This window comes from Thunnus thynnus, chromosome 11 (assembly GCF_963924715.1).
Source record: "Thunnus thynnus chromosome 11, fThuThy2.1, whole genome shotgun sequence".
Taxonomy (NCBI): domain Eukaryota; kingdom Metazoa; phylum Chordata; class Actinopteri; order Scombriformes; family Scombridae; genus Thunnus; species Thunnus thynnus.
Window position 1 is genome coordinate 21197447 of NC_089527.1, and position 288358 is coordinate 21485804.

General features: G+C 39.4%; 14 protein-coding genes and 1 long non-coding RNA gene across 26 annotated transcripts in view; 8 read left to right on the forward strand and 7 right to left on the reverse strand.

The window, feature by feature from the left end:
• Positions 1–5291: 5291 nt before the first annotated feature.
• Positions 5292–8698, reverse strand: LOC137192803 (uncharacterized). 2 transcript variants are annotated; one of them, XR_010930635.1, is made up of 5 exons: positions 8194–8698; positions 7780–8103; positions 7596–7686; positions 5750–5819; positions 5292–5652 (listed from the first exon to the last, which is right to left on the reverse strand). It is a non-coding gene; the product is annotated as an uncharacterized lncRNA (long non-coding RNA). The 2 variants fall into 2 exon arrangements; XR_010930634.1 differs by having other exon boundaries at positions 5750–5822.
• Positions 8699–19727: 11029 nt separating this feature from the next.
• LOC137192804 (follistatin-related protein 1-like) lies at positions 19728–42270 on the forward strand. 2 transcript variants are annotated; one of them, XM_067603746.1, is made up of 11 exons: positions 19728–19871; positions 19997–20053; positions 33327–33428; positions 33554–33683; positions 34817–34849; positions 35125–35255; positions 36968–37086; positions 37576–37688; positions 38427–38537; positions 38656–38750; positions 40891–42270. In XM_067603746.1, the coding sequence occupies exons 2-11, from the start codon at positions 19997–19999 to the stop codon at positions 40930–40932; spliced, it is 933 nt and encodes a 310-aa protein (XP_067459847.1). In that variant the 5' UTR covers positions 19728–19871; the 3' UTR covers positions 40933–42270. The 2 variants fall into 2 exon arrangements, with proteins under 2 accessions (XP_067459847.1, XP_067459848.1); XM_067603747.1 differs by having other exon boundaries at positions 19783–19892.
• A 1529-nt stretch (positions 42271–43799) lies between these two features.
• LOC137192805 (leucine-rich repeat-containing protein 58-like) lies at positions 43800–55691 on the forward strand. The gene is made up of 4 exons (XM_067603748.1): positions 43800–44526; positions 51917–52045; positions 52200–52477; positions 52711–55691. The coding sequence occupies exons 1-4, from the start codon at positions 44069–44071 to the stop codon at positions 52902–52904; spliced, it is 1059 nt and encodes a 352-aa protein (XP_067459849.1). The 5' UTR covers positions 43800–44068; the 3' UTR covers positions 52905–55691.
• Positions 55692–61167: 5476 nt separating this feature from the next.
• gpr156 (G protein-coupled receptor 156) lies at positions 61168–75296 on the forward strand. Of its 2 annotated transcripts, none has more exons than XM_067603750.1 (10): positions 61168–61458; positions 63919–64071; positions 67272–67399; positions 67546–67681; positions 67766–67876; positions 68363–68488; positions 68675–68770; positions 69334–69570; positions 70329–70487; positions 71067–75296. In XM_067603750.1, the coding sequence occupies exons 2-10, from the start codon at positions 63955–63957 to the stop codon at positions 72402–72404; spliced, it is 2448 nt and encodes an 815-aa protein (XP_067459851.1). In that variant the 5' UTR covers positions 61168–61458; positions 63919–63954; the 3' UTR covers positions 72405–75296. The 2 variants fall into 2 exon arrangements, with proteins under 2 accessions (XP_067459851.1, XP_067459852.1); XM_067603751.1 differs by lacking the exons at positions 61168–61458; positions 63919–64071 and adding exons at positions 64126–64919; positions 65351–66578 and having other exon boundaries at positions 67292–67399; positions 71067–74471.
• A 90-nt stretch (positions 75297–75386) lies between these two features.
• On the forward strand, positions 75387–113957 carry gsk3ba (glycogen synthase kinase 3 beta, genome duplicate a). Of its 3 annotated transcripts, XM_067603755.1 has the most exons (12): positions 75387–76030; positions 76146–76309; positions 90268–90461; positions 99448–99531; positions 105442–105552; positions 107147–107277; positions 107421–107527; positions 107755–107852; positions 107986–108093; positions 109773–109959; positions 110243–110341; positions 110733–113957. In XM_067603755.1, exons 2-12 carry the CDS (start codon positions 76222–76224, stop codon positions 110801–110803), a joined length of 1278 nt encoding a protein of 425 aa, XP_067459856.1. In that variant the 5' UTR covers positions 75387–76030; positions 76146–76221; the 3' UTR covers positions 110804–113957. The 3 variants fall into 3 exon arrangements, with proteins under 3 accessions (XP_067459856.1, XP_067459855.1, XP_067459857.1); XM_067603754.1 differs by having other exon boundaries at positions 75387–76309; XM_067603756.1 differs by having other exon boundaries at positions 75392–76309; positions 107986–108081.
• A 1494-nt stretch (positions 113958–115451) lies between these two features.
• nr1i2 (nuclear receptor subfamily 1, group I, member 2) lies at positions 115452–125836 on the reverse strand. The gene is given in 10 exon segments (XM_067603753.1): positions 115452–115933; positions 115935–116076; positions 116166–116271; positions 116424–116540; positions 119226–119371; positions 119473–119795; positions 119879–120048; positions 120481–120611; positions 124377–124555; positions 125625–125836. Coding segments are annotated over 9 exon segments (1323 nt in total). The 5' UTR covers positions 124550–124555; positions 125625–125836; the 3' UTR covers positions 115452–115918.
• A 1064-nt stretch (positions 125837–126900) lies between these two features.
• cfap91 (cilia and flagella associated protein 91) lies at positions 126901–133897 on the reverse strand. The gene is made up of 17 exons (XM_067603752.1): positions 133468–133897; positions 133284–133360; positions 132063–132220; positions 131830–131910; positions 131585–131641; positions 131310–131488; positions 130965–131142; positions 130007–130164; positions 129712–129894; positions 129147–129286; positions 128957–129067; positions 128789–128860; positions 128225–128371; positions 127917–128138; positions 127635–127783; positions 127430–127521; positions 126901–127212 (listed from the first exon to the last, which is right to left on the reverse strand). The coding sequence occupies exons 1-17, from the start codon at positions 133553–133555 to the stop codon at positions 127022–127024; spliced, it is 2283 nt and encodes a 760-aa protein (XP_067459853.1). The 5' UTR covers positions 133556–133897; the 3' UTR covers positions 126901–127021.
• Positions 133898–141473: 7576 nt separating this feature from the next.
• si:ch211-214p13.9 (cell surface glycoprotein CD200 receptor 1) lies at positions 141474–147444 on the forward strand. Of its 4 annotated transcripts, none has more exons than XM_067603757.1 (7): positions 141474–141920; positions 142904–142960; positions 143709–144011; positions 144444–144731; positions 144923–145022; positions 145121–145163; positions 145264–147444. In XM_067603757.1, exons 1-7 carry the CDS (start codon positions 141851–141853, stop codon positions 145336–145338), a joined length of 936 nt encoding a protein of 311 aa, XP_067459858.1. In that variant the 5' UTR covers positions 141474–141850; the 3' UTR covers positions 145339–147444. The 4 variants fall into 4 exon arrangements, with proteins under 4 accessions (XP_067459858.1, XP_067459862.1, XP_067459861.1 ...); XM_067603760.1 differs by having other exon boundaries at positions 141475–141920; positions 144444–144710; XM_067603759.1 differs by having other exon boundaries at positions 141476–141920; positions 144444–144710; positions 144914–145022.
• A 78-nt stretch (positions 147445–147522) lies between these two features.
• Positions 147523–150368, reverse strand: si:ch211-214p13.7 (uncharacterized). The gene is made up of 4 exons (XM_067603763.1): positions 150200–150368; positions 149446–149465; positions 149325–149362; positions 147523–149001 (listed from the first exon to the last, which is right to left on the reverse strand). Exons 1-4 carry the CDS (start codon positions 150217–150219, stop codon positions 148825–148827), a joined length of 255 nt encoding a protein of 84 aa, XP_067459864.1. The 5' UTR covers positions 150220–150368; the 3' UTR covers positions 147523–148824.
• A 193-nt stretch (positions 150369–150561) lies between these two features.
• Positions 150562–154601, forward strand: si:ch211-214p13.8 (B- and T-lymphocyte attenuator). Its single transcript, XM_067603762.1, has 6 exons — positions 150562–152213; positions 152562–152894; positions 152988–153026; positions 153114–153251; positions 153346–153377; positions 153782–154601. The coding sequence occupies exons 1-6, from the start codon at positions 152120–152122 to the stop codon at positions 154055–154057; spliced, it is 912 nt and encodes a 303-aa protein (XP_067459863.1). The 5' UTR covers positions 150562–152119; the 3' UTR covers positions 154058–154601.
• A 2929-nt stretch (positions 154602–157530) lies between these two features.
• Positions 157531–171936, reverse strand: zgc:113337 (uncharacterized protein LOC503741 homolog). 4 transcript variants are annotated; one of them, XM_067603766.1, is made up of 7 exons: positions 171479–171936; positions 170800–170872; positions 170379–170699; positions 168522–168851; positions 164861–165145; positions 163348–163449; positions 157531–159154 (listed from the first exon to the last, which is right to left on the reverse strand). In XM_067603766.1, the coding sequence occupies exons 2-7, from the start codon at positions 170870–170872 to the stop codon at positions 159138–159140; spliced, it is 1128 nt and encodes a 375-aa protein (XP_067459867.1). In that variant the 5' UTR covers positions 171479–171936; the 3' UTR covers positions 157531–159137. The 4 variants fall into 4 exon arrangements, with proteins under 4 accessions (XP_067459867.1, XP_067459866.1, XP_067459865.1 ...); XM_067603765.1 differs by having other exon boundaries at positions 170800–170880; XM_067603764.1 differs by having other exon boundaries at positions 170800–170910; positions 171479–171935.
• A 758-nt stretch (positions 171937–172694) lies between these two features.
• si:ch73-390b10.2 (Golgi pH regulator) lies at positions 172695–179645 on the forward strand. Its single transcript, XM_067603770.1, has 14 exons — positions 172695–172955; positions 174379–174438; positions 174984–175087; positions 175174–175280; positions 175402–175503; positions 175702–175822; positions 175988–176068; positions 176146–176255; positions 176368–176456; positions 177803–177895; positions 178065–178160; positions 178473–178562; positions 178682–178747; positions 178846–179645. The coding sequence occupies exons 1-14, from the start codon at positions 172914–172916 to the stop codon at positions 179050–179052; spliced, it is 1368 nt and encodes a 455-aa protein (XP_067459871.1). The 5' UTR covers positions 172695–172913; the 3' UTR covers positions 179053–179645.
• A 209-nt stretch (positions 179646–179854) lies between these two features.
• On the reverse strand, positions 179855–185566 carry pdzk1 (PDZ domain containing 1). Its single transcript, XM_067603769.1, has 8 exons — positions 185430–185566; positions 183821–184030; positions 183477–183690; positions 182277–182609; positions 181990–182186; positions 181681–181905; positions 181274–181597; positions 179855–180133 (listed from the first exon to the last, which is right to left on the reverse strand). Exons 2-8 carry the CDS (start codon positions 184025–184027, stop codon positions 180080–180082), a joined length of 1554 nt encoding a protein of 517 aa, XP_067459870.1. The 5' UTR covers positions 184028–184030; positions 185430–185566; the 3' UTR covers positions 179855–180079.
• Positions 185567–190755: 5189 nt separating this feature from the next.
• On the forward strand, positions 190756–221363 carry cckbrb (cholecystokinin B receptor b). The gene is made up of 5 exons (XM_067603771.1): positions 190756–191194; positions 202009–202260; positions 206093–206354; positions 209270–209397; positions 212136–221363. Exons 1-5 carry the CDS (start codon positions 191041–191043, stop codon positions 212675–212677), a joined length of 1338 nt encoding a protein of 445 aa, XP_067459872.1. The 5' UTR covers positions 190756–191040; the 3' UTR covers positions 212678–221363.
• A 55504-nt stretch (positions 221364–276867) lies between these two features.
• The window catches only part of LOC137192817 (NALCN channel auxiliary factor 1), a 102410-nt gene continuing 90919 nt past the window's right edge, over positions 276868–288358 (reverse strand). The window contains exons 2-3 of the mRNA XM_067603772.1: positions 285942–286113; positions 276868–282927 (exon numbers count right to left, since the gene is read on the reverse strand). Of these exons, the coding sequence (XP_067459873.1) occupies positions 282626–282927; positions 285942–286113 (474 nt within the window). The 3' untranslated portion in view covers positions 276868–282625. The remainder of the gene's footprint in view (positions 282928–285941; positions 286114–288358) is intronic.

Sequence of the window (288358 nt, forward strand, 5' to 3'; positions counted from 1 at the left end):
TTTTTTACCTCTGGCAGTTAACTGCTTACATTTGTACATTTCTACCATTTAAGGTTATTCACTAAAAACTGGAAAAATTAGGGTGTTTTCACTGTATTTATTACTATTATATATATACTACCGGAGAATAGTTATAGTCTGTAGTGAACAGTTTAACTTGACGTTATCATTGTTTGTCTGTTTATCATAATTTTGTACCATTTCACCTTGGTTTTTTTTTAAATATAATTTTGAACTCTTTGATGACAATGGATAATTTCAGAGGGTATTTACAGATCAGTGCAATAAATCTAAATATTGAACCAAACTTTAAACCAACTGTGTGTCAGTATGTTTATGGCTCAAAAGGAGACGTGAGACGCTCTGTTTCAGTCTAAAACAGAACATTTACCTGAACTGACATCTTCTTATTTCAGATATGGACTTTGAACATCATCATGTTAACTAAGAGCAGGGAGAAGGTTCTGCATAACTCAAGTAGCATGAAATAAAGATGACGGAGAAGATGATGACCAGCCTCTTATGAGTATCACTCATTTTTCAGTCTGTTGTTGTACAATCCTGCTGTGGAACATGAGACTTTGTAGCTTTGCATCACCTTGAAGGCCATAAATAGAAACATTTAGTCAAAAGGTTGAAGAAAACTGATACTATCTGTGTAATACTGACAAACATCTACTCATTCAAGCAACACATGCTCTAACATATAACTCAATTCACTGACACGTCATGATCTGTTAACCTGTAGATTCTAGCAGGATTCTTCTGTTTGAAAAACTAGAGACAAACAATTATACGGATGTCCATGCTAGTCAGTTACAGTTGACACATTTAATGATGCATTTAAAAAATATTACTCATTATAGCCACTAGCTAAATAACAAATATATCACAAATGATGACATCACTCTCCTCTTAGACTTTTATCAGATTTGGTCTTCTATTCAGATTGATTAGGAATTACAGTGTCTGTCACTGTGTTCACCCAGGAAGTGCTCTATATAACATCATAAAGGCCAGGCCGTGCGTTTTACAAGCTTTTCAAAGCAGAGGTGATTGTGTATAGGAAGAGGGAGGCAGCTGATGCTGGTAAAAGACTACATGTTGAATGGTGAGGAAGTTAATTGTACCCTGCACCAGCAGGGGCTGCTGGAATCACTTTTTCCCTTCTTCCTACTACTTCCCACAACATAAAAGTAGTAGGTCAGCATATGAAGGGAGAGTATGTGCCACTGTGTGTGTGATGGCATTGACTGCTGTTATAATGATATTAGCATTGCTAAAGAAGCTGATTGAAGATCTATTTAAGGCTTGACAAGAGGCCTGCAGAGGCCGTGGTGTTCAAAGGGTAAAAAAAGCAAGCTACTTTAATTGATTTGACAGTGATAGAAACACCGTTCAGTGTATCTTAGTGTGTTTATTGTGCTTGTGTGAAAGGGCATCAGTGCTTTATAGATGCTTGATGAAACACACATGCTTGTTTGCACACATCCATTCCATTAAGGAAGTGAAAACCCTGTCTTTAAAAAACATTATTATTATCATCATTATCATTTCATTAGCATAGATTCACTGTTTTGATTCCTCCTTCCCTCTCTTCGATATTTGCAACTACTGTAGAGAATAATGAGAGTAGAGCAATATTGTGAGCATTAGAGTGAAACAGTCCTCAAGCATGATATTGAAGACAGCAAGTCCCTTCCATAAATGAATGCACCTACCACAGGAAGCCTCAACCCCTAGCCACATACGCACACACCCACATACACACACACACACACACACACACACACACGTTGTCATCTCACACATACATACAGAATCAATAATACATTTCTTGTCAAGTCACCAAGAGCCCTTGACGTGTACTCAGACACATGCATGCATGCACAAACACACAAATCAATATCATACTTATTCTCCAGCTTCTCAAGACAAAGAAATGTCTCCTCTGTTGTTTCCTCAACTGCTGGAAAAGTGAAGGGGGTTAGCCCCAAGTTAGCAACAATCTAACCTAACCTGATGACACTAAACAGAGAACGAAGTAATGTATGGCTGCTCCCAAGTTAACTCATTAACACTACATATGTTGTCCCACCTCCAACCACAATGTGGGTTCCACACGTCCTTATTTCCGCTTGTTGATGCCACAGGTGTAGGAAGAAGCAAATCAACATCATTTGTGAGGTATTTTCTATATATTTCTCGAGAACTGCTCATCCTAACAACTTCATACATCAACATTGCACTTCCTTGATTCCCCAGCAATCCACCTGCCAGGTATAAAGTAGATCAGATGAATGATTATGCAAAAGACAAACATACATACATACAGTGGGGGAAATAAGTATTCTACATGTTGACATTTTTGTCAGTAAACATATTTCCAGTGCAGCTATTCACATGCAATTAAGACCAGACATTGGTATTAACTCAATAAGTTAAAATAAGTTATGTGTATTAAATTGGAGTGACACAGAAAAAAAGTATTGAACACGCTAACTGAAATGTAGTTAATACTTGATGGAGAAACCTTTGATAGCTTCAAGACGCTTCCAGTACAAAGAAACTAATCTCTCACATTGTTCAGAGGAGGATTTTGGCCCATTCTTCTAAGCAGTGTTCAAATGTTGAAGAGTCTGGGGGGCCCGCTGGTGAATCTTTATCTTCAGTTCCTTCCACAAATGTTCTATTGGGTTCAAGTCGGGTGATTGACTGGGCCATTCCAACATCTTTATTTTCTTTCTCTGGAATCAGTTGAGAGTCTCCTTTGCAGTATGTTTTGGATCATTGTCCTGTTGGAAGGTCCACCCGCATCTCATCCTCACTGTCCTGGTGGATGGCAACAGATTGGGGCAGCTGTGGCTCAGGAAGTAGAGTGGGTCGTCCACTAATCGGAAGATCGGCAGTTTGATTCCCGGCCACATGCACATGCACTCCTCCAGTCCGCATGTCGATGTGTCCTTGGGCAAGATACTTAACCCCTAATTGCTCCTGATGGTTGTGCCATCAGTGTGTGAATGTGTGTGAATGATTAGCTTTCCTCTGATGGGCAGGTTGGGACCTTGCATGGTAGCCCCTGTACCCATTCAGCGTATGAATATGGGTGAATGTGATTCATAGTGTAAAAGCTCTTTGAGTTGGTCAGAAGAAAGGCGCTATACAAGTACAGTCCATTTACCATTCTTCTCAAGAATATCCCCATGCATGGCTCCATTCATTTTTCCTTCAACAATGTGGATTCTGCTGGTACCATGAGAAGAGAAATAGCCCCATACCATAATGCTTCCACCTCCAAACGTCATTGTAGGTGTGGTATTTTTAGGGTCATATGCAGAGCTATTTCTCCTCCAAACATGGCGTGTAGTGTTGTTGCCAAAAATTTAAATTTTGTCACGTCTGATGACACCACATTCTTCCAGTAATCTACAGGCTTCTCTAAATGTTGAGTAGCAAACTTCAAACAAGCTTCAACATGTCTTTTCCTCAGTAATAGAGTCTTACAGGGTGATCATGCATGGTGACTGTGGTGGTGGAGTGCATTGCCTAGTGTTTTCTCTGTGACAAATGTACCTGCTTCTTCCAGGTCTTTATGGAGCTCTTTTTGAGTGGTCCTTGGATGTTGGGCTACTCTTCTGACTAATTTTCTTACTGCCTGGCCAACAATCTTGCGAGGAGCTCCTGTGCGTATTAGGGATGTGCAAAGATCCCAGTATTTGTATTTGTATCTGCATTTGTTGAGGCAGCAAAATTATTTGTATCTGTATTTGTATTCGAATAAAAGTGGAAAGAGGCTTAAAAATCCTGTTTTTGTTTTTATGACACTTTCAATTTTAGAAAATTAAAGTGTTACAATAAGTGTTCATGAATAAACTACCTTATGATGGAGGTTCCCACATGTTATACACCCATAACACAGAGACAGCACACCATGTAATGTGTAAGGAGGAACTTCAAAGGCAATTATTGCTTTGCACTTTTTATTTATTGTCTATTTTTTACAGCCTAACTTTGTGGAAAGGAGAAGGGGAAACACAGGTTATGGAGAGTCCCTTGGGAGCACTTTGCTTGTGTCAGTAGCTCAGCTTTATCTCTGGGGAACACTCCCAACAAATAATTTTTTAAATATTTGTATGAAACAAATATTGATATAAAACCCACTATTTGTGCTTTGCTGAATAATGTATTTGTATTCGGGCACATCCCTGGTTCCTAGCCGGTTGATGGTGGAGTGATGATGCTTCCACTTGCGGGTAACGCTATACCATTCCTATGTTGTTCAACAATCTTGTTGCAAAGGTCTTGGGAGAGCTTGTTGCCTCTACCCATCATGAGATAGTTGTTGCGTGACAGCTTGGTTGCAAATGATGCATTCACAGAAGGCTAACCCTTTTTAAAACAGTTGAAGTGCTAATAGCCACATGCACTAACCCAGCTGATTCTAATTAGCACAGGTAAGAGGACTAATTAGTGGAATCACCTGGTGCAGTGCTTTTTCTTACTGTTTGTTCAATTCTTTTTTTTGTGTCAGTCCAATTTAATGCACAGAACCTTTTTTATTGATTGGAATGTTATGATTTCTTTAGCTGTGTTGCTTTATTGAGTTAATGTCAATGTCTGGTCTTCATTTCAAATGAATATCTGCACTGGAAATATGTTAAATCAAAAACAAGTTGATGTGTTGAATACTTATTTCCCCCACTGTACATACAGACAGACAGAGATTCCTTGCTTTATCTAGAGAGATTACCTCAGTATTTATAATGGAGCCAATTTTAACTATTTAATTCACTGTTAGATAATTTTCTCTAAAATGCATCATGTTTAATAAACTGATCATATGTTTTGGATGAAAACTTAACATAAAAAGGTAAGAGTAACTATAGCTGCCAAATAAATGTGGTGGGATAGTAAATTTCCTTCTGAACTGTTAGATTCAATGTAACATGAAAATATGAAGTAAAGTACAAATGCCTCAAAATTGTACTTGAGTGGGACAAATCTACAGTTACTTTTCAAGACTGGTTTATAGACCAGTGGATAGCAACGTCTAGAATAATTGTAAACAGGAAAAAGAGAGGAATTCCCAGCTTGCTGTTCACCCTGGTTTCAACATCCAGTACAGTCTACTTCAGATGATGTAATTTCTAAGAGCATCCTATACTCTTAAATGATTGTAGTCAATGTTAAAACTTATTTTCAATATCTTTCAATTAAAAAGTCTCTGTTACAAATATTAGAACATTTTTACAGTAACATATGTACAATATTTTAAAAGGTAGAAATAGTACTTCAGATGATTCTTTATTAAATTTAAACCATGTAAACAAATAAGCAAGTATTTTAGAAGCACATATACAAAAGTCACACACACACACAAAACTCTCATAGCTTTTCCCTTTGCACCTGGACAAAATTAGTGATGTGCACCAATAATGGATTGGGGCTTTAATTTAATGCACTTGTCTTCACAGTAACATCCTTTATCTTTTCTCACACAACTTTGGCTGAGCCTTTATCACCATCTGCTGGACAGTTTAAACAACTACTTCATTATAGACCATAGATTGAATTGAGCCTCTCCAAGTACTGACTCCTCTGCTTATTATTCGTCCTACGGTCCACATCACCCTGCAGTTGAGGAGGGACCACCTATAGAGACAGAAAGTAAAAATAAAGTTCAATGCAGAAAGGAAAAACAAAAAGCAAAGCAAAGCAGAAAAACATGACTATGTGAAGTTCTTCTTACCTCTCCCCCCGACTGAAGAGGAAACTGGTCTGGGACTGGGTCCTGGTTTGATGTCGTGGTCCTGAGTTTTCTGCTGAGATAGAATTGTGATCGATAATGACACTTTGCTCCAGACTATTTCCAAATGTTTCAGACACATTATTATAAGAGACTGAGTTCACGCATGGGACAGTGGAATACAAATAAATGATTTAAAAGTAGAGGTGAAAAAGAAATTGATTAATTGATTACTCAAAAATGAATCAGCAACTATTTTGATATTTGATGAATCATTTTAATCATTTGTCAAGTGAAAATATCAAACATTCTCTGGTTGCAGCTTCTCCAATGTGAGGATTTGCTGCTTTTCTTTATTTTATATTATTGTACATTGAACATCTTTGGGTTTTGGACTGTTTGTCTGGAAAAACTAAATGTTTGAAGTCATCAACATGGATTCTTCAAAATATTCTGGTCTTTTTATTTTGTTATACATTGATACTCACAAGTATCATTTTGTGCCATTGGTGACTGTTATCATGTTTTTATTACTGTTGTGATTAACAGCAATATGGTTACATTTATCAACATTTGGTTAACTTGTTGAGGAAATCCTATTTCTGGCAGAACTGTGAATGAAGCAATAGTTTGTTGACACTCAGTTGCATTATTGTCAATCAATTCTTTATAGTTATTCTGTTTGCATTACTATTCAGTGACATACAAGCATCCATGCATTCTCTGCATATACACCATGGATACATGCATTGGAGCTTAGGCATATAGCTACAAGTACATTCCTAATCTCCACAGCAACCAGGGCCATAACAAGGACTTTAGAAATACTGAGATCATGAGTGCCCACCAACATCAAAAAACATCTCTAAAATATTTTGATTAGTGAGATTTTTTTTTAAAATTTACATTACATTCATATTTTATGTTGAATTATATTGTGTGTATTTCCTGGTATTAAGGTACAACTGCTGTTTCAAATATCACGCTGGAGAAATACTGATGATTGTAGGGCTGCACCTCAATACTTTGAATCAAAATGTATCACAAAGTATAAAAAAGTGTCAAGTATCAAAAGTCAGCATTGGATGCTTTGTCAGATTCTTCCAGGAAACATTTAAACTTTAGAGTATATTTTATGTAGGCAAAAAATTGTATTTAACATTGACACATTGAGCAGTTTGATATATTTTGATAAATTAAAAGAAAAGGTTCAAAACATGTTTATATCTCCTACAGTATTGTATAAGGACCGATATCGATGCTCAGCCCTTGTTTTTTTTATTTTGTCATTTTTTTGCCTATAAGTGATCAGAATTAAGTATATCAAGTCTAAACATACTGGAACGAGCCTGTAATACAACCATGTGTATGTTTGTAATTGCAGGATGCAAACTTCCCCCAGGTGGCATCACAATGCAATGTCCTTGTTACTACAGACAATCCACAGGTCTCACTGTGAACAGATTTGAATGGAACTACAATGAAATTGAAGAAAAAGTCACTATGAAAAACAGTTGAGTTCTAGTTGATAGATTTATGGATTATTCAGAGTATTGGAAACACCCAACATGGAAATGTGATTCCTCTTACCTCCCCTGAAGGGATGGAGGTGGAAATCTCACAGAATTTCAAAACCAAAAGTCTATCTGCATGGCTCGATAGAGGCAGAAAATCAGAACCTGGTTTGTTTGTAATTTAGATAACCTGACCGTTTAAAGTCGGACAGATGTGATGTGGTTGAGTTTTATACTGAAATCAGCCTTAGTTCCCAGTGCTGACAACGTTTCTGCACCAGAACAAATGAGAATGAAATAAATTTCAAATCTGAAATCTAAAAGCTATTACTCACCTGCAGAGGCAAACTGCTGCAGCCAAGCCACAAAGAAGCAATCCAATTACAGGTGTAAGTATGTATAGACAATAGCTCCATGAACTGATTTCTGCATAAAATGAGATGTGAATTATTGATGTAGCATGCAGTTTGAGCTTTGAAATGTGTAGACATGATTTAACCTGCTTCATGCTCTACCTACCTTCAGAGATCTCCAACACCCCGTCTCCAACGGTTAAATTCCACTCAGTAGTCCATACACCTTTTTCATCAGTTACTTCACACTTATAAAGTCCTGCATCTTCATGCTGAACATCAAGAATATTCAGCTTTGAAGGAAAGTTTGAGTCTAGGCTCATTCTTTGAGAGGTGACATTTGAAAATGTCTGATTGTTTAAGACATTAAAAGTAAAAAGTAATCTTCCTTTGATCCAGCTGATTTGCTTTGCATTTGTCATGTTGCAAGTGAAAACGGTGGCGTCTCCCTCAGACACCAGTATGTCCCCAAAGTCAACTCGACGAACCTCTAACATTAAAGGAAACAATCATTATAACATGAAATCCGTAGTTAAATCAAGAGAAAAGCATGAATCACAAACACAAATCTCCACTTTACCTGCAAAGACATGGCACATAATTAATAGCTGAATGGAGAGCAGAGCTGCTTGGTCTTGACTGAACATAATAACCTTCAGAATGAAATGAAAGACTGGAACTTAAACATCACTGTTGAGGTGGCTCAGAGAAAAGGAAGTGGTTAGTTGCTATTCAGCTAAGCTCAAAGTGTATGACTTAATGTTGGTGGAACATAAAGTTACATTCTGTTCAGAGTAAAATGTGATATATTTTTACATGTGAGACGAGTAAAAACACACTAAACACTTTTTTCTTACAGCCTGAAATTGAATGACTTCTCCTAATGTGACCCAGAATATAGAAAAGTGTAATATGTTAATATTTCAACTTTTTAAAAACATTTTTGTAGAGCTGACACACATTATCTGATACACATATTGCATTCTTCACATTTCATATAATTCATCACTCTCTTGTTTTATGTGATATCGGACTGTTATATAGTGTGATTGTAAATGTTTTTTCTGCATAAACAAAAAGTATAAAAACCTGAAGAAAAAGATCTCTGTCTGCTCTGTGAAAGCTTCATTAAGGATTAATGATACATTTATTAATGACTGATGAAGTATTCATGGATGATTTTGTGGTTCAGCAATGTGTTATAGAGCTCAGTATGTGAGGGTTAAGTCACATGTTATAATACTGTAGCACTTTGAGTTTCACTATGAATGAACAGTGTGGTACAAATTAAATGTATTATCATTATTATACAATAATCTAATTCAAATTGAGTTCAAGCCTGGTCCTTTTTGAAAATAAACTGTGAAAATGATCACATTACTCATTTTTCACTTCAGTTAGTCTTGTAATAAGTAAGGGATAACCAACAAGTAGGTGTGTGTTAAACGGTTTTAAGGCATGACGTGGAGGCAAAGTACCACCCTCCGCTTCGACGTGAACCGTTTAACGCACACCTACTCGTTGATTGTCCCTTACATATAGAATGCACAAAATATGCATGTTCAGTGAAAACCACCTCTGCATTGTGTTGAACTCATTTCATGCTTTATGATGCTTATGGTGGCATAACAACCAGGTTTTGACAATATTCATCTGTTGCAACAAGAAATATTGTATTTCTTCTGCACCGTAACTGTTAAACCCTCCATCCTAAGCAATAATATGAATTGCTCATCCAATAAATATACAGGTAGTGGTCTTGAATAATGGCTTCCCTTTACAAAAGATTTATGTCAGTAAAGTAAAAAAGAAACATGTGCATCCACTTGAACTCTCTTGGCTCTTTCGTCTATGATATGAACATTTTGGTGGAGGAGTAATGATCAGTAAGTAGCTGAATGCAAGCAGCAGCTTTAAGGTCCTATTTAAAATTCCAACATTCAAAGAATTTCAATCAGTCATTAACAGTTTGTTTACTCACTTCCCTCTGAATTACATAGCATACTCTACATTTACCCGGATGAATTGACTGATCCTACTTAGGAATAGTTCACTGTCTTGATCATAACATTTTTTTTCTCCACTTTTACAAGAATCAAATCTGTTATCTTACAACTTCTTTTTACAACATTGATCCCCAGGTTGCATATAGTGCAAATACTGGAGACTTAGTTACATAGTTCATGTCCTACATTTCAGTTCTACATCTGGAGGCTTGGTGCTGAGAACCTGTCATACAATATAAGTGATCCAAGTTAAACAACCATCTTCATAGTGAACTTGGAAATCAATTACTTTGATTCAAAAGACCCCCTAAAATGTATCTGCAAAAACACCTTCTGCAGATATAACAGTCTAACACACTTGTGACATTTGTTCTACAATAGGACTCAAATATTGTTTGGAAAGTTCTTCCAGGACTGTTGCAGTTGTTCCCACAAAGGTGTTGCAGGTTGCTTTGCTTTCATCCGTCTCTCCAGTTCATCCCAAACCAGTTCAATGACTGTGCTGGTTTCATGAGGCCTACCATCACTGTTCTGACAGTGTGGATGTATGTTCTGGGTCATTATCTTGCTGTAGGAGGAATCCCTGACCAACTAGACCAGAGGATATTGCATGGCTCTGCAAAATGCTGTGGTAGCCCTTTTGGTCCAGGCTGTCAGTCACTATTTGCAAGTCGCCAACTCTAGTTTCAGAAAAAGAGCCCCAGACCATCATGCTTCCTCCTCCATGGTTTTATACAGACAGAGGATTTGGAAGTAATAAACAAAATTTGGGAATTGTTTGCATCAACTTTAAATGCTTAATTTATGTTCATTGCTGCAGAAAAGCTGTAAGTTGTTTAAGTTTTTTACCCCTGTAAGTTTACCGCTTTGTACCATTTAAGGTTATTCACTGGACTTGCTGGGTTGGAACTGCTTAAATCTAAATAAAAACTGGTGTGGGGTGTTCTAAAACTTTTCACCATATATAGTACTATTATATACACTACCAGTGAAAAGTTTTAGAAACAAATGTGACCAAAAATATTGGTATACTACCACCTTTTTTTAAGATAAATAAATAAATAAATTTTCTCTGTATTAAGTTGAAACTGACAGAAGTATATGGTATCCATCATTCTTTATTTCACATTGAATATAACTGAAACTTTGCTTTTGATTTACAACTTAACATATAATTTAATACAATAAAAGAAATGAAAATGGTCAAAAACATTGGTACCCTTAACTTAATATTTCGTAGCACAGCCTGTGGGGGCAATAATTGCAGTCAAGCACTTTCTGTAACTCTGAAAAAGGTTTCTCCACTTCTCCACTGGTAGTTCGGCCCATTTTTCTTGAGCAAACTGCTCCAGTTCTCTCAGGTTTGATGGGCGCCGTCTCCCAACTGCAAGTTTCTGCCCTTTCCACGGATGTTCAATGGAGTTCAGATCAGGACTCATAGTAGGCCACTTCAGAATGGTCCAACATTTTCTTCTCATCCACTCTTGGCTGCTGGAAGACCCATGACCTGCGACTAAGACACAGCTTTCTGACAATGGGCTGTATGTTTCGCTCCAAAATGCCTTAATAGTCATTTTGATTTCATTGTGACCTGCACAGATTCAAGGTACCCAGTGCCTGAGGCAGCAAAGCAACTCCATAAATCCCTGAGGCTCTTCCATGTTTCACAGTAGGCATGGTGTTCTTTTCTTTGAAGGCTTCATTTTTTCCTCTGTAAACACAGGGTTGGTGTGATTTATCAAAAAGCTCTAATTTTGTTTCATCTGTCCAAAGCACATTCAGAAGGACTGTGGCTTGTCAACATGCATTTTGGCAAAGTCCAGTCTGGCTTTTTTGGAATTGAACATGTCCATCTCCCACAGAGGGGGGTGGGATATTAACACCCTTCTTCTACAATGTGAACTATTTTGGATTTACACTCTTGACACTGTGTCACCCAAGGGCCTCAATGAGGAAATGTGATTCCTGTAGCCTTTCATTGTGTCATATTATATCCTTGTATATCCACATATCTCAGTTCCGTCTTATTTTTTTGTCTTTATTGGTTCCCTTTCCTCTTTCTTGTTCTTGACATTGTTACTCTCTGGTTAACCATATTGCACCGGTCACAGGACAAAAAGAGGCGCCTCTTTAGTAGTTTCCTTATTTGATGACAGCTTGCAAGCCCAATGGTAGTCTAAGATATCCTACTTTAGGTTTTCCTTTGTACACATATTTTTGGATATATTTGGACATAGTGTATTGTTGACTTTTACACATAGTGTTTTCCCTGGTAATGGTCTATTTAATGTAACCTTACACCAGTGGATTCTTATATTTATTTATATCTGTGTATATTTATTATATATGTTGCACAGACAAGGCTTTTCCTTGAGATTTATTAAGTGTTATCAACACCATTGAATCCTGAACTTTTTGTATACAGCCCTATGTACACTACCATCATTATGTGTACTATCAAATACATATAGATTGTATATATTTTGCTGTATATTCTTGTGTGTATTTTTGTATGTATATATTGTTACCCATGGGATGTATCAGAGTATTAGCGTGTATGGTCATGTGACCACATCATGTGACTTGTATGCATGTATATATCTAAGATGGCATTGTGCTATTATCACTTGAGTCTGATGAAGAGCTGGGGTGCTTGAAACATCACCTTGGTGCAATAAAGTCTAGTGGACATTTGAACCCTGCAGTGTGCAGGCTGTTTCTTTGTTTTTTGACTATTTACAGATCAGTGCAGTAAATCTTAATATTGAACCAAACTTTAAAATGACTGCATGTCAGTACATTTATGGCTCAAAAGTAGACACGAGACGCTCCATTTCAGTCTAAAACAGAACATTTATCAAAACATCTTATTGCAGAAATGGGCTTTGAGCATAATCATGTAAACTAAGAGCAGGGAGAAGGTTCTGCATATTTTTTTTTACCGATGCCTCAGCTGTTGCAAGTAGTAAGAGACAGCCTGCAGCTCAATGGACAAACAATAATGTCCATGCTAGTCAGTTAACCCACCACCGAAACACGCAAAGGTGACAGTAAATGAATCTCATTTCCTTTATTTCTGCCCACACCTTTTCAAGAGGCCCACAAAAGTGACGATCAAAAAAAAAAGAACAGGAACAGGAAACCCACATTTTACAAGGGTGTCGAAGGCCAACAGTTGACATGTGTGTGATAATACACTTAAATAGCATACAGTATATATAAGAGATGATGACATCACTCTTCGGCTTTTATCAGGTTTGGTCTTCTATTCAGATTGATTAGGAATTACAGTGTCTCTCACTGTGTTCGCCCAGGAAGTGCTCTATATAACATCATAAAGGCCAGGCTATGTGTTTTACATGCTTTTCAAAGTGGAGTTGATTGTGTATAGAAAGAGGGAGGCAGCTGATGCTGGTAAAAGACTACATGTTGAACGGTGAGGAAGTTAATTGTACTCAGCAGGGGCTGCCTGCACCTTTTCCCTCCTTCCTACTACTTCTCACAACATAAAAGTAGTAGGTCAGCATATGAAAGGAGAGTATGTGCCACTGTCTGTGTGTGATGGCATTTTGCCAACTGCAGTTATAATGATATTAGCATTGCTAAAGAAGCATAGAGTTATGTCAAGCGGGCAATAAAGTCAGTTACCACAGGCCAGTGTACAGTATGCACCCTGCAGATAGCTTCTTTGCCTTTCTTCCTCCTTCCTTCTCTCTCTCTCTCTCTCTCTCTCTCTCTCTCTCATAGCAGGGCTGATGGAGCAGAATTTGATTATATGTTGAAGATCTATTTAAAGTTTGACAAGAGGCCTGCAGAGGCCATGCGGTTCAAAGGAGAAAAAAAAGCAAGCTACTTCAATTTATTTGACAGTGGTAGAAACACTGTTCAGTGTGTCTTGGTGTGTTTATTGTGCTTGTATGAAGGGGCATCAGTGCTTTATAGATGCCTAATGAAACACACATGACACCTTCCACTCTCTCTGCTTTGTTGAGTGCATGATGTTACTGCATGTGTTTGTGTGTGCATGAGAGGATTTTTTTCTCTTCAGTCAAATGGCAGTCAGCAGGCACCCTTGACCACATTCACCAGAGACTGAGTGAGAAGAGGAAGAGCAAGAAAGCAAGAAAAGAGAACATTGCTTCTCACCGATCCTTAAAGGTTCACACCCACCCAACACCACATGAATCTCTTCAGCATCATTTCATTTGTTTCCATTAAGGAAGTGAAAACCCTGTCTTTAAAAAAACATGTCATTAGCATAGATTCTCTCTCTTCCCTACTACTGTAGGGAATTATGAGGGCAAAGCAATGTTACGAGCATTAGAGTGAAATAGTCCTCAAGCATATTATCGAATTCTGCAAGGCCCTCCACAAATAACCTAACACAACACAACCTAACTGTACCTAACACAGGAAGCCTCAACTCACAACCCCTAGCCCCATACTTTCACACCCATGCACACACACACACATATATGTAATCATCTCACATGTACATACAGAATCAATAACACATTTCTTGTCAAGTTACCAAGAGCCCTTGAAGTGTACTCACACACACATACACACATACACACACACACACACACACACACACACACACACACACATAAACATACACATGCATGCAAAAACACATAAATCACAAATCTAAATCACATTCAAACTCATTCTGCAGGCGGGAGAAAAGAAGATGATAGAAAAACCGTGATTACAGAAAACTCCCGGACTAAAAAAGAAACTAAATGATTGCGTTTGCATACCGTGGCCAGTCACTGACCCTTTCAGGCATTGATGGATGTTTGTGAATATTTGAGATGCCTCTCAGAAAGCCCCTGGCAGAACACAAAGGGACATCAGAGGAGCTAATACTTCAGTTCTGTTCTGTTCTGTCGTGAATACTGCATTATTCACTGGTGTACGTACTCAGTGCATGAATTTAAATCAGTGGTAGCAGAACGCTGTTTTTTTTTTTTTTTTTTACGCTGATTGCTCGGAGGGGGAATCTGTATTGTTTGTTGGACATTGCAGCAAGAGAAGAGATTAAAGAGTTTGTCTGATTAAGTATTCATCTCCTCCCAGCTGCTTGCAGAAAATAGTGAAAGCAAATCTGACGTAAATGCATGTCCTTTCCTGAGTCAGTGTTATTTCACACATATCTGTATATGTGTGAATGCGCGTGTCTGTTTGTGTTAGTCTGTGAGTGTGTGCATATGTGCACAGGCAAAGTATAGGAAGAAAGCTAAACAGGTGGCAAGAGGTCAGTCTCTGTAACTAGCATTTGAGAGAGCGGATGACAAGATCAACAGCCTATTAGCTTTTGCATCACATCAAGCTGCTCTTAGAACCACTGTGTTTACACTCATATATTTTAAAAAATATTTGCAGAATGTGGACATGGATAGGATTTTTAAAAAAGGGGGTAATTAAAGGTCTTTAACACACTTTTTTTCCTGATTAGTGGAGCACTACAATTAAAATGTACCCTACACATGAGATGTTTGGGATGAAAGGTGAGTGTACAAAAAGCAGAACTTTGTCACAGTCTGGTGTGTGGTTAGAAGAAGTTATTGATTTTGGTTAGATGTTAATAAAGTAAACATGTTGGTTCACATGCTTCAAGTCACTTCTGACATTTTTAATATTTAACTAAGACCACAATCTTTCCCTAACTTTAAACCTTCTGTTGTCCTCGGGTCAAATTTGACCCGTTTTCAAATGTTGTTATATGGATTACTTTCATCTAATTGCCTGAAAATCACTTTGATGGTTCCATACTACTCTCTTTGCAAGCAAAATTAATGATCACTACTTTCATTGAATTGAATGTGTTTTATTCAAATTCAAATTCAAATTTGACCCTGCCACCAATAGGTGGTGCAATGGGGAAATGGGTCACATTATTGTGTTTTCCAGCAGATGAACACACACGTGCGCGCTCACACACACACACACACACACACACACACGCACACATACACACACACAGAGCAGCTGAGACCCACAACTAGATGGTGCAATTGGGCAGTTGGTCACACTATTGTGCTTTCCAGCAGATGAACACACACATGCACATGCATACGCAAGCAAGGGGTGGGTAGCCCTAAAATAATATCATGATATTCAGGGTATTTCTGCAATACCATCTGTCTATCACTGTCTTCTACCTTGCGAGGCAGCTGGATTTGCAAGATCACGAGAATCCATCTTGTCAGGCCTCAAGTTGTGCGCTTGTGTCCGAACCACTCAAGTAGGTCTATCTGCAGACTCGCAGTATCTACACAACACACCCACTTTACTACATGACACACCCACTTGGTTAAGTTTAGGCATGAGGAGGGGGATGGTTAGGTTTAGGGTTAGGGCCTTACTGTCGTAAAGTGGGCGTGTTGTGTAGTAAAGTGGGTGTGTCGTGTAAGTCTGCAAGACTGCAGACAGAACTTTCTTATGAGGATATTATGATCTTGCGAATCCAGCTGCCTCGTCAGGTAAGACAGTGATTTTTTTGAAAGTGCCTGCCCTTTTCCAAACATTTTCCAACAATGAGTTCTCAAATGATTCTGTGTAACAAAGCATCTGGCACGTCAGGTTAGCGATAATGATATTCTTGACAATATGACCTAATACTCCTAGTGGGATTTTTGGCTTTCCTTGTACTTAACCGGGTGCTTCTGCTTGAGGTGGTGAAATAAGTTTGTTGTATCGGCCCCTTTTGTTGTAAGGGTGTTCTTCCACTTCTTACATATTACCGTGGTTTTTTGTACATCTGATATTTTATAACCAAACCACCTCCACACTAACTTCTTCACCATGGAGCAATGTTACTTTAGCTTTCAGCCATACTTGCTGTGCATAATGGTATGATGTCATCATGTCAACAAGTTGTAATATTGCCATTACCACCATATGAATTTTTTTTATTATATTAAAAGTTATACCAATATTATCATGAACAAAATGATATGGCACACCCCTAACACACATAGATACACACAACTTCACAGCAACAGACCTGATTTCATGAAAATAGAGGTTTAATTTCATGTAAATGAGGTCTATTGAACATAAATTCCAAAAAGTAAAGCAGTGTAAAACGTGTGGTACTGAGTTGGAATGAAGTTGGCGAAAAAGATGTAACACAGAATTGGGTGATAATTTATACTTTATGCTTTATAAACAGCCAAACCAGACCAAGTCAATTTTGACCCAGGAGGACAATGCACAGTCGACAGGAAGACAATAGGAAGCTTAATGAAGTGTTGTGAGTGCCTGAACATACCCATAACAACATTAATCATGCTTGAGACGCTGTGAGTGGATACTGTAATGCAAGAGTAGGTATTGTAGAGAAAACAAATGAAATACATTGTCAGTGAACGCTTTGCAAACGCATTAGGTGTTAACATTTTGTTAATTGGCAAATACGTTCATTAAAAACAAAAATGTAAATTGGGTGGTATTATGTGCCTCCCAAAATGTGTTTGCTGTTGCAAATTAGTATTATATAATTGTCATGTCTTATGAGACAGGGCTGGTTGCCAGCAGGGGAAAAGATTTAACATGTGGCTAAAGTTCATCTCACCAACATACTAAATTAAGTGTCTTTCTGTTCCATTGTTGCCTCATTTAAGAGTTAGAGTTTTGTTTTGCAACTCCCAATGGGATGCACAAAAAAAATCTTTTTTTCTCCTCTCACACAGCTTCCTGCTCACCAGCAAATGCAGGCGGCAAACAAAGGCCGCTGAGGCAATATAGAAAAATAGACAAAGTAGGTGACAACAATGACACGCATTAGGCAATCTAAGAGCATAAAACTAAAGTCGGCAAACAAAAAGTTGCAATTTTTCCATGTTTCTTAATGCTTGTTATTCAGTATCAGTGCAGGCAGAATGAGAAACACCACAACACACACAAGCACACACTCATACAAAAAGCCCTGGGGTGTAGAGTAATCACAGCATCTATTTAAACAGGTGGGTTTCCTCACAGGGAATGAAGTTATATATAATTGATGGCTTGCAGTGGGAGAAATTCATTCATCATCTCCTTTCTATTCAATATTAGTGAGCTGTGGTGTTCGATGCCTCACACTGTCCTTCTTAATCACTCTTTAATTACTCTTCGCTGGCACATGCAATGGTGGTTTGTGATCCTGAAATACTTAAATCATAAGAACCTTTGAGCATTAATCTTTCATAAATGGAGTAAAAAAGGTCTTCAGGGTTTACATGGAGGAAGGATCTGATTGAAGAGAGAGGGACTTACAGTATGATGTATGACACAGAAATTATACAGTATGAATTAGAAACATGAAAGGCCTCCAACTAAAAATCACATACAAATCTGATGCTCTTGTTAACATTATTTATATATGCATACTAAATGGATCTTGGGAAAATAAAATCAAAGACGAATAGAAAAGTTAAAGCTAAAAAAACACATTTTATGACCCCGTTTTGTGTCCAATTGACTCTATTATCAATGGAAGCCATAAAAGTGTCACAGCAGGGATATTTCTTGATTATTTTCTGGCTATAATTTACTTTTCTGGTTCGGATTTTTTTTTGTCAGCAATACAGAAACTTTACAAATGATAAACTCAATTAAACATTGCCATAGAACCACTCAAAGATTTGTCAAAGCTTTAGGAAGTAGTCTGATCAAGCTGTTTCTATTTTTGCCAGCATTCAAAGTCATATTAAGAAGTGAGAATTTGTGGGGATCTTGAAAGTAAAGTCCATTTCCTTATGACACTTCCTATCTTAAAAAAATTTTTGTTAAGGCAGCACGGTATACTGAAGAGTTCACTGCAGTTTGGGGATGTAGTATTTTGTACTTTATTTTACAATAAACCTGTTTCTGATTTGTATTGCATGTCACTCTCAACCTGTCTCTCCCCCTCATTTCCTGTCATCTCTAAACTGCAGGCACAACAGTAAACACATAGCCAGCCCAAATGTCATTTAAAGGACCAGTATAAAGGATGTAGTGGCATCTAGTGGCAAGGTTGCAGCTTGCAACCAAACAGAATACACTTTCCCTCACCCTCTTCCCTTCCAAGCGTGTAGGAGAAGCTACGGTGGCTGCGAAACCCGTGGGAAGCGCAAAAGGCCCTCTCAAGAGCCAGTGTTTGGTTTGTCCATTCTGAGCTACTGTAGAAACATGGTGGTGCATAAAGGGAACCTGCTTCCTATGTAGATATAAAGAGCTCATTCTAAGGTAACAAGAACACAACGATTCTTTATTTTCTTATTATACACTAATTAAAACATACTTATGAATATTATATTCTATTTCTGCCAAGTCTGTTACACTAGATGCCACTAAATTCTACACACTGCACCTTTAAAAGATTACAAACAAAAAAATTCTGTCAAAATTTCTTCCAACTGATGAAACAAAAACATATGAAAAGAATTCATCTTTGGACAGCGAGAGATTTGTAATTATATGGTTGAGTTTCATTACAAAAGAAGAGGAATGACGTCTGTTTATGTTTTTTTGATGCTGGTGAAGGATTTCCCACATCCTGGCAACCCAAATGTTTTTCTTATTAATGGCTGTTAAATGATCTATAAAGCATCAGTAAATGATTTATTAACCATTTATGAAGCCATTAAACTGTGACTTATCAGAAAGTGATAGCTACCCAAACTTTTAAAAATGGCTCCACAGGTTTGCTTAAATCACTTTTGGGGTATTTACATAGACTTATATTCTTTTCTTGGAAACTTACCCTAACCCTAACCTTAACAAATAAACAAAAAATCTTTTTTCTCAAATGTGGACACGGTTTGCACAATGGCACAAGCCGCCCCCAATTAACTGGTCTTAGCTCTGGTGTGCGTCCCTGAAAGTGACCCCCCACCCCCTCCCAAACACACAAACACACAGTGCCAGTGAACATAATCCACATAGCAACTGCGTTCTCTCTGAAACATGTTTGGCAAAAGCATTTAGCAGTAAACGTATTTCTTTCGAAGGGGGGGTTGCACACACTATACTCATACCCTCATACCCCGGTCACTCCCCCTCCTCCATTTCTTCTGAAAACGTCCTCGGAGGAATACCTACAGACATTTTCATTGGCCACGTCGGTGAGAGAGGAGGGAGGGGAGACTGACGGACTGGCACCAATTCCTCAGTGCTCCTCCTCATATTTCTTGAAATCACGGACCTCCTGTTCCAACATCCAAAGCCGCTCTCCTCCTCCTCCGACCAGACCCCCGAGCGGAGCAGCTTTAACGAAACGGTAACGTTAAGTAAAGCGAAAGTATGATTTTCCTCAAGTTTTTTTTAATTAAATAACCTACTAAGAAACTCCTATCTCCTTTCTTTTTTCTACCTAAACCTTACTTTCTCTTTTTCCATGTCCAGATGTTGCGAAGTGTCGCTGTGCTGCTTCTGCTGGCCGCAGCTCTCTGTGACGCTGAGGTAAGTTTGGCTCAGACGGCTTTATTTTTTCAACCCTGAAACTAAAATAATTTCCTTTGTATTGTTTCAAACGGGTAACAAATCCTGCCTGACATCTGTACGAAACGGTTTGTAATTGTTCGGCACGAAACTGCCCGCCTGAAGTAACACACAGCAGTTTTTTTTTGTTCACAAAGCTAAACGAGCTAGAACACATCTGGAAGGCTGTTATCCACCATGTTGTAGTGAAATGAGCATTTTGCAGCTGGGTTTTCAAGACTGTGCTGGGTCAATAGCTCGTTATGGTGTTTTTATTCTTAAAAGGGAACCAATTATGCCATTATTGTTGGCACTGCGCAATTATGAGCTTCATTATGGAGACAGTCAGAAGCGCAGTTTAACTAAATTGCCACTGGTGCAGCTCTTTTCAAGAGGGACACAATTCTCATTTCTAAAAATGACTGCACCTATGAGGCGCTTTGATAGGTATGTGTGTGTGGGGGGTTTTTTTGTCTGTGAGCTGAAGCAAACCTTCGCATTTTGCATCCAGTTGGACCACACACACACTTAAACACACCTCCTATTCTCAGTTTTTTTTGTGAAGTTGGGGATTTAGGAGCAAAGCAAAAGCTGCTGTAAGAGGACAAGAGTGTCACACCAGTGACAGGCAGCTGTGAAAAGAAAAAAAGGGAGGGCGGTGTTTGTGTATATCTCACAAGCCCTGCTCCTCTCACCCTTGGGTTTGATGGCCCCCGTCATCAATATTGTAGGGTGCTTCGGTGCAAAAAGCTCCGCCAACTGGCAGCTGCTCTAATGGCATACGAACACTGTGTTTGGGTGCTCCTTTAGGGAGCATGTGTGTTTGTCTGTGTACTCGGGAGTGGTGAGCGTGCTCAAGAGTTGTGAGAATACTCACCTTAAGGGTGTCACACTGCAGCACTAAGTAGTCTAACCTCTGAGTAAACAAGAGTTAATGTGCTGTAAGAGTAGCTGGTGTGATGGCACAAAGGGATGACCAACAAAACAACAATTCCAGCACTTGTATAATGCTGGAGAGACGTCAGTGTTATGTATGTGGTGTTTTCCACTTAAGAAATAGAAACACACACACACACCAGGTGGTGTTTGTTGGCCTTAACCTCACTGGACACAGCTGTTGAACACCTGGCTTTGTGTTGACTCTTTTGTTGACCTGCACAACAGTTACAGGCTGAGGGAATAAACAAGGAATTGACTTCCTAATTACAGGATAGATTTTTTTAAACATTTACAGCTACAGCAAATGTGAAGCACAAGATAAACAAATTGTCTCCTGTTTAGTCTTTATAGCTTCACGCAGATGCCCATTAATTTGTCTCAACTGCACACAACATTACTCATATAGCCAGATATGTTAGCCCTCTACCTTCCATTGCTGTCCCCACCTTTGCCTGCTGGAAAATGTGCCATTGTTTGCTTCTTTATTGGACTCATGATCTCGGTGGAGACAGAGCACACAGCAGAGCCTGTTGAGTGTATCCATGAAGTTAATGGGGAGGCATTAGAGAGGCATCTATTCTCCGAAGGTAATTACTCTGATAATATATGGCCTGTTGACTGGCCGTGGGAAGGGCTTGAACTGGCATACCAGTGAGCTGTCTAAAGGAGGTCAACAAGTTGGAGCAAAGCCCTCACAAGAGTGGATCTGATGAGCCTACAGGGTGTGTATTTGGGTTATGTTTAGGTGTCCGGATGCGCGTCAGAATTACTTTATATGAGCACACATAGATTGCATAGAAGAGCTGGAGTGATTGATGAAAACAGGATTCTTTGTGTGTGAATTGATGTATTTTTGGCGTGAGTGTAGGCCATTAAAATCTGGACAGTAACTCTTGATTTATGATGAAGGAGAATGCCTTCCAGAGGTGAAAAATTGCAGCGCCCGAGATAAGCGGCTCAGAGATGCGTAGTGGCAGGGCGGCCTGGGTCAGAAACTCGGGTATAACTGTGTGTGTGCAGGCTGGAATGAGATATGCATCTCCTGAATGAAATGTTGATGTTTTACTCAAACACACCGGGAGCTTGATATGCAAAGGAGGTCGAGATGCAGACATAGTGAAAGTCATAAGAGTTTGCAGCCTTGGGGGACTTGAGCACACACACACACACACTCACATATAAACAGAGAGAGAGAAAGAGAGGACTGTTTATATTTCTGTTTTCATGGCATGCAGTGTGATTGTATTATCCTGCATCATCCGCGGCGACAGGGTGGAATGACACAGTGGTTAATTAAGTTATCGGCACCGGCACTGGATCTTGAAAAACACAGATGTCAAGAGGAAGTCGGCCCAACCAGGCAGCCAGACAAGCTCTCCTCTCCTCTTAGACAGCCAGGGAGTTAAGAGGATTAAGAAGAAGAAGAGGGGTGAAGAAAAGAAGTAGAAGTTGGCGCCCTTCTTGAGATCTGTAGCAGACTCTGATTGAGCCACAGCATTTCAGGCACCATGTTGATGCCTGTTCTCCCTCATTCAAGGTGGGCTAAAAATATCTGCCCAGGTGGAGAGAACATGAGCATGAGGGGACGCTGTGTCCTCTGTCGGTATCAGCCTGCTCTAATTACTGTAGCTCAACATCCAGTCATGGATCCTGTGCAGGGACTGCGGAGGGCGGTGAGATAGAGAGTGATGTAAAACAGAAAGGAGATGGAGCCACATTCATGCAATTATAGCAGGGGAGATTGGGGGGTGAGGTAAGGCTTGGCTGTGTAGTGAGGGGGGAGAAAGAAAGAAAGAAAGAAAGAGGGGTTGGGCTGTGTTTCATGTCCCTGCAGTGTGTTCTCTTCACTCTTGGCTTCACATAAAAGGAGTCCTCATTTAGCTTACCAGCTGTACTGGTGTCTTATCATTACCAGCACTCCACACTCAAAGACTCCGTACATATAAATGAACACACACACACACACACACATATACACATACACATGACAAAGAGCAGCTCTAAAGTTTACTCAAATGGTTTGTGAGTAAGAGATAATGAATATATAACATACTAACGTGTGCTAGAAGTTATAGAGTTAAAAATATAGGCTTAAAGGAGTTCACTCCTTTTTGTGAAAACAGGACTCAGGGATGCCTCCTGAACGCGTGTTATAAAGGGTACAGTTCCCCATTATTTTCTTCCTTTGTGCTCACAGTCAGAGGCAATAAATCAACATCATTAGTGTGTCTGAATTCCAAGGATACTTTACTCCAGTTCAAAGTCACCCAAACATGCCACAGAGTCTTTCTGATAAGAAATGATTTTCAAAAACTGCCCACCGACTTCCACCAGAGATCGTTCTTTGTCCAGCGGCGTGTGTAGAGGATGCACCTTGAATCTGAAATGCAGTTCGCCTGTGGTCACTGTGGAATGAGCGATTAACTGGCTGGCGTTGTTCTCTCCGATGTTCATTATAAATTTCTTCCACCGTTTTAACCAGAATGCCTTTACAACAAATACAGCTTTAAAGTGTCTCATTTACAGTGTTTTTAAGAGGTTTATGTGACAAATTTTGTTTTCTTGTTAAGTGTGTGATCCGAGACATAATGCAATACACTTGCAAGACAAACTTAACTATATTCACCATTAGTAAACAGCCAGATCCCTGCAAAAGCTTGTACTGTTTGTCCTGTGAATTGTATTATCTAACCAGCAATAGGCTGCAGAAACAAAATAACTAACTGCTACATTTGATGCACTGTTATAGTTTGGACCAGGACTACATCCTCTACATCATATTCCCTGGAAAATATAATAATAATTCAAATGTCACCAGATATACAGCAGTTGTAGGTGTACATTATACCCACTTATGTGAGGCACTGGTTGAACTATGTACTTGTGTCACGTGTAAAGGGTTTGACACAGTTGGGGATAGTGCATGTCATTAGGTTTCATGTATAAGGGTTAAACAGAGGTCAGCTCCATGTTGGAAAAGCATGTTGAAGGAACAGGAACAGGTTCTCTGGGGTACAAATATCTGTTTAATTTATTCAAAGTACAACATCCTGTGTGACTAAGTATCTAATAATCACAGGCCCAAATTCAAAGAAGACTAGTGCTGCAATGATTAGTCAATCGAAAGATGATTAATCTGCAACTATTTTGATAATCGATTAATCATTTAGGTAATTTTTTAAAGCAAAAATGCCAAAGATTTGATGGTTTCAGGTTCTTAAATGTAAAAAAAAAATGCTACTCTTTTGATCTTTCATGACTGTAAATTGAATCCTTTTTTTGATTTTTTGAGTTTATTGGACAAAACAAGACATTTACTGACACCGCCTTGTGCTCTGCATGTCTGCTCACAGTTCAGCAGATCTCAAATGGCTGCACAAACTTAACACATCCTGCAGTCTGTAATCGGGACTTTTCCTGCTACAAACATGTTCCAACAGCCGGCCCCAATACTGGCCTCAACAAGGGAGCAGAGGAGAGGGCAGGGAATCTACTCATTCCCCTGGCCCGAGCCTGTGCTTCAGCCAGGGCCCCCTCCCTCCTTTCCTTCCTCCCTCTCTGGCAGTGGAAGAATGCCCAGAACAGAGCAGGGTGGGACAGAGGGGAGAGAAAGAGCAAAGGTTTTGGGGGAAAATTAGGCGATGTTGTTAGGTCGAGAATGAGAGAGAGAGGCAGACTTCACAGTTGAAACAGATGACAAAAGTTGTACTTCATACAGAAAAGGTTATGGAGTAGAGGACTGCATGGACAGAGGTGAGACAGCGCCTCTCTGGGATTGATGTGGGTCAGGTGGTGGGGACACTGGGGACACTGTTGTCCCAGCAGTGTGACAACAGGGTGCACAGGGGAGGGGAAGGCCGGGGGTGGTGCTGTGTTCATAGCATTTTATGCTCTCTGGTGACGTTTTAACTGCTAGCAGATGTGGCTCTGCCCAGACCGTGACTTATTTCCTGCTTTTCTTTACTCTCTCTCTTTCTTTCTGTCTCACTTTTTCTGAGTTTTGCTCCTTTTCTTTCGTTGTCTCTCTTCCTTCATTCTTTTTTATCTCCTCTCTTTCCTCTGTTTCTTCTTCTCTCTTCTTGTTTCTTTCAGGGTGTAGTTGTTAGATTTCAGCTCTGGAACAAGGGTGGAGGGGAGGAGGGGGGGTGTAAAATAAGAGGCTGCAGACTGGAGTGACCTCATCCTATCCGTTGGCGCATTCCTTTCACACTGAATAAGAAACAGAGAAGAATAGCAGACAGATCTGTGTAAACTGGTCGTTACCCGGGGTCCTTTTGTTTCCGCAGGTTTAATCTCAGACCTGGCCCCCCGGAGAGATTTTGAGACCACCCGTAGAGCTCTCACAAACAGCTCATATCTTTATAACAGACTCAAATTAGTCTTACTTTGGCCTCATTATTCCAAGGACACACCCTGCCAATTCCATTATCAACTCATTGTCATATAAATCCATAAAATACTGAGCAGGCTTTTCAGCTCGAAGGAAGCATGTCATTAGATTCTGTCATTTTGGGATATGAATGTGTGTTTCTCAGCGGAGGCTTAAATTTGCTGTATGTCTGATCTCAAGAGTCTGTCATGCACAGAAGAAATGAGGCTGAAGCTAATTTGATATGTATGAAGATACAGTTGAAAAGATTCATAAGGAAGTAAAGGCTAGAGGTTTGAGAATGGAGGCGTTTGAATTATTGAGGGCAAATGCTACAGCTTTCTGTAATGACTCAAAACCAGAGCTGATGATAGTCGTTCTCTGTGATGTTTCTCCCCTGTGCGTTGGATTTAGCCACAAGCTCGCATAAATTCCTTAAAAGGGGGAAACTGGTTCATAGTTAGCGTACAGTATGTGGAATAAGAGTGGTTCTCATTCTTCTTTGGGTGTGCTCCACTTCTCTTTTGGCAAGGCCCGGTTCGAGGGAGACAGAAGTGAGAGGGAGGTCTTTACGGGCAGAGGGAGATGGGCGGTTTAGTTTGAGCCCTCCCTGTCCTTCTCCCTCCTGGCATGAGCCCCACATCTCATGAGGCTGAAGCATGTTGGACAATCTAGAGCTGGAAAGACAACACAGGGGAAAAGCAGGAAGCGCTGGAGAGGGGGAGAGCAAGGGCACCTCTCTGACCTAGATACTGAGGAGATTTTTGGCTCAAGACGAACCCTGTTGGACCCCAGCTGAGGCACAACATAGCTCAGGAATGTACCCCCACCTACCCTCTCATTCTCTTCAATCTTTCTCTTGTCTACATCCTTCACCCTTTTTTACCTCCATTATTTCACCTCATTGTAATTAATAACATGCTTGTAAAACTAATTTTTAAGGTTGTGAGGGTGAAGTTGTCTTGCTGTGCGTACATTTTTCTGGCCATCTGTCAGCCTAAGTGTCTCTGTTGCGGTCGTGAAAGTACATGACGCAGGGAATGGTGTCATTGTAGGTAAGAAACAAACAATATTAGTGATCTGCCATCAGTTACAAGATGTTTCACACACATAACCCCTTACAAATAAAAATATGTACAGATATATATGCTCTTTACTGTACACAACTTAAAGGAATAGTTTGACATTTTGGGAAATTTGTTTATTCACTCTTGCAGAGTTAGTTTAGAAGATGGTTTCCACTGTAGTGTTTGTACTAGAGCTCAACACATAAATGGGCCAGGCAGATGTATCAACCAATGTATGGCAACAAGAAATTGCAGTAAAGAAATGCCAAACTGTCACCATTGCATAGTTTTTCCACCAGAGAGCACTGACAAGTTGAATTCTAAACTGTAAAATGTCTCGCTTAGTACACATTTTGTGACAATTTCTTGCCTCCAGGTTTTATGCTAAGCTAAGCTAACCAGCTCCTGGCTATACTATACAGACTATAGCCTGACCGATACTGGAATTTTGAGCCCAATACTGATATTGATATTTAGGAGTAGAGGTAAATCTGATAATGATATATTGGCCAGTAGTAATTTTTTAAACATAAACACATAACATTATATTAACATTATAAATGCATGGTAAATATGAAGCTACACCCAGCAGCTGCTTAGCTTAGCTTAGCATAAAACCTGGAGGCAGGGGGAAACAGCCAGTCTGTTTTCCAACCAGCACCTAGAAAAAAGCAAAAAGTGGTTTTACTGGGGGTTATGTACCAGCCTACGTCTTAGCCTGGCACAGTGACCTTCTGCAGTCGCCATTGGTTGCCTGGCAACTGCTTACAGCCAAGAAATATTCTGGCACATAACTCCCGTGACAAACCATAAAACCATCATCATCTTTGCACTTTGGTCACTTTGGTATGCAGACCCTTGGTACAGAGCCATGCTAGCAGTTTCCCTTGTTTCCAGCCTTTATGCTAAGCAAAGCTGCTGCTAGCTAGCTTCATATACTGTACGTATGTCAGAGTGAATCTGGGCAAAAAAGCAAATGAGTATATTTCCCAAAATGTTGAACTATTCCTTTTGTGCTTTCATATATAAATAGTATCCCAGTAGCTGTAAAGACAACCATATGCAATATGATGTGCAGTATTACCATTCTGTTTTAAGTTTTGCAAAGTATAAATACCAGCTAAAACCTCTAAACGGAGACAGATTGATGCCTTTAGGCCACAGTTGGGTGCATTAATGCCTGCCAAGGCTTGACTGCCTCATCTGTTCATGTCAACATCATTGTTAAAACTCTCTAATGAGTTCTCAAATATCATTTCTTTGATGAAGAACTGTGTTTTGTTAAGTTTCCAAACAGCTCTTTTTCAAATCTTGTAATAATTTACCCTTTTATTTATCTCAATTCCGTAGTCATTAGTGTTTTCCCGGCATTGCAAAATTTTAAGATTGAATTACTGCCTCCATACACATTCAATTTAATTTTTTCTATTTATTTCTGTTTGTCACTGTTATTGCCACAGGGAAACCTAGACTCGAATCCAGAGCCTTTTTCGAATGGCATTCAAACTGTAATTTAATGTAATACTTCTTTACTTGTCCATCTTCTTGCACTCTCCTGGGTTGATTTGTTTTAATATTTCAAGTTGTCACATAGCACAATATTTTATTCATGAAAACACACAGCAGACTTTGTGTACCCTAGGGGGAAAAGAAACAAGTTTTGTCAAAAAATATTTCTATCTTTACACTGGGATGACAGTAAGATCAATGTAGCTACATCCAACACAACAGCCTTGCAACAAATCTGACCTTTATGAAGCTTCTCGTATTAAATTATTACTGAGGAGAGGTGTTGATGCAAATAAAGCTGAACCACCTTTCACCTTTTTGTAATGTGGTGAACTTTAATAGCACCGGATAGTAAAGCCTCCACAATGAACTTAGCGCTGACTCAACACCTCGTGGAGCACAATCTCAAGAAAAGCTCAATAGGCTTGTTGTATTGGATTGCGTTGAAACTCAGTGTGCCTGATAAACTGATCAAGCTGATTAGAGTGATCCTGATAGAAACAGAAAGTCACATTGCTGTTTAATTCATAAACAGAAAATTAAATTCCGTATTTAATGCAATTTGTTTTTCATTTAACATCCATTATGCTGCTTGTCACTAGGTATATCCAGGGCAGGCTGTTTACAATCCATAAATCAATGTTTTCTATGCTGATGAGGGGCAGGGTGCATTGTGGGAATGAATTTACAGTGGCTGTAAAGTGACATCCTCAGAGGGGAAGCATTGATTGGCCTGCTAGATCAATGGAGCATCACTGAGATATACACAAATGCACAAGCAAACATGCTCATACAGGCAGATAGGCTCTGTTGTGTGAATGTATGTGAATGGATGGACAGGGAGATGCACAAAGACATACAGATGTTCTAATTTGTTTTTTTTTTATGTGTTACTGCCTGCATCCTTATCAGCAGAGGAAAAAGAAAGAGGGGTTTTTTTTTTAACTGAAGCAAAAACATTGCCCTTTAAATCCAGTCAGCCTCAGCATGGAGCTATTCAACATGTGGCAGGGAAGAAATTGACTGAGTGAGCACACAACCCCGCCTCTCCTTTTATCTTCACCATCTACCTGTTTCTTAATAGTCAGAATCTCTTTGCTGTTCCCTCCTCGTACTTTTCCTCTCTCCGCTCACTTATTTTTCCTCCCCAGACTTCCATCAACCTGTGCAAGGCTGGTCTCAGCTCACTGGCACGTCTCTCGCAGCCCTAAAAGGGTATGGCAGTGGGAATAAAGATGACAAAACACAGAGAGTTACAGCAGAAGAGAAATTACACCAGACTTGAACTGGGAGGCTCCACACAGTGAGAGGAGGATGAAAATGATGCACTGAGGGTTTTGAGAAAAATCACTTAAATCTGTTAATCCTCTTAAAACCTTTAAATAAATTTAACCTTGTGACGAAAAGATTGAAACAGGAAAAATTGAAGAAAAGGGCGCAGGAGTCGAGGAAAATGAGATGTGAAATGTGTGTATATACAATTAAGTAATATGCTTTAGGCAGCTTTTATAGGATGGGTCTCAGCTTAATCTGTTATGATTCACTACTCACTTATCCTGTGATTAGTTTTGAATGGGAGAGAGGGAAAATAAGGCAGCGTTTTTTGGATGCAATAAAAAATTGATGTTATTAGTCATAAGTAGGACACCCACAGTGGGTATGTTTGTTTTTGTTTGTGCTGAGTTTGTACATTTTTCAAGAATGTATGCTGTTATAGTGATCGGGTTAATGAGTGTGTTTACGTGGATACTAGTACCCCAGTTATGATCAAGTTTTTGGAGTTATACCGGTTATATTTTTGTGTGTGTGAACATCATATAGTTAGTATAGTAGTTATACACAGTTTTAAGGATACCTGAATATGCTAGCTAGAGTGTTCTGATACAGACTGAGATACTGTGGTGTGTAAACACCTTATCCAGGCTTCTGATTGCTGTCTGCCATTTGTGCTGGTCAATCCTCAACTCCAATTACGCTGCAATTATTCTGTAGAACAGAAAGATATAACAATCTACACACTACAATCAAATTTACGTTCTAAAAGTGGTAATCTTACAGGAATGGTGAGATGAGAGGATCAATACCACTCTCATCTCTGTGCATGAAGCACAAAGTGGGAGCCAGGAGACAATTAGCTTAGCTTAGCATAAAGACTGGAATCAGGGGGAAACAGCTAGCCTGGCTCTATCCAAAGGCAAAAAAATCCACCCACCAGCATTTCTAAAGCTCCCTATTAACAAATTAAGTTAAATCTTGTAAATGTTTTATCACCGTGAGATTACAAGGGACTATTCCAGCACATAAACTCCCACAAAACCACATTTGTGCGCTTTTTGTACAGATTAAAGAAGAGCCAGTTTAGCTGCTTCCTAGCTTCATATTTAGTCTCATCTAACTCTTGGCACCAAAGGGAATAAGCATATTTACCAGCACTCAATTTCTTTAAGCATTTGAAAATTATTGTATCAAATCTATTTCATCCCTTGTCACCCTCATCTTCCCTTGGTGATTCTATGGAGATGAAAAACCCAGCAAATGAGCGTAATAAATGCAGCGAGTCCACACAGTCAGAAAACACACTCAACTGCAGAAATGACACCGAGATGTGGAGGAGCCATAGACACATACGCATAGATGCAGAAACCTAGGATAATGGTAGATTCATGTATGCATGCAAATGAGTAACCAGCTTTCTCTATGTTCCATGAAAACATCAAAATATGATAAAAACTAGGCTAATATTTAAAATCAGGACTAGGTTTCCTTGTAAACATATGGTGATGGTGATGCGTGTAGCTGTGTGTGTCTTCATGGCAACAGTGAAGGCTCCAGGCCACATGCAGGCATGATGTATCACCAAGGCATAATGAGCAGCGGCTCCAATATTCAGACTCATTTCCCTGCTTTGTTGAAGGTTGGTTGGTGACATTATAATCCATTGTTTTCTACAGTCTTTTGATGTACATCTGTGTCAATCATACAATCTGAACAACAGGCTCGGCTGCGATCTCATTACGGGGTTTGCTTCCATTTACCTCATTTGATTGACACTTCTGTGATCTAGCCACAACAGGAGCTGGTACATGCTCTCACCATAGCAACAACCCACTTGAATCAACTGAAAAAAAGACCTTGTGTCTTGTGTGTATTCATTAGCTAAATGTCAGGGATATCTGCTGGTTCTATTCGGAGACAGACAGACGGACAGGGCTCTGCGTTTAGATTCATCTGAGGAGCTCATCCATTATTCATGTGCTCATTGTAGGTTTCTACAGGTTTCAACAGGCTTCTAGCACATCTGTGTCTAACAAACTGGATTGTCCAACACGCTCAAGGCCACAAGGATCGCTTTGAAGATTTTTCCATGACCTCAACTTTGGAGTGCAAGTGTGTGTGTGTGTGTGTGTGTGTGTGTGTGTGTGTGTCTTTAAATCATGTGTAGAAATGAACCGAGACCCTTCAATCCCTCCTCTCCTCTCTCTCTCTCTCTCTATCTGACTCTCTCCTCTCACCACTTTGGGGTTAAAGCTGCTACACTGCGATGTTTGCATGTGACTCCCCCCTCCACCACCCCCCCCTTCTATCCATCCATCCTGTTACATTCAATCATTAGAGAGCTTATAAGAGTTTCAGTCACAAGAATCCAGCCTCTTTTTTAACCTACATACCAGACGCTAGACTTACAAACACACACACACACACACAGCAGTTTGGAAGCCAGCTCACGTGCACTCGCGTACAGAAGGCCAACTTTCTGCCTCGCTCTTACAGGAAACAGCGGCTTATGGAGGAGGAGGGTAGTCTAGAGAAACGGGGAGGAGAACAGATTTCACATAGCATGGGAATGGGCCCAAAGGAAAACACAGCTCAGCTCAGACTCCAGATGTTGAAACACCCTGTACACACACAAACACACACACACACACACACACACACATAAACACACACATACAAAGATACACAGATAGGGAAAGGAGGAGGTAATGAGGGTCATAAAGCAGCTCTTGGAGCTCCGCTTGGCGTCTCGTGATTGGTTGGCTATAGCTCCAGTGAACACATTTTTTGGCAAGTCCGGCGCCCATGTTTAACAACAGACAAACAAAAGATAACGAAACAAAGGCACCAGTGTGACAACAAGAGAAAACTACAACATCTGACTGGGCAAGAAAAGAAAGTTTGACTGATACAGAAAGACTAGAGAAGTTTGAGGGAAAGAAAGGAGGATTTAGGAGCTGACGGTTTGGTTGTAGTTTACACAGAAGGCAAAAAGCTTCACTGTTTCTGTTTTTTTCTAAGTCGGGTATGGTCAGTTGTCACCTCTTGAGCCAAGTCTGTCTGTTGTTGACATGGCAACTACTGGCAAACATGAGTTAATAAAAGTGCAGACACTGGAACATGAAATGTGTGTTAACCAGGTTTGAATACACATAGTTGTGACAGACAATCCTTCTCGTTGAGTGACTACAGCCATGATTTTGGAGAAATATTGCTCAGGAATACTGGGGCTTTATAGAGTGATGAAATGTGCAAATTTCAGTCAGAGTCATGATCACTGATATAAGACTATTTAAATGTGTCATGTTTGTGATGTATTGCCACCTAGAGGGGAAATGCTATCAAACTTTGCAGGACCGCTCAGAGCTGATATGTGCATGTGTCCTCTAAATTTGGCTGCAGTAAAACAATGTGCTTAAGAGGTGGTTTATTTCAAATATACCAAATCTACAGCCAGATATATGATGGTAGAAATATGTTAAATTATGTACTAAAGCTCGGTGAGGATTAGATTTAAATTTGTACGAGAAGTGTTGAAATGGATGAAAATCTAAACTGTATTTGTTTGGGGAGAATATTTATGGAAAGTTACGGTGATGGATGATCCAGAAAAAAACAGCAAAAACATAAAGTTCTTTACAAGTGGCAACCAAAAAGCTTAGTTATACAGTTTGACCTTTTTTTTTTTTTTAAATTTCCTACTAAATTTTAGTGATATCTGTCAACTATCTTGTCAGATATCCTGTAAACAAACAAAAAGACAAACAGACAAACAAATATAGCCAAAAAGGTAATCGTCTCTGTGGAGTTAAATAAAGAAATGGGGTGTTAGTTTACTTTGGATGTTATCAGGTAATACTGTCAATGCCACAAAGAGGCAATAGTCTCTCTGGGTCTATGCCTGAGGGTCAAGTTTGTGAAAATATTTACAATATGTATGATAATTTGTGTTTTATATGTCTGTTAGAGCACGGGTAACATCTTCACAGTGCTTTCAAACGGGCCTGTTAATAGTGCAATAGCGCCGCCCTGTGTGTGTAACCTGTAGGAACCAATGGTATTTCAAGTGCCAACAAGGTATTTTCTTTTCTCTCAGGAGCTGCAGAGCAAGAGCAAAGTGTGCGCCAATGTGTTCTGTGGGGCCGGCAGAGAGTGTGCTGTCAACGAGAAGGGAGAGCCCAGCTGTCTGTGTATAGAGGTGAGTGACGGGTGTGTAGTCCTGCAGCTCAACATAAATGCCATAGAAAAAAGGAAAAAGAATGAAGATAACAGTTTCCCCTTGTTTTCACTTCATTGTCTCTCTCTATCTCTAACTCTTTCCAGAGCTGTAAGCCCCACAAGAGGTCAGTGTGTGGCAGTAACGGGAAGACCTACAGGAACCACTGTGAGCTCCACAGAGACGCATGTCTGACTGGCTTGAAGATCCAGGTGGCCCACGATGGACACTGCCAGGGTACGAGCTGAAGCACACAGCGATGCGGCACAAGATGAAAATGTTGACAAAACAATTCCCAACGCAAGGTCTATTCAGTAGCTGTTCTTGAGCTTTCTCTTGGATCACATGTTCTTCTTCAGCAGATGACGTTTGCCCAGTTGTTGTGGACTTGCAATACTCATATTTTTTATTTTTTGAGCACTTTAGGGTGTAAGTTGAAATTGAAGTTTCATTCTTGACCTTGGAAACAGTATTGTCAGCTGCTGTTTCAAAGGTTGAGAATGAACTTTTAATTTCAAGAATTTTTAAAAACTCACCCACTTTATCTCTGCTTCTACTGTGGTTAAAGGATAGGTTCACAATTTTTTCAAGTCTATCTTAAAATGGTGATGAGGTCCCTGTATGAATATCGAAACAGATTTTGCTTAGTATAATTATTCCTTCTGTTCATACTGGCCATTAAAAGTATTGACAGTATTGACACCAGTACCAACCCAATTTATCAGACTGGTGCATCCAGTTATCCATTATAACCTTGTTATTGATTGGTTATTTGTTTTTTTGCCACAACACTGTACTGGCCCTGAGCTGTAACATTTTCATCTAAATACACTTTTTTGATGAAGTGTTTGATTGATAATCTCAAATTGTCACTAAATTTGTAAAAGGTAAGTAGAGCAGAGAGGCAAAAGGCCAGATTTACAGGGTAAGTAGGATGACATTTGACTCACCTGACAAATGGTGCAAGTGCTGATAAGAACGTATATAGTTAATTGGACTGATTAGCGGGTGATCTCTGAACTAGAAGTGATACCTGGGGTGACCCGGTTCATAGTCATTCTGTCATTTCATTCACGCTCCTTATCTCATCTATTAATGCATCTAATATTAGCATCTTATCTCAAGTGAACTTTCACTGTTCACACTTAGCCGTTTCGCACTCTTTGTGTCCCCGCTGGCCTGAACATTGATCAGAGCTGTGGCAAAAAAGGACAATAGTTATATCACACGGTCCTTTTTTCAGACCTTTGGCCAAGTACTATATGACATACAAGTTTAGCTCCATTAATCTGAATCAAGTCAAGTGATGAATTCTTTATGTGTTGACTCACACGTTATCTTCTTTCTCTTTTTTTTTTAATCACCTTTAGAGAAGAAAACAGAGCAGGCAGCTGCCAGCCCAGGTGAGTGTGTGCTCTTTTGCACGTGTGTTAAAAGTATTCACAATTTTAGTGAGATAAGAAAAAACTCCAAATTGAATTCTTTTTGTTGGTCTTCACTTTAATCATGTGTATTAAGGTTATGTCTACTATTTAGATGAAGTTACTGTGTGTGTGCATTAACTGTGGTTTATGGTCTAAGGACATAGTGAACAAGGAAACTGACGTGCAATAGATTTTTATCCTGTGGATTATTTATTAATGTTATTGACCTATGGAAATGTTCCCACCCCCTGCAGTTGTATGCTATGCCGCAGACCGCAATGAGCTGAGGAGCCGTGTGATCCAGTGGCTGCAGACAGAGGTTGTCCCAGATGGCTGGTTTGTCAAGGGATCCAACTTCTCTGACACCCTGCTCAAATACTTCAAGGTGGGCTTCCTGTCACTATAAGGGTGCTGAATGATAGAATCAGCCCTGGGGCCAGATGCATAAAACTGTGTAGATTCATAACTAACACTGTGTGTACGCACAAAGCCAGAAATATGCATACGCATTCTTTTCATTAGATTTATAAAGCCATGTGTATGCATGGTTCTGTTTTATAAATCTCGGTCATTGGGGAACAGGGCGCACGTGCACGAGCATTGTTTCCATTTCCACAATTAACTATAAATGGATGAAGACACACCCTGAACCAGCCGTTTTCATATCAATTCGCCACCTGCACCACCAGCCAGTACAGCTGTCAATGAAAGAAACGGGAAAGAAGAAGTGCGGTTTCACAGATTTTGTTGCACCAGCGAGGTTCTCCAGCAGCCAGAACAGCTACGCACGACTATTACACACGGCTGTGTGGCTCTTTATACCGTCCATATCATTAATTCATCACATGGACCTGTAAACCATCATCGGCAGTGACATCTCAGATATGTAATCAATGATTAGTTTGTAGCTCATATCTAAACCGACTTTACAAGGTGTGCCACAACTAAGGATAAAATAAAAAAGAATAATAAGAGCAAATAAAATGTTGACTCCTATGTAAATTAAAAGAATGATAAAATTAAACACAAAAGTAATTAATCAATGTTATTTTTATAAATGCGCCTTTGATTGGCATTTTACAAATACCTGTGTAAACGCAAAAAAAAGAAAAAAAGTGTAGCTGGTTACATTCTCACCGCACATTCTGTGTTTATAAATACCAGTTTATATGCAGGAAACGACATATGCATGGTTTTTGTGCGTACGTATCATTTATGCACCTGGCCCCAGGTCTCTATTACTATTCAGCGCTGCTCTTACGTGAGTCGTCCTGTTTTCTTTTACAAAATGTCACAGATGTGGGCACCAACCCCACAAATCCCTAAAGCTGTCTCCGACTGTGTCTGATCATTCACGTGACAGACCTTTCGAGCATGTCAGCTGATGGTTATAATTCAGTTTAATGAGGATCTCTGTCCTGCAGTGGAGGACCCCTGCCACCCTGTGAGCTGACATGAATGACATTAGAGCAGAAGAGCAGATGGTTCTTTATTTATTCAGTATTTATTTGATGAGCCTTTCCCATTATAAATATATGCTCTGTATTCTGAACATACTGTACCATAAACATGATATGGAATCTCATAAATGTTTTCAGTTCATCTGTCTTCCACAGACACACCACGTGGTCACACAACAGGGTCTTTAAATATGTGAAAGGTCTCGCACCATTACTCCCAAACCATCTCAGAGGCCTTTGTTACAGAGCCTATAGGCTATGTCAATAAAGTAATACAGGCTGTGTGTAGAGCAGGTATACAAGGTGCTCATACCAGATTGAAATCATTTGGCATCACAGTTAAGGGATGATTGTCATGGCAACCGATGTGCTCTTGGTATTTTTTTGTGGCGGTGACTGCTTATTTCCTGGCAGCCTGAACTGAAAAACACCAGTGACTTCATTCAGACTGATATTTGCAGCACACACACGGACAGGATATAAATTAACCAAAAATCCCTTAGAGATGTGCAAGTTTTTAGCAGACAGTGGTGAAAATGGTGAAATATCGGTCTTACTGTTCATATTCTACTTCTTTATGTGGAAACAAAAAAAAAAAAGGAGCCTTAGCGGTGTGTTTCTGTCTATGTTTCTGCAGTCATATGACAACGGTGACTCTCAGCTTGACTCCTCTGAGCTGCTTAAATTCATCCAGCACAATGAGTCGGTGGTGGAGCTGCAGTCCTACGCAGACCAGGAGAGCAACAAGCTGCTCAGGTCAGTGTCTGTGTGTTTGAAAGCTCACATGATGGCTGGAGGAAAAAAAAGCTACTGTTTGCATTCTTTATTTTGTTTTGTCAGTATTTCACCTCCCCCTCCTCCCCTCTACAGTTGATGAACATTTTCTTCTGTGGTAATGCTTGTACATACAGATCCTGTTTTAAGCCTGTTCAGCACTTTGGTCAACTGCGGTTGTTTTAAATGCGCTATACAAATACATTTTAACTTGACTCGAGATCCATATCTATGTGCTGTGTTGCTATTTTCAGGTACATGCTGTAAGTCATTGAACTCTATCTGGGCCAGTGTAAACTTTACTGAAGGCGTCCTGTGGGAGCCTGCACTGGTGTAAACACCTGCACTCTGTGGAATAAAGCGCTCTAAACTAATTATCATCTCTACAGCTTCTTTTTCTGCAATGTTCTGATGCTACCGTATGGAGCATCTAATATTTATTCTGTGTTTTCATGTACCTGTGCTTCCCAGGAGCCTGTGTGTAGATGCCCTCATCGAGCTCTCTGATGAGAATGCAGACTGGAAGCTGAGCTTTGATGAGTTCCTCAACTGCCTGAAGCCTGGCTTCAATCCACCAGAGAAGAGTGAGCTTAGAGGGATTGTTTGTATTATCTGTTACACAGCGGTAGATACAGTATATGGATGCTTTGACATAAGTAAAGTCTGACTCCTGACACCCAGCAAACAGTGGAAATGAGCCTCAGATTCTTTCTCTTCTCTTTTATACACAGTCTCAGTTGTGTGGTATTCACTTCACTCTGTTCAGCCCAGTATATCTGGGATAAAGTTCACAGGAAGTGGAGGCAATTGCTCAATCACAGACAAAACTAACATTCAATGTGGAGCACTGAACTCTGGTGCTTCACCAGATTCAAGGACACACAAACACACACACACACACACACACACATGGCTGACCTTGAGGAGATATTTAGAAACACCACAGTTACCAAATATACAGGATTTTGATAGTGGAAATAATTATGTCAAGCCAGGAGATTTCAAGAGAACGATACACATTTTAAATCTTCAAATTATTTCTTGACTAATCTTTTCTCAGAAGCTTAAAAGTTTAAAGTAGTCCGGTTGATGATGGACTTGCTGACCTTTCATTAGTACAGCAAAACTAGCCAAAGCGAGGCATGTGGCTTTAAAAATGAGATATTGGATGAATGATGTTGCATTTTGAAATGCTGACATGTCTTGATCGTGGAAATCGAAGACTGTTTAACACATTTTGTGAGAAATGTCATCGTGTCATGTTACAGCCTACGGTCTTTGTCTTTGCTGAATAGTCTGTCACATGTTTTTTTTCTCTGCAGAATGTGCCTTGGAGGACGAGACATATGAGGACGGCGCAGAGACCCAGGTGGAGTGTAACCGCTGTGTTTGTGCATGTGGCAACTGGGTCTGCACTGCTATGACCTGCACTGGTAAGCTGAAATACTTGAAGTTGATCATCATTCTGTTTATTGATTATTTTAATCAACTGACATGTTTTAAAAAAAAAAAAAATTCTGTGTGACCACTTTTGACCTTTTATCTGTCCAGACAAGACGGCGGCTCTGGATGAGTCGGTAGATGCTGGCGCAGAGATGACAGAGGAGGAGTGGAACCTGCGTGTCGCTGAACTCAACAAGCACCAGGTCTGTATTGAGTTGGAGTTTGAGTTTCTTTATTTGCACAGGGTAAAATCAAACAAATATACACAAACTACAAAAAACAAATATGCAGGGAGAGGAAAAAGTAGGCCAGTAGGCTTATTGACTACCTCTACCTAAATAATATACATACATACAAAAACAAGTCAAACTATAAACAAAACAACTAAACAAATTGGATTATAAAACCAAAATTACAACCTTTTAAAAAATATGCTCTAAAGGACTTTAAGACATTTTAACCTAATGAGAATAGCTCCAGAAAATTTGCAGAAACTAAAAAATGTAAAAATGTAATGTATCAATCATATTTATTTTTATATTTATTTCAAAATAAATAAGCTTCCCCTTTTGTTTTCCTCAACCTGAAGACCTTTTCCAGATTTTCTCCCGAGAAACAGGACAGGCTCAGCGAAGCCTGTTTACACACTAGTCACAATTTTAAGTGTGCTTCAAAGCTGCATCACTGTCCAGTACTCACAGTACCCTAGCTGGTGATAAAGTCTGCGAAATAATACTGACAGAAGCCATAACCCAAGCGTCTGCTTTTACTTTCCTTCAGGATATAACCTTCATTACTTATAATGTGCTTCTGGACAAAGAGCATTTGAATCAAACTGCTCAGGCAGCACAATACAATTCACAGTTCAGTTTGTATGACTGTATACACACACACACACACACACACACACACACACACACACACACACACAAAGTTCAGTCAGCATCTTTATGACCCCTTTTATCAAAAGCTGTGAAATCAAGAACTGGTTTCTAAATGAGAATGATAAAACTATGAAATGGCTATGGATATGAAAATGCCAGCTGTAGAAAGAAGCACTGTTATGACCATCAGCATTTTCCTTTACGATTATAGCAGTGTAGGAGTATTCTCATCTAAGATTTAATGTGAATGATTCTATATCATGGAGTAGGCTTTGTACACAGCAGCACAACACTCCAAATTATAGAGCCTATTAAGAGGGAGAGCAATGTCGGAAACACTTACAAAAGGGCCTAAAATGGGCTTGATGTTACTGTCAGTTAACTCAGAGAATAATGGAATAATGCTGCCAATGTCATGGAAACAAAAAAAGAACAGAGGGGTTCCTAAGATTATGAATAATAAATAATAATGAGTAAGAGCTTAAGAATTAAATTCAATTTATAATACTTTTTTAAAAAAGTCAGCCTTTTGGTTGAGCCAGCTGGTTGTAACAGCTGTCAAGCTATATAGGTCTCACTACAAATCTATTTTAAATTATAGAACAGACTGCAAATGTAATAGGAGACTCTCTGTCTTGATGTAAAAGGTGCTCGGTTCTGGAGATGATTCCTTGAGCTGTTGTAGTGCGAATACTTCCTTGTGATGCACCTGATAATACAGTCATTACGGTCAGAGAACCTCTCTAGACTCTCAGCATAGCTCTACAGTCTCTCCTATGAAAACAACATACAACACACAATTTCTCCAGACAAACATCAGCAGTTGTCTAACAACTCCAACAACACAATGACAACCTTTCCTGAAGTTCTAGAACCTCGCCAGACAAACAATAAAGATATGCAGCCAATCTAGATGGTCAGTAGCATTCTAGAACCTCTGTAGACTAAGAATGGAGTTCTAGAACCTCTCTATTCCAAGAGTTAAGTCCTGGAATCTAGTTCTAAATTGTGTCCAGACAAGACAGTGCTGTTCTAGGTCCTAAACACTCAGAGTGTGAGAAACAAGCTTTACCCCAATAAATTATCTCACTGTCCTTGTACTTGTAAGAGTGTTTTTTACTATATTTGTGGTATGCCTGCTCTTGTGTGTATGTGTGTGTGTGTGTGTGTGCTTGCTTATATGTGTGTATGAGAGCATGAGGCTGACAAGGTAGCACTAGGGCTCTGGCTTGAGGCCATGGCTGAGTCAGCAAGGTCATGTGTTCTGTACTCCAGAAGCGTAGCTTACAATGCCTCTGTAAACAATGGAAGCTCTCTGGGTACAAGTTTAGTGTAATTAGGAATACACTGTATTCAGTGAAATTCCTTCTTTCCTCATTATTTATTGATTGTGTCAAATGATACACCATATCTCACTTTTCCTCAACTCTTTTTTTTTGTTTGTTTGTTTTTAATACAGGAAACAGTTGAGAAGATGAAGGCCAGCACAAAGGAGGCCTAAATAAGGACGCAATGAAGGAGAGGATGCACACTATCACCCTTCCTCCATACTTGATTTACCTTGCGGCCGTGTGTTGTTATTAAACTGACTTTTGTTACTCTGCCATGTTAATTATTATACTTTTTTATGATGTTTAAGTGTTTGTGTTGATGTTTGGTAGATTCAGGGGCTATCAAAGATTATTGTAGGATTCCCTTGTGTTCAGTACTGTCATGTTTGATTGTATTACTGCGCCCCTACACTAGCCCTGGGGCTATTTTTACTACAATCCTTATATTTTTACAGTTATTACAGAAAAAAAAAACAAACAGTCAAGTTGTCACTGTTTTTGGAATATGAAAGTCACTGTTAGAGAAGATAGAAAAGTTGAGCGAGGAGAATCCTCCTATTGGAATGACTCTCATAGGTTGTATGGTTAGCAGAATGGTTGAACTGCCAGAGTAGGCCAATACTTGACCAATGCACTTCCTATTCTTTCTCTCTAGCTTACTTAGGCTTTAGTTTATCACCAGCCAGAAATTAGTTTGTATCTTACTGCTAAAGTAATAATTTTGCTGCAAAAAAAAAAAGTTTGCTTCTATGTACAGTTTGTTATTGGTTCGAGTTGGAGCTCCTCTTGTTCCCATGTTATGCTCAGGTAAGTCTCTCTGGTGTTTTTAGATTAAACATTTCTCTCTGCATGTCTTATATTTTTGAGACAAAGATGCAGTAGTTCAGCTTTCAAATTGTGGAGATGCACCACAGCACCCAGGTGAGACCTGATCTGAATATAGCATGGGGAAAACTGAAACCAAAGTCTTGACGAAAGTGTTTGAATAATGTACACAATTCTCCAGGTAAAACATTACTCTGGACCCAGCAACAACACTATACCTGTGCTTTCAAAATCACTCTTTAACAGAAGGACTAGCCTCACTGTCAGCTAAAGTAGTGTAGTTCAAGTGACTGGGTGCATATTAATTGTGCGTGTGAGTGTGTGATTGTGTGCGTGTGCTATCAGAGTGTGATGCTGAGAGTAGTTTGGTTTGTTAAATGTGTTTATTTGTTAAAATCATGTGTCTAAATTGGGAGGGTTGACAATAAAAATCAGTGCCTTAGACCTGCAAACAGTACCGGTTTCTACCTTTGCCTGCACATAGGCTATTATATCATGTGGTATTGCAAGAATGAGTGTGCTTTGCTGAAGTTTAGCAGTAAACTAGTGCTTTGTGACTCTATCCTTCATTAATGTCTGTGTGAAAGTTGCATTACTAGTTCAAGCTAAATCTTTATATTCCACTAAAAGTGCAGAGAGTGTAAGGAATATGTATGTATGCCAATAAATCCCATACACCACAACACAGTTTTGTCACTTTGCATGTGTGAATTACATTTCAAACTTTTACTGAAAAAGAAGAAAATAAGGTTCCTTGGGAGAATAAGAAATAATTGTTTGACTTAAAGGGAATAAGAAAGTCTTATATAAAGCAATTTGTATTATTTTGTGGTGTTTCAAAATGCTGCAGCCTGTCTTTTAACAAAGAAAAGCCACATACCCCAGTGTTGGCCCCTCTCCCTTTGCTACCTGTGGAGTTGAAAGTTATATAACATTTTAGTTTAGGCTCGACACAGTCATTTCTGAATTACTGTGACCATACAGTAAAGTCTAACCAGCATCTACTGAATGTTCCCAGTTTCTGCTTAAAATGAAGTTCATGCATTTGCTTACTCACTCACTATTAGTTTACTCAGCTGCAATGACATTTGAAAACTTCTCAAGATTGATTTATATCCCCTTGCTATTAATTGATATTAACTGATGTTTTTTTTTCTCTGTTTTGTTGTTGCTATTTCTGTTTTATTAACCCAGTTTGGTTTCTTTTATGTTTGTTAAGTCAGGTCAACTTTATTTTTATAGTCCAATATCACAAATTTGCCTCAGGGGGTTTTACAGTCTGTACAGCAATACAATCCTCCTCCTTTGTCCCTCTGTCACTATCCTACCAGTTTATTATTTTACTAAATGCTTTCACTGTGAAGTGTTATATATTAAATAATTAATTAATTAATTAATACACTTTATTCATACAGTGATTTTAAAGGCACTCAAAGACACTTAAGGCTATAAGTGACACAAGACTACTGTGTCACTGTATAACCATTGTGTTGATATGCACTAAATACATAAATCTTTACATACTTGCATAATGCATTTTTCAGTCCTACAATATTAGAAGTGTCATTATGCTTTATTAGGTCCAACTGGCACAAAGTTTGTGTTCTCTTTGGTAGTTTGTAGCAGTGCATCATATCAAATCTGAGATGTTCTCAGATTTAAAGGTAAAATCTTAATCTGCACCTAAATTTGAACCAATTCCTTTAAGATTTGCAAACACAATAGGCTTATTGGGTAAATCTCACTTACCATTTCTGAAATTTGCTCTCCTTATAGATGAACATAAACAGAATAAAAGCATGACAAGTAATTTTGAATAACTGTGAATACAGTGGGAGGAACCCAATTATCCAGTATCTATTCCTCATTCTATGCACGTCTTAGTCAGCAGAGTCTTGCATAATGTAACAGAAGAGGGGTGTTGCATAATGGCAGACGGAACTGGGCAGCTGACATACAGGATCATCAGTCACCTCTCCCGTTGTTGCAAGACTTAAAAACTTAATCACCTCAGTTACATCGATCAACATGGTATTGCACGGCTGCAAAAACGTCACTCAACTGGGCAATAAAGCTGTTACAAATGCCTTAAGTAATACTCATAATATTCACTGTAATATGACAGATTGGGATACTAGCCAATCAACGGTGGGTGGGCGGGGCTTGTGTCAGGCTCAGCCAATCACAAAACATGGAAGCAAATATTCTCTGAAAGAACGGCTGCATTGTGAGAGAGAGCGACACAGTGCTTACTGTTGATACATGTCGCCTGTCCTCAGCAGTAAATCAGTGACCTAGATTTTCACTAGCGAGATGCGGCTAAATGTTGCGGGAGCAAATAAAGAGATATTTCTGTTCTCCACGTTAACAACAGACCACGAGTCCTGGAGCTAACTGGCGGTGCACGGGGGCGTTCAGCCTGCAGCAAAAACTTCCACAAGGACTTTGTTCAGAGTTTAAATTCACGCTAAAATTGTCAAAATGGAGATTCACGAAGGGGCAGCGGCAGCGGGCGACGGCGTGCTTGATTTCTCCCGTTTGAGTTTGAACACTTTTAGCGTTGACAGCATGAGCGACGAGAGGAAAAGGGACACCAAACAGCTCTACCTGAACCACAACCGGCTGGGCTCGCTCCCCTCGTCGGTCAGCCTTTTCTGCAACCTCGAGTTTTTGGACATCAGCAACAACGGACTGACGGCCATCTGTGAGGGCATTACGCGACTGACCAAGCTGAAAACACTAATAGCCAAGAACAACCGTCTGGACGAATTTTCGCTGCCCAAGGAGTTCGGCTCTCTGCAGCTGGAAGTGTTGAACTTTGGTGGGAACCGATTTGAGGAGATCCCGCTTCAGTGCATGAAACTGCTGCGTCTGCAGTCGCTTTCAATCGGCGGAAACAGACTGAAAAGTATACCTGCAGAGATAGAAAATCTAACCAGGTAGGTCATGGAGGATACTTACCAGAAACAGCTGGCCAAGTAAATTGTGTAGTAACATCATCATAAGTCATAAAAGTAGGTCAGGTATCAAGCCAACAGGTCAGACTGACCGTACACTGACCAAATTTACACTGTGTTGATTGCAAAATCTGTTTTTCAAGAGAGACCTGGCAAAGAGAGCAGTGTAAAAACATTGTTGCCAAACCAATACATAAAATCAACATAAACAGACTAAGACAAATAAGTATACACAATATCCAGTTAATATGCTCTAAAATAGTATGAAATATCCAGTTTAGATGCATTAAGAATATAGACCAAAACCAGTGAAGATGCACAAATGGGTATGATTTTCATTAACTGAAATAAGGTAAGAACTAGGGCTGTAACTAATGATTATTACCTCAAATGTCTTGTTTTGTCAGGACCAACAGTAGACAACCCAAAGATATTCAGTTTATTGTCATAAAAGACTTTTAAAAAAAGAGAAAATATTCACATTTCAGGAGTTGGAACCAAACAATTTTAGCATTTTTTCTTAAAAAATGACTTAAAGCGATTAATCAGTTATTGAAGTAGTTGGCAATTCATTTTCCATCAATCAGCAAATCGATTAATCAACTAATCCTTGCAGCTCTAGTAAGAACAATACATTTATAAGCAAATACACTCACCAACATAATCAGTTCTGACTGTTTCACATCCTTCTATACATTGTTCCAGGTGTAAGGGGCAGTGTATTTAAAAGCTATTTTGCCCAACTCCAGCCTAACTTGGGGAACTGATATCAGTATAACATCATGAGAACACAGCCATATTGGTTTTGATTTCATGTATGTACACAGGTAAGGAGGAACTAGGGATGGGAATCTTTGGGAGTCTTGATTTGATAAATGGAATGGGGGGGGCGGGCTTTTTTGGGCTCTTACTCCAGTGCACTGTGTGCCAAATCATTCACCCTGGTCTTCAATCGATTGAACTGGAATATGAAACATAACTGACAGTTAAGCTAGCTGGTCTTGATGAAGATCACTTCCCTAATAGACAGAAACAGAAAAAAGAAGAGAAAATTTTGAGAGTACCCAGCTTTTCTGAACAATATTAAACCCAGATTCCAGGAATTCAAATATTTTTACTACAGATGGGGAAGAACAATAGATAACAGTATCATCAGCATAAAAATGGTACAGTGCATTTGAGAAGTTATCACGAAGATTATTTACTTGTATGGAAAATAAAAATGGTCCAAGCATAGAACCCTGGGGTATGCCCTTTGATACAGGGAGGAAGGAAGAAGACCCAGCAAACTGGACACATTGAGTTCTACTTGACAAGTAATTTATAAAACACTTTACAGCAATACTACTGAGTCTATTAATCAGGGTGACAGGGTCAACTGTGTCAAAAGCCTTGGACAAATCGCTAAAGAGTAAGAGTTTTTGCAGTCCAGTGCCTCAGTAATGCCATATGCCACTTTAAGAGCGGCAGTGCGTCGTTATCTGACAAGCCAACACAATGTCTATGTAGAGAAGGGCTGAACAATTAATCGAAATTGCAATATGGCTCACTGCAACTTTCAAATCACAGGAGGTGCGTTATTTTTTATATGTGAAATATGTGTCAAAATACCATTTTAAATTAAATATTGTCATGCTGCAGAGATGTCCTGGCCTACACATCATATTCTAAACATCTTTGTTTGGTACAGATCCCCTTTTGAGTAAATTATATTTCCGTACTGGGACACCTTGGAGTATATTATAGAGCTTATACAAATGTCAAGTACCATTATCCACATTGTCCGTTTCGCCCATGATTGGGTTTGTTGAGAGTTAACTGGTAACATAGTGAGAAACACAGTTGCTGTTGCTATGGCTACCTCCTGTTAAATACAGTGGGGTCCAAAAGTCTGAGATCACTTTCCCATTCACTTGAATGAGAAAGACTTTTGGACCCTTCTGCATGTCTGATGCACTGTTACAATGTTGGTTCACTTGTTAACTAGAAGTTAAACAGACAACTGCAAGCCAATCAGAAAAAAAAATACTTTCCACAGTTGTGGTGTATTTCATGGTTACAGTTTACATAAATGTTCTATTTGTCTGTTTACAATGTAGATGGAGTTTTGTAATAAGTCAGTGGCATAATGATTTGAATAATGTTTTTTCTGAATATTCAATCAATCACCTTTTCAGTTTTATATCTAGAGCTGAAATAGTAAGGCAATTAGTTAATATACATAAAATGAATCCATAACTATTATGATAATTGATTGTATTGTCAAGTAAAAATGCCAAACATTCACTAGATCCAGCTTGTCAGAGGATTTCCTGCTTTTCTTTATCTTATGTGATAGTAAATTGAATATCTTTGGGTTTTCGACTGTTGGTCTTCAAGCAATTTGAAGACTCCCCCTTTGGCTTTAAGAAACTGTGATGGCATCTTTCACAAATTTCTGAAAGTGAATAGACCAAATGATCATCAAATAATTGAGAAAATTATTTTTCGACAATGAAAACTAGTAAGTTGCAGCCCTACATTAAATACATTAACTAAAAGGTAGAGTTAGTTAACAGGTTAATGGCATAATGTCACTTTCAGGGCGTTCACATTCGTCGCCATCCTACCAACCCCATTGTCTGTTAGTGTGTTTGTCATGTATCTCTACACACTGAACCGACAAAAGTGCATCCTGGAATTTAAAATGTTAGGTGCTTTCCTGAGTTGAACTCATGAGAATCTAGCTTTTATGTGTTGCATTTGCAATCTGTATCCTGCATCTGCTCCCAATTTTTATCAGTTGTGTCATAGAAAGTACTGTAAACCACTTTAGTTTCACATGAGTCAGAGGAGTTGACCCAATTGTTTAACCTGGAAACAATCTTTTCAAAACTGTTTACAGCATCCACTATCACTAGTCACATGTAGCATTTTTGAAAATGTAATTTAATTTAGGTCAGTTTTTCTATTTCTATTTCTTTGTTTGATTAGCGGTGATAACTGAAACCATATGTGACATTCCTTTTGTATTTACCGCTGTACTGCTGCTGTTACCTCCGTCTGTATGTGTCATGTTCATTTCCAGACTTTTAAGCTGTAAACATCATGATTCATAGGGTGTTCAAGGTAATTGTGTACTAAGTTGTTTCAGTAACTACCCTGGACTGGTTTTACAGCTAAACCAATAGCAATTACTCATAGCAGAAAAGTAGAAGTGACATGGAACACTTTTGAGATACGTTATCACTGTAACATTTATTTAAAAAGTAAAACAGATATGACAGCTGAACAAATTGCAGCAACAGTGCTATAATATTATATGGCCGCACAGGAGAGAAAAAAGGTCTCTTTCTCTACAGAAAATGCTAATTATGGACAAAGTACATGATTCAAAAATTGATGTTTGTTTCTGTCTAAATTTATTATTTAGGGGTCCAAACTCAATAAAAAGCACTAGAGAATTGGAAAAAAGGAGCATTAAATGTCACTTGTGTTGCACGGTATACTGACACAGGAAGGTATTGCAATACCCTGCCGTTTAAAAACAGTACTATACCCCATTTTTATTAGTACCGATACTTTAAGAATGACAGTGTTTAATTAGAGCTGTATATCCTATGAGTTGCATCAATGTGTGACAGCAGGGCAGCGTGTGTGTGCAGCGCTTTGCTTCCACTCTTGCTGCAGCTTTCATGGTGACAGAACGAGAGGCTGCTAGTACAAGTGTTCTTGCCAACCGTCCACGACTTGTTGACAAAGCAGACGCACAGAGCGAAATATGGCATTATTTCGCTTACATAGCCGACAGTCAGGGCAAGCCCTCGGACACCACAAAGCCCGTCTGTGAAAGATGTTGTTGATTCAAGCTACGTTCATGTTTCACATCCAGACTGAAGCTACGTTCATGTTTCACATCCAGACTGAAGCTACGTTCATGTTTCACATGCAGACTGAATATATTATTCCATTACTTTTCCTGATGTTTCAGGTATTTGCCGTGGTATCTTTTAGGTATTAAGATATTTAGGCAGGTATTGTATTGAAGTCAAAATTTTGGTATCGTGGCAACACGCCAACAACAAGCCAATTTGAACTAACTTACTATCAGAACTAAAATTAAAAAATGTAAATATATAATCTCTAAAATCTGCACCCCACAGTTCATTTAGAGATGTTTCTGGTGAAGCAGCATGTCCTCCCTTTGAGCCCCATTAATCATTATGAGTGATGAGTGTTTTTTAAATCCTTTATTACAAACCAATTGTTTGCTGTCTCTTTTCCATGGATCTGACACTCTGCATCTCTGTTCTAAATATGCCTGCTCAACAAAACTTTTGCACTCCATAAGAGTAGTTAATGTTATGGATATGATTTGGATTGTGATTAATGTTAAACGGAATATGGTGCTGTGCTAGTGTAAGCACAGACACATGGACGTATGCTATGGCATAACTGCCCCCACTCCCTCCTACTCCTGCCGCCCCCTGACGATCGGATCGCCTATCGACGATCTCAAGTAAACACACCTGGACAATATGAAAATACAAACAATTGCCCAACCCTAGTAGCAGGTCATAGTGACCCCCTGCCTGTCTAAAGGTCAAACATGTAAAAGTGTCATCAGTTTATTATGCACACAAAAACAACTTGTGTAGCCGTTTGTAAGGAATGAAGTCAATAAGAGGGGGAAGTTGTAAAGAGCCACTCAGTTAATAATCAAACACAGTCATGACATTTGAGGACATCTTGACATATCTCAAGTGTCTGGAACTAATCGAAAAAATAATCACAAGATTAATCGATAATGAAAATAATCATTAGCTGCGGTCCTAAATCTTTCAGTAGTACCTTTCTAATCCCCTTCAACGTACTCTCCTTGAGATGCAACACACTTGTCCCAGTGCTTCTCCCATTCCTGGAAACATTTCCTGTGGTCATCTTCTGTCACCGTGAAAGAGCCTCCTGCGATTCTTCCTGGATTTCTTCCATGGCGGTGAATCGTCTCCCTTTCAGTCCCAATTTCAGTTTCACCAAGCTGTAGGCAAATCTGATAAATACACCCTACTCCTATGCTTTTGATGACTTCCAAGAATTTTTGAGTCCCTTCTTGTATATATTAACCCTCCTTTAAATTTTCACAGTGGAAATGAAAAAAAGCACTCTACTTTCTACTAACAATCCCACAATGCAGTGCAGCAAATTGTGTAGATGGGAAAGTTACCATTCTGTGACTCCACATCTGTCCGCAAAATGATAATGATGAATAAGTGTCCAAAATCTTAACTTCCTGCTAATAAACCATGAGTGTCTGTTGTGCTTTTCCACTATGACGAGTCAAAACTGTCATTGCATAACTTTCATTTTGACACATTTCTACAGATTGTTTTCACTTGGACTTTTTTGTCTTGGCCAGTGTCAACATGCATACTTACTTTGAATCATAAAACAGTAAAACATATAGTCCAAGCAATAATATAATGCTGACTTGTGAAAATGTTGAGCTTTGTATACTCCCCTTGATACACCCAACAACTAATCATCATAAGTCTCTGCTGGCTGACTTGTGTCGTTGTGCCGGTGAGGACAGTGAGCAGACCCTGAATGTCTCCGTCACAGAGGGGGCTTGCTCAGTGCTCAGCCATCAAGGACAGTATAATGGCTTCCTGTCTCGCAGTCGCTGTGTCATCAGTTCCAACAGGCAGATGGCCTGACAGCTTACTTTCGCTGACCAGCCATCCATTTCTCTCTCTCTCTCCCTCTCTGTCTCTCTCTCTCTCTCTCTCTCTCTGTCTCTCTCTCTCTCTGTTTCACTCCCAATTACACCCCTGTGTACTCTATACATCCATTAACCTTCCAGGGTCCTTTGTTGTCTTAATACTACAAAAAAAAAACACTTATATATCAATTGAGTTGTCTTCTGAAATGGGAAGTAGTGAATTTGAGGTCATCATAGAAATATCTTGTTTATGTCAGTTAAGAAAATTAATTTCATGTGATAACTTTGCTCACTGACATTTTTCCTGTTAGTTGGTGTTGCATTAATGTGTGTATAGCAAAAAAAAAGTCTTGATCAGCTGAGATTATTTTTGACTTTTAGTATCAATTGCCCTTTGTCTTTGAATTTTCATGTTTTGGCCCCACAGACACATGGAGTAACATATGCATACAAACTCTTAAAGGTGCTTTATGTAAGAATTTTAGTTTAAAACATTCAAAAAATATCTAAAATGATCAACAGAATGTGAAGAAATAACAGTTTTGACAAAATATCAAAGACGTCTATGTATTAGGGGTGGGGGAGGAGGAGCAGGAGAGAACAAAGACATATTGGAGGGACTGTGCATTTCCTGTGATAGGGGTGGACACCCCAACTTTCTGGTGATATGCTGCCCCCAAATTGTTTGGAGTGTGGAGTATGAATTAGACAGGTGGCCAATTCATAAATACAACACCTGTAAGCATGAAAACATGTATCTTCAGCTCCCCCTTGTGGTTGGTATAAGTTTTAATTTGGGGATCACTGAGCTTTGTTGGCCAGAGTAATCCCTTTTTTTATATATATATATATCTTCCTGGCCCCCTGAAATATATAAACCCAGCTCCCACAACATTGACGCTGCAGCAAATTTACCGTAAATAGCAAATGTAAACTGCTGATGTTGAAGCTGCGCCTCTAAAACGTGTTGTCTTTGACAATATAAGCTTTTTTACTGCACAGCACTATTATCTCTGTCTGGGCTGTTCTTCCTTGGTTTATGGGAGATTATGAAATATAATTGGTAATCAAAATGATGACTAATGCCGACTATGATGTCAACAGTCATTAAGTGTTTAGTGTCTCACATTAAAATTGCTTATCTACAATCACTTCTACTGCCGATAAATTCGGTCAGTTACTTGGCATCTGTATAAGCTGCTTTACAGCCAAACCACTGTAGTAAAGTAAAAAATCAATACATAGAAATGTTTTGGAACTCCACATATTCACACATTTGTGTTTTAGGAGGAAAATAAACATAGAAATTGGATTAAAAATCAGTGTGAGGCTGATCTTTAGTGTGAGCGTATATATATATTTGCACAATAACCAATAAACTACCAGCTACAAAAGGCTGACTGTGCAGGACACGGCTCTTACTAACCTGAGTCAGCTGTACCATCTAAACACATTTGCAACATGACGAGTGGTGTCGATGAAGGACTGCGAGATGAATCAGAAAAAAAAGGTTAGAAATTCCCGGTCAAAAAAAAAATTTTGAACCAAATCAAACCCCAAAAATAGTGTATAGAGTAAATCACTGCTATACTGTACTCTGTGATATTATTATGTACTTTCTAAACACCTAACTTAATTTTGAATGGACTCTTTTCCTCTCTTTGTTTCTGTCAGTCTGGAGATGTTGTATTTGGGTGGAAACCTCATCTCAGCCATTCCGCCAGAAGTGGCTAACCTGCCCTACCTCAGCTACCTGGTCTTATGTGACAACCGCATCCAAAGTGTCCCCCCACAGCTCACCAGGTAACTGCAGCACACACTGCCACTATCTAACCAGTTTATACTGCTGTAAACAATATTCTCAGAGATAACATAAAATTGTACGTGCCCTGCATGGAGCAATTAGTCATGTTTGGTAAATGAAAACATCTAAAAGTACGTCTTCGTCTCATTCCAGGCTCCACTCGCTGCGATCTCTAAGTCTCCACAACAACTTGCTCACTTACCTGCCGAGGGAGATCCTCAGCCTGGTGCACCTGCAGGAGCTCAGTCTGCGTGGAAACCCATTGGTGGTGCGCTTTGTCAAGGAGATGACCTATGACCCGCCCTCGCTGCTAGAGTTGGCAGGACGTACCATTAAGAGCAGAAATATTCCGTACTTCCCCCGGGACCTGCCCTCGAACCTGCTGCGTTACCTGGACCTGGCCAGCAAGTGCCCCAACCCCAAGTGTGCCGGTAAGAGACTTTTTTATTTTTTCTCACAGTGTTTGAGGAAAATGCACAAATTAGTATTGAGTTGTCTTTTAATTGCTGTGACATTTTATCATCAATATGTGAAAACCTACTTTAACCTTTTCTTTTTTCTGCCTGATTGCCAAGTCTTGTTGATGTATACAATTGCACAGAACAACACAAGTCACTGACCGGCCACATGAACCTGCCTTTGTTTCTCTTCTCTCTTTCTCCAGGAGTGTACTTCGATTCATGTGTGCGGCAGATTAAATTTGTGGACTTCTGTGGGAAGTACCGGCTTCCTCTCATGCACTACCTGTGCTCCCCAGAGTGCACCTCTCCCTGCAGCTCTAACCCCCAAAGCGACGCAGAGTCGGAGGACGAGAGCAGCGTGCCCGCGTACCGCCTGCAGAGGGTGCTTCTGGGATAGTATGACACGGAGAAGCCTCTAACCCTCTGGCCAAGCCCAGCATCATCAGTCTGTCACTGTTTGAATATTTCTATAAAGATGAAATTGCAGTCAGACTTCACTACACATACATGTCCAATCATGCATACACACATTCTACAGATGTGTGTGTGTATGTTTTTGCATAAAGCCAGTTAAATGCACAGAATGTGAAACTGTGGTCCTTTCTACTTTGGCCAAATGTTGAAAAAAGGTTAACTCCATTTTCTGGAATTTATTTTTGAGAAGGAACTTCCCGTTCACTCTCTCACTATGTAACACAAGCAGACCTGCCAACCTTTTTTACACGCATTTTTACATCAAAGTATGCTGGTATGAGATGTTCCTTTTAAGGTTTACAAAAAGAGGCCAGTTGTCTTTTCTTTTTTTTTTTTTTACATCTAAGTGAGGGGTAAATATAGCCGAGCCAATCGAGACATTAAGCTGGCATGATTGTTTCTTCTCCTACTAACAAACTCTCTACCAATTTAAAAAAAGAAGAAAAAAAAAGACCAATGATGATTAGTGACGGTTAGTGACCAATGACAGTAGTTTTGTCAGTCATGCCTCACTGTGTGGACCTAGAAGTTGCTGCAGGAAGCCTCCCAAAGCGGTAAAGCCCATATATTTCTATTTCAGCTGTCATGCTCTCAGATATGTCCACTTGCTTGTGAGATTGTATTGATTAGAAAGTCCTAATTTTTCAGAAAGAAATGAGCTATTGCACACTATATACATTGACATACATGATATGATATATACATACATACATTTGACTGAAAAAACAGGCGTTCTATCCACAAATGTTTGTGAGTCAGTAGCACTAATGTTAGCTAACGGCATAGCTTAACAGGTTGTCGCCAACTTTGGGGCTACATAACGTATTGCTGTCTTTTCAACTGCTGAACTGCTGACACAGACGTTTTCATTATTTTGCAGTGTAGGGTGCACAATAGCCAGCAGTAAATTTTGGGAAGGCTTAGCCTTCTCTAGCACGCATTACCCACCGCCCCTGGTTACACGTACACACGAGAAATAACCTGGCCAGCTCTTCACTGAGGACACTTTGAAGTGAGGAGAGGAAGAAATCAAAAGTCACCATTGGATATTAAAGGAGAGAGCTATGGGGGGAGAGCAGTGTGTGTGTGTGTTAGCACTGTAAAACTGAGCCTACTCTAGGAAAATTTCAAGGAAAGGAAACACCCCTGTAGCAAATTAAAGAACACGATATGTAATATATGCACAATAGTTCATTGTGTGAACAGCAGTGACTAGTATCTGAGGCATCTAGGTCAAAGTGGTACTCAAAAAATTAGTCCAGGGTTGGCAGGTCTGCACAAGTGAAGGAAACCTCTTATTTCCCATGTAGCCATTCAAAACCACAGTATGTCAGTCATGACTCCATCAAGGTGCTGGTCTCACGGTTGAGCATAGGAGGGCAGTAAAAGTCTGTTTGGGTGAAGGAGCGGCATGATTCTTTTCCTTTTCCAGACAACATACTTTATCTTTATGCTTTATAGTAGCTACAGCACAACTTTCTGCATTTTCTGAAAGTTTGGATATGAACAATGTGTTTTTTTTTTTCTGCTGGAAACACACATCCAGCTTTCATTAAAATTTCTCAGACCAAGTGAGCATCAAAGCTGCTGTGCTGTGGGGAAAATGTGGTATTTTTGAAGTATGTCAGCAGAAACTATGACAATACTTTTTACTCTACAGTACTCTAAACTGATAGAGTAGACTGTGTGACATGGCCTTATTTACACAGTGTGTGGTCCTGCTGGGCAAAGGTTTTATGCAGTTGTCTCACACATTATAAGATCAAGGTGGCAATCTGTTATCAGTGTTTGTGTCAGCATTGTGGTCTTTGCACACCAGTCTTGCAAAAGTTTGCCATGATGGCATATTTGTTTCAAATTAACCCAGAACATGGGTTATGTGAGTATGTGGAAGAATGCCAGTCTTACTCACAGGAAGTGGATGTGGGCGGACCAGGGAAAAACCACAGGAACAAAAGCTATTCAGCAAAACACCGTGGTAGCCTTAATGTTTATGTTCAGGGAGGTAGATTTTTTTTTTTTCTGAGCATAAACATATAGATGTGTGTGAACAGAGCCCACAGACAGAGAATAGTTCTGAATTTAGTCTTTTTGAAACAGAAACTCCACTTCATTTCTGAACTAAAATAGATAGTGTTTCTGTTCCTGGTTACATCTCTGCTTAGTCTCTCTGCTTGTGTGGAAAGCTGGGAGATTTTATTGTCTCCCAGACAGTTTGTGTCCATTAGTGAGGAGGAGGAGGAACTCCGCCTGGCTTCACATTAGATCTTAATGTTTAGAAAACAGAGGAACGCTCCTCTATGTTACAGTAGCACCTATACTAGAGCCTTTGCTAAGTGCCTTACTAATGGTGACTTTTAACACAGTGAAACAGAGTATGAAGAAATGTGATATATGCACCCTGAAATGTGACAAGATTAACATGAATTATCAAGTCTTTTTTTTTAAGTGATTTTGCGTTTTTCAGCTTAACCACAGTAAAAAGTAAATGTAACCTTTTTTTTAACAAAAATAAACTGCTTTTATACAAATCCTTTTTCAAATGTAAAACACTACATATTTAAATGACTTGCGGAATAGATGGCACTTACACAGAAAATATATTGATATATATTAATTGTATGTACTTTGACCCCATTCAGAAGTGTAAGTAGACTGTACAGTATATAATAACAATAATAAAGACTGATTGTAATATCTTGAAAATGTGTGTGAGTCGTGATCTTGTGTGATTTTTTTTTTTTTTTTTTTTTTAAGCTCCCATCATATTAGAAATTTTGATGGCAGTTGCTAAAAAGAAAGACAGTTATACAATGTGGTTTTGTTTTAGTGGAAGGAAAAAAAGGAAAAGATGCACAACAACCATTGGAGAGTTTGAAGTGTGTGTGTTTTCGTGTGTGTGTTTACATGAACAACCATTTTGGGGTTTGAATGTGTCCAGGTTTCATTAGCATATGAAGGTGAGTTCATTCTGGAGGCTGAATACTGAGAGACCTTTTCACTAACCCAGAACCAAAAGACGCCAGGGCGAGTTCATTCTGCCTCTTACAATCTGCTAATCCTTCAACATCACCTGCCAAGAGCCACTAAATACTTTTTTCCCTCTTCTTTTCACAGTTTCTATTCCTACCTCAGTGTCTCATTCAATTTCTTTTTTCTTTTTGCCTTACTGCTTCTTTCAGCCTAGCTGGCAAGAACGAACCTTTGAGTTTCACATATTTTGTTTGTTTTGAATGGTCACAGCTGGGTGCCTGTGTTTTCGCAGTGTGTTTCTTCTCCCTTCGTTTTCACCCTCTTTCAAGCACGTGTGTGGACGGGACCCTTAGACCAGCAGCAGGCACCCAAGGAACTCTGTCTGGAGTTATGTTACATGTAAGGTTTGTGAACACATGCGCGCACACACAGATGCTTTGTATGTTAAGACAAGAGGATGCAACCTGAGACACAACTCTGATGAACTGGAAGCAATGAGTTGCAACTGTTAGATAAGGAGACCAGTTGTCACCACCAGTTAGGAGTCGAATAGGCCTCAGTTGAGATTACACTGAAAGTCATAGAAAATAACTTTTTAATTTGAGCCTTAGAGACCTGGAACCCTCTTATAGTAGGTTTGGGCTCAAAAAAGGAAGTCACTGTCTCTGTCTTCTCTTTCTACAACTCTGAAAGGTAAATGTGTGTGTCTATGTAGTAGGGATGTGCAGAGGGCCCAGTATTTGTATTTGTATCTGTATTTGTTGAGGCAGCAAAGTTATTTGTATTTGTATTCAAATAAAAGTGGAAAGAGGCTTAAAAATCCTGTTTTTGTTCTTATTATGCTTTTAATTTTAGATAATTAAAGTGTTACAATAAGTGTTCATGAATAAACAACCTTACGAAGGAAATCCCCACACCGGGTCTCGAATTGGAGTCTCCTAGATCATAGACAACTGTGCTGACTACTGAGCTAAAACTTCACCCATCACCTCATTGCAGACAGACCTCTACCTATTTATACACCCATAACACAGAGACAGCACAGCATTTAACTTGTAGAGAAGATCTTCAAAGGCCATTATTGCTTTGCACTTTTCATTTATTGCCTATATTTTACAACCTAACTTTGTGGAAAGGAGAAGGGGAACAACAGGTTATGAAAAGTCCCTTGGGAGCACTTTTTGTGTGTCAGTAGCTCAGCTTTATCTCTGGGGAACTCCCCCAACTCAGGGAGTGATGTCCAAATAAGGAAATGTGCATCATGTAGCAGGTGGTTGTGACTCCCTTCATTGAGACCTGCTGATAGATGTAACAGCTGAACAGAGGAGAGAGACTGAGATAGCGATGTAACCGACCTTTCTTCCCGAAAACAAATAATTTCTAAAATATTTGTGTGAATAAAATATTCATAAGAAACCCCCTATTTGTGCTTTGCCAAATAACGTATGTGTAATTGGGCAACCCCCCTACTATGTAGACATAGGTCTCATACGTTTAGTTGGCCCCCTTATATTTGAGGATTCATTCCATCTGAGTGACTTTTTTTGGTTGCTGAATTTCATGGGGAGCCGTTCTCTTGATCCTCACAGTAACTGTGAACAATACAGTATTGCAGGTGATCAGTGCATCAAAGCCCAAAATGCTTTGACATAAGTGGGTTTTGATTCTTAAAGCCTCTTATCGCCCTCAGTCAGAGGCATATCAGCTCGTGCTGTAGCCAGTGTGCATTAACATGCGCGCCAGACCTCACACATGACAAGTTTCACATTTACAATCGCACACTTAGTTGAGCCTTTACACATGACAGCCACGCACTGCACACACCCTCACAACACTCAGACAAAGTTAATCCTACAGGGAGAGAGTCTGGTTAGAGCCCACAGGAGAGAGGTGGTGGTGGTCTTGGTGGTTGAGAATAATTATCCACTGCTTTTTAACAGTCTTTGATTGCTATGGTGAATAACTTTAAACTTCTCCTTTTTTCTTTGTTATTTATTCTGTTCCATTCACTCTTAACCCTTGACTGCAGCTGACGTTGTAAATGTAAGAAAATCTCCTTCCAGCTGTTCAGAACATGAAATGAAACCAGGTGATGTGGTTGTGTGTGTGTGTGTGTGTGTGTGTGTGTGTGTGTGTGTGTGTGTGTGTGTGTGTGTGTAATAATATCATTCTATTACATGAACGTGTGAGTATGACTTAGTATGACTAAAGGGTGTAAGAATTTTAACTGATACAGTTTGACTAAAAAAAAAAAAAAAATTTCCTTAATGTTCATTTAGCCTACTCGCTTTTTTAAACAGTCTTAACATCTTCTTAACAGCTTTTGGCCCTTAAGTTAAAATGTTTTAGTTAAAATGTTTAACTACTGTACTACTATAGTTATTGGCCCTTTAGTTAGGATTTATAATTTGTCAAGCTACTGTTGAAAGGAAAAAGATAACAAGTTACCTTTGAGTTGAGATTTTTTTTGGGTCAAACTATTGCTCAAAGTTCTGGAAAAAGATAGTAAGAGGACCTTGGGGTGCGTTTTTTTGTTTGTTTGTTTGTTTGTTTGTTTGTTTGTGTGTTTTGTTTTGTTTTTTGTCAAACTACTGTTGAAAGCTCCAGAAAAAGATAATAAGAGTATCATGAGATTAGACTTTTTGTATAACTACTATTGAAACCTCTGTGTAAAGGTAATGGCCCTTCAGTTAAGATTTTTTAATTGTCAAGCTACTGTTAAAATCTCTTGAAAAAGATAGTGAAAGGACCATGAGATTAGATTTTTTGTTGAAAAAATTGAAATTGAAATACTTGACATTACTAATTATTGTTATCTATGACATGATGTTATGCTACACTGCATATTAGCTTATTTCTACAGTGCCAGTCAAAAGTTTGGACACACCTTCCTATTCATGTAAATTTTTGCTACACTGATAAATAATTTGAGCGAATAGGTCTGATGCTTTTCCCCCACTGTCATCGTAATTGCCGCTTTCAGTAGAAACACCACAACAGGAACCTGCTGGGGAGCTTTGATCCAGTGCTGTTAATCCAGGTCCATGGCAACATGGCAGGAGGAGCCGTAGCGTTCCAGAGAGGGATTTTGTCTCTGGGTATGTTAGTGGGCAAACCTGGGCATGTCATAGGGGAGCGTCCAGGCTCTGGCAACGACAGTGAAGGGCTGGAAAGGGTTGATGATGCTTCACACACAGAACAATGCATTTCCACCCACACAGTCTCAAACACTGTAGAACGGTGGGACTCGCTGACACCGTGGTCAGGTGTTGCATCACAGCTGCAGATGCTTCCATGTCAGGAAACGGTGGTGCTGCCTGTCAGGAGTGGTTCAACAGGAAATGGTGTGTCACTGGCTTAAAAGCTTTGCTTGTTATTTATTTTGTTTGGTGGACTTCCAGCTGATAACATTTGGATGATACGGTACCCCAGAAAAACATACCAACTGTCAGTGACACCTGTGTTTGGTAACTATAACACCTTAACGATGAGAGTTGATGCGTGGTAACCTCAGTAGAACAATGTGTCCCATTTCATTCCTCCAAGTCAGCTTCTCCTCTTTGACTCCTGCTTTTTGAGCAACTGTCCAGTGTCTCCAGATAAAATATTCACGCTCCCAGTAATTTGAGCACTGGTGCAGTTCACCTGCTGTTGCTATCTATCTTGAACCTGATCTTGAGGGGAAACCTGATCGTGACTGCCACGCTTTGGGTGTAACAGATCTGGCGATGCTGTTTCAGTTCCTCAATGTTGTGCTGCCGTAGTGTCATTTGATCTGAACACACAAGTGAAAATGTTGAGTTTACAGGCTGTTCTCCTGTATTCTGCTATCATTCACTATTTCTGTGTCTAAGAGTTTTTTTTACTGCTATCTCATAACAGGATAGCAGTAGTCAGAGTTTCCATTAACAGAAGATCCTGTTATGTAAGAGTGATAGTTAACAGAAGATCATTATTGTCAGTAATTTCATGTCCAGCCTTGATGTTGCTGAGTAATGCCATACTTTTCTATTGTGGCAGAAGCTATTGTCACTCACTTTTACCTGAATGTGTGTGCAAGTGAACCACCTTCCGAAACACAACAGTAAAGATCCAAATAGACACAAGTAATTATTTGGTCTTGATGCTTGACCTGATGACATTAATCCCTTTTTATGCGTTTACAGCTGCCAGCTGATTCTTTATAAAACGATTCCCATCTCTTATAGTAAAATCTTGCATAAAGCAACTGTAGTTGATTCAGTTTTGAAAAGTGTTATTGCACCTTCTCACTCATTGTAACGCCAAGGAATTTGTGCATAATAAAGTCAATCCATTCTGATATTTGATATTGCTTTATATATCTTATGTTCAAGTTTGTGTGTGTTCTATATTTTACCCGTCTTCTCTTTTCCTCGAGGGCTCGATAAAGTTAAGGTGGAACTCACGGTTGATTACTGGACAGCTACTGTGAGATTCCTGTGTTTGAAAATAAGATTTGTTTTAATTCCCATGTGGTTTTTATTTGTGTTAAAGCCCAGGGAGAAGCTGCAGCAGAAACAGTGAGCATATACTGCGCTGATTCAGGAGCAAGAAGTGTGTGAATGAATGGGGGGTGTGGGGTGGGGTTGATGACTGGATAAGTCAATATCCACATATTCTTCTATTCTTCAATAATGTCTCCGTGTGTCTGTGTTTCCCCTCTTACATCTATCAGTCTGTGGTGACACTCCCTCATCAGGAATGACCCTGTATGGAGGCTCACACTGTAAATCTCTGTGACGTCTTAATAATACCTTTATGCTCCTTATGGCTGGCGGAACAAATGCAGAAATATTTCTGCTGGCTCACTGCACGCAGAGAGAAACTGTCTTTTGATCCTTAATTTCTCCCAGCCTGCTACAGAATTATGTTGCCAGTATCTCAAAATAGAGACAGCGTGTGTTTCTCTTTCCATTAAAACAAGTGCTGTTATTCAGTGTATTTATTTGCACTGTGGACACAGAATGTGCCGTCCTGTCCCATATGCCACCCAGTCCCCAGAGGCCCCTGAAACATGCTGCACCCACACTGTCACATCCCTGTAGCTGCTGCCCCACATGGGTCACATCACACTCTGAAACCAGTTTGGTGGGCACTTGGAGCTGGAAAGCTTACAAGAGGGAAAGAGACAGAGAGAGAAAGAGCACACACACACACACACACACACACACACACACACACAAACACATACACACACTCACCTCCCTCCTCTGACACACACGTCTCCCTCCCTCCACGTTCAAATGAAAACTCCGGCAGTCTGGTGAACTTTTCCTGAGTGACAGGACCTGTGAACACTTTGACGAACAGAGCAAGTCGTGTGGATTAATTCCAAGTGTACAGCGATGGGACCTATGTAGCAATGTTACATAATATATCATCTATTCATATATTTTCCAGTTTCATCAAAAGGTTTCTGAGTCTTGCGCCATGGAGCCTGGAGCTGGAGGCATCGGGATCCTCCATGCGCTTTGGACACCGAGGTTTGCTTTTTTTCCCCCCCTCTCTTCTTATTTGGTTTATTTTCTTTATTTCTTTACTGTTGTAGCAGTTTAATCCATAACTTTGATATTTTATCGTGCAGCTGCATTGATGCAGCTGTGAGTGAGCGCATGTTAAGCATCTCTTTCACCGGATGAAATCGCTTAAATCAACTAGCTTATTGATAAACCCGCTGCGGATGGAAACTTACAAAGATGTCAAATTTTCAGCAGTATGTGATACTCCATCAGTGATTCATTCTAAAATGAATAATGTGTAATTTTACTTTTTCTTATAATAATTCTAAATTACCTTTATTGATCATTAGTGGACTAATAATTCATAAAATTTTATGTGAAAACCCCGACAAGTGAGGTGCTTCTCCTCAAGCGTTTTGCCTCAAATAGCCAAATGGTTTCCTAAAGCAGATCTTAACTATCTTTTGATGAAATTAATTATACCACATTTGGGTGACTTATTTATGGCACCAGCCTGTAAAATGCGCATTGTGCCCAGAAATGATCCCAGTAATTGCATTCTAACTCAGCTTAAAGAATAAACTTATAAACGGATTACCGGCTGAGGAGGAATGTTTCAATATTGGCTTCTGAACCGGGCTTTACATCTTGCAGCACCCATGGTTACACCACTCTAATCTCCAAAGCGAAACAGAGAGGTTTAATGCTAAATGGCAAGCATAAAAACTCAATTCTTTCTATCTGAGCTTAAAGCCCTGTCATAAATATTACAATATTCCTGATGGTTCAATAAATGAAATAAAAATTAGGTTTAAAGAGAAGCCTATGGGGAAGTGAGCAAGTGAAAGCTAAACTGCACAGGTTAGGCCTGCCCTACATTTACTGTAAGTAAGACTCCCAAGCCCACAGGTAGCTCAGGTATTACTTGTGGTTTAGCCTCAGGACCTCAAAAGACAGTGCTTATGACTATTCTGAACTGTCAAAACATGTCCATAAAACTTAACTCAGGCTGGGGATGGGCCCTGTTCTCGCTGCTTACAAAATGACCCCCACTGCTGGATGTTGGCTGACCTTTGTTGACCTCCGCGGGGTGGCGGGTTCTCACCTAATCCTAAACCTATGGACGCAGGAGTTTGAAAAACTAGCGGAAATGCCTCTCTCCTAGCCGGCTTTTCCTGCGGGAAGCAGCAGAACTGTGATCTAAACTTGGAAAGTGACGACAGGACATGAACAGGAACTCCAGACATTTCCCAGATATGCTGCCCAGAGGCCTTCATTGTTCTGTTGACACCATTAATTTTTGAAAATAGTTCACTTTGGGCTTAACTTACACCTAAAAAAACCTTTCAAATAGATTATCTTTATGTCTCATGTTATTGTTGTATATTTTCTTTCCAATGACCCAATCCAGTTTCTTTTTGGATACAGACTTCCTTTTTATGGATCCATAATCCAATTATCCCTGAGCCCTTCAGGTATCTTAGTCATTCTACAGACAATGACGAGACATGCAATGCCTAATAATACGCTGCTCACATAAACACTCACCTGTCTGCAAATTTGTATTGATACAAGTGGTCTTACATCGTCTCAACAACATATAGCTGAGTCACTGCAGCATTTTCCGTGACCAGACGTTCAGTCTGTACTAGTTACAGCTCAGACTATCAAGTGATACCATGCTGCATAATTACATCTGTAACATGTCAGTGCAGCACAGGTAGTCTCATAAAAATGCCTGTGGCAAGAGTGACAAACTGTTGTTTGGTGATACTTTCCAAAGTTTATGTGTTCAGTCTTGGACGCCTTAAACATAACCAGGCTGATTGCAGATAATGTGATCTTCAGTGAAACTGAAAATGATAGCTTTAGTATATCGCAACTGCAACATGTTCTCTCATCTCACTCTGTCTTTCGCCTTCTGCACAGATGTGTGTGCAGAGTGCGATCCTGTGTTGGCAGGTTCACCTCTAATGATGTCATGCTAGTGGCTATTAAAGATAAGCAGAAACACACATGCTTCCTACCACACAGGCCAAGTTCTCAATTTGGATTGTGGTGGGAAATACTTATTATTTGTGCATTTTTGTTTTAATTATAACATGGGTCTTTGTGTTTATTTGTGCTACTGGTGTAAAAAATTGTTGGTCTTATATCAGTGCATGGCAAAATTACACCCATGCTCTCATCACTTGTCCTCTCAGAGGAGAGCACCACACTGTGGTGGCTACAAGTCTTACAGCTATTTAGTGAATTATAGACCTGAAGATGCAGGAAATCACACAAAATATGCTCCCCTGGTCTCTAGTGCCCTTTGAGTTCAGTGTGTGATCTAATTATTAAGGTATAAAGGTAGAGTAGAGTAGAAATGTTATGACCAAACTGAGAATAAGGGATTCATGGGTTTGTCATCTCAATGGTTGTAGGTTAGTTTCTTTATTGGACATGACATCATATCTGTCATATCACCTGTTTGCTCCTCAGGATGTGCGTGTGAAAGAGGACAGACTGGGGCCAATCATGGAGCCTGAGCAGAACTGCAGCTCACAGTGTGATTCCCCACTCTGCTTCATCCACTCAGGGGTCAACAGGCAGGAGGGCCTCAACATTCTGCAGAGACTATGCAGTCTCAGCACGGTAATCACACATACCCATGATGCACTAGACACGCAATAACATACTGAAATCCAAAAATAGCATGTACAGAAATATAATGTTCCTCTCTTAAGTATGCAATTGCTACTGTGTGCTCGCACACATACACACACACACACACACTTGTACATGTATATATAAATACACACACACACACACACACACACACACACACACACACACAGTGCTGACATATATACAGGCTCATACATGTTGGCAGATTCAGTTTAATGACATCCACCATGACTGACCAACAGAATATTTTTGGCAACTTCAGAAGGTTAAAGGGTGAACATATCTATAAGGCTTACATATGGCCATACTTCAGTTGAATGTGTAGTCCATTATTTTGACACTGCTTGTAACAAATTGATTAATTATGAAATGTGAAATACATGACACAAGACTGCATCACATACAATATAATTAAGGTTTTAAAATGACTTTTTTTGCTTTTTTACTTTAAGTTATTGGTAAAAGTGTTTGTCTCCCTATCCACTGCACTTACCTAACCCTGTCTTACATGACTGAAAGCACCAACCCAAACAAAATATATCAAAGGAGAACACACTTGAAAGGTGTTATTTACCACTTGACAAATCAGATCAGGAAAGGTAATGGGAATGGACTAGTGAAGCTATGTTTAGTATCGTCACCGCCACCTGTCCCTTTAAGAGAAGAGTGAGAACAGCCCAGCAACATGAGGCGGGCACAAGAAAGTCTAATATGACTTTCTAAATAGAAACATAAGTAGTAGAGACGGTGTATGAGGGAACACCAACGCTCTCTGACAGTCTCCTTTTGGCTCCACAACTGTTCATAGAATCGAGGTGAGTTGTTGCTTTGGTTTCCTTCATGGAGTTGATTTATGCATGCAATGCTGTCATAGTATAGATATCATCTTCCCTCAAGGGGAAAGGAACAGTTAGCTGAGCTGTGTGTGTTTTGTTATTGTAATGGTTTATCTGACAAGATCGTGTTTTAATGTTCAGTTTTATTTTATTTTATTGTAATATAACAATATTTCCTTGTTATCGTATGTCGAAGTCAGTCAGCTGATATGAAATCCATTCAACTCAAATGAAATATCCTTTGATGAAATGTAACACCATGGATTTGTTGCTATTCATGGACATAGACAGCTCACCAGGCACAACTGTTTCTAAGCCTATTAGTATACTGGAAAAAAAAAAAAACACAAGGACTGGTGCCAACTTATTCCATAAAATCCCACCTGCTTTCTTTCTGGATGTGTTCCCAGATATGGCGACTGCTGGCAGTGTGCTGTCTGAGGAGCAGCTTCTTTGCCCCATCTGTCTGGATTTATTCAACCAACCGGTCTCCACTCCTTGTGGGCACAACTTCTGCAGGGATTGCATACAAAGTTACTGGCAGTGCGCTAATCTGTCACAGTGCCCCGTGTGCAAGCAGAAGTTCTACAGGAGGCCTGAGCTCAAAGTTAACACCTTCATATCAGAGGTGGCTTCTCACTTCAAGAAGTCGGTGGAAAAGAGAGAGGAAAATGAAACCAGTACTGAGGGCCAATCCTCTGGCCATAAAGGAGATGTTTCATGTGATGTGTGCATTGGGAAAAGGGTTAAAGCTCTTAAATCCTGTCTGGACTGTCTTGCCTCATTCTGTGAGACTCACCTGGAGCCCCATCATGTTCTAGGCACCTTCAAGAAACACCACCTGGTCAACCCCATGATGAACATGCAAGACAGAATGTGTCAGAAGCATGAGAAACTCCTGGACCGGTTCTGTAACACTGACCAGGCGTACGTGTGCCAGATCTGCGTTAAGAAAGACCACAAGGCTCATCACACTGTTCCTATTGAGGGTGAAAGCAGAAACAAGAGAGCTCAAATCGGAAGGATACATGCAGAGGTGGAAAAAATGATCCATGACCGACTGCAGAAAATCGGCGAAATCAAACAAACCACGCAGCTCAGCAGAGGGAACACAGAAAAAGAGATTGAGGAGAGTTTACAAGTCTTCACCAAATTGCTCCAGTCCATCCATAGAGGCAAAGCTGAGGTGGTGGAAGGGATTGGTGCAAAGCAGAGGCAAGTTGAAAGCAGGGCCAACGGGCTCATCGTGGAACTGGAACAGGAGGTTGATGAGCTGAAGCGGAAAAGCACTGAGCTGGAGCAGCTCTCTCACACCGAAGACGACTTCTACCTCCTGCAGAGTTTTCCAGCTTTCTCCACGCTGCCAGCCACCAAAGATTGGTCTGACGTCAGTGTAGAAAGTGCTGTTTATGTGGGCGCAGTGAGGAGAGCAGTCAGGAGAGTAGCATGTCAGCTGGAGGAGACAGTAAAGGCTGAAGTGAAAAGGCTGTGTGAGACAGAATTTCAGAGGGCTCGGCAGTGTGCTGTGGATGTGACGCTGGACCCTGATACCGCTCATCCCAAACTGGTGCTATCAGAAAACAAGAAACAGGTCTATCACGGCAATGTAGCGCTGAGCCTCCCCGACAACTCAGAGAGGTTTTACCCCGGTGTTAGTGTTTTGGGAAAGGAGGGTTTCTCCTCTGGTAGGTTCTATTATGAGGTCCAGGTGAAAGGAAAGACGGAGTGGGACATCGGAGTTGGACTTGAGTCTGCCAACAGAAAAGGGGGGAATATACTAAACCCTGAAAGAGGCTACTGGAGCCTGGGGCTTAGAAAGGACAAGAGCTACTGGGTCCTCAGCAGCACTCCTATCTGTGTGCCACTGGTTGAGAGGCCGCAGAGAGTCGGGGTGTATGTCGATCTGGAGTCGGGGCAGGTTTCTTTTTACAACGCGGACTCTGCTTCTCATATATATTCATTCACTGGATACTCATTCAGTGAAAAACTTTTTCCCTACTTTAGCCCCCGACGTAATCGTGATGGAATCAACTCAGCCCCTCTGATCATCTCGCCTGTCAGCATCTAAAAACTTTGTTTTTTTTATTTTTAGATTAAAGTCAGCAAAACTTTAGCGTGATGTTTGTTGCTCCATTTGCCTCAATAAAGTTTTGTTTACTCAGACAAATACTGTGTACTTCTTTTGTATTTTACATCTATCGATCGCAAAAAACAGAGTTTAGAATACACATAATGAACAATCAAATAATCAAATCATGTATGTGTGAACAAGCTACTTCTGTAATATTTTAGATGTGATTTCAAGAGGTTTACATGTGCATGTGTGTACAGATGGCTGTGGAGCTTCCAAGGCGTTCCCTCTCCCCTGTGCTAAGTGCTGTGGTGTGGACACTGCTCTCCTGTGGCATCCTGCTGGCCTTCTGCTTCCTCCTCTTCACACTGCGCTTCAAAAACAACAGGTAGGGTGCGAAGTGAAATATCTATATATATATATATATATATATATATATATATATATATATATATATATATATAAACACAAAGAGACAAACACAAAAAATGTATTGATTCATTGTGTGTACGTATGCATGTGTGGTATTATCAGGATAGTGAAGATGTCCAGTCCCAACCTGAATGTCCTGACTCTCTTTGGGAGTGTCCTCACCTATATCAGTGGCTTCCTATTTGCTTTTGACGAACGAACACACCCTCAAGGTGGAGCATCTACAGCTGTACTACAAGTAAGCACATCGGTCAACCTCAATACTCCATTACACTGTTGGATAAATGATTGTTGGATAATATTACAGTGCTCTCCCCTACAGGCTCGGATGTGGACTCTTTGTGTCGGCAGTACCCTGGTGTTTGGCCCTATTTTGGGGAAGACGTGGCGACTGTACAGAGTGTTTACCCAGCGGGTTCCTGACAAGAGAGTGGTAGGCATGCACCTCTTCCCTCTTCGTTGTGCTGGCTGTTTCCAGCAGCTACAACCTTGTATTGTGTTTATTTTATGTGATCCAGGATGCATTAAGTGCACCCTTCCTGGGTTTTCAAGAGGCATTTTTATATGTTTATTTGATGAACAGTCCTAAATTGGTTTTCTGCATGTGGAAGCAATACAGACATTGGTTGAGAGTGGTAAGAGGAAGTACTGGAGACAAAAATTTGAATAAAGACAGCAAAAGATTATGCATGACGGACATTTTCAGGTCAAGTGTTGCACTGATAAGATCTGTTGTTGAAAATGATTCATTAGTACTAGTACTACTTTCTATGAGGTGTCACTTTGAAAAGAGACTTACTGGTATCTGACAATATCTGACTGGATTCCATGGTTGAAAATGCTGTATGGATGAAATGAGTACATTTGTTTTGTAACTGTATGACAGGGATGTGATTGCCGACTTTACTCTCTGTCTCAGATCATCCGAGACATCCAGCTGATGGGCATGGTGTTTCTGTTGATTGCGGTGGACCTGCTGGTTCTCACTGCCTGGAACCTCACAGACCCCATCAGGTGTTCACGATCTGTCAGCGCTGTCATCAAGGTATAATTTCATGATGATTTTGCGTTGCTGATAAGCAGTCTTTGTTCTGAATGTTTAAATTGCAGAAACCCTGATTTTATAAGAATAGATTGCAACTTCAAAATGTAATGTGATTAATTCTGTAATGTAATTGTGACATAGACAAATATAACTGGGTTTGATTGTGTATGCTTTTCCCTAATCTAGGTGGTGGAAAAAGATGTTTCCTACTCGTTGTCTCAGCTGGACTCCTGCTCGTCTGTATACTCGGATCTGTGGGTTATTATTATAGCTGTTCAGAAGGTGAGTAATCTCTGTTCTATTCAAATTCAATTAATTTGAATGGGAAGTCAGGTAGGAAGTCAGGTTGAATAGGAAGTCAATTTGACAATGAAGGAAGTCACTTACTTTGTTCTAATGTATAAGATAACAAACTCGAGAGTCTTTATGGGGAAAGTGAGGTTTCTTCATATAACATAACTGATATATATTATTACAGGACCGTCAGATGGTTAAGTGAGTATTTTCTACATTGATTGCTGCATCCCCAAGATGAACTAAAATATTTAGTGTTGAATGACAAACTTGTGCAATGACAGAAGATGAAGTGAACATGTTTTGACAAATGTTATGTATGATGTTACATCATGCAGCCATCATGTGGTACTGCTTACTGCCCTATACCAGACAATGTATATATAAACACAAAATCACTACAGGCAGTTGCACTATTTCTTAATTCATGAAATCATTTATTGCTTAAAGACAAAATATCATCTCCAGTGATTATTAGAGAACTCAACATCTAACATGTTGCTTTAAATTTCCCTCCTTTGTCTTAACTTTGTCTCTGCACCTCTCTTTAGGGTTGTCTTCTCCTCTATGGGACTTACCTGGCTGGGCTGACCAGCAACGTCAGCCACCCTCCAGTCAACCAGTCTCCCACCATCATAACAGCTGTCACTTTGGTCACCCTCTCCTCATCTGTAGCCGTCCCTGTGTCCATTTTCCTGCAGGCTTGGCCCAACCTGGTCTACAGCACTGTGGCTGGAGCCATTTTCATCTGCACACTGGCTACCAACTGCATGCTGTTTGTGCCTCAGGTAATGAAAACACCTTAAGATGCATGAAAGTCCTGACAAAGTGGATGAAAAAGCATATTTAGCTATTTTCTCTCAAATGTTTCTGCTGCAAGTTTTGGGGGGAATGTGCAGGATCCCTTCTACATGCTTGGAAAAACACAGCTGACATCTCCAATGTTTCTGGTGATGACAGTTCTTTAGCAGCATCACTAAGGCATTAACCACCAGGGAGGGGGATATTATTGTTTAGGCAGAAATGTCATCTAATCATAGGATACTATGTCTGGAAACCAGCAGTGAAAAACAGCCACAATCATTCAGACAGACAGAAAATAAACATAGACATATGTGTGAGACAGACAGATGAATGACAAATGCTTGTATGGCTTTCTCTTTTTGTTTTGACAAAACAAGTCAATTCTATGAGCGATTGTGGTGCCCACACCTCCCTTTTCCATATGCGTGTCAGTTTGCCATGTCTATCAGTGGAGTGTGACTCAGGCAGCAAGTGTTTATGAGTCAAAACTACGTAGGCTGTTGCAAACAGGTTTATGACTCTCTAAGTGTCTGGCAGTGGGTTTATGTTACAGTAAAGGAATGCCTCTTAAGGAAAGGAAGGAAATATTTTAATGGTGAGCAATAAGCTCAAACACACCTGGTCAAAAGATCTCATGTCAAATCACCCTGGGAACCTTTATTACCGGTGTGTGTATTGTATATAGCTGAAAGTTACAGTAACGTTCTATACATTTTTTCTCCTCACATTGACCAACATGCAGCTGACCCAGTGGCGGCAGTTTGAAGAAGATCAGAACAACCCGAGTCAGATGGCCAAGTATTTCAGCAGCCCCAGCAAGAGCCAGCCCTCTGTGTACAGCCAGGATGAGATCTACTACCTGCTGGGGGAGAACAACTCCATGAAAAAACTCATTAATGAGGTACTGAATCACTCTTTTTCTATAAGAAAATCAAAAAAATATCATTCATATGAGCTTGTCCAATGAACTAGATCTCTTCACATTATTTCAAGCTACATAAATCTTTTTTTGTTCTAATTTGACATCACTGATCGAAGTCACCCTTCTCTTTAACATTATTCCTGGTGATGTCTGCACATACAAAGCATTGTTAAAAATAACAGCATGTTTCCTTTCTTCTGATGACACTGATTTTCATACAAGACACATTATCAACATCTTCAGACTTAAAATTGCCTAAGATTATTCTTTTATAAGCCTTTTTAAATTGGAGTCAACAGAGGGATATGGTGACAATAAGTCACTGAGACATACAGCTGAGACATGCAGTTAACCATCAAATTGCAAATAGCTTTCATTGGAAATTGACTGAGAAGACTGTAATTTAGATGGAGTTAAAAATAACTTGACAGCAGTGGAGCTTGGCAACACTGTCTGTGTCGATTTAAAAACCATCCAAAGGCAGGAGATTTGTTTAAAGGTAGATTTTTCCAAACAAAACTTTCCCCTTCAACTTGTGTTTCCTGTTACAACTTTCAGAAGAACGCAGTGATTGACAGTCTGCAGGAGCAGGTGAACAACGCCAAAGATAAACTCCTGCGTCTCATGTCAGCCAGCCAACCACCTGGGGAACAGGAAATGGACTCTTCCGCCACAAACCTCAACTCCTCCTCTACTCAGACCACAGAGCTACAGTCTGACAGCCCCTCTTCTCCTCTACCTCACATAGGCACAAAATCCAGACTCTCACCCCCTCATCTCTCCCCTCGCCTCACTGCTGCCTCTGTTTCATCGTCGTCTAATGCTCTACCGCCTTCTGCCCCTGCTCCGAACTCCACCACCCTCGCTGCTGCCTCCTCTACTCTCCCTGATGCGGGTGAAAATCAGAGGACTGCCTCCGTTGCTGGTCCCATAGGCAGAGACACAGCTGAATCTAGAAGAGTGGAGGATTTCAAACAGCCTGCGTCTCTCCAGTCCCCTGGTTTACTCAGGACAGCAGAAGAGACAGTTGATTTTGTTACCTCCCTACAATCCCTCAGCAATTACAGCGGCCTAACATCCCCGCTGGGACCCAACGCCAGACTGACTGGTTTTGTCAGCAGCGAGCAGTTGCAGGAGATTCTCCAAGAACTGAGTGTGGATGCAGTCATTGAAACTGCACTCAAATCTCCCAGTCAGACAGCCAGGACGCCTTCTCAGCTAAAATTTATAGAAGCCTCTGCACTTTCCCCGCTCTCCCCGCGGACACCACGCTCCCCTCGCCCACCTGTAGTCTTCAGCTACCCCAGCATCTCTCCCTATGCGATGAGGAAACGTCGACCGCCCTTCCACTCCTCCAGAAGAGGTTTGGCCCCGCCTTGCTTCTACACAGGTTCGGAGGCTGCTGTTTGTGGGAAGACGAGGGAAAACTGTGAAGCCCAGAATCAAGACAAGCATCCTGAGGGAGTCACTGTGGACAGCACCCTCCTCCAAGTTCACAACAGTGACCTTGAGGTGGAGGAAGGGGAGGAGGATGAGGAGACAGAAGGGCATGAAGTGATAAGAAAATGTCGGAGGTGTGTCAGTAGGTCTCACAGATGTTCAGTCTCGCCATGTGCGGATCATGGTCGCACACCTGACGTGGAAGCGAGTGATGATAATAAGCAGCACCATAGACGCATTAGAGACTCCTGTGGGTACTGGGACTCAGACTCTAGCAGCTCAACAGACTACTGTTACTACCACCGTCCCTATTGTGACTCCTGCCTGCAGCGGGGCTCGCTCCTGTCCTCAGACACTTCCTCTGATTCCTCGGACAGCGAGTACGAAGGCTACAGCCTCTACCGCTCCCCACACCCTGTGGTGTTCAAAGAAGACATCAAACCCACCTTTGTATGAACACACTGCACTTTACATGTTCATCCATTTCCACCACTTGAATTCATTCCCCGAGAAACTTTGTATAAAATTAGCTTTGAGGATAAGACGAGGCACAAAGTTCAGCATCTATAAAGCTAATGTGCATCTATGACTTGACTGAATCTTTCAATGTGTTTTGCATTCTATACAAAGAATGTTTAAACTTGCAATGGGTTGATATTCTTGAGCTGTGCACAGTGGGAGGGAGTGGTTTTACTCATGAGACTGTTAGATTTGTGAAAACCTTTGTAGCTCAAAAGCACATAGTGTTTAGTTTTTAATATTACTTATGGCATTAGATGTATATTTTTGCTGTCAGAAGAAAACCCTCACATTTCATAAGTCTGATGTTAAGAAAAATACATGCAGTATATTTGCAGGTGGCATTAATGCATTTTTTTTTAAATTACCGGATCTATTTCGAAGGTGTTTCATGGGCTAAAGGTTAATGAAGCATAATTTATAATGCAAAACCCAGAATGCAAAGTAAAAAGGTTTTCACTCAACAGTAGAAATGTGCACAACAGCTATTTTGCAAATATTTATTTTAATATTTATTTGTAGATGTTTTGATGTACAGAATGACTTTCTGTCTCCTTTTTACATTGTCATATACATTCCTTAAAATGTTGCTATGCTGTTTTATTGTACCAGCTGATTGTTGCTTTATAATTTACCCCTCACAGTCTTTACAGACTATGTATAGACTGTACTTGCTTCCCATGTACAGCTGGTTTATGGGACACCACGCCCACGCTGTCAGCATGGTGCAGACAGGTCTCTGCTTTCACATTTCTACATTTAAATATGATGTCAGTATTATTGTCCTGACTCATCAAGAGTATTTATTGTTCAACAGTCACAGTTATCTGGAGTGTGTGTCATGTATAAGAGAAAGGGAGACCTGCTGACCCTCAAGCCCTCATTTGTTTACTTTCAGAAGTACCTCTGCACCACTTCATGTTCATTCTGCATCTTCTGAAGAGGAGCCTCACGGCATGAACAGCTTAAACAGAAAGTGTATAAATCACTGACTTCATGCAAGAGAGAGCAGAAACCAGACAGTGTTTCTATGTTGGAATACCCTATTGGCTGTATGTCAGTTAATTTGTTATAATTTGATTTAATATAAATTAGTTTAACAACATGTACGTATAATATCAACCGAAATATTAATGCTATTAAGAAGGCCCCTCTATAAGACAGTAATAACTTGCCCACTTTGCCTTGTCGGTTATCCAGCATTGACTTGGTGATAAATACTAAACCTGACCTTCATTTGCTTTTTCATGGTAAAAGCTAAATCACTTAATCAACCAAAATAGTTAACAATTAATCTACAGAGTCTTTCAGGAGTTTTCATGATATTTATTGATATGTATTTTTATATTTCTCTTTCCTGTCTAGCTTGTCTGTCTCACTCCCTCCACTATCTCCTGTCTGTCTCTCTGCACTTTTTCCTTTCACTAATGGGAAAGCGTGTTTGCCGGGGGAAGTGTTGCCATGAAGGGAATACAGTGTCTTGCATTACTTCTGCTCTGCTGCCTGTTTTTGCTCTTCATTCTGCATATGAACCATTGAAGAAGCCTGGGAGAAATTCCCTTTGATGTCGAGCATAACAGAGGACATACAGACCACACAAAAGACACACTACCAGTTTTGTTGTGCAGGAGGAAAGACTTTCCTGTCAAGCTAAGATGAGTGGCCTGCACTCTGTTTAAGATGTGACATGTTGAGAAATTGTAGAATAAAAATAGCTGTGAATCAATCACACACACTCTCACCCCCTCATCTCTTTCTAAGTCTTTGCATGCACCACATTTTTGATTTGATTTGATCTTGGATACCTCACCTCAAGTGGTTTTAAATACCAGAGGAGCATAAACTTTACCACTTTATAATAAGTCGACTTCCCTTCCTTTTTTGTTGCTCTTAGCCCCAAATCCAATGGTCCCTTCTGAAGATGTAAATCATTAGAAACTTACCACATATATATTTAGTTTCAGTTTTAGAAAAGGCTCAGTGATTTCCTATAACAGCTGGACACTTTAGTTTTAAGCAAACATTACTCAAACAGAAGAAAACAGTGTGTTTGTTGGGGACTGTTTTCAGTGGCGGATTAATACACATTTAGTGCACTTGTGAATATTTACATGATATGTGTGCAGTGGATTCATTAATGGTTAATAACTCCTTTACTAATATTTTACAGATCTGTAAAAAGTTATGAATAACAATAATTTGATTTGATTGGACCATAAGACCATTTACCTTTGATGGAAAAATGGCTAAAGATATATATTGTTGGAAAGAGGGTAGTGCAAAGGGAGTGATATGGTGATTTGGGAAAGAACAGAAAAATACATATACATGAAGTATTTATTTACCATTAATTAGTCACAGCCTCGTATTCCCGTTATAAAAGATGCCTTATATGGGGTGAAGCTGGATAAAGAGCTCTAGTGACAAGGCTGCCATGCACATATGCACACACATTATTATAATTCCTAAGCATTATGACACAAATTAAATGGATGTGCCCGGAGCCGCGTGCATAAATAGGTGTGAGAGGAAAATAGAGGACAGGCGTTTTGCAACTGACATAGCAACAGTGCTGCATGACCACCGGTGCTCTGTGACAGCTGGGTCCGTTTGTACTGACAGTCTGATTTCGGAGCTCCATTGGACGACAAAGTCATCAATCCCGAGAGCAGATCCGCCCATTGTTCCCGTAGCGGCGTGGAAAAAAAGCCTTTGAAGTCGTGTAGGCGGTGCCAAGCAAATTGTGCCATGTGGTGTTCAAGAGCCACGTTCTGATTGGTCTAAAGGAAAACTGTAAACGCCCATTTCTAAAGGATACCCTCTCTGATTGGTCCAATTGGCCACCCCAGATTCACCTTTTGCGCGTTCACAGTTTTCATATTCCCCGTCTCGGGTTACGTCAGCAGCGTGCACCTCCTTCCCTCATAGCAGACGCATCCCGATAACCTTTTACGGAAATGGCGTAGCTATCGGGCGTAGCGACAAAGACAGCGAGCCTGAAACCTATGGGGAAGGAATAAAAAAAAAGAAATTCAGTATCGTCGCACTCTGTACCTTAAGACCATCATTTTCTGAAGAGCTCGCCGCCCCGGGGCCTCGGTCAAGACACCGAAATTTGACGGCGGCAAGGGCAGATTTGGATTCACCGCAGAGCCGCTGAAGTCGCAGAAGAAGGCAGATTTTCCGTCGGACGGTCTCTGTAGGCTAGCGTATAGCGAGGGAGCCGCCATGGCAGTCGGATCACTGAGCCTCCACATCGGGATATGAAGAGGAACTGCATGCGTCCTGAATCGCCAAGAAAACGCCGCATTTGCCCGTGATCCGCACCGGATCCGCTCTCTGAACACCTGATCTCACCCTTCTTCATCTTTGTGAAATTCAATCCGCATCCAGAAAGAAATCTCAATTGGTTTTTAATCGGGGGGCCCACAGGGAGAGGCCAGATTCATGACTATTTTAGTCGGAGACGTGTCTTTAGAGGCCCATTGAAAGAAAACGAGGAATATACGGAAGAAATGATGCTCTGATTGACCGCTGGTGGGAAAGAAAGGGTAGTTTATTAGGTGAGACGAACTAGTGTGAAGGATTGTGGGATAAAGGGATCGCTTTCTGTCTGCCTTCCTCCCCCCTGTGAATTATAGTGTTATTCATTTACTGTCATCCTTTTTGGATGAGAAGGTTCGGAGAACCGACCAGCCCTGCCGTGTAGAGAGTCACAAGTCTCCGAGAGTCCGAGAATCAAAGGGATTGGATCATGTCGGGTCGGCCCAGGACCACATCCTTCGCGGAGAGCTGCAAACCAGTGCCGCAGCCCTCAGCTTTCGGCAGCATGAAAGTCAGCAGTAAGTACATCCCTGCAATCCTACAGTAGCCTTCCCTCTCTGCATGCAGCAGGCCCGGTAAGGGCTGCACATCCTCGCTCATGTCTTCTCACTAACAGGGCTGAAAATGTGTCAGGCGTGCATGACGTTAGCTGCCGATTAGCTTAGCCCCTGTCATATAACCGTGTCACTGACTGAGACTGACACATGCACGCACAAACACACGCACACGCACACACACACACACACATAGTGCTCGCCTCGGTGTGTGAGCGCAGACCGCTGCGCTCTGACGCGCCGCCCCGGGGCCGGTCAGCCTGGCCGGGGTTAGCAGGCCGCGCCGGGCAGGGCCGGGCCAGAGGAAGGTAGGGGTTGGCACCGGCCCAGGTCAGAAACCAAGCCCTCTCCTTTTACCGCAGATCCGTTCCGATTATTGTCCATTTGTAGATTAGATCTCACAGCGGTATTACTACATAGCACCCAGCCGTATGCGTAATAGAGTTAAAACGATAGGGCCAGTCTATTACGCAACTGTCAAAACGGAAGGTGCGCCCATAGTTTGAGGGGCGAAACTGACGTGATCCGGGAGAGGTGGGGGGGTGGGGGGGATTACTGATCTTATAGTCTATGGGGCATGTCGAGATCAGACGTCGCGACGGCTGGAGAGAGTGACACAGAGTATCCTGTACATGAAGCCACAGTGGCACCGAGCCGGAGGCTGGTTATAGACTGGCTGCAGAGATGAAGCCATATCCGACTCACTGGGCCTACCTGCTGAAAGAGGGAGGCTGGCGATATCCAAGCACACTTGTGAAGTACATATTTAACATCAACCACCAAATCTATATAATTCCTGCTTCATATTACATCTACTTTGATTTCAAGCCATATTGCACTCACTCACCTTTCCACTGCCTGCTTTATGTCAAAGTGTCTCGTTGCAAACTGGCAGCATTATACCACTGTGTACGTGTGTAATAGACTGCAGATATCCTTTGTTCAAGTATTCAAATGTCCCTATTAGAGCTGAACAATATATGTGTTAATGATGTAGTAATATGACACTATATATTATATGGGAGTTTATCATAATCTAATATAGCTTATATTGATGTGTTCTTAGTTTAAAAGGCTGCATGACACACATTTGAGATTATTAGACTGCTCCAGCTCACTTAAATTCTAATGACTAATAACCTGGCTGGAGACACCTACCTAGCTACACCCTTTCCTGCCTTGCTTGCAGGCACACATTTGGTCGTGTGTAAGAAAAAATGCAGCTGTCAAGGAATGTTGACGGTGTTTCAGGACTGTGACGTGATGGTGATGTGTGTCAGTGGGGTGAGGCTTGAGATCGAGCCTCTCCTCCGGGGCTTGGCACTGGGAAACCAATGGGTGGACTAGGACACACACACACACACACACACACACACACACACACACACACTTGCACACAGTGATGCATCCCAAACCCAATAACTCTCCTGTCCTAGATATGGGTGTCGAAGCGTTGGTCCGTTCCTGTCTGTGTGGATTGTTCATTGTTATGTTGCTGTTCAAAGGAAAACAGGGTTTATGAAATCTGGTGTCAATAAGTCGGCTAAACGTAAGAACCGGAGGACTTTGGCCTAATTGTTGTGCAGACATAAGCTACTGAATTAGCAACAAATGCCTGGTCGACCTTTTGGACTTAACATTGCACGAGTTTTACGCCAGTGGTTTCTCAACCTAGAAATATTTCTTTCTCCAAGGGACTCATCTGGTAAGTCAACGCATTATTAGAAGTCAATGAAAGCTGGAGTTGGAGGCGTCCAAGTAAATGAGTGTTAAATAATTTGATTTCTACAAGCAGATGGTGTTCAGCACCATAGAGTCTTTGATTTCTCAGATGTCCCCTGTGATAAACTGTCAACACATCAAGTATTTTTTGCAATGATCTCTCAAGCTACGCCTAACATTGGAGAAGATGAGAGAAGGTAAAAGAAGGCAAAAAGTTGGTTCAACTCAAGTTTAAAGGAGAATTCTGGTCATTTAAAACCGGCTTTGTTGTCCCACTTTTTACCATCTTGACAACTGATTGTGTTCATTAAGTTGATACCTTGGGCTGTTGACAGATTCTCCTCCGTGTTTTCCATTTTTTTTATATGCTTGAGCACTTGTTGATGTCATGTTAGAGATAAGAGAGCTTACAAAAAATTCCCACATATCTTACTTTAAATTCCGACTATAAGGTTGATTCAAAGATCTTTTTTTCCAATTGGAAAATATAAAACTTCCGAGGTGACCTGAATGTCAGACTAGTTCAGATAATTTATCCAATACCAAAGTATAAGTTAGTTTCAGGCAATTGCTGAAATTGGTTGTTGGCAGAAATGGGATGAATGCAGACCCGGTTGCATCATGGGTGTTACTAGGAAACTGTCTTTGGTGATACTTTTGGTGGCGGTTTTGGCCTTTGAATGCACAATGGAGGGCAACACCAGAGATGAACCAAGCCGTCAATAAAAGCGCTGGACTGTGAGGCAATCTTGTTATAGTGGCCACAGTTGGAATTGCACGCTCCGTGACGCCCTGTGGCCCATTGGACTTTTTCCCATACACAGTTATTGCAAAAGAATGTGCTGTTAAAGCAGTGATAACATTTTTCTGTGTGTCTCAATAACAACCAGAGGGTGCTCCATTGGCTTACAAATGCAGAAGCCTGAAAAATCTGTGGCATTTGTGAGCAACTTTCATTGAAATGAATGTGGCACCACTGTGGAACAAGTTATCCAGTTCTCATAATACATTGATATGGTGAACTGGAGCTACTTCCTGAAGCTCCTCAGTGAACTGGTGAAGTAACATGTTTTAACACAAACCACTTTTTTGATACTAAGATGTGGATAATAGAGGTGCTTGTTGAAGAAGCCGCCTTCTTCTTTCATCTTGTGTCCAGCTGAAGAACAGGTTTCAGGAACTGGCTTTGATAGCTGCTGTGATTGTCTGCCATGCTGGCTGGAACGGATCCTCTGAGTTTCTGGATACAGTAGACAGATACACTGAGGAAAAGCTAACGTCCACAATGGCTCGAATACAAGCTGTGATGTAGAACTGGAAGAGGCAACCCATTCATATATCAGTAATGAAATATGAGACTAGATAATGGCTTTATGATGCACTGTATTCTAAATGTTGTCCTTCACTGGTCCTAAAAGTTGAATTACACTCATTCTGCTTGTCCATGGTATCCACACTACTAAAGATTTTTTTTCAGACACCATATCTCCCACCCTTAGTTCAGTCTAAATGCAGCATGGAGGCATCAGCGTCTCGTTATCGATGCTGAAGTATGTGGTCAACAATATTTTGAAATAAATCTGCCACTCATTTTCTCTTAAGATATAATTGTTTAGTTAAAAATGCCTCTCACAAATTCCTAGAGTGTAAGATGAAACTGTCAGTTCACTTGTTTTATCCAACCAACAGTCCCAAACCCAAAGATATTCAGCTTACCATCATTAACCAACCAATTGTTTCATCTCAACTCAGCTCATTTTTGTTAAAACTAGTGGTTTTCCAATCAACAAGTTACCACAGAATCGTATATATATATATATATATATATATATATATATATATATAAGGAGACACTCACTTTCTTTTTTAATCCCAAATCAGATTTGTCATTCAGAAGTGTGTGATTTGCAGTGTCAGCTGTGTCATGATTGTACTGTATTCATGTAACATCATGTCACCTGGAAGGAATCCACCCAGACTAAGTTTCTCTTCCTCTCTTCCTATGTCACTTACCATTACCCTGACCCCAGCTATGACGATCTCAAGCAGCTGTAGGTGTGTATAACCCTGTGAAGATTCCTTTTACGTCTCCTACACAGGCAGACAGAAACACACGTACATACACAACATACATTCACACACCCACGTTCGAACTCTTAAGGTTTTGTTTTTTGGGGGTGAGGCAGCTGGCCAAGAACAATGAGCGGCTTGTTTAGCATTTCAAAGCTGCAGCTTTCTCTCTCTCTCTCCCTCCTTTCCCTCTTTCCTCTCCTTTTCTTTCTGTCCCTCTCTCACATTTTGCAAGTGACGATGGGAACAAAACTGCCCAAATATACTCTTTGATTCTGAATTAAACAGGACTCACAGACAAGACAAGAAGCATCAGAATAACTCAGCTGAGGTTTGAGGGAAGGAGCCACCCGGCCTCTGCAGGCTGCTCTCACTCTGATGTCTCAAATCTATGCATCCCCCATTGTGTCTGGTCAAAACCCAGTGTTGGAAATTAGCTTATTATGATAAACTTAAATTCTACCAACCACTCATATATTTTACCAGCCACCATTTTGTAATCACACTGATCATGTGCTTGTCTTGCTATGTAAAAAACAAACTAATACAATAAAACTAATAAACACTTTTCCCATAAAAAGTATTAATTTAATATTTATTCACTTATGGTTATCCATTTTTAATTCTCTCTCTCCCACTCACACACAGTGCAGATCACCTCCTTGTGGCATTTGGAGGCTTTGTGGTCCTTGATAGCCACCAATTTCAAATTTTCGGTGCCTACAATAAAGCTTTTGTCTGTCTTGCTGCTGGCCGAAGCGGGTGGCGACAGTGGGAGCAAAACATCGACAGACTACTCTCATCGAAAACTAGCCAGTCACGTAACTCCCCACAGTCAGCTCTTCTTCACTTCTCATTGAAAAATCACCTCTTGTGAAGGCGAACTGATATCAGCTGCTCTCTTTACACCCACAATGTGAAGCCACAGTGTTAAAATAGTCTGTCAGGTTAGGCTAGAAGCGAAACTTGCGACAGACTAGATGCAGCATAGTCGTATCGCTGCCCTCCACAGGTCATTTGTAGAACAACTCCATTGAATGCCACCGGCCACATTCACCAGCCACTTCACTAATTCACCAGCATTTGGCCGGTGGCCGGTGCTAATTTCCATCCCTGTCAAAACCTCACTGATACCTTGATGTCTCAATCAAAAGGGCAGCTTGGCCAAATGTCTCTGTGTCAGAGGTGACATTCCTGTGACTGGATGTTCCAGTAATGTAGTGAATTATCTCATCAGCCTTGCAACACTGGTGGAAGACTTTTCAGTCGTGTGTACCTTCACTTCTCTTAATACATTCCTCACAAATATCACTACTACTGAAACCTGTTTTACATTCTGCAAGCCTTGTATTTTGACCCATTAATACACCCAGCATAAAAATAGTAATAGTCAGTAATAGTCAAACAGTTAATAAATGCACTATATTGTATGTATGAATGTGATTGCATGAATTTGTTTGCCAAATTTCTGAGCGGAAAGAACACTTTGGCAGGTTCACTCATAGTGATACGACTGCAGTGATGTGAAAATGATCCCTCATCTTGTTATAAAAACATGGATAATGTCACTACTACAACCTGACAGTATCTGACAGATGATCACAGCAAAATTTTACCACTTCAGTACCTCTAAAGCCTGAGTAATCACTTGACTTGAGCAATTTATTTCTTTATTTTGACTCTTATTCCTGACTTTTCAAGTACATATACATTACTTTCAAATGGAAAAAAAATGTTCCCTGTGGATGGATGGTCGGCCAAATGCTTGGGGGGGGGCTGAGAAATACCAGCATTTCACCACCATTTACTGATGAATCCAAGTTAGAGATTTATGGCAGTAACAGAAGAGTGTATGTTAGGAGACAATCAGGAGAGACAATGATACCCCAGTGTATCAAACCGACAGTGAAACATGGTGGCGGGAATATTCAAGTTTAGGGGTGTTTTGCCTACTCTGTAGTTGGACACCTGCACCGAATTGACTCCACCCTGACCAAGAAGAAGTACCACGCCATTCTGGAGAGACATGGTTTGCATCTTTGTGGAGAAGGATTCATACTGCAGCAGGATAAAGGCCCCAAACACACCTCAAAGCTTTGCTAGATCTACTTGAAGACCAATGAATCCTGACTGTCATGGACTTTCCTCCACAGTCAGCTGACCTCAACCCCACTGAACATTTATGGGGGCACTTGAAGACTGAGAAAGCCAAGCATTCTGTGAAATCACAAGAAGTTCTTTGGAACATTGTCAAATCCTGCTGGGATAACAGGGGTCATCAGGTTTTACACCATCTTGTGGAGTCCATGCCAGCTCGAGTGCATGCTGTCATTCTATGGGACTTTTTTTCCCCCCCTGTCTTTATTCAAGAGTGTGGTCTTTCAATTAGAGAGCATGATTTATTGATTTCACATTCAGATTTTGCAATTCTTTCCCCCAAACCCTGCCCTCGCTCTCAAATAGCCCCTGCTTGCTCTTAGATTTGCTCTGCTTCTACTCTGCTTATGCTTGCACTCAGATATATTGTTCCTTGCACAGATTTCCTGCTCCAGCTTCAGACTTTCTCCTCGCACTCAGGCTGCTTCTGTGCGCTCGTGAAATGTCTGCTTTCAGACCTCTACTCTGCTCTCGGATTTTTTTGTGCAATAATCCTGTCAAAATCCCTCTACCAATAGAATGCTAGGTGTAGTGTTGACCAATGAAATGATCCCTGCCTCCTGGTGGGCGTTTTCGCTTTACTTCTTAGACCAGTGGTTCTCAACCTTTTTTGGGCCAGCACCCCCCTATCCATTATCCAGGTCCCTTACCGCCCCCCATCAATTAAAATGTAGGCTAATCGTCTCCCCTGAATATTAATATTAATTATTATTCTGTGTTATATATCATTTAAAAAATCATGTCATTGGATGCCAAATAACAGATTTGATTTAACCGGACAGTTTGAATCTTATTATTGTTAGTTTGCCATGCAGTGAGCAAAAACAGCATGTGAATAGAAATGATATTTATGAGTGTTAAACAAACGCAACGGTTGGATATTTGACGGTCAAACTTCAATTAAGTCTTGTTATTGATCATGAACAGCAGCCAATCAAAAAGCGGTAATTTGGTGCAACAAGCACAGCCCACCAAAGGAAAAGTCTGAGGCTACTGGGGGAAAAAGCAGAAGGATATGTATCCATAGATACGGTCTTCAATGGAATACTGGCGGCAGTTTTTTCTTGTTCTGTGTTATTTTGCTGATATGATATAATTGTTGTTGTTGATTAAATAATCTTATCTGCAGGGTCAAATAAAGTAACCAGGTCAAAGGTCAAAAACTATGCATTTTCACACAATGTCGGACTATTATCATTACAATATTTATTAAAAAACGCACTGTGTGTCATAAAATATAACAATCACAAAACTTTGGTAAAACAGGCTTATAGTGAATGGATTTGAAATGCAATTTTCTCATCCTGCCATAGTCAGGATGTAGCCACCAGCCAGCTGTAGGGACAGGTATGGTTGGAATTTTATCCTTATCTTATCCACTATGTAATTGTCACGTTTTGCACAGATCACAGACGTACAACAGACTGCATTAATGCCATCTCGGCACTTTTTATTTCCTTGTTGGAATAAAAGGCACGCACGATCCAGCTGATAAAGGTTTATACTGTCTGTTAATATTTGACTTTCGTTCTAAAGTTCAGAGCTTCTGTTATGTGATCAGACTTCCTTTAAGAACACTTCAGGTTAAAGATGAATACAGAGAGCTGAGAATGTTTGTGAATCAACAGACCTTACAAACCTCCTGCTGTGAGTTACATGTTTGTTCTTCTTCTGGTTGGTTTCCTGGTTGAAGCTGCTGATTCATTTCACCTTCACTCGTCAGCTTGATTCACATTATTTTCAGCATCTAAAGGTAACCTAACCAACGGTTTTCATCATGTTTATGTCAGCAGGTGTTAAAATGATCTGATAATAGCAGAGATGGTAGTTTAAGCGATGTGTCATGTTGCTTTGTTGACTGTATTGGTGGAATGAACAAAACTCCAGAGGAAAGAAATAAGAGTATATTCCTGACATTAAAATACTGAGTGAAGTTTAGAAAGAATGAAGAACACAGACATCATTCAGTATCTTCGTCCTGTCCTCCTCCTCCTCCTCCCTCTGCTGCTGGTTGAGAGGACGGGCTGTTTCAAGTTTACAGGATTTTAACAAATTTTAATAAGACATTACAAACTAAGCTAAACTAAGGACAGAGAAGCTAGCGCGACCATAAATGACAGTAAACCACAGTAGAGACTCAGCAGTTTCCACATGTGTCTACACAGGAGGCGTTCAGGTACAGTGTTGAGCATAGGTCACCCACATTTTCAAAGCACTCAGAGTCATACAACTTGACAGCGCTCTGAAAAAACATAGGAAACCCCTGAGGAGGTCTAATGAACAAGAACACCTCAACGCTCACCTTTCAAAAATATTGCTTCCGGTGCCCTCCTACATTCTCCGGATTTTTTTTCTTTATTAAATGAACTTCTCTTGCTTTCTTTACAACTTTTAGAATAAAAGGATAGTTAAAATATATATACCAGTGCCCGTACTTTTTACTATAATACCTACATATAATAGTAGCCGTACAGCACACCAGCCTCCTGTCAGACGATTGACAGAAAATGACGTAACTTTCATGACTCATGAGCAAGAGTCTAGCGGATCACCAAAGTCAAGGTTAATTATTTTAATTGTGCTATTACTACCTTCAAATTGAATTGATAAAGTCATATTTATGGCACAAGAATACATCCATGATTATAAGCTTGGCTTTCAAGTGTTGTACGTTCTTTTTTCTTATCTACATTCCCTTCTTTAGGAATGGGGAAAAGTACTAATAGCTAACACATTAAGAGAGAAGAAAACAAAAGCAACTTCAATGAGCTACTACATTTTAAAAACGCAGTTGGTGAGGTTGTGTATTGTATGTATATCCTTCTCTTCAAATGATGCTGTGTCAAGGTCTGCCCTATCAGAAAGGTTTCACATATTGTAATTACGGTAAACACGTCCCCACTTGCAGGTATCACATCTGTTTATCTACAATTAAATCAGTTACATGTTTACGAGTTACATTGCAGACATTAAGCACTAGCTTTGCAGTTGAACAACGAGGGGTCTGTTACTGATTAAGTTGAGAAAATCCTTAAATTGTGTCACAGATATTATTGACTGCTGACCTGCCGACTAGCAGGGCAGTCAAACCAGGAGGAGTTATGAATAACTAAATGTGTATCTCGGTCTCCAGTAATCATGCTGAAGCATTAATTGAGATTGGAATAAATTGGAATAAATCAAATAAACATTGATATACAGAGGAAAAATGGACGCTACTGTTTTGTAGCGTCCATTTTGTTGTTAGTTGCCTAGCAACAGTGTTCACGTAATTTGCAACACTTCAAAGCCAAGCATATTATCATGGATGTATTCTTGTGCCATAAATATGACTTTATCAATTCAATTTGAAGTAATAGCACCATTAAAATAATAAACTTTCCTGAGGTCCTTGACTGGTGATCTTCTAGAGTCCCGCTCCTGAGTCATGAAGGCCAGTGCGCTATATGGCTACTATTGTATGTAGCTATTACAGTAAAAAGTATGGGAACTGGTATATATATTAACTGTCCTTTTTATTCCACAAGTCGTAAAGAAAGCAAGGAAAATACATTTAATAAAGCCCTGGAGGGCGGGAGTGGATGAACCCAGTTAAAGAGTAACTGACCATACGGGACGCTCTAAGTATAGTGAAGTCGCCCACAAGGAGGCAGAGATCATTTCATTGGTCAACAGTACACCTGGCATTCTGTTGGTTGGGGGATTTTGACGGGGTTGTTGCACAAAAAATATCTGAGAGCAGAGCAGAAGTCTGAGAACAGACGTTTCACGAGAAGCAGCCTGAGTGCGAGGAGAAGAGCTCAAGCTGGAGCAGGAAGCAACAATATATCTGAGTGCAAGCGTACAGTTTGAGCAGAGCAAATCTAACAGCAAGCGGGGGCTATTTGAGTGCGAGGGCAGGGTTTGAGGGACAGAATTACAAAATCTGAATGTGAAGTCAATAAATCATTGATAAAGATAGGGGAAAAAGCCTCATATCTTTAAAGCAAAAGGGGGGACATACAAAATACAAAGATATTCTGAAATTCATGTACATTTTTCAAAGATTCAACTTTTCACTCAAATTGTTAAGCTGATATTATCATTTCTGATGTAAAAATTAGTATTACATTCAAAACAACAAATGTAAAATAGAATCTTGACTAGTAGCTTCAGGCTTTTGGACCACACTGTACATGCTGGTGTGTTAGTCAAACAAAACACAGCACCTTGTCTGGTAGTTGTGGAGTCTGTCATAGATTTTGGGGCAGGAGGTGCATCTATTGTTTCCATACTCACTGTTATATCTTACACACACACACACTAAATTGCGTGGCAGTGAATACCTTGGTCAGATTCTGAGTTTTGTTTACTCATGATTTGTCATACTGTGTATCGCTTGATTTAAAGCTGCACTAATCAATATTTTTATTTCAACAACAGATCAATTGACTATGTGTGATGAGAAAAGGGTCACTTGTAGTGACAAACCCACAAAGAATTATCACCACACACTGCAGTCTCCCTTTCTCATATGGAGCATTTTAGTGTCTTTCAGCTCATTGTTTTGGTTTTCTTCCTTGCAACAAATTGCAACCTTGTTTGCCAGCCATAGCATGCAGCTGCTTTCTGCAAAAAAAAAAAAAATCTGATAAACCCGCTGAGCCCTCCTTTAACAGTTGATGTAGATCAGAAAGATACAAGGACACAACAACAAGACAATAGTTTGCTAACATGTTTGCCATATCAGCTCTATAAGGTGATCATATGACCGTGTTGTGTTTACAGCTTGTCCAACAATCAGTGCTGCTTTAAATCATAATTTCGTTTTTTTTTTTGTTTTATTTAGTCAGATGATGTGTTCATCTTTATTAGTTCATATTTAGACAGATTTTATAGTAAAACAAGCTTACACACCCTAGGTATCAGTAACAGATCTGGGAGCTTTGAGCATGGGTCCCGTCACTGCTCGACAGTAGTGTTGTTTCCTTGTGTTACACATGTTAACCATATTCAGTTGTGGCCTGAACTAGTCTGGTGACCTCAATTGACTATCGACGCCTCTGGCTAACAGTTCCAGCAGCGGTCACTTCTGTGTCACTTTGTTGCTGAATAATACCGCAAACATTCATGAAATCATGCACTGTGATTTGTCACACTAGTTATACTCTTGTGGCTTGTAGTGTTTTGACAGAGTAGCCATGGAGACGCTGAGGAACATTTTTTAAAATTTCTCATAGTTTATATGGGAAAAGCCTCATATCACATGTGAATATGCAGATAATCCTTCACGTGTCGTCGGTTGTGATCGCAACGGTTTTCCGTCAGTAGAAGATGTAAATCTAATGGAAATAATCTCTGTGATGATCGATGGTTGATGAAAATAGTTCTTAGGCTATGCCACATTAGTACGCACAAGGTTATGTGTCAAACAGGCTTCCAGTAAGTCACTTGCGGTGCTAAAAATGCCATTTCAATTGCATTCTGATTGCCTGGGCATTCCTTATTTCCACCAGTGTGAGATCTCACTCTGTTTTTGTCTGTGTGTGTGTGTGCGCACAGACAGTTCTCACGGTTTGAGGAAGTGCGGAGGCGTCATAGAAATGGCCCTGCTGGAATATGTAGGCAGAGTCATATTGCGCTCTCTCTCTCTCTCTCTCTCTCTCTCTCTCTCTCTCTCTCTTTTTTTCACACACACACACACACTCACTTGGAGTCTATTTCTGTTGTTACGGAATCCATCTTCAGCTTCTCTTTGTAGACTTAAAGCGACAGTTTCGAGTTTTATCAGACCCACCCACCCTCTCTGTTCCCTACCCTTTGATTGTAAGCAAATCTTCAGTAATTGCACCACTCACTGGACACACAGTGGCAAAGACCACCGTGCGAACATACACGTGAACAGGAACACACACACACACATAGATAAAATGATTAATTCATGTCTGGGTTGGACCCTGGAGAGGTAGTAATTGCTCTTCTGCTCATGTGTGTGAACGTGCGTGTCTCTGTGTGGGCACTATTTGCGTCGAAATCAATAACCCTGCTGGGGAATAAGGCCAGCCAGCCAATTAGTATGAAAATGGATAAAACCAGTAAACCTCTTTAACCAGTTGAGTCAAAACGTTGACTTTTTGCTGTTCAAAATGATTCATGATGGGGGTTAATTTACCTAATCACGCAAACCAGTCACAGGGTGGCATGTTTCCAGAAGTCAGCATGAAGTGGTCACTTCCACCTCTTGTGAACAGGACGCTGTGGCCCTGCCGGTGTCCTCTGTGTGGAGGTGGCCTGCTACCACAACATGCTGCATGAAGTTTCTATTAAATAACACCATAATCTGGAGCAGCCACAGTTATTAAGCAGCACTAATCCACCCATCAGCGTTATTTTGTACCCACTGTGAGCTGTTGACAAATGTGTTTTACTGCTGACTGTATCAGCAACTTGACTGAAATTAGTTCAATTTAACAAAGATATTTTGAGTGAGTCTTTTGGCTCATATGGAAGAAGATTTTAAAAGGGAGGAGCAGGTGCTGCGGTAGGATTTGTCACGTTAGGTAGTGTGTCATTTTGGGGTTAATTTGAGAGCAGGTCAGATATCGGAGATATGAAGGGAGGAGGCGCACATTCGTGGCACGCGACACACACACACACATTATTGCCTCGTTGTTGTTTTTTTTGAACTGCCAGCTGATGTGAACTTTGGCCCTTGACAAAGAGGATAGCAGGTGCGTGTGGGCGGAAGAGAAGTGATCTCAGGGGAGCGTAGCCAGCTCCTGACTGACTGACTGACTGGAGAGGACGACATAAAGGGGAGAGGGTGCGTGTGAAAGCAGATTCAGATCTATAGTGCATTAGCATCGCAAAGACACACAGTCTTATTAGCTTATGACTTTTCACTGATGATAATCTTAAGTATTGCATTTGTCTGTATGCACATTATGGTTGGTGAGTTTGTCCAGTCAGTCCCAGAAAGTTCAGCCTTTGTTAATCCATTTGATGCATTGATTTGGATAAAAGCACTCATACTGCCTGGTATGAGAATAATGATATATAGCTTCAAACAGACAATGCGAAAAATAAAAAATTAAGTGTCTATTCACTAGCTGTCAATAGCAGTTAAGTCACTTTATAGAGGAAGACTATTTGCACGTAATTTGGATCGTTCCCTCTTGATATTTAAATGAATTTGTTATTTTTTTGTAGAGGTGGTCTTAAGCTCAAATAAACATTCAGCATGTCTCATGTTTTTAAGGGCTACTCCAGCGATTTAGTATCGCTCTTCCATAAAGCTCAGGGACTTGTGCAGCAGAAGCTTTTAGTCCTTCGTATTGGTCGAGCTCCAAAAACGCTGCATCCTACCGTTCCTGTAATCCAACTTTCATTAGATCCTCTATGCCTGCTAAATGCCTTCCTCTCTAAAACTCCATGCCTCCAGTTTGTAACGCAGGCTCCCTGTTATAAATTTGACATGATGACATAATCAGGGTTATTTTCTAAGACTTTAGGAAGCTTCCTCTAGAGCAGCAGAAAACATTATACAACCGTTTTCACAGGCCGAGTAGTCGTCCATATTAGAAGAGAACTGGATGGCACTGGCACCTTAGATATTTGTCAGCAGGGATTCAAACCTACAACTTGTCAATCACTGGGTTTCAGGGTCCTGGTATTATGCACGCTGTCACACAGGCTTACTGGGACACTTGAATATAACAGAGCCATAGTTAGTTATTAGTAACACCTGTGCTTTTCTTACTGCGACAAGTCAAAATGTGAGCTATGCTCTGATTTATGTAAACTTTGGCTTTTGCACTCTTGGTTGGACGCCACAAGCGATTTGAAAATGTCCCCTTGGAATCCCTTGGAAATTGTGACGAGCATTTTTCACTATTATTTGACATTTGTGATCTACTGTATCATATTTTATATTTTGGCATTATCAGTACTTTTGTTCTGAGCGTCTGCGTCTCTCTGTCCGTCTCTCTCTTCAGGGGATAAAGATGGCAGCAAGGTAACGACAGTCGTGGCCACTCCAGGCCAAGGCCCTGACCGGCCACAGGAGGTCAGCTACACGGACACTAAGGTCATCGGCAACGGCTCGTTCGGCGTCGTCTACCAGGCCAAGCTGTGTGACTCCGGAGAGCTGGTGGCCATCAAGAAGGTCCTGCAAGACAAGAGGTTTAAGGTAAAACTGTCACACACAAAGCATCTTTCAGTCAACTTTCTCAACAAAAACAAGAGACAAAAGGACATAGAAAAGCTGCACGACCAAACATTCGCTGTCACTCTCCTTCTCCCTGTCATCTTTTATTCTAACAACGTAACCAAAGTAGAGATTTTGTTGCGTTCATGAATGTGACGGAGTAACTGCGAATGACAAACGTGAATGGAGTTATCTTTCACAAGCACAGTGAGATCAGAGAAGCTGCCAAAAAAACCAAAAAAAAAGGCAGAACACAAAGGGAAAAACTCATGTTTTGCAGCTCAACACATCTCTGCTTCACTGTGTGTGTGTGTGTGTGTTTTCCTGCTGTAAGTGTGTTTGCGCTAGCGTTGGTGGGAGGATCTTGTCTCACACAAACAAACTTGGAACCCGTTAATACTCAGTCATCTGTCAAGTTTAGTTCAGCTGCCACCAGGGAAATGTCATATTTCCTTCCAAGCAAAGCTCTGCTGGATTCCTCCTCCTGTGCTTTGAATAGATTTGACTGATGGCTTGTTGTTCCTCGGCTGTGGTGACATTGTCTGTTACTCCCTTCGCTTGGTCGGGGAGGCCCGGTGTCCCTGCTGCTAGCTTGCAGCTCGCAGATAAAAGACCTGAGACTGCCAAGCCTGCAGGACAGCTGTTTAGATTCTCATTAAGTCTCACAGGCTTCAGAGCTCAGAGTTAAGGGTGCACAATATAACAATCGTCGGGACGAGCGACAAAATTATTCCTGATATTTCGGACATTGATATTATGCGGGAGATTTATTTTTAATTAGACGTTTGTGTGGATGTATTTAATTTATTTTAGCCATCGTAGGCTGTTCTTGGCCAAATATTACAAGACAGTTCTTAATGGATTCAGTTAATATCTCACTTTCTATCCAATTATAAAAAACTTTTATGGAGACTGACTGAATGGAGTAGATTTTTCCTTTTGATAATTACCAAATCTGCTTTTACTTAACAGTGCTTAACAGTGTGAAAGGGTGCTTTCAGGCATCCAACTGCTATTGAAAACAAATGCAAGCACAGATTTTTTTTTTTTTTGTGACTGTTATGCCTGGGGTTAAATGATCCCCCTCTATACATCCACTCTATTTAGTTCTCAGTCTGTATCCCACATGCCTGTGCCTGCACAGCATAAAGTGCACTGTACGGATGATGCAACACAATGTGCGGCTATAATGTTTTCCACATGTGAGCTGAAAAAAAAAACCCTGCACACGATGACTGTATTCTATACTGGATTTTAATTTAATTTAAACATCTTGTAATTATAATGGAGGAGAATAGAAATTGGAAATACGCCCCTTAAATGGCCTTCTGGAGCAGGGTCTAAATTAGTATGTGTGCACACATTTCACTCACTGCACAGCCTTTATTTTTCTGTGATAATCAATTTCAGTTCAATTTTCTAATACTGAATGTGTCCCCCAAGAGGCACTTTAAAGCAAGCTGGTTTGCAAACATGAGACATAATTGACATGTATTCATTTACATGCATGAAAAATACAAAATATGTTAAAGATTAAAGGAAAGAAAAGACACAACAGTTAATGGCAACACCACAGAGACACATTATATAGTATAAATGTATATTTAGTGTGTACACAGAACAAATGTGCTAGTATGAAACTGTGCAAGAGATCTCTGTGTTTTGAGAGTAATCTCTTCATCACTGCTGTTTTTTATGTATTTTTCTGTTGAGTTTAGTGTATTTGTATAAAGGCCCATCCAGGGCTGCAACTAATGATTATTTTCTTGATTTAATAGTTTAATTGTTTGGTCCATAAAATGTCCAAAAACTGTGAAAAACGTGGATCATTGTTTCCCGCAGCCCAAGGTGCAACCTCAAATGTTTTGTTCCTGAAAAACAGTCCAACACTCAAAGATAGAGTTTGCTATCACGGAGGACTTAAGACACCAGAAAATATTCACATTTGAGAAGCTGAAACAAGAGGATTTGGATATTTCTTCTTAAAAAATGACTCAAAATGATTGATTTAATAAAATAGTTTGCGATTAATTTAATAGTTTGGCAACTAATCGAATAATTGACTAATTGTTGCAGCTCTACTGTGTGCTAAAACTATTAATGGATGATATCGGTTTAAATGCAGTCGACAGAGATATTCCATATTTCACAAGGATAGTCATTGTCTCTTGCTCATTATTTTATGTCAACTTTGTTTCTCTGAGGACAGTCAGCGTGTGTTAGTGTAGGCATCCCCTGTTGTCTCCCACAAGTTTGGAAAAAAATGTAGTCAGATATGTTTGCCTGCAGTGTTTTCCCCCCAGGACTGTAGTGCTGAGCCAACCGGTTCAGCCAAATACTTCAGCAGTCAGTGTCCTAGGTTTAACCTGTTTGAGGTTCAGCCGTTTTTCAGCAGGTGCTAGTCTTCTATCTGAGAAAGACGAGATTAATTATGTCACTTAATGGTGCAGGAGCTGTTTTTTTTTGTTTTTAAATTACGCTTCCATGCTGACTACAGCCGTGGCCAGAGTCGTCATGTTTTCGGGTTGTCCGTCCATCCGTCTGTCCATCCCATTCGTGTAAATGCGACGTCTCAGGAACTTCTTGAGGGAATTTCTTCAAATTTGGCACAAACATCCACTTGGACTCAAGGATGAACTGATTAGAATCTGGTGGTCAAAGGTCAAGCTCATTGTGAACCTTATTATGAGAAAGTTTCACACAAATGTCTAATAGGATGAAATGATGAAGTGATGACATTTTATATCCAAAAGGTCAAAGGTCAACTTCACTGTGACATCATAATGTTCTGCAACACTGTTCTGGCCATTGTTCAACGCCGTAACTCAGGAACAGAAGGAGAGATTGTGACCATATTTCACATTTGGTCAGATACTGAATTGGTGACACTAATCTTGGGTTGAAACTGTGGTGATTGTACAGATCTTCTGTGCGTGAAGCATCCACGTTTCAGTATTTGTAGCTCCTTTGCAGCAACATCCATATCTGAAGGATCGTCTACTGTCATGGCTACAACTTTGTGTTTTATCAGAATCAACTTTATCGGCCAAGCATGTGAACACATACAAATAAAATACACGTAATACCTTTATTAAAGTCTTCATTACAAATGTTATGAGTCTGGACAGACATGGATGTAAACTGCAACTTGACTGGTTGGCGGAAGCATACATCAGCGGGCGGTATTTCAATTTTTTTTTTTTTTGCCAGACCATCTGTCACAACATACACACACACACACACACAGTATTTGTGACTACGTGAGCTGGCCACGATGAAGTCATATCACACTCTTTGTGGTTAGCCTGTGGTTAGCATGACAGATGCAATACTCGCAGGTTGCATCTGTAAACAGCTCAGCGGCCAGACGAACATCACAAACACGCATTGTTTTCTTCTTTTGATGTTTAGCTTCCTCTTTAAAGCAGGCCCTCCAACTCAGCCGTCCTCCGTTTCTTACCTATTTTCTATCTTCTACTTGCTTGGCGTGCCCTTCCTTGTGAACAGCTTGTCCTGAAAAATTAGGCGAATGAGCGTTAAGTCTCCTCACATGACTGCCAAGCACGCGCCAAAACACATACCCAGACGCTTGACTTCTATTTTCTCCTTTTTTTTATTGCTTCTCCTCCTCTACTAAAGCTGTTTCTCTATGCCTCTGAATGAGCAGAAACATGCTAGTTCAACATGTGGGGATGCTTTTTTTCTCTCACTACCACACACACACACACACACACACACACACACACACAAGTCCAACAGGGTAATCATGTGAGCAGGCTTCGTGTTACGGTGTAGCTGATAAATGTGTGAGACAATCCTGGTGGGCTTACAGGCTGCTCCTGGTGCATTATGGGATAGGTCCTTCTCCACTCCCATCTGAGGGATCACATATCAGCCGATTGGAAAATGGATGCTCACATTAGAACCAACACACAGAGCGAGAGCCTATCTGGTGGTAGTGGGACTAACGCAACATTGTGAGAGGATACGTCTGGTGATGTTCTATATTTTTCATATTACAAGTCTGACAATGAACTGATCCTGCTAAGGGTGGGCGTTATGTCCAAAAAATGTTATCACGATAAAAATGTTCATATCAGTCAGTATCGATAATTATCATGATTAATGTCAAGTACTTTTCTTCAGTTTAAAGGCTGATTTTTTGCTCCTGAGTGAAGGTTGAAGAAACCAGACGGTTAATTGTGGTTTTAAACTCTTCTTTATCAGAACATGACAAACACTTCCACAAACATTTCACAAATCTGGGGTAGAACAGTCAAATTAATTATGATAAAATATTTTTTTCAACATCAAAATATGCATGAGTAAAATCATGTAAAATCCTCTTTCAGTCCTCTCTCCTCAACAAAATACATATCTTAATAGAAAAATGAAGTGCTGCAATGTGATACAGTTCACACGTAAGATGGCTCAGACTGCAAAGTTCCAGTTTCTGTGTTACTGGTAGCGTTTTTGTTGCTCTATCAACCTAGTTAATTAAGAGATATTCTTCATTACAGTGGTTATTTACACTGTATATTTAAACATACATAGTTCTGCTCAAGCACTCTTAGCTCTCTCCTTTTTTAGCAACTTTCTTGCTAATCCCACAGTTGTTCACACTATTCAGATGTGCTAGTTATTTTAGCTTAGCAGCTAGCGATGGCTTCTCTCTCTCCCTCTCACTCTCCTGCTCTCTCTTTCTCGGCGTGTCTTCTGTTCAGCTATTCCTCTGCCTCCCTTAGTGATAATGGTACAAGTTTATTTATTGTGTTGGAGGCACAAAGCTCAGTGAATTAGAAAGATCTGCTTCGCAACATGGAAACCCTCGTTAGCTGCTGAAGTTAGCCAGCTCTCGGGTTGCTCGTGCGAGCCGACCAGCTTAGCTCATACTCTCCCCCCCGGCAGTTTAATTATATTGAACATTTATTGAACATTTATTATATTTTTATCTAGGAAAATTACATCAAGATAAATGTTATCGTTTTATCTCACAGCCCTCGATCCCTATAACAAGTATTGTCCATTTTGCCAAAGCCTGATTAGCTTCTTCCTCTGAGCCGCAGAGCTCCATTGTTGTCTAAAAGCTTTTAAAAACACATCAATGAGCTTCACTGTTGCACCGGATGACATGTTCCTCCATTATCATGATTTATGAACAAGAGCACTCTGGTTTATTTTGAGTATTTTCTACACAGACTATCCTGCTGCGTAAATGCTCATTAGCGAACCAAATGTGTATCAATCCACAGCTGAAAATAGCTCCCAACAAATCCACAATTTACTCTTATTTGAGTAACACTTGCTAAAAAATTACAGTGCCCAGCTGTTTTTACAAATTACTTGGCCTTTTATAAAAAAAAAAAAGAGCTGAAACAATTAGTCGTTTAAATGATAAAGTTGCTAACTGTTAAATTAATCGTCAACCGTTTTGACAATCGATTCATCGTTTGGAGTCATTTTTTAGGAAAAAAAGTGAGATCTGAGTGAAGTCTGATTCCAGTTTCTCAGATGTGAATATTTTCTGGTTTCTTTGGTCTTCTATGACAGTAAACTGAACTCTTTGGGTTGTGGACTGTTGGTTGGGACAAAAGAAGACATTTGAGGATGTCACCTTGAGCTTTAGGAAACAGTGATCGACATTTTATGGACCAAACAACTAATTAAACAAAACAAACAAACAACTAACTAATCAGTGAAGATAATAATTGACAGATTTATCAATAGTAATTAGTTGCAGCCCTAAATGAAACAATGTATTTGTTGCCTCTTCCCAGTATCTTCACTAGCAACGACTGGTATTGCAACGATTAGTTAATAAACAAAATAAACATCAGCAACTATTTTGCTAATCAAATTCTTCTTACTTTTTTAAGCAACGAAAATGCCAGAAATCATCTGATATCAGCTTCTCAAATGTGACGCATTGATGCTTTTCTTTGTCATTAATGACGATAAACTGAATATTTTGGGGTTTTGGACCATTGGTTGGACAATACAAGACATTTGAAGATGTCACCTTTGATTCTGGGAAATGATTCGTTAATAATTATAATCGTTAGTTGCTTCCCTGCTGTCCACAGTCAGAGTAGGGATGTCAGAAAGTACTGAGTCTCTGTGATTTTGTGGGATTTATTGAGAATAAGAAAAATATAGAATAACACCAGTCTTATGCTTTAAGTTTGATCCTTTTGGCTACATTCAGTTTCATCTATCTTCTGCTACTCGAGCAACACAGTAAGACAGACTCGCTTTGTCACCGGCGCCAAATGCGTTTGCGTGTACGCGTGTGCACGTTTGTGTCTGTTTGTGTGGGTGATGTGCGACTGCACTATGCTCTTAATCTTTTTTGGAAACTGGATGTGGTTTTGTCTGATGATAAACATCAGCATGAAGCGCTCAGGTGTTGCATTTGAGGCATTCTTCCTCTCTCTCTCTCTCTCTCTTTCTCCTCCTCTCCCTCTCCATCTGTCGCTCTCTCTCTCTGTCTCCGTCTCTGCTGGCTGGGCTGCTGACACACTGGAGGATGACAGGTCAGCAGGAATGACTGCAGTATAACTGGAGCTGGGCAGGGCTGTACTGAACAGCCCGTCTGCTCCTCCTCCATATGGTACCATCTCTCTCACACATAATAAAACACACACAGATACACATAGACACACCCTAAAACACTCCCACTAAGGCACTGCAAGAAGACGAGGGCGTTGCCTGTAGTGCACGATGGTCTGTGACCCGCAAGCTATGATGTCACTTTATGAGGTGGGGGGTTGTGTGTGTGTATGTGTGTGTGTGGTGGTAGTGTAAAGGGTGAAAAAGCAGCATGAGGACTGTGGGAACCATTTGCGTCTGCCTATAAGTGAATTAGGCTGGGAGGATTGTCTATACCAGGCTATCGAGCTACACGATGCTCTGCTGCTGCAGAGTTTAGTGGACCGACAGCTCTCTCTGCTGCGTTAAAAATGAATGAAAGGGGATTTAAATCCTCATAAAGAGGCAGAGAAGCATACAGGGACAGCAGCATATCTCCCTCTGCCAGCCAGATATTGGTCCTGACCCACATAATGAAGCAAACTCCATTTATCAGGGTTTTTTTTTTTTTGTCAACCACATTCAGTCAGTGAATCAGTTCACTATGCAGCTTATACAGCTAAAGCAATTAGTAGCTTCATTGATAAATGCATGGATAGAGACTTAATCAGGAGTATCAAGTATTTTTTCAAGCAAAAAAAAGCTTCTTTAATGTGAATACTTGCTGGTTTTGGTGAATTTGGGACTATCAGTTAGACTCACTAAGACGTGTGAAGTGCATTTTGTCATCATTTCTTGATATTTTATAGACCAAACAATGAATAGATTTCAGTCATTCAGATGGGCTGTAATGTAGCTCCTCAGTCAGCTTGATTACAGATACCAAAACTGCTGAAATAGAAAAAAAAAAGTGTGATTCATATTTTCTACTTTCAGTTCATTTTATTTGTTCAGACACTGGAAGGATTGTAAAAGCTTCAAACATTCAATACCGCATAAGCAGAAACTACAACTACTACAAAAAACACAAGCACACACAACAAGCAACACATTTGTACATCAGGATTACATTTTTTTTTTTCTCACATTCCACAAATTATCATGTGACTCTGAAGTCAGTGGGTTAGTTGGTCATTCAGCCAGCTCCTCGTCGGCTTATCAATCAGTCGTACTGTTCTCGTGAAGCTTTGCAACAAGGTCCCGTGTTTACTCAAGATGCGGGTCAGACAGTGCACCAAGTTATTGTCTTCTTCATGGTCAGCCAGTTCATTTCACATCCTGCGAGAGCCTCATGACCCTCATGACAGCTATAGCTTGGTATTCAGTCAGTTAACTCAGGAATCTGATTAGTCTCTTGGTTTGTCACTTTGTCAATTGGAATATACGGCTGAACAAAAGTGTAGGAAACAAGCTGATTACATTCTGGTTATTATTCATACTTTCCATTCTGCACTCCATTGAGTTTTGAAGAAACTGAAACCTGACTAGCTGTAATAATGAATAAAAATGTATTTCAATGATATCATTACTCACAGCACTCAGTATGGGCGCTCCAAGCTGTTAATTCATATCAATGAATAGTACAAAATTCACACATTTCTACTTTTCAAGCTGCACATGACTCCTACATCAAAAGTCTGATTGTTACATAATTACTCCACTAATCAGACTAATTCAGATTTTTACTTTTGTCCCCTTGGTTCGGACCATTCACCAGATTCTCCAAATGTTATCTGAGCACTTTAGATCAAGTCAACACAATAAAGATGAAGAGGGCGAGCGAGGGAGAAATGGAAACAGGGAGAAAATCTGAACTATAATGGAGGCTTTATGTAATGCTTGATTTCCTGCCAACCCTGGAGAATGTTGAAGTCCATATGCACAGCCATTTTCTGCATGGACACACTGTATATGAATATAGATGGAAGGATTCAGTGCTTACATTGTTTTAGCGGCCCTGTGAAGGTCTGTGGTTCATCACACACACACGTCTCTTTCTAAGAACTGTTTCAGCTTGTCTGTCTGTGTTTTGCTTTACAGGGGCTGTTTTTTATTAGTTTTATTAGTTATTGGCACTTTTTAATGGCAACAGGAGACACAATACAGAATCGTGTCGTCATGTTTTTGTGAAGAAATGAATCTTTTTTTCTAGCATTCCTTCGCTGTTACCACTTCTAATTCTCTCAAATCCTGATTGCGGCCACATTGAGCTTGTGACAGTGACGTGGCGTCAACGAGATGATTGTTTGGCAAGACGATGAGTGGCATGTGACATGTAACGCTGTCAACTTCTAGTCAGAAAGAAACTGTCCCTTGTCGTGCGGTTTTGTCCAATGAAAAGATTTCATGGTCACCTGAAGGTCCACAAACCAACTATTTGTGTTATTAGCGTGGCAGAAGTCTGTAACTTCAATGTTTTTCATGTTTTTGTCTTCTACAGAATCGTGAGCTGCAGATCATGAGGAAGTTGGACCATTGCAACATAGTCCGCCTGCGCTACTTCTTCTACTCCAGTGGAGACAAGGTCAGTGGCTTGAATGTGCTTCTTATCCATCATCTATGTGTCTATGTAGGCTGCATAATTGTGCGTAATTCACCATATAGTGGCAGTTTTACCATCTTCCAAGTTCCTCAGCCACTACATCTGCCACGTATCTTAGTTTTGACTCGTGCTCCACTGAATTCAATCTCATTTTATTGTGAAAACCCTACTCACAACTCAACAGGAGGCAGGGAAATGTTGAAAAATGATTTGAAGTTATAAAGCCTGGTGGGGGCATTTGATGCCTTTTATTATAGTGACACTGAAGAGATGATAAGAGTTATATGTGCCTTTTAATGGCAACAGGATGAAATGGCAACAGGAAACAGGCCACACAATACATAATTGTGTCGTCATGTTTTTGTGAAGAAATGAATGTCCAGCATTCTTTCGCTGTCACCACTTCCAATTATCTCAAATCCTGATTTAGGGCGGTGACGTGGCGTCAACAAGATCTGACTTAATAACAGTATAAAAATACCAGAAAATAACAAAAAGCATGATACGTCCCCCTTAAAAATAAAAAAAGTGGATTTTACATACTGTCAAATCTAAAAAAATGAATCTGTTCTTTGGCATATTAATGTTTCTAATGTTCAAATAGACGCAAAATTACTGCAACTCTTCTTAATTTTGTGGAAAAGGTATATGACTTATTCTCTAAGATGCTTGATGACTTCTTTCTAGTATCTAGTTTTCATCTTTTAGATCTCCTCAAGCTTCCAGTTAGCCTCAATCAGTGCAGTAAAATAGTTTTGCTTTCTCTCATGTTCAGAGTCATGGTGATTATTAACGGTCATCAGACTATCTAACAAAGTCATGAATGTAAGCATTTTGCCATGACTGTTCTGCCTCTTTTAGTTTATACTCTCCCCACGCTGGACAGTCTGCGCCCGTCAGCTGCTCCATCTCCCATCATATGTCTGCCTCCTGGCTCGTTCCACTGTAATAAATACATTAGTACGACACGCTACATCGTGTCAGGGAAGTCCCTCTCCGCGGGCCCCAGCCTCGCTGTCTGTCTCCATCGACCATCAGTGGTGCCCCGGAGACTACGAGGCTGGACTATGTCATTCAGCTAGCTGACAAACCAGGCAGAGATCCATGTGTCAAATATAGACACACATGGACCTGGCACACGCGACTATAACCGTGACACTGCAGTTAGGAATGCTTCTCTGCCGCACGTCTACCGAAGCCAAGGGAAGCTGTTTTAGAGGAGGGGGTAAGTGAGAGGTGGGTAGACCGGAGGGTGTCTGTTAATTATAGACTACTTCAGGACCTCCCCTCCGTGCTCGTAAGCTCCACCCGGTACCCACCCTTCGCCTCATGCCATGTGCTCACTGGCCTCCGGGAATCGCAGCCAATTCTCGGTACACCAACACACCGACAGCGCTGACATGTCACATGAATGACTTACACCTTTCAACTTTGACTTTTGGAATCGCAACATTTAATCTGACTAATTCACAGCTTTTTAATTTTTTTTTTTATTTACACTCTTTAAACCCCCTCCCACCCCCCCTCCCCTCTCCCCCCGCCCTCCTCCTCCTCCTCCTCCTCCTCCTGTGTCCCCTCTCATGTATCTTATTTCCTCTCCCTCCTCCTCTTCCTCCCTTCAACGTATCACTCCAGTCTAATTATGGAGACTGGCACCGTGTTGCTGGTATGGGGATTTACTACCCGTAGAGTGAGGGCTGGTGAAGTAGGTAAAAGGTGATGTCATGTGAACAGGATGGGTAAAATTGATGAACAGATGACAGATGTGTACTAAAAGAGAGGGGGAGTGGCGGACGGACAGAGTTGAGATGAGGTCGGGTGCGTGTAGGTGTTGTCCTGATGTTAAGGGGGTCCGTGCCGGGTGCAGTTGTGAGCCAGGCGAGGAACTAGTGGTGCTGTAGCCTTCAGCATGTGCACAGGTAGTCTTATGTAACTGCTGGCATGTGGCGTGCTCGATACACACTGTGTGCCTTTTTTGCCCTTTAACCGTTTGTATAATGCTGTTCAAACAGAAGGCCGATGGTCAAAAACAGCGTAGGCAGGTAGGCAAATAGCGGTCTGACTTCTACTTCTTCAAAATATGTTGTCGAAAAGAAAACGCAGGTCGGACGTTCAGCTGACACGGAGTCGCCCTCCCTCAGAATTTCATCTGTGCACACACACAACACACACACAACACACACACAGCTGCTTCAATAACTCAGCTTGATTCTCTGACATACGAACATATATAACGTCATGAATAACTGTCGTGAAGCTACAGGCCTCAAAAAGAGTTTCTTTTAGGTCTGTAATGAACAATTCAGTCCACTTGCAAAATGTATAAACTAGCGGCGACATGGCTGCATTAACCTATTAGTGAGCCCCTGCTGAGCTCTACATGACGCCGAGTTCCCATTAGATCCAGAGTAGAGCTGCAGTGATTAGTCGATCGACAGAAAATTAATCAGCAACTATTTTGATAATCAGTTAATCGTTTCAGTAAGTTTTTAAGAAGGACATCTGCTTCCAGCTTCTCAAATGTGATGATATGCGTTTTGTTGCTTTGTCATATATGACACAACATTTAATATCTTTGTTTATAGACTGTTAGTCAGACAAAGCGGGCACATTGAAGACGTCACCGTGGCCTCAGAAATGACAATTTAATTGATTAATCGAGAAAATAATCAGCAGATTAATTGATAATGAAAATAATCGTTGGTTGCAGGTATAGTCCAGAGTAGAGCTGCAATATTTAATCGATTTTAAATTGATTGGTCGAATCAACAGAAAAGTAATCTAATCCAACTATTTTGACAATCGATTAATTGTTTTGAGTCATTTTGTAAGAAAAAATACAAAAACGATCTGGTTCGAGCTTCTTAAATGTGAATATTTCCTGGTTTCTTGCGTCTCCTGTGATGGTAAACTGAACATCTCTGGGTCACGGACTGTTGGTCAAAACAAGACATTTTAGGTTGCACCTTTTGGCTTGGGGAAACAGTGATCGACACGATTTTATACATCAAACTAATCAATAATGAAAATAATCTTTAGTTGCGGCCACAGTCCAGAGCCGACAGCAGACTACAGATGGCAGCTTGGTTATTTTCCCAGAGACCCAGAAACCAACCGATCCCCCTACGCTGGAATAATACCACCTGTCCACAGGCTTTCTGTAATCTGATTAAATACAACTTTGTTAAGGAACAAGCAACATGAGAGCACAATATAAAAACAGTCAAATAATAAAGCCCCGGAGACTAGATTTTGACAGAAGACCCCTCTACAACACAGAGCCACATGATCAGGTCATATTGTTAATATAGTTCCTTACTGTTGCAGAGAGTTTGCTGCTTTTCTCGGTTTTATATCTTTGTAAGCTAAATATCTTTGGATTGTGGATTGTTGGTGATTACCTTGGGCTTTGGGAGACTGTGATGGACATTTTTTTTTTATATTTTAATATTTTATAGTCTTTGAGTAATGAAAAGAGTAAAGGGTTTTTGTCTGTTAAAGCACTAGTTGGTTTAAAAGAATAAGCTCGTTTGTCAGCTTTTCAGCAGATTTGACACTTTTTAATAGTCGTGCGTTTTATCCAGAGATCTCTCACATTCAGGCTGGATTACCCATGATTCTCTAGGTGGAAATGACTAAGTGGTAATCTGATTAATTGCCAATGGGGGGGGGGGGGCTGAATTTGTACTTAAGCTGTATCTCAATAATCTTTAAACAGTCTCCTGTCTTCCTTCCTTGATTTCACAGATTCATTAACTCTGGCTGTTGTGTTCTTTTCTCTGATCATTTGGATTTACATATTCATCATATCAAGTGCTGACGTATGTAACGTGATGTAAACAGTCTTGCACGCTGTATGTCACATACTGTACAAGCCCCTTCTTTTTTTTTTTTACAATGTAGCACAGTGATTGTTGGTGAAAGATGACTGAGCCAGTTGTTCAGGTGCAAGCCTTTTTCTCATCAAATTAGAGGCTGAATTATTTAGCCGGGAGTGAACCAATCAGATCCCCCGCCTGGCTAACCATCTTGGAACAAGCCAAGGAAGTGGCTTTGTAGTGAGGCAGGAAGTGAGTCACGGCTGTTGCTAGGCTAAATATAGCTTTGGTGCTGCTAGCAGGAGGCGGAGAGCAAGCTCTGTAGTCGTCACAAATGTTATCAATGGGAGTTGTAGAAGGAAGAGGATGCACGCACGCAAACACACACACACACACACACACACAGAGCCAGAAGGAGAGAGAGAGACACACAGAAAGAGAGCTGTGACAGATGAGCGTTCAAGTGAGGCTACCTGTGGCTGAGAGCTGTTCAGGAAATGATGCTCATCGTCACCGTCTGCACCCGTCTGCACTCCCCAGTACCGCCGTCCTTCTCCTACACTCTATCACCGTATATGTGTCTATTCGTCTGAGTGTGAGACGGAGAGAGCAGTCAGAACAAAGCAGGGCATTGAGCTGACACAAGTGTACCACACAGTCTGTCTGGGAGTTCCTCAAGGGCCCCGGCTCACTCATTGTGCTACGCAGACCTGCAGATAACCAGCTCTGGTGCAAAAACACCAGGGGCCGTATTCACAAAACATCCTAAGGCTTAAAGTAGCTCCTGAGTTAGGAGAAACTCCTGATAACGAACGTCGTAAAGCATATGTTGATGGCGGGTGAGTTAATAAGGATATGTGTACACCAGAGATGAAGGTTTACACAACTCTCCACTACTTGGACACTGGGGAAAAAAAGGCAGTTTGGAGCGCCGACGAACTTCCGCTCCTCAGGCCCCATTTTGTTTTACAGTTGGAAGTTGTACATTAAATAATCATCAAGTGCAATAAATAAATGAAGTGATTTCATGGCCATCTCTGGATTACCTGGTAAAATAAATGTCGAGTTATCCCATCAAAGGATAAAGATTTGTTCAGTCAACTGGAAAAAACAAGATGGTGTTTGATGTCAGATACAATCTACTCGACAAGTCAATATTTTATTCTGTTTCATGGATGAATTTTGTGACAGTGTATAAAATATTTAAAATATTTGTTAATGAAATAAACCTATCTGTCTATGTTCTTTTGAAGGTATATTATTTGTACTACATTTTCAGCCCTAAATACTTATGAGGCAAAAATACAAAGGCATGTTATCTGGTGGTTTAAAAAAGCCAAACAGATTCAATCTGCAGCTGATAACTGTGTTGCGTCGCCCAACCCTAAAGCAGCCCAAACCTGTTCCAACCAACAACCATCAGGGACAGGCAGACTAACTGTGAAAGCATGTATGTGAGTGGGCTCCTCTCTGAATCATAGAGGTGCCTTATATCTAAAAAACATTTAAAAACTGTAACACGTAAGTACGAGCTAGCGGTTATGATTTTCACGAGAAACACCCAATGACTCAGCGCTGGCTACCTCCGGTCAGAAATCAAAGGAAAAAGGAAGTCCTAGAATAATTGGGTGGAGAAGCCTCAGATACAGCATCCCTTCAGGGTCAGTGTGCTGGCTTCATCCAACCAGGAAACGAGGAAGTGATATCACTGTCTGCGGCCACTGTTGGAGTCCAGGACGTCATGACACATTCTTGTGTGTTTCCTGCCCTCAGGGGGAGAACCCTACACAATGGATCCCCAGTTCAACTGTGAAAAAAAAACATCATTTAGATCGGCTCCCAAATGGCTTGATTCATCAGGGAAAACACACAGCAGAAACCACAGAATAAGTGAGGGATGAGGAAGGGTTGGGAAGAGAGGTTTCTCTAAAACAATTGACCTAATGTGCGGCGGACACGCACATGGATGTGTGCATTTGTAGCTAATGAATGTAAGATATTTATCGTTAGAGAATTTGTCCGTATGTGTTCATGTGTGACCTCTATTTTCCCCTCCTGTGCTTCTCTCCAACAGAAAGATGAAGTGTATCTGAATTTGGTTCTGGACTACGTTCCTGAGACGGTCTACAGAGTGGCCAGACACTACAGCCGAGCCAAACAGACTCTGCCCATGGTTTATGTCAAGGTATGTAAGCGTGTGTGTGTGTCTGTCGCAGCGTTCATACTCCATGTTAGTGTTTCAGCAGAGTTGAACCATCATGATATTTAACAAAACTCCCAGATAACATCTATTCTCAGTAGAGTGCCATGAAACAGCTTTAAAGTTTTTGGTTCTACAAAATAGGAAATATCTCTTTATTTTTATTTATACTAAAATACATATTGACTTCTTACACCAGACAATCCTCATGTCGCTTTGAGCTGCTGATTTTTGCTAACTTGGCTGGAAATACTGTGCATAATGTTTCCTGATTTTTTTATTAAATGAGTCCTTTCATTTGATTGCACTGCAAGAATGGATTGAAAGTTTGTTTGTTGTTTTTCTTTTTTTTTGTTGATTTATAATGTTGGCTCTGCTAAGGTTACACAGTACTTTAACCTCCCAGACTGTGAAGGTCGAACAAAAATGTTTGTTTTTTTTTCCAAAACCTTTGCCGTAAGTGGTTTGAGACTGAATAGTTTCCACATTGCCGTCAGAGGTGAACTATCATGATTAACACAAATATTTCTGCGTCACTGTCAGTAAAAAAAAAATACATTCAGCTTTACTCAGTCTGCCACCACAGTAACAGCGCTGTCCTCAGACAGCACAACTGATAAATGAGCCGGCGGATTAGTCTGTAACATTCATCACCGGTATTGTGATGATTGTGCTTTTTCCTTTAATGGATCCCAGTGAATTTCAAGGTGTGGGATGTAAACAAATTCAAAAAAAAACACCAGCGTAGTTTGGAATGTGGCTCACTTATGGGTGGTTTCACATTTTAGACACAAAATAAATGATCTCCCCCTCTTAGTTTGTCCAAGATTACATACAAGAGTTTCAGTGAGTTTATCTTCCCAGATAGCTTGGAAACACCAGTGAAAACACCTGCATGTACCTTGTATATTTTGGGATAAAGTAAAGGAGAGAGATCATTTATTTTTTAAGACCTGACACACAGTTAACCTCTGCTGACACAAGAGGCGTATTTACTTTTGGGTACCCTGTTTTTTTTATGAATTTGAGTTTCTTTACTGATCCTTCTGGCATCACTGTATGCAAAAGGCAAAGGGGTGGTCCGATCTTTTCACTGTTCTATCAACTTAGTGAAAGTCATTGAAGAAAGTAATTGCATTTCTGTCTCAAAACACCCACAGTAAATCAGTCCCACCTTTTTAACACCCTGTTATCACAAATAAAGCTCCTCTTGTCATCACACAGGATAATAAAATGTAAATGATAGCTTAACGTAAACATTTGTTAGACATGTAGATGCGTGCGTTATCCACCAAAATCAGCCTCTGAAGATATCTCAAGTGAGAAAGAGCCAACGCAGTCGCAGAAACATGTTTCATTTTATCTCCACCGTGTTTTCATACTTCTTAACACAAAGTTCAAGAGTTTGAAGAAGCAGTGTGTGTGTGACGCCACCTTCTAAACATTCGCTGATAAACCGATACTGCTACTTGACAAGACTGAAATGGTTTCTCGAGTGGATCTTTCCAGACTTAAACTCTGTAATAAAAACTGAGCTTGTGTGTGTGTGTCTGTCTCTTTTTTTTTTTTCTGTGTGTAGTTGTACATGTACCAGCTGTTCAGGAGTCTGGCCTACATCCATTCGTTTGGGATCTGCCATCGGGACATCAAGCCCCAGAATCTGCTGCTGGATCCAGAGACCGCTGTGCTCAAGCTCTGCGACTTCGGCAGGTGAGATGCGAGCCCGGTCCTAAAAGCAGGGACACGTTTGCGCTTTAAGTTCATATTTTCCTTATTTCGGTCGCAACATTTAGCAACAAACTGTGCTGATGTGGAACGGTGATTCTGATTATGTGCTTTGATTTTATGCGCAGTGCTAAGCAGCTGGTCCGCGGAGAGCCTAATGTGTCCTACATCTGCTCTCGCTACTATCGGGCCCCTGAGCTCATCTTTGGTGCCACTGACTACACCTCAAGCATAGGTAGGATGACTCCATCTGTCACAGTCAACGCTTAACCATTGAGCCACTTTAAAAAAAACAACTTAAATTAACCAAATGATAGACACACATTGACAAATTGTTATTAGAAGTTCTGTATTATTTTCTGCATTTGTAGACCGGAACAAAATGTTAACCAGCAGTAGATTACAGTCATGTTGGCTTTCGCTCCTCTTTTGCTCATGTTTGACTTTCTTTGTCTTTTTTAGACGTGTGGTCAGCCGGCTGCGTGCTAGCAGAGCTGTTGCTAGGACAACCGATCTTCCCCGGTGACAGTGGAGTGGATCAGTTGGTTGAAATTATCAAGGTAACGACAGGAGCGGCCCACTAGATGTACAGGGGAGTCTGTTTTATTTTTCAGGAAGTGAGTAGAATTCCAAGTTGATGATGTAACGTTGCGACCTCTTTGTCCTGTTCTTTCTACCTAAATGATCTTCTAGGTTCTCGGCACCCCGACCCGAGAGCAGATCCGCGAGATGAACCCCAACTACACCGAGTTCAAATTTCCCCAGATCAAGGCACATCCTTGGACTAAGGTGAGTCAACAGGTACAGGAGCCCTTTTACTTCTCTTTAAGATCCACCGCTACAGCATCTCCCCATGCTTGTGTCATTATGCCTGCCTGCCACTCCACAGCCATCCAGCCCCATCCCCCAACCCCCAACCCTAACCCATCCAGCCTCACCAACCCCATCACCAAACAGAGCTGCATGAAAGTTTAATAGCTGCAAACCTACTCTGAGCTTTTTAGACTTTACGAAGGACTGATACAAATAAAGCACAAGCAGTTTTCAGGCAATAGGCTGAACTTTCATCACATAACTCCTATTTAGTAATTTTCCTTTTTCTACCGCATGTAAAGCATTTAACAAGGCAGTATGGCTGCTTTATGTGTGTCAACGCCTTGTTCCTGTTTGAATATCCTTGAGAATACAAATTCAGCACCTGTCACATTTACATTGTTGGTGTTAGGTGGAAAAATCCATCACTTAATGATTTTATGGCTGACAAAATGCTGTAAAACCTTTTCACATCCTATTGTTTAAACTGAAAATGTCCATCAAGCAAATACAGGTGTTTCCTCCTTGGTTCTTGACAATTTGTAGCACTGTTGCTGTTCACCCCACAACAGTATCATGGCTGCACCCTAAAAGTCGCTGAGTCAACGCGTCAGTCGATAAGCCCGAGTCACATTTTGTCAGTGGAATCACTGCCTTTTTTTTTTTTAGCCACGTCATTACACACAGTGACGCAGGCTGACAGCATTAAAGGCTGTAAAAACTTACAGATTCTTGTCTCTAATTGACCTAAATAACACAACTGACGTTTTCACATCACAAATAATGAACAACAGCATTACAACACGAGTCTTACAGGTAAAATTAGAGACTCATGTAGGCTGTTGTATCAGTTTAGCGTGGGGGCGACCGCTCTGCAGGTGCGTTTGATTATACTGCAACTGGGCGGAGACATTAATGATGTTTCTCATAGGAGGTTGTATCGAGGAAAGCAACAAAAGTAGTAATGTTGTTTTGGATGTAGGCCTATAGGAATGAAATATATGTAATGACAAATATAGAAGAGAATATGAGAATACATGCCCCCATTTGGCAGATGTTTTGGACTGACTCTTAATAAAACATGTTTTTAGGGTTGGTTGTGTTGAATCTGTGTCATCTCACAGCGGTGTCTTGAACCACAAATATGACCAAAGCGTCCACCCTGCTCAGTCAGTTCTTACTCGGCCCTGCTTCAGCTGTCAGTCTGACACATCTGACATATCATCCAAACTGTCACATGGCTCTCCGCTCCATGCTCTCATCTTGGTGCATGTTTTTTTTTAAATCAAATGGGATACAGCAAAAGTGGGAAACTCTCTTCCTGACTTCCCCTCAGCCGTCCCACCCACAGCTCTTCCATTGGATAACAGAGTCGTCCAATCAGCAGGCAGCAGCAGGTCCTCATGCTGCCTCTCAGGCGCCCTGCTGTGGTCGCTTTTTGTAACTGCATCCAGTCAGAGCAGCTCAGTAAATCATGCATTCATTTATACAACTCAGTACCAGTTTCATACAATACATTAAAGATCATCTCTTCATCTTCTAGCAGACATGCTTGTCTTGTGTTTGTGTTAACAACAGTGACTGTTTAATTGTATTTGATGGCACTCATGAATAGACCTCATGTGATCCCGGTTGAAGTCTGACCGTCTGTCTTAATTGGTGTTCAGGTGTTCCGGCCGCGCACGCCCCCTGAGGCCATCGCCCTGTGCTCTCGCCTGCTGGAGTACACGCCCACAGCACGCCTCACCCCTCTAGAGGCCTGCGCACACTCCTTCTTCGACGAGCTGCGCGACCCCAACGTCAAACTGCCCAACGGGAGGGAGAAGCCCTCACTCTTCAATTTCACCACCCAAGGTACGTACGCGCTCAGAACAGATCCATGCAGATGTAGTCAGAGGCAAATAACACGCTTTGCATTGCCAAAAAACATTTATTAAAATAACACATTTAGAAGATTGGTGACCTGTAGTTTGAATCATGACTCAGTTTACCCATTTATATAAAATTATGGTGCCAATTTATTTCCTTCACTGTCAAAATTATTCCTGCCTCTTAGTAGCACATATAGTATATCATCTATGTGTGAAGTTACAGGTTTGTAAAAACATGACCTGGCAACATCTTCTTTGTCTTTCAGAGTTATCCAGTAATCCATCTTTGGTCTCCATACTCATCCCTGCCCACGCCCGCAGCCAGGCCTCTGCCTCTACCCCAACCAACGCCTCTGCCACCACAGGTAAGAACCACACCTCCTCCACCAGACACTTGCAGCTCAATATTTATTGGTTTACAACACTGGTTGTGGTCTGCTGTTAGCCCCTAGACCCTCAACATGCTGTTGCTTTGACTAGAGGCAGCTGCTTACCTTTTCCACATGATTGCAACTGGGTCAATGTCATATGTTCACACCTGCCCAGCTGCTACATGCAACCTTTAACTGTTGGCCACATTCTCTGCCTGAATTTTCCCAGCAGCTTTGAGGTCGCTGTAAAGGGAGTTTACAGAAGGACACACAGTCTTTTACATTTAGCTCTCACTGTTCTGTGTCTTTCTTTCTTTACCTTTTTCCTTATTAAGTTCAGGTAATCGTTTTACTGCAAATGACAAGTTCCTCTTCTTGTCCATAGATGGTAGCAGCACAGAACGAGTTTCCAGCACCACCACCGCCTCTGCCTCGGCCTCCAACTCCACCTCCTGAGCCTGCAGAGCACCCGCCCCGCCCCGGTCTCAGCCCCAGCCCACGGCCTCTCCATTGCCCCGGCCAGGGGGTGAGCTCCGCTCAGCTCTGCTCTGCCCTGCTCTCCTCCCTGACAACAGCGGAGCGATGCTGACGCAGTCCGGGTTCAACAGCTAGCCAACAGCCCCATGCCTCGACCACAAACCAAGTACCCCTAATCCACTTCCTTTGACCCCGACTGGCCCCTCATCCAGCTGTTTGAACTCTACTCCATCCTCCGTCAAAGACGTCTCTCCGTGCCCTTTCAACGGGGAAGCAAAGCGCAGAGCCAGAGGTGTTTGTCGACTGTACTAAAGATAAAAGTACACTGTACATGTATACACAATGCTAGCCTGCTAATGTTTGTAAGAGGACAATCTGTAGAAAAAAAGTCCTAAGCTGTCCCCCCCCCCCCCCTTTTCCCTCGTCCTCCCCTACATTGTCCAATTTTTCTGCATCCTCATCCTTTGACCTCTGACCCCTGTGTCACCTGACCGACTCCCCCTCCTCCCCTCCCCCCCTTTGTTTCCTCCTGTAGTGCATGGCCTGAGTATGGTTAGGATCACCCGGGGGTCACTCCCACCCCCGCCCTCTCACTTCTCACCTCCGCAGACAAGGCATGAGGCTCACGCACGCGTATACACACATACACACTCATAAACAAACACACGCACACACAAACACACACACACACATCCTCAGACACATGGATGCATGATGATCCTGGATGTATGTGCGGGGTAATGTTTGGACGGGTTCTTTTTTTTTTTTTTTTTTTTTTTTTTTTTTGCCTGGGGTTGTTTTTAAATGGTTAGCAAGCTGTTTTACTCGACCTTATTTTAAATTTTTGTTTTGTACTCCCGGGCAGATGTTCTTGGATTGCCATGTGCGATGGATGTGACATGTATCTGGTCCTGTGTGCTTGTATAATATATACATACAATACAAAACAAACATGCATACATACACAGTTTATATATTACTTTTCCTTATGTATAAAAAGTATATATAGATATATGTATATTAACTACAATGGTTCAGAAATCATTTATGGTGAGCTCATATCTGGCAGAGCAGTGGCAATATTTGCTGCTGCCTAAAGACAATAGATCTAGATAAGGTGGTGTTTTTGTTTTTTTCTGGTTTAGCTGGAGTGTGTTAAGATTCCAGCAGTCACTTCCCTGCTCTCCTGTGTTGTCTGTATTAAAGCTGTAGATGGATTTAGGGCAGTGCTCTATTCCCCGTCTTTGTACCGACTCTGTCTGTAACAGTGTTTTCTGTGACAGTGCAGTGTCTAGACAAACAACCCCCCCCTCCTCTCTCTCTCTCTCTCTCTCTGTCTCTGTGAAGAATTCAAGATGTTTCTTAACACTCACCTCTCCTCCACTTCTTGAGAAGTATCAGCTGTGGTTCTCGGGGGTCTCCTGACACGCCGCTGACTGTCTCATGTGTTGTGACCACTGACTGAAGTGTTAGCCTAGCGTTCTCTCTCTTTCTCCACCTGCCGCACATAGAGCCATTTGGTACAGTCCGTCGAACCGTCTTATTTACAGAGAATACTCACTACAAAATGAGAAAACAAAAAAAAAAAAAAAAAAAAAAAGAGAAGGAAAAAAAAAAAAGCTGAATTTGTATATACAGTATAAATGCTCCTCACCAAAATTCTGACTTGTATGACTTGTATGTTGTTTTTTTATGTTGTTATGTTGATTATTTTTTTTCCATGTTGTGTTCAAGGTATGTATATATGCAGACCCATGTACTGTTTATGAGCAAAAACAAAGATGACAAAGGGTAGGGAAAGTAATGAAAAAGATATTAAAAAAAAAAAACATAACAGAATCAGGGCAAAACTGATGTTGTTTATGGATATTGTAGATGATGATCAGCTTTATCCAGCCATATGTTCAATCTTACCTGTACAGTACAGTAGATGACAGCTGTATTATTGTAACAAGAACTAGTTATGTATAGTGTAACTATAGTTTGGAGTGCCTTTGCTTTCATACACCTTCGCCTTGTTTCCCCCCTCACCCGGCCCCCGCCATCACTCCCCCCCCCCTCCCCTCCCTGATATTGTGACTCTCCCTTTGGTGCTGTTGAATGTCCTGCTATCCTACAACACAGTCACATGCACACTGATACACACTTTTCAGTCCCCTCTGCTTGCACCTCTTTCCCCTTCTTCATTGCACACTTCTATGTAATATACAGACATTCATTGTAAGGATATTTTCCTTTACTGAAGATACAGTAGAAAAGTGTTTATTTTAATAGATGTTAAAAGGTTTTATCTTGGACACATAGAGACGCACAAACATGTGTACCACGGTCCTGGCACGGACTCCGGGGCATGAAGTGTGGTTGGGGTGGGGAGGAGGAGGGGGGGGGGGGGGGCTGTTGTGGATGGTGGTGGTGGCAGCGGTGGTTTAAAAAAAGGCCTAAAATATACTGTATATATAAAATACAGTACAGTTTCTGTATTACTCACAGTGTTGGTTCTGTTACCAAAGCCAAACTATGATGTAGTTATGATGAGCCATCCTCAGAGGCAATAATGTATTCATGTCCCCCCCCCCTCCCCTTCTCTGGATATGTCGTTGTTTCTCTGTCCTCTTGTTCATTCTCCTCCTTGTCTGCATATTTTGGGGGGAATTCAGTAGCACCTAAGGGGTCGAGTCATGTAGCCTTTCTCCTGTCTCCTGCTTGCTGTAATTTTGCATTCATGAACGTGTTGCAACCCTCCACTAGAGAGTTTGACCACTTCACCCTACCCCCTAACTCCAGTTCAATAAAAACACCACAAAGGTTACCAAAAAAGAAGACAAGCAAGTACACATGCTAGTGTATTATACTAGTGCATTATACTTGCATAAACACTAGTATAATGTGCCAACTGGGGTTAAAGAAAAGAAAAATCATAGAAAATACTACAAAAACATCCAGTATAACAGTACTACTACTTGAATGCCTCCGTTTGTGACTGAAATTTTTATTTCATTTGTTTTTCTTTTGTTCTGTGAAGGTATGCTAAATGTGCGCCTCTGTAAATATTCCCTCTGCGTGCTCTGAGGAATAGTTCCCTGGTACTGTAATTTGCATTAAATAAAGAGTAGGATAGCCTGGAAATGATCAAGCTCATTGTTTGTTTTGTCTTCTTTAAATGAGTGTGCTGTTGTCTCTTTAAAATTGATGTTAGGGGTTGGTATGTATGAAGCCCCTGAGAGTAAAATTTTAACTGTCAAAATTTTAAGAATGATGTAATTTTTCTCTTAGAGTTGAGAATATGTGTGAAGACTTGGTCTCATGCTCCTAATTGCAGAGGCAGCAGCGACACACTCCCATATTTTGGAAAATTATGATAAATTGATGAAACCTACAAAGTCACACTACTTTTTCAATATGAAGGTTTTTTAATATATGTATTACAGGACCAAGTTAGGATAGTCATGCTTTGCTTATCACAGATGTATTAGTGCTTTGAGCTGCTAACATTAGCATACTAACACGTCGATTTAAGCAGATATGATTATCATGTTCACAGTTCACCAACATAGTTTAACATGAAAAGTAATGTAATTAGATTTGCTAATGATATTCTATTTTGTCATAATCCAAAGTAGTGGACAAATTCAAATTTGCCAAAACCCGATGAAGAAAAGTTAAGGGCTCACCAAAGTTATTACAATTCATCCTGAGGGAGACATGATGTGTTTGCCAAATTTAATGGAAATCCATCCAAAAGTTGTTGAGATAAAAGCCAAAAATGTCAACTTGCTGATGGTACTAGGGGGGAAAGTCAAAGCTTCACTAAAGTTAGGATTCATCCTGATGTCTGTTCAAAATTTCATGGTGAACCAATAACTTGATAATAATGAGATATTTCAGTCTGGACTAATGGTGGACCAATAGACTGACATTTCCATCCAGCAAGGGTAGCATGGTTAAAAAGTGCAATAGTCATTATATTAGCTGAGCTTTGAAATTCCACAATTCTGGTGCATTTGTAAGACAATTTGAATGACAAAACATAGAAATTACCAATTAAAAGGATTCTAAAGTACAATTTTAGATAAATGTTTAATTTTTAGGTCAAATTCTACTTAAATATGTCTTAACTGACATACAAACATTTTATAGCACCTCCACTGATTTATATGTTATCTTTTTTATATATATTATTATAATATTATCTCATATAACCTTTCCTCTTGCATGCTTCAACACGCTATGAATGATGGGTAGTTGTAATCATGACAGGGTGTGCATGAAGCTGTGATGCAGCTATTGGCTGATTCATATCTTCAGGGAGGGTATTGTGGGTAGAGATATTTGTCGTTATTTTACACTTAGGAGTCGCTGCAGTATGTGCTTAAGATTCACACTTACACTTAAAGTTACTTTTAGCTCCATTATACAAAGCTTCCACAAAAGTTCCACTTTTTACTAAGAAATTCTGTGACTCACGAGTGAAAGTTAAGAAGCATTCTTATACATACCAAACCAGAACTTTGCAACGGCACCAACTGATCAGCCCTTAATTTACTGTGTTTCCTTTGTGTTAGTATGACCACAGTGGGGCAGTGTTTATCTTATTATGCTGTTAATAACACATGGCACCACCACACACTTCAATCTGAAGAGCACCTTTTTCAGTTTCATTTACAATAGATGTAGAGCATTTTTTTTTTGTACACCATGACACTGGCACATAAAACTGAACACAAACTGAGGTAACAAATATAAATATCTACGCAGATACGGATGTTTCCATACATACTTCACTGCCTCTCACAATACTGTGTGCAATATTAAAATATTAAAACCCCCCATCTTTAAGTCAACATTCATTCTGAAAACACAATACACACTTACTGTAACCAAAACAGATAACAAATGATTGATTACTGTAACCAGCAAGAAACTTAATGTGGCCCCTTTGATGGTTTCTTTGATTTATAGATAGTGTGCACAGAACTTATGCTAGTTGACATATCAGTAGGGCATGACATACATTCAGCTGGGTTTCAGTTTGGAGTCTTCATTATTAAATGACAGAGGTGGTCCAAGAGTGTCCATGTGCAGTAGATGTATGTATTAGAAGTCATTACACAGGGTTTTTACTGAACACCTCCATTATGAGAGGAGAGATATCGTCAGGCTGGATGTCCTGGATCTGCAGAACCTGTTTGCTGTACTCCTCGGTCATCGTCCTCATCTCTGTGAGACAGGCCATCACTTTGGGATAGAGCAAGCTGGAGGCACAAACAAAGAAGGTTCAAGCCGATTGGCGGTGAAAGGTCTCAGACTGAATGGATTGAGTGGCACTTGGTATTTCACTCACTGTTTTCCTGAGCCTGTTCTCTTGCAGTCGATCCAGGTTTTTAGTGTGAGCGCCAGGTTTTCATGTACCTCATCAATCATGCTGTGTTGCTGCACACCTGGGCGATCTGATAGGTCAAATAAAAACAAATCTCTACTAATCCAAAGCAACTTGAAAATACATGCTTACATATTTGATATACATGCAAATGCATCCTGTTTCTCAAGTGTAAGTATTTACAGGGTTCACAATGTCGTACTGATGAAAATCTTATGCTACCTGGAGAAAAGAGGGACATGGCTTGCATGAGAACATATTCTTCCTCCTGCAGGCCCAGTTTGCGCAGTGTATGGTGAAATTTCAAAAGAGGCTCCAGCAGTAGCGGCTGGAAACCTGCTACAAGACACACAAGAGCAGAAGTCAAGGACGGGGCAGAGATGAGAGGACTAGGAAAACAATAATAAACAGTGACACAAGTGTATGCAAGGAAATTAACTTATTACATTTACTCAAGTGCTGTACTTGGGTACGATTTTAACATACTTGTACTTTACTTTATACTAAAAGCCTTCCAGCACTTCAGGGAGTTAGGGAGTTATAGTAAAACATCTTCAGGAAATGAGGAAATGTTTCATTTACGCAAAGTGGAATCCACTGCAATTAATCTGTGAGTGAGAACAGCATTTCTGGCTTGACTGTGTGGTCGTGAAGAAAATAATGCTGTGGAAATGTAAATTATGCTAAATTTACCATGACATCCATTACAGGTAATTTTGTTTTCTTTTTTCTGGTTTTTCTTTGAGACTTTTAAGATATTTAATCCTTTAAAGATTTTATAAATATTAACAGTAAATAAGGACTTGGCAACATGGACAAAAAGATGATCAGGATCATTATTACAACATATTGATAATTCCTTAATATCAATATTTAAAAAGGTATTAAAAATCACATGCTAAAACATTAGACTAATGCATTAGATAATTCATTATTATCTAATAATGTGAGTTTAGAGTTTATTAGAGACACAATGTTTTGGTCATGAGTATTTCATTTTTCAAAGAAGAAAAAAACATATCTACATATTATATATATTTACTTTTTTTAAGCTCTCATGCTGTGACATCCAATCATGACATCTCAGTCTTTGTCACAGAAAGATAAGATTTTATGGATAAGAAATGGTAAGTTGTAAGCTGTGTAGCTGAGTGCCATTTCCTCTGCCAGTGTTTGATGTATATGGCGGAACACCTCGTGCTCGTCATCTTTACACCATCTATTTACCAAAAAAAAAAAAAAAGTGAGACACTATCTTTACATCATCACCTGTTTTTTTTTTTTTTTAGTTTGTAGTTTGTTTGTCGTCAGTTTAACCAATGATTAGATTAATTTGACCACTGAGATAATTGGCAATAGTGCATGAAGAATAAGCATTGTTGCTATGGTTACATGCGGTTTCATATGCCTTGCACACTGAGCTAGACCTGAGGCAAAAGTGTTGATGGAAACCATTTTAACAGTGACTCAATATGAAACTTTCACAAGGCCAATCACAAAAATAATCTCTGTTGTGTTAACCCAGTATCACCTAATTCTACTGTAAACTGTCTGCCAGCTGAATGCAATGAGCACAGAGCTAGAAGACAATGATCGGATGTCAGCTGCATTTTGTTCAATCTTTAGAAAAGGAGCAGACAAACACCTGTTTGACAACATTCTGCAAGTGTTCCTCTGAGAGTCATGTTACACATATGAGCAGGTGAGATAAGAGGTGCACACACACGTTATTAAAGACGAGAGTGCTCACGAGTAAAAAGTACAGTATCTACTATTTAATCGTGCTGAGAGCATTATACCTACATTCATAGACTGTGTTAGTACTTTGCAGCTTCATATATACAGCAGGTACAAGGCTAATAGAAACTAACATGAGTGAAATGATAAACTTAATTAACACCTCCTCATTGACTCCTCAGTCAGGTCAAGACATTTTTTTGGCAACGATCAAGCTAGAATTAAAATATCAGCTCAAATTGGCAGGTGTTGCTTTTTTTCTCTGGGATCAGAGGTGCGTGACATGTCTGAGTCTGCTTTGGTTTTGTATATTTTCACACAATGTCCAACCATAACCTAGATTCCCCGCATACAGTACATACTTCTTGGCTGCAGACTCTTTAATCAGCATCAGATCATACCTGTACCATCCATACAACACTAGTATTTTACAACCTGTGCTAGCTTAAATTTTTCCAATCCAAGCTACAACCATTATTGAATGTAGCTTGTATTAATTAACTAATTTGACGTGATTATAATTATGCACCATATGATTCCACCTCTTTCCTTAAATCTGCATTAATATTTTATATCAACATTAGATCAAATGACTATGTGTAATGTAAAAGTTGCTGCTCGTAGTGATGAACCCACAGATAAATTCAGCTGATTCTGCAATCACCCACAGCTCTTGGGAGGATTTTAGTGTCTTTCGGCTTATTGTTTTGGTTTCACAGCCAACAGCTTTACTTTTTTGGTTCAACCTCAATGCTCATCAAAATGCACATCACCAAATGGCACACACACAAAGTCAGCAACTGGCTGGTGAACTTAGTGGAGCATTTAGCAGCCAAAGAGGCAGATATTTCCTTTTAAACAGGGCTAGAAGGAGAGTTAATATTGGACTTAAATTCATCAGGTGACCAGAAATATGTCTCCAAATGAATGCTAATGTCACCTCATAACAACTGTTTGCTACCATGTTCACCATAGCAACTTTATAAGGTGATGATATGTCAACAATCTGTTTACACCTTATTGTACACAATTAATTAATTCAGGTATCAATATGAAGTAAGTTCTTACATTCACGTAAGCACAAAATGTTAAATCTTCCCTCAGAGATTAGTAGATTAAAAAATAGCACAGAACCTTATGTAGTGCAAGTTTGTATCCGTGCAAATTTGAATTTATGGTGTGTATGTACTCATCTGTTCATTTCACAGTGTACAGTAGATGCAGCCAAGCTTCCCCTCAAAATATATAAAAGAATGCTTTGTCGGTTTGTTGTGTAAGTGGTCTCACCTCGTACAGCGTCGTCTATGCAGTATGTCATATGGCCACATTCCCAGATGCTTGTTTCTACATTAAACACCATGTTAAAACGAATCTGCATGATTTCAAACGTGGCTCCCTTTAACAGAGCGATTTGGTCTGCCATGGTTAAAGACCTGAAAGAGACATGACACACACTTTAAAGTTAATACATGCTGCCCAACAGACATGAGTCATAAAAAACCTATTTGAAAGATACACTGAGGCACAAATTTACCTGAAGATCTGAAGGCTTTTGGAGAAACTGATGATGTCCTGGATCATGTAAGAGGCGAGGTCAGTCAAATGTGGAAGAGCAGTAAAAACGCTGCTTTTTCTGACCTCTTCCGCCTCTTGGTTCTCGTGGTTTTCAAAGAAACCAAAGAGACTGGAGGAGGAGGAAGAGAAGGAGAGGGAGCCAGCATACGAGGATATTCTGGGGTCTGTGGCAGATTCATTAAATGTAGTGCAAGTGTTTGTAGGGCAGTTGGTCAGCGGGTTAGAGGTCTCGCTTGTAGACTGGTTGTATTTACACACCGGAATTATATTTCTATCCATAGGCTGAAAAAAAAAAAAAAAAATCAGTCAGACACAAGACAATGGCAATGACAGTCCCTCAAACATTCTTGCATTTGTTTACACACCCTGAAGCCACTGAAGCGGGAAAATGTTGAGTCAAATGTGCTGTGGTGGCTACAGAGCAGCTCCTGAATGGTTTCTTCCTGTTGGGACGAAAGCTGTAATTGTGCACCATGCATTTTTTTCTTCTTGATTCGGATCCTCCTCTCCAATACCTCCTTCTCAGACATGACCACTAAAAGGACACAAAAAAATACCTACTGCATGTACTGTATGTCACCAGAGAAATATGGAAATGGACCCTGCCAAATTATGTTTTACTCATATCTTCTCATATATTAAATCACTCCTGCAGTGCTGTTTACATTACATGTTGAAACACATGTCGTAATATAAAATAAATAAGTGTTTCTTTCTTAGGCAATCCTTAAAAAAAACTGAAGTACATGCTCAGTTTTAGAACTGCACTTTTTAATTTACCTAACGCACAAGATCAGGAAGATTGTCGTCTTTAACACAATTGTAAATGTCTTATGTAACAAATTTTCGTGTAGTTACTGAAGTAGCATCTAATAGTTGAATGAACAAAATATACGTTATAAAATCACAAACAATGATTTGTCTTTAAAAGATGAGGGATCATTTGTTGTGTCTGGATGTTACTTACTTTCTTTGCGCATGCCAATGGCCTGGCATTTTCGGAAGCGGCAGGCTTGACATGAGCGGCGGTTGTTTTTGGTTATAATGCATTTATTCAGGAAAGGACAGTGGGGCTGCGTCGGCCTCTTTATGGCACGTCTGAATTTATTTAAAAATACACTTAGTAACAGCTTACAAACATCAATCTGAAGTTAGAAATCACATGCATGAAAAGACACATTAAATTAGAGCATTACTTTGAACCATAAATGTATCAGACAGGAAATAATTCATCAAAGTAATACATGTAAAACTGAGAATATGGAATGAAACAAACCAGATGATGACACCATACTGGGATCAATTTTCAAATTTCAAATACTGTGTGTAATGTGGTGATAGGTAGCTTCAGTGTATCCCAGTGAGTCAAAGAGAAATCTGGTGGCAAAAATTGAATGATAAAACATACTTTGGCCAGTGCATGTATGGCCCAAAGTGTCTGAAGCTTACAGTTCAAATTACAGTGACATTTTGCACATAACATACAGTATAGCTCAGTTCAAATTTGGTACAAGTTTGTTTGTTTGTTGTCAAATCCCCAGCATCTTTCAGGGTATTACTTTTTTTATTTTTAATTTAATGCCAATAGATAATAATACGTACATAATGTATAATAATTACTTTAGAATGACAACAATTATAGAATAATCTTTAAAGCTGCAATAATCAATTACTGAAACAAATAATGTACTTTATTGTCCCTATGGGGAAAAAAATGTCCTGGGTTTCATTGTGATATAGATCCCTAATTACAAAAAGCTATATAAATGAATAATGTGACAGCGTTGCTCTTAGTGACAAACCCAACTCTGTTCTCAGTTCTGCAGAGCTTTTTAGCCTCTTTTAATTCATTATTTTACAGCCAGCAAAGTATTAGTTTAGTCTCACTGCTCTCATCAACCTTATTTCCAGCAGCAGGCAGCTGTTTTCAGTAAAAAAAAAAAAAGCTCTGATAAACTCATTGTACACTACTACCTGCCCAGTACCAGACAGGGGTTGGTGGAGGTCCTCCAACAACTCCTCAGAAAAATGTTTGGCTCTTTTAGCTCTGTTTTATCCTGCGCTGGAGGACAAAACTCCACAATCGATCATGCTGTTCTTCCGAAAAGGCTTTGAACCATTGGATTTGACTCTACAGCTTGCAGATGGTTTCATAATGACCTTCCTAACAGATCTCAGGTTTATGGTGCTAGGCAGCTCAAAAACTGAGCTTTATCCAAAAAAACACAGCTTTCTTTTAACAATATCCAAAACAACATCTCTAGATACCACTTATCACTCTATAAACCACACCACAGCACTCTTATCAGAATGAGGGCTAGCCATCTCTCTATGTAAGAAGAGAGAATCACTTGCTTCTGTTTACTTATAAAGATCGTCTAAAGAGATTTGCTATTCAGAAGACCTTCAGCTACGGGTTCCAATGGTCAATACTGACACTGGAAGGTCTGATTTCAGATATATTACTAATCTTCATGGAATAATTCACAACAGATGCTGAAGCTCAATGCTTTGGTATGTATACATAGTTTCAGAGACTTTATTAAGGGATTCAACTCAGCTGTACATGCCCTTGCAACGATGCTGTTGACTAAGACTATAAACTATAAACTATATTATCACTAATTATTATTATTAACACCAAACTCTATGGCTCTAGTGAGATTTTTGGCTTCTTTTAGCTGATTTTTTTGAACTATGGTTTGATGCAGACCAAACCCGAGCTAAAACAAGTAGAAGTAGGAGAAGTATGAAACTGTTTGCAGACACGTTCACCATAACAACTTTTACATCCAGGCTGTGTCTGCAGCTTGTTTTGATATTTTTCTCCATCCTAGTGGCCAAAAATTGATTAATTCAGCTTTGACTCAGTAAGTTAGGAAGTTTGTTTCCCACATTGTGGGAAATTATCGTTGGCTAAAAAGACTCAACATATTTCAGTAGATGAGCATTTCTTCAAATGAGACTTTTATTTGTGTACTTTTGATCTTATTCACATTGTTAATGTAGAGTCTATTCTGGGTCTTACAGATTTCTCAAATACTTTGCCACAGCTTCTTGAATGAGAACTATTAATCACAAATGACTATAGGAAACTCTCACATTTACACCTAACTGTCCCACATATCTTGTGGCTTTCACACAGAATTTAAATGTGAAAGTACAAGTCCACTTCCACTGAGCTAATGATGCAATGAGTCAGACCTGGCAATAGAAATCTGCTGCTTTCCGTATTATTCCCTGACATGGACTTAATCATTCAAACAAATTTCAAGTTTCATATTTCCAGTAATCTAGTGTTGTCACAATGCCGACAGATTTGATATGCAGTGATGCAATCATCAAAAGGTCAAATGCATTTTCTTAACTTTTAATAATCTCTGGTTCTTTTCACTCAGTTAGTTCCTTACTTTTCACACAACTATCAAAGACATAATTGGCAGAACTCCGAGTACAGATTTCATCGGAAATTCTTCTGCTCACACCTTTCTCAAGATTTATCACAGTGAATCTGTTACAGCTGTGTTGGAATATGCAAAAGTTACAAAACGTTGATTCCATAATCAATGATATCTTCATAATTGATGAAGATGCATATAATGGGACATTGGGTGCTTGTCAAAAAAATGGAAGCAGAGAGATAGGAGGTGTGGGAAAGTGGGAAATTCTCTGACGGTGCAATAGTTACACAACTTTTATAGTGTCATATCCAGAAATCTCATGTCCGGTCACACTGACTAAGCTCATGGACATGACGTCTGATGATATCAACGGTCATGACAAGGTTGGATTTCTCACGAAAAGCTTTTTATCCAAAAAGTGTGACCAGGGAGAATATCACAATAGGTGTGCTGTGAATGAAAATCTATGTCCTGCTATAAATGGCAAGTGACATACAAATATATTCATTAATTTTAATTTAAATGTCTTCGACAGTAAAGGAATGCAGGAACCTGGACTGCAGGATTTGATGGAGAAAATATATTCTTCCTTTTTATTTTCCTTGAGCAAGGCCACTTTTATTACATTTTCTTTTTATACACCATGATGTGATTTTATCTGTGGTATGAAAAACTTTGAGAAAAATGGGCCTTTTGATTCTCAATTCGCAACACATAAGCAATCATTTCTCAAATATGTTTATATTATAAGAAGGAAACTGAGTTATGGTCAAGAATACGTAACAGTTACACAACAGTTGGACAATGCAGGGAACACGTATACTGTATGTGGTGGTTTGGTAAGATGTGGTCACATGGTAAGTTACAACACTTGTGAGGCCACTGCAGCAGATAAGTGTCAAAACTGTTCATTACTTTGTGGAATTGACACCTTAGCATACAAATGCTATAGCATCTTTCATTTAATGTATTTTACATTACTGTTACTCAGCAAGCGGTCAACGGTTTGTTGAATCAGAAAAAGGCGAGTAAGAATTATAAGGTCAAAGTTATTGAATAGCAGACATACTGGAATAGTTCATACAGTCAGTGAGAAACGTGTGATGATATGATTGAGTGTTTGGAGAAAGTGAAGGTCTCTTGCAGTACAAATTGCTATGCGGCATAGTATACTGTATATTTAAAGTGATGATAATGCACTCTGCTTTTTTGTGTTCCCGAAAATCTGCTTAAGACTGAAAAAACTGTAAATCTGCCTTGAAGATGAGTGTTTCAGTTCCTTGTTTTCAAGTCTAAGAGGCTAGTGTGTAATTAAGTAAAGTAAGAAGCATTTTGTCAACTTCCTTCTATATCACACATGTTCACAGTGGTTATGGCCATTTATGTCACAACAACCAGAAAAAAGAAAGTGAGAAACTGCAGCGTGTGTGTGTGAGAGGGAGGATGAGTGAAATGCCCCCACCTGAAGAAGCCCTTGCAGCCTTCGCACGTCAAGGCGTTAAAGTGGTAACCTTTGGCCAGATCTCCACACACACCGCAGGCTCTGGGCTCCTCATCCTCCGTTACCTTTTCTTCCTCTTCCTCTTCGTCGTCCTCTTCATTTTGTCTCATGAACGCCTCTCGGACAGTATTCATTCTCACCTGAGGGATTATTCGATAATTCTAGCATCACTTACACTCGTATGGATTTCACACAAGCACAAACAAGAGTGTGAGATCAAACCTACCAGTCTTGTAAAAAAAAAAAAATCACAATCAATTTACACAAGACATATGATCTGCAGTACTGATGCTTTTGCATTCAAATGCAATAAAACAACAATACTGCAGCTGAATCAGTTTCATCTATTAGCCTGCATTTTTGAATAAAAAAGCAGTGATGCCTAACTATGTATGAAAAAAAGGCTGAGTGGAGTAATTTAAGTCTATTAAAAGTCTTTAATTCTAGTACTGAGTATTGAATAACATCAGGTGCTCTGAAGTGTCAGGAAATTGCAACACTGCAGGACAGTGAATGCTACATAGTTTTCAAAAGACTACAGGAACAGTTATTCTTTCCAACAACACTGAATTATGAAGCTGCTTGATGCTGTTGCATTGTTTTTAGTGGTTTGCATTATCCACACATTAACACTGTTCAAACTGAATATTACTTCAATTGCATTTTGATTTAGTGATATAGGTATTGAAATATGACAAATAAATAGATCAAACAATTAGTTATTAGTCTATATTGTCTCAAACAAACAGTCTTGTTAAGTAAAACTGAACTGAGATTTTTTTTTCTAAAAAAACAAACGTGTATTTCCAATGTCAATAAATACATGAATCAGGTCTTTATCATTAATCGTGTACACCGCACGCCACTGTTGACATGTTTTTACATGACAGTGTATTTCATGTAATGTTAGGTGTTGTGTGTGTGTGTGTGTGTGTGTGTGTGTGTGTGTCTTTAAACTGTGCAGCGTGACAGTGTTTGCACCCTGGTGAAAACATGTTCACCCCTCTGTCGCATGGATGTATATGCTCTGCCGTCATGCCTTGACATGCAGGCAGCAACACTTTTGTAACAGCCTTTTTTAAATAATTAAAAACATTTCTGACTGACTGTCAATTTACCTGAGAACACGTGTCCTACTGTTCCTTCCTCTCCGCCTGCTGGTGAAAGGTCAGGTTTTATTCAAACTCTGATCCAGATCATTCAACTCACTGATTTGGGGGGATTCCAGATTTCCAAACAGCTGTCTGTAGTCTGTAGATTTCGTTTAATCCTACTGGATTTTTCCCCCACTGGATTTTTTGAACATTCAACAGGTGAGGACGAATTTAGCACTTGCTCTTCCTGCTGAACGTGTCGTTTACTGTTGTTACAGGTACTCCCCGGCTGCAGCCCGCGGGAAGGCGGGGTTAGACGTCCAGCACCGCCCACGTCGATTAGAGTATGTCACTTTAGCACCTGTTGTGACGTCAATACTTCAAACGTGACGTAGGGTAAACTGAGGTCACAATGAGGTGAATTGTCCCTGAAAAAAAAGACATTCTGGAAGTTTTAAACTCACTTCTGTCTGCATGTGCGACAACTGCAAACTGTAAACTGTAGTTTCTGCATTTTTGTGGCCAGATTGCATTTTGATTGACAATTAAGCACTTAAACTCAGATTTAAGGTGAGAACAGAGAAACTTTTCACTTTCAGCAGATGAAAGTGAAAACAGCCTTCTAGTGTCAAACTCTGCACATACATCATTCTGCACGGTGAAGCTCCAAGTGAAAAAACAAGAAAAACATTTTTTTTTTTTTTTTTTACTAGAGGGGGACTTTCAATCAGGCAGGATAATAAATGACAATAACACCAGGTTTCTCATTGTCTGGGTGCAGGTGTGTCTTGAATTCTGCCACTCAATCTCAGCCCTCATTTCTATACTGACTGAGTAACCTAAACAGTTGAGAGATCACAGTTTTGTGTCTGGCTGCCTGAACTCTGCTGGTTACCACTAGCTTCTCCATCTGATCACTGGTATTGGGAAAACAAGAGCAAAAATGAAATGTATGATTTATATGGCATTACAAAAATCAGACTTTACTTTTATTTCGGTGTGCTGATCATTATGACATCATTTACCATCACATTTCTTGTTTTACTGATATGGTACAATGGTCAGAAAGCTGGACTAGATGTTTACATGCCACATTATCCTAGTTTCTATATGTCAGAGTACTCTAGCCAGCAGCAAATGCACATTTCTCCTAACAGGGATAAGGGCTTAGTCTGATGTCTGAAACAATGATATGGTGTTTAAATACAATTAACATTCAATTTTCATTCCGTCTCTCAATAAAAAGCCTCCCTGAAACATCCTCAGATATTCATAAAGTCAGATCTGTCAAATCAAGATGCAGAAGTGCTTCACAGTGAACAGGAAACATGCAGTGTATTCTTAATAAAACATAATGATCAGAAGGCTATAATTCACCCCAAAACTCACAGTGATGGTGAAACTTATACTTTAATAATACGAGTGAACAACAAATTCAGACATCAGAATTGCACCTCAGTACAGTTTGAAATATTTCTAGCCCTCTCTTTTCTAAGTTTGAGAAGTTTGGTGCTACTCTGCTTCCTTTCCCTGCTCTTGCTCCACTTGGCCGATCGTCTCCTCCAGGATTTTGTTGGAGGCTCTTTCAGAGGGACAGGTCGACTGAGAGGCCCCCGGTGTACTAGGAAGGTTCCTAGGTGGCTCTGCTGTCCCCTGAATGATACTATGAGCTGCCCGCAAGTGTCTGTGCTGCCTCTGGTGCACTGGGAGAAAGAGAAATCACAACTTTAACATTCAACTATCTTTTTTTTGTTTTTATTTAGAAAGGGACATTTTTTGCCTTTTCATATGTTTTTTATTGTTGTTGCAAATACGGTCTTCTTATAACACTTGAAATTAGTAAACAGTAAAGATAGTGCAGTTGTATTTTATAAGATAATCATGTGTGAATACAGTGGAAGCAGAAAAAATCTCCCAAACCTCTTTGCCTGACACTGATCTTCTCAACTTCTGGGATGAGGAAACTGTACACTAACTCTGACACAATCTCCTCCGACTGAAGATTGTTCCGACTACACACACACACACACATACGCATACAAATGAATTTTGTTTATTGACCATTGGTTTGAATTTCTGAATACAAAGCATAAGTAGCCATGCTGAGGTGTGAGGTGTCCATTACCTTTCCTCCATGGCGTAAGCGATGTCGTTGACCTCCTTCGCCATCCTGCGGATCTCCTCTCTGGCCTGCTGGTCAGCTGTCCTCTCCAAGGTCCCCAGGATGATGTCCTCCAAATACAAGTCCACAGTTTCCTGGTGTACCTGCACCACCTGTGACACAGTGTTAAGCACACACACATACATCCTGGGCATTAAAACAAGTACACCACATGCAGACACAAATATTATTCTTATAACAATCTCCTTCGTACACTTTTCGTTAAAATGTGGCACATGGACGTACTTGTTTGAAGATATCATCTTCTTCTCTGCGTCTGCGCTCCTCCACCTGTCTCCTTCCACTCTCCTCAGCCTCACGGAGGCGACGGCCTCTCTCAGCCAGTAGCGTAAAGGCGTGGATCCTGCGCTCTTCCTGGAGACGAATCAGCTCCTTGGACAAGGTGTCGAACAGGTGCTCAAGCTCTCCATCTACCTTTCTGGCCTGAGAGGCCTCCTCTTGAGAGGTCTGGGAGGGGAGAGATAATGGATAATGACACTGTTTGGAGTTGGAGTAAAATTTTGTATGTGAATGTGTGTCTGTGCGTGTTTCACCTTCTGTCTATGTTTGTCTCTCTGTTTTTTCAGGGTCATTACAAGATTTTTGTTAGTTTTCTGTAGCTCCTGCTCCTCCCTCTGCAGGGCGTGAATGGTCCTCAGTTCCTGGATGAGCTCCAGATGGTTCTCCTTGTCGTTAAACACCTGTATTACAACACAAACAGAAAAAGAATAGAGATCTCCAAACAACTTTAAACACAACATTTCTATAAGCACTCCAGGCATAAAAAAGTCACAGACATACAGGTAAAGACATTTACATTTAGTCATTTGACAGATGCTTTTATCCAAAGCGACTTACAAGTGAGGCAAGATAATCAAGCATTAGGTGACTGTGACTCCATAACAGTTGTGGTAAACACTCTAAAATGGTAAATGTACTGCACTTATATAGCACTTTTCTACCTTACTGGACAATGTGCTTTACAATTTTAGCCTCTCATTCACAGACACAGTCACACACTGACAGCGGTGGAGCTGCCGCTTAAGTAGCTGACCTGGTACAAATGCAAATTTCTTTTTCTTTTTTAAATAAACACACACATGCAAACATGAACAGACCTCGTATTGAAAACTTCTTCCTCTCAGTAGTTTCTGCAAATGGATGGATGCAAGCTCGATCTCCTCATCCCCCTAATGAAGGACATGTAAATTAATTAACAAATAGCACCCCTGATAACATTTAGGATGAACAAGGTTTGTGTCATTTAGTCAGAGACATTAGCTGACCTCCGGTGGCTCCTCCACTTTGGGAGTAGCAGGACGAGGAACAGGCTTCTCCTTCTTGACAAGGAAACGCGAGGACTTCTCTGTCAGTTGCACATTCTCCTTTCTCAGGGCCTATGGAGCCAAAAGTTGTAATCCATGTGTATCTAGAATTTCAGCGGCATGCTTTATGAACATATTCTTTCTGCTTTACCCTGTATTTCTTCATCAGTTCTATCTCTCTTCTCTCAGCGGGCTTCTCTACATCCTTGATGGTGTTGACTTTGGGTTTGTTGCTTTTCACCCATGGCTTGCGGACTGAGGCAGAGAGTCCTGCCTCTAGCTCTAGCAAGCCTGTGATTAACAAAAAAGTCAAAGGTTACCAAAAAAAAAAAATTTAATTAAACAATCAAATTTTATTAGTATGGCACCTTTCATACAGGTCAGTGCAATTCAAAGTGCTTTACAGATGACAGGCTGATAATGAGACAGTACAAATGCACACAAGGAAAATAAAAAACATGTTGTAACATGAATACAATAAAATAAATGGTTAAATAAACTAAATAATGGCCATAAAACATTCTAATCAAAAGCCAGGCTAAAGATGTGGGTTTGAAGTTCACATTATAAGTAGATATCAACACTGCTCTCAGATCCTAAGACTGTTCAATCAGCTGGGAGCATAAAAACTTAAAGCTGACGGAGACATTGTTGTCTCTGAGGTGCTATTATGGAAATCACCCACTTAATCTGTGTAAGAGCATGTAGATTCAGACCTTCGTATGTGTCCAAGTAGTGGCTTTTTAACTCATTATTGAGTGTGTTCCTGTTGCTGAAAGTATCCGTGCGGGTCTGAGGAGCATATTTCTGAGAAGAGTAGTATGTATAGTCTTTGACAACGCCAAGTCGCTCTATCTTCCCCATCTCATTTCTCCTTTTAGCTTCCAGTTTTCTCAGTGCTACAGAAAAACAATGGAATAGAAAATAAAAATGGGAAGGAGTGAAACAAAGCTTTCAATAACACATTTATTACAGACCATTATGTTAGAGCAGAGGCAGCGGTTGTCTTACACCTCACGTAGTCATTGTGGATCTTGTGTAGCTTGGTCTCCTTGTCTTTTTGGAGCTTAGAATATATCTGGTTCAGTCTCTTGTTTGTGACTTCTTTCTGGGCCTCGTCTCTCTGCCTCAGCAGGTCTGTCAGCACAGCAAGACGAGTCTCTTGCAACCTGTCCACCACCCACAGCAATGAGAGCACAGGCCATAGCAGAAGAGCAGGTTATGCATTAATAAGCCAAGAACTGGGTATGCCCTACATATCCTCCTTGGTTATACTATACGTATATTAGACCCAAGTAGTACAGTTGCGGCATTTTGATTAGAGAAACTGCCTTTACAGTGGAGGAACTTTGTTCAAACCCATGTGTCAGTATGTACTTACTCTGCTTAAAGCTCCCAAAGCATATTTTCTGGCCAGTTGGGGGCAGCAGAACCAAGCTATAAACACAACACTGACATATTCTTTTGAGTTGATATGGTGAACATGTTAGCCTGTTGCCTATTTACACATCTACCAATGTAAGTCCAATATTCACTCTCCTTTTAGCTCTGTTTTGTTCTCCACCAGCGTGTGAGGAAAATATCTAAATGCTCCACTATGTTCACCAGCTAGTCGTTATCTATGTCTGTCTTTTGGTGGTGGGCGGGTGGCATACAGCTAGTTCATCAGAGCTTTTTTTTTAAAGCATAAATGACAGTGATAAGAGTGGTGTGAGTGAACAGTAAAGTTGCAGCCGGAAAACCAAAACAATGAGCTGAGCTGGTTCACTACAAGTGACACCTTTCACATTAAACAGTTTCATCCAATGTAAATATGAAAATACTGATTAAAGCTGCTTTAAAGCCAGCATGTGTAGAATTTTAACCTTTCCTTTGGTGTCCACAGTGGCAGTATTAAAAAACACACTGTGGCAGACACATAAGTAGCTATTAAGTTAAATAATAGCAATTAAGGTGCAGCACTACTCACTTCTGGATTTCTCCTTCTCTGAAAGCCCACTCTTTGGCCTCCATCTCCTCCATCATACGCCTCCTTTTGTCCAACTGACTCAGGTCATCCAGCGGAGGAAGGGTGGCCTCCCAAACCTGTTTGGCACGTGCCCGCTCTATCATTTCCACTTCTGCTAGGCCTGCAGGCAGACCCCGACCTGAGGGGAATGAGGACAGGCACTGCTAAGCTAATTATAAGAGTAAATGAACTGGTAGAGTATTCAGCTGATAGGACTGGTAGTAAAACTGGAGATTTGTGGTTTTAATAAGGTAATCATACATTATAATCTATAACTAGTGAAAATCTCAACAGTGGATTTTGTACCCCAAGTCAAAGCTGCCAGTGTCAGGAGCTCTGAGGGAGTCGTCCCAGGCTGTACCACATACTCAGGGCTGTACGGGTCTGTTTGTGTTTCACTCTCCCTGTAGTCTGTCTGGACCCCCACAGTGAAGTGGGTGGGCAGTTGCTCAGCATTCTTTCCACCAGTGGATTCAAAGTCTTCCCTGATGAGAAAAAAACAATAGGATGTGCAAAAAGGCACAATAACAGTGGAAAATAATGCAAAAAATAAAATAACACGAGGAACCTGTTGAACTTACTTGGGAAAAGCAAAAATCACATTCGGGGGAATCTGCTGTGCAAATGGAATTAGGGGGCTAAAAGAAACAGAATGGAACATCACGTCAGCGACTATGTCAATATTTGATGTAGGAACCTGGGCAGCATAGTAGTTATCTTTTGTAAACTCTCATCATATCACACAGAGGTGCAGTAACTGCTCCACAGTGAAATTAGCATGTCTGTATTACATCACAGATTCAGAGTGCAGGCTAGGACATCAAACCGTTTAAAGTATTTCCAGCGGTCAGCTCCGGTCACATGACACTCCTCCCTTTTCAGCCACGGCTGAGTATTTGGAATAACCCTGTCAAGAAGATAATAAAGACTCACAGCCGCAAACTGATATGCCGAGGAACATAGTTTATGTTTATAGTGAGCAATAGTGTTAACCTTGAATTAATACAACACAGTAACTGCTGTTGTTCATTAAACGTGTGTCTGTTCTGTTCGTGTTACCCAGCCAGCTGCTGCAGTGCCTCTTTGCGCTGTTCTATGTGGCCTCGCCAGCAACGATCAATAGAGGCCGGGACTGGGTCTACAAGGTCCAGCTGAAGAGTATACCGTGGGTGGTGGGGCAGGTTGCTGAACATGGACCCAAACACTGGCACTTTTCTCTGAGTAAGGCAGAGAGAAACAGTGTCAGCGAGTGCACTTTACATTGAGTCAGTTTCTTTGTTTTCATGTATAAACATTAGCAAGTAACAAAGAATATTGGTTATGGGTCATGTGGCCGTGGAATTATTTCCTGTGAAATAGATTTAATTAACAGGGTACAAAATTACTTGCACCTGCTATGGATTTATCTAACAAAAGGTATTTGCCAGCTTAATAATGGGTCAACTCTATTTCAGAAATAAAATGGCTGGTAAATAGTTTTTAGATTCTTAAAGATCCCCTCCAGACATGTTTTAAGATTTACTGTATATAAAATACACTACTTTGAATGATAATTTGTGTCTGATAAAGTTCAATTATCTTTCTTAAATCCTTGAAATGAATTAAATTTAGATAAATATGCAAATAGTTTTGATTTATAAAGTTTTTCTGCTGGACACAAGATGTCTCCTACTTCACTGTAAAGTCCATTCTCAGTGTTTGTGTACTGGAGGCTTCAAGTTTCCACATCACATTTGTGTAAATTGAGTATTGGACCAGGATTGGCTTCCAAACTATTTGTGAGGTCACAAATCATGCTCTAGGCCTTAAAATCAGATTTTCAGTGAGCAGAGAAACTTTCCACTTTCAGCAGATGAAAGTAAAAACAGCCTTCTAGTGTCAAACTCTGCACATACATCATTCTGCACGGTGAAGCTCAAACATCCAGCTAAAGGAACAAGAAAAGTGTAGGGGGACTTTAAACACATGAAAACAATGGGGTTTTTTTTTTTTACTTTTATATTTTACTTTATTGTTACAGTTTTAACAAAGAGATATAGACAGCTGTGTAACTAACATAACCATGTTTCCTATTTAATACAGTTTAACCCAACATAATATCTAGTGTTTAAGAGTTAACTTACACAGTTGCTGGTAAAAGTTTACTTCGACTTAACGTTATGTAACTTTTGATTTCCGTTACAGCAGTTAGGGCTTAACCTTAGGTGATGATGACAGATCTTAAAACGTTAGCAACACAACCAATATTTAGGTGAAGCGTAAATAAAGTAATAAGCTTACTACTCGGTCCTTAGACGCATAGGCCTTGAGACTAGACTTGGCATGGTCTACCTCCGATGACAGTGTGTGAATTGGATCTGTGGCAAAACAGTTTCATTAATGTCAACCAATTGAGCTTGCCAGTTTTAAAATGTTAACAGTTAGCTCTGGACAGCTAACGTTAACTTAGCGTTTGTTTACTCACCATACAAGTAGTCATAAACTCGCTGCCGTCTGGCAACTTTATTAGCATCATTTTTCTTAGGAATTGTGCGAGTGACAGATACACTCATTTTCTTGATTAAACTAAACAAAGTGTTTTTCCGACTAATTTCTCTCGCAGACAGCAATATCGATGACGTGTGTGGTATGTATATACGTAACCATGGAGACTGTTTGGAAGGGGGAGGACTTATTGCGCGCGTCTACTTCCTTCTTTTTCTCATCATATTCTGGCAGCTGGAGCACCTTAGTCTTGAAGGAACATCCATCTCCATAAGTGATGTTCAACTGCTTTACAAAATATGTGGTTCTTTCATAAAAGTCAAAGAGATAAGCCTAAAAATGCAAGGAAAGAAGTTCACTACGATTCCCAAGGAGCATTTCGGTAAGAACCGTCCAATCACCACACACCGCTACCTCATGTTTAGATACTTGCACTGGTAGCAGCGAGCAGAGATGACAAATTAGTGAAAATTTGTGAAAACTGTATTCATCCAGCTGTTTAAATCTGGTCACTTTGAGCTTCTGAGTGTCTTTAATACACCCATAGTCACAGTCATAAACAGTCATATTAATCTTATCAACTATAGTGCACTTCGGTAACTTAACGTTAATTTATACCCAACTGCAACGAGGAAACGTCCACAGTAATGGTGGCAGAGGCTCATGGGAATCGTAGTATCTAAAGCCTTTCTCCGTACCAAACTAATGGAAAACCAATATATAAAGAGAATTTGTCAAAAACGAAGACGAGATAATTAAACCTAAATGGTCACAACATAAAATATCGTAACATTACAGACGTATAATAACAAATAATATTGTTGTATTACATAGGAGAAGGGAAGCCAGGGGGGGCTTGGCTCCTCTTAATAAGACATGAGCTCCTCTGAAAACATGATTTGAGAAATTTTGGGGGGTTTTCCAAAATATTGACAACATGCTATTTTAGCCATGCATTTTTATTTTTATGTGTCTTCATCATCATGGATCATGCATAAAATGGGGCTATTACTAATGTATGATTCACGCATGAGGGTGATTCATCACTAATTCGCTCTCCTAAACATACCAGCATGCATGCTATTCTTGGCATCACCATTGAAACATGTTGGCGCAATGTCACAAACTTAACTCACTCTAACTCAAAGACTGGAAAAAAAACAAATTTTCTCAGTCCCACTTAGTATACGCATTACTCTGCACTCATTCCTGTTTTGTAGTCAGCATACAGATATGTCAAAAGGAAACCGATGAAGCTTACTTGCAAATTTACCCAAAATCCCCCCCCCCCCCCAATCAAAAAGAAGTGAGCTCCCCTGAGCCATGGCATAGTTCGCACGCTGTATATATATATATATATATATATATAGATATATATATAGATATATATATATATATATATATATATATATATATATATGTATTGCATAGCATGTATTGCATATATGTATTGCATAGCCACCAAACAGCTCTGACCCTGTCGATTCATGGACTCCAAAAGACCTCTGAAGGTGTCCTCTGGCATCTGGCACCAAGATGTTAGCAGCAGATCCTTTAAGTCACTTCACACAGATGCTAGATCGGATTGAGATCTGGGGAATTTGGGAGGCCAAGGCAACACCTTGAACTCTTTGTCATGTTCCTGAAACCATCACTGATCATTTTTTGCAGGGAATACAGTTGCCGTGAAGGGATGTACTTGGTCTGCAACAATGTTTAGGTAGGTGGTACATGTCAAAGTAACATTCACATGAATGCCAGCACCCAAGGTTTCCCAGCAGAACATTGCTCAGAGCATCAGGTAAATCCCCAGGTAAACGATGCACACGCACTGTCCACATGATTTAAAAGAAAATGTGATTCATCAGACCAGGTCACCTTCTTCCATTGCTCCATGGTTCAGTTCTCACGCTCATGAGCCCATTGTAGATGCTTTAGGCAGCGGACAGTGGTCGGCATGGGCACTCTGACTGATCTGCAGCTATGTAGCCCCATACACAGCAAGCTGCGATGCACTGTGTGTTCTGACACCCGTCTATCAAAGCCCTTCTGAGGGATCAGAGCAGATAGGCTAGCCTTCACTTCCCATGTGCATCAAATGAGCCTTGGGCACCCATGACCCTGTCGCATGCTCTGAGTCAAGGTGTGTATATGTGTATATATATATATATATGTGTGTGTGTGTGTGTGTGTGTGTGTGTGTGTGTGTATATATATATATATATATATGTATATATATATATATATATATATATATATATATATATATATATGTATGTATGTATGTATATGTACTACATTAGCACTTTATTAGGAAAATATTCAATTTAATGAAATCCAATACAACAGCTCTAATATAAATTCTACTTTTATGCAGCTTACTGTACCTGTGCTGGGGTGTATTATGTTGTTCCTAAAAGTGTTCCTAATATTTTGTCCACCCCATTAACATACATGACAGAGCCAAAATACTAGGAACGCATTCCAGTACACCACCACCATCCACTACAACCTCTAAATAAACTTAAAGTAGAATTATCACCTTTCTGACAATGTCGGCAAAAACTGAAAATGTAAACAAACAAGCTTTGTAAAAGTAGAATTTATGGCAGAGCTGTTGTATTGGATTGTATTCGATTGCACAGGTAATCCTAATAAAGTATATATGGACAGTATATAAATGAAGTATATACATATGTATATCTGTGTAGCCACAATGTTCATCTTACAGTAGGAAAACATCTTTTTAGTACCCCAAATTCATCAACTACATACAAATTCTGAAGTATGTAGGCTGAAAAGATTTTGGAGTTTAATGAAGTGGCAGAGCACTCTATTTCTTCTCTTTATATTCTACTTATACTATACAACATTTATTTAATTTATTCCCACAAATCTTCACTTTTTACCTGAGGAAAGCTTAAAATTATTACTCCACAGATACAAACATTTTTTGCCTATCATTTACTTTTACATGGCATACTCTATACCCTTCAGAACATATTTTAGGGTTGTCAAAAAGGTTGATTTTGACATCAACAGGAAGTCAGTGTTATCAAAGGGAAACAGTGCAAAGACAGACACACACACACTCACAAATGTGTCATAGCAAATATTTTCTTTCTCTTCCCTAAACTCTGCTTTATCAACTTTTTTTAAAACATTTTTTGCGTATGAGGAACACAACTGACCAAAGTAGCATTACTTCACAGCTGGAAGTTTTTGCAATGTTGTGGAAAACCTAGTTCCTTTATGCCAAGTGTGCCAACTCACAGTCAGCTGAACTTCTGCTGCCTATATGTTAAATAAACACTGTCTAATATTAGATCTCAGAAAAAAGAGAAGAGATTATAAGTGGATCTCTTTGCTTTCACAGCAACAGCTTGGACAATAGTGACAATGCCTTGTCACTTATTGCCTAGATTACTGCAGATAATACTTCCCTCTATTAATGTGTGTCTGCATTGTTTTCACAGTTTTTCTTTCTGTGGCATACATAGGCAGAGTGAGAGTGCAACACTGTGAAGGAAAAGCTGAGTTTTTCTCATTCATCCGCCCAATCTTATCTTATATGGAACAGTTAATATCAAGATGTCTCATTGCACGATGTACTCGCAAACCACAAACTCCAAATAGAGCTTGCAGATCATAACCACATACACAAGATAGCTTACCAAGTGTGTTCTTGTCAGTTAATCTCTGATCTGCAAATTGAGTCAGTAATAACGCCTGCCCCCACATGAACACATCAGCAACAGCTCATGTAAGCAACTCTGCATCTTTAACCCCTAGACAGTGAGATGTTCTTTCACCAGCAGATATAGACCACAAAAAAAACAACACTTGTGTCAAAATACTCTTACTCAGCATGAAAGACTTCTCCGAAATCTATAATGCCTAAACAATTATTGACTGGCTTATCAGTTAAAACCTTCTTAAAAGCAATGTGGTCTCTTTTAGAGATGCCTTGATTCAACTTTACAGTGATATTAGATTTGAATTGTACTGTCATACTGAGAGTGTTTTTAAAAAAAATCTTTTTGTACACCCACATGTCTACAGTGAGGGTAGACTAAATATTAGAGACACAATTGAATAACAGCACAGCGCGACATTACAACACAATTGAACAGCACCACAATCCACACTCTTCAAAATGTCTATAAAGTTAAATCAACACCTCAGTAAACTGTTTGAACAAAAAGTGGACATTATAAGTTTCAAGAAAAAAGGTTTTGTTAGACTGTATTAAGATAGTGGTGTATATAGTATTGCCAGATGGGACTGACTTTTCATTTGTATTTAGGATAGGTTTTTACATTGAAGTGTCCTTCTGCAGTGCATGGACCAACAACGTATTTTGTCATTTAATTTGGAGGTTAAGTGAACACAGCTTGCTTCCTCATCACATACATGTGGCATGCACGATGTGATGAGTGTATCGGTATCTAGTCCAGGTCATCTCGAACCCCGTCACACGGGCCCGGACGCGTGTCTGGTTGGCTTGTCACTGGTTGTGGTGACTGGTCTAGAAGTGGACCTGGATTCTGGTGTTGACAATGGGGACATTGATTACTGAACACCATTCCTCCCCCTTTTTTATTTTTGTTTTATGCTGTTTTTCTTGTTTTTGTTGTCTGTCTCTATATTCTGCCTAATTTTTCCACAGAAAAAATGCTTTCCAATCCACCCTCGCTTTCTTTTTCCCTTTTTTACAGTCATATTCTTCAAGTTTTTGTAATTTCTCAATTCGACTCAAACCGAAACTGCTGTTTTCATGGAACCCAGAGTGTTTAATAAACAACTGTAACCGCCAACAAGTCTCTGGACCATGTTTATCACTCATTTTTGCATTTCCTGATAACTTAGGAACTTCTTTACTTTAATCTTTAACCAATTTACTGTGCAAGACCCAAGTGACCTCAACCTTTGATTTCAGTTCGGGTTCTTAATCACTCAACAGGTCATAACCCCTAATGGAAAGTCTTTACCTCTCACACGTCTTGTGTGGTCTTCACTACTGTATCCTCATTTAATTTCAGATGCTGTGTCATTCAAAATGTTATCTATAATCCTCGCAGGCAATCTCTTCTCGCCCTGGGAGTCATTTATGAGCCTTCCTCGGGGGAGGTAGACTTTCTAGATCTTGGATGACTTGTAGTCCCCTGATCAGCTGCATGCAGATTTAACGTGTTTGGAAATAGATAAAGAAAGGAATGAGATTGGTATCCCAGATGAGCCCCCAAGTTGTCATGGTAATTCACCTCTTTCACCTGACTTCAGTGAGGAAGATAACAATTTCTCAATACAGTATTATCACACTTTCTTCTTTTTTTTTAAAATTGTGACATAACATATACAACATATAGCATTTACAGACATACATGCATGTACACTCATGTATCTGGGGGTCATGTAATATGGCCAAATGCTCTCCCTGGCGGCAAATCTAGATACACCTATACACACCCACATACATCCACACAGAAATGTAATACATGATAATACACACACTCATACTTACATACGCACATACAATGTAATTGTGTTAAATCAGAATATCTACAGAGATAGGTGAATGGCTACAACAAGTAAACAAAGAGAAAAAAAATAGAAAAACAAAATTAAATAGATAATTATAATATCTAGTCATAATGGCTGTAATTAAAATATATAACCAGAACATGAAAGCATGAACAGATGTTCTTTGTTTCTCTTTAAGACGGGAACATACAGTTCAGACATGGTTTCTATGACTGTCACTAAACATTTTTAACCATAATTTCCCTCACATTGTGCCTCACCAACATTTGAAAGCCTGCTCATGAATCAGTAGACTAGTAGGTAATTGAGTCAGTTCAAGAGTAAAATCTGATATATTTTCAACATCTGTACCATAGACTTTTTTCACAGTGGAAATGTTGACTTGTCATAGTAAGAAAAGGACAGGTGTTACTAATAACACTATCGGTGGGTCTGTTCAAGATCAAGTCCCCAAGTAAGTCATGACAGTGTGACAGTGAGCTGGCATGCACAATACCAGGATCCTGAAACTGAACTTAACTGAATTCATGCGTGATTAATTTGATCAAAATGTCAAAACATCTTCTGTGAAAAGTGCCTGTTGCAGTCTTTTCCTCACAGTTATGGAGAGTTTTAAGGGCCGGAATTAAATATATAAATACATAAATAATTATAATTAAATGCTTAAATAAATTAGTAAATAAATAATTATGTAATTTAATTCATAATTGTCACCATACATAAATAACTCAGAAATTAAATGTTAAATGTATTTATTTATTTATTCATTTACATATTTACACATTTGTATTTTCATTTATTCATTCATATATTAATTTATTTACTTATTCATTTATTCATGCATTTATTTATCTATTTATGATTTTATTTATTTATTTACATATACTTTTATTTATCCATAGTGTTGGTGAATGAACAGTGTTACAGACCCAGCAGGATCTGGGATCATGAATACAGCTTCATTAATTTCTGTGTCAGTCAGGGCCAATATCATTCCAATTCATTCAGCGAAGTCCTCAGTCTGATCTAAAAAATGCATAGGAATTGGCATTTGGCTCCGTCTGTTCAGTTACAGTCAACATATCTACCACTGTGGCACACAAGATTCCATTACGATCTGCACTGGGTGCTACCATCTTGAATTAGGCAAAAGCAGTAGATTCAAGTTCAACAACCAACTGAAGGGCAGAGTCCGCCCCTGACTTTTGATGGATGAAGTTGTCTTTATTTCGCTGCAGCAACTTACACTATGGATAAACAAAAGTATATATAAGTAAATAAATAAAATTATAAATAGATAAATAAATGTGATATGAATGAATAAATGAATATACAAATGCATAGATAGATAGATAGATAGATAGATAGATAGATATAGATACATATAAATACACAAATTTAACATTTATATATTTAAGGTCTCATTTAATTTGTGATTTATTTATTTATGGTGACAATTAAGAATTAAATTGTATAATTATATATTTATTTGTTTATTTAAGCATAATTATTTATGTATTTATTAGCATTTATGTAATATTTAGTTTTGGCCTTTCAAACCCTCCATACAAAGTGGTCAATACTGTAGTTATTTTATTAGCATTAAAATAAGGCAGTTATGTGGAGGGATTGATGGGAGGCTGATTTGGCATCCCCATTCCATTATTTAGGTTAGATAAGATAAGTGCGAGGGGTGTACTTTTGCTTGGCTGACTCCAGATAAAACAGAAAAACGAATCACATAAGATAACACAAGCATGAAATCAGGTGAGTGGAAGGACTGGACATAATGTAATGTGGTTGTACCTCCCTTTGTCCCTTTGGACCCAGTCTGTTGCTGCTTGCATCCAAGCAGCAGAAAAAGATACAATTTCCACAACTTCCTCAGTCAGAATCAAAACAGGGAAGAGGCTTCATCTTGTGAAGCTTGAAGAAAGATCGTTTTTGTTCTTAAACCTAACCCTATAGCACTGTCACAGCATATTTATCTTTCAGCAGTTTAGGTTTGGTTTAGGCACGATATCGTCGTGCCGAAAGCATAACTTTATTGTTTACACAGTTTATACCTGCTTTACCTTTCTTGGAGTGTTTCTACATACTGTAGTGACGGCCCTCATTTCCCAACATGCCTAGTGCTGGACTGAGTAGTTTGTTAAGTTTGCTGTTTTATAACTGTTCCGGGATGCAAACGTTATGTTTTGTTAGTGTTCGTAATGTATCTGTTCAGATCATGGTGGTTTATGTTCATAAGTGTCATTTTTATGCGGGTTTGTGGTTGACCCGCTGTATTTTCCTGTTATGTTTTCGAGTTTGAATTCTCTGTATTGTGTGTCAATAAAGGGATGACACTTTTGAGAACTGTTTCCTGCCTTTCAGTCTGCACTGTTTGCCTCTATGCTGTGTGGATGATCATGTGACTTGCAAGAAAGGAAACTGGCATCTGAATTTATCAGATGTCAGCTCTGTGTCGGAGAAAAAAAAGGCAGATGTTTCGGTGGAAAGCGGTTTGGAGAGGAGGAAGAGAAAGAAGGAGGGAGGGATTTGTTAGTCACACATCCTTTATAAGTCTGTAACATGGGGGAGTGTCAAGTAGCCTATTCACAGTTTGTCTGGATGGAGTTAAGAACCTGCTTTACTCTAACTCTGACTGAAATTGTATAATTTAGCTAAATGACACAAGAGCACAGGCAATACGATGCAACATAGAGACTGATGTTACTGTAGACAGCGCTCAGGACTGAGGATTTAGGAGGAGACTTGACTGGATGTTGGTCTAACTGTGGCAGCAAGTTGAAAAAGGAACCTCAGGACAACTGGAGATGGGGGGGATGATGTGGGTTTTTGCTGTATTCATCCTCTCGGTGTATGAAACATGGAGTCTGGACACAGGTTTGAACACTGATCTATTTCTTTCGCATGTGGTTTCACTAAATATTGTTTTAGCCTTAAGAAGATACACCTTTGATATACAAAATATAGCTTTTAGATACAAAGCAATACAGACGTAAATGCAAATTCAGCATGAACGTGTCATTTGTGGTACTTTATATTGTATGTAAATATGTAGTGTGAATATATTGTTGTTAACATGCAGGGTAACTCGAAGTAATATATTTTATCACTGTGTAATCTGGGACATATTGGTGATATCTTGAGACTGCAAGTTCAAGTGTTCAGCCGCTTTGAGATTTCTCTTACATTGTCTTGGTATGACTCAGTGTGGAAAGAACCTGCATGGAGGTGGGGTAATACAGAAGCTGACAAGGGAGAAAAATGTTCCATAACATGTATAAAAAAATGTTGCCCCATATTTTCTGAATGAGCATGCTGCCACTTATGCACAGGAAATCATGATTCCACATCAGGGTAACACTGTGATGCAGTTTTTCTCCATTGTGGGGCTTCTAAGAGGTGGAAAAGACAATTATATTTGAGATTTGAGGTTTTAATACACCACTACAAACATGGCGTTTTACCTGTCAGAAGTAAACAGGTCTCAGACCCCCATAACACGCCACCGTCAGTCAATGAACCTTGAATTTTCCAATTCATTTCTTTGAAATAACAAGTGTCATGAGTTTTTTAATGCTGGCTAAAGAAACTGCACAGGTTTCTTTTTCTTCATAGCTGTCTGTGATTCTTTATTTTTTGCTGCAGTAAATTGGTCAAGTGAGACCACGTGTAATTGCATTGCTTCACACCTCGATTAATCAACGAACTAACTAACTAACTCAACTAAATAACTAATAAAGAATAAACCACACTGATTGTTGCTCTGATGATTGAACTCTTCAGAGTGAATCACTGCTGCTTCCTTGCTAAAAAAACACACATTATCACATTATTTTACTAACCACTTCCATCTTTCTCAGGATCTCCTCAAAGCACTTTGATGCGCAACACTTCTTCATCTACTCCTAAAGTTTATGGTAAAATCATTTTAACCATTTTCTCTCTGTTTACTTTATACTATGAGTAAAATGTTGGAAGTTGAACATGACAGTATGCATTTTTATCCGCCTTTTCCTTTCTATTCATTCTTATTTCAAACATTAAGATCTGTTTTCAGTTTAAATCAAGTGAAATCATGTAAAAATAGCTTTGAAACGTTATGCCTGAAGAGGAAAGATTCAGTTATTATTTTTTGTTTATTTTTTACTATTAGTATAAAATATAAAGAGGATACCGAGTGTTGTCCAATGCTTGTCCAATTTGAAAAAAAAATATTGCAATTGTTCAGTATCTCTTAAAATACACATTTGGGTGTTGTTAGCCTTGCCTCATTGTTCTTAAAATAACTTTATTTTGAAAGTTTACAGCTGATGGGTTTGACTTCATTTTGAATTACATTTTATCACTTTGGAATAATAGGAAGTTTTCTTCATGGGACAAAGTTTCATAACATATTTCCAGTTTTACTGTCAGTAGTGAACAATGACAAACTATATGATTTAGTTGTAAACTGTCATACCTGAGTTTAATGCCTGTTTTTGTCTTCGCATGTCAGTGTCCCATGAAGGATTGGATCCTTTTGCTTCTGATTTTTCATGTTTTTTGTGTATATTAGGACCTGTGGAATTTTTATTTTATGACAGAATAAAACCATACCATGAAATCAGCACAGTCATTACACCGTTATACCCAAAAATAATATAACTATCCTTGCCTTTTTTTCAGTTGTCAGAAATGAATCTTTCATTCTGGGGAGCAATGTTAGCCTGACATGCAGCAATGAATCGGCGAGTAAGATAATGTATGTATTGTGGAATATAAAATTGAAATCTGGACCATGCAGAATTGCCCACAATAATGATGGCCAAAGTGAAGACTCCTGCAATGATGGCAAGTCTCTCCGAAACACATCCACAACTATGTACCTGCACATCCCAAACTTCTCAAATGATGATGTGGGGATCTACCTGTGCGAGACAGTTTACACAGGAGGAGCTGACAATCATAATATCAGCGTGGATATCATAGGTAGGACTTTATTTTTCTCCTCACTGGGACAGATGGCCCGCAAGAACCATCTAATTGAGAAGGGTAACTTGTTAAAGGGTAGAATAGTATTAGTTTTACTTGCCTAGATTTTGAAATATCTGCTGCTTAGCCTTCTGTTGCAAACAAAATGGAGGATAATATTGTTTTATTTTTGACACTCAAATTGCTCAAAAGAGACATTTGAATAACCCAACATCAATATGCCTTTTACAACACAACGCCCCTGTTATATCTGGAACTATTTTATACTGAATGTAAGAAATAGTGAAAAAGTAAGCCTGGGCAAGCAAAATTAAAACAATTGTATAAGCATGGCTAGGGTTTTTTGTGTGATTTAAATTGTGTTTTAATACAGCAAACCAAAACCACTCAGCAAGTTTAATGTCTCCTGTTTTGTCTTCCCTGGCTCAGCTCCTCCCAGTGAATCAGCCTGGTTAGAGTGGAAGGGCAATAAGATGGTTGCTGTGTGCAAAGCTGAAAGAGGAAAACCTGCTGCCAACATTAGCTGGAGCCATCTAGAAAATTCATCATCTTCAAAAACCTGGCTTGGCTCAGATGGATTCTTTACAGTAGAAAGCCGCCTGGAACTCCCTGAAAACATGGATTCAAAAAACCTGAGCTGCACAATCAGACATCAATACTGGGAAGAGGAGAAAACTTTGGTACCAAAACTCAAAGGTCAGTCTGGGGAGCACAAGGGTAAATGTTTAAGCTTAGTTTTTTAGTACAGAAGAAATAAGTTTAGCTTTTTATATTTGTTTACGTTTCTGACAAGGTGTTTTTTAGTTATAGTGGTATTAATAAGTTCATGAATAGATGTCACGTGTAGTGCTAATGTCCAGTGGATTGCTGACAACCCTTTACTGTTTCTTCTCTCAAAGTAAAATCAGGTCCTAATATTACTTTGATATACATCCTCACGGTTGTAATAAGCATTGCAGTTTTGGCTGGAATCTTATTCTTGGCACAAAAGAAACTAACAATACTGAGGTGAGAATATTCACTTGATAAATAACTGATTAGATGAACTAATTGTGAGCTTTTTTGCTAAGTAATTTAGCTGGTTTGTGTATCTTTCCCTTTTCCAGGTGTAGCAAGCAGGCAGACACATCACCATCCAAACCTCTGCCGGTAGGTAATCTTTCTGTAACATACTCAGCATTTTTGAGTTCTATGTGTTTTTACTGCACGTTGTTGGGTTTTGTTCATGACACCTCTCTGCATTTGTCAGACGGCAGAGGATGTGGAGGAAGTGGAGCCATACGCCAGCTATGTTCAACGTGTCAACTCTATCTATAACTCATAAAAATCCTGCACATGCATCACATTCACACGCACACACACTCACTCTCACACACACACACACGTGCGCACACACACACATAATGCACATGGCTCTCTGTGAGAAACTGAAGGCTGTGAAACTGAGAAATGGTGAAATAGTAACCAGAGAGGAGAGTGAGATGAAAGATTTTCCGACAAGAGAGGGAGCCTCACAGTTGAATTCTGTCCTGATAAACTTGACTGATGGAACGGGGGATGTACCTAATGTCACACACTGGCCCACATGCACAGTACATGCAGCCCACTACTCGCTGTGTGGGCCTTTACGTAGAACATTAACAATAACTACACATGCAATGAACTGCTCAATGGGAATGAATGCCGTCTTCAGCTGTACGCAGCGGCAGCGTGCCAAGACTACAGACCTATGGATTTTTGATGATGCTGATAAAATACGTGTACTGCAATTATATATGATTACACATATTTATTGATGAACTGTAAATAGAAGCTGCATCGATCTCGATGAAGTTAATATTATGTAAAGTATTACGTAAAGATAGGTTCAATCATATAACCCTCTCAATGTTCATATGGACGTGTCAGTATGTTTTTATGATAGACTTTTGAATTGTTTGTCTAATTATGTAATTACATGTATTAAAAATACATCTTACCTCAACTGTAAAAAACAAACCACACACTCATGTTGTTTTAAGTAGGTTACACAAAATTAATAAGAACACTAAAAATAGTACATAGGTATGTGCAGGGTGTAGTCATACCCAATGATATGATACAAGTGTGAAAACCAGTGCGTGGTTTTGTTTTTCACTGCAGTTACTATTTAAAAAGGTTACATTTGGGATTAGATCAATGTGACTTGTTTATTCTTAGTGGACATTCATCAAAATGGCGACAGATGCTCGGTTTAACATCCACCTTTTGTCACATGATTGATGATTGCCAGCACAGGATGATAATCTAAATAAATGGTGAGTTTCCAAATTTGGTTCACTACTCTCACAATGACTGTAAACCAATTTCTGAAGAAACTGATCAGTGATATAGGAAATTCAAACTGGAAAAAGGGACTTTTCTGCCATCTAGTGGTGTAGATCATAACACAATCTTACATCAGAGCGATCATGTCATGTTCAAGTGAAGCTGTCTGAATAATAGCTAATAATAAGTACATAAATGTAGCACTGACTAGGTGCCTCCAGTATTTACTACTGTAACATTATATTCAATAGCAGTTAATGATGGATATTTGAGTTATGGGAAGCTGATACTTAGATACTTATAAGCTTAACTTATTGAGTAATACTTTATAAGGGTACAACTCACACTTAACACCTAGCTAATGCATAAGCTATGATGATTTCATGCATGAATAACTGAATTACACACTTAATGTGATTAGTTAACATTTAATAGATAGTCAATTAATGAATGCTGACATCGATATGCCACCAAATTAGCTGAATTCCAGTTATAGTAAAGAGCATTTTATACTCATGCATTTGATCAGCCTCTATGAAGCTGCATTTTTCTTTTATCAAACTGGTAGTCAGACGCAAACATCTATATGTTGCTGCATGAGCCAATGTTCTTTATGCCATGTTTACAAGCCAGCAACACTAGATGGATGTATTGTACATGATAGGGTTGTATCATGCTTTAATCTTATACTCACAGTAACTGTGGGTATAAAAACTTATAATCAATGTATGAAGTGATTGTGATAATGTGATAATCATAGTAACTTGATCATGTCTTAATGGAGAGCAACATGAATTAATGATACATCCTGTATCAATTCATGCTTGAAATCATCATGACTTATTTTCTGAGTATATTATTTGTACTCTTATTATAAAGTGTTATTGCCTAGTGCACAGCCAGGGTGCAGACTTCCCTTTGAATTCTGCTATTAAATCAGAGGCTGCAGCAACTATGACTTATCGTCCCTTCACCCTGATTATTTAGTTGTACATATAAAAAGGGGAAGCTGTTTTGTTTTTTATGTATTTCTGTCCACAGAACTCGACACACTTACACATACAGATTCTTAGTTTTTCACTTGTAGCAAAGAACCTTATTAAAAGTTTGACCTTAAATTGAAGAGATTATTACCATGACTTCTTTCAAATATTTTTTAGAAATGCAGTTGATTAATACAACAGAATAATCAACAAAAGCGGCACTTGTCAGACTTTTAATCAATAAAAAAGATCAAAATTCCCACAATGAAACAAAGGCAACTCTCAGTACTACTACTATTACTCTACCACCTAACCAAACATATAAATAATCTCACAGTTAGATACAGGCCTTGCATACATATACAAAACATAAAAAATATAAATTCTTTAGCCTTAAATATCTATCTAGTATATTGAGTGGTGTGCAGTAGTTCTCAGGAGTACTACATTGCAAAATGAGCACAAACTCTAGAAATGCTGATTACAACATGTGTTGTGGACACAAATTATATAAAAATTACATTCTTCATCATGAAATGGATAATGTGGCAGTGGCACAAATTGCGCACACATTTATTATGTGAACAGTATGTGAGCATGTAAACAACATAAATTTAGGCCAGTCTAGACGGCTAAAACGTTCCATTTCTAAGTTGAGCTTTTCTGACTCTGGTGACTGCTGGTGGAAGTATTAACAGATACACTGTCACAGACAGCAAGGCATGTCAGCACCCCCCGAAAACTGAAAGCAACACATTAAATACTGAAAGACCCCTGAGTCATTCAGGTCACCGAATACACCCAAGATTCTGAATCATTCAGGTTGTGGGGTCTTAAATATCTATTTGTAGTATGTTTGGGTGGTGTGCAATAGTTCTGAGGAGCAAACACGCTGACCACAATAAAAGGTTTTGTAATAATAATTTAAAAGGTGGTATAATCACATACAAATTTGACATACAGTAGCTTTATGGTGGCATGGTGTAACCAGCAGTGGTACGTCAGAAGCTACTGCATTTCCTGTTTTGGAAACGTTGCTGTTCTTGAAGATCTGTAGAACTGATTAACCCTCTTGAGTGGAAAAAAATATTCAGGCACAACACCAGGGTGAGTTGCCTTTACTTCCAGATTGTTGCTAATGTCATGACATTTCAGGAATCCAGGCACATCAGGCTTAAAAACTCCAGAATCTCCTGAGGTTGAGTTTCTTCTGCAAAGACGTCAATAACGGTGCAAGTTTGCCCTCTTCAGGAAGGAACATCACAGTTGTGTTCAGGCTTGAGGTCATCTCAGAAGCAGAGAGAAACGGCTCTGGGCTGGATTACCACAACCAGCTGCTGTTGTTTGTGGATGTTTCTGTTTTTCATTTTGTCAGATTTTCCTAATTGAAGATCAAGCTTTGATTGGCAGTTCAACTAGACATTTCTTGCACACCATTACAATATATTAGACGCTTTCTCTTGTCTACCAGTCCTGCATCTTACAATGTAGCTCAGATGAACTTTTCCTCTTGTTTCTGTTCACCCCATAAGTACATAATCGTCTGAACATTCTTCTTTAGATGAGCACTCGGATACAGGTTCAGCTGGGATATTAACTATGGCGTAGTCACATTCATCGTCAGTGGTTTCCCTGGTTCTTCTTGATCCTTGGATACTGCTGTGGTCAATAGAGGCGTATGTAACGTCCTCATTAGGCTGTCATGAGATAACACAGAGTGAGCTGGTAATACCTCTGTTACATTTCATTTACTCTACATTTTCATACAGTGCTTTTGCAAGCATCACATTTGTGATGTGGTTAGTGGGTATGACTTTTTGCAGATGAAACAGTCCTACAGTTTTATTTAGCTACAACAGAGGCCTCACTCTAATGTTCACATAATATGCAAATCTATCAAGGCAGCACCTCTGACGGTGCTATCATAAAAGCTCACCAACACACCCATGGCACTGATAACGATGAAGATTTATGCTCAACAACAATGAACTTAACATTGATGTAACATGGGCAGGACTACCTTATTTTCTGTGCTGCTTTTATCATCTGCAGAATCCCCTGAAACAGAAAATGTAAACACATAAAATACTGTGCTGTATATAGTTTTTATATACTAAATAGTATTATAAATGTAGTGTTACCTTTCCTTTTCTTCTTTGTCCTGACAATAAAACAAATGGAAAATATTAGATCACATCGAGGACACAGTCATTCAGATCAACATAGCATTTATCTGTTCTTTCAAACAGAAATAAAACCCATGGGTGTGGAATAAATATGTTTAAAAGACTGAAAATCTTATCATTGTGCCTTTCACATCATAAATTGTGATAAAAAATAATATAAATAGGATGTGCAACAGCTTTTCAGAAGTGTAGGTTTTACCCAACAGCAGTGTTTCCTTGACAGCTTAACAGATGACAGCTCATGCTGCAACAGGAAACTCTACATATGCGCACAACCACATCTGTCTGTGACCAACTGTCTGTCAGCGACTAATTGCACAGGACCTAGAACTTAACATGCTTTTAGGTCAAGATCTCAGCTCACGTTGTAACAAATACATACTGTCGTACAAATTGCAAAGCCGTTGAGTGAAATTCTTCATGTTTTCTTCTTGTTGACAAACACACTAGCTGAAGCGGTCTAATCTTATCCAGTAGCCAGTGTTTCCTCGCTGAGACAAAATGCAGAAGCTGCTTGCCAAACAGTCAAAATACAATATCGTTTCATTTAAAACATAAAGTGCTTTCAGCTTTCCTATATTGTTATTTGATTGTCTTCAGTTCTTCTAATAAAACCCTCAAGTAGTAGTTTTAATGAAGCTTTCTTTATAATTGAATTACCACATGTAAGTTTACTCTCTACAATGTGCATGTATGGATGATTACTCACCCTGAAGTACAGTTTCCCATGATGTGCCGGCAGGTTCTGGATGTTCAGACTATATGTCACACAGGTGGCAGGTAGCAGTGCTCGGTTGCTGAAGAGCAACTCTAACCCTGTAGTAGACACTGATCTCTCTGATCTCGCTGCTGCTGTATGTGACTGCATACAGGCCACAATAAAGAGAAAGCTGGAAGAGCGAGACAACGACAGAGATAGAGAGAGAGAGAGAGAGAGCTAGAGCGAGAGAGGAAGGGGGGGGAACCATACAATGGGCTATGTGTGCTAATATTGATTTCTGGTTCACCATGGTTTCTAAAACCACACGCATACTCATGCATGCATGCCTGCATACACACACGTATGCATTCACCAAAGAAAAATCCCAAATACATCAAAGGGTCAGTTCACCTGAATCACCCAAAACACAACAAACAGCGATTTGTACTGAAGAAATTGTCCAAATGAAAACTTTTAACAGTGAAGTCTGTAGATATTTCTGAGTTGCCAAGACTTTGCTTCAGGAAAGATACATTGCTATTCAGCTTTTCAAATGTAATTTTTGAATTTTGAGCCTTGTAAAATAACATTTTATTAATCCTGTCTGTATTAATGGGTGGCAAGAGTCTTAGCAGCAGCTGTCTGAAAAACATTAACAAGTAAACTATTTGCATTGCTATAGATTGCTCCAAGTGGTCAGTAAAGCGTATATTGGTGAGCTGACCCGTAACATTTGTTCTTGTTGCTGCATTGTCTCATTTGCATGATTGTGCAAATTTTCTTGATGAGGAATATGAGGAAGTTACTGACCTTTTTTCGCATTCAGTGGAAAGTCTATTTAACTTCACAAACCACATCTCTGTCTCAAGTAGAAATAAAACTTTACAGATATAATGATCATCCAGACATATTCCTGTAATAGGAACAATGGTAAAAATCAGTTTGGGAAGGTCTCAAAGAAGCAACTGACCATGAGGATGATCCACTGTACTCAAAGTGTTGATCAAATATAAGATGTTTAAGATTGGATAGATTAAAAAACAAACATACAAAAAACAAAAAACTCTACATTTCTACATGAATTCTATCTAAACACAAACATAATTTCACATGCAGTAGATTAAAGTACTATTTTGTTTACACTGGAGGGTGCTGTTGTAACAGCGATTCACATACCACTAGGCAATTATATTCATAATTGTCAACTTACACCATCTGCTGGTTATATTAAAAGAAAAGAAACAAATAATAAAAAAACCAACCACTCTTACTGTGTGCAGTGTCAAGGCAACACATCTTTCACACCTCTTATGAGGTATATGAAGAGACATATATTTAGTTTTTTATAAATAGATTTGTGTTTATTCACACCACAGTAGCTGTTTGTCCTTACAGATTTTGGGCTGTTTCTTCATCTACGGGAGCTGCAAATGTTTGCACAGATTGGACAAGGGAAGCAAGCAAGCCTCTCATTATTTCATAAAGACGATGGGAACATTCACATGGCCTCTGGAGCACACTGAAAACCGATGTTAGCTGTTTACAAGACTGCATGTAGCCTCTGTCTGATGGAAAGCCGGGATGCCACGACTTCCTGCTGAACTTAAAGGCCACCTGAGCCGCTTTAGGACAAAGTAGGAGTGTTGTTGGTAAACACAATGACAAAAGGCCTGTGTAGTAAATTCCACCAGCACAGTATATGTCAGGGGATAAATGTTTTCCATAACCGTCATTCCACAATTAAATTACATAAATACACATACACTGAATTATTATCTGTGAACAAATCGAAAACTGTGCTGTAATGCACACATGTACAGGAAGGTCTGAGACCATATGTGGGAGGTCAGGAAGTGGTGAAGTTGTCACAAAGTGAAATGAGCCACATATTGTTACTGCAGTTTTAAATTACCTTTGAAGTTTCAGGGTATGAACATGTCAAGACTGATGGGTAGATTTTCATACGGCTTTTTGCTGGTATTTTGCTGTTTTACATTTGTGTCCATCTATGGAAAACCTTCAGGTAAGTCTTAACGCTCTTAAATTCTCTTTTACATATACACTCATGTCTTGTTAATGAACTGTATTTAGAATAATATATTTAACACAACAGTCAAGATGTATACTTCAAAATAACATAGTTACACTCTGAACATGTGATTAAATTTCTTTCATTACAGGAAAAAAACTAATATTTTAGATATATTTGTCAGCATTAACTATAACATTGAGAAACAGTTTTCTGTTATATTGTATCAATCTCTGAAATGATGAACAGCCTCTCGACAAAAACGAAGATTACAATTAAGAATGAGTTAGTTTACTGAGTTTTGAGTGTAATACTTTTTCTTTTCTTTTTTTTAAATTTCAGACTCGACTTCTTCATGTGAAACTAAGCTGGTTGTCCGGAGAGGCACGATACGGAAAACTGCCCCACAACAAAATCTGACAGTCAGATGTACTGTCAAACACTGTGGACAATCACTAAATGTCTTCTGGTGTAAACAAGTCGACACAGTTACATGTCAACAGATAAATAATACGAAGAATGTGGAAATAACACAGAGTGACGATGATGTTAAGAAACTGACATCTTTTTTGACTTTCAAATGGATTTCCACTCATGATGATGGCCTGTACAGATGTGATTTGAGAGGAAACAACTATTCGCTGATAAGTCATACCATCAATGTCTCAGTTTCAGGTAGGCTGTTTATTTCTCCTTCACTGCCCACAAGTACCTGTAAGATGTCTTATTTAACTGTTAATTCAATATACTCTTCATCATTCCACATAGACATATACCAGGGGGTTGAAAATGTTGACTATAGTGCAGGTAAGACCCTTTTTTTTTAGATTATTTACATAGATTTTAATAGGCTAAACACTATCTAGGACTATTGATCCGGTTCTTCTTTTGTAGATGACGAGTCACCAAGTGCTGATGGTGATGGTGATAAGGACATGTCCTGGCTACCCTACTTCCTCATCGTTGTTAGCTTTGCTCTTCTGATCATCACATTGACAGCATTAACTTTCTTGGGTTTTCATGGCTTTAAACGTAAGAACATTAATATGTATTCACAGCCCAGATTACTGTAACACAATTTGTAGACCTTACCACCTAAACAATTCCTCTTTTGTCTTCCTCACAGGAAAACTGACCTACAACCTCAAAAAGGCGCAAGTATGTCTTGAAGTGTTGCTAACTTAAAAGAAATAGTTTTCATTTTGGGAGATACACTAATCTGCTCTTTTGCCAAGAGTTAGATGAAGAGGAAACAAGATAGAAAGTGTTAAAGGGTTAAAGTGGCTTTTATCCAGATTCTGTTATCTTTGGGCAGAGCCGCTGATTACCCCTGTTTACAGTCTTTATGCTAAGCTAAGCTAACTAGCTGCTGGCTCTGGCTACATATTTCGTGTATAGTCATGAAAGTAGTATCAATCTTCTCATCTATCTCTCGGCATTAAAGAAAATAAACGTACATCCCAAAATGTTGAACTATTCCTGATGTTGAAGAGTCATAATGGTATCATGTGGGAATGTTTCATTGGCTTATCTGATCTTGTTCTGGTGTTTTGATGTCATAGGAAATGTCCACTCGTACGCTTCCAGAGTGCTGCAAGGGGAGTACCTCTTCCATTTCTGTCGTGCACTTCTCTTCAACTACTGCAGGCACACCACCTTCCCTGATGACCGATGGGAACCAGCCTACTGTGGCACCCACAGCAGATAAAAGTCAAGCATCAGACAATGCAGTGTATGCTGCCATCAACCATACACAGTCCATGATGCCTGCCAGAGAGCAGGGGACCTCAACTGAAAAAGACAAAAAACCACAATATGCCACCATCAATGTGCCCTGAACATTTTTGATTTATCATACAGTGGAAAAATGTGGATTTAAAAATGTACATTATGTGGTTGATCGCTTAACTTCTCTGCCATGACTCTGTTCCATGACACAAGAAGTATGTGTTGGTGTCATGGAACAGGCAGAGAAGTTAAGCAATCAACCACACTGTGGAAGAAGAAGGAAGCTTGTGGTTACATGTGCAGTGCAGTCATTTAAAATTAACCTGGCTAGAGCAAAAGCAGTTTTGTTTTTATTCCCTCAGGTTTTATCATTCATTTCTTGTTACTTTCTTGTTATTTTTCTACCCATAGTAATTTCATTTACGTGACTTGGAGCGATTTTATTGTCTTGTTTAACTTTGTTGGCCTAAAGTTTGGCAGTGGTATAAAAAAGGGAGTGGATAAGTAGATTTGTCATGTGTAGATTCACTGAATACTTATTTAACAAACTTCTGTCTGAAAGTATGAGGACTGTAATTAAAGAATTGTCTGGATCTTGCGAAAAAGCATTTGAATATAATTATCGGCTGATCTGAAATATATATTTTTGTTTCACTTGTGACTGTGGAAATATTTTGTGGTCTGAAAGGTGAATGGATGTGGTGTTTTTAATATGTACTGTTGTATCCCTTTAGTTGAGAGGATTATTTGGATATTTTAATGAAAGAATATAAGAATTATACACAAACATATATCACTAGACCACTGTTTTATCTGATTAAAACTGTATTTGGTTCATTTCCTCCATACAGACCTCAGTGTTTTGCACCGACACTGGAGGAAACATAACACCTAGCCTGTCGACCACACCAGCGTGGGCTAGTTTAAACAGGAAGTTATAGGGGGTCTTTGTGATACAAACATTTGTGATATTCACATCATTTGTGGCAGCAGAAGCCTTGTCTCTGCTCAACCACATAAAGCTTATGTACTGAGGAAGTGTAGATTGTATAGTGATATTCTTGTTACAGTGGTCATACATTCAGCAAGTTACATAACATACAAGAAAGAATAGTATTGATTTGCCACAAGGTTAATAGAAATAAGCACTTAACAGAAACAAAGAGAAAGTAGATTTAGCCAAAACCAGCTTTAAAGTAATATATTATAGTAGACCATCATTGCTGTTCAGCAGCTTGTACATAATAAAATAATCAGTACTACAAATGGAGCATAAAGACATGATTCATTGTAGCACAATACTCATTTATACTGTAAATCTAAATCAAGCCATCCTGAAACTGCTCTTCAGAGCAGTTAAAAACAGTAGATACATGCTGTTTAAATGCATTGTTTAGCTATCTGTTAAGTGCTGATAATTTTACTTTGTCAGGCCTCAAAATTATGAAATGCGAAGGTGTTATTGTCCACAATTAACCATTATCCAAATGGCAAAGTCTTTCTGACATGTGTGGGGATTAATCAAGAACAGAATTAATTTCCATTTTGAGGAACTGATTACTAACAGGCCAATAAAAAATAAATACCACATCTCGAAGGGTCTTTAAGATTATATTTCAAGTATTATATTAAGCTTCCCAGGCCAGCTGTGATTGTTGTTGTTGTTGTGTTGTCCCCTTGTCAAATAAATTCTGTAAATACTATTATGGACCTCAGACTGATTTCACGGAGTCTCTCAGATTTTTATCTGGATCACCTACTGTTTGAAAAACATCATTCTCAATCTGCAGTATGACAAGAACCTAAAATAAGAAGAGCAGGGATTGCTGTTCCCACGTTACCTTGCTCACCTTATCCAACCCTTTGACCGTCCAAACCCAATAACTGCTCCTCATGCTGAACACACACAGTATGTCATATTGACAAACATGCTGATTTTTCACTTTGCTTTGGATGATGACCAGTGGAGCACAGTGTTCCCTGAGACTGAGTGGTAAACCCTGTCGCTCTAATCCATTTACAGATGCTCACAAAAGGACCTTTCATATAAATTGTTAAGAAAGGCTACTGAATAATGTGACCCAGTTCTTATATTTCTTACAGTATACTTGCTGGAATGCATACTCAGGAGAGGAAGGTGGAGTCTGTGAACTTCTATTCTGTCATTCTTGAGTGGAAATTTTTCATCTCAACAACGGTGTCTGGTAGTTACAGCCCACACACGAGTTCTAGTCTAATAGTCTCTCTCACTCTTTCTCTAACACACACACATACACACACACACACACACACACACACACACACATCAGTGATTGTGTTTTTTCTCTGGTGGACAAAGCCCTGGTTCAGATGACAGAGGATGGAGAGCGTGGAGGCTTGTGCGAAGGCAGTGTTTGAGACGGGCCTGATTAGATCGAGCCTGAGGTCACACTGAGAGCATGCGGCCTGAGTCTGCAAAACTGCAGCTTTAAAACCTAACAACAAGGAATGCTGTATTTTATCTACTGAAAGCTTAAAATACAACTATCCAGAGGATTATTACAATGGAGTATGGATCATATGGACAGCCATGTTTTTCAAATTTAAGAAATATGAGAGGTATTTTGCTTAAGTCAGTGAGAATTAATACCAAAATGTTTTATTTTTAATAACAAAGCAGAGTGAAGGGAGATTACATTTGTAGCCTCTTACATTATATTTTAGGCATTTACTCCAATCTAGAGCTGCAGGGGTTTAGGGTGTTGTTCAAGACCACTTGCAGGAGAAAAGTGGCTCTAGGATTTTTAACCTGCAGCTCTCAACAGGATAATTTGTTGACACGCATACCTTTCAGGGGAACAGAAAAGGTTTGCAAGTAGCATCTTTAGGGAATAGACTGACTTCTGTGGAATTTAACATCTAACAAACGTGCACACACATACTTTCTCACAACACAAACCCTGCAGAAAAGTCTGAGACAGGTGGGATTAGATCAGACCTGAGGTCGCTCGAGAGTGTGTGCAGCACTGCAGCTTAAAAACCTTCTGATAAGGTGTGGAAAAGTGCTGAATGCATGTAGTCTTGCTCAGAAAGTGACTTTAAAACTACAGATGTCTGCAGGATTATTGAAAATAATTAGGGATCAGTTGGGATTTATGATGTGGACAGTCATGCGTTTCATATTTAAAAAATCTGAGTGTTCTTTGAGTGACTTTTTTGTGTGGGAATTAAAACAGGTTCATGGCTATTCAACTACTGTTATTTCTAATAACCAAGTAAAGTGAAGTGAACTGATATTTGTAGGTTGAATATGTTTTTTTCTGCAGTGGTGATGAAGTCAGGCCTTGTTTTATTAACACGTCCTTTCAGCAAACTTTCTAATATTTATTCTGACTGTAATCTGATATGCATTTATACCACATATATATACCTGCGCTAAGTTAAATACACAAAGACATATCCAACAGAACCAATAAATACTGAATGTTATCCCAGAGTTCAAGAATATATCAAAATAGAAATAGTATGTGCTGAAGGCTCTGTGTGTGAATGCACAACATATGTGTGTGTGTGTGTGTGTTTTCTTTTTTTTTTGCTCTGCAAGATCCACCATAACTATTCTGGCTTAGGATGAAAAACGCTCTCAAAAATGAGCATCTGGCAGCCAGGTTTGGCACATCAGAAAGGAATTTCATGTTTTTCTGAATCCAATATAAGAGGTACAAAGCCATGCTGCAAAAGCTGTAAATTGATTAAGATTCAGAAACATATATTTTTTAAAATATTTTTATTATTCTGTTTGTTGTATTTATTACATCAGCTTTACATAGTTGGTAATAATGTACCTTTCCATATCTTCTTTATTTTTAACTGAACTACAGTTGCTCTGTACAGGGCTGGGTGATGTGGCACATTTCCATTTATTTGAAAAAAAAAAAAGTTCTGAAACATTTCAGCATCAAATGTAAGCTAAGCTCTGTGCTCAGAGGAAGGCTAAACCTAAAATCATGTTAATGGGGAGGAAATGTGATGTGCCTGATTGAGCACTGAGCTTGAAGTTTGATACTACTGTAAATAAAGAAAATAACTGACAGGTTCAAATCATATGCTTTGATAGAGATTATTTTGGCATAAAGCAGTTTTTAAATGCCCCTGTACACATGCAAACATGATATATTCAAGAAGCATCTTTACATTATACTGTGTTTTAGGCATTTAGGTGCCACTTTGATCGAGGACAATGTAAAAGTGAGGAGGCAGGGCTTCAGGTTTTTGTTCAAGGACAATTAGAGGAGCAGACTGGCTCTTCGAGGTGTTGAACCTGCAGCTCTCAAGTCATTTGAACCTGAGTTCACACACACACACACACAGGCACACACACACACACGCGCACACACACACACACACATGTGAACTCACTGGACTTAACGATGTAGACTGGCAATAAGACACACATTCCTTTAAGAGGCACCACAGAGGTTTCAGCGCTGCTTCTTCAGAGAATTGATTCAAGCTATCTGACTGTGGAATTTAACCTCTGAAAAAATATGCATACACACACACATACACACACACACACTCTCTCTCTCTCTATCTCTCAGAACACACACTCTGAAACATGTAGAAAAGTTTGCAGTTGGTATTACACAAACAAGACATAAGTATGCAGCCCTTTTAATTGATCTACCGAAGGCTACCCAAGACCCCACCCAGCTTTGACAAATACACAGAAGTGACGGAGGCCTTCGACTGAGAAGTAGAACCATATAAGCTAATAGTGCCAATTAGCTGTGTTATTTACAGACCAGGTAAAAGACAGAAACAAACAGGAGTATGTCAGGGACATGTAATATACTGTAAAAGCATACTCACTGCACTTTAATTTGCCATACAGTGACTTAGCTGTTTGTTGCGGAATGTGCGACCGTCAGCTGAATCAATTACAGAGCCAGAGAGAGAAAAAAAAAAGCATCCACTCAACATTTCTTCATTGACTTCATGTGAGGACAGCCTGGAGATTATATAAGAGTCAGACACAGATGCGGAGATGAATGTCGTTGTACGGTTGGTGATCATAAGTAGGATTGTATTGGACATCCTATAGAGGTGTGAACATCTTCCCTTTGTACCAAGATGATGATGATGATGGTGATGATGATGATGATGATGATGCAGGAAAACAATTCTGCAGGGTTCCACTACCTCTTCGTTTCAGGCTCTGGTCTCATCTGAAAGATTAATCAGCTGAAAAGAAATGCATGGAGAGAGCAAGAGAAGTAAAGACACAAAGTGGAAGAATATATTATAAAATTGAAATGTTCTCTGACATTTACATTTTCCATTACAGAGGAAAAGTTTATTTCAAATCTGACTTTGTTAAATGTCCATCTTTGCAAAGAAACACATATAGAGATGTAGAATATTCAGTAGCTACATTCATACTGGTATGGCAAAATATTATTTTTCACCTGTAGGATTAAAAAACACAATATTGTGATGGTCACAGTGGTTATACACAGTTAAGGCTTTTAAATAAGGTGCAGCAAATAACATTAGCTGCACAAAGTCTTCATCAGAGTAAGAAGAGGCAGTGGAGACATCAGGTTTAGGTTGGACATGTTCTGGGCATGTCTGGACTCTAGCCAAGGCTATATTGCTACAGCATGTGTGTATATATATATATAATCATCATATAAAACTTTCCGGAAAACATCTATATAAATCTATGCTTTAAGTGAAAACATTAGTTGCTGCACCTTATTAAAAAGCTCTAACTATTAACCGTGTGCATCAGACCTCATCACTGCAGGTCCCATCTCAGTTGTCTTGTCTGTTGAGGGTTCGGTGTGAGACAGAAAACAGGACATGGACGTAAAGTGCAGAAGGAGTGCAGGTAGAAAACAATGAGCTTGGCATAGTCTCATGTTCTCATGTGGATGACAAGCATGATGTCATGCTTCAATATATATAAATCTAGAAGATAGTAAATGAAGTAATTAAGCATATGAATAAATTGTAATGAACCAATAAATTCTGAAATGATTAATTTTTTTAGTAACAGAGTTTTATGTTTGATTTCATGATAATTTCTCTTTAAATTCTTTCCCTCTTTCAGTCTCTTTTTTATATAGCCTTTATTGTATCAAGTATGTGATTATCATGTGCATTTTTAGGAGCCTGAATTGAATATGGTGTCTGAATATTGTGTACCTGAATTCTTTTAGTTTATAAACCCTAAAACATATATAATGGAAATTGCTTCTGAAATTGCATGACTTGAAATTGACTATTGAAAATTTTAAATATGGGGATTCAGACCACATGAATTCAGAAAGCTTCAAAGTCAGATTTTCAGTGCTGTAAATTGATTTGAAATTTTAATTTCACAAGTAATCAGGATTAAATTTCACAATTAGGCTTTTCTGCTTTCATAACAATCCAGCCCGACCACCTCCCTGAACCGATAATATGTCAGTGAACAGACATATTATCTGTATAATATCTACAAACATGTTACCATGAGAGAACATCACATTGCTTCAGCTGACTAAACCTGAAGACAATGAGGTCAATATGAAGAAAGATAAACAGACAAGTCTGAAGAGAGAAATGTAATTAAATGCACTTTCCACAAGAATCATAAGTTAGTTTAGAGTTTGGCACAAGTTACTATTTTAAATAAATAAATAAATAACATGAGAAAAAATATCATTAATCTCACTAACAATTGACAGAAATAATTCTTTATTCTACGTCATTTTTTATTTATGTGAGATAAAACAGGTGTAATGTTTTTCACAAGTTGTCAGTACATCATCACTGCTTTTTGTTTTTTTAAATTTTTTTTAACCAGCAGCGGGTAAGTGCTGCAAAAATGTTTACTGTCATCCAAGTAACTGATTAAACAGGTCAGCATCATGAAATAAAAACTTAACTTATGTTTTTGTTTGTATAATTCTTTAAAAAATGTTAATGTTGGCCTAAATACTTCTCAAGGAGATGTCACCAGAGTTTCTAGTTAACTTGAAATGCTGCAAAGGTCGAGAAAAATCGTTGAGCAATATGTAAATAAATTGAAACCCCCCCCCCCAAAAAAAAAAACGACCTGTGAAGAAAACTGACAACAGAGAAAATGTTATATGTTATATATATATATATATATATATATATATATATATATATATATGTGTGTGTGTGTGTATTGTTTCATTGACTCTTGATACTTTGGCAATATTGTTGTGACATTCATGCCAATAAAGCAAATTTGAATTTGAGTGACTGGCTTACGCACAGCCAGACTGCAAGCGACATTAAATTATATTATTATATTAAAATGTTATAATATTTAATTACAACAAGTTATTGCAGAATTTATTGGTTCATTTATATATTTCACACATTTATTGAAGTGTAAGTGAAGTATTTATTTATTATAATTAATTATTATTATTTAATATCAGACACTTTGGGGCCCCATTAATCAACTGTAAAAGTGTTTTAACAGTTGCAACATATCATTGTCCTGACTGGATTATGCAACAGCAGCAGTATATTTCAACTAGTTTGTGATGTAAAAAAAAAGTTAGCTAATGTCATGGTTATGCTTGAAGTTGCATTAAGAAAATGCTTCCACTAGGGGCAGCAAAACAAGCTGAAAACACAAAATCACCTTATAAAATTGTTATGGTGAACATAAAAGCAAACAGTTGTTGAGCAAAATTAGCACACATTTGGAGTTGTATAATTCCAGAGAAGATATCTGGGTCTTTTTAGCTCCTAAATGCCCCACTATATTCACAAGCTGCCATATGGTGTGGGGCAGGTAGAGTGACTCATCAGAGATTCTTTGTTGAAAACAGCTGCCTACTGCAGCTAAAAGAGACAAACAGGCTCTGTAGAGCTGGGAGGCTTTGCAGAATCAGTTGATAATCTGTGAGTTCAGCACTACTTATTTCACATTATACGTAGTCATTTGATCTATTTGATATATTGTTAATATAAAATATTTATTAGTGCAGGGTTAACTTTAGTTCATGCTTTTAACCTGCTTTGATGTCTCCTTTACCAAATCAGCAGATATGAGCACTGTGCATCCTACCTACCTTTCTGACCTCTGCTTAATAGCAAAACCATGTTTTATAGTTAAGTCTGTTGCAGTACATCCAAATGGACCACTAATCATTTTTACTTTGCCATAGATACCTGGGCAGTTTTGTCAAAACTTACAAAGGGAGCCCCCAAAATTTAAATTATTGACTTCAAATGATTTCTTAATTTATGATGGTGGAAAAACCTTTTAAAATAAGGCAGGAAAACAAAATTAGCTTCAAGAAAGGTACATTATACATATAGTAGTAGCTCTTTAAACATGCTACAAAATCACAAACTTCTTGTTTTTTATTGCCTTTAAAGTTGATATTTGAACTTGTTGCTTATTCACACATCCAGCAATTATGGAGCAACATAATCATTCATTTGGAGTTATGTTTCTGTCCACTTGATGAATGTAAGTCCAATATTCACTCTCTTTTAGTTCTGTTTTTGCTCTCTACCAACTCCTGAAGGAAATATCCGGCTCTTTAGCTGCTAAATGTTCACCAGCCAGTTGCTAACTGTGTCGTGTCTGTTTGCCATTAGGTGCTGAGCAGGTAGCGTACAGTTGGTTTTTAGAGCTTTTTCTCTGAAAACATCTGCCTGCCGCAGCAGAAAACAATGCTGTGAGGGCGGTGAGTGTGAACCGAAACAGTAAATTTGTAGCCAGACAGCTAAACAATGAGCTGAAACCATGGCTGAAACTCACAATAAAGCTCCGTAAAGCCTTGTTGTGTACCCAACATATGAAAAAAAAAAAAAAGCTCTTTTCTGCTCATGTAAATGTGTATACATTCATTTATTCAATCAAATATGATTTGGGGTGACTATCGAACCTGCCCATCACACAACACCGCATTAGACCATTAACTTGGGGGTTGTAGCTGCTAGAATGATAGCAGGAGGTGTGTGTTTGGATTTCAGATGGTGAAAACTTTGTTTACATTTCCAAAGAATGTGGGTCAGGTGTAATTTCTTTATTTCTCCACCAAACCCACAGCTCCTTATTGTTCCATATTCTTTTATGTGTACTTTTGAGCCAGCCAATCACATCTGGAGGATTTTATATAAATCCCTTCTCATTACTAGACAATGGCTTAATATCACATTTCACACATCAGTTTACTGAAGTTAAAATGCTCTACCTGATGTTTCATTATGTCTTTAATATAGATTCTCCACATTTTTGAGAATGAGAGTTTTCTGTCCTCTACACATCAGTTTTCTAAATGGCCAAAAGTTTGTGTAGACATATTCCATCTGGTGCGCAGGAGTATAAAAAAACATTACAGACAAACATCAAAACAATAGGCATGATTCAAACACTCACCTTCTTTGCGCAAGAAACACTTCCAAAGGCAGAAGCAGAGGGACATGACCAACAGAGCTGCCACTGTAGTGACTGAGATCAGGATGGTGAGGGCCGTCCCAACTGCAAGGGAGAAAAACACATGATGAGCAGCTTTATCATCTGCCATACCTGAGTAAAGTGGTCTTTTTTACAGTAGTATATAAGTTATAGCCTTGTCATGAGAAATGCGTTGCTTTTTGTGTGACTGTGTACTGTGAAGCCTGTGCTGGTCGGGACACTGCGTCTCTTGATGGACTATGATTGATTTGATTTGAGATTTAATGTATAGTCTTACTGTCTGGTTTCTGCACTGTGTGCACTCCTGACCCATGAAACCAATGTTAACTGTCAACTAAAGCCATGACCAGCACACAAATATGAACCCATTTACGAACTGCTCAGTAGCTGCGTTTACATGGACCCTAATATTCCACTAATAATTGCAACAATAGCCTATTGGAAAAATAGCCAACTAATATTGGAATAAAGAGACTGGCCCGATCCGGCCCGGTCAAAGGATTAGGTTGAGAGGGGTGGTGTAAACCTTTGATAATCCGTTCAATAGGAATATATTAGCACCTAATAACCATGTAAACTCTTAATCCGTTCGTTCCTCTCTGGTTGGAATAAATATATTCTTTCTGCTAATGTTTGCCCCATGTGAGAGTAACATTAGGTGATGTGATGGTAGAGAGAGAGAGAGAGAGTGTGTGTGTGTGTGACGGAGAGTATGAAGTTAGCAGCTGTGAACATAGCAGTGCAGCGTGTGTACAATTTAGGCTTTTGTCAGTGAATAAACCCTAAACTCCTCAAGACCCAAGCTAAGTACCCGTGTCCTGCTTGCCACCGATTGATTAAAGTGAAGGGGGTTAGCCCCAAAGTTAGCAACAACGGCTTAGCCTAACCTGACCAGTTCACTTAAGGTGGACTGATTTAAGGTGGACCAGCTATTATCATTGTAGTAACAATCTCAGCTGCTCCTAAACAGAGAGCGGAGAAATGTATGGCTGCATTAAAACCAGTAGAGATTTCTGTTTTAGTTTAACAAAAATATGTTTTAGAAATTGTTGTACGGGGACATTTGAGGGATATTCAAGTAGGAGAAATTCTGTAATCATGGCTTTCCTTCATAGACAAAAGTCAGACAAAATATCTGCACAATATACTAATTAGCTCCCAGTAACTCATCACTCTGCTCTCAGTTTGTTTTGTGATCCAACACCTGTAAATGTTTTTTTGGATTTTCTCGCTCCACACTTGACCAACCATTGCTTTCTTTATTATTCTCAGCCGTAGTCTGGCTTGCTGATAGGCTTCTTTTGCAAAAAAACATGTCAAGTAATGATGAAGTAGTAGGTTTAAAGCAGGTTTGGAGTATGCAAGGAAAAATAAAGACACAAAAAAAAAAAAAACCAAAGACATAAAGACATAAAAAATAAAGACATAAAGACACTAGTAAAACTTTTAAGGTGGAGTTTTGACACCAACTCACTTTTAGTGTTCATGGATACAGCAATTGGTGACTCAAGCCCTTTGTGATGCACCAAGCATTTGACGGACACGTCTTTCAGCAGCCCTGATTGGACAGTCAGCGTGCTGATGACCAGAGTGGTCCCGTCGCCCTGTGGGAGCTGTGTGGTCACAGGCGGGCCCATGGTGCGGTTATCCCTCTCCACGTTCCACACAATCTCTGCTGGGGGTCGTGACAAAGAGGTGCAGTTGGCTTCGATCACACCTGGAGAGGTGGTCTTGTAGCTCACCTGAGGTTTGGGCAGCACTGGGAGAAATAAACAGATATGATAAGATAGAGCCATCACAACACACTGATTCCTTCTACTGTGTGTGTGAAGTGCACAGACTTGAAAGTTCTGAAAATGTTAAAACAGGATGACTAAACACTAAGTGAAATATGGGAAAATACACTGCGGGAGAACTGGCATAAGTTTATTATTCAAAAAAATTGGCCAAATTTTAGATTTTTAGTTTAGTTTGTGTTATCTTCTAAGCGTCTTCGGGCCAATTGCTAAGATGATACCCGGGAAGAATGTCCAAGCCTTTGGATCAGCTAAGGTATGCGAATTCCTGCACACTTAAGATCCATAAGTAAATCTCTGGCTGTTTTCAATTCTCTGTTCCTCTGGCTGAGCAAGGAACTGGAACTGGAACTGAGAACATTTTTGTTGGCAAGAACACATTTAGCCACAGATATTTGGCCCTCGTCGTTTCAGCGGTTTCTCTACAGCTTTTCACCCATCATCAGTCTGGATTATATCAGACTTTGGGGTGGGACAAACCACAACATGAAAATTCTGATAACAATCCAAACCGTAATGTCCTGCGAATGAACATGAAGCTAGTGTGAAATCTGAAGGAATTTGGGCTGTTGTCTATAATTAAATTCCACTGTTTTTCAATAGCTGTAACTTTATTTAGTGTTATATCATTCTGTACTATTGTGATGTAATGTAAAAGGCTTACCTTCACAAATATGATGGTATTAAACAGATTTTACATTCTTTCTAGTAAACAATTTAAACAGTTACACTTACATATATCTAAAGCACATACATAAAGTAATTAAACAAAAATGCAAACAATACTTGAAAACATTTTGCAACTATTTAAATTTACTCAAGTACTGTGCTTAAATGCAATTTCAAGGTGCTTGCTTGAGTATTTCTATTAGTGACAGTGGGGAGAAGACAGAAAACGAAGGTAGAGAGAAACAACCGAAACAAACACAAAAAGAAGGGGTGAAATGTAACAAAGGATGTTGCGGTTATACAGCATCCGTCATAAGCAGTGGGCTACTGGGGCATTTTTATAGATTAAATTACTTAGCAGCATAAAAAGAAGTTAAATTTAGCTCCACCTTGACCAACTACAAGATTAAAATAAAAAAAATATTAAAAATGCACATATATCAGTAAAAGTATATCCTGTAAAATATTATACTCAATAATAATGTAAAACTCATGCAAGATAAGTGTACTTTTGATACTTTTAGGTATAGTTTATTGTTAATACTTCTGTACTTTTACTCAAGTAAAATTCTGAATGTGGGTCTTTTATTTGCGATGGAGTATTTTTATACAGTTGTACTGCAACTTATACTTAAGTGAAGGATCTGAATACTTCTTCCACCACTGACATTTCATATGACATAACAGCCTGAAACTAATGTGGTCAGTTTATCCCTTGCAGAATTGGACTTACTGCCTCATTTGTAGCATGATGACTAACTTCTGCAGAGCAAATGTATTACAGCACAATTTTCAGGTTACTGATTTTTGATTACAACTCGTTAAACAAAGTACCCCTGTAATGTAAGTTGCATAAAATACTAAACCTTGCATCACTTTCTCATGAGTCATTACAAATATTATGACTTTTCCAAAAACGTATTTATGTTTCACAGTTTTCTTTGACATTTCTAGGCTTGAAAAACAAGTTTTCAAATTGCATAAATTCTCTCGGACTTTCATGACTTACTCATGTCCTAAAATCAGAATTTTTTTCGTGTTGTGTGATCATTTCAGAAAAAAACAATCAGATGGTCACTTATTTCAGTAAATGGCAAGAATAAATGTGATAGTGTGCATGCATGCGTATGAGCTATCACTGTTTATGGGCAGTATGTGGGAGACTGGGAGTAAAAGAGGGGCATCACATCATCCACAGTGAGATCGGGGTGGAAGACTGTAGGCAGCAACAAGCAGCAAGAAAAAAAAACATTAATGCTAATCATGCCTCACTACTAGAAACACCTACTGTACTGTACAGTTCAATTTCAAACAAAAGCACATGTGTTTGTTGAGATAACTGTGAGAGAAAGACAGCGGGAGAAAAGTGGGAAAGCCAATGAGCAAAAAGAGAGAGCGAGACAAAGCACAGAGGGAATCACTGTCTGCTGCAAACACTGACACAGTCATGCATCAGGACCGCACTCCCTGCCTCCATCATTCTTTCGAATGGTCCATTCTTCACATGGACACACTCGCCTGTCTTTGTGTGTTAACAAATCAGCCGACAGCTTAGCCTTGCTGTATCATGAAAACATTTGCAGCTACATTCAGGAAGGAAAGATCAACATTCCCATCTAAATCCCAGGCATACCTGTCTTTCCTACGGACACAAAGCTGAGTCTCCTTGCAGTCACGCTTTATTTTTCCCACAAAACGCTGCCCGTCTAGCTCTTACATACATTACCTGTAAGATGTATTCACTCACTACAGCCCTATGGGCTATGAACGGCTCGTGTTTTTTAAAGAAAAGGATAGGTTCTTTTTTTTTAATGAAGTGCGTCTCAAAATAAAAACCAGGTGCCTGTATGAAGATTGAAATGTGTTTTTCTTGCTGTTATCATTCCTCCTGTTCATACTGGCTATCAAAAGATCCCTTCTTAATGTGCTCTCAGTGTAAGTGATGGGGGATAAAATCTACAATCCTCGTCTTGTGCAAAAATGTATTCATAAGTTTGTCTGAAGCTTGTATGAGGCCTCTGTTGTCCAAATTAGTCAAATCAAGTGTATGTCTTCCAAGGTAAGAACTTTTTAGAGCAAATTTCCCTATTTTTGTTACTATCCTTTCACTGCTGCTCAACAGGGAAACACAAAGAGGGAATTATGTACTAAAAAGTTTTTAACCTTAGAAGATATCCACTTGACTCGACAAATTTGGATCTGAAGCCTCAAATAAGCTTCAGATACACTTTTACAAATATTTTTACACAAAATGAGGACTGAGGAATGAGAGGAATGGTTATAGCAAGTAAAATGTCTTTTAATGTTATTTGGGCACCTGACTATTATTTTAAGACACAAGAGTGACAGTATAATGAAACAAGGCAGGAAACAACTGGAAACAAACTAATTCATTTACAAAGAATGTCAACATGACTCTAGGGATGGCAACACTGTGGTCTAGAGTGAAACATGGCCATTTGATAGATTTGGTAGAGACATTCATGGTCCCCAGACTAATAACTTTGCTGACTTTTGTTTTAGTATCAGTATATTTTATATAACTCGATCCCTCCAGGGTGGAGTTCAAGATTTTAACACTAACTTACATTTCTGTGTGGGCCATAATTTTTCAAAACATGTAACATAAAATAATCAGCAATAATGGCTGGGTGTGAAATAGATGTTTACCATAGGTGGAGAGGCACACGGTGGAGCTCTTCAGCCCGTCGGGATGTGTGTTGTACAGGCAGGTGTAGCAGCCTTCATCCTGGATAGCGACAGGCTGGATGGTGAGCTGACTGTCGGACAGGGAGGCGCTGAGCCAAACCCTCCCCTGGTACGGTGGTTCTATCATGGGGTCGCTCCGCTTTGCAAAGGAGGCCACCTCTGAGGAGGCACCCTGCGCAGAAGTGTGTCTCCACGTGATCTGCTGCACCTTCTCAGGCAAACCGTAGGAGCACGAGAGGGAGGCCCTCTTGCCGCTCACTGCTGTCTTATTGCTGTCAACACTGACGTGTGCTAGGAGTAAAATGAACCCATCGTCCAGTGTAAGAATGATGGATGAGGAGAAAAGAAAAGGTAAATAACAGGGAGACAGAGGGTGAAAAACCGGACAATGCAAATATTCAGAAATATGAGGCACCCAAACAGAAACCAGTCACTGGAATCTGCAGCAGCTGTTTTTGGTTAGTAGAATGAGCCCCCCCTTCTCCCTCTGCTCCACAGCTCTTTATTAACATGACTGGCTGAGCCTCACCAAGCTCATCAACTTGTGTTCAGAGGTTGGATGGGGGTTAGGGACATCTGCAATCACATATTTTACCAGTAAATCCCCCCCAAAAGATAAATACGCAGGTTGTAGGGAGGAGTAACTGTCCCTGAGGTCTAAAGGAGAACTGGTTTTTGTTTCATTTTAATGGGCGGGTGCAACAGGCAGGCATCCAAAATCAGTTAAACCATGAAACTCCAACAGCAGCAGAAACAATGAAATCTGAATTCAGACACAAAAGTATTGTGTGAGCACTTCTGTGAGGAGCTACTTTATATTAAACAATTACTCTGGTAAATGTCTCATAATTAAAAGTGAAAAACTGGTTGATGTGAAGGAAATTGATGCCGTATCCAACAGGGGCTGAGTTGCAACCTATGCAACAATCTAATCCTCCTCAGCCGCATCCTCATGGGGCATCCTAAGGCGTTTCCAGGCTAAATTGGATGTGTAATCACTCTGGATCTGACCCTGCTTACAGGGAGGCATCCAGGAGGCCTGCAGAACAAATATCCGAAGCAGCTCGGGGCAGAACCGCTACTCTGAGCTGCTGCCATGAGCTTCTGAGCTCCTCAGTTTGTCTCTCGGGGTGTTTTTTTTTCATGTGTTACATGATCATAACCCAACCTGAGCGCAAGTGGAGGCTTCTCCCACCCGTTCATGACCCTCATAACTATGTCACAATAGTAGAGTCACTTCCTGTCTATAGGCTGACAACTAATGTTTCATCAAACTCCCTCCTGTCAAGGTTGAATATATATCCGAGGGCCACATCTTTGTTTTTTTGCTCACTGCCAGGAGAACAAAGACAATTACTTTTCTATAAGCTTTGTCACTGTAATTCTATAGCAGCTCTCTCACAGCACTTGATTTTGTCCTCTGACAACTTACTACTGGTCACTTGTAGCACTGATGAGCTGAGGACAGAAACCATCTTTTTTAAGTGTTTCGGTAATCATGTAAAGTCCTACTAATCCCTCTCTAGTTTCCCTAATAGTATATGATTGTTTCATTGTCACATTTACCAGCTGCAATTTCAATATGTCCATGTTCAATGAGGCTTATAACAGGAATAAAAACCATACATTTCCACATGCAGTCCACCTTCCTCTCCCATCACTATATATTAAAACTGTATGAAGCTTAAATGAACCCACCAGAGGGATCATATGGACTTTCTGCATAGGTCTTGTCTAAACTGTAACATATACAGTACAGTGTAAAAATGGATGGTTATTCATTAAATCAAAGCAGTCGTCATTAATGGCCTTACTCACAGGTGACAGTGAGGCATGTCTGTCCTTGCTTTGAGCCAGTGGGATGCATGTCAAAGATGCAGGTGTAGCAGCCTTCGTCTCGGAAGCTCACCCTGCGGATGGTGATGGCCGAGGTGTCCTTCGGGGAGGAGGCGAGCTCCACATGCTGCTGTCCGCTTATGCTGTCTCTGTTTCCTGGCTGGTAGCTCAGCAGGGTCTGGTTCTGGACATCCAGCCAAAGCACTTGCTTCAGAGATTCACCTCGTTCCCTCGTAACACTGCAGGTCAGAGTGAAAGGCTTCTCCACTGGAGCTACCAGACGCTCTGGTGCTGTTACCTTGCCTGAAGCATCCATAAATATATGAATCAAATTATGTATGAAAAAAATAATAATTTGGTGATATTAATGTTGTTTTTTGTTTTTTTAGCATGGTATACTTACCCTGTAGTTTTCCTACCATCACTAGGAGAAAACACACCTGCAGACCTTTCCTACAGGAGGCCTGGATCATCATCTTCATTGCTCATTTAACAGGGAGAAGAAGGAGTGGCACTGAGACGTGGATAAATGTCATAACTTAGCTTAACATGATTTCAGACTCCCTCATTTTTCAAACAACTGACGATCCAAGAGTGACACAGAGAGAAAGAATTTTGACCAGCTAACCTAATTTTTTATCCCTAATCATAGAGCCAATTCAGCTCCTGTGGTCACTGTCCAACACCTTTAATTACATTAAAACGCCCACAGAGGGATTCAGTTGAGTGAAATAAATAAATAAATGAAATAAGTGCTACGTATAAATATCAGAAATAAAAGCTGTCACTGCTTCTCAAAAGTTATCTGAGCTAAACATTCAAATAGACAATATTTTCTCTGCCACATTAAAGACTAAACTGACTCTAAGGTGAGTCCAAGTCTGATACAGTTACTTGTAATAAAATAAAACACACAAACAAACCTATTCTATCAAATTACAAACAATTGATATACAGAGAAATCTAATATTTCTTTTGATTAAATGAGATCTTCTGCAGATAATAAGAACTAAATGATCTGCCATATTTTTTATTCCCTATGTCATACAGTATGAAATATACACATGAAATGAGACACTCACCTTTGCTTGTGTCGTGATGTAAAAGGTAAAAAGCCAACACTTGAGGATATTCTACCTCAGCAACATCTCGCCCGTCCTTGTGATCCAGCAGCCTTTGGAAACATCACTCCAGCACAAGCGAGAGACTCTTTTTACTCACCCGAGTGTTTTCTACTCTACGCACCAACTCACACCAGCCGGCTGCAGCTCCAAACTCCAACTCACCGGATTGAATTAGAGTCACAGCGTCCTCTAGTGTCACTCAGTGGGGATTACTTAACCAAAACTAGCGGAAAATATAGTGTGTAACCTGTATCTGGGAGTTTATCTCTCAGAGTAAGAAACTGATTGACAACAACAAAACAAAAAAAATTAGGGCATTTAAAACACTTTTTTAAAAACCTGACAGCAGTGACGTTTTATATAGCTACAAAGTAACATGTTTGTATTTTAATATGCCATCAAATGAATGCAAATTGTCTTAATTGAAATAGTTATCCCCCCCTCCCCCCCTCCCCCTTTTTTCTTTTTCTTTTCTCAATGTTTTACTTATTCCATGGTTTTGTATGAATTTCTATCAACCAAATAAATTTGGGAGAAAAAAGTAACTATGTTGCATCAGATAAACCAGATCAGATAAAATGTACTTCTGATATATAAATGTAGTGCAGCAAAAATGTATACAAAGTACATTATTATGATTATGATTATTGTTATCATCAGTAGTTCAGGATTGAGTGGCTTTAGGTAGGATTGGATAGGACAACTATTGATTGCCTTCTTGTCTCTGTATTCTTGAAGTACATTTTCTTTTTAGCTCATTAGGGGACTATGTGTTGATAAAACATAAATACATACATGATAAAACAGTGAACTGCTTGCTACTTAATAATAATTCATAAGTAATAATAATAGTAATAAATTGTAATAACTGTAATAAATTGGATACCCTCAATACAGTGGCCTCATGAACTGAGTGCAGTAGTTATTGTTGTTAGTGAGTAGTAGCAGAGGCAACTTGACCTTGTGTTGTTTTGTCTCCCTCTGCAGATAAACATGATAATTACAGCAACCCAAATCCTCACAGCGTTCAATGAAGTACCGAAGTTCATGATTTGTTATTAATTACAAATATCTTTTAAACCTTTAAAAGTATCAAGAAATATGTGAAGTTATTGAATTACTGTTCAGAGTTTTTTTGTAAACGTCACAGTCCTGCGGCGGAAGTGTTTTTGTCGGACTCATCTTGATGACGTATACCTCCGTAGTCTGCCGTTGAAACTTGACAGCTGAGCGACAAACGCTTCAAAAATGAGCCAATTATCAGGATAACAAAGGTTTTTGTGTTCAAGACTGGTTGTTTTTTTATGTCAGCATGATCTGAAACTGCCCCTCACCCTGATACAACTGCACATTCACATTTTGGCGGACTAAAGGCTGTTTAATAGACAACATCATGTCGTTTCTGGTGGACTCAGTCATCATGTTCACCTCTCAGGTTTGTTGAGTTGGTACATTTTGACAAACTGTAACGTTATTTCTTCCTCTGAACAAGAATATCCAGAGCGTGTTGTTAAGTAGCGTTATTTTAAATGTTATCTAGCTAGCTGTTTAGTTAACTGTGGTGCGTTTTTTACATGACTTCTAGCTAAATGCAAAGGGTTGGAAAAGTCTTTATGGACTTAGCTCTGGGTAACTTTTCATCCACCAGCAACACTGTGTAAGATTCAGTGTTGCTCAGGTTTACATACCATCATACAAACTCCTCAAAAGTCTTTAAAATAGCATCTCCTTCTTCTCTCTCATCAAAAATCCAGAATCTATAAATATGCGAATATTTTTCACTTCAAAAGTTTAACTGCTGGATAAAAGATGTCTCCTACTTCACTGTAAAGTCCATTCTCAGTGTTTGTGCACTGGAAGCTTCAAGTTTCCACAATACACTTGTGTAAGTTGAATATTGGACCATAATTGGCTTCCTAACTAGTTGTGATGTCACAAATCATGCTCGTAGGCCCACCACTTAAAACTGGATTTTCAGTGAGCTCAGAGAAACTTTCCACTTTCAGCAAATGAATGTGAAAACATTCTTTTAGTGTGAAACTCTGCACATACATCATTCTGCACAGCGAAGCTTTAACTTTCAACTGTAGGAGCAAGAAGAAAAACAAACTTTTGAGTGGAGAGGGACTTTAAACTTGACTGTAATTGTGTCAAAAGACAGGGTTGATTGGCATTGCTGTATATTACTGTATATCTGTGTAATAATAGCTATCCTATACATAGTGTATGTACACTTATTTGTCCTTACTTATTCTTTAGTTTCATCTTGTGCACTTTGGATTTACTATATGCAAAACTGGCAATAATACTGTTCAGTATATTGAAGCATTTCTGATTTCAGAGGTGCATCCTTGTTTTGTAATGTGATGTTGGTTTATGAAAAATCAAAGATTCTCAAAAGACTAGTGATACTGTAGTTCTACTTGTGGTTAGTGTCTTTTAGGACATTGTGTTTTGAGTCCCAAAATACTTTTTTGGGAGATACATTTTGTTAGTTATGAAAGGATGAGCTGAAGCTGAGACATGTATTTAGTGTTATGGTTGCGTTAGTGCATTCTGGATGTGAAATTAACTGTTAAATTTGATTGTTGGCAAAGAGAACTGCCTGAAGAGGTTCAAAAAAGTGATATCAGTATTGGGAAATTCATGTTATCATGTGTTTAATGAAACAAACACACATGCGCATAAAAACCCCTCAAAGTCTTGATTCAAACCTGTTTAAGCACTTGTTAGCTTGATGAAACCAAGACAGGAAAAACATATTTATTTGTGATGAACATTTCTTAATTGCAAAATGTAACAATGTAATCTTCCCCTTCTTTCCCTACTCCAAATTACTTCCATTTAATCCAACACAGGTGCTGTTCTTTGGATTTGGATGGTTATTCTTTATGCGGCAACTTTTCAAAGACTATGAGGTAAAGTGTTATTACAAGGCATTCATTTACAAATAACCACTAGCATGAGTGTGTTGACTACTCACTCAGACACAGTGATAATTCCAGTAAGAAAAACATGACACTTTATTTCACTGGTCCATAATTTCCTAATAATTTCCAAGAGATTTCCTGGAAAGAATGATGTAATTTAGTACTAATTAGAGGGAAAATATTGGCAGTGATTGGATGGTACAGTTGCAATTAATTGCTAGGGTGTCCTGGAGAGTCTTTTAATCAGTGCACATTAGTTTAGCAAAATGTGTGTAAATGGGAAAATGTATTACAGTTAAGCATACAAATGAACATATATGGAGAAAGTTTTTAATAATGAACAAATAATTGATATTTACTTGACTTTAAATTGAGATTTCTTCAAAGAAATTAATATTTTCCCCATAATTAATACTAAATTACATGGCTAAGTGCACATTCATCTTATCATCATTAGCTGAGCTGTAGGCCTACTGTATATCAATCACTTGATGTACTCTGTGGTGAAGGTCTGTTTTTGTATTTGTTGACAGGTGCGTCAGTACGTTGTTCAGGTGGTTTTTTCGGTCACCTTCGCTTTTTCATGTACCATGTTTGAGCTCATCATCTTTGAGATTCTGGGTGCCTTAAGTAGTAGGTAAGTGCATTTTCTGTGCAATATAACTGTGTTTCATTTCTGCTTATTGCTGATGAAGACTTTTAACCTCCATGTCTTTGCCACAGTTCCAGGTATTTCCACTGGAAGCTGAATTTGTATGTGATTCTGCTAGTTCTCATCTTCGTGGTGCCTTTCTACATCGGTTACTTTGTTGTCAGCAATATACGCCTGCGTAAGTACAGCCAGTTTTGACTACTGAAAAATAAGACACTGTTACTAAAATAGCTGATGCTGTTTGACAGATGGTATTTCACACAGTATTTCACAAAGCTGTTTCCTATGTGTGTGTGCAGTGCAGAGACAGAGGCTCCTTTTTGCCTGTATGGTGTGGTTTACCTTCATGTATTTCTTCTGGAAGTTGGGGGACCCATTTCCTATCCTCAGTCCAAAACACGGTGAGTGTGCAACCTTCTCCTCACTTGGCACTTGGCAACTTTATGCCGATCTGCATTGAATATTTGAAACATTTGTGCATTATAGGTGTTTTGTTTCTCATAATTCCTTTATTTGCAAAGAGTGCTGAAAAGCAAGCAAAAAAACCAAATGATGCTTTTTTGTTTGCTTTTTTCAGTCTGTTGTTGTCTTTTCTTCAGGCATCCTGTCCATTGAGCAGCTAATCAGTCGTGTTGGTGTGATCGGAGTCACTCTCATGGCTCTGCTGTCTGGCTTTGGTGCTGTCAACTGTCCCTACACGTATATGTCTTATTTTCTCAGGTAAGCTCGGCTGTGGGTTTTCTCTGAAATAACCTTTAGAAGCTGAATCACACAGCCCGCTAATGCATTAGTAATTCCTATACTCAGGTGTATCTCTGTTTACATGGTAGCACTCAGCCACATGCTGCCATTATCTTCATGCTTTCTAGTTTGTTTTGTTCACAGAAATGTAACAGAAAGTGACATCCTGGCTTTGGAGAGACGGCTGCTCCAAACTATGGACATGATTGTCAGCAAGAAGAAACGGTGAGTTAATAATAAAAATAATAAATTACTAAAACAAATTATTGTGAAATGACAATGTGCTTGTATTTTATGTGTAGAATTGCAATGACACGGAGGCAGATGTACCAACGTGGGGAAGACCAGAACAAACAGACAGGATTCTGGGGCATGATCAAGAGTGTTACCTCCACACAAACAGGCAGCGAAAGTATCCTTTAGACTAATATTTAAACGGATGGCAAAAAGCTGTTACCAGATAACTTTGAACAAATAATCTGCGGTATTTGTAGTAGATGTCAGCCTTGACTTCTTCCGTCCAGACCTCTCTCTGATCCAGCAGGAGGTCGATGCTTTAGAGGAGCTGAGTCGACAACTCTTTCTTGAGACTGTGGACCTGCAAGCCACTAAGGTAACACATGTGGATACACTTGCACACACACGCACACACACAAGCGTACCATGTTCCACTGAACTAAGGAGGAAACACAAAATGGATTAAAAACAAACTTTTTCAAATGTGGAAAATGTGGCTGCTTGCACCTATCACAAGATTCCTGCAAGTTGAAAAACTAGTTTATTATATTGACTGCTTAGGATTTTCTTTTTGAAGAAATGAGTGATAGGCAGGTTTTCAACACTGACCTTCTGGCTAGTTAAGTTGTCCCTATTGTAACTGCACATTTGGCTTTACCTTCTAAATCCAAATGGCATTCTTTCATTGCTCTTTGTGTCTTTATCTGTACAGTTTATGGTTCAGATTTTTTCATGATTCATGTGAAGGCTCATAGGAAGTGTAATCTGGGGTGACTACCAAGGACCACCCATCCCTCTTAAGAATCAGTCAACAAAGGTCTGTCTCCCAAAGCAAATCCTCAATCAATAGCTGAATGTTATCAGTTTGCAGCTTTATTACCTGTTAACCTGGGCACAGGGGTGGGTGCTTGTTTGTGTTTAGCCTCTTTTTGTGTAGTTCTTCCTTCCCCCTCAGTTGATTATTGAAGTGGGCAAAAGGGGTGGGCGAGTGCTGCTGATGGAATCCTTAGCCAGTCAAAAGATTAAGAGGTACCTAAGAGCACACATTATAGGGTTCGTTACATGCAGACCCATAATTACTTTCTGTCCGACTAAGGTAACCAAGAGCAGAGTGACGTCTTACTGCTGCAGTAAGATACTTGGGTTTATAAAATATATTGCTGAAATCATAACAAACAGTTCAAACGTTCACACCCAGAAGACACAGAGCAACTTTATCATCCCATAGGAGATTTCTTGAGAATTACCAGAGATAAGTGTTTGGATTTTTAGAGCCAAATGTTCAGTTTTCCTTGTCAGCCACTCTGTCTTCCATTTGGTGCTGAGTAAGCAGAGTTCAGTGCTAGTGCTAAAGGTCTGTGTGAGTTTGTTATCAAGAATGACTCATTTCACATCACTGTAATAAATGATAAGTAGTACACCTAAACTCAGATATCTGTAAAATAATACACATCCATCTCAGGAAGTGTATCTAAACTTTTAATAGCAGATCTACTCTTGGTTATCACAGGTTACATAGTCTATTGCAGCCAACCGTGACATTTATATCAGTACCTGATTTAATGGTTTAAATTAAAACCTGACTGCTATTACAGATACACACATAAACACACATTTATCTATACACACTCCCACACACCCATTTTGATTACCCGTTTGCCTGTTTACGATAAATGATTATCTATTTCTTATCTAACACTTGAAACACTGCTTTTTCTTTAGGAGCGAATTGAGTACTCAAAGACATTCCAGGGGAAATACTTCAACTTCCTCGGCTACTTCTTTTCCATCTATTGTGTTTGGAAAATCTTCATGGTGAGAACATTCACAGTCATATTCTGGCATTGTGTCTTTTTCTCACACTCATAAATACTGTAGTGCTATGGCGCTTCTTCAGTTACATAATCACATTTTGTTTTGTTGTTAATTGTCTTAGATTAAAAAGGACTTTGCCTCATTTTAAGTCTCATTCTGTCTGTCATAGGCCACTATAAACATTGTGTTTGATCGGGTTGGAAAGACGGATCCAGTGACGAGGGGGATCGAAATTACAGTGAACTACTTGGGCATCCAGTTTGATGTAAGACCTTATTTTCTTTCCCTCTCTCTTGCTATACACCCACACATACAAACCTGCAGAAATAGAGTCACATGTCATACAGCTGCCCGTTGTCATCTTTCTGTCTGCTTTTTCTGCAGTGAAGCTGGTCATGGTCGCTTTTAATCTTTTTACACATAGGCATATATTTGATTGAGTCTTCACAGCTCATTTGAATTTAAATGAATAAAAGATTAATACAGATTGAAAGCTGTCATCGTTTTTCCCTACTCTAATTTTCTTCTTCCTTACTTTGCTTGACCTTTTCTTTTTTTTTCTTTCTCTCCATGTCAGGTAAAGTTTTGGTCCCAACACATCTCCTTCATCTTGGTGGGAATAATAATCGTTACGTCCATACGAGGCCTACTCATCACCCTCACGAAGGTAAAACTGTGGCATGAAACATGTTGAAATGGCTACAGTTTCTGAGGTAAATAAATCTGAGGGTTTTTTTTTTAATGGTATGTCTTTTAACCAAAGATTTGATGCTTCTTCATTTTTAGTTCTTCTACGCGATATCGAGCAGCAAGTCTTCCAATGTTATCGTGCTTGTCCTCGCTCAGATTATGGTGAGTGTGTTTGCTTTATGTTTGTCCTATTACACAGAGTACAGCCTAAGCACAACAGTTGAATGAGAAATTTCTCTGTCTGTGTTTCACTATATTAGGGGATGTATTTTGTGTCATCGGTACTGCTGATGCGAATGAGTATGCCGCTGGAATATCGCTCCATTGTGTCAGAGGTGCTGGGAGAGCTGCAGTTCAACTTCTACCACCGCTGGTTTGATGTCATCTTCCTGGTCAGCGCCCTGTCAAGCATCCTCTTCCTCTATCTTGCACACAAGCAGTCACCAGAGAAACACATGGCCCTCTGATCCTCTACTCTTTTCCCACCTGGACATGACTTCTTACTCACAGTGGGACTTGTAATCTGTAATTAAGGGATATCCAGGTATCTCATTTTTAAAATAAAGGATATAATTATCTGCACTGCCTCTTCCTGAATCAGGAATGGCTGATTGTTGGATGCAAGTGATGGGAATCTATTAGAGCACATCAGGCAACAGCTTTGAAAATGGACTATATTGAATTTAAGTGTTTACAGAAGAAATGTTGATATTAGAAATTTGAATGTTCTTTGCAAAATGCAAACACTTTGTTTTCTTTGCTTTAAAATTTTCAGTCTTTTCGCCAAATTGTGCTTTTCTTTTAGTCTGTCTGAACACACTGGAGCTGTACTGTTCACGGCACATCCCTGCTTCACTCCCACTGAGGTGTATATGGACTCTACAATATAAAGAAATTATGTATTTTCATTCAATTGGGAACATAAACAAATATCTATACAGTAAAAACATAATTCAGATGGTATGTGTTCATTTATTTCTGTTCATGGAATGTGTCATTAATTTACATTTATTTCAGAAATTGGGAACAACAAAGCAGAGTTCAATTTAAATAAAATAAATGCAGCAGTGTTAATAAAGAGAAACCCCATAAAAGGCCACTGTATTTACTGGCAACATTATTAGTGTTGGTCTTAGTTCTTGGGGCTGTAGTTTTAATCTTAGTAACATTGGTAATCTCAGGTATGAGAAAGACATCACTGTTCATTGTTCAGGTTCATCAACAATCTATTGTTGGCGTCAAAGGAAGACAAAAGTATTCAGGAACATGTTTTTGTTCTCAGTGCTCATACAGTGGATGAAACTATTCTTCTGATTGAAAGATGCTAGACATTTTAAAGGTGAATTATAGTCGTTCTGTTCTCTCCTTTGTCTATTCTGTGATCTTATTTGGATGTGTAAAGCCCATAAAGCTGATTCTTAAAAAAATAGAATGATGGATCAACATTGGTTTGAGAAAGGCTAGTTCAGGAAACGTGTCCATAAAGTGGGCTTCTCAAAGTCTCTCATCGATGGTGTCCTGAGATGAAGATGATGACACAGATGAGGTCTGAGAAGAGAGAAAATAAAATCACAATTATATTAGCCACAGAACATTTAATGATATTGGTTTTTTATTTAGGCGATAAAGGGGGATTGACATGATACATGTCTTGATTCTTGCACTTAGTGAAGATGCAGCAAGTACGTGGCCATCTGTAAACAAGAGTCTACAGCGATGCTAGCGGTTCTGTGAGGCTGTACTTTGGCACAGTGGTACTTTGGGCTAAATGCTAATGTCAGCATGCGAACAATGACAATGCTAGCATGCTGATGTTCCGCAGGGATAAAGTGTTAAACATATTCACCATCTTAGTTTAGTGTATTAGCATGCTAACATTTGCTAATTGGCACTATGATGAGTGATGATGACACTACATTAAAAGTTAAGCCACCAAAGTTATTACAATTCATCCTTAGGGTGGCATGGATGTCTGTACCAAATTTCATGGCAATCCATCCAATAGAGATATTTCACCCAAAACTACACATGTCAACTTCATCAACTTTCCTCTAGTACCACACTAGAGGAAAAGGTAGAGGCTAACCAAATTCATTAGGATTCATCCTCTGGAGACCATGAATGTGTACAAAATGAATGGATATATTAAGAAAGCTGGATACGGTGCCACCACTCAGCCTTGCTGCCAGTTTTCCCTAGTCATCACTCACGGTATTGCAGCGAAAAAAATTCCTGTGGCCCAAAAAGCATTTTCATCTGTAAAACTTGACAGGACACCTCAAACTGCAAATTAGGTCAAGTATTACTCCTTGTATTTTTAATCAGTTTTTATCCATGAAGGTCTTATATTTATAAATTCATAAATATAAAACTTTACACAAGCCTAGAAAAGCAAACTCGTGGGCAGGGCCAGCAGGAGAAACTTACTGCACATGTGCAGTGGTCCACACAACGCATAAGCAAATTGAGAAGCTAGAAAACGCTGTTGGCTCATGTGCCAGTGAGCAATTTTCATTTGAGTGACTAGGCGCCATATGAGTCCAGTATCCAGTTCCTATAATACATTCATGACAAAATTTAATGGCAATAGTTATTGAGATATTTCAGTCTAGACAGAGGTTTGACAGACCAACATTACCATCCACTAGCATGTCCAAAACTGTGGACATTTTCAAAAGCTCTGCTTACCCTCTCTCTCGCTGGTTCAGTGGGAGTTTCTGGTCTTCCTGGTCTCTCATGTTTCTCCTCCTTACAGGCCTCTGGAATGTCTGCAGAGTGGACTTGAACATAGGATGCTTCCCCGAGGAGCAGGCGTGTGATAGCCACTCCTTTAGCTTTAAGTTGGTCGTAGACACACTTTTTAGCCACCAGCATCTCCAGAGAGTTGCCGCTGTTGCGAATCATAGCCACTGCCTCTTCATGGCTGCTCTGCTCCACATTCACACCGTTCACTTCCACCACAATGTCGTCGTCCTCCAGACCTGCCCTGTCAGCCGCTCCACCCTTCACCACCTGAGACAAAGTGCATCCAAGATCTTTAACAGGTTGATTTAAAATGGTAATGGTTATAAAGCAGATGTTCTTGCAAGTCTTACCTCTTTGATGTACTGACCATACACACCCTGGATGCCGTTTAGGTGAAAGCCATAGCCAGCTGCAGTCTTCTCCATCTTACACAGTTTAGGCTTGAGCTCCTCTTCTCTCTCCTGAACAGGTGCAAGTGGTCGGACAGGAACAGGTAAATTGAGAGCCTCTGTGTAACTAGGCGGAAAGAGGGAGTCCTTCCTCTCCTCCCAGAAAAGCATAGGAGACACTCTCCCCTGTGTGGGACACAACATAACATTATAGATTGTTTGCACTCTACACTGAAGCAACTAAAGTTTGACTGTGGCACCCTGCCTCACCTTCTTATACATTATGTCCGTGTCTTTGTCCACCACTAGGAGGCAGCACTTGTTGCCACTCTGCCTGATTCTCTCCACCACCTGCTCATGGCTGTAGCTGTCCACTTCCTCACCGTCCACAGCCACCAACCTGTCTCTGTCCTTCAGACCTGCTCTTGCTGCTGGACTGCCTCTGTCTATATCCTTGATGAGATGTCCTGCATGGCATCAATGAGTATACTGTCAAAACACAGCCTCATCTCTGCAGTTTAATGTTAGTGAATATAGCAGTTAATTGATTAACTTGCCTGTTTGGGTTGGCTCCTCTCTGAGCAGGAAACCATACCCATTAGATCCTTTGGTCATGTCAATGATGCATGGCTCGTGAGGGAGATGACTGACTGTAGCTAATGAGGCTTCTATCTTGATACGCTTGTTCTGGTAGTACCTGTCTGTTTCCTTGTCAACCAATAGGAACATGATGCTACTGTCTGCCAGCCTGATCCTGTCCACCACTTGTTCGTGTGTGTAGTACTCCACGTTCACCCCGTTGACTTCCACCAGACGGTCATTTTCTTTGACCCCTGCCCTATCCGCCACATTTCCTGATAGCACGTCTGTCATGAACAAACCCTGCTCACCTAAAGAGAATGTTACAGAAGATACTGAATAAACATAGCAAAAATGTATGAGCTGAGATTACAGAGACAGTTCTCATCATCAGACTGCTAAAAATAATAGTTATTCATAAATCAGTTACAAGCCATTAATAGGAACAACTTTTCGTTTGGCAGGGTGTGAAAAATTCCTTTGGCTGGTGTATGTCTTCCAGAATGACAATGGACAGTCAATGGACCGTTTGACCTCTGACCTTCTGTAAAAACGCTGAAGAGCAACTGAACCAAAATACATGGATTGTTGTTGTGCTTCTCACTTTCGAATTAGCCATGTCTATAGTTATAAATGTTAACATTATTAATAATGGGTTCTCACAATGATCCATCAAATCTACTGCTGTAAATGTCAATAAGTTGGTAATAAGCAGCTGTGGTAACATTTTATTTTACAAGTCCTTTAATTTTATACAAATTTCCTGTAATTTGCAGGTATTTAACGGTTAATTTTTAGGACATTTTTCTGTCAGAAAATTTGACAAACTCCAGGGAATTTGTATAAAATTAAAGACCTGTAGAATTAAGTGTTACCATAGCTGTTTTCCACAAGATCAGAGGACAAACAGTCCATTGGAGGAGTCTTCCTGATGAATTTAAGAACTAACTTCTTTTTGATAGCTTATAACTGCTTTATAAACCATTAATAAAGCCATTAGTTACAACCTTTAAACCCCTTTGAAGGGTGTCTTGTCAGAAAGTGATACCAAAACAATTTAGTGCTTCAAGGACAGCAAATCTAGGGTAATCCAGCAATGTAGTAATATATGTTTTTAAAAGTTTACTTTTTTATGTTTTCCCAAATTGCGATTCCCCTGCCCTGCCTCCTTAGCTCACCTTTGACCGAGCGAACAGAAAACCCGTAGCCTGACGTGGACTTGACCAAGTAGCAGAGTTTGGGTTTTGGTGCCTGTTTGGCCACACCATTGGCAACTGGTGTGTTGTGAGGGTCAGACAGGTTTACTCCCTCTGATTTCGCTTGCTTGTAGGAAGCTTCATCCAAGATGTGGAAGACGACGGTTGCCCCGCTGTTTCTCACCAGGTCCACCACCTATCCCAGGGGAACACATACAGTTGCTGAAGGGTTACAAGAAAGATGCAGGTCACAGCATAATACCATCAGTCTTAAGAGTTATTATTGATTTGATGAATGCACTGCAATAAGTCCACATCCTGCTTACCTCTGAATGGGACAGTCCATCAACGAATGCTCCATTAACTCGTAGGATGCGGTCTCCATCTTTCATGCCAGCCAGTTCAGCTGGACCTCCCATTTCCAGGCAGCGGATCAGGTGACCATCCTCTCCATGCTCCACCCTCAAGTAGAAGCCATATGTCTGACCCGGTCTCTTGGTTAGAGAAATCACCTTGGGCTTGTACCCAGCCATGTCCTGTCATGGAGGAGAGGGTAAATAATGTACACACACAATCACAAGTTTTATCTTCTAATGTCCTTTAAGAAATGCGGTGAATCCTTTGGCATTTTTGACTGTAGGGAACACAATTTGCTGTTTATAGTCATTACATTTACCTCTAAAAGTTGTCAAATTCATATCAACACAGACATACAGTACATAGAAAAAAACCCTAGAGTCCTAGAAGTCTTGACCATGGCACAAGTGAAAGAAATAAGTGCTATGTTTTTCATTATGTTCATGTAATGCTCCAGTAAAGGATGGCTGCAGCTACTGAATTTATTTATTTATTTATAACCCCCCTCCTTTTTCCTGTCACCACTGTCACCCTCCAGCACAAACATTCATTTAATAGCAAATAACCCTGAACCTGAATAAGTCATAGAAGTGCTGATAGCTTCAGATGCCAAGTTAATCTTCCCTGTCAGCTCTCCAGTTAATGGTTAATAGCAAGGCACAACTGAACGTGGTGACGACTTGACTTTAAACGACATCCTGAACTTTGAATGTCTCTGTAAACGTCTTATAGACTGTTAAGGAGGTGTGTGTAAGGACAGGTGTGTTTATGTGCGCTGATGTGTACGTACGAAAAGGGAGTAACAGCAAAGGCAGAAAATATTGTAATCCACTTCGACCTTTAAAAAATTTAGAAAAATTCTGTTTGTAATGTTATATGTAAGATGTTCATCATGACAAATGTTTCACCGCTGCAACAGTACTTTTTACTGACAAAATTTTTAGTCAGTGATGTAAAAGAGTTACCACAAGTTTATTAACATAGACTGGTCAAAATGACCCAGCAAACATCTGAATAAGATCCAAACATTTAAAGGAATTTATGTTTTGGAGTGAGTGTGCAGTCATTAGTTTTTCATTGATGCTGTATTCCAACAGCTTTGCGTTCTCATGTGATGTGTGTATAATGACGTTCTATCTTTTACAAGAGAACAGTTCATGCTATTTTATCAAACGTTGAATATTTTGCAACTCGAGGTTAAAAAAAACAAGGTATCTTGTAATACCGCAGAAAAGTAAAGTTCTTTGGAGGGTTTGAACTGCACTCACAAATGTGAATTTGTACATGTCCCCAACAGTGGGTACTGCAGAGATTAAGAGGTTAGTAGATCCAGTATCAAAATTACAATACACTTGAGATAATGTAAACACACTTAAAACTATCGAGTAATTTTTCGAAAATGGCAAACATTAGAAGAAGGTCTGTAAAAAATTCCTCTCCTTCAGGTTCATCTTGTAACATCTTGTGGAGGTTCTGACCCCAACCGTTGCTGTATGCAATGCTGGACATTTCTTTCATTTGGACAGGCTCTATATGATATATAATCATATCATATGAAATCATTGAAATCAAACTCACCAGCTCGTCTCTGCTTGGTGTCCTGGTCCAAAGAGCTCACCTGTCACTGCTTAGCTGATATATCTTGTATCTTCAACCTGTCCTTCTCCTCCTCACTCCCTCCCCCTTCCCCCTCGCCCTCTCCCTGTCTCTGAGGGGACTTTGACAGGCCAAAGGTGAGCCTAAAGGCTGAGTTATTTAACTATGGCTCGTGTTAAGAATGACTCAAGAGAACATGTGCGGTCTGTCCTCTGAAGAGAAGATGAAGCAGTGATCTGTTGAGTGGTCAAAGGTACATGACGCAGGTGGCAATCAGCAATGTCAGGAATCATTACAGTACATCCACAATACAATCAAAACTACATCAAGGGAAATACATATTGTGCATACTCATTTGCATAAATCACATTAGTATTCAACATTTTGATTATTTATGGAAAGAAAATTTACTTAAAGCTCTCTATAAAGAGGAAAAAGTATCTTTTGGGTGTTGATGGTGAAAAAAACTGTAAATGTACACACCTTGGGAATATTTGGCACCTGTTTAAATTAAGTTGCCTGTTTATAGTTTATTATTTTGGATGCTGTAGTTTCTAATGCAATTGAATTGTATTGCTTTATACTGTATGTTTCAGCTCACTACCTCATTAGATCTTTATTACAGTATTTGCAGCAAGATATAAACAATTAATACACATACAACAACCATAACACAACAACAAAAGGAATAAAAACAGATTTTAAAAAAAACTGTGGTTTTTACTCTGCATGGAAGTCTGCTCGAAAAACCTGCTACTTAATGGACAAATTTTATTTTTTACAACATCATCTGTAAAGTTTACAAATTGCAGAGTTAGTTTATGTGTAGTTTAGTCCCCCAGGTTTATGGCTGCTGTTGTCTGTAACTATGGGAGAGTCCCTTGGTTATAAAAGGCTTATTATGATACTGCTGTCCTTGGTATGGGACAAAGGTGACGAAAACTCAAGCAAGGCCAAGCAAAACAAATCTGCAAACAGTAAAGGTTGATTCATTACTGTGCTCATAGATGCTGATGTCTACAACAAGAGATTTTTGTAGAGTGACCATGGTTAATAATTCTGCTCTGAATTCAGTTATCTTTAGTTTCAAACCGCCTCCATGGAGACTGTAATTACCAGTTAGGAGAAAACCATTAATTGATCCAGTGATAGTGTGGTACACTCAATCATCAGCAATCATTTGATAACAATGGTTTTGACCCTAAAAGAGGTCAGTCTGCTGGAGCTCAATTGGTGCGTTGTCAAACATGATGCTGCCATCTACTGTTGTTCTGAAGATGATCACTGGACAGTCTCACACAGTGCAGCCAGGGTTGGAAAATATCTATCTTGACAGAGTGTGGAAGTGCTCACCTCTTACATAAGTGAAAGCATGTATATCACAATGTAAAAATGCTCTATTACAAGTGGAAGTCCTGTATTTAAAATTGCACATGATTACAATAAATAAATAAATAAAGGGCCGTATTGTACTTTGGTATCAAACATAAATTACTCATTCTGAACCTCTGAACCTTTCAGCGTGTTAATTATTGATGTACTAACGTGTAAAGTAAGCAGTATGTTCTGTTGTTGGTGGAGTCTGACATTACTGAGTAATGTGTCATAATATTGGTTAGGCATTATCCTCATATCTCCAATTTTGGGGATCAGTTGATGAATCACAAGCTCCTTCACAGGTTGAAATCAATCTGTAACCACAAACTTTCTAAAACTCTCAAAGCTCTTCATGTGAATAGTGCATCGCCATCAAGCTGTTTTTCTTAATTCCTGAAAAGTTGACATGTTGGAGATGATCATTCTTTTTTCCCCACTCTTTTTGGCCTTTTTCAGCACTTTACTGTAAGTCTGTTTTCACATAGCAAAAACATAAGGGTGCAGGACTGTGCTGAAAATTAGGAACAACAATAGCAAATGGAAAAATTTGTGCAGGTTTGGGGGCGTCAGTCTCACTGCTTATACACACACTCACACACACACACACACACACACACTCACCACTGGTCTGGAGCAATGTTTGACCAATCGATCCCAGGTCCAGGAGCCACAAGCAGAGGGGAGATGAAGTGAGTGGAAGGAGACAGAAATCCTCTTCAGCTCGGCTTAGCACTGATGCGTTCACTATCCATTGCCTTCAGTCATCACTTTGTGTTTGCCAGAAAAAAAACGTAGCTGAATGTATTTCCGTGATGCTGACTGCCTAGATTGATGAAACCTCCAGTTGTTTATTTGATCTGAAACATAATCTTAGTGGTGTTTATCATAACGGCAGAAAAGTATGCATATACCATAGCAGCAGAAGATACAGATGTGAGCTGTAAAGTGCCACACCATCAGTAATTATCTCCAACATGCCTTCATCAGCAGTGGAGCATCAGTAATCAACATGTCATGCCATTTTGTGATTACTGATCTCAACAGGGAGCGCTAGTCTCTCTCTTCGTCTTGATTGGCATCCTCACATGGCTTGTTTATCTGGGTTAAGTGGCTCTACACATGACCTGCCAGAGCCAGCTCATTAGACCAGGAGAAAGATTAGAGGTAGGCCGTAAGAAATAATGGCCCCTGTTTTTCTCTAAGAGTCATTTGAGCGTTCAGAGGCCAAGCAGACGGTCCCAGCTCTCCACGGCAATAACACGCCTCAGAAAACAGCGACATTTCAGCCTAACAAACACTGTCTCTGTTGCTTTGTACTGTACAAACAAGCATGAAACCTGTCCAGGGCAGGCCCATTCCAGGAATATATTACGTCCATGGCACACCTCCAGCTCTATACACGCAGTATATAGTACCACTGTCCAACATGAATAAAACATATTATCTTGATATTTTAAAACTTTAATATAAAGTTTGATGCTTACTTTATAAAAGGATTTTTCTAATTAGGACAATAATAAGACCAGTAGAAATATCCTGTCATTATGAAGCATATTAAACATTTCTAAGACAAAATAAATGAATAAATGATAATAAAAATATAGTCAGAATGATCTGTGGATAAATGTCTGAAAATGTGGCTCCACTGAAATAATCAAATCACAACCAGAACACACAGAACATGAAGCACCTCGATGAACTTACTGGTATTTTTCCTGATCTTCATTGCAAATATTTATACAGTTATTATACAGTTATTCTATGCATGTTTGCTCTTCCGCAAAACAATAAAGCACACTGACATCCATCAGTGCTGATGTGTCTTCGGACAACACAGGAGCACAGCGAGGTCGAGGCACTGAAACTGTAATTATACTGGCAGTGGTAGTTGTAGTCAGAGCTTACTACTGTTAATGTCCTCATGGCCACAGTACTGGAAGTACATAAGTATAACAAAATGTGTATAACAAGCAATTATAGTTAATGAAAATAAAACAATTACTCAATCAGACAGGGATAATTCTCCTCCTGAAGCTTTCCTATACAGTAGCACCACTAAGTCCTTTAATTTAAATAACAAAACAAGGCCTTAGTGCTTTCCAAAATGACCCATACAAGCATTTTCTGAGATTGTTCGTCAATGTCTTTCACAATGCATATGACTGTTAAATTATACATATTTGTATCTATATACAGGCCTATATTGTCTTCTTATCTGCCACCTGCAGGTCTGGTTAATTTTAGGCAACTGAAACTACTAGTTAGGGAATGATTGTGGTCGTGGTTAAAAGGAAACAAGCCTGACCGTTGGTAGGAAATGGATGGGAACAATAGTTTCTCTGCTCTTGCAGCATGCTGTTGCTCTATAGCTCAGACAGAGGGTCCCACATCATCCATCTATGAATGTTGCTGAGTGAGCAAATAAGTTAAGTGACCACAGATATCAATTTTACAATCCCAGCTGGAGGATGGAAGGTACGGGAAGACACAGAACCAGTATGTGGAAGATCCTTTACATTTCATAATAGGTTTCAGTTAGTGTCTTCAGGAGGAGGGTTGATAGCCTAAAGATGGTAATTATGATGATGATCATGAGCAAGATATGATGAGGAATTGTATCAAGTCACCTTCACAGACTGTAGATTTACAGATTCCCACCAGGTTCACGCTCTATAATTACACAGGAATGAGACATGAATGTAATATTTCTAATTTAATGCTGATCCTTCGACCACCTGCCAAAGACAGGGAGGTGCGCTCACACACCACATGAGGGCGACGGTGCGCATGTTAAACCACCACAGGCGCTTTTATCATTAGGGGCATCAAGTTATTAAAGCATTGGTAAGGTGGCACCTGATTTCATTTGCAAACAAAGCTGTCATAGTCTTTCACCTATAAGGCCTGCAGCTTTTCTTCCAAACAGGAGCACAGACTGAAGAAAGCTAAATGATGATTAGAGCATGAACATACTGCACCATATTTTCTCTCACTGTACTCAAACCTTGTGTCTGATTTCTCTCTGGTCTTGTTCATACAAGTTTTCAAAACGAATCGTACCCACTATTGTAGTGATACAGTTTATCTATCACAAATGATAGTTCATTTGGAATTGGATAACAGATGGTGGTGATGTTGTCACTCAAAAGAGCAGGGCAAGTAATCATTGTTATCCGTAACTAACACTGTTACTGACTGCTTCTAGCTCACTGAAATCATTACTTTTGAGTTACAATCCCCTATTAAGAAAATAACCTCTACTTATGAATTATTTGAATGATTATGCTAATTTTCGTTTAAGTGCGCATTCTCTATTTTCACATTATTTGATCTTATTTTATCATTATTATTAGCAAGTGAGTTTTATTTTCCATCTTATGTACATCTTTTTTTCATGTGAAGCACTTAATGCATGTTATTTTTTTTGTTGTAAAGAACCTTGAGCTACACTTTTTTACATGAAAGGTGCCATACAAATAGTTATTATCATCATCATTATTATTATAATTAATTATGTTATGGTTGGACAATCCTTAAAAATCAGCATATCAGGTAAAAACAAACAAAAACATACAAAAAAAAAAAAAAAAAAATCAAATAGCCAAAAATCACAAAATCTTGGTTCAAGTAGCCTATCCATGTGTTTCATACTACAGGGAGACTGTGCTGAATGAAAATCTTTTTCATTTTATGTTTTTTTTTTTCGAATTTCGTTATCTGAAGAGACAAAATATCTTTTGTGCGTTGGGCGTGTATGAGCTAAAATATTTCGCCCAAAAACAGACCAATGGCAGACAACTCTCTCGCTGTGCATCTCTCTCCCTCTCTCTCTCTCTCTCTCTCTGTCTCTCACCCTATATGACTTCAGTCCTCTGCTCTCTGCGCTCACTCTCTCTCTCTCTCTCTCTCCATGCGGTTCACCTGGCAAAAGCGCATCAGTGTGCCGCGCGCCTCCTCTCTCCGGTTCGCACCGATCTTTGAATAAAGCGTGTGATGCCACAGAGAGACACATCTACAGTAAAGGTGACACAATCAACGACAAAAGAAGCAAACTAATTTTCATTTTGGAAGTTGGGAAGCGATAAATTGCCTCAGTCGAATGATGGACTATGGATGCAAAGTTCTGTTATTTTACCACTTTAGAGGCTCAGAATAAAATTGACAGAAGGTCTGATTTGAACTTTTTGTAACCTCAGTGACGCCATAAATCAACAAAATGGATCTAAATGAGACATTTACATCGTCCGAGTGCGTCGGAGCGCAGACTTATGCGTTGCAAAGCGGAGACTTTAACGGGAGCTTGGAGACATCAAACATCACCTGCAGCAACACGTCCACACTCCTCATACCTCAGCGTGTGAGACAGAGAGGTGAGCGGCCATTTAATATATTACCCAGAAGTTAATTCAAAGATGCAACTATGACCTCATTCTGTATGTTGAAGCAGTTTGTGACGTCTGCTCTTGAAAGGTGCTATTTAAATAAACCTGACTTACTTTATCTCCACCTGCTGATCACAAGGAAGCAAAACTCAGTTATGTGCAAGAAGGTTAAATGTAGCTTTCCTTTAAAATACAAATACCCAATTCCTTTTATTTCAGTTTAATGTTGGTGCCTGTAGGTTAATCAAGATATGTGAACTCTAAACTGAAGTAAACTGATTATGTATGGTTTTCCTCTCTCTGCAAACAACTACTGATAAAATAAGAATTTGAATATACTTTGTGATAATATATTACTTTAAAATAAAATGTTCTCTTAATATTCCAGTCATTAATCATAATTAAAGGCTTATACAATGAATAACTTTAATGAGGACAATAAACTAAGTGGTTGACACCATTGCAGTCTATGTTCATATAGTGCAGATCAGGCTTTAATCATTCACTGGGACATGATCATGATGTCCAGATGTATCAGTCTCTCTTGTTAACATAAAGCTGTGTTGTTGTTTTCATTATTTGAATCCAAACAGGGGATTAATCCATAAAAAAATAATATCTGGACTGTGCCATGGTCATACTGCAGCATTCTGCTGATTCTATGTGAAATATCTATTATATTCTATTTTCCAAGCATTTCCAAGCACTTTATCCAAATTGAGAGTCTAAGGATGGAGCGGACCGCATGTGGTGCACTTTGAAAAAGCCTTCTGAGGCAAATGTGTTATTTCCAGCTATATTCATAAAATTGACTTGATCTTGTGAACAAGAAAGAACATTTAAGTGCGTCATCACTCCATATCCTCCCAGTCGTGTCTCCTCATGCTACTTTATCAATCAACACTTGCCATTTTCTTCCACCTTCATCCTTTAACAGTTTTTTGTCAGTGTATCCGTGTGTTGATGAGGTGTGTGAGGCTGCATGCGTGTAAAAGACTGCAGAGATTGAGCACCTCCATTATCACGGTGAGTGTTGACAGAACCAATTCACCATCAACAATTCATACATACTGCATTATATTCTGAATGATTTTAGTCATTCTTTACCTGTCAACATCTATACAAGCCCATGATTAGTAATTTCAAGCACCTTGCAGGCATGAGTATAACCCATTATACTGGGCTAAATTGGTGCTCTGAAAATTACAAGCCACTCAGGACAAGTACAGATCAAGACCGATGTGTCTCATCTCTGCAGAGAATTGCTGCAGCATATTTAAGTTGGGAGCCTAAAGCAGTTTTATTCTGCACTATTAAGTAATATTAATGGCCCACATGCTGTCTCACTCACAGATTCTTGCTTCTTTCCAATTAGACTCTTTCATGGTGTTACTTCTCTCTATTTAGCATTCCTATTTTATCTTCTAAAAGGACCACACACCCATCTCCTGAAGAGAAAAATGAGGATGTCTGACCTCATACAGCTGCTGTCACTGTCATTATTCCTTCCTTCACCTCAGAAATTACTTCTCCATCGTATTCGCTCATTCGCTCTCATCTCCTCTCCTCTGTCCATCACTTTGACACCCTGTGTTTATGAGGCAGATTGAGTTGTGTTACAGTCAGATTCTGTCGCACTCATTTTTCTCCAGACCGGGGATTTCAAAGCAATAAGTCACAGACTTCTCACAGTGTACAGGTTGTGGTTCTTACCAAGGGGATTTGACAAATTAATTTTGCTCTCTGGTCGACAGTGAAATTACCTGGGTAATGTTCAGGCCTGTCAGAATATATACTTTGAATGTGCTATGGGTGGCGGAAAATGCACACAGCTTGTCAAGTCGAAAACAACAAATGTTTAGCGTTTTTTGTTTAAAGGAGAACTCTGCCAATTTCTATACATCAAAAATCAGTTTATAAGTCATTAGGAGTCCTGCTCAGTCTGTGAAAACTGTTGCTTACTGTTGTCTTCTGTAGCTCTGCAGGAGTGTTCTTGAATTGGAATAAATAGCCTATAATCTTGAAGGTTTCACCAGGCTTGGGCTCTGAAACTACAATTAATTAAATAACAAAAAGCCTGGGTTACAAACTGGTGATGTGGAGTATGAGAGATATGGATGTTTACCAGGCAGGAAGGGTCAGACACATTATATTAAAATCTTATCTTGTTTGCTTCCCTTTCTTTATGAAAGCGCAGCGCTAAACTGGAGCCCATGTGTTACTAAACATTTCAGTGTTCACTGCTTTTTGAGATTTATACCATGAATACTGGTGTGACACAGCCACTGAACAGGAACAAACACATCTCAAAGCAAGGAAAAACCTGGTCTGTATTCAGTGTTTTCACATTGAATGCAGCCTGGGTGTCTTTGATTTGGAACAATAACTTGCAGACTGCAGACAAGTGCTTTACTGCACATGACTTGACACCCCTGCTGTAGTGTTGATGTTGGTTGAAGTAGCTTTACAGGATGCCAGTCACACCTTGTTTACTGCAAGTAAGTGAGAATATATTTCTAGAGTCAATAAAGACTGTGTATGAGTTATCTAAGATGCTGGCTGATTGCAGTGCAATTCATCATACAACAATAGGTGGTCATTACTTTGGAGATGATAACGACAACAACAAAAAGGGGGGTTATTAGTCACTTACACGCAGCTGACTTTCCTGTCGAAAACATTTCGACAAAAAAAACCCTCCTCTGCTTTTCATTTTCCCACCACTTGTCTCAGGTCTCCACCTCACCTATTTGTGGATATTTCACTATCTCCATCGCTCACACCCTCTCATCTCACTCTGCCTTTTGAGAGCCGAGGTGTTTAATACATGCCTGTGTGCGCCAAGCAACCAGCATGTTGTTCTGTATTCCGACCGGCGTGACCAGGGGCCCCCGTGGATCGTGCGTTGTAGCCTGTCAACAGAAAGCAGTTTCCTTCAGTGCCTCCATCAAATGTTCTGGGGTGCAGTTGGCTTAGTGGCAAGGTTTAGATGACATTTACCATACTGGATTAGCCACTGGCTGTGACATTTACCAATACATCAGTCTTTCAGGAGCAGAAACTGCTTTTCCCTGATAGGTGCAGTGACACCAGGGCCAACCGGGATGGGAAGTGACACACGCTGCATATGTATGAGACAGAGAGAGGGGGAGAGTAATTCATACTCAATATGATGTCTGATTTACTGAATGAGAAAAACAGATGAGACCTTAAATATTCATGGATGGAATATGAACCTCATTATACCATTTCACTTCTTATTAATGATCGCCTCTGCCACTGCAGTTAACTTTTCACTTGATTCATTTTAACGTTGTTGTTAACAGTGAATTTGTTGCCCAGTCTTTCACACCCAAGTCTTTAATTGTGGGTGATATAATAGCAATAATGCATTACAGCTGATGTCACACAAGAGGACGAAAAGTTTTAATGGAGTTTGCATTTGCATATTTGAAGTGCACTGTGTAAAATGTATAACATGCATTACACAACATCCTGTATGTATGTGACATATCCAAATATAGACACATTACTGAGATAGTATGTATGGACTCCAATAAGATACAAATGGTATATAAACTGAACAAGTAATGGTTTGTCTTTTGTTTTGTCTGACCTGTCAAAATGATTTCACATAATAACAAACAGAAAACCTTTGGAAGATGCAACAAGGGCATTTTATCCTATAACATGCTCACAGTGCGTCTGTCTGTAAACAGAGCGCACACACACACACACACACACACACACACACACACACACACACACACACACACACACACACACACACACACACACACAAAATCAGCTCCTCACACCTCTAGAGCTACAAGCATCCCTTCTGTCATTTGGCTCCTCCAACTGAAAATAGTACTACAAATAAATGGTGGAGCTGACTGCAAACTAAACATGCCAAATGGCCAGTGTTAGTTTCTTTAATGACTTTTTTCCCATTTGTGTAGTTGAAAGTAAGTAGTAGCTGCAGCATTTTCGCACTGAAACAGAACAACTTGAAGATGTGTTTTAAACTTGCATGAAGCCTCTAGTTTCATTGTGGTGTAGTTTGGAGGTGTGAGCAGGCAGAAATAACAATGACAATGTAGGCAAAGTCAGCAGTAAGAGACTGAAAATATGAGACTGATTGAAAAAAGGAGCTACAGTACGTGCATTGGCCCTGTACTGTTGATATCAGTGACCGATATTGTGAACGTGAATCACAGATTGACAAAACTTTTTCTGTATTTTTTTAATCCAAAAGATCTAAAAGATCCATCAGCCTCCAAGGGGAAACATTTGCTCCATTGTCAAATGCTGTCAGATTAGTATCTTCTTACTGTGGTTTATTTAAGCAATTATGTGAACATACAAAATAACAATCAGCCTCAAAGCGAAATGTGTTATTGATTATGTCCAATACACTTCTGTGTCATGACAGGGGCAGCAGATGCATGGTATTATTCAGGAGGACTGCATCTGACTGTATTAGGACTGTATGTTTGTAAAAAATTAACTTTTTACAACAACAAAATAAAAAGGACATAGGTGATACATCATATTAAATAGACCTTACAGCCTGCTGGTTCAATTTGTTGAAGCAAGTAGTATGTTGGCTGGAAATGTTATTAACAAGTGCTGTCATTTAGTGAAAAAATCCAAAGCTTACTTAGTTCACTTACAATAATTTATCATGTCAGGCCTTGTATAATATTTGTATAATATTCCTACAGGGACGTAGAACATATCTGGTGGGGTTTAGTGACTTTACAAGGAGCTTAACATACTTTAACATTTAAAGAATTTCCTACACAATATTTTTCTGTCATCGCTTTGCATTTATACCTTGTGACTTTATGCAGTCTTGATCATATCATATGATAACACACATGCTGTTGCAGCTACCCAACAGTGAGTGCATAATATGTTAGATGGATTGGTAATTACACACCAGCACAGACCAGCGCAAATGGGAGATTCCATCAGAGCCAGTGAGCGAACACATACCGACATCACACCACTGCTGCGTTATATGAGCTGTAGCACTGCCATAAATAATGTTTCATAAATTATAAATATATCTGACAGTGGGACATGGGAACTTCAAACCTGGATTAACAAAGTTTTTGGTCACTTGGAAACACAACAGTAGATATAATGAACTTTTTAGCATGAAGTTGCTGGATTACACGCACAGCAGATAATGTTAGCATTCATTTGGAGATGTGTTTGTGTGCACCTGATGAATGTAAGTCTAATACTGTCTCTCCTTTTTGCTCTGTTTTGGTCTCCACCAACTCCTGAAGGAAATATGACTCTTCAGCTGTTAAGTGCTCCATTATGACCACCTGCTAGTTGCCAATTTGTCTGTCTGCTGTTTGGTGCTGAGCAAGTAGTATACAGTTTTTATCAGCTGAAAACAGCTGCCTGTTGTGTCTAGAAAAGATGCTAATAAGAGCAAACCAAAACCATCAACCAAAACAATAAGCTAGAAGATGCTAAAAAGCTCCATAGAGCTGAGGAGAATCGCACAGTTGGTGATAATCCTGGGTTTGTTGCCACGAGCAACCCCTTTCACTGTCTACGTGCTCATTTCATCCATTGTTATTAAAAAATGTTGATCATAGCAGCTTTATATGTTGTCCTTGTATATCTATCATTTGCAATTTTTATTGGGGTTTTTTTTTCAGTTTGTGTGTGTGTGTTTTTAGAAAATGGTTCAATCTTTTGATTATTTGTGTCTTCCACTCAAAGTCAAGACACCACTGGCTACTCCTGTAACAATTTAGACAAAAATCAAAATGTTTGCATCTATATACAGATGTATATATATATATATATATATATATATATATATATATATATATATATATTCAAATTGATCAAATACCAATACTTGCTTTAAACTAATAATATGTATGCTATTGCTGTAAATGCTCACCACCCAGATTAGTTTGTCTTTTTAAGAAACATTACAAGAACTACTCGATGATAAACTGCATCCTGTTTAAAGTACAGTCACTATAAAAGTCTGCACAGAAACTACAGACTTGTCTGTATGTCTCACACCAATATAACAACTTTGACAAAAGGAAAACATTCCAGTCAAACATGGGCCATATGCCAACAATATTAATTTCAGGATTTAAACAGTCGTGTTTTTTCATGCATCTATTAATCAGTGTGGTGAAGCCGTGGAACAGAAGACCACAGTACAAGAGTGCTCTACTTTATGAAACAGAAATAATAATCTGAGTGGGGTGATTAAAACGAATACCTCTGCTCTACACATGAGCAGGAGCAGCTATTGGAAATGCTGGCCTGAAGCAACAGATAAATGTGCTGAGAGAGTTATCAGTGTTTCCCGCACAGCCAGCTAACACATAGGAAAGCTAATTGGCTTTGATTAGGCAGAAGCCAATGTAACATATTTCATTAAGAACGAGAGAGAGAGAAACATTAATAAAGCAGTGTTGGTTCATTTCTCTCACCAATCATCGGGCTGCACATTTTCATTATTCTCTTGAATGCACAATCACATAATGAAACACTTTTAGTTGTTGCCATTTCTGTGATTATGAAGAAACCCTGGTGTTCTGTCAGCAGAGCAGCACCCACCATATTAGAGGATACTGCTTTATATTTGCATAGGAGCATGTGAGACAGATGGTAGAGTTACATGTCATTAGATGGGAACACTCTGTGTGCATGTGTGTGTGTGTCTGAGAGACAGAGAGAATGACTGACTAACTGACTATTGCTGACCAAGCATAGCCTGAATCCATCACTAAGCTTGCAAGTGATACAAAAACATTTGAGAATGGCTGGGTGGATACAAGAGCATTCAATCAATTTAGTGACATGACGTCATTCCACTTTAATATATGAACCACATACTGTCCTGGAGCCAACACCTTTCAAATGCCTGGTGTTGCCTTTCACTTGTTTTGTGTTATGACCCTCTAAAAACAGCTCATTCCACAGAAGGCCCAACATAATTAAAGAGTCAGGATAGTTCATAATAATTAAACCAATTTATTAACAAAAAACAACAACTGCTAACAAAAGTTGACGGGCTGGCCAAAAAGAACAAAAAGAAGGGAAGACCCCCAGACCAACTCACAAAGGGTCGTAGGGTCTAGGCTCTCCCCAAACAAACCAAAGATTAACAAAGGCAAAGCTAAAGCACAGCAGAACAAACACAAGAACAAACAGCTGCTGCCAAGGCTGGGAAGTGGAGAAGAGAGCTCTCTTTATAGGTTATCCCTCAATCACACCAGATCAGGGCCACCTGGGAGAAAGCACAACACATGATAAATAGAATATCACAGTTTATACATATCCTATCCAGCAGGGGGGGAGTATGTAACATTTTGGAAACACGTCCTGCTACCTTGGACTGAAGCGAACACTAGCTTACTGGGAACAATGAGTGGTGCACATGGGCTAGCATTAAGTACTTTAGCTAAATTGTGCTAACAGGGCAAAAGCAGTAGTGAAGACTGCATTTCCCATGAGCACCACCCCCTCATGTTATAAAAATATTGACTAGCATGTGTATTTGCAGTCTGCATACCCTAAATTGTTTTGTCTGATTTTGTGGGGAATCCGACAGGCAGGCAGGCAGGCATTTACAATAACTATATAGAAATAGCCACTCTTCTCGCTGAGGGTCTCATTTGTTTATGTAGGTCATCTAGAGGCATCAGAGGCATCATGGGACTGTTTCATAACCAGTTTAAAGTTCCTTGTAGTAACTTTAATGAAGCAATAATTTCCAAAATGACCACAAGCACAAAATTTAGTGATTGGGACCATAATGACTCGCTCAAAAAAATGATTGACTTAGTATTTGTAAGATGTTGATGCTTTTTTTTAAAGGGAGTCAATTGGAGCCAGGGATTTTTTGGAGCCCACATCTGGAGGTCATTGGTGACATTACACTTTAAGGGAATTCCGCATTGGCTTCAGCCTCAAGCCGTGGTAGTTGCCGCTTGGGGCAGGGCAGCTCCAAATGGAGCAGGCTAATAGCAGCGAGTAGGCGGGACTCCTAGAAAGACGCAGGGTGTCATTAAAGAGATAGTGGAAACTAAATTTGTCTGCCATAGCCAACTGCTCCATCAACATTATGCTTCTGTTGGTGCACAGGTCACCATTTTACAGTATCTTAGATACCTCATTTTAGCTATATTTCAACTTCAGACTTACACGATTTTTTAAAGTTTTCATTCATGTTAGCTCTCTACATGTCTCATTAATGTTACTGTTATATTTCCTTTCAGTAATTGTCATCTGATGGTTAACAACAATTGTGATTGGATATTTAAATATATTTTATTTTTAAAAAAATCTAATAAGATAAATGCAAACATTTAAATTAACATGATACATACACAAAACTGTGTCATCAATCTGTCTTCTTGAGTGCATTTTTACCACTTGGCTAGTGCTGCTTACAGTTGTGTAAATATTCCACATGAGTGTTTGACTGTGATTTGAGTCTAGAACTATCACAGACACTGTAGTTACTCTACCTCCTACTTATTTCAAGCCTTGCCTATTTGGAGCTTATAGTCTTGCCCACTTGGAGCTGGCACTGATCTGCAGAGATATCTCTCTCATACGCATTGGGAGAAGTCAAATCCTGTCTTTGATGTTCTTCAGTTTCATGCCAGTATTTAGATTTTTACAGCTCGACCGGAACCTTGCGCTGCTTTTTGATACACAGGCAGATGAGTGGAGGTCAGATTATGCGCCTCTGCCAGATGTGCACAATTTACATATATTACATAATATTTACACTCCAGGTGGATTACTGTAAATCAGTCTGGTTTAGGATCAGTTTCATCAGAAGTGAGAAAGGAAAGGAAATATGGCTGTTATGTTTTGTGTTCCTGAAGTTATTGATCAACTATAAAACATGAATCTATTATGGTGTAATTACCTCCTATTCTTAAATAAAGCACTCAGATGGCCTAACAAGTCTACTACACAAACTAAAAAGCTGCTTTACTTTGCACTTGAATGAAAATGTCATCAGAGATGAGTCACATATCTGTGTAGCTGGCTTTGCTGCTGTTTCTGTTTAATAAACCTTTCAACTTTTAATTGAGAGCAGAAGGAAAAGAAATGTACAGAGAAAAAAAAGCAAAGAAGGCACACCACAGAAGACTCCTGAGATGGAAAATGGTGAAAAAGTGTAGTGAGAAAAAAAAGAAAAAAAGACAAAGATAACAATCACTTTGAGAAGCTGTTTGTGGTATATTTTCAGGGGATTAAGACTTGAGTGTGTTTGGTTGCACATGCTTCTACAACTGTGTCAATGAAGTTTGGGCTTATGTGTGTGATGCAATTGTGTCCTGCGGATGGGGTGTGGATGGCGCCTCTAATCCCCAGGATACAGACACAGTAGGTAACCCATTAAAGAGTGTTGTGTCTAAGCAGGGAGCGAGGTGGAGATAACAGAGAAAGCAGATAACATGGACTTTACAGGATATGATCCAGTGAAGCTGCTAATGGTTGAGGGCACAAACAAGCTTTGGGCTACAGGCTACAGTAATTTTGTACTTTACAGTACTTTGTACTGAAGATGACGGACTTTACTTTGAGGGTGGTTAATGTTCATGTTGAATTCTCTTGATTGTACTTGAGTTAAACGGTAAAGTAAAATATATGTTTTGTTTTCTACTCTGAGACGTTTTCAGATGTGATTCAGCATACTGTCAGATCTTGCAATGTTTACTTTTTCAGTATAGGAATTGATGCATTATATGGCTCTAAAAATGCAGCTGAAAATAAGCAAGTAAAAACATTAATACAACTGGGCTCATTCTGTCCCCAGCTGGTGACAATAGAGACCTATTTGGACAAAAATGAGCAGCAGGGAGAGGCATGTACATCATGTGTGTAAATCTGTTAATAAGTGTGTCTTTTTAATGCCATGTTGATGCAGTACTAGGAGCAGCACCTGCTCCACTCTGACCAGATAAGTTCACTTCATACTATAACTATGAAGAAAGCCCTGCTGAATTCACCATAGTCTCCTTTTCTATTATTTTTTACTGTATTTATTATTATTGAGGTGTACACAGGTGTGACATCTCAGAAAGGTAACCACTTCTCGCAAATAGGAGACATTGGTGAATGCTCACCAATAAATACTTTCCCAGGCCATAGGAATATTGCAGTATTTCTCAATGCCAAAGTTCAGATAGACAGCAGGAGACACTGTGCATTAGTTTTCATAATCTGTAATCTATAATCTATATCTATAATAATTTCCATTTCAAACCTCAGTGTTCATTATTTGGTATTGTAGGTTTGTTAAACATTGACATCTCTTGGATTATTATTTTATGCTTTTATCATGGCTGTGATGTGCAGTCTTTCACAAACAGCTGATGTAACTGATGTTTTATTAGCATAGTCTTTATGATCATGATTATGTCAAAGTCTAATATTGCATCATTTTTAGGAAAACCATTGGCTACAAACTGGCTAAAGAGCAGCAGCAACAACATGCCATTGCAGTTCCTGATATAGCTGTAGTAGAACTTATGGGCAAAACACACACACACACACGCACATACACTCACACACACACACACACACACACACACACACACACACACACACACACACACACACTCATTGCATGGTTATACACAGCTCTGTTAGCTCTGTTTGGATCAATAAAGACAGCATGGTTGTATTGATCATCATGTAAGACAGAAGTGATGAATTGGTTTACAAGGACAAAGCTCTTCACACTCTAACTTATCCTCTGCTGCTGTCTTTTGCCGTACTAGAAGATGACCATACAGTGCGGATCCTGCTCTACTCGCTCATCTTCTTCCTGAGTGTGTTCGGCAACCTGCTGATCATCGTGGTGCTGACGGTCAATAAGCGCATGCGCACCGTTACCAACACCTTCCTGCTGTCGCTTGCAGTCAGTGACCTGATGATGGCCGCCTTCTGCATGCCCTTCACCCTCATCCCCAGCATCCTCAAGGACTTCATCTTCGGAGCTGCCATGTGCAAGATAGTGTCTTACCTCATGGGTGAGAGAAGGGAAGGCGGTGAGGGAAGGAGGGGGGAGTTAGAGGACGTGAAGAATGAGGGTTGATGATTGATGAGAAGGCAGAAAAAATGATCTAATTTGGAGGTGAAAAACAATGGCTAGAATAAAGACGTCCATCACTCAGGTATTAATACCTGAGCTGTGATTTTGGAAACAACCCTGGACTTGGTTGTTATATCCAGATTAATGAAAATGTTAAGAGAAATGTAAACTTTGGCACACTTCTGCAAAATTCACATTACTTAGTCAGATACCTTATTCAATGCATCAATTGCCCATAAAATATACAAAACAACCAATTGTAAGTAGCATGTTGTTTTTATATAGGGAGTACAAGTGTTGTTTTACATTCTCTAATGTCAATCTTCATCCATATTTTAAATTTGAAGAGCTTAAGTGAATAAAGTTCTGTAGTAAAATAAGTAAAATTAAAATAATAAAGCAAAAAAAAATCACTTTTGCTTTCTCAAACACTATGTTAGCTTTTGTTGAAATGTCTTGCTGCAGATTAATTACTATGCATCTAATATTCTTACATTAAATTTATTTTACAATTTTTAGTAAATTTACAGGGGGCATTTCAGTAGATTAATAAAATGTTTATGTTGTAGGTAATTCTATGATTCACAGACAATTTTTACCCAACTACAAATCCAACAGGAGAACTGTGACTTTTAGAGGGACTAGCGATATCTATCTATGGGCTTGAAGTGTTTTTAGGTAAAACCAGTCAATATGTGAAGGTGCCTTTTATGTTTTGGTCAACTAAGCTGTCTGAAGAAGACAAATACAACTGTTTCAATATAATCTTTATATGATACTAATAAAATATACATGTGCCAATGGCTATTGACAGCCTTTTTTGATAGAGGACAATATATGATGGGAATTTGAGTCAAGATATGAAAAGACACTTTGGAAATGTTGGGGAAAGTTCAGGATTGTTGATAGAAATAATATATAGATATAAAATAATCTATCCCAGCTCAAATTCCTTAAAAATTTTAGAGAATATTGTGTTAATGATATCACTCTTTGATTTGATGTAAACAACAGAGCCATTTCATTGCACTTGCCATGGTCCTCCTTTGGATTTCATCAGGCTTTCATTGATCAGGCAACATAGTGAATGGTCACCACACCGACCCTTGTTTAAATGGTCTTAATGGAAGTTTAGAGTAGTCACATCTCATTTATTGTATTGTATTGTTTTTTCAGAAAAATAAGCCCAGACATTTCAGCTAATGCTTTGCTCAGTGTGCAGGTTACAGACAGAGAACTATAAGAATTCATCAAAGAAAATCCAGAGACATTTTCTTATAATAAGGGCTGCCATAACTATAAGATCTCATAACTATAAGAATGCACCATTGGTTTATGAATGAAATATTTAATTCATATTTACATCAATTAATCTATTACAATTTTACAGAATTACCAGTCAGTTTTCAAAACAAAAAATCTTTACCTTTACCTCACGTCGTGCACCTGCTGTCCTACAATAGCCTACTTTCAAACCTCTGACACAATACAATGACATTTCAGTCTGATTATTGGGTTAATCCCACATTGCCTTGTGAAGTGACTGACTTGCATCCCATAGAAAATGAAAAGGTTGGCCCATTATTTTACTGCTGAGACGTAACTCCATTCGGATGCAGCTTCCACATCGATTTATTTTACTTGTGAACTTGAACCGCAACAACCATGGAAACAAGTAGCAATCAGGATGTTAACAACTTCTCCGACCTCCTGTCCATCACTTTACAAAAGGTATAGATTTCCATTGAACAGAATTACATCCAGAGACAATTTTCATTATCTTTCCCAACTGTGGGAGGTTCATTGGTGTCGAGCCTTAGTGGGATGTGTTTTTGCTTATTCAATTACGTACTTGTAATAAAGTACGTAAAGTGTTTCCATGTTTCCAGTGAGACTGTTTGCAGTATGTTGTAATTCTCCTTGCTCACTTCAAGGGAAATCTGTGTTTCTATGTAAGGCGTTCTCTTCCTTGTTGCTATATGTATATACATCAAAAACTGAATCATCTTCAGTCAACTGAAGACTCAAGTTTCTTTCTTTTCTAACCACTTTTTGTTCCATGTATGCTATCAATCATTTAAGGCAGAGTCAGTTTTTTTAATAGATGAAATGTTTACCCTTGACAAGAGGTCCTCTTACAGACCCTTTACTTAAAGGAATAGTTTGACATTTGGGAAGTACGCTTGTTTGCTTTCTTACCAAGAGTTAGATGAGAGCACTAATACCACTCTCATGTTTGAACAATAAATATTAAAATACTTCCGCCAGCAGCCGGTTACCTTAGCATGAAGACTGGACACAGGGGTAACAGCTAGTCTGGTTCTGTCCAAAGGTAACAAATCCTCCAACTAGCACCCTAGTCTTTAAGCTTACTGGCTGCTAGATACAGCTTCATATTTACTGTACAAATATTTGTACAGTTAAAAATGTTCTCATCATGAAAATGAATAAGCATTGTATCCCAAAATGTCTAATTATACCTTTAAGTAACAGCATAGTACTATATACTCTGTTACAAGTCCCACATTCAAAGTATTACTTAAGTAAAAATACAAAAGCAGTATCAGCAAGATATACTAAAAGTATCAAAAGTATCCATTATATATTTATATTATAATATATAATATCTTATTGGATTATTTGTAATTGATGCATTAACATGTGTAGCAGCATTTTAATATAGTAGCTGGTGGGGACTGAGCTAACCTTTATTATTTTACTGTTGTGTTAAATTAACAAGTAATTAGTAATAGTAACTAAAGTAATTAGTAACTAGTAACTGTAGCTGTCAGATAAATGTAGTAGAGTAGAAAGTATAAATCTCCACCTGTACTTCAGTAAATGTAGTACTTTCCACAACCAACTTTTACCATACACAAGGAAAATGAAGAGAGAAAGTTAGGAGAAGAAAAACCTTATAACATTGAGGATGAGTAGAGTAATAAATTACAAAGAAACTCAGATCTTTGAAAGAAACAGATGTAATAGAACATTTTTATCCTCTCCTGCACTTGCATGCATAAAAATATAGAAGTAAATGAAAAAGAGATCACTGAAGTCAGCATCAGAGAGTAATGAGTCATATTAAATATATGTGGAAGTTAGGGACTAATAAATTAACAAGAGAAGCCATCTGACAACTGAATAGAAAAGGTGGATTAAGTAAAGCACAGGGCTTTGAGTAAAGAACCATTATCAGGATGCACCGAGGAAAAGTGGACAACCCCTAGAGAGAGACTGTTGGCTGATTGTTCTTTGCTTCAGCAGGTCTAATCTAAAGCTGCCCTCATAGGTACAGACAACATAGTGCATCCCTGGGTCCTGACTTACTTACACACACACACACACACACACACACACACACACACACACACACAGTTTGTGTTCTCGCTGAGAACGTGGATGAAAGAGGTAAAGAGTAATTTCCCGTCTTGCCCTGTCAGGAGGGAGATGGCAGATCACGTCAGGGGCGCAGGCCAACGTGATTTCCTCTGCCACAAGACTCTGATAACCATCCCCTCCTCTTCGCCTTACACCATATTCATTTGCAAGCACATCTCCACAGAGCTGCACATTTTGTTCTCAGTTTTGATTGCAGATATTACGTGCACATCAATAAACATGTTTTTGTCACTTCTTATTACAGGCCCATACTCTATTCTGAGCACAGAGTGGCAATAACTTTTCACTCATCAAATAAAAGATATTTGAGAACAGACAGCTGCATATATGTTTACTAACTTTTTAAATAATGTTTTGTGTTTCTACAGGCATATCAGTGAGTATCTCTACATTTAGCTTGGTTGCCATAGCAATTGAGCGCTACAGCGCAATCTGTAATCCCCTGAAATCACGGGTGTGGCAGACCCGCTCCCACGCTTATAGGGTGATTGCTGCTACATGGGTGCTGGCCTTCATCATCATGATCCCCTATCCAGTAATCAGTCAACTGGAGTCTTTTCAGCGCCCTGACAACACGACTGCTCACCAGTGTCGCCCCAAGTGGCCCGTCGCAATGGTAGAGCAGACCTGGTGAGTCTGTTTGTGTTTTAAATTGTCTGTCCTTTAGATGAACTGATTCTTTAACACAGTCTTACCTCTAATCAAATCCACTCATCTGCTTTTCATTATAAAGAGAAAGTCTTTTTTTATCTTACACCATGTCTACACAGAAAGTGTAGTGTGAGCAGCACGTTTGGCAGAGCAGCAGGAGCAGGGACTGCTCCGTCTGTGTGTCTACACTGGAGGCGTTCAGGTACAGTGTTGAAGGTAGTTCACCAGTGTTTTGGGAAAGCTCAGAACCCAATACACAATGACTGTTGTTATGCACGTAAAACGGAAGAAAATAGGGTTGAAGCATAAAAATATGCTTCAGGCATAGCGCATGAGACACATGAGCCATTACATGGGCTGTATAGACATCTGGATTGATTAACATAGAAGCGTACTGTTTACTGTTCTGTCAGATACACATGACATGGATGACTGAAAAATGCAGCTGAGATTCGTTCAGCAGCCACAGTGGCTACATATGGTAATTACAGGATGATGGCACATTGAATTTGTCTTCATTTAAGATATTCTCTTGAGTCAGTTGCTTTATGTCACGACACAGAAAACTGCGTTTTTTCAGTCATCAATCTCATGTGTTTTTTTATTGCTTTAAGTCGATTTTCTTTTTCGTTTTACCTGCACAACTACAGTGACCTACACTCAATACTGTGCCTAAACACATCTTATGTAGACACACAGACAGAGAACTAGCCGCTGCTGCTCTTCTAGCATACTGCTCATACTAAGCCTCCTTGTGTAGAACGATGTTAAAGGCATCATCATGTTTATCTGTGATATGCTGAAATGTACTATAACAGGTACACAAGTACAAAACAGCCATGAAGTCAGCGAACTTACTCATTAACTTCAGTTACATAGCATATACATATGTTTGCTACCATTAGCTAACATTAGCCACGATAATTGGTCATACCAAACCATGTAAGGCTGTTATTTTGTGTACTGATATGGTGAGATTCTGCTATTTTTGAGCATAGCAGACGATATATCTTAATAAGCATGCACTACTTAGAATATTGAAATATTGAAAGTCTGACTTCTTAGAGGTAACTTCATTTGTCATCGACATTGTTCTTTTAGGGTATTTTACAATGAGGATTTTTGCTCTCTGCAGGCTGATCTGTCAGGGAAACTGTAGGTTTAACTGGGTATTAAAAAATTTAATTTTGTACAAAGAGGACATCTTACACAAATCCAAGACCATGTTAATGTTGAAATAGTCACTTGCACAGTTAGAAATAGAATTAACTCCAATTGACTGTGCAGGAATACTTTCGATTAACCACAACAAAAGTCTGAACAGCCATCACTGTGGCACTATAATGTGACTCCCACCAAGGTCCTATCAAACCATTCACTGTTCAGTACATCTCATTAACAGATTAAAAAGCACAAAATCAATGGAAGAACAAGTAGAGATTAGTGAGTACATGCAAACCACACACAAACATACACAGTTTATTTAGTGTCCATACACCAGTGTCTTCTGCTTAGACTTTGTGGATCTATTTATTTTTATAATGACACACTGTAACAAGGCTTCCAGCTGCAGTAATCCGGTTGAACCATGATTCTCACCAGACTCACCTGTTGGGCACTTCACGACTTGAGTTTCTTCCTGATGAAGATGATAAAAGATTTTGGTAGTGCTGTAATGTAACCAGAGATATATAGTAGCTGTTTATCTTTTCTTAACTTGTGCATCAGAACAGAGCATCAATTTCCAGAGTAAGCCAGCCAACAACAGCAAATAAAATACAACTTAACATGAAACTTGCCATCAGATCATCCATCTTTTTTTACTCTCCTGGGGCTTGCCATTGGGACGATGTTCTGTTTTGTATCAAATAAACTTTAGATGAGATGCTATCTAGATGCGTCTGTGCCTTTCAGCAAAGCATGCTATACTGAAACATCTCATTTGCTTCGATGTTTGGGCCTGGAGCCAGTGTTTAACTCACTTTCTGTCCATTGGGTGTTTTTGTGGAAACATTAGGACAGACAAAGACAACAGGCGAATGTGTCACACTGGGAGCAGGCTTTGGGCTCATTTCAGTCAACCCTGTATTTTTGCACAGGTGAAAATTATGTTTCAACTGACCTTAGGCTTACTTATATGTGTATAAATGAGTGCATACATACTGGACTGAGTTACGTCATGTATTATTATTATATTTGAGTCACAGAGCTAAGCACCTATTTTTCTGAAAAATAAATGCATTATGATCTTTGAAAAAAATACTGTTTATGAACACTTAGGTAGTGGAAAAGTATTTCCAGAAGACTCAAAGACTCCATCTAGATGAAAAATATTACATCTGCTGCATGAAAGAAAGAAATTTTGGACCTTCACTTCCTTTCGAGTCACCTGGATATTACATATCTCCTTGCTTTTTTTGGTCAACACATGAAAAATATAAATGTATTATTTTGTATGAAAATATACAATAATAGAATGATAGACAGTAACAGAGAGACAGTAACATCAGTATAAACAAATACAACAATATAATTGATAGCAAAATGTTTTAATTTTGGTTTGCGTTGTACGATTTGAGCAAGGACATTTCTGGCTACCATCTTTGTTTGGATTAGAAAAGAGTTGCAACTTGGGAAACGGGTTAAAAACTTTCTTTTATCGTGCAGCAGACAGATGGTTGCTGAGAAATAGCTTCAGAACAGCAGAAATATTCTGTGTTTTTCATTTGTGCAGAACCAATGCTCACCTCTGTCACTCCAATGTCATAGTAATACATGAGAGGTACAATCTCAGGCCACATGGGAACCTGCATTCATCTTTATCCTTGTGCTACTGTGAACTTCCAGGTGTATGCATGAACGTTTTATTAATACCTCTTTTGTGTCTGTTTTAGGTACATTCTGCTACTGCTTGTGCTTTTCGCTATTCCAGGGGTGGTGATGATTGTGGCCTACGGACTCATCTCCAGGGAGCTTTATAGAGGCATCCAGTTTGAGATGGGCCACAAAAAAGACTCTACTGGTAAGGTCATGTACACTACACATGGAAAACATATGGAAAGACATATTGAAAAAGGAAAATATTTCAATATTACACATGTTAACACAAGTGTCACATGTTACCAAAACAAAAGAAAGCAGTGAGAGGAAGAAGCCAGAAACTAGAGGATCATTCTGTGGCATCCACACCAATAACAGGCCAAATTACAATTTGTTTAAAATCGGTATCCGGTTCCTATGACACATCCATGCAAAGAGTGGATAAAACAAAACATCAGACTTTAACGTGAGTCAACATTGGGTTGTTTTTTGTGTGTCTCTCTAAATGAATGTCATCACACTACCCATCCAGGCCCTGATGTTAGTCACATTTTGTTTCACAAAATGTGAATGATGAGGAATTTCATTTTAACCACATCAATTTCATTAGCACTGTACAATCACTGTAATGTGTGCAGGTCAAGTGAAACATAACCTTTTGTGAGCACATGAGAGTGTGTCTGGGATGACAGCAGCATGGAGTGTGTTAGCTGATGCTCCATTAGAGGATGGAATTGGCTGGCAGCTGTAGGCCTGGACATCACCATCTGTTTGGTCTCAGAGTGTGAGAGGTTCTCTGAAAAAAAAAGAGCTTGAGAGACAAAGACCATAGGGCACAAAAAAAAACAGGAAATCTGGAAGAAAAAAAAAGGATAAAAAACACTCTCGCAGAGATTTTAAAATCACCTCTTGGAAAATGTGTTTAATTCAATAATCCAGGAGTGGTTTAGCAAATCGCATTTACCCTCTCTACAGTACCAGTTCCTGTTTATATTTACTTGCCTAGGCACTCTTATTTCTGTATTCAGTGTACTTTGTCCTTTGAAGAAGCAGAGCACAACTATTACATTTCATCAATAAATTGCAATTTCCCCTGATGGAGGATTTCTGAGGCTGTGGAAGAATTACTAGTCACTCTTCTTTCCATTAAGGTGAGCAGATGCTCTTTAAAGAGCTGTGATTCACTCATAATAAATCATACAAATGGGCACATGTCAGAGATGTGGGATGTGGTGGTTTGGTTTAGATTTTTGTTTATACAGCTGGATAATGGACAGCATATGATTTTCCTGGTCAAATATATATTTTTTAATCCAGTGGCACAAACTGTCAAATATATACAGTTTCCCAAGATACAGAAAAGGATCCTTGTGGTTGTTCAGGCAGACACAGAGGTAGTTTCATTTTCACATATTCCACATACCATCCATTCATATACTGTATAATAATGTCCCATCTCTACCACAAAGCAGTCAGACAGAGACTTCAAGGAAAGATGATCAGTCGTGTAAGCAAGTGTGTCAAAATGACATGTGTTTATGTTCAAGTGACAAAGCCCTCTAACATCCGTAGTAATTTTGACAGGAGCAAATAAGGAAGTCAGGTGACATTATTATTGAGCGACAAAGTCCCCAGGTCGCAGTGGATGGATGGGTCATCAAAACATCAGACTTTAAAATGGGAAAATTGTTTCCTGTTTTCAACCATGAGTCAACACTGTCTTTTTTATAACCATGACCAAGATTTTCCCCTAAACCTGGGTTCAAGTTTTAAAATCCTAACTGATTTTGAAATCGAGTTGCATCACGCACATAAGGAGAAACTTCACAGATGTTCTTCTCTCTATCTCAAACATGCACTCACTACAAGATTTGAAAATAATGGCGCATCACACACAATAGGATATTATACAGGATTATCATGCCAGAGGGAGCAATGCACCACCTCACATGATCTCACGTGATCTCATGGGGAAGCAGAATAGAGACTGACATGGTGCCACAACTTCAAGTATAACTTGAAGCCTGACAAGATGAATTATCATGTGATCTTGTGATATCGTGATCTCGCGAATCCAGCTGCCTCACAACGTAACTTAACTCCCATGATGCACATGACATAGCCATGAAGTCACATCCCCCCTACAGTAGCTTCCTAGCAGAATTTGAGTGTGCAGTTACCCTTTAAGGAAATTGTCATTTTAACCTAAACCACTATGTTTTCCTTAACAAAGTACTTATTTTATCCCAACCATCATCTTTCCCTTGAACCTAACCAATCGTTTTTGTACCTAAACCTAATCTTAACCATAGCGTTCTCACATCATAAAGCATATTTCTTTTTCAACAGTCATTTGTCACTGTTTTGGAAGGCACAGACAGATAATATCATCCTGCCAGTTACTGCCAATAGGGGCACCAGATAAGAAAACGCTTCTATGTGTCGTGTATGGACCAACAACATACTGTATTTTATCATTTACTTTGGAGGGACAGACAAAGCTGCCTCCACCTACTCAGCATTCAGTTGTATGTAAACATTTCTTTAAATATATATTTATGTTCATCAAATGTTATGTATCTCAGGTTCTGCTGGGCTGGAGGGGTTTATGAACTCAAAGACAGTCTGTATCAACCTGCTCAGATTTGTTCCAAAGCATCACCAAACTAAATTAAAACCAAAATTTATAAAACTGCTGATAAAGCGTCAGTGTATGCAGACACCCAGTCTCATATAAACAGAGCCATGTATGTGTCCCTGTCAGTTTTGGAGTATATCCCATCCTTAACAACGTCTGCATAGTATAATAAAAGCATAAAATGTCACAAAATGGAAATGTTTCTCATATATTAGGGTATTAAGTACAAATACAATGTTTGTTGTTTTATTACATTTAATTCACAGGAATACTTTTCTCTTTTTCTGTGCTTTCACATACAGATGTGAAGAATGGCCTGACCTCCACTGTGTCTGGTGGCAGTGATGACGGTGATGGTTGCTACGTGAATGTTGTCCAGCGGCCTCACTCGATGGAGATGTCAACCATGGCTGCCTCTGGCAAGGTGCTCAAGGCAGACCGGCCACGTAGCAACACATCTGAGGCCAAGCTGGAGGCCAAGAAGCGAGTCATCCGCATGCTGGTGGTCATTGTTGTCCTGTTCTTTCTCTGCTGGATGCCACTGTACTGTGTCAACACCTGGCGGGCTTTCGATAACATCTCTGCCAAACATGCCCTCACAGGGTCGCCCATCGCTTTTATCCATTTGTTGTGCTACACCTCTGCCTGCGTCAACCCCATTATTTACTGCTTCATGAACACGCGTTTCCGCAAAGCCCTGCTTGCCACTTTCTCTTGCTGTGCTGCACCTTGCCATCGTCGTCGTCGTCGCGGGCTACGGGACAACGAGGAGGATGTTATGGCAACAGGAGCATCCATGTCCAAGTTCAGTTACACTACAGTCAGCACCATGGGAACCTGCTGAAGCAGATGGATTCAGGCACAATCCAGAAGAGACAGTTACTACGGCAACACAGCACCCCACATCCTTTGTCTGTAGGCCAATTCTGTGCTCATAGGGATTGTAATGTGGAGTGGAAAAACTGGCCATATAATGTAGCAGTGTAGAAGCTTCACCTATGACTGTGAGTAAAATTATAAAGGGATTATTTCATGAACCCCAATCTTACAGTGTAAATACCTCCATAGCTATATTGAAAAAGCACAAAAAAACAGAATATACAGTTATCTCTTGTCACAGGACCAAGGAAATGTGCTCGCTTAGATGTTAAAGGTGGGGCGTGTGTGTGTGTGTGTGTAGTTGCAGAGGATGTGAGTAGTGTTGGGCTGTATGATATGTGAGGGCGGCAGGCTTGATAACTTAGTAGTTGTTATGTAGCTATAAAAATAAGGCTATTTGCTATGTAATTTTCAAATTGTGTTTTATATTTTGCTGCCAGTTGTTAGTGTTTATCCGTATTCATGATGGTTATTCAATTGCATTGTGGACTAAGTGCCTGCTTCTAAATGCTGTCGTATTTGTCTACTGTCGAGTTGCCTCATTCATCACAGGTACCATAATCACAGCAAATTGCAACCTGAGGAGTGTGAAAGTGTAGTTTAAAGACTCAAAAGATCCTCTAAACAAGTTGAAAGTCCTCCACAGAAGTTGAGAATCTCCAAATGAGAACTGATAAATGATAAATGAGAGTCAGTTCTACATGACTCCATGGCTTGCAGAAAACACTTCAGTGGTATAAACAGCTTAGATGGGCTGTGGTCATGCCTTGTGTTGTGGTTGTGAACTGTACCGCTAGCCATCTTTGTGTTTTTGGGGGCAAAATTTTTGCTGCAATGTTTGTTTGTAATCTGTCCTTGTAGTTGCACAGTGATTTGACTCTTTGAATTCTGTGTCTTTCTTATATTAGGGCCTCTAGTTTGAGGGCAGTTGACTGATGTAGTTGGTTGATAAGTAGTACCCAGCACTTTGTGGATACATCAGGATAAGAAACATCTGGGTAGAAAGCCTGGAGGATAGGTTTTTAAATCAACATTGATATATTCTAGATAACATATTAGAAAAACTCCATAAACACACTTGAGGACAACAGGAAGTCCTGTGCATTGCAAGGAATAAGGACATAACATAGAATAAAACAAAACAAAACAAAGCAAAAAAAAACTTAACAATAAAAAACCTCTAAACTTGTTAAACATTTGTTAAAAAAAGTTTTAGAAAAATTATAAGATGTTATATATTAGATTTACAGATATTACTGCATTCAACACTTAAATGAGACAGTAAGTGACAGTGTTCTGAAATAAAAATGATGCTAAATGATAAGGTGATAAGATTTTTTTTCCTCAAACCATCAGTAGATTAGCTCAAGTCTCATCACCAGCTACTAATTATGTTGTGTGTCTGGTGTGTCAAATTTGTGAACCAAACTTTTGCACTGCTGATATAAATTAAAGTTTACCACTCCAAAACTAGAGGCCTTTAGAGCGAAAGTTTACATTGCTTCTCTCAAGACCAACTGAACTGTGTCTAAACGAAGACCCAGAACACGTTAACTCTATTTCAAGAATATTGTATTTAAAGTATTTAGTGACACAAACCAAATAATTTACATAATATACTGTATGTTACTCATGCTACTTAGGTTGGCTGAATAATAGTCTTGAATGAGATATTTGTTGTTAATCTGTTGCATTTTAGTGTACTTAGTGAAGCAAAATAAGATTTTAATGTGCTCAGCAAACCATTTGACTCGATGACATCAAAGGTCTACGTTTATGATTCGAAGTTTAGGCTAAAACAAGGAGTCCCTATTTGTCATAAATTGTAGCTTACTGTAGCTTATGCATACAGTAAATGTTACAAATATGTTTGTTACCACAAATATTGTCTGTTAACATCCAGGACTGTTTTAACTGCGCAAGTGCAACAAAAACCACAGCATAGTAGGTCTTAGGTGTATAGACTATGTGGGTGTCTCCATGTGCACCTGCTATTTTGGTTCATGTCTGTGCAGCAGTCATAGACTGTAAAAAAAAAGAAAAAGTACGTAGCCATCCTGACGTCACCCATTGGTTTGTGGACTCTTTTGTGGAGTTTGCCATTTTAACCCTCGCCATCTTGCTAACCCTAACACTAGCTGCTAACTTGGTTAGCATTGTGCATTTAAAGTATACGGTCAACTGTGATAATGCTAATGCTGATTATCACTAGCAAAAAACAGGCTTAAAACCATTAAAACAAAATGTACTTACCAGAAAAACTGAACAGCTGACTCCTTAGTGGGTCTAGTTCAACCAAATGCTGAACAAGACTTTTTAGGCCACCAAAATGTTACAATTAAGTTTCATTAACTGAAAACACAGTGGAATAGTGATGGCTACGCCTACTCTGTGAATCTGGGGTTACGTCATGTTTACGTTACCTAACCAACATTGTTGCGGTAGTAGTGACTTGTCAACCACAATGTACCCGCAATATAGCTATGCTGTAAAGCACTCCCTGCTTTATCGTCAAATTTAAATTAAATGGGACCATAAGTTACAAAATGAGCGTCATGCTGTATTGAAGAAGACTTGATACCAGCGATTGGTCACCAAAATGTGCAAAATGAGTTTTAAGATCAGGAAATTACCAAACAGTCAGAGTGCTGCATTGTTGTGCCTCCATGAAAATATGGCCCCCAATGTTTTGTGAATAGTAAGTTTACTGCAAACTTATAATTTAAGGGAGGTAACAAAGTTGTCAGGTAACTATGTACAAATACGTTCAGTGACTGCTCTGTGGCTCACTGTCCCTGCTGAGCTCACCTGCAGACTTCAGAATGGCAGCAAGGTTTCAGAGGTCTCTGTTTGTCAAGCTCTGTCTTGCATGCCGGACTCTGGCTCCCTTACTCATCTCGCACTAATTGTGTTACGACCTCAACCCTGCCAGGCTGAATGGATGAGCATATTTCACTGAGTGCACCAAAGCACAATGCTGTCAGTCTTACAACTAATAGATGTATGGCCTGTTTTTTGGAAGATTCAAGATCAGCCTGAAGCTTTTGTGGTTTATTGTGTGCAGCAGCTTTAAAATATAAATCATACCGATTCCTTACTGCAGCAGACTGAATTGCAGTATGAAGATGAAGAAGAAGATAAAACCTCTTGATTATGGAAAATATAGCAAGTGACAATCTTGTTGACACGCTTAGACTATGACAATAAAATCGTACACTCTGATATATGTGAGTCAGAGCCAATTCCTGTTGAACTTCATCTTCATACATATACACAGTAGTGCTGAAGACAAGGTGACAGCCTGACTTTTCCGTTGTCTCAGTGTGCAGATTCAGGCTCCTTTATCTTTGGAGCACAGAGGCACATATTGATTAAGTTACTGACATTCTCTGGGCTTGATAACATTTGGGCTGGGTACTACAATGGGATCAGGCCTTTGAATGTATGGTTCTGATCTAAAATATGCACATACAGTGAGATACAGGGTGCGTTTTTAAATTCAAGATCCAAGGTGTCAGACTGAATCCCATTGTTAAATGTTGGAAAAGCAGACGTTTCTAACTGTGAATGAAGTCCTCCTAGACAGTAAACAACTGATAGGAGGTATTTATGCGTCTGCTAGTGGCATTTCTCAGATAGAGAAGAATACTGTATGGCAATCATCTGTGTTGTTTATGAGTGACGCTTGGAAAGTGTTTTTTTTTTTCTTTTTCTGGAGAGCTATGAGAGGCTGATTTCCCTGTGGTGTCACATAGGCAGTTTGACGTTATGACTTGCACACACATGCACACACACACACACACACACACACACACACACACACACACAAACACCTTATTAAACTAGTTATTACAGACAGATGCCAATAATTTGTTGTTTTCCCCTTGCACCTAATTCATATTGACTGTGCACATCAAGGTTCAGTATAAAAATAACTGATGACAACAACACAGCAGGTAGTGGCTGGATCTCTAATTAGTATATTCCACTTATGTATAGAATAGATAAATGTCAATGTGACCAGAGGGACAAAAGGTAAATGCCGCCTGCAGTCATCTACTTTAAAATGTCATGCTGATGCATTCTTCCATCCAAAATGGTGATAGCAGAAAATGACTTTAATTGGAATTGGATCTCGACAAGGACACAATATGCTTGGATGAATATTTAAATGTCAGTAAAGGAGATATGGCAGGGGACAGGGACAATTTAAATAGACAGAAAAATCTATCCTGCACAATACTTAAAGGTGGTGTTGCTTAGGAGTTTAAAGCTGTATTAATCAATATAATAAAATTGGATCAGATTACTGTGTGTAATGTGAAAGGGGTCAGTCATAGTGACAAACCAACAGAGAATTATTGCCCAAATCTGCAGTTCTCACCTATTTTGGATCATTGTTGTGGTTTTCCGGCCCATAACTCCACTCTAATCAACATGCTGCACCAACCATGCTGGATGTGTAAATGGGCAACTGTTTACCAACATGTTACTGAAAGTGTAACTGTGTTTGATGAGATAATTCACCCAAATTACACACATACACCCACACAAACCAGTTTCTCACATACTTGTAGAAGGATCTAGCCATACAGGTTTTAGTCTTATCTGTGCCATCGTTTTTAGATACCCACCTCTTACAATTATACCACCGCCCTGATACAACAGAGGTGAATGTTGGTTTTTTGTTGTGTTTTTTTTTTCTGCTGCTGCCCAGAAACAATGTACCAGTTTCTCACTGGGACTATATCTTTGAGTAAAGTTCCAAAATAACTGGCAGATTATCATCATATTGTTTCTAGATAAACGCATTGCTGGTAAGTTTTTTTCAAATGAAATATTATATGCTTACAGCATCACAAATGTTATTTCAATCACCTCTATTGTACTGGGATGGGGGCAAAAATCTCTGAGACATCAGCGATATCTTACAACCTTGACAGAATAAAGCTAAAACTATCTGCATGGGTAGATAACACAAGTGTAAATGAGAAGATGTATTTTTTATTATTTGGATAACCTATAAAGGCACAAATATAGAGCATACATATATGTACTGGACATGGCAATCTTACACAAGCTGTAGTGAGATAAATGAGACATTGTAGTTTCAAGCGAGCAAAAATATACTAATGTAAATGTCTGCTTATATAACTGTTACTATGGAGTATAAGAGATTTAAGAAGTGTCTCTGTCACAAACAGATGAAAACAGTTAGATGATCACTATCAGTGTGCTCTTCTCACATTTACACGACTATACAATCATGTTCAGTCTAGACAATGAGTTGGCCTTTATAAACTGACAAGTCCTCACTCATTCTTGTGATTATTATGCTTCTGCTGCTAGTTAAACAACCCTCTCCACTTCCTAAAGGCTACAAAATCTGCTACTGGTTGTGTTGATTGATTTTTCAATCTGACGATGGCATCTTAAGCATTATGAGTGCCTCAGTGATATGTCTGTTGGGCCCTCAGTTGCTTTATTGGATTCTCTGCTGAAACTCTCACTGCTGCTTGGTTTGCGGAGCACCATCACGAAAGGAGTCTGTTCCTACAAATAAAACTATAACCATTTGTTACAATAAATGGTCTGATATTCATTGGCACAAGTGACACTGACAAATGGCAGAGCGATACTCAAGGGGGTGCTGCTGGTGAATGATAACGACAGTGTCCACAGGTGTTGTGGAGGAAGTCTCTGGGGCAAGGGCTTGGCAGTTTGGACAGGGTCATGATGGTTCACTGTGAGCAAAGCTGATATTTGAGGAGCAAATTTACCTCACTGGGCAGCACAGCCAGGTGCATTTGTGTCAAATGCGTTCAGTAGTAGTAAGATGATTAAAGGGAAATAATACATTTGGTTATCTGAATGGCAAATAAAACTCCCTGTTTGAACACGCTGGCAATGTGAGATAGTGTAGATTCCCAACTGAATCCTAACCTAATTGAATTATGGTGGTTGGTATTGCTTTATCCTTGATATTTAGGGGCTGGGATTGAAAGAGGACGTATCATGCACATTACCTGGTCTATATTTTTATTTGGGGGCTCTATTGGAATATCTTTGCATTATTTACAGTTAAAAAAACTCTATATTTAACTCATACTGACCCTATACGCAGGCCCTCAATTCAGCCTCTGTCTGAAAAAGGCTGTTTTAGCTCCTGTCTCTTTAAGGCCCCCTGCTGTTGAGCCCATTCTGTTCTGATTGGTTAGCTTCAGTTGCTCAGGAGGCTACGTCAATAATCCATATAACAAACTACAGTAGAAGGATTTCACTACTTTTGTTCATTTGTTTTTCAAAATGTCAATTTCTGAAATACATCCATACTTTTTCAAGCCGAGCAAAAATATGAGAGTGGACAATGCTAATAACACATGGAAAAACCTTAGCAACAACCTTAGCTCAAAGCGACAGAATGGATGGCCGCTTATGGGCATGTGCAACGAACCATCGTCAGCCAGTTGGCAAAGTAAAGAAAAAAATGTTGCAAACCAAGCATTCAGAGCAGGTTGACACCTGGACTTTTGATGTATTTCTACATACAATAACCTCAAGTTTTGGAACCATGTTTGACATAGATATCTGACATCATAACAGTATATAATAACAGAAAACCACAGGCATAATGTGTCCCCATTAATTATAATAGGAAGGGAGTTTTAAAATAGGTCCGTTATCTGTTACTGACCTGCTTGGTTAACCTGTTAAGAGGCTCCCAGGGAAAAACCCTTAACTTCTGTCCTATGTGCAATGAGTAGGTACACTGCCACCTTAAAGCTCCAGTCAAGTCCACTGCAACCAGTACTTCTATACTGGAATAAATACTAAAATAGTGTTTGATGGTGGTAATTTGACTCAATATGTTAAAATTAGTAATATAGTAAAAGCTCTAACTTGACACAGGACCCCTCTATAAGACATGGCCAAACAATTACATTAGCTAATAATGCAGGATCTGCCTTTACCCCATTAATATTGTACTTTTGTGGTGCAATTTTTCAATTAATCAAATTACCAAAACCAATTCCCACACCTGGAACTCCAGGACAGTTGCTAGCAATGCCTGGTTGTTAATCAGCTTTGCCCTTTTAATTACTTGTAGATTTTTGCTAATGATAGAGCAAATTTCTGGCCCACAAAAGTTTCATTGTCCCTTGAAAGAACCAGAAAAAAATAATTGAGGCTTTGTTTTTAAGGCTGTTACAAGTGTCTTTGTCGTTGGGCCATCAAGTTGCAGGAAGTCGCAGTGTGAGTTATGTTTTAATATAGTCTTCAAGGTTGTAATATAATAAAGATGTAGATGTAGTCATTTCAGTCATATGATCCATGTGGAGTGTGGAAATAATTTTGTGGACCATAATGATGAGGATTAAAGACCATGTCATCTGAGAGTCAAGCATCTGGGTGTTGTTTAATTAGTGTTGATGTTTACTGTCTCTGGGGCAGATTTTGGATTAGTGCAGCCATCTTGCTGTGAATGTCAGCGACAATATGTGGAGACACACAAGCCTTCTGTAGTAACATGCAAATACCTGCTCATGTGTACCATTATTAATATACATATTACTGAATCGTACTGAAATCAGGTGTTAACATAGAATGAAAACTAAATATTCTCTTGTACTGTATCTTTGCGTAGTGATGTTTTGTAAAGGAAAGTGCCGATCTTGTCTTTCAGTGATATGTAGTATTGTGTCATGTTTCTAAGCAGCTTGTTCATATGGGGAAGAACAGCGATGAAGGGTTACAGAAGCATACAAGGACATATTTAGATCTACTCGAATGGTCACAGTTGCCAGGCCACCATTGCCTTAAGTGTGTTTTTGAGTGTACAATATCTGTATTTCTATGTGTGCGTGTGTGTGTGTGTGTCCCTCATGTATTTAAATGCCTCTGCGTATATAAATGCGTCACAAGTGTTTGAGGCAAAATGAGAGTTGAAACATTTGACAGTGTTGTTCGTTCATCCATGGAAAAGAATATGGGCAATGGCAACTACTCTTGAATGCTAACATATTCAGGATTGGTTAGACATTCTTCTGTGACTGCTGTCCTCTCTGTACCAGTGTAAAAAATGATTCTATGCGGTTTTCTTGGCTGCTGTCCACAATCTCAATAAGTATGTTTTTGCTGCTGTGACGCTGTAAGGCCTTAGGTGTTTACTTGTGGTTTGGAATGTGTAGTTTTCCATTCTGGCTTATGCTCTAGATGAAGGAGGTTCAACAGGTCTACTTCCTTTGTGACAGCACAGATTTATTGCTATTATGATTATTGTTATGGCTGCTATTCATTATTTCTGACTTGGCAGACAGGAGAGATGTGCTATCTCTCAGCACCAGGATCATCTGGTTAATATTTGTATATTCTATGTATGGAAAGTGTGCGTAAGAGAAAGAACCAGACCAAAATCTCTACCATACAATAGAGACTTTGTGCATTTGCTGTTTGTGCTTCATGTTGTCTGCCTTGGCTTACCAAATTGATGATCCTTATGTCTGACAGATGCACATTGTTTGTTTTTTCCTGTCTGACTGACTGTATGTCTCTGTTTTTCTCTCAGACACACACACACACACACACACACACACACACACACACACACACGCACACAGAGTTTTAAATGTGTATGTTCAACTGGATGACTATAAAACTGGTAGTACTTTGCTTTTGCTTTTTTGTGTAATTTTAATTAAAATAAAGTCTCTATGTCAACTTATATCAAATCTCCTCATGTGGTCTTTGGACAACTTTCAGGTTCTACCGAGAAAAAAAAAATCTGCACTTTGTATGCTTTTATGAAATTGAAACTACTTTATGGGCATTTTTCGGGAAACAGAAGAGCAACAAATTCATGCAGTCATGCCTCACCTGAGTCAATCTCAGATCCTCTGAACACTCAAAGCATAGAACGAGGCCATGCTGAAACTTGAGGAGGAGAAGTGCACAGGCATCACCACTGACTTGCTTAGAGTGGTCTAAATGGAAACGAAAGGAAACTAAATGTTGGCCTGTTCTCTTTAAATAGTGTCTGTATAGCCTCTCAAAACACCAACAGCACATAAAATGTAAATAAATCTATATTATGTACTTTAAAATAACCACTTGGCCTTAATGGACAATAAAATATACAGAAAGTGTGACAAGAGCATTCCAACACACCTAGTAATGAATGACTTTGCATTAGAGCTGATCAGAAATGTGCTGACTTAGCACCGATTGACATTTCTTGACAGCATTTTAATTGTGACGGATAACATGGAGAGGTGCTGAATATCGGAAATAGCGGAATATAGTTTAGATGGTATGGTTCTGTGTAATGGATGACTATTGATTAAGGGAGTACTTGTTATTAACACTGTGGATCTGATGTGGATTAGCAGCACCTGGCTAATTCATGAATGGATGAGCATTCAGCCCAGAAATCAATGAGGGCTTTTATCATTCCTACCTGTGAATAATGACACAAATCCTTAGCCCCCCCCCCCCCCCCCCCCCCCCCCAAAAAAAAATATAAGAATAGTTTTCATGTGTGCTGCAGTCCTTTTCTTGCTTAAAAAGCAAAACACTTGAAGGGTTTCAAAAAGTGCAACCTTGTGTTTGTATGGCAGATTTTACTGGTTCCTAAGCAGCAGCTACTCTCACAATCACAAAGGAAAACTATTTTTAATTTTTCCATCATTCACACTGTACAAGCTCATCTGTGCAAGTTCATACTGTGATGCACAATATGTAATTTCTGCTGCTAGGGGTCTGTCAATAAAAACAATAACAAAAGACAGAGTTTGATCATGTTGTGAAGTAGCATGGGATCATGGGAGTTGTTGTCATCATTGTTAAACAACCACCACTGCCATAATTGCATTCAGCTTCTCTGGGATAGGATTCTTTCAGTGTTCATCATTCAGGTTTTTACTGAGAGCCAATTATCCACAGAGGTCTCCTCCTCTCCAAAACAAACGTACCAGGTGATTAAAACCAGTAAAAACACTTAATAAATCAGTTTCGCATGAAAACTCAGTGTTTCTCTGACGCTGTTCAGTTGACAGAGGACGTTCAGAGAGACTATGAGCCGAGTTGCCACTAACCTTTGCTCAGCTAGTTTCTTTGATAACTTAGATACAGACATCCGATGACTAAAATCCTTCATCCAGTTTAAAATATATAGTTAAAAACGATCAAGATCTAAAAAGTGCATCATAAAAATGTGGCTTAAAACTGGATAAAAAGGCAATTTATGACAGCTTCTGTTAGATAACCACAATACTAACACATGAGCAAAGGGGATATGATGACATTGACAGGCGACCAAATGAAACTTACAGATTTCTCTATTTGAACATTGTTGGAAACATTTGGTATAATGTAAGTATGCAACTCAACAAAATATATAACATAGATCTGGTTGTTTTTTGATATTTTATGTGGAAAGGCTACATATTATACCTATAAAGCCAGTAAATTTCAGGGAGCAGTTACATAACAATAGCCATTACTTCCTGCTGTACATCCTTCAATCACCACCTCAGTGCAATCCACATATGGAAGGTCAGGGAGGTCTCAAATTGCCTAAACACTCTCCTCTGAGGTGGTTGGAGGTGGAAGATGTATGTCTCTGTCATTGCACAGTGACATGCATCATGATACAGTGCTTAACAAAACCAGATATTACAAAGTCTTTTTTGGAGAAAAAAGAAACAAAAAAGTAAGAATAGTAAACCACAAACATTTTGATCAGGTCATATAACACATCTTTTGTATATAATCATACAAACCTACATACACACATAAACACACATGCAATCAAAATACCCAAATTATATAAAGTCATGAGAAAGCCTTTTGAAATATGTTATCAGAAGCGATTTGAAAGAGAGATACTGATTTTACACACTAGTTCCTGCCTGAAGACATCAGACTGCATCCATGTTAATATCTGGCATCTGGTATAATGAGTAAAACTTTAAAATCCATTTTGTCACAAACTGGTAGCCAATGTAGAAACATTAAAAGAGGAATAAAATATTGGGGTACTGGGTCTTGGTTTTTGTTAGTAGTTTGGCTGCTCCATATGTAAGAACACAACCTCTGACCACCAACTGTGTCTCTTGCATTGTCAAACAGTTTGAGTTGTAATCATTACAGGCATATATAGTCAGGCATCCCCACAGACAAACATGTGCATGCACACATACACATCAACACCTATTCCTCCAAATCAGCATCTTCAGGACCTGTATAACACTATAATAGCCTTCTCCAGCTGAACCCATCAGCCAAGAACATTACCTTCAGAAAATTTACTTTTTGCTGATTGCTTCAGAAAGAGATGCATTTATCACAGATGCATTGCTTTGTCACGTCACCAGAAATTGGACATCTTATTCCTGACCTGTTGTACAAACAGTACACCAAAATGAAATGTCAAAACTAAACAATGACTAGGCTTTGCCTGGCACGGGCTTGTTTTAAAACCAGCATGTTTCATGTATAAATGAGTGTCAGCTTTAAGTAGGGTGGGAAAAACCATGTAATGGAGAGATCCATAATGTGGGTCTGTTATGTGCTGGTCTTCTGTAAGTGAGGGCTCACTCCTAAGACCTGGATGCAGCCATATAGAGGCAGATCAGTGCTGATGGTGATGCTTTTCACATAAAATGCTCTTATCATACAAACAAAGAAGCACACACTTGGACATATAGTATGATTTTACACATTGGACAAAATGTTCTTTGCTATATGCTTCATTTGCACCCCTTAAAGCATAGGTTTGTGTTTTTGCAGGTGTATCCTAATACAACACTCACATGACACATACACGTTTAGAGATTCATGGTTCCTGTACATGTAAGTCAGCAACAATGAACACAACAGCTGTTTAAATCTCAGCATCAGATGTTGAATATAAACTCTTTTCGCACGATCCTCTGTGTTTTACTGTACATCCAACCTGTAGGTATAGGTTAAAGAGTTAATTCTAAAAATACAAACAATACATCGTTTTCATAAAATGAGCTCAATTATTATATGTACAGTATTGTGCAAAAGTTTTAGGCACTTTATATGTTTAAATTCTTATCCATCATGAAATGCAATCAGAGAGGTGTCTGATCACTTCCGAATTTATTCTGCAGCATGACATCGACCCCAAACATACGGCCAGAGTCATAAAGAACTATTTGCAGTGACAAGAAGAGCAAGGAGTCCTGCAACAGATGGTATGCCCCCCCCACAGAGGCCTGATCTCAACATCATCTAGTCTGTCTGGGATTACATGAAGATAGAACCAACTGAGTCACCTAAATCCACAGAACAGAAATTTGTTCTCCAAGATGCTTGGAATAACCGACCTGCCAAGAGCCTTGAAATACTGTGCACAAACGTACCGAGGAGAACTGGTGCCATTTTTAAAGGCAAAGTGTGATCACACCAAATACTAATTTGATTTAGTTATTTTCTCTTTACTGAACTTTGTTTGAAGCTAAGTGATAAATAAAAACCATACATAGTATTATTTTTGAAAGCATCCTCACTTTAATTTTGGTGCCTAAAACTTTTGCACAGTACTGTGTGTGTATATATATATATATATATATATATACACACAGTCTGACTGAAGATTTCGCCCACACTGGCTTTAAAGTGATCCCATTGTATTGTTCGAGAAAATGATTCCTGCTCATTCATTACTTGTCCCATTTCCTATGTTTTGAGCAACTGCACCACCGTAGCAGGCAGTGTAAGCAGTACCCTATGATAAGTGGGCATGGGAAAAGTCGGGGATCCATAAGCAATTGGTATGTTCGACAGGCTGGTACATACAGGACACTAAAAAGAGTTTTCAAAAAATCACTATTTCAGAGTAAAAAGACTGTGTCTTTGGAAGATACCCATTCAATTTGAACATGTTCTTAAATAAGCTTCTCAACAGAGGTAGTGAAACATATTGATTTCACAGAGTGTATGGGGCGTTGAGTATGGGCATCACGTTGAAAGAGGAAAGGGCGTTTTTTAGAGCACGTCATAGGACAGAAATAATCACTCCCTCTAACCTCCCTTGTCTTGTTGACATATTTCACTCTGTGGAATTCAACCTATTTGAAGAAACCCCGTAAGAACCATTGGTTCCTAATGGCAGGATGATCTAATCATCTTAGCAGAAAACAAAGGCTGCAGACATGCCTTGTAAAGCAGGGTGTTAATTTCAAGCAATCAGGATACACTGAGGCTAACACTTTCAACAGAGAGGAACAAAAACCATTAATGTGATAGTGAACTTGATATTTACACACCAATGACCAATACATAATTAGCACATAAATGGACAGGATAATAAATAATAATAATAATAATGATACATTTGTACCATACTTTTCATTCATAGTGAAACTCAAAGTGCTACAGTATTAATAACATAGAACACGCAACATAAAGAAAATAGCAATAAGAGTTAAGATGAAAAAGCCTTTCTGAATAGAAAGGTCTTTAGGATGTGTGATATTGTGCCTCCAGAGATCCCCAGTTTGTTTTTGGGTTGTTTTTTTGCCACACCTCAGTGTATCTTCTGCAACATTACTGTGGATGTAAAAATCGTTAGCTATAACGGAAGGGGTAGAAAAGGGCTCAAGCCCACAAGAGCTTGAACTACAGTAACATACCCTGGAAAAATACAATACAATATTTGTACAATATTATTTACCTACAACTAGCTTGCCTTAAAATACAGGGCCGTATTTTTTTCAAGTACATCTTAATACAATACCCATATGCCCCTATGTACAGTACATTGAAAGAGTTACTGGTAGCTGTAATCATTCCGTCTGTCCACACTGGCCATAAAACAACCCTTTCTTAGTACAGCTCCACTGTATAAAAGACAAAATCAACAGCCTTTGTCTGTCTAAAAAGGATTTCTAAGGCTTAGCTGAAGGTAAAATAAGGCTTCATCAGCAGACTGCTAACTTAACTTAAAAAGAACAAGAACCCCATACTGTACAGTGTAGTTGACAAAGGGATCTCTTCATGGCCAGTACAGACAGGAAGATTAGATAGAGAAGAAGTGAAATTAGCAACTGTATTGTACAAAAAAATACACATACAGTATATGTAGTATAATAGATTTCATGCATCTAGTCTATTTATGTTACTACATCATAAGACACATCTGCTTTGATTTCAACTTCTGGCCATGGTGCTAGTCACTTGATGCAATGTGAACATCAACCCTTCTGTTTGGGCATGTTGAGACTAAAGTCAAGCACCACCATAACAGCATCATTATACTGTATCAAATCTGCTCTCATCTGCTTGTCTTGGACCTCAAACTCAGTCTGACATGCTATACAGATGATCACAATTCATGAGTTTTTATTAATACTCCTAAGAGATTTGTGTATATAGTTAGAAGCTAATTGCTGCTCGTTCTGAGGAAGGATGAATCTTTGTTACAGTATAAGCCATCTGTATTGAAGGAACATATTAACCTTTTATATTAACCTTTATTAACATTTCACTTTAATGAATAAAGAAATTGCCCCCCTGAACAACAACCTGAACAGAATGAAAGAGTTTGTGCTTGTAGAAAAACATCAGCACTCTTGTGTACACAACCAAAGGCAATAATACAATTAAGCAGTATCAAAAAGGCTAAAGACTCTCTTATTTTTGTCGTTTGCATGTAATCTCATCATCTAGCCCTTAGCTGACAAAATGTTATTCATCAACTTTATATCGGCAAGGAATTTACCTGAGAGTGAATGTAAGGAAGAGATCTGTGCTGCTGCTGCAAGTGCATTTGAAAAACATTTCATATTACTTCTACGCTTTCACTTTTGTGTGTGTTTTGTCTCTGCAAGGAACCAACTTTAATTTAAACAACTAGCAGTGTTGATATTGGATAGCATCCATCCCTATTTGAGACAAGGAACTGACTAGGGATGTTCATAATTAACAGTTTAACCATTAACCGATAATAAGAATTTTGATTGATTACTACTATCAGTTAAACAGTTAAAAAAAATATATATATAAAATATTAACTGTTAGTAATTAAAGTAAGTAAATAAAAAAGTATGCTACATGGAAAAGAAAAATAGGCTATATATATCGTTCAACTCATGGGGGCGTGTTGACGTGCAACAACCACCTGTGCCTACAACCATATATTGCTGAACCTGAGCAAAATGAAGTGAGCAAAAAGAAGTACTGTGTGGGACCATTTTGACCAAAAGGATGACTAGGTTATTTGTAAGATATGCAATGTAGTATTGAAATATACCAGTAGTACAACCACAGTGCAATACCACTTGATAAAGGACAACCAACTTCGCCCTCCATGTTAGCAGTGAGAAGATGCGATGTGTAGTGGTCTCAGAATCTGTTCAATGGTGGAGAAAGACATTTTGCCCATCAGTGTGGTCTATTACCCGTCAAATTGAAGCCTGTTTTGCAGAGAGAAAAAAAAGAAATGAAAATCAAACTTGCTAGCACAAAGTTCGTGGCTCTTATGACTGACTGCTGGACAGCGCTAACAGAGAGCTACATGATAATTACATGCCACTATATTGATGAGGACTGGAAGGTTAAATTGGCCATCCTACTGACACAGAGTATGCCGGACAGACACACAGCAGACAACCTAATAGCTGAACTAATTGATGCTGTGGAGGCTTGGGGACTGGGAAAGTGTCTGCATGTGTCCACGACAACCCTTCATTTTCCCTCTCTCGGCTCCTCCCGCTTTCACATCAGCTGTTAGTTTCGTCACTTCTAGTTAACAAATCAGATTTCTCCACGATCCCAGCCAATCACAGCCTTGCTGTCAAACTTTAAAACCGTGTCTCTCTGTCGCTGTCAGCTGTCATTGCAGGCATCATCGCGTGGCATACAAGTTACTCACCCTTTTGTGCATCCTGTCGTTGACTCAAAAATCATGTCCAACTCAGATGACCTATTCATGGAAGACCCAGTCTTCCACTTTGTCATTCTGCCAGAGACCGCATCGACTTCGTCAGGCGGCCAGCGCTGAAGCGCCCGCTTGGCACTTCAAGGAGAATCCTCTGTGCTCGAGTCTGATCTCCTCTCGCAGCTCCAAGAATGCGGCATAACTCCAGCCCCAGGTCTCCCCCTCTCTCAACTCCATGAACTCTCTGTGCAAGCTCTTAGCCACGACCCAGCTGCGTATTCACCCACGCCCGGACGAGACGACTCGGCTCCAGCTGGTCCCACCCCCGCTCCCGCCCCCGGCAGAAAAAGAACAAGGAAATCAGGCCCATCCCAAGCCCTCCGGCTGAAGAGAAAGCCAACTCCCTCCTCTCGCTCTTCTACACAAGCCCCTTCAGCTCCAGGTCTCTGCACCGCTGGTGACCCCCTCTTAACCACCCTGCAGTCTCTGGCCAACTCCATTCAATCCATAGACGCCCGTCTTCTCTCCCTGGAAAATGCCTCAACCGCCGCCCCTCCGTCAGCAACCATCGCCGCAACTCAAGCCGCCATGCTGCAGCCAGCTTCGCTCATCCAGCCATCCACATCCTTTCAGCCTGAAGCCGTCCAACACACCCTGGCCTCAGCCATCCCAGCCCCGGCTCTAGGTAGGGAGTACATATCTCAAGCAGCTTATATCTCTCCTTGGCTACGGTCAAAAATCATTAAAGGTAAAGACATCAACTTAGTGAGCCTTATCCTGCCTTCACCCGAATGCGACAAAACTATCGCCATGGGTGCTAACATCACCGCCGTGCTTAAGTCCGCAGACCCCCGGCTCAATAGAGATTTATCCAGTTTCTGGTTGCTTTTGGCGTTTACAGGGACATTATCTGCTCCGTCTTCCCCGAGAAAAGACAAGAATTGGACGCTTATCTCAAATCTTATAGGCAATCTCCACCTCAATTATGGAAAAAACATCTTCTATCTTTACCATAAAGCATTCTCCAGGAAAGCCGCACTCCACATCTCCCAATCCAATGTACGCTTGAACTGGGCCATTCTCGACACTGAATTATTAATCATGGTTGATTTCCTGTGTCACCTGCGGAGATCCGGGCCACATAGCGTCCCTCTGCCCCATTCCAGCCTCCACCCCCCCTTCTGCCTTTGGCTCATCAGCCCCCCATCACCCAGCGCTATCCTGACACCTATGGCCGACAGGTGCATCTTTTCAATAATATACCCATTTGCAATAACTTCAATGAAAATGTTTGTTCTTTCCCCGACTGCCACTTTCTCCACGTCTGCAGCAACTGCAGAGACGCTCATCCCAGGTCGGTCTGCCCCCGGCTTGCCAGGCAAGCCATCCCAAGGCAGGAGAACCGTCGCGGCTCAAAGATATAATGAACAATCATCCCTCTACTCCAATAAATGTGTTTTCCCTAGCAGCAGAACTGTCTTATCATCCAAATTCCATGTTTGTTGATCATCTTATTACGGGTCTTTCTCAGGGTTTTAGGGTCGGTGTCCCCTCACTCCCGCTACCTACGTAGCAAAAAACCTCCAGTCAGCAATCAAAGAGCCAGAGGTTGTTTCGCAGCTGCTAGAGAAAATAATGGGTGCGTCATCGGTCCATTCGACTCACCCCCGTTTTCAGTATTCCGCACCAGCCCCATAGGACCACAGAAGAGGAGGTGTCAATTTCCAACATTTACCCCATCACCTTCAGCCTTCTAAACACACATCTGATGAGAGCTGAGGATGACGGCTGAAGAGCAACAGAGTTCAAGGCTAAGGTTCGGCTGTCCTTGAGTCACCGCATGTGGGTAGGCTATTTCATTTATAGGGTTAATATATGTGTATTTTTCAAATAGCCTCGGAACTATTCAAATATTATTGTTACTATTATTATTAGCCCTAGCATATTATTAGCCCTAGCGTTTATTGTTACTATTCGCCTGTTATTATCATTATCATTGACATAATAGCCTGTTCTGTTATGAATTAAGAGTGACATTAATTAGGTTATATTGTTCACCACAGGTTCACACGGATGTGTTGATGGTCAAACCAGCGCTTATTGCCTCTGTCCTGGTCCCTCGCCATAAACATGGAAATCTGTGCTACTGTGCAAGTGGCCACTGAAGATAATGAAGATGAGCCTGGCGCTGGCACTACCAGGGGAGATGATGAGGCAGTTGGTGCTACGGGAGAGATGATGAGACAGCGGTGTCTGCTGCCCAGGCTGGAGTTGTACAACGCCGACAGGGCAATGCCATGATCTTGCTCATGAGAGACGACTACAGCACCGCTCAACAAGCTAATGACCCAGAGGCAGAGGTGGACACCTATATGAGAGACAATCCCCCCTCATTGGATACTAATCCTCTTGACTGTGGAAAGCTAATCAGACGCGCTTCCCAAGGCCAGCCACTCTAGCTCTAGCGCTACCTCTGCATTCCTGGGACATCTTTGCCATCTCACAGTCAACAAACTATGCACCAGAATAACCCCACGGCATGTCAACATGTTGCTGTTTCTGAATAAAAACCAGAAGACAAGCTGTCTGCTTTGCTGAGGACTGAGGTAAGCCTGGCTTGTTTATTTTATTTTGAGGTCTGAAAAGTGCAACTACAAGTTTCTGTTTTGTTAGCCTGTTGGCTGTTTTTGATAATTAATTAGCTGAGAGTGGAGGAGGAGGAGGAGGAGGGGGGGGGTTTTCATTTTCGGATTCAATATGTGTTTTCATTTTGTTAATCTGTTTTTGTTCATTAGAAAGTCTGGCTACTATTTGCTAATTACTTAAACATTTATTTAAATTAAATATTTTTAATGTAGGTCTCTTAAGGTCTACAGCAGCACTGCAGGTGTGTGATGATGTGACGATGTGTGAACACTCATGTTCTGTTGTTGTAAAAATGAAAAAATGAATTAAATTAAAAATAAATCCCTTCTTAAGAAAAAAAAACATTTGTTGTATTGGTATTTTTTAAATGGGTCACAGACACTCATCCAATATAAGTAGTGCATTTTAATCTTGTTGGTTTGCGTTAGCTATTGGTCAGAAAAAAAAAAATTCAAAATGAGCATCCCTAGAATTGACCATTTATAACAAATGGCTATACAGTTAGATTTGGTAGAAAAGGCTCTGCTGTTTGAGGGAGCTCTGAAAGAAACCAAGCAGCAACGGGGATTCTGCTGAGAGTGCTAATCCCCCAAAACAAATGAGTGCTCACTGCTTAGTAAGTACAGTATTAGCAGGGAGTGCATTAAAACCCCCAAAACACCATTGCGATCTGCCTTCCTCAATCTATGCAACAGCGTTTTGAAATTTCTCCTGAATGCTAGCAAAGCCCTTCTCATCTGAGACAATGATTAAACAACATCCTGGCAACCTCAGATAAACATGCAGCAGAATACTGTCAGTATCCCGAAATATTGTTAACTAAATGTACCTAACCTATGAGAAGCAACAAGCATGTTGCAATTCCTCTTGAATGCTAACAAAGCCAATATCATCAGAGATGTAGCAGTAATATTGATTACCCTCAGATGAACATACAGTATAGCAAGATAATAGCAAGCCAGGCCTCCTCTCCTTTATAAGCTAACCAAATTAGTAATGAGCAGGAGATCAGCTGTAGAATCCATTATAATATGAATGACTAATTATCTCTAGTGATCAGCTAAATAGCACACATGAGCTAACAGAAACCCCCAAAACAACTTCAACCGCCAAAGAAGATATGCCCAAAGCCCATGCAGGAGAGTTCAAACGTTTCATTTGGACTTAGCGACAAGGCAAGCACATGCCAGACACCACAAGAAATTAGCTTTACTGCTACATAAAGCTTTGATTGATTAATCTTTCATTAATGCCAATGCAAATGAATAAACATACACGGCAATGAATATTCTACCATTGCAGATTCGGCAGGATATAGCAAACTGAGCAGTGTTGTGGCAATGTACCTCTTGCACTTGACTTCAATGAGGAAAGAGATGTCCCTCGATATAGTATTGTCACACTTTCTTTAATGTTCAGAGCGTGGCACACTCACAGTCGGTACAGACGTATGAGCTGCTGTAGAGGAGTGAGCCCCAAACAGTGGAGCAAATACTTCTTAATCTGTTTCACACCAACCTCTAGGAGTTGTTGTGACTACTTTATGCATGATTATACCCAAACAGACGTGGCAGAATCTGTTTCAAAATAAATAGATGTTCTTTGTTTCTCTTTCACACAGGAACACACTGTCCAGATGCACAAACATGATTTCTATGACTATCACTGAGCATTTTAGCCTTTCACAAGTTCACACAAGCATTTATTTCCCTCAAAGCAGCCAGCCGCGCATCACATGCAAACATGGAAGTTGCAAACACCAATAATTCATGTCCATGACAAATTGAATCCGAGCAGCAATAGCACAGCAGTGAAGCTAAACTGAGATCACAGCCAACAACAATGCAGCACAGCAGTGAAGCCAGCCTCCACTTCAAAAAACACAGTCACACTAGCCCCCATGTTGTTTTGCCCTGCAACTTCAGAAAACATGCAAATAGACAAAACAAAAGCAAATTAAGAAAACACCTTCATCAATTTGACAACACATGCGCAGCATTTGGAAAATGCTCTGCAAATACCACAACAGAGGTGTTTCCAGAGGACAATGAACACGTCCATAACTCTACAAACTTAAGTTCACCAAAACAAGCTGTCCCATGAGCTGGGAAAATAATACTGTTCTCTATCTTCAAACGTTATTCAATAACCCCCAATCCTTTTTTCCCAAACTAAGTGTTGTAGTAAAACCAACAGAATGCCATTGGTGTGTGAAGTGATTTTGGGGACACTACCTTATATAAGAGTAAAATTACTGAATATTGTTTGAAGATCTCTTGTCGGTGTTGCACTGTGTAGATGGTCCCTGCGCACTCGCCTCACAGCCGGCTGAACATTGAGAATAATGTTATTTGTCCATCTCAGAGGACAGCTTTTTTTGGTGAAAATAAGGTTGTAGCTCATTGTCTGAATTACTACGGTAGGAAAGAGGCCTTGTTTGTGTTTTAACAACATTTCGCTTATGAGTTATTGACGTGTTCATCATTCTTAAGTGTCTTCTGGAAACACTTCTGTTGTGTTGCGGTATTTGCAGCGCATTTCCTAGACTCTCAATGAGAAACTTCCTCTTTTCACACTGTTTCACTTCAGAATGATAGAAGACAGGCTCAGAGAGTCACTCAGATAATATCAGGACAGTCTGATATTATCTCTAAAATGTCATAAATGAGCTATGTTCCCCCTGAATTCAGATTAGATTTAAAAGTAAACCAAGTAGACCAATTTCACTTCAGAATGATAGAGAGGCTGAGCAGCCGATAGTCTGGTGAACTCAGAACAACTTGTAGCTGAACATGCTCAAGACAGTGGAGATGACAGTAGACTTCAGGAAGAACCCCCCCAGCACTGCACCCCTGGGCTGTACTATCTCTCATGACCTGAAGTGGGAGACTTACATTGACTCCGATGTGAAGAATGCCCAGCAGAGACTGTTATCCCCATGTCCCTCGCCCTTATGTCCTATTACAGAGTTTTACCTATTACAGTTTTATTACAGATAGTTTTTGGGAGACATATCTCTGATCTGTGATGTACACTATCTACTCTTAAATATCTTAGTTGTGCAACATAAATGTAAGTAGGTCAGATATGCAAATATATTTACAACTTCTGTATCAGTGATCATGTAAATGTGTGTACATTCAACCATGACAACAAATTGTTATTTCTGGGTCATTGCCTATGTTGCCTCAAGGCCCCTGGGCCTCTGGAAGGTTGGTGTAACTGCTGTTCAAATGTTTCTTCCTTATCAACCGTCAATCCTACTTCCCATCATAAGAAACTGTCTCTTTGACTGATCCCAGTGGATGGGAGTGATGCAGTCTGCAATTTTTAGGTTTTTTTTGTTTGTTTTTTTTAATATGTCTGAGAGAAAGACAGATTGTGTTTTGAATTCTCATATAAGTAGCCACAGTTAACCAAATGGCCCTATACTAAATTTCTGAAATTTAACATTAATCATATTAGCTTACACCAAGAAATAAAATAGTTGTGACCTATTAAATCTGTGTCAAATCAACCAACAATTTGTTTTGTGTCTTTATGTAGAGTTGTCTGCAGTTGCTTTGTATGTGATGCAGCAATCTGCTCTTTTCTTTTGTTCAGCTTTTCATAACCGTAGTAACAACTATAAAAGAATTCCTTGGCCAATGATAATCACCAGGTACACCCCTCACAATTAACCTGGTAAACAATGGCATACTAACTGTCAGGGCGATGAAAAGAGCCTGTTTGAACATACTCTCTGTGATGAGGGGATCCAAGCACTGTCAACTCTCCAGCACCAAGGGCAGAGATACACCTGGTCAGCACTGCACCTACAGCCATGTTAGCACCGTGGCTAGAGCCACACAGCAGAGGACAGGGAGGAACAGGCAGCATGGCAATTGTCACCTACAGCTCATAGCCAATTCCCCACACCAGGACCTCATCAAGCCTCATCATCACTCACATAAGGAGAGGCTTATCACAGTCAGGGAATTCAGTTTAGAAATCACCTCAAACCACAGCTCACACCTATACTCCTTGTTCCTAGACGGAGAAGACTGACCGGCTGCCTCAATAAGCCTGACGGCCGCCGGGTTGGGGGCCTTTCTTCCCTGCTTCCTGGACTGGCTGCCCCTCTCCCCAGCACAGACTCCTATGGGATTCACCATGGCTCAGGCAACCACACCTACCCCTTCCCCCCCAGCTCACCACTCTTTCCCCTAACCTTTGTCTCCAATAAAGCACCCCTCTGGGGGACGTGTTTGCAAATTACTACTGTGTCTGTGTCTGTGTTGTGAGCTCAAGCATTAACATTTATCATTGAAGCAGTTACATGTAGTAACTATTTGGTTGTTTACCATGTGTTTGTTACTACATGTAACAACTTGTTGCAAATCAGCTGGAGATGGGAAGACCATATACATTCTGAACCACTACAGAGCAGGTGTGATTCTGTTTGGTGAAAGATCGCAGCTTTCCCAGCACAGTTTGCCCACGGTAATCTGAGTGCCTTGACTATGATGTGTGTGTGTGTGTAGGGGCTGATCTTATATGTGTTGCGTATGAAATGGAAGTAAGAATTGATTGAGACAGTTATGTCACTCTTCATGCACGATAAATAGAAAAATTAGCAGCTTTAGATATTACTGTAAAAACGTAAACATGCAATGATGATTTACCCTGCAAATATAATTAATATTTATATTCTTTCACAGGTGAACTTTGACAATTACCAGGCCATTGTTTCCTTTGTAAATATTGGCAATGCCCACTGGAAGTTTCTGGTTAGTAGGTGAATTATTCCTGTATATACACTCTGAATGTCCGGTATAGTTTTAAAGATCTAATCAGTACTTGTTTCATTAAATTACTTCTTTATCATTTTCAGTACATGAATGCAATCAACCACACAGTATTTCTGATGGATCTTGCACCAAATTCCACAGAGGAAGCAGATTTCAACCTTGCAGCCAAAAGAATCAGGAAATTATTAACTTAATCAATCTGTATTACATCCTGTAGGGCTTTAGCAATATGGTTTATAATGTGTGCAGTTGTGCAGCACTGAAAGCTTTATCTTTCATGCCCAATTACAGTATCATGGTACTTCTAGTGCTGGTGCAATTAAGAAGGCTTACGTGGCGACTGGCTGGGATCCACCTGGTGGTGTTAGGGACCATCCTGCCAGGGGCTTGTCAAGGGCCTCCAGAGAGGGTTGTCAGTGGAGGATATGTGCACAGCATCTTGGTCTTCCTCATTCTCATTCACCTGCATTTGTCTGTGGGATGCTTCTCTGCCCTCTGACCCATTTGCTCTTGGGTGTGTTTGTGGAGGACTCAAGAGGGCCAGCTGCTGTAACATTGGCCCCTCCATTACTGTGTAGTAGTGTACACTTTCTGTGAATAATGCCATTGTTCGTGTGTTGTTCAACTCAATTCTGTTGTTGTGGTGCAAGTTCACACCCATACTGTTCAACTGACAGTTACCGTTCACAACCTTTGTCTATCTCTTAAAGTGCTAATAATATAGCAACTAGTTTTTGACTGATGGCTGTTGCCCATTGTGTTGTGAGTTAACACTCCTAATGGTTGTGTGCTGTTCAGTGTGACTGCAGATAGGTGCACAGGTCAGGTGTGTGCCTCCCTTATGGGCTGATGGAGGTGTTGTGTTTATGGTCCCAGTGTGCCAGTGGGACATTTACCTATATCCAGCTTCAACCTTTATCCCAATAACGACAGTCCTAAAGAGTGGAGCCCAACATGAAATATAACATGAGATACAATTTGTGTCTCAAGATTCAATGAGTGTAGGCAGAGCCTGTTACAGTAGGAGGCCCAACTGCTCCCTGGGGTGCTGAATTAAAGGATTTGCTTCAGGGAGCAGGACCATGTTGGCACAGCACTTATGTGCAAGGTGTGGACATAGGTGAGATCCTCCTTAGTAGGAGGGTGGTAAAGAAAAGTTTTCGGTGATGAGCATGTACACGAAGGGTATACCCAATAGCTATGCCTAAATTAATGGAATTTAGAAATATAGTTGGTATGTCATGTTTCCATGTTTTCAAATGACAAATCCACTGCCAGAATTCTTGACTCTTGCCTTTATAAATTCACACTTTATGCAGTCATTAAATATATATATATATAAGCATTTGTATCATATCAAAATAACTTAAGAGTTTGAGAAAATTATTTGGGTGCATTTTAAATATCAATAATAATGTAATATTAGCAAGAATATGTTTAGGATCCAGTTACAATTTGCATCATATGCTGTAAACTCTCTCTGCTTTGTTCCAAATTAAGTCCATGTCTTCGTTAAACTCAGTTTTATCTGAAATTTTATTTTGCCATATAATAATCAGACACAAGAACAGTTGCAAATGAGTATGATGTTCTGAATATTTGTGTTAGTTTAGAGGTCAAGGGCAGTGATGAAGGCCTTTCCAGCTGTTCCATTCATTGGGTTTGGGACATCCAAAAAGGACATGAGAAATGAGAGAAAAACACTGGCTCAACAGATACTTAAAGCATCAGGTTTGTAAGGATAGTGTTTGTCCGTGGTGTGGCGGAATACTAACCAAAATGCAGCTTTGTAACTCAAGTCAGGACTTAAACACACAATGCAGCAGAGAGGTATAAGTTAAAACAGTTGAATAAGAAATCTTTTGTTGAAGAAAACTTCACTTGGGTTCCAAATTGAAGAAATAGAAAACAGATGGTAATGCTGAGCATTTCACTGCACAGGGGAGAGCGAGCTTGTGGTCCAGACAGTATTAAAAATGAAATGCTCAAATGCAGCATCCCAGAGATTCAGGGTGCAGTGTTGAAGTTGTTCAATATTGTATTGCAGTCAGGATGTTTTCCTGACATCTGGTGCAAAGGGCTCATTTCCCCCGTTCATAAGAGTGGGGACAAATCAGACCCTAGTAACTACCGTGGCATCTGTGTCAGCAGTTGTCTAGGTAAATTATTCTGTAATATCCTAAATAAAATAGATTTCCTTGACCAACACTCCATTTTGAGTAAAACTAAAATTGGCTTCCTCCCAAAACACTGCACCACCGACCATTTATATACCCTTCACACTCTTCACACTGTTTGGCATGAAGGGCCCTATTACAGACTTCTACATTGTGGTATAGAGGGCAAAATGCATGATCTGGTTAAATCAAAGTATTTGGAAAATAGGTGTGCTATTAAAATTGGGGACAAACACACCAAATTCTTCACCTAGAGAAGAGGTGTTCAATTTATGTCTAACTTTATTTAATGTGTATATAAATGAACTTGCTGTTCAGTTGGATCAATGTGCTGCTCCTGGCCTCTCCCTCCTAGATAAAGACATGAAGTCTCTGTTTTATGCTGATGACCTTATTCTACTGTCTCCTACTGAACAAGGATTACAGCAACAGCTGGACATAGTAGAAGTACTGTCAGAAATGGGTCCTGGCAGTAAATATGAAGAAAACTAATATCACTATTTTTCAAAAATGCCCCAAATGTCAGGAGAACAAATAGCATAAATGAGTATGAGTTATACTTACCTTGGTGTAACCATAACAACATCAGGGAGTTTCAACATGGCAGTGAATGCACTAAAAGAAAAAGCTTGAAGAGCTCTAAATGAAATTAAGACAAAATTGTATAATTTCCAAATTCCAATTAACATCTGTCTTAAAATATTTGATACTGTCATCCAGCCCATTGCACTGTATGGTAGTGAAGTATGGGGTCCACTCAGTCATCATAGCTTTACCTGTTTGGACAAACATCCAACAGAATCTTTACATGCAGAATTCTGCCGATACATTTTACACATAGCCTACACTGAAAAACACCAACAAATGCACATAGAGCAGAATTAGGCAGATAACTGCTGATAAATAACATTCAAAAGAGAGCACCACCACAAGTTTCACCACAATTATCTTCACCTCTCCAATAACCCCAGGAGTTCGTTTCTGAAAAACTACCCGTATGCGTCAACACACAGTGGAGGGGTTCTGCTCATTTACATAAGTAGCAATGTGTTGAGGGAGTGTTTTTAAACTGCTCTAACATGATCACCTCATAAAGACCCACAAAAGAATCAACTTTAGCAGCTCAGCATCAATGGTGAAAACGAGAATTCAAATTACAAACAAACTCTACATTTGTTTATCACCTTTCATCCAATTTCTGAACTTCTGGCAATAAGCTTCAGGGACCAACGTGTATGCCTTTAACACAGCCGCTTTCACTGTCTCATAATCTAAGCCATCCTCTCCACATACAGCTGAGTATAATGCCTCCTGGGCTCTCCCAGTGAGGATGCACTTAAGCATAAGCACTCTGTCAATCTGGCCAGTTTTTTGCATCTGCAACACGCTTGAAAGAGTGAAAAAAGTATCAGGGTTACGCTCATTAAACTTTGGCACCAAATGCAGATTAGTAACAATATCAACACCACCTGGTGTAAAACCAACAGAAGCAGAATCCTCTGTACTAGACCCCCCCGGAGAAAGCTAGCTCTCTCTGATTAACTGCAACTTGCTCTAACTCCTATTTTATTTTCTCTGTGTTTTGCCACATTTTCTCCAACTCAAGCTTCCCTGCCTGCCAAAGTTTCTCTAACTCAAGCTGCTTTTCCCTACTCAGCACCTGCAATTAACACCACGCACCTGCCACTAACTGCAGCACTAAACCAATTTTTTAACAAACTAGCCTTTTAGACAAGCCCCCATTTGTCATGACCTGGCTCAAGTGACTACAACAAAAGGGAGACGCACTATGATAAAGTTTTAATAAAAGATATTTATTTAAGCAAACTAAACCAAATTAAGGAGATAACTGAATATTTACAATATGAGGCGTGAAAGTCAGTAGGATCAGTGTTGTACAATAAGTAAGTTTTACGCACTTTAGATGTTTAGATTCTTATCTAATATGCAATACCATCAGGGAGGTGTCTGAAGGGCCCCAAATTTATTCTGCAGCATGACAACGACCCCAAACATACAGTCAGAGTCATAAAGAACCATCTTCAGTGACAAGAAGAACAAGGAGTCCTACAAAAGATGGGATGCCCCCCACAGAACCTTGATCTCAACATCATGGAGTCAGTCTGGGATTACATGAAGAGACAGAAGCAGCTGAGATGCCTGAATCCACAGAACAACTGAAACAAGTTCTCCAAATGAACAACCGACCTGACAAGTACCTTGAAAAACTGTGTGCAGGTGTACCGAGGAGAGCCGGTGTTGTTTTAAAGGCAAAGCATGGTCACACCAGATATTGATTACATTATGGTTTCTTGTCTTTTCTGCACTTTGTATGAAGTTAACTGATAAATAAAAACTATTAATGGAATTATTTTTGAGCGCATCCTCACTTTACTTTTAGTGTCTAAAACTTTTGCACAGTACTGTATATAATGCATGAATAGTTAGTGTGTGTGTGTTATGAAAGGTGCATGAAAGCAAGGTAAAGAACTTGAGCAGCATAGCCAAAACAAATGGTGCCTGTGAGAGAGCAGAACTGCCACAGCAGCAGAGTGGCAAAGAGTGGCAGCGAGTCAGCCAGAGAGAGGCAAGCTGCTAGCTGCAGCCAGGCTTTATCACTTGGGAAAACCAGCACTTAGTGTTCCCAGTCACCTGTAGAGCAGAGCAGACACACCCCAGATAGCAGTCTGTTCCGAAGGTAGATACAGTTAGGGACTCAGACAGCAGACATGAAACCCCAGCAAAAGCATTCGAGGTGAGCGACACTCCATCCATAGCTGTCTTCCCTGGTGTCTCACAAGCTCTCTACTCCGGTCCTCTGGAAACTCTGTAATAAAAGAAAATGTTTTGTTAAGTTTAGAACAGATGTCTTAAATAAATTAAGTAAATTCAGTGTGAATCTGTTAACTTAAACTTTTACTACACATACCTCCAGGCCCCTGAGTGCTGGTACGTCTTGCCAGCCTGTGACAGGTGATCAAAGTAAAGGAAGCCAGTGTGGTGGTGCGAGTGAGTAGACCTGAAAAACATTGGGGCAAATTCGCTGAAAAAGTCTCAAGATATTGTCTGTCTACTCTAGTAGAGCCACATATGCAATGCTAAGTTGTGTACCAGCAAAGGTTTGATAAGAGAACTGTAATATGACTGCTAAAACTGTTCAAGAAAGACTATTTTCACCATTACACATATTTGTTAGTTTTGTTGTAATTTATCTGTACTTTCAGCACATTGGCTTTGAAATGAAACCATGACTATGAGGTTAATCTCTCCTCTTTACCTTGATGGTGTTTACATCCACAGATGAACAGTGTAGGAATATTGACTGTCTGAAGTCTGTGATCCCTGAGGACACTTATGTCTCCCCTGATGATTCTATGTCAGACCTGAACTATAAACTGGGCTTTTGCCTTTGGTCTGATTTTTGGTGAGTGACACACCTGCTCAGCTGGACTGAGGTCAGGTGATGAAAATGCCCGTGGAGAACATCTCACTGCTGGGTCATAAAAAACTCCCTGGCTGCATTTGCTGTATATTTAGGATCATCCTCCTGCATTGTCCTACAGTTGGCAGACTACCTAAAAAAGGGGGCTACAGTTGCTTCACTATTCACCCAATATGGAGGTAAACACAAATCTACTACTGTGTTTGTCTTTCTGTTATGAGTTGTGAGTTTCTCAGAAGTCAGAAACAGACGTCACGCTCACACACCAGCTGAATCGACAAACATTCGTCTTCAGAGAAAATCATCTATCTCACGTTTTGGATCATTTCCAAGATCATCAGTCACCATGGCAAGAAGAGAGAGCAGAGCCACCAGGGTAAGATGTTCAAACCAGGAAGTAATACTGCGCTACTACACAAGACTGTACATGTTTTTATGGCTTCATATTGTGTCTGAAGCTTACAGTAGACAAATACACTTTTCATCAGCACAGATGCAGTTTGTAATGAGATTACATTTCATACAAATTTACAATATCATCTTAATTTAAACTCATCTCTCACAGTCAGTCAGATGAAAACATGGATACATGTACATAAACAATAAATAAAGGATTTATTGAAGAGTTCCAGTATAAAGTGTAAATACGATATCTATGTCCTCTCAGTATTAACAGATGACTGTCTTCCTGTAAGGAAAAAAAGAGCCATCAGTGATATGAAAATGTCTTCATGTATTTCTGTGTTTGTGTTGCACAGGACTACAACAGAGGGATGGAGGAGATGAGGAAACAGATGGAGGGTGAGATGCAGGAGAGTGAAGAAAAGTTGAGGACTGCTGCTAAAATCATGGTCCTTAAGGAGAGGGAGTCCTGGAGAAGTGACAGAGAGCAGCTTCTGGATGAGAGGAGGACCACTAGGAAGAAGCTCTCTGTCACAGAAGAAGAAAACAGGAAGTTGAAGAATGACCTCCAGGAGGAAAAAGACAAGATCAGAAACAGAGAAGAAGAAATCTGGTCTCTTCACTGCCAACTTCCTCTAGAAAAATATGACTCTCTCTGGTGGAGGAAGTTACATGAAGTGCTGGAGAAGGCAGCAGGGGTGATCAAAAAGAGAGATGAGCAGATCATCTCTCTTGAACGGAGCCTCCACACTGAGAGAGAAGAAACAGAGAGGAAGAGAGCCTCTGTTGAGGAAGACTCCAGCCGGTATAGGAGCATGAAAGAGAGCTGGCAGAAAAAGGTCAGCCACCTTGAAGAGCTCCTCAGTGACAAAGAGAGAGAAATCAGCAGGGCCAATGAAAAAAGAAGAGCACGCACCATCGCTCACATTGACACCTTTACCCTGCTGAGTGAAACACAGTCAGCTCTCAAACAGAGTCAACTGGCCTGTGATTCACTAGAGGAAAAACTCAGACAGCGGCTGGCTGAAAAAAAGGAGAAACACCAGAGAGAGCTCTCACAGAGAGTAGAGAGCTACCAGAAGGAGCTCTCTGAAACAGTCAGAAAGTCTAGAGAGGAGCTCTCTACAGTGTGCAAGAGTTGGGAGAGGAGGTCACAGGAATGGGAGAAAGAGCAGAGGCAACTGGAAGAGATGCTGCGGGCCAAAGATGAGATTTGGATCCAGGAGGAAGCGCAGAGGAAAGAGGATATCCAGCACCTCACAGACGACAACCTCCAGCTTCAGGTTTGCTGCCTCAGCTCATCTTTTTAATTCTAACAACTGATTTCAGGTCACTTCAGATCTTTGGAATTGAACTCTGTTGTTCTTCTCTTTTCAGGAGCTCCTGATGAAAAAGGAAAAGAAGAAGAAGAGCTTCTGGAGCTGGAGTTGCAGCAATAACAGCGATAGCTCCCTCTTTCCCCAAACCCCTCTCCCACCTCACCCACCCCTCTACCCTTCTTACCCCTGCACTCACCCTCACCCTCACCCTCACCCTCACTCTACCCTCATTACCCTATTATCTGTAAACCGGTCATTAAAATTCAGTGACCATGACAGTTATGAAGTTCTGTTTTTTAATTCCTCTGTGTTTTAAACTGTGACTTTTATTTTTCACATGCTGTCACACATCAAGCAAACTAAGCAGCTGCCCAAAATCCCTGGGTTGGTTCTGCCGCTTTTTTTCTTACATAGTTTTCTCTCCAAAGTTTGTAGAAGAAGTTATGAATTATGCACATTATTTAGGCTATTTGTTTATTTATTTAGTGTAGCCTTTCCTTAAATTGAGCTGTGGCCAACAAGCTTTAAAACACGCAAGGATGAAAGGATGATTAGCTGGGGAGCAGAAGACAAGCTGCTTTAAGGTGTTTAGAGGTGGACAAACAGGCTTGTATAAAACTGGGATAAAGGCTGCATATCATATTAGTTCAATTGCCTTTAAACTCTGAGATAGCAGCAGAGATTCCACTTTGTCATTTTATAGATCCAATGGACAAATGCTAATGATGGTTCATGAACAGTGCCTGGACATGGACACTGAGGACCTGGAACAAGCCAGAGCAGACAGCTCATCAGCAATAAATTATTGAACTGTCCCAGTCTGCCTTGTTTGTCTGCATTTCTCTGGTAACTCGCATTTGCCCTCATCCGCATGACAATAAACAAATAGGAAAACATTTGTGTATTGTGAATTCAAAGTTCAACTGAAATTTATTAGATCTAAAAAAGATATATAGATGTAAAACAAAACAAAATAAAACTGTGGGTGATTTATTTATGTACTACATTTTTTGAAAACAAAATTTACAATGTGTAAGAAACAAAGAGAGCAGTGTTAAAAGCCAATAAGAACATACTGGAAAAAAGCTTGGTGTTCACAAGGAAGCACAGTGATTAAAAGCTAGCAATAAGCCTACATGAAACCTATTATTACTTTAAAATGCACTCAGTACTTACTTCAGTGTCATTCAATAGTGTCTGCTGAAACTACAGCAATACAAAAATAATCACTCTTTATTGTCATTTGGACGTTTCAGGTTTCCTCGTTGTTCCTTTTGGACAAACAGTTCGCAAACCAGTTCACTCTCCAGTGATTCCTGTTACTCAGACTCAGACATGTGACACATGTAACACATCACATTGACATATTCCACTGCCTAACTGTGTCCCTGTAATAATAAAGGGTGTTGTTATAGTATAACAAGCAACATGAAGCTGGGTATGAAAATGATCTCTCTGTAAATGAAAATCCTATTACACATTTTAGAGGGCTTTTGAAATTCAACATCAGACTGTCCAGATATTGTTATGTTATTGTTATTATTCATTTTATTTATTATTTAATATTTATTTTGTTTTAGTTAGTTATTTGTGTATTTTTATTTGTTTGTTTGTTTGTTTATGCATTAATTATTGTCAGACTGACTGACTGACTGAATGTGAAATCATGTCCACCGGAATCACCAGAACATGGCTTTTATTTTGAAATCAGTTCTTACACGCTCTTACCGTAATGCCTGGTATATACACGTACCACAAAACAACATGGGGGCCAGTTTGACCATGTTTTTCAAAGTGCAGGCTGGTGGCTTGACTGCAAGTCACTAGCAATGAATAAAAGCAAAAGCAGCACAGCAGCAGACAGAGTCTACTTGGCTCAGGCACAAGATGAGTTGAAATCTGGTGAACGGACCCCTGACACTGTGGTTGCTGCCCAATATGAAACACGGGAAAACTCTGCATCTGTCAGGCATCTGTCTGGCATTCGACAACCAGCTGACCATCGAGTCCTGGAACACAGGCAGCAGGCAAACCGTGATTATTTACTTAGTAGGTCCTTCAAACTGAAAAGCACAAACTCGGGTCAGTTGCGTCAACAATGTTGGCATAGCGTGATAAGCAGAGTAAACAATGATAATGTCAGAGCGGCGTTGGACACCTGATTGCATCCTGATTGGATGTTACTGGCCACACAGTTGTGAATGAGCCAATGGTTGTGAAGCATACTGACAACAGCTGAAGCCAATTGGCCAAGACAAGCGCAACTTTAGTGCTCTACCTGAACTTACGCTACGCTCCATTTGAGTCTGACAAACTGACAGGTATACAAAAGGCGGGCAGGTGGTAATGCTGATGGACACAGAGTAGCACGCTAACAGATAGACATGCAAAACAAAAGATATACAAAGCAACATAATGACTCACATCACTTTGACACAGCAGCCTCCGGTTCACAGAGGTATGGACAACAAGACCCCCCAGAGAACAAATAAAGACAGACACAAAGCATTTGGGGAGTGTTTCTTTCAGTACACTTGTTTTTGAATGGAATAATTCATTTCATTCAGTCGATTTCTGTAACCTAGTAACTGACTCTGTGTTAAAAAATGGGAAATGACATCTTTTGTGTTTGTCACTGTGGTGGGATTCAAGCTTCTGACCAGTCATAGAAAACTGATTTGGCAGCAGGTTCAAAAATAGCACAGTCGTATATGTCTGCCATTTATTTCAAAGTGACTGCACATACTGCATATAAGATAAATTAAGGTTAATTTAATGTATCAATCTATCATCTACTTTCATACAGTAGACACATTAGAATACTACAAGCAAATTAAACAACTACTGTACCTAATGTCTACTTGTGATCTCAAAGGGAGATCAAAATTTGAAGCCACTTAAGTGCTGTAAACATGCAGTATAGTCAGTAAGTGGTTTCTCGACATCTCACAAAGGCTATTGAAATAAACATCTTCTCTGGAGCTTGATTTTCATCCACAGTGGAATTCAAGCAAGGAAATAGATTTGAGAGCTTTATTTTAGAGAGCTCTATTTCAGAGGATTTAGGAAAAAAGCTATAATTCAAAATTAAGGTTAGTGTGATTACTGCAACTAGCTGCTATTTCTCATTGGAATTCTATGTGACATGTTAACTTGCCAGAGCTATCAGTCCTCTTTTAATTTTGTGTCCCAAAAGTTGTTACAGTTTCCACAGCTACATCACACCACCACATATCAAAAAGGTGCTAGATGCATCCACACTCTTTCTCCATTGAAAACACTCTTCTTTTCCTTGTCCACAGCCAAGCTATTTATGTAAGTATATCTATAACTTCTTTATAGGTCTCTCAGGATAACAGTATTGTTTTTCTGTTTTTCTTCCACTTCCTGTTGGTCCCCTTATGATATTGTTCTTACAGTGTTATTTATTTCTAGGTCCCTCCTAAATGCTAATGTTTTACTCCCTCTCAGGGACCAGGCAGTAAAGCTCAAGAACAGCAGGTGTGTAAAACAAAAAATAGTAATTTATTTACAACCTAATTTCAATTTAACAAAATTAATTTTTCAAAATACAAAAATAGAAAAAAAATATTACATAAAAGTAATGTCAAAACTAGGGCCCTTTAACTTAAATTTACATCAACTAAACATACAGCAACCTATACTGAACTCAACTAAAATGACAAAATGACACAAGGGGAAGGTTTACACATACAAGGGCTAGCCCACACAGACCCACAAGGGGGGCAGGAATAAACAATTAACTACAAAGATTTAAATCAAGAAACTATTTACAACCAATCTAACTGTCAAACCAAAAAAAAACAAAAAAAAACTTTAACTCCCAAAATAATTAGATTGAACTAAATCTCCAAAAGGTAGACTCCCCTCTGTAACACCCAGTTGGCCTCTCCCACTTCCTGCCTGCCATAGTATAAGAAGCCATCTTTACTGGCATTGCCTCATTGGCCAGCGACAGACAAAAAGGTAGAAAATAATCTAAAGCAAGTAAGAAATGTTAATGAATGATAATGAATTTTAACCAAAACGCGTGCACTCAAATTAGCAAAGAAACTGTCAAAAAATATTAAAGGGTGTGCTGTATGAAAACAAAAGGCTATGTGCACTGTCATTACTTGAAATGTTTGTATGTTACAGTGCTAAAAAAAACAAAAACAAAAAAACGGTGTGGTGCGGCCACCACACTCCCTTATTTATTGCACTTCTTTCCTTCACCTACTGGTAGGTTCCCAGTATATCTATATCGAATATTGACATTATAACTAGCAGATAGTATGTGATAAGTGTTACTGGCTGCATTTGCAATGCTGCACTTACCTAATGAGAGCACTACAAAACTCGATCAGCCAGTTTGTGCCATAATTTCCACTAATACACCTTAGTGATCTAACATGTTTATTATGTTACCCTATCTGATATTGACCTGTTTAGTTTAGTACAGGCTACCATATTTGGACTCATCCTCTGCAAAAAATATCACCACAGCTTTTGTCCCAGTACCTGCCCCAATTAAAAATCAAGTTTCTGCATAAATGAGAGTGTCATCCACAGCTCCTCAGCATGCATAACCTCATGAATGCCCCTTAATGTCAAAAAAATATCAAGTATGCCTTTCACCATCTTGGAGCTAATTCACAATTAATAACTTCACTCAAGAATAATAAGATGCTCTACGTTGAAAAACCGTAGTGAAGGACCCATAATACAGTATAAAATAATACTTAGACAAAAGAAAAAATGAAAATTCACACTGAAAGACAAATCTGACCTAATTTGGAAGTGACGCCATAATTGTCTTCAGTGAGTATTTTTTTTAATAATTTTTGTTTCATCTATGTTCAGATTGAGTCAAAGGGGATAATGCGTCAACCATATTCAGAAATTCTGGTAGGGAAGAACAGAAAAGAAGACAGATGGGAAGAGGGAGCTGACTATGCAAAACCCACAATAGAAACAGCAGAGCTGTAAAAAGGGGCATATAGGGGTGACTGGTCAGTGACTCTTCCATCTCCTCTTACCTACTTGCCACATTAAAAGACAGGATAGAAAAGTGGACAGAGCGCTCTGGAGAGCCATGGAAATGGAGACAAGAGTGAGTTTTAATGCAGAGCACAGCAATTCCACAGACTTAATAGAGATATTTTTACCACATGGCTAAAAGCCCACCTCAGAGAAAACGGAGCTCTCTTATTTTCCAAACCTCTTACTTTAAAATCCATTAGGCAGCCCTTGCATCCCCTGCCTAGAAAATAGATATACTGCTATAATTATAAATGTCAAACTTTGAGGAATTTGACAACTTGTTTTCCAAAATGAGTGCTGATATGACATACAAAAGATTTTGATTATCATGTGCTTAAACGCACAATATGTAATTTCAGCTGCTAGCGGTCTCTCAATCAAAACAATAACAAAAGAGGACTTAAAACTAAATAAAAGGCTTAAAAACTGAATAAAAGTCATTTTATGACAGTTTCAGGCAGGCAACCACAATGCCGACGTATTATCTTATGCGCATATACTCTTTGGTAGAGTGGTATGACACCATTGTCAGGCGACCAAATGAAACAGACCGTTACCTTGATTAAAATGACTTATTTCTCTGGGTTTGAAAACTGTTGGAAAGATTTGGGATAATGTAAGTACACAGCTCAAAAAATATATAACATAGGTCTAGTCTTTTTTAGACATTTTAATGCAGAATAGTTACATATATATAGTTTTAAAGATAAATTATACACTTAAGTCATCACTTAATTTAAAGAAACATACTTACCAGAAGAACAATATCAAAACTTACCAGAGAGGCTTTTGACTTGCAGTTTATGTTCAGAATTTCAGCATCTGCTTCCCCAACATCAATGTCCTCTTTTACTGCCCTGATTCTGTTCTTTTCAATGTAGACCTTTCAGTCTTGTCTACAGGGCTGCCAGGCTCTTCAACTCTGCAAATATTCAGCGGTCACTCTGCTGTACAGAACCACACCGCTGAGACCTTGTGTCAAAATCTCACATCTGCAGCCTTAGACACATCAGCAGCTTCCTCTCTGGTGCAGCTGCTGATTCTTTTGTTCCTTTCTCACACAGTTTATTGTTATTGTTATTGTTATTGTTATTGTTATTGTTATGACCTTTCCATGTGACTTTTTTTCTCACTCTGTAATTGATTTGACTTTAAATGTAGCACAAAGACAATACTTGAAATAAAAAAATACTTCAGGTAAAGAGGAATTACTGATTTTCATAAATTCTTAAACATGTAAAAGTACACATTAAAAACGGCTTCATTACAGCAACAGGTGTAAATGTCTGTGTCTTGTTCTTCGCTGTTGCTTTGTGACAAAGGTCCTGTGGGCTACCAAAAAGGTAGAAATGGTTAAATATGTCCAACTGAGAGGGCAACAGTAGGTCTCTGGAAATCAAATCCAGACCTTGGAAAGCAACATTTTTATTAAAAAATACAGACTATTTATACAAGTATGAAAGAAATGTCATAAATAAAATACAGAAGGTTGTAACTGTAGCAATAAATTGCCTTCAGTTGATGTAATCTCTGCTTCTTCCCCTTACCTAAAATGGATCAATAGAACAAACTAGGATTGATTAGTGATTGAGTGACTAAAGAAAATCAGCCACTTAACAGGAATTCTTCCATCCATCCATTTTCTTTACCGCTTATCCTCTAGAGGGTCACAGGGGGGTTGGAGCCAATCTCAGCTGACATTGGGCGAGAGGCATGGATACGTCACTATTCAATCACAGGGCTGACATATACAGGCAATCATTCACACTCACATTCACACCTACAGGCTGTTTTAGAGTCACCACTTAGCCTAACTTGCATGTTTTTTGTCTGTGGGAGGAATTCTTCAATATCTTAAATCACAACTGACATGAACTTAAAGTTGTAACCTGTTAAACTGTTCCCAATGGTATTAATCAAGTCTCTTACTGCAACAAAGTCTTATGAACAAGAGGGCTTAGATGGGCTTGACCCATTCATGCACTTAACTGTATTCACTTGTCATTCAGTGCACACAACATAAAGGCTGGGCTATTTGATGGTGGAAATTACACATCCTAAACATCATTAAATTAATATCAATCTAAAAGTATTTGCTCATCCAGGAAGACTGGACACATTGATTGTGCTTGAGCTGCTCTGTCAGGTGATACATTCTGACACCTAGGTCTCATGGGAGCTAGTTGTTTGATGCTAACATAATGATTATTGTTACATCTTTGTAGAAAAGACTAGGTAGGTATTTCAAATTCCACTACCAATTGAACTGTTGATCTTTACGCCCATGAAGCCCCAAACAACCATTGCCCCACATATAAATCCTTAAATAAGCTAATTCCACATTTGAAGTCCACAGGAAGTGTGTTGATAAGTATAGTAGTCTTTTCATTAATGAGAATTAATTTAGATGATTGTATGCCAGATTTCCTGATAAAATAATGACATCTCACAAATGGAAATAGCGTGACTCTCACTCTGAATCATGTGGCACGTGCTAACTTTGCTAATATTGTAGCAGTGGCAGCTATCTAATCTGGGTGGCGGTTATAAAGAGGTTCAGGGATTGCAGGGCTTTATGCTAATGCAAATGAGACAGACAGGTGACCTTTAGGTTGTTTCATCATGGGGATATCCCCACAGGAAGAAGGGTAAAGTGCATCAGTCATGGCTGCCAGAGACTTGATGGAAAAGCTGATTACTGGGACAATCAATCAAGGTCACTGGGTCCAAGTAGGGGTGGGAATCTTCGGGAATCTCATTATTTGATTTGATTCCAATTCTTTGATATCTGATTCGATTGGGAATCGATTCTTGATTAAATTAATACAAAACGAGGCACAATTGTCAGTCTCTTGCTCCAGTATACTGTGTGCCAAACCATTCACTGGTGCCCTTATTCCACTGAAATACAATATGAAACATCATTGGCAATTAAGACAAATGGTCCACAGCCCTTTTATTTTTAAAAGTTTAATGCATTATTTAATGATTTAATTTGAAAGCATCTTACAGTCCTTGCCTGTGTGAGAATAACAAAATGAGGGGGATGAGATTATTAACGTCATGTCTCCAGCAGTGGAGAGCAGCCTCTCTGCTGCACCCTTAGCTCCGGGGAAAGCCATTGCTGTCCATGATGCTGAGCGGGTGCAGGGTTTTTGAGGTCAAACAGACTGAGCACCAGTTATTTTCCTCACCTCAGAGTTGCTTTAACTTGTTTAATGCTAATGTGTGTGTTGGTAAGCCAGTCTAATTTATTACTGCTGGGGTTTGCTGCTCTACTAACATTAGTCTCTGAGTGATGGTGTAGAAAGTTCACAATATACTTCACATTCGTCTTGCAAAGATAATTATTTAGTCATTGAATCAAAAAATGTTTTGTGAAGATGAATTATAAGATAACTCTAGCGTTTTTATTCCATCAACATCATACAGCAGAAACCACTCATAGTGATCACGTCTGTCCAGGTCAAATTGTTCACTATAAGCAGATAATTGTTATAACAGAATTTTTTTCTTTTTCTTTATTTCTCATGCAGATTACCATCTAATTAACATTTGTATATTTATTACATAAATATAAAGTAATGAAACGAACAGCTTTGCTATTTAAAATAGCTGTTTCAAATGCTTGTTTCGCCGCTGCATCTTGCTTGGCTCGTTTTTGGCAGTTTGTCATAAGCTTCAAGGAGACTACGTTTTCCATTTAGTGAAAATGTCTTTCTTATTTCCGTCATGATTTCAATGTGCACACAGCACCAGCATCAGGTACCCAGCCGAAAGCAGAGAGGTTACCATGGAGCAATAATGGTGCCACACATACATGTGTTATTCATGTATCATGGGAATAAAGTTTTTAAAAAAAAGAATTACTGTAGTTTTAAATTTTTTCCTATCTGTTGTCACATATGAAAAGACCCAAAATGAACACTGTAAGCGGACTACTAACTTACTATAATCAAATTATTTAAACAGCATTTGTATAGGAATGATTCTGTCCTGAGCTTTTTGATCCATACAAGCAGTTGATCACTGTAACCATGATCACTATGAGCAGTTTCCACTGTATTAACTATAGCCCTATAGCAAGTAACACTATATGTCAACAGCTAATCTTGTAAACAAACATTAAAGCCACAACAGTAGAAGTGTAAAAGTTGTATGAGCAACATATTAGAATCTATATAAAGACGGACGTAGTGAGGTGTGATGTCACCTGATGGTTTGAATTGGAGCTGGTTTGAAGCCAAGAGTAGCAGCTTATGGACAATATCATCTTCTCTGTTTGGAGCTATGACCCTCCAAATAAGGAGTGTAGGGTGTTGCCCTTCACGATCTGCAAACACACCCTGCTACTCAGACCAAAGCTAATACTAGCTTATTGGGAACACTGAGCGGTGCACACTTGGGCTAACACTAGCTACCATAGCTAAATTGTGCACAGCTAGTGCAGGTATCGTAATCATGTAACATTACACTTACCAAAATATTATAGTACCAACTCAGTGCAAGTCCCGGAGCCAGGGAGTGAACTGTCAATCACAGCTGTAAATCAATGCCCACACAGCAGATATCAAAGCTACAAATCTTATTAACGGAGCAATTATTTCCAAAATGTCCACCAGCATATTTATCAGAGGACCCAAATTTAGCAATTGACACCATAAAGATACATAAATAAAAATTATTGCCTTAGTATTTTTAGAGATAAGTTGAGGCTTTTAGAATGGGAATCTATAGGAGATAGGAGCCAGGGATTTTTTGGAGCCAGCATCTAGCTGCGCTTCAGTGGCATTGCACTGTAAGGTATGTATGTGCTAGCTAGGTGTAGGAGCTGATGGAGGTGGGGGGAGGAGACTCTACCAAAGGAGGAAAAATGTGACTCCTAGTAATTCCAAAGTTGTCTTATTCACACGTTGTGTGTTTTCATCTGGCTTGTTAATGGTAGCCACAGGTATGAATACATTCAGGAATCATCTGGTTTTGTTAAGAGTTGCAGGGTGTGTGAATCGTGCAACTGAAGTTGTGCTGTATGGTCAGTAAATTCCCCCAACTGTTGGCTGCCTGCTTGTTAAACCAAGGTCTCATTTTCTATTTCTACGTGTGTTAAATACAAAAGATACAAGGTGTGGGTCTGGAGGATTTTGAGTTATTTAAACTCAACTTTGACAGAGCTGACAGCTGAAATACAAAAGTAAAGTAACAAGTAATGTAACATATTACTTTTGCTGCTGAGTAATTAGAAAAGTAATTTAATTACCTTTTCAATGAGTAATGTGCGATCAATAAGCCATCACGGTTTTCAAGTAACTGGCCCAACACTGACTTGTTACTATGCTGAATATCACAAGGCATTGGACATTTTTTACTATAAATAGCACACTTCTGCATGCATTTATATGTGAAAGTAATCTAGAACAATTTAATCTGTAGAGAGAGTAAACTTGTGGGATTTCATTATGTACTTTGAGGAATGAGACATATCAATACATGCGGTTGTTTCAAACAGCTCAAACAAAATGAGGATGAAAGCTGCCAAATTTGCTATTTCACTTCCTTCATTTCCTTTCATGTCCATGTTAGATCAGATATGACAGAGCCAAGTTCCTTATTAAATAAGTCAAACTTTAGGTTAAAAGATGAAAGATGATAAATGAAACTTTGACTCTTCATCTATAATATTCAATTATATGAAGCAAATACCAGCCAGTCAAACTGACATTGAATTAATTAGTGTCCAGAGATAGAAACAGGCACACACATCTGCACACCAAAAACAGGTATATGTTTGTGAGCTTACGTGCAGTCGCAGACCCACACTGAAATCATAATTTTAGTAAGCAATTCATCTTATCAGAGTAGTTAAAGGTAATTACAGATGTCACCTGTAACTCATTCCCTAATGATGACTGATGTAGTCTGAGGGAAAGGAGAGGTAGAGGGAGGAATGAGCAAAGTGCAATCTTGCTGCATGTGTTCAGCGTTCTCTCTGGCTGCCTGTGGGATGCTGGTAAATGGCAACAACAGAGCTGAATTCTAACATGTTAATCAAACAGTGAGACTGTTTCCACCAAAGGGAAATTAGAAGTTAATTTCACACTGAGTAAAATGTGCACAGACACCATGAACCTAATACACAAACAGTCACAGTGGAGCGCATGCATACAAACACGGGCCCCCTTGACACTGTGCATTAAAATGCATTTTGGGTGATTGGGATTGCAATTGGATAGTGCTTGACCGCATGAAAGTGCAGATGTAAATGCACCCGAGATGCATTGAGGACATTGTGATCCGATCAGCCAAACCACCTCTGGAGGTGATCATGGATGCACTGTGACCACATTAAACACAAGTGTAAATGCAATTGCATATTCAATCCACATACAACAACAATGTGGGCAGAAATACATAATGGCGCATGACTGTTCCAAACAGTAAGGTGGCAGCAATTAGCTAGTTAGAGAGCTAAGCTACTAGCAAGAAATTAGCAAGAAAGCTATGGATATTCAAGACACTTGTGGATGAAGTCAAGACGAGACCAAGTGTCAGCCTCTTCCCTCGCTTTGAAAATCAGGCAAAAGTCCATTCAATAGCACAGCTTCACAAATGGCAAACATCTTCTTTTTTGTTTGTTTTTTTGTTTTTTGTCTCTTTTGACCTGTGCAAATGAGAGGAGGATGTGACGTTTGGTTGTTTGAGATGGACAGAGCGATCAGATCTCAATCGGATCTCGATGTGGACACTGGAGATACTATTAATACCAGGTGTAAATGTAATCAGGTTAAATCATATTTAGACACAATCTGGATATGAGATGCATTTAATGCAAGGTGTAAAGGGACTAACCAAGACAAAACACTTGATCCAAACTCTACTTCACCATAAAAACTTTGCAGATCCAAATATGATACAGTATGTTTCAGTACAGTCCAAAAGTTTTTGTTACAAAGCACAAAGGAGTCCCTCATAATGATTTATGAACTATAGCCTGATGAATTAACTCAGTCTGTAGTTACAGCAAAGACCCACCATGAATGTCACTAGCATTAAAGGAGCCACAGTGTCTTGTTTTATTCATAATTAATATGTGCTCTCTGCTTCAGGCATGAAAGATCTCATCAACTTTCAATTAACCTCTAAGCTCTTCATCTCATCTGTCCCTTTCCTCTTGTGGTTAGAGATGCAGATGACCGGAGGCTGTTTTTACAGTCGCAACGGGGGTTGATAACTGCAGGTAATCAAATCTATCAGTGCTAATTGCTGGCTTTCCTTCAATCACTTAAGGTATCAGTGTTGGAATAAAACACTGTAGGAAAAGCTGTTAGTGAGGAAGGCTGTACCTCCCCTCTTTACCTTTGGAGTCAGCATTTTCCATTTCTTACCCATTTGACCCCACTTCCTGCTTGTGTTTAATTTGATGTCATCACTGCAAGTTTTCAATTTCTTCCATCTCTATTTTACCCTGTCTTTATTCTTGATCGCTGGCAGTGTGTCTATGAGTTGACTGATGAAAACACATACTGTACACAAGCAAATTAGGACTAACTTGATTTTATTATCAGGTTTAATTTAATTTAATTTTAATTATTTGTGAAAAACGGGGCTTACACATTGCATTTGGCTTTCCTCAAGGAACTGGTGGTGTTTATCAGATAATAATATTAGACACAACCATGATGAAAAAGATTAGAATGGAAAGAGAAAAACTAGCCTGAAGCTGACTGGACAGGTAACACCTGGTGGAAGTATTGTAAGGCAGAGAACTTACAATAAAGGACACTTTAAGTGATTCATGAAAAGAAAATATGTTAAATCCTTTATTAAAACTATTAAATCATTAAAACATACAGAGTGGTCAATAGTAACTCGATTTTGATAATAACCCAGCTAGCAGGGAACATTCCCACAACATTGGCTAATGTTACCTACAAGTTATAAGTAATAATGTTTTAAAGAAAATGTTTTAATCTAATGTTCAAAAAACATTTTAAAGATGCTTATCAATTCAAATAAGTTTTCTTTTGGTCCCGGAATGTTCTAGGATAACGTTCTCTATAAAAAATCCTAAAAATGTTTATTGATAACATTGTCAGAACATTATGCCCAAACGTTCCCTAAAACAGAAGGAATTTTTTTTTTTTTTGGTTCTCAGAATGTTCGAGGATAACATTCTCTGAAAACATCCTTCATTTTAAGAAGGTTGTCACCAAACATTTTTAGGGTATTTTGAGAGAACGTTATCCTAGAACATTCTGAGAACCAAAAAAAACGTCCAGCTGAAAACATTTTAAGGAATTTTTGGGCATAATGTTCTAACAGTGTTATCCTAGAACTTTCGGAGAACCAAAAGAAAACCTCCCACTGAAAATATTATTAGAACATGACAGGTAACGTTCTCAGAACGTTTTAAGAACAAAACATTTCTAGCTGGGAAATCACTGAAATTCATACACTGATTATTTCAATATATACAATTCTAACTTTTCTGAACTGCAATGCTTTTCTGCGCATGTAGTTTTCAACAAAATTACTTTTTAGCAAGACACTAGCGGCAGGACTCTATGGTATAGGCCAAATATTCGTTCCCATGAATGTTGACATTCAACTATTCGATAAATCCTTAAGACTTTGGTAATCTCTTGACTTTTCTCTGGTGCCACCAGCTAATGAAAAGTAGCCTTCTGACTCAACCAGCTGTCTGCGCCTGTGTGACCATGTGACCCTCACTTTGCACGATGTAGCAGTCCCTCGACAGTCTCAGATTTCAAGCTCTATCCTTGATACCTTTACCTAATCAAAGAATGTATGCCAGGTCTCATCATGGAGGATGACAGATCAAAAGACAGCCACTCATCTGGCCCTAAGTCATACATAGATCAGGTGAAAACTCATAGTGCCTAAATGTTAAATCTAATCTGGACATTAGCGGGGAGACAAGTCACAGATGATATGCAGAGCAAAATTAATTCCCTAGGAGGCTACCTGTTACTCCTGTATGAAAGAAAGAAAAGTGAATGAGAAAGCTTTTTTAAAAAAAAAAAAAAAAAATCATTAGTTTGCACATTAAAATATATATATTTTTTATTTTAGAAAAAATATGATTTGATTTGTACACAAGGGCATTCACATAGTTTAAAAAATTTTACTCAACTGTACATGAGCTCAAAGTGAACAAACACTTGTGCAGGAGAGGTAGGAAGCTAAAAGCTTATACAAAGACCTCTCCTAAAAACTCAAGACAAGATACAGAATAACAATAAATACAAATAATGAGGGGTGGAAAGGCTACTACGAAGTAAAGAACAGTCAACAGTTAATGCTGTACTTGGATGTTTGTTTTAGATGATTTTTAAAAGTAAACAAATCTAATTTAAAAGAATGTGAATAAATTATAATTAAATATATGAATTATAAATAAATATATGAATAGATTATATGGGGAATAAAATAAAATGCCTCTCAATTTTTGGTAAATGCATGCTTTTACTGTCTCTCAGGTTCACAAGTTTTCAAAGACATGGATATGTTTATTGGGATGTGCTAGGTGATCTACACACCTGCACCTGCTACAGAGATTTATTGTAACACAGCCTCTGCCTTCTGCCGTCTGCCTGCTGCCCAACACACAACAACAGCCTGGCCTTGAGAACTCTTGGCCTTTCAAATTGAAAACACTGATGGTAACCTTGCACAGTTTGATGAGGACTGGATAAGTGATAAAGTTTCCACTTCTTTGTGGAAAGGTTCCTGACACAAACGGCGCTTGGCATTGACGGGTAGGCGTCCACCCACAGCAGCTTAACTGACTGGAATCCCCTGTTGACGTACTGATCTAACAGGGCTTAACTGGTGGCTCAATACAGCAAGTAGAAGAAATAGGAACTTGTCCAGGAGGCTTTACCCACTGTGCCCTTTGCATTATACACTCACAATCGCATTCATCCCACTCAGTGTGGATACGTGTGTGTGTGTGTGCTGATACACAAATACACACAGAAAGTGTTCATTTTGAGTGTTGATGTGATGTTCACAAAACAGCAAAAAGAGTGACTCAAAGAGAGAAAATCAAAGAATGAACATGAAGTGCATCTATTTACAATACAAAAAATAATGAGTGAGAGAGAAAGAGAGAGAGTTAATTATCTCATTAAGCAAAAAAATGATGTGCTTTGATGCTAATGGTAAATAAAAGCAGTTTTAATTATTCAATTTCATTTAAAATCCACCATGTTCAAGAAAAGACAATCAAGTGTAAAAAGCTATGAGGATGAAACAATTAAGAAAGTTACGTTAATTATTTATTCTAAGGTTACGTTTTCTAGATAAATATTCAGTAGTATGGGTGATTTATTTATGAGATAAAAACTTATAAATCTAACATTTGGTTTAATAGCCAGTTACTTGAGTAATGAACTGCATTTGAGACCACTGTGAAAAAGCTCTTCCTGCTGTGGATGAAAACAGTGAAGAGAGAGTCAAACTGTGCTGCCAGCACTGATATTTAGAAGGTCTGGGATGGAGCGCGCTGCACTTTGAGCACAGTCGGGGTCATAACAAACACGCTTGCCTCTATTTTTACTCACAAAGCTGCTTAGAAGTATTTCATAACATCAGTTCATGTTTTTTCACCACTGTGCAAACATCTGTTTTAATTCAGTCATTATCCTTTTTTTCCAATTCCACTGGTTCTGGAGGCTGAAGGGTCATACATTACATTTATCTGCCAAAATGTTTCTCTCGCTTTTTTCCTCTTGTCTATAATTAACTGGGGCTGTCTGTGTTTGTGAAGAATTACAAAAAAACATTATGGTTATTGTCGTTATTGGTTACATGTGTTAGTAGTCGCCTACTTACCCATCAGTAGGAACAGCAAGATCTTTCTTACTATACTCGCTGAAGGCCAGCATTCATTCACATTTTAGCTCTGGTTTAATCCCTTACTGTAACTTACTTGATGTTGAAATTTCTGTATCAGCTGCTTCATTTTACCTTGTCACAATTTTGCCTGGTCAAGTAACTTGCAACTGAAATATGAAACTGTAAAAACAGCTTCTCACAGTTTTACGTGACGGTCAGTATTGGTAAGAGCCACTGGGTCAACCATTTGGACCAGCAAACCACAGCATTTTTCCAGTGGGATTGGCAGAACTAGCAAAACTTACAATACAAGGGTTATTAGTTATTTTATTAATTATTTGATTTATCATTAATATTAAAAAATATGAATGAAGCTTTAAATAACCACCTTCAACTAACCATATGTATAATTCAAGAAAATTAACATATTTTTAAAAAGAAACATTTATTGTAACATATCTTCATTTGTTTAGGTGAGTAATTGTACAATTGAGTGTCTTCCAGTGAATTTCAAGACACAATTTCAAGAACAATAGTGAGGCCCTGCATATTCAATACTACAAATTTTGTTTCAAATAAAACAGTTGAACATTTTTTTATACCAGGAGTTTTTAAAGTCTGACTCATTCCTTGAAACACATTCAGTCTCTATTTTCAGAGAGTTTACATGGAAACTGCATGTAATCCTGTGCAGGTCTCATGCTATTATTAGCCAACACTTCTTTACATATCATAATGAGTCACATGAATCAGTCTGTGTAAAATGCAGCTTGAGGTGTTGTTCATCATATTTCCACCATTTTGGTTTAGGTAATGTAGTTTTATGCTGTGATTCCCTCTCAGTTTGCTACCTCAAGTATCTTAATTGCCTCCATGAGCTGTGTGTCACAGCAGCATGGCAACTGCAGGCCGTGTTGAGCTGTCCAAACTTTAGTATCATATTTGCCATGTTTTTAAAACAACAGCACGCACCCGTCCCTTTCACCTCGTGCAGTATCTCCATACTCTCTCCCTCTGCGCCCCCACCCTCAGCTCTCTGGTGCCCCCCTGGGGAGGCACATCTCACAGTTTGAAAGCCTTTGATTCATGCAGGCAGACTTTATGTAACCACTAGTCATCTCAAGGGCCTGTCTCACAAAGCAGCATAACGGTTATCAGAATAACTTTGCAGAGTAAAAATCATAAACTCCCTCTAATCTGGAAAGAGCTGTGTAAGGTTTCACTTAGTGCTGCTGTCTGAGCTAATTTTGCTTTGTGAGACAAGCTGCAGGTGTCATCTTCAGGACATCCAATCAGAGTTTATACCCCTGTTGTGTTTAGTGGCCCTTCCTTTTTGACAGCAAACACATTACCTAGTATGGTGTAATAACCTGACTCAGATAGGAGGCTAAATAAAAGACAGCTCAGAGGCCTCCTGGCAATCTGAGCCTGCACTGAGAGTCCCTCTGCACTGCTGTGCTGATGAAAGCACCAAATTAATCCCTGCTCTGCCATTCTGGTCTTTCATCCTGAAAGCCTCCAAAATCCTCTTTTACAATCAGCCAATCCACCAGAGCAGACTGAAGGTTAAGCAACGCGAGGTTTGTAAAGTATCCAGCATGAACCCAAATATTTGCTTTGTGCAGAGTGTTTGTTAGCACTCAGCTGTATTTAGGGATCCAACTTATTTTTGGCCAATGCATCGGCATGGCTCTTGGGAAGGCCACTTCCACCACCACTTTGGTCAGGACTGAAATATCTGAACAACTACAGACACTCAATAGCCACAGAGGATGAATCCTACAGACTTTTGTAATTCCTCTAGTGCCAGCATCAATATGTATACGCACATTAAGTCTCATGTATATTGGCTTTAACACATCTTCTGAGACTCCTCTATTCATCCCTTAATTCTCCCATTCAGAGAGAAAAATCCTTTTTTTTCCTGATAATATCAGAGATATGAGGACTTGCAGGAGGATTTTGAATCTGACTAACGCCAGTGGAGTGCATGACGTGTGCAGTGACGTCATCTCCAAACAGGTTCAACTTATTAAATTTTTGAGCCATTTCTTCATCATCGCTCACTGCTATTTTCTCTTGTCTGTCTGCTTTCTGTCACAACACTGCCAGACGCAGCTGTCACATCAAGAGATGAAGTGATTGGCTATATTGCACTACAGTACGTCATACATACACACACACACACACACACACACACACACACACACACACACAAGATGCAGCAAACAGCTCAGTCTGAGTCAGGTAGAAGCAATTCTGACATCTAAATAAAGTGTGAAAAGGAGTTCACTGTGAGTGTCATATGCTGAATATATGCGATGCATGATAGCCCTGGATAGGTTTAAAACGCAGAATATAAGATTATAACAGCATAATAACAGCTAAATACAGATTTACTGTTGTAGATATTTCATGAGCAGGTCCATAACATTAAAAGAGAAATATATGCAATACTAAAATATAAAGAACACAGCGTAGGATTTAAAGGACAGAGCCAGACATATTGTAGATGAGTGTATAGTTGGCCATTTAACTAGCAGCCATTGTAATCGGTGAACATTGTAGCAGACATGCAAATAGAGAAGAAATTACTTTCTAAAACATTTTTATTTCTAACAATTTAAATATGTTAAAGAACCTGCACACCCAGAGAAAAGACAGAAGGGTGGACAAGAGAAGCACTTGAGAGCAATACCCTCTAAATGCAGAAAAATTCATCCAACTCGGTCATATTCATGTGGTCCATGTCAGCCACTAGAGGTGTAGGTTTCCCTAGCTAACTGGTATGGCAAGAAGGAAATTGTGCAAAGGAAGGCATTTATGTTTATGTTTAGTAACTGTGGATAACCTTTCATGTAAACCTTCTACAGTATACAAATCAAAAGCCAGGGACCACATAGTGCTCAGTTGCCAGTTATTTTGTGATGCTCCTGGTCAAAATCCAGCACTGCTTTTATGTCCCAGTCCATCCCTGCTTACACATCTGTTGTAAATTCTCTACACCACTGAAAGCTGATGCACTCTACGTTCACAGACTGCATCAGATTTCAGTGGTGTGCTTTGAACTATATTTCATGAATCCTTCCTCACATTAAGGATTCTCGGCTTGCTGACTGTGTTGCCTAAATATATAAAGGGTCTTAGCAGAGACTAACCTTGAAGACAATACACCTGGTGGAATCAGGTAATATCACTCTTCGAATTGCCAATATTATTGCCATTAAGTAATGGAATAGCGTAACAATATCAAAACATCACAGAACAAGAAAAGTAACCGACCATTGCTGCCTGACAAGGTGATGTATGGGAAGAAAAAACAATCAACCTGATTGAGGGCCTAAAGGGCTTTGTTTATGCTTGTGAATGCAGGACATCCTCTGCTGTTTCTATATTAGATTTTCTTTGCATTCACTCCGTTCGACTACAGGGACGAAAGGGGAGCAGAATAACTACGTTAATGGTATCTATGTCTGTGTGATGTCATTTTATTTATTTGTTCTGGTTCAACATTTTGTTGCTAGTAGCAACCTCTACTGTCAGAGTTCCATAGCCATTTAACTGACATTGTTACAGCCCCCTTTTTGTCAGATCTTTGACCTCGAAAATACCAAGCAAACATCTTTTAACCTTCCTGTAAATGTCCTTGTTGGACTATGTAAGTACTGTACTTACTGTAGCTATCTTGTAACTTTTGTTTATAAATTAAAATGGTTTCCTGCAATCACTTTCTGATCTTAATCAAGCAGCGACCACCATGGCTTGAGGTTGAAGCCATTGCAGAAGTACCTTAAAGAGCAATGCTGGCTCCAAATAACTCCAAAAAACTCCCTGGTTCTAATTGACTCCCATCAAAAAGTGTCAACTTCTCAATAGAAATGCTAAGCCAACATTTTTCTCTATGTGTCATTATTTTCTCAGTTGCTAAATTCAGGCCCTCTAATAAGCGTGCTGGTGGTCATTTTGGAAATTATTGCTCCGTTAGTAAGATTGTAAGACCTATGGTAGCTTTGATGTCTGCAATGTGGGCATTGATTGACGGTTGTGATTGACAGTTCGCTCGCCTGTTGCTCTCCCTGGCTCCAGGACTCTCTGTCTGCTGTCTCAGACTTACGGAGCTTCTGTTTAAAGAATAATCAGCTTTTTCTCCAGACATGCAGTTCTACTGTGTTTGAGGATTACACTAACAAGAACCCCACAGTCATGCAATATTCCAATAAGTTTAATGTTACTTGATTATCATACCTCCTTCTGATGATGTGATACATTGACAGCTAAGTTGCCACAGCTTCCATACAACAAAACTTTAGGCTACTAGCTTAACCGATAACATTAGTCAGTTTAAAAAGTTGGCTCACTCATGAGAGATGTCAAACCAAATTTGGAAATAAACACTGAATCTAAATGATTTAGTTGTCACACACGTCACTGTAGGTCAGTGTCAGGTGTAATATACAGTATATATACAGTATAAATTACGAAAGTTTACTCAGTCACTTTGAGTAGTTAGCTGTTTTCAACTCTCATTCGTGAAACTGCTGTTGTATTATGGGTTTTGAGGATTTTCCATCATGTAGGTCTAGTAATAATGATAGTAGGTATCTGATATGATGCTCATTTTGGTTTGAGACATTCGAGTGGCTGGAATATTCATGTGCAGATTATATGGTAAATCAAATCCAAATCCTTCCCTCATGCTCCAATTTTCACATTTTAAGCAATGTGTCACAATGTATCTCACATGCAAGAAAAAATTGCTTAGAAACAGTCTTTTTTTCTAACTGGTAGTTAACAGTCCAGCCGATGCCCCTGTTCACTCATTTATTTTTCCAACTCCTGCCTTAAACTTTTATAGGAAATGTGCTTAGTTCGCTGCATAGCTGTGCACCTACATGCATAGCAAAGGCAGACGATGCATAATCAAAAAATATATATATATAACAATGTTGTTATCACATGGAGCAACTGGAAATACATGTTTTTAAAATATTTATGGCCTAGGGACAAGGGTGATCTATATCAGTGATGGTTGGCATCATACCAGAAATCCTTCACACACCGTTAACAGTCCTAGCATGTATGAAAAATAGTGATGATGCATCATTATGCTGTTTAATGTCAGTGGAGGCCATGTCCAAGTGATTGATAGAGCAGTTGTGTATTTACAGACAAAAATAAATGGATAATGGATAGATGAAATTCAAAATTCAAAAAGCTTGTATTAAACTGGCTGCCTCTGACAAAAGCAGATTTTCATAGATTCAAATCAAGTCAATATTTACCAAAGTAATTATAATTAGATACGTCGTTTTCAGGTTAGGTCAACTTGAATCCTCACATGAAAATCACATCTGAACTTATAAGTCTAGTCTTGAAACTTAAAATGACAGGTTGATTGTGTGTTCAACTGATCATTCAATTAACTCATCAAATTAACTCGTTTAGAGTCACTGTTTGTTTATGACCTGGAGTAAAGGAAAAATACAACTTGGCAAAACTTAAGAAATTAAGTTAAACTGGTAACTCACAATTTTATTGGTTATTTTGTTGTTTCATTAAATCTGTTTTGAAGATGTGCTGTTGTGGTAGAGAGAGTTTCTGGTGTACCATCATCATGACTTAAGCAGTGTCAAGGCTCAGTGTGGTGCTCTATAAAATGTGACTGGATGCGGCTTCTTTTCATGGCACAAAGAAGCTTAACTAACCATGCTTTTGCATAGTAATTAGCTAATACAAGCAGTATTATACTGACATGATCACAAACAGCACAGCCCTAACCTCTTATAAACAATAAAAAATTATAAAATTTTACATCATCATGTGATATCGTTATGGATTATACCTGTTCTAGGATTTAGAAATCTTGTGCAGGAACATGGAAAAAATCCAGAGAGACATACAAAGGACTTTGTTTGCTTTGCTCTATACATTGTGTCATATTCCATGTCATGCTCCTTCTTTCCTGCACAACTTTCATGACTCAGTTAAAGGTGAAGGTTCAGCCTTTCCTAACGAGTTAATCAGGATCATTCGTGCCACCACTATGATTAGGCTAATATCCTGTCATTGACAGTGTGAAGTCTACAAGTCTGGAAAGTGCATATTAAATGTGTTTGTGTGTGTGTGTGTATGTGTAAGGGTTTTTGGGGGGAGGATTATGCTGAAAGTCAAGTAACGGATGAAAAAGGTAAACACCATAGTAAACATTCATGCAACCATTAGATTCATGACTGATTGTTTCATTCCCTAATGTAATGCATACTCACACTCTTGTTATTTACAGTATGTGATTCATTGTAAGAACCAGTTCCCCCGAGGACAGGAATGCTGATTACTTCTGCGGCAGCAGTCCCTTAGGTGTGTTCCTGGGCAGACACATCGTAAAGCCTACACAGTATGAGAGCTGACTTGTCTAAAACTGGGCAGACTGTATAGATTAAGCCTGATTTTACCCCTGAATTGTTTGGCCCCGACTAATTTTAGAATCAGGCTGAAATTCTGCCAGATCGGTTGACGTGCAGTTTGAGCAGTTCCTGGATACGACTTCCCATATGGCTACTGTCAAATAATCTGTTGTAAACTGTAGTGAGCTCGTTTTAATTATTGGAGTAGTATCTTGTTGAATTTTGCAGCAGAACAGACATACAGAGTAAGTCACAATCTGTTATTGCAGTTAAAGGCAACTAGTTGGAAACAGCTGTTGTGGGACTGAGTGGAGGCTTATTTATTAGATGCAGTACAAACTACTAAAATCAATATGCATTTGTTTTGACTGTTTTGCGACAAGTAGCTGAAGCAAGGAGACGACCACTAATAAGATATGAGCAGTGCTTGAAGAAATATTATGCAACATGTTACAATACTTGTGATAATTTAAGACATTTGTTTTTCAATCAGTAAAATAGGTTACAGTATTAGCTTTTATCCTTAAAGCTGCTTTAATCAATATTTTAATATAACAAAGTATTAAATCATCATAATGTGAAAGGTGAAAACTTTAAAAAAGTATGTTTTAACTGTAGAATTGCCCAACTAAATGAATTTAAGGAACTAGCAGTATTTTCATATGAAGGCTGTAATCAAAACCAACCAGCCCAGTGATGGAGTCTTCCAGATGGGGAGGGGAACGGTACATGTATTAAGCACAATTATCTGAGATGGTTCCTCTTGTATATTGGATAGTGTGTGTTTTGCAGGTTTTTGACTGTTTTTCCTTTAACTGTGAGAAAATGAATCAGGAGCTTATGGAGCTTATGAAATGTAAAAACACTGCACTTTAAAATATATGAGGCAGGATTACAACTCTGGAAACTCATCACAGAAACAATAATTTTCTCCTCTGTCTCCATGACTGCAAGGATTGCCAAAATTTGCTGTTTGTGTTAAGATAATCCATGTGGAGTGTGCGCATGCAGGTCAAAATAGTCACTCTTTAAACAGTGGGTTTATTTCTAGTCTGTAGTTAAAGTAAAAGGAAATCCTAGTCATGATGCTGTGTGATATGCTAGTGCCAGACTTTACATACTGTAGCATTAGCTAAATTTTATTATTTACACCAGTACTTTACTTACTGTGATTCCAGATTTGACAGTTTTGTATCTCAAATAATCATTTATATTTTCCTGTGCTGTGGACATAATGTTATGCAAGACTCACCGTGAAGGCTCCCAGTCTATTTATTGTAGCCAGCGGCTGATGTTTGCAGCAGATGGCATTAGAAACAGATGCTATCAGTCAGGGTTCAGCTCCATCTGGGTCTAATCACTGATGCTCTGTGTGACCTGTGTATGGGTGCGCATGTGTTAATGTGTGCATACATATGTGTGTGTGTTTGTGTGTGTGTGTGTGTGTGTGTGTAAGAGATAGAGAGAGAGAGACAGCTGAGTATGTGTGAGTGTGCCAGTGAATTTAATCCCTCTACTCCTGTTAAGACTAGTGCTGGCAATGAAAAAATGAATGAACGATCCTTTGTACCGATACGATTTGTAGCAGGTCTGTATTTATTTGCACTGTCTCCAGGAAATATCCATTTGCTTGCACTCTAAAGTCCAACACAGACAAAAACTCTCGCCTTCTCCTGCACTCAGCTTTCATATATTACCAAACAAACTGTCAGCCATATGAATAACAGTGTTATTAACAACCTTAAATAGTGTTACAAGTTCACTAGAGTACTGTGTGACAATATTTAGCTTAGACTGACTGATACATTTTCCCCTAGGGGCTTACTGTTGCTGTATGTGCTCATAGCTTAGATTTTCAGTACTAGTACAAATACATGTACCCAACTTGACCTGACTGTAGATTGCATATAAAGATGGACATAGTGAAGTATGATGTCCCCTTCTGTTTGGAGCCAGGACCTTCCAAATAAGGAGTGCTGGGTGTTGCCTTTCACGCTCCGGAAACACGCCCTGCTACCTCAGACCGAAGGGAACGTTAGCTTATTGGGAACGCCATGTGAAGATACTTTTCTCTGACTCACAGCTCTTATCTCAGGCTCTGCTCATGACTTGCAGTTGCAGAGCCCTGAAGCCCCGCCCTGCTGCTGCAGAGCTGAGTGGCTCGCTGATTGCTTGTTTATTCAAAGTTTATTAATATTAAACATGTCATGCGTCCAAATTGCACCAAATTCGACACTGTACTTCCTTGGGTCCTAAGCAATACATCTGCCAAGTATGAAGTCGATTGGATGAATGGTTCTTGAGATATTTGAAGGACATACATATATACAGACAGACAGACAGACAGAGTCCTTCATTTATGGTCAGGTAGTTAAACAACTTTCAGTGTCTGCTTGTGTTAATAATTGTTTTGCATTTTGATTTAAATACTGTAACGTCTCCAGTTGATTTCTTATTTCTGCTGCTGTCATGATACAACATTCATACCTGGTGGTAGATTTATGTTTATTCACTGTAAAAATAATACAGACACTATATTATGTTGTATTATCACTATAAATTGAGATAAACACTTCTTGATTTTATAAGTTACAAGCTTTATGTAGCCTATAGCTTAATATTTTGAGAGGATAATGAGGCATGTTGCTTACTATATTTAGAAGTTCAGAAGTTGGTATACTGAGGCAATATAACACACAAATTTTGAGTGTCTGTGTTTTGGATTTGTGTACACATACATGTGTGGATTTTTATGTAATTCCATGTTTGTGTGTGTGTGTGTGTGTGTGTGTGTGTGTGTGTGTGTGTGTGTGTGTGTGTGGGTCTGGGATTAGTCAGTTCTAAAACTATCCATTCCGCAGCAAAGAGCTAGACAGACGGCAATGTTTTACCCCATCACCCAGTAACTCTTAAATCTTCTGTCCATCCCATCTGCGTGGCCCGTGACCTCTTCATCCTGCATGCACCCTCATAGTTATGACCATGACTCATGACTCGACCGCAACAGTAATCAGAAAATTAACTTCCACTGGCCATCTATGTTAAAAGTCTTGTTCATTGACCAGTAATGGAGGGAAGAAAATTCACTTCAAAGGGCACAACAAAATTTGATTCTGCCGTCTCGCTCTGTGATTTTTTTTTTTTTTTTTTACATGTTTTAATTTTTAATTCCATGAGTGACAGAAAGTAAGAGAATGCAAGATTGATAGTGGGGGATCCACAGCATCTCAGTAATTGGACAAGCTTTGAAGATTTTAACTCCCTGGAGGCAAACAGTCTTATTGGGAGGACAAATTTGATGGTATCCAGCTCTCGCTCTCCTTTATGCCACATTGACATGCAAACTTAGAGCAAAAACGCTGCTAAAATTCAAGTACATAACTTATGAGAGAGTACCGTTTCCTAATTGCTGTACTACACATAATGAAAGTGTCACAGATGATTTTTCCATGCATTCACACATTTGTCCATCCAACTTTTTCTCAAGAACTTTCTCCAGCTCCTTCACCTACACACCAGCACAGAGATGTACAGTAAACTAATCCTTCCAGCCTGTACTAGGCTTCTTCCAGGGTCTCTCTCCAAACAGAGCTATCAATGTAGCTGGCCTGGATGCATCTGATGTGGAAGCAGTTCATGTTTACTTGTGTTCACAATCTCGTCTGTGGTCTAAAATGAGAACAATTTCACATCTGAAGTGACACAATGCAACTGAACGCTGTATGTGTCTATAATGTGTCAGTGTCTGTGTGAACCATCCTCATGGTGAGTCTCGAAGAAGCTCTTTGAAGTGCTACCATGGAGATGAGATGATGGGAATGAGGAATAGCACCCAAGTTGTGCTGTGTGTGTATGTGTCTGTATGTCATTTTGGAAATACATTGGTACCAAAAGGATGTATACGTTTCCACTTTTTTGAAAACTTGCTCTTCTCAGTTGCACCTACACCCCTGAGCTCTTCACGCCACATCTATGATGTATGATGTATCTCCCAGCTATTCATCAATGGTTTCCTCAAATGACATGTTGGTTTATTAATAATGCCACTGACTCCCATTGGCTCTACATCATCCTTTGATAATCCCATCAGATCAACTGAACTATCCATTTATGAAACATATTTCAAGCCCATAGGCCAGCTGGTGCCTGATAACAAATGGGACAGTATGTTACATTTATGATGAGGTGTTCCTGCAGCATGTCCAGTTTGGCAGATGTGGAGAAAGAGAATTTATATGCTTGTTCTTCCAATTAAAGACTTTCATAGCAGACAGTGGGGTAGCTCCATGTGTAGATTAAGTGCTTTTTTTCTCCTTTTTTTTTTTACTTTTTCAAATACAAAAAATAAAATGTAAGGTATCTTTGACACAGCTAGGATAGGAGGTTTCCTGCTCCTAGTCTTTTGCTAAGCGTTGTTTGCACATTCTGGATCTCTGTACCAAATGTACAGAAATAAAATCGATCACAAAGTTGGGTGAGACAGCAAAGAAGCATATCTCCCAATATGATGCAGTATTTCCTGATATTTGCTATCAGTCACAACAATGGTAGTCATGGGAAACAGAAACTGTGAGTGGAGAATTGTTCTAGCAATCTAATTACTATAGATATCAGCATACCTTGCTTGAACACAGAATAAGGCACAATTAACTGTTTAACAGCACAAAGACGCAAACTGTAGGCAGGATTGTGTGTGTCTGAGTTTGTGTCATATACACAAAACAGTGTGTTTAACCAGACATTCTGAGTGCAAGCTGTTGACCACTCGGTTCACCTTTGTGGATTAAGTGCTGCCAAGCCATGGTGAGACCGTGTTTTATGATATAATCAGATTACTTTTCAAGATACTCAAACATGCTTAGTTTTTTTTTACTATGCCATCCCTTCCTTTGCTGTTTACTGCATGATTTATTTGTGGTAGCTTATTCTCTTCATATTTCCTTCCATTACCTATCTGCCTAGCACCTCAGTTAATCTAGAAAAGCTTATTTTCTTTATGACAAAACCTGCCAGATTCAAATTTGGAGGCTGACTTCTGGCTGGTGTGGCTCCAAGGCATCTGAACTGCTGGAGGTCATTCACACTACAATGTCATATGAGAGTGGTTGAGGTCACATGACGCTCATGTGAAAGTCACTTATGGGACATTCAGACTGAAAACAGCACTGCTTTCACACACAGGTGCTACGTCAGTGTGGGCTGGCATCACTTCAGGCACTGGTGAAACGATGAAATACGATCCAGGTAGTCTAGTTTGAGTATATTATCCAGGAGTTTGAAGCATTATCAGATGCAAAAACACTGGACAGCTGTTTAAATACTATGAGACAGGATTTAAAAACCCTTGAAGTTTATCACAGCTACAATCATTTTATCTCCTGTTGATAAAGTTGCAAGGTAAACAGTAGAATGACCTCTTACATTAACAAATACAAACACTGACACTGGCTGAACCCGCCAGCTAGCACCAGACTTTATACTTTTAGAAGACAACACACAGAAAAGAGAAATGTTTAGAGTGCTTGTACATCTAACCAAACAAACTCTGGTGCTTTCATCCGTTTGGTCCAGTTTGGTATGATTGTGAATGCCATTCCAATTCCTGCACTGACTAAACAGCTTCACTAAGACCGTCTGAAAAGTAGGGACCCAATCTACTTCCAAGAAAATTCAAAACTGCAGGAGAAGAGGCTAAAAATGCTTCGGGCTGCTGCTCTTATTGGTAGATTGTCCTTCTCAATTTAGTCCTGCCACTGATCCAGTGAGTCGAGGGTTCAACACAGACGAGCACTCACAGATAGGAAAACAAACATCAGCACCATCCATGCAAGCATCCTCTCTGATGCTTGTGACTAATGCAGTCCTGTTGAAAACAGCATTATATGGTACAAGGTGAATAGCAGGTTGATAGTTCTAATAAACAGTGTACATTTATAAAGCGGCTGCTGTTCCCTTGAATAACACCAGCATTGGGGATACTCTCTGTTCCTCCCAACCAAGTAGTTATCATTATTCATTTAACATTCTTCAATATGTGTAAATGTGAAAATGTGAAAATGCAGAACTTTATTCTGCACTTGCAACACCCATGTCTTCACTGATGCAACAGTTACCTAGCAATGGCGGATTTGACAATTTACTGCATGTGTAAATCTTTTCCACATTTATTTGTGAATTAATTGCATGATATTCATCACTTTCTTTGTATATTTCCTTGCCAGTATTGCCTTTTTTTGTACCATCTTTAGTCCAGATTTTGCTGCCATTGAGAAGGCACCCTAACGTATGCTCTAATGTGACCTGTTGGCTTGGCTGATCTAAAAAATACACATACAGAGTCCGACAGCACTAAAATCTCTTAATGGGTTCTTCTAATTAGTTCTTCACATATGTTCATAGGGGGTGAATATAGCAGGGACGTGAGGTATCTAGTATGTCTTCTTCAGTCCCACTCTATCTAACTAATAGAGAAGGACTGAAGAAAGTGCCTATGCCTGGAAACCATATGCACTATATGATTCATGTTCCTGTTTCTGCCCCGTGTCAACTCAAGAAAAGCAGGACCAGACGGGAATATTTTCCCAATTTTCAGTATGGGTCCACTATGGACTGAAGTATTTTCCCTTGAACAGCATTTCTATGTCCTTCCTCTCTCATTCTCTTCCCTGAGACCCTTCCACAAGGCTGCCTGCCTGTAATTTCTACAGTGTCAGTGCTCTCAGCAGCTCCACTGAGGATTAAAGGTGTCAGGGTTGCATTGCAGAATATGGACTGATGTTGGTATGTAAGTATCTTCTGCATTATAGCCTCTTTATGGTCTAGGATCATAGAATACAGCATACTGCTTCCCCTGGTTCCTGTGCATCTTTGTGGTTTCAGTTTGTATATTATATTCCAGTCACACAAACACTGGGCTGGTGAACTTAATGGCAAGGGTTCTCCAGGTTGCTCCTTGGAGTAACCAATTAGGTTTTTAAAATTAAAAAATGTATATATATATTTTTTTAATTAAAATGTAATTTCATTACATTTACATAGCTACCAGTGATGGTTTCTCTCTCCTTCCTTCGTTAATTTCAGGAAGACCTACAGATTGGATGCACCTCATCAGTATGAGGAACAATTAGTGTGTAATTGGGCTTCTCTGGCTGTGACTGACACTTGCCACAATGCCACTCATATTGTCATGAGTAACATTTACAACCCAGTACCTAACTCCTGCTCATCTAATCAACTACACTTAAGCATCTGTTTAATTATGCCTCCTCCATTAAGCCCTTAACAGTGATCAAAACTGATGCTCATGGATTGAGAACAGTGCAGCACAATAACACTCCCCCCTCCATGTTTGCAAATGATGTGAATTACACTGCTATGGCTGGTGTGTTTGAATTTCCACTCAGGCAGATCATCTCCGTAAATCCCTGTAGTCCTAATGTTGCTTTCCTCCCCTCCCTCTTGTTATAAAACCTGAACACACACAGTACACACACCCTGCTGCAAAAACAAGTGATGGAAAAAAAAGAAAAAAGAAACAGGGGATGCACCAGAGACTTGGCTTGAATACTGTTATGAGGGATAATTACATAAGAACTTCAGAAGCTGTGATTTTGCGAAATATTAAGCTTCTCACAAGACACATATACGCACACATACACAGTCTCAATGAGAAATACAATAGCTAATTGATGTTAAATTAAAACTAGAGTCAGCGAAAGAATCATTTGAAGCTTGAATAAAATGTTTATTAATTTCTGTTAATCCTCACACCTGCAAAGCTCTCAACAGATCTAACAAATGACTGTGCTCTGAAGGATTAGCCTACAGCCAATCAGCAGCATGCAGGCTGGTAGAAAGAGGGAAAAAACATACAGCTCTGTTCAGCCAAGCTCAGCTCAGCGTGGTTCAGTGGTTCAATTAACTGCACAGCCCAGTTTTTGCCATTAGATTTTAGGATTGTTTGAAATTTAAAGCAAAACCAACTAATTTTCTATTAATCCAGTTCTGTAACGCAAATGTTACCCTGGTTATATAAAAAGCAGCTGTTTCTAAATACACTATTGTCTTTAAAAGGCATTTCATCTTTTTAAAAACTGAGAAATCCCAACAATCTGAAACATTACATCTATGTGATGTTTCCTTTAATGCCTACATAGTACTGACCTCTGTTGGTGGATATACTGTATGACAGCACAGAAAATGTCTCTACATAAAATACTGATATGCCAATTTTTTATGGTATTAACCCTAACAAAGGGTGGTACATTGACAATTATAAAAGCAGTTCTTTGAGGGCATCTTTTAAGTTATTTCAGGGAATATGAGTTAAAATAATAAGTCAATTTTATGTTTTATACCTGAACATCTTAATAAATTTATACAGTAGCTCTTAGGGGCCTATTTCAGTCGCAGGCTCCAGGCAGTTGCCCAACTTTCCTAATGTTTATCACCTTAATACTTCATGACTTTCCCTAAATTCATGAGAATTGCTTATAAACATGATTTTGACCTGATGAAACATTTCAGAAGTCTGCTACAGAAAATAACGCATTACTTCCTCTTGGACACCAGTGAAACATGGTTAAATATGTATACTGTATCCATATCTGTGATTGGTGTTTCTAGTAGTCTTTTCTGTAGCACTACACCTCCCAAATCTCAAATTAGTGAGCTCAAGTCTTTACGGTTATTTTTGTGTTTTGTATTGCATTCTTCAAATGTGCAAGCTAACTTTGTGGCAACGTGAAGGGTTACCAGTTCAATACTTTTCTACATACTGGCCATAAATGAGCTCAGAAGAAAATAAAACATATATTTGAAGAAAAAAAAGGTTGATGTTGCATTTTTATAATTATTACATCCCAAAACAGTGAGGTAGAAAATTCAAGTCAAGCCAAAGTAAAAACATCATGTAGGAATGGTGATCAACATCAATGAACTGTTACTCTTTACAGTCTAACAGCAGTGCTACATGCCTACAACCAGTTTCTTCATGGCCTTTTAGTAGTACACAGACACACACACACACATACAATTCATGGTGTTAATGACAGGTGGAATACTGGATGCTGACTATTGGACTATTGACGGGCTAGTTAAAGATTAGTCAGCTGAGCACTTCATCCACCCCAACAAACTGAAATAGACATGAGGGCTTTAATCCGAGGCGGACAGAAGGCGAACGAGAATATGCAATTTGGTATTGTTCATCAGTTTTATGACCCACTGTTACAATAGCACTGAGTTTAAACCTGCCTGTATGCAATACAGCTTCCCAGGGGAAAATAAAGCTCAGGCAGCCCATCTCACTGACCCCACAATGATTTAACACAAGCAGTAGTGACGTAGTTTATGGGCCACAAAAATTGTGAATGGACACAGCCATGGCTTCACTTTTCAGTTTCACACATCAATATGCAAAGTCAGGAGAGTCATTGGCTCATTCGATAATGTCAACGATGACTGATAAACAGCCAAATAAATGTATGTGGTGTAACATAACATATTGTAAAAAGTTAAGTATTTATGCAATGACCAGACTGGCCTCAGCAGGTTTTTGTCAGCAGTTTCATAATGTATGATTAGAAGATATACCAATCCTCTGGCTTAAGTCTCAGCTCAGTGTAAATTTGCAGTATATATTTAATAACACCCAGCGGATATTGGATAAACTAATCCCTCTGCTGATGTGAAAATACAGCGAGTTTAGCACAAAATTGAGTCAATAAATCCCCATATAGCATTCATTCATGATCCCTGTGGTTATGCTGTCTACATTTTATCCGTCATGGACTATTTTTATACTGTTGGAGTAATGTTAGTACACACTCACACAACCAATATGCTAATACTGCCATCTCATGGTTCTAAGTGGAGCCACATGCAGTGTTACTGTGCTTTTTGCATAGAAAAGAGAAGAATTGTAATGGATAGATTGGCAATCATAATGAACAAAATCACTTAAACATCACGGCACATCTTCACTACACTTAAGGCTTTAAAGGGGCATTCATTTTACACATGAAGACAAGCTAACATGAGGGGTACCACTTAGCCTGTGAAAACTACAGTATATGTAACACCTTCTGCGGCTGTGGAGGGATCGTTCGGGGTGAGCTCAGCTTGGACTCGGAGAATACACATTTTTAATATAGAGTAAAGCCTCTGAAAGACATGGGCATTTACTGAGCAAAGAGGGTCTTATGAAGAGACGCTATCAAGATGCATTATACAGTAGGAAGTGTAGGATCCAGGGTTTTGGAGCTAAATGGGACTAAATGTCAGCCAATGCAAAATCATTTTGGCTTCCAAGATTGAAAAAGCATATCAGTGCTCCACAAAGTCAATAAAATATTAAATAAATTGTACATTTTATGCTCTTAACAAGAGTTTAGATTATGCAATAATAGTAATAATAATAATTCAACAGTGAAACATGTTACCTATTTCTCTATATGTCAGATAAAGTTATGTTATACTGAAAAGTGCATGATTTCTCTAAAAGTTTTTAAAAAAAGTTTTTCTCTTGTGCTCAAGAGGCTGACAACATACATTAAATACACATTTAAATATACATATACATGAAACCACTGGTGTCCACACTGCTTCATTAAGGATCTTTTAAGCTGCTGTCAGCAGCACCAGCACCTCTGAAGAAAATATGATTGCTCGTTGTGTCATTATCATGGTTTGTAAGGAGGCAGTGGAAACTGTTTACTCAGCCATTCTTTTAAATGTGATGCACTAACAGTTAAAGATGAATAAAGATGAATCTCTGAGGACCAAAAGAATGTTAATAAAGTGATTACAAGTGATCAACAGTGCGTCAGAGAGTATTTGATCTGACGCACCTGTCAAGACCTTCTGGTGTGCAACAATTTTGTTGTGATTGTTAAATGTTAACCATTGTCTAGATGCCCACACTTTTTCACACAAGTTCAATCACGTCTTGGAGGTACAAATGTTCACCCTTCCATTATTATTTATGCTGGGTGTCTTGTTTCCATTCTCAAATAAAATAAATTGCCAAAAGCTATTTTTTTCTCTTAGCTGCAGATGCTGAGGTATAAAACATTTTTTCATTCATTTTTTGTTGACATTATTGTTATATTATGTTTTTGCATCATAAATGGAACAATGTCACATCATACAAAAACACAACAGAGGAACAGATTATATGTCTGTATTTATTTTCATCAGAACACAATTTTAATCATTGTAGCAGTAGTTTTCATACTTTTCGAAAAAGATCATGACTCGTGAGACTGTTTTATAAATCATTTCATCAAAGTTGTTTGTAAAAAAATTAAAGAAGTTACTTGAACTAAAGCATCTATAATATTACAATATACTGGTAGTATAATAGTAATCATAATAATCATAATCGCAATGATACTTCTATATGCCTTTGAACCTTTTTCATTTCTAAAATCATAAATCTTTCACTTTCACACACACAGAACCACAACCTTTTACAATAAGGTTGCGAAGCTGAGGACAAGTCTATTGGTTAAACCTCACCACATTCTCTTTTAACATCAATGATTTCAGACGCTCAAAATAAAAAAAAAAGAAGTAGAAGAAGTAGAAGAAAAAAGTAACATCATGACATTAACTCAAAATACACAAGGAAACCTGGACGCAAAGACATACATTGTTCAGCATACTAGGGAACGTATTTACAACCAAAAAAAGGAATGGGCTTCTGCATAGATCCACAGGATAGAGAACGGAACTATTGTGAAAACAGAGAGAGGCTGAGAAGGAGTGAAAGGGGTCAATATTTGTGTACATACCATTTGGTGGTGGGTGCACAGGGGGTAGGGGCAAGTGGCATACATACTCTATAAGTGCAGGGGTAATAAACAAAATTAGTCTTTGTAGGTTGCTGTGTAATGGAATGTGACAGACCATACCCTACATCTGCTACAGACCATTGTCGGAGATCTAGATTGAATCTATAGGACAATTTCTTCTCAATATAATGCAGTAGAAAAAAAATCTAAACACACAAAAAAACAAACAGCAGAGTAACTGTTGCATGCATGCCTGCATTACCAACAAAAGTCAAATTAGAGCTTAACATCGATTGAATCTAATTCTATTATTGTTTGGAAGAAACCTTGCACACAAAAATATACATCCTTGGTGCAATAATGTCTGAAGGGGTGTGAAGAACAACACATACAGTATGCACAGCATTCACACCCATGCAACCACAGTGAGGACGCATCAGAACTGACATGACCTCTGCATGACTTGGGAATGCAGGTTTATTGGATGAACACATGTCCAGTGGTTGGCTTGTGATGGCTTTTTACATCACGGCATGACCACTGACATGACAGGCAGGATGAAATCACATGTATGTCTTCAAGAGATCCCTTACATGTGCTTGTGGCGAGGTTTGCTTGATGCTTGTGAGTTGCGATCCACATATTGCTAACATGGCACATTTATACGACACTGACGGACCCTGTATTCCTCCTGATAACCAATTGTTTGATCATGAAACGCACCGTGTCATTTTAGATTTGAATTAGGTTTATTTTACTCAATATAAGATATGCTTTGGCACCAGTTTGAGGTCATTATCCACTTAATTTACCCTGACCTTCTCTGACATCTTCTATCTTATTTCAGATGGGCAGGCTGCTGCTGGAACCACAGGGACCAGCACCAGCAGGTCCCTGTGTGTCCAGAGGCACATTTGTCCATACAGGCCCCAAGGTCATGGCAACACTAACAAGCTCTCCAGAGACTACACAGCAAGTAGTGACACACACAAACACGCACCTATGCATATGCATGTACTGCGTGAGCACATATGGCAGCACACTTTCACCCACTGTTTCTTTCAGAGCTCTGCCTTCCTGATTGCTGTGTGACTTGTATCCGTCAGTCCTTGTGTGGTAGGTCTTCAGCAGCAGTAGCAATATAAAAAGAATAAAAATATCACCATCTACTGGTTGCCAAAAGAATAGCAGCTTATTTTCTATCACTGAATGCGGTCATCCGAGATGGGCATGGGTGTGCTGTGCTGAATGACAATGAGTGGTTATGTATTTCATGCAAGGGATGGTAAAGTCTAGAGTGGGGAAGGGTCTAAACATCAGGTGTCAAAATAGGCTAATATACTCGATATATAGACATGGTCTGAATAATAATGTCTTTTTAAATCCTCATATAAGCTGTGTAATAAAATGGTTGACATCAGATATTGGATTGGACATCTTGTTTCAGCATACTTGAGAGTGGAAAAAAATGCATTCAGCAACATCTGTTTGTCTTCGAATACCTGATCTGCCAGCTGAGTTCATCAAGGAGACAAAGGAAAATCTACAAACTGAAGAAGAAGTCAGCCCTTAAAGGTCACACCATTCCTTTCTGTTCACACGCTGGTCAACATTTATAAAAATAAATGCAAATGTCAGCTGACTTAGACGATTATCGGGTTATGCTTTCAGAGACAATGACACGCTCCTCTCTCTGGATTTGTTTCTGTTCCTGCTCTCCAGTAACAGCCAGTGGGATGCCTCTGTGCTGCGGGTGTATGAGTGAAAACAGGTAATAAACTGTGTTTTTACCCTCTGTCTGCTAACAATTTTGATGTGCATGTGTTTAAGTGTGTTGATGATAATGTTTGTACTGTATATCTTAATAAGCCCTTTACTTAATGAGACATTAGTTTGATGCTTTGAGGAGAAAAGTACAACACGGTGGGCATGCTACAGGAGCTGATTTGGGAACAGATGTGGTGCTTACAGGGATTGGGGCTGAGGACACATGCAGTTAATGAAATTAATTACACATTTTGATTCAACAGAAACCAACAGTTTTGAACAAAACGTCCTGGTGTCGGTGAGATGTAGATGCCATTCTACGTATTGTATGGCCAGGGAATGGGATTATAATATAATATACCTATTAGTGGGTCGGGGTATTTTTCTTTCACACTACTACAGGTAGCATGCTACCTTTTCTAGTGACATGTTGACATTTTATCTTCATCATAACTGCATGGGAATTGCAGTTAACAAAGAATAAAAGGTCCTTAAAGGTAACATCCAGTCATCACGTTTCCTGTGAATAAAAAGGCCTGAGATTAAAATTACACCACTGATATAAATTTCAGTTTTGGTTCAGGTGCAATCAGAAAATCAAGTTTTCAAGTAGTGGTGATAAAATAGAATAAAGTTATTTATATTTAAACTGCTGTCACATTAGATTATAAATCCACTGAGGGGAGAAGGAAAATCAAGGTTCTTGAGGCAGAAGAGTAAGTGGAACCTTCACTTACTGTTATTTTCATGTTGCAGGTATTATTTTGACTGGATAGTACCTTTAAAATCTAAAATATATATATATTACGGTAAGCTTTTACATCTGGAGCAACAGGGATAAATACATGTATATCAATCCAGTGTTAAAATCCCAATGTCAGCTAAGTTTGCTGAGCCATGTGGCTGAAAAGCAACCGGAATCTGAATAGGGTTTTTGGTTAAATGCCTGCAATAACATATTTGGTTAAGACAGGTTTAAGACAGTTTCATGTTTTGTTCTGTGAGATAAAATTATCCTATGTTTGTACCTGTAATATGCCACTTTCCAAAACTGTTACAAATCACTGTTAAACAATAAGTATGTTTTATGATGTGACAACGCTTTGGTTAAGGTCTGGTTAGGTTTAGGCACAAAAACCACTTGGTTGGGGTTAGGAAAAGTTCATGGTTTGGGTAAAAATGATCACTGGTGTGGTTAGTACTTCCTTAAAGTTAGACAACCTTTGTCATCATGGCAATAGTAAACACCACATTACAGTTTTTTAAAAAATGTCCCAACTTGTAGTTGGAAATGGCAAGCAAACAGTGGTCACCTGCAGCTAAGTCCACTTTTTGCCATCTTTTTTTCCATCTAACTAATTAACTATCTAGCCATCCACCCAACCCACCTCCTCCTAACAAGGAAGTCACCTTATATAAACATCATCTGAACTGCGTCACTTCCCTGGGTCATAATCACTACAGCTGCTAGATGGCGTCTGTTACTCTTATGTAACTATAGGTTGTTTTTGGTCTGTACCCTGCTTGATAGTTATTCCAGGTGTAATATTTTATCAACTAGCATTCTTAAATAATTTTGTTCCAGTCAGTATGTTTTGTAAAAGCTTTCTTCAGGTTCTTTGGCATCATGCTTCTGCCTCGTTTTTCAGTGAATCTTTATTTAAAGCAGCTTAACTTAATGAGATCTAATGCTTTAGAATATTTAAACTATGATCATTATGCACAATATTTGCAGTCTTGTCATTGAATCCAGATGACAGTTGATTTTTTTTTTAATTTTAACTTTTTAAACATCAATTTGTCATTATCAAGCCACATATGTCAAATTATTTTTATCCTGATTTTGATCATATGGCTCAGCTCTATCATAGTGTTAGCCTCAAGCTTAAAGGATAATCCCAATTTATTACATCTTGGGTCTTATTTATGTAGTTTTGGCCATCAGTTCTATTGGTTATGATAACAGTGTAGTCACTGTAGTCAAGTGCTGAGATCTGGGAACACGGCGACAACGTCCAAAGGGGCAACAAACACAAGGGGTCAGACAATCAGACAGTTTTTAAACAAACTAACAGTTTAACAAGCTAGCCAGATTATCTAAACCACTGTCTTTGGTGTAAAAATGGGACGTGAGTGCACCTGAAATGTTCATAATAATCCTTCATTGCACATGCAAACTGTGTGACAGGCTTAATTTTATCTTGGGGTTTATTTAAAACCTGCATGATCATCTGACTGCATGTGTTTCTTGCACCGTCTGACTTCATTTTAGCAATGTTACCTCATTTTCACAGAGCAGTACACTTGGTGAGTACAATGTAATTAATAGTCATACTATAGTAATGATGGTCAAAACTGTGAAAACAAGGCTAAACTGGATTTATCCTCTAAGTTTAGTTCAGCCAGGTGTTAGTTTTTTACTGATGCTTATTACATAAACATTTTAATACTTGTAAAATCAGTGTTAATTGAATATTATCTCACAAAACAAAGTCAGGCAAAACTGTAAAACCTGTGTTTAACACGGAGCTTATTATGGGCATCTGTCCACAACCACATTCAAAACCCAGTGAAGCTTTTACGGGAATGTGACCAACAAACCAGCATGGCAGAGCTGAGTAACATCTGGGGGCGCTTCCATAAAAACATCATCGTTGCACCAGTCGGTTAGGTAGACTTTTAGGGTACATGTCAGCAACACGCACTCATTCTCTCTCTCTCTCACACACACACACACACACATACAGACGTGTGTAAAGACATGCATACAAGCACACACACGCCCACACACGCTCTCGCACGCACACACACACACACGCACACACAGTAAATCTAGATACACAAACCATCACACGCACACACACACACTTGCAGCTAATGTTTTTTTTACACATTATCTGTCTTATTCAGAGAACACATTTTCTTCCTGTATGAGAGACCAGAAACAAACACAAAGGATGAACATTAGAAAGAGAATATGATTGTGTTATTCCATAGTCAGCCAGTGCAACAGAAACCAATAATTGGAACACAGTGTAAAAAAGCGTAGTGAGAGAAACTCAGCCATGAGGAAGCTGACCTTCCCACTCAACAAAGGCTGTGGCATTGTCCCCTTTTCCTACCTAAGGGACTGGTTGAGTCCCTTAGTATGTCTGTCTGTTTACTTATTTATTTGTTTTGATTGATTTGTGTGTCTTTCGTCTCAAAGCGTCCTGCATTTTCCATTTGCCAGAGAGTGTTGCAGAATGTCCACAGGCACACAGCTCCAGCCGTTCGCACAAACTGTGGCTGTATTTTTCCACTTCGGTTGCCATGGTGAGGGAATCCCCCACCTCAACAACCTCACCTCCTCCTGGCAGCTCTATCACTCCTCGTTGGCAGGGCTCTCCTCCAGAGGCGAGATAGCGGGGAGGCCCAGTCCTGTTGCATTGTGGGATGCAGTGAGGCTGGCAACAGTGTGTAGGAGGACGAGGACCAGCAGGCAGAGTTTGAGCCGGCTGTTACACAGTCTGCAGGCTGCTGAGGAGCTGAGGGAGGTCCGGTGCTGGCATGGCGGGTGAGTTCTTTTCAGGGTCCCCAAGGAACGGTTGTCCACTTTCAAGTCCCACCGCACGTCACAGCACTCTGCTTCTGGGTCCACACCTGATGGATAGTCTTCCAGCAACCCTGAGGGTGGAGATGTAAACAGTTAGAGATGCACGCCGACTATTTAGCTCACATTTTGCTTTGCACAACATTCAGTATAGTTCCTTCCTGTCATAAGAAGGGTATTGCTGCCTTTCTAGCTTCCCCCACCGGTGCTGCTTTGAATTTAATAAAAGATTTAAAAGTCAATAACATGAACGGATCTCTATAAGAATTAATTCCAAAATGACAAAGTGAAGCATGTCACTGCTAAAGAGCCAGATATTTTTCTTGGGAGTTGGTGGAGACAAAAACCTAGCCAAGAGGAAAGTGAATATTGCACTAACATATGTCAGGTGGCCATAAAACATGACTTATGATCGTTAATGTTGCTCCGTGTCTGCTGAATGTGTAATTATGCAACTATTTGCTAACACATTCACATCAACTTTAGAAGGCGATAATACAGGAATATTGTGTTTTCAGTTTGTTGCGCTGCACCCAAGTGGCTTTTTGGGGCCTTCTACAGACTTTCCATAGGTCTGAAACTCTGCAGACTCTGCATTGTGTTGCATTGTGTTTAATCACTCACCACCAACAATTGCTATGTGTATTTGTTCATCATATGATAACATGATGGTGATGTCTAAATATGCAGCTCTATTTAGCTACAAACAGGTAACACAACTGACCTTCCAGGTCATAAAACTACACAGAGCAGGAAATATCAGCCTCACACTACTGTCAGGTCCAGGTAACATGATTTCACAAAGTAGTGTCTCACACCTCAAACAGCATTTGGAGCAACAAACAGTGATGACACAGTCTGTCTGGGGGATATTGTAACTGGGCCAAATGCTAATGCTGGGTGTATTGCCAATATATCCAGTAATGACAGAATCATGCTATCAGAATGTTTAACCTAAAATAAACATTTTTCCTTCATTGTCAGACACCAAACCATGCACTGATGTATTAGTCAGTTTTACGTGTCCCTTGGAAACTTTGTTTGTGTTGTTTCTTTACGCTACAGATCTTGTCAAGTGTGTCTAGTGTGTTCAGCTGTCTTGGCCACTGTAGGAAAGATTGTAATAAATGTGTGAATAGTGAAATGCTGCATGCTGCACTTCAACATCTAGTTTCTATTCTGCTCAGCACTCAAATTGAATTACTGTGATTCAACCTTGCTTTTTCAACTAGGCCAACAGACTACAGATACACTACAGAAGTGCTTTTGACATATGGAGTCTGCACTAAAAAGGTCCTACAATATTCGGTATTTTACGCACTTTTTAGCCTTATGTAGCAAAATGTACTGCACCAACACAGGGACTAGAATCACTAACAGCAGATCAACACAGTCTCCACAGACATCATAAGCAAAGGGGCTTCATAATGGCCAGTGTGCACACCAATGTGAGAAGTGAAAAGTCTGTGTGTCTTCAGCACAGTTTGACTGTCAACAGTTTAACTGTGACAGGAAACATGCAATTATTGCAAGTTTCTGACAAACTCTAAATTTACAGCAACCATGTTTGCAGAGCTGTTGGCAGAATACACACATACACATACAGTACATGCAGAAGCAACCTGAGGGGCTGCAATAACTGCTATCATCTAACTCACTTATTGTAAATATTCCCCCCAATTTTTTTTTCCTACTAGCGACTATTGTCTGTGTAGCTGAAGCCTGATATAGTTTATTCCTCTGTGCCATAAACCTCGATAATTGTCTAAAAAGTATTAAAACACATCAATAAGCCACATCGTTGCTCTGGGTGACATGTTCCTTCATCACATGGGCATGGGCACCACATTTTATTTTGACTCATCCCACATACACCATCCTGCTGTTGTAAATACTCACTAGAGCACCAAATATGTATCAATCCACAGCTGAGAATATTCCTGAGCAAATGTCCTATGTACCGCTGTTAGGAGTGATATTTGCTGAAAAACTACAGTACGCAGCAGTAACAGGAAATTATTTAGCCTTTTTAAAAAAATTAAAGTATATATCTGTGACCCATTTTTAAAAATTTCTTCAGTGGCAACAAATGAACCACAGACAAGCTCAGGACATCGGAAACTATTGCGAGACGGACTAACACAATGTGGGTTTTGGTCTTTTCATGAGACATATAGAATATTACCATTGTTATTATGTAATTTCAATGAGTGACAAAATATTCTTCTTAAATACATAATTCAGTGCAAATGCTCAATACAAAAACTGACACAAATATACAAACCAAACATTGTGCATGACTGGAACCTGTCAATGCTCCACATGACCACTAGAGGGCAACATCAGTATGTTTTTTACTGTAAGTGTGTGTGTATTTGTATGAATTATGTTCAGGGGGAAAAAAAATTCTGTACTCACAGTCACACTGTGGGAGACTCATCTCCCATGTGCTGTATGTGGGGACATAAATCTGGTCCCAACAAGTGTAACTGTGAGTGTGTGTGTGTGTGTGTGTGTGTGTGTGTGTGTGTGTGTGTGTGTGTGTGTGTGTGCGCATGCAGCATCCACTAACACTAGCCAACAGAGCGTTATATGCTGTTCAGTACAGACAGAGCATGCAGGCTTTTGTCACGGTGCTCCATTGCGCAGCTGCCTCTTGGTGCTGTGAATAATTGGCAACAATTGTTCTGGTGTATCACCCTGTTACTCTGGAGATTAGACAGAACATCCTGTAACTGTAGAGTTCACTGTGTGTCCATCAGTGGTTGTTGAACAAGATACAAAGGTGCCCATGTGCTCACTCATTGTATTGTACAGTAAGTTACTCAGGCCGATAGCTCTATAGTACACTGGGTGGGTGGAAACAGTAGAGGTTAGAGAAGCTTGCTACTCGTGGCTTTGAGTCCCAGGATTTGGGGAAGTGATGCTCTTTTATCCCTCAAATAGTCAACAAAGTATTTCAGCCCAACTGCTCAGTGCCTACTGGTACTAATGCAGCATTGGGCAGCACTGATTATAATCTTTAATAGAGGAGTAAAAGAAAACAAACACAGGAGATAAAAACAACCTGTAAGATGGGTTTTTATACCTGTGCATATAAAACTGGGGCTGCCTCCGTGAATGAGATCATCATTGTCAGGCAGGACGAAGGGGCACCGCTGCTGCACCTCCAGGCAGTACTGACGACAGGGGATTCGCTTCCTGCAGTGCATCTGGGTGGTCTGGAAGTACTGAGAACACAGCCAGGGCTTATAAACCATCTAGGTGGGAGACAGAAAGGTGAGGGCAAGGGAGAGAAAGAGAGAGAGGGATAGGTGGAGGGGTTGCAGAGAGAAGATATTGATGAGTTAGGGAAGATTGCATTGGTTGATACACATACACACATGCACACACCTCACATGTTCGTGCATCATCCATGACCTCTACAGCTATTGATTCTCCGGGTCTGAGCAGATATCCTGGCGATCCTGATATCTACTGTTAAATGAATGTGACTGTTGCTGGGCAGTCATCATTTTGTGTGTCAATATATTACACAACCTTCTCTTAAGAAAGTATCACTGTGTATGTTACATTTCAGTGTTTTCAGCGGTGGAATACACAACATGTCCTTCACTACTACTACTCTGTAGGAGATGTGTCTGTTTAAAGTGCACAGAAAACAAACCATTGGCTGAGAGGATTCGTCACATCATATTGTAAAGAAGACGAAAGACAGTCGACAATGTTGCTCGGTAATCGTGAACTCATGATGCACACTCGCTTTTCATGTCATATAACCTGCCTCACCATCACATCCAGTACATGCATCCATTGTTTTCTGTGAATGCCTGCATGGCTTAATCAATAACAAAGAAAGCTACTATGCGAAGAGGTAATTACAGTGTGCAAATATATCCGATGGCTATAGCTGAGAAACGGCTAGAAAGAAATAGTTTAAAAATGGGGTTTGATATACCGTAATGAAAATCATGATGATTAAAACCAATAAAAGTATTCAAACTATCCAAATGACAGCAGAAGTATAGCACCATCACCAAAAATAAAAAAACAGGAGTGACAGGTACTAGCTATACTAAATTGATTGAGAGCTCTTTTAATACAGTAGACAACAATCTAAGTTATTACGCTGTAGGTTTGTTTACATTAGCGATATCTGTTAACACAGCAGGAAAAAAGGCTTATGTTTTGAAATATGTGGTGATTCTTTTTTCTTTTCTCACCCATTTTCTCAACTCTACAAGTGTACAAGTGGGGACAAATGATTTACTTAGCACCTTGTTTTTCTTTTCTCATGCGATAAGGTGGCCACCTCATTGTGTGGTGTTATCACCTGCAGCAATTAGCTGGTATTTACTCCAGGGACTGCGAGGCAAGCTAGCACCTGCTGTGAGCTAATCATCATGCTTAAAAACAGGGCACCAAACCATAGATCATATCGTTCCTATATGTAGATATACTTACATGTTGCTATAGTGTGTGTGTGTGTGTGTGTGTGTTTGTGCAAGAAAGAGAGGAGGAGAGTGTGACATCGCTATATAATGCTTATTTCAGGACCTCTGCCCTCTCCCCCGCTGAGAAGTCATATTATATTTCATAATATAATATAAATATTGCTTTCACATAACATACTCTAACTGCCGGGCTGCATTATCTGTCATGCATTTTGTGGATTTAGTGGCATCAGTGTATGCATGACTGATCATGTGAACATACAGACATTTTACACACATACAGTAAACTGCCATTTGCGAATAATTACATTTCCACCAAACACACACACATTCAGCCACACATTGCCCTTCTCTCTAATCTGCTATCACTGTTTGAATGTCAGAAGAAAATGTGGTCACATGAGTCCGTGTCACATCTTGTACACATTAGGCTAATATTTCAAAATTATTGCCACTGTGTGTGTTTCATTTCACAAGTATATGAGAGTCTCCTTTTACATTTTGCTTGTGCAACACATTTTACATTTCACATCCTCCTGTTCCTGGTGTTTGGACAACTGCTCATCCTGTAGCCGTCGGTGTGGGGAGATAAAGACAAACCGGGCGTAACGCTGGGTTTCTCTCATTCAGCAATGTATCACATTACATTAACGATGTGCCTGGCAATGAGCGTCAAGTACTGTCTGTTTTGGTATGTCTCAGACATTTCTCCTACTCAGCAGAAACCCATAAAACAATGTTAAAGTCAAGGTCTGTCTGATCATTTGCACCAAGGCTCAGATATGAATCAAGAAATCAAGAGCAGAATAATCAATAACACTGCAACTAAAGCGATTATCTTTACACACAGCTTAAAGCAACCCTTTAGCTTTGAAGCCTAGGAAAGACCTCGTACAGGTTAAAACCGTTTTGCCATCTTTTTCATTTCAAATTTTGTTATATCAACATTTTAGGTCAGTGTTTTGTAATACTGCAGTAGGTTATAGCCAGGTGACATTTGAGAGTAGAACAAAAAAGGGCAATTAGGCCTCAGAGGCCAACAGAACATCTG

Excerpts from the sequence above, each read along its gene's own strand:
- LOC137192805 (XM_067603748.1), top strand. The coding sequence starts at position 44,069 with ATGGAGATTCACGAAGGGGCAGCGGCAGCGGGCGACGGCGTGCTTGAT. Across the intron at positions 44,527-51,916 it reads GAGATAGAAAATCTAACCAG|TCTGGAGATGTTGTATTTGG; the intron begins GTAGGTCATGGA and ends TGTTTCTGTCAG. Across the intron at positions 52,046-52,199 it reads GTCCCCCCACAGCTCACCAG|GCTCCACTCGCTGCGATCTC; the intron begins GTAACTGCAGCA and ends GTCTCATTCCAG.
- LOC137192804 (XM_067603746.1), top strand. The coding sequence starts at position 19,997 with ATGTTGCGAAGTGTCGCTGTGCTGCTTCTGCTGGCCGCAGCTCTCTGT. Across the intron at positions 34,850-35,124 it reads GCAGGCAGCTGCCAGCCCAG|TTGTATGCTATGCCGCAGAC; the intron begins GTGAGTGTGTGC and ends CACCCCCTGCAG. Across the intron at positions 38,751-40,890 it reads CTGAACTCAACAAGCACCAG|GAAACAGTTGAGAAGATGAA; the intron begins GTCTGTATTGAG and ends TTTTTAATACAG.
- gsk3ba (XM_067603754.1), top strand. The coding sequence starts at position 76,222 with ATGTCGGGTCGGCCCAGGACCACATCCTTCGCGGAGAGCTGCAAACCA. Across the intron at positions 107,853-107,985 it reads AGTTGGTTGAAATTATCAAG|GTTCTCGGCACCCCGACCCG; the intron begins GTAACGACAGGA and ends ATGATCTTCTAG. Across the intron at positions 109,960-110,242 it reads CTTCAATTTCACCACCCAAG|AGTTATCCAGTAATCCATCT; the intron begins GTACGTACGCGC and ends TTTGTCTTTCAG.
- zgc:113337 (XM_067603765.1), bottom strand. The coding sequence starts at position 170,878 with ATGAAGATGATGATCCAGGCCTCCTGTAGGAAAGGTCTGCAGGTGTGT. Across the intron at positions 170,700-170,799 it reads GATGGTAGGAAAACTACAGG|GCAAGGTAACAGCACCAGAG; the intron begins GTAAGTATACCA and ends TGGATGCTTCAG. Across the intron at positions 163,450-164,860 it reads TGTATCCATGAACACTAAAA|TTGGGACGGCCCTCACCATC; the intron begins GTGAGTTGGTGT and ends TCTCCCTTGCAG.
- si:ch211-214p13.7 (XM_067603763.1), bottom strand. The coding sequence starts at position 150,219 with ATGGGAAACTGTACTTCAGG. Across the intron at positions 149,466-150,199 it reads ATGGGAAACTGTACTTCAGG|GACAAAGAAGAAAAGGAAAG; the intron begins GTGAGTAATCAT and ends TTTTATTGTCAG. Across the intron at positions 149,363-149,445 it reads GACAAAGAAGAAAAGGAAAG|GGGATTCTGCAGATGATAAA; the intron begins GTAACACTACAT and ends TTTCTGTTTCAG.
- si:ch73-390b10.2 (XM_067603770.1), top strand. The coding sequence starts at position 172,914 with ATGTCGTTTCTGGTGGACTCAGTCATCATGTTCACCTCTCAG. Across the intron at positions 175,088-175,173 it reads CTGGGTGCCTTAAGTAGTAG|TTCCAGGTATTTCCACTGGA; the intron begins GTAAGTGCATTT and ends TCTTTGCCACAG. Across the intron at positions 178,748-178,845 it reads TTGTCCTCGCTCAGATTATG|GGGATGTATTTTGTGTCATC; the intron begins GTGAGTGTGTTT and ends TCACTATATTAG.
- cfap91 (XM_067603752.1), bottom strand. The coding sequence starts at position 133,555 with ATGAGTGTATCTGTCACTCGCACAATTCCTAAGAAAAATGATGCTAAT. Across the intron at positions 129,287-129,711 it reads CTACTTGGACACATACGAAG|GCTTGCTAGAGCTAGAGGCA; the intron begins GTCTGAATCTAC and ends TGTTAATCACAG. Across the intron at positions 128,861-128,956 it reads AAGTGGAGGAGCCACCGGAG|GGGGATGAGGAGATCGAGCT; the intron begins GTCAGCTAATGT and ends GTCCTTCATTAG.
- cckbrb (XM_067603771.1), top strand. The coding sequence starts at position 191,041 with ATGGATCTAAATGAGACATTTACATCGTCCGAGTGCGTCGGAGCGCAG. Across the intron at positions 191,195-202,008 it reads TCAGCGTGTGAGACAGAGAG|AAGATGACCATACAGTGCGG; the intron begins GTGAGCGGCCAT and ends TTGCCGTACTAG. Across the intron at positions 209,398-212,135 it reads CCACAAAAAAGACTCTACTG|ATGTGAAGAATGGCCTGACC; the intron begins GTAAGGTCATGT and ends TTTCACATACAG.
- gpr156 (XM_067603751.1), top strand. The coding sequence starts at position 65,353 with ATGGCGACTGCTGGCAGTGTGCTGTCTGAGGAGCAGCTTCTTTGCCCC. Across the intron at positions 67,877-68,362 it reads GGGTTCCTGACAAGAGAGTG|ATCATCCGAGACATCCAGCT; the intron begins GTAGGCATGCAC and ends TCTCTGTCTCAG. Across the intron at positions 69,571-70,328 it reads GCATGCTGTTTGTGCCTCAG|CTGACCCAGTGGCGGCAGTT; the intron begins GTAATGAAAACA and ends ACCAACATGCAG.
- pdzk1 (XM_067603769.1), bottom strand. The coding sequence starts at position 184,027 with ATGGCTGGGTACAAGCCCAAGGTGATTTCTCTAACCAAGAGACCGGGT. Across the intron at positions 183,691-183,820 it reads ATGGACTGTCCCATTCAGAG|GTGGTGGACCTGGTGAGAAA; the intron begins GTAAGCAGGATG and ends CCCCTGGGATAG. Across the intron at positions 180,134-181,273 it reads CTGAACCAGCGAGAGAGAGG|ACCTCATCTGTGTCATCATC; the intron begins GTAAGCAGAGCT and ends CTCTCTTCTCAG.
- si:ch211-214p13.8 (XM_067603762.1), top strand. The coding sequence starts at position 152,120 with ATGAACATGTCAAGACTGATGGGTAGATTTTCATACGGCTTTTTGCTG. Across the intron at positions 152,895-152,987 it reads CATCAATGTCTCAGTTTCAG|ACATATACCAGGGGGTTGAA; the intron begins GTAGGCTGTTTA and ends CATTCCACATAG. Across the intron at positions 153,378-153,781 it reads ACAACCTCAAAAAGGCGCAA|GAAATGTCCACTCGTACGCT; the intron begins GTATGTCTTGAA and ends TTGATGTCATAG.
- si:ch211-214p13.9 (XM_067603757.1), top strand. The coding sequence starts at position 141,851 with ATGGGGGGGATGATGTGGGTTTTTGCTGTATTCATCCTCTCGGTGTAT. Across the intron at positions 141,921-142,903 it reads AACATGGAGTCTGGACACAG|GATCTCCTCAAAGCACTTTG; the intron begins GTTTGAACACTG and ends CATCTTTCTCAG. Across the intron at positions 142,961-143,708 it reads ATCTACTCCTAAAGTTTATG|TTGTCAGAAATGAATCTTTC; the intron begins GTAAAATCATTT and ends CCTTTTTTTCAG.